Source organism: Echeneis naucrates, chromosome 6 (genome assembly GCF_900963305.1).
Source record: "Echeneis naucrates chromosome 6, fEcheNa1.1, whole genome shotgun sequence".
Lineage (NCBI taxonomy): Eukaryota > Metazoa > Chordata > Actinopteri > Carangiformes > Echeneidae > Echeneis > Echeneis naucrates.
This window is the reverse complement of record NC_042516.1, coordinates 21,966,125-22,254,482: the sequence shown is the minus strand read 5'-3', so window position 1 is coordinate 22,254,482 and position 288,358 is coordinate 21,966,125. Positions and strand designations below refer to the sequence as shown.

The following is a 288,358-nucleotide window of genomic DNA, read 5'->3' as shown; positions in this document are numbered from 1 at the left end:
AAAAGCTTTCCCTAAAAATCTGGGTCTCAGTCTGCAACAGGAAACGGCCCAAAAACAAAGACGTCTGATAGGTGGCGGGCCCTCGTACTGACGAGTCTACAAATACATGACAGACTGTGCTGTCAATCACATATTCATCAGTGTGTTGATGAAAATCTGATTCACACGAAACCTTAAAACTTTATTTAATACAAGATCTGAAGCTGATGTTGATAAAAATTTAAAGAAAGGGCCGAAGGTCTTTTTTTCTGCCAAAAAGAGTTCATCAGAATTGATCCAAATCCAACTGATATGAATACATGATTAGTTTACCACCATCATCCTCCATATCACAACTTTTTCTTTGGGTACGTTCCTGAAAATGCTATTTACTTTTCAATACACAAACAGAGGTGACAGAAATGCTCTCAATTTAAAGCAACCCAGAATTTGTTTCCTTAAAAACAATGTGTCTTCTCGGAACACTTCGCCTTCAGGACTCCCTTTCTTTTTTCTTTTTTTTCAACAATGGACCAAGCAGAAGCTTTATTTGGTTGTTGTTGTTTTGTGACGTGGGCGTAAAACAACATTTTTGCTGAGATCACTTTTTTTTGTGTGTGTGTGTGTGTGCGACAGGAAGCTACTGAAACCTTTTCCATGATGTCTCCATCATCATTGTGTCTTCCACAAAAGTCCTCGGCGTCTCAGATGCGTAAACACAACCTGTGTGATCGGTGTCAACTTTGCTTTACTCTTTACTCCCTCCTGCTAATCACGTCCTATCAGCAGCACACGTCTTAAGGAAAACAGACAAGCAATTAGGACACGGATTATTTGTCATAAACACCATTCGCCGCCATGCAAATGCATCATAATTGCCCAGCAGACCTTGAGTGACAAGTCATTAGATGATTGTTCACGACGGCTGATTACGATATGACAGGCGGTTCTCACTGGATACTTAACTGCAGTAAAGTGTTGACATCATTTTAAGAGGCCTGCACATCCGAAATCTCAACAAAACAGACGTGTCGTCGCGGCACAAACATCAGTTTGTTGTTGTTTCTTTCTATGCACAGAACATACCAACGACGGTGCGTTTGAGGTCGAGGACACTCAGAAACGTTTTACTGACTCTCGTGCAAACCATCCGGAAAATAAAGAGTTTTTAGGGTGTTCCCAAAATAAGACAAGAAGTGAAGGTGGAGGATCAAACCGTCATTAATTTAACTTAATCTAGTTCATTTCTGTGTCTGCAGGTCCTGACATGATGATGAGCCGAGAATTTATTTTCACACCATCAAATTAAAACTAACACAAGGCTTTTTTTTTTTGTGAGGGGCGGGAGCAATAATTTGACTTGGAGTAAAAGAAGCAGAGACAGCAGCTCAGTACGTCAGTGTTGACGTCGTGCGTAACGTCCCACGCTGATGAACACAACTTTACGTCCATCGCTTAAGTCAGTGGTTAAAAACAACAACAGATGAGTTAACTTCACCAAGTTATGCATATTCATACATGGAGACATTTTTAAAAATGCATGTCGGGGCAGATTCCATCATACACAAGTTGGCGTCACAACATGTAAATATTTGCCAACATGGTGGTGAACTACACACTATGAACACACAAAATACAGATAAATATGTTCACACACTGTCATGTGTTTGTGTTAGACAACAAAAACCCAACTGTCCATCCAACTGTGATTTTTTTTTTTCCATAATTATGAGAGATATTTTATGAAGAACATTTTTCAGTTTTGGAGCTCACCTCCGTTATTCTCTGCTTGAATTATAATTGATTTAACTCGTGCATTTCATCTTGAGGGATGGAAAGAACAAAACATGTTTCTGTGTTTGAATGTGAAGATATTCCTATTGTCAGTAGTTTGTTTAAAAAAAAAAAAAAAATGAAATGGAGTCAATCAACCTCCTCATAAAACAGTAATGCTCCTTAAATACGCCGGTGACCCCCGTGTCTGCATCTGTGAATAAGTGTGTTCCTGAATGTGTGCGTGTGTATGAGCACGTGCACTGCTGCCCTTCATAATCAGGGGCCTGAAAGAGCCCCCCCCCCACACACTCTGGCTCTGAATTGCTCACAGCTGTGGGCCCCTTGTCGTGCTGGCACCCTCGGCCCTGTCATCGTGCGTCCGCCTATCTGACCTGCTAATTTGGAGCATATGTAAGTGCTCTTAAAGTGGCGGGCCTTTTGACATGCCACAAACAGCAGCTGTGGCAGCTGCCCCGAAGGAAAGCTTTATTTAATTCAATTACATCTTTTGGAGATATGTAAACGAGGAGAGACGAGGACAGGAGCGTGGTCTGTCGTCCCCTCACTGTATCACCTATCCTCATCAAGGCCCCCCCCCCTCGAGCTTTCCCTCCAGCCTGCCTGATCACCGTCACCTCCTCTCCAGCTCCGAATCCCAAAGTGCCGAGGCCCAGGTGGCTCAATGGGCAAATGATTGGGTGAGTAACTGTTGCAAAGCCCCCTCCTCTCCTCCTCCCTCACCATCACCCACCTACCCACCCCTACTGCTCACTTTCTCTCCAGCGAGGGGAGTCTGAGGGGGATAATCAGGGTCAGGATCCTTTGCCACGCTGATCAGTACGTCTCAACCCCCGGGCAGCCCTGCAATTAATGCGCCGTTGAAAGGGAGCAAAAATATTCACCATCTGGCAATTAGGGCTCATCGGCTCCCTCTTTCTGTCTCTCCTCCCTTTTTCTCTCCCCTCTTCTTTCCCTCTCTGGGCTTTAAATGCAATTGTGATCTTTTTCTTGTTCCAGCTCCAGCGCCTCACACTGGCCCGAGGCCCACTCGCCTGCTCCGAGGGGCCTATATAGGAATGAAACCAACGCAGGATCGCAATCCGGGGCAATTCAGAAACCCCTCTCAGCCCCAAAATGGAGACGTAATAACGACTCTTCTTGTTATTTTTCTCCCCCCTCCCTCTGCAGAGGATTTATCCCGGCTCCAGCTGCTGCTGGCCTGAAAAGGGCCTTGAAAAGAGGCTGGTGTCATCATGATCAAATTAACTCTTTCTCTCTGGATGGGAGCAAAGGTTGTCAATGGTACTGTCATCTTTTTTTTTTTTTTAAGCACATCAATGATGTTATGATTAGTCATTTTGCTGCCGACAATGGCCGCCAAATGCACGTGAATGCCCTTTCCCCGTCAAAGAGGAGCGGAGGGCTGTTGAAAGACATTGATTTTGAGAGAAGTCAGACATCTCTCCAGTTTTTTCTCCCCCCCCCCCCCACCTCCCTCACTTCTCCTCCTCTCCTCCTCACACTCATTGTGAAATTCAAATGTGGGCATGACAAATAGAGTGATTACGTTTACCATTGATCTGGCTAGTTTTGAGTTGCAAATGTGCAACCTCGACATTTGGCTAGTGCGAATCGAGGGGACAATGGAGAAGCAAATTTGAGGAAGTAGTAGGTCGCACACACACACACACACACACACACACACACAGACAGCAGGAGATGCTGTAAAGGAAAGCCATGTATGTCACAACCAAGAGGGTTTCCCATTAATCAAGAAATGTATTTTAGGATGCGAGGGTGCTCCACACGTTCAGTCGAGAGAGGAGAGAAGAAAAATAAAAGCTTCACTTTCCGCCCTTTTCCTCGTGTAACTGCACCTGTAGGGTCAGTATTCGTCAGCTCCTGCCCCCCCGCGCTGCCTCCCCTTGATCCGCTGACCCCGATCTTTCTCGTCCTTAATTGCTACCACCATCCCTACAGCAAGCTGCCGCCATTGTGCTTTCCTGTAAAGCGATAATTACACATATTGAATTATTAACAGTCATTATCAAAGCTTGTGCTTAACTTGTTTTGTTGTAGTGTAAGGTTCCTGTGATCTCGGGCAGTCATTACTTATTAACCGACTGGATGCTTTTCCCCCAGTTGCCGCGTGTCGACGTGTGGCGTTAATGACGTGCTCATCCTGTTTGCCCCCGTTTTACCTCCAACTAAACGGCAGAAATAATATTGGGGTTACACTGAGGGGAGAAAAAAGCAGAGCAAAAATGACTATTTATCGGCCCAGATTGAGTCATTACCATAAAGGGAAATTAATTAAACTAGTATTTTCAATCGACTGTTTACATAGCCGAGGAGTGCTGTGCATCTGAGATTAAATCAAACTGCTTCTTCGGGGAGAAGCGGTTTCAGATTACAGTTTGAACTGCTGCGTTGACCTGGATTAAACCACCTCATTGTTTTATTTATGGCAGATTTTCTCTTTTTGTATCAGCGGTTCAATCAGCTGAGAGCTCAGGATCATATAGGTTGGTGGAGAGAAAATCGTTTGATGAAACACAGCACGATGTCGAAGCTATAAACAAAAAGGAATTCATATGAAATGTGTGTTTTTTCAGCCATTTATGTCCACATTTCATTCAAACATCCAACAGTCACACAAAGCAAAAGCTAAACAACAGCTCAACAAATAGCTCCAACACAAACTTGCTGGAAATACGAAGCTACAACCAGCGAGCACCCAAATACCAAAACCAGATAACCAAATTAATAATCAACTGATAAACATTTGAAATATGAAACAGCTAACGCGGCCACTAAACAAACTGTTTGTTAGCTGAAAGTCGAGGAAAGCGAGTTGAAATAACAAAAAAAGTGGATTAATAGCAGATTGATAAATATTTTAAATTGACAGATTTGATGGTTAGCTACAAATGGATAAACATTTGAATCAACACGTGAACAAACTGCAAAGAGACCAACAATCCAAAAAGTTGGCGAGAAATTGGGAATAAATGGTTGAAGTAGTTTGCTGAAAGTGAAGACTGATAAAATCACTGAAAGCAGATGATGTTCAGTTGAAATGCAGCTCAAACGTAAAGCTCAATGATGTGAATGTGTGAGCTAAACATTTCAACGATGTTCAACATATTTGAAACGGGAGAGATGTCCGACGAGACAAAAGTATAAAGTCAGTTTCAGTGTTCAGCTTTTCAAAAACACCACTAATGAGTAAAGAGTGATTATAAGAATATTTAGAACCAGGAAGACATTTCCAAATCTGTTTTTAAAACATCCCCATGACTTTTTATTGCATAATGATTTAGAAGAGAAGCATCAGTGAAGGAAAACTACCACAAACTTTCCTTCTGCTCCTTTTCTGTCCACCTTCCACCGTCAGCCTGCTGAAAAAGCTGCAGGATAAAAATACGTCTTCATAAATACTCGTTTTAATAAAACGTCCGCCTGTCAAAAAGCAGCCATTTTACAATACGTGAAATGAGCGATGACAGCGGGCACGTTGAAGTTTGACCTCAAATACCCCCAGTGACCTTCAAAAACAACCGCGTGGCTCTAAATTCGGCCCCGTCCCGATGGGATCGGAGTATGGAAATAGAAAGGCAAATATGAGGGCAGAAACCGTGACAGACAACTGTGACCTGTGTGCCATTTTGTAAACACCCCCCCCCCCCCCCCCCTCTGCAGTGTGCAGCAATACCCAGAAGCCTCTTGGAAAAAGCAGGTATTGCATATCAAAACTAAATCTCAGGTCTGTGGCCGAAGGACGAAGAGCTTTCAGAAGCACAGGTCGACACACACACACACACACACACACACTGAAGTTTGGGGGGGGCACAGAGAGGTGAGGTTGGGGCAGGGTGGGGGTCAACGCAGGGCTTTTTTGCACATGCAAATCTGGCGCTAGTGTGAGTTGCACGCCAAACTGCAGCCAGGCAGAGATCCCTCACCTGCAGGACCTCCACCCAACCATCCGCTTTGTTCTGCTTTTATTCTCTTTTCCGCTCCTTTGTCGCTCTGTGTTTGGTTTATGTGGGGGGGGGGGTGATTTCACTGGAGGAGGTGTCAGATTCACTGTGAGCTATGAAACATTACAGTAAACGTATTGTGGGCCCTGATGTGTTCACTTGGAAACGGTGGAAGTTTCGTTTATTTTATCCGTCTTCGATCTGGATTGAAAACATAAAGCTCTTCACTCGTTTCTCATTTTTAGTTTGGACTTTTTCGTTGTTGTTTTCCGTCCAATCTTTTTTTTTGGTCACATCTCCTCCTCCTCTCCTCTGGACCTTTTCTCTTCCCGCCCGTCATCTGTGTGAGCCGATCTGCCTCCCCCTCTCTCTCTCTCCCTCTCTGCTCTCCTTTCCCTGAACAAATGGGTAATAAGCGCCACTTTGTACCGCTCTCCTCTTTCAGATCCAGAGTGAAGAGTCTGATTAAATAATCACTGGAGGAGCAGTGTGCGTGCAGCTTTCCCCCTGCTCCTCACCTTGGGGACATATTGTCCCCTGTCACTGAAACCTCGGGGACAGAAGGCTCCGCCGTGGGGAGGCTCAGCGGGGGAGCAAGGAGCTGATGAAACGAAGATCGGGTAATGAAGGCATGGCCCATGGCTTCCGTGGCTCTGCCATATGTTTCACCAAATGCAAATTGCCCCCAATTCAAACAACTTTTTCATCTTGATATATGCAAATGTGTTTATAAATACTGGCTTATAAATATAGCATTACAGTTTTTAAGGAGGGTGCTTTGAATCATTTCTGCCTCTCTCGTGCTGCTGTTGTTGAACGGTGCGGCGGCGCAGCGTGACACGTTTTAACGAACAGGCTCGGACCTGGCAGCGCCTAATGGCGTCCTGGGGGACAGGAAGTAAGGTGGTCAAAGGGAGGGTGAACCAATGAGAACGCCCCTGATGGAGACCTCGTCCAATTAAAATCGGGCCGGTTATCACACGGGCCAATGGCAAATCAAAGGGGACACGTTGGCGAAGGAGCGCCGGAGGGGAGGGTGACCACGCAGATGAACTTTTGACATTTTTCAAACCTGCTTTCATTTTATTTGTTGTTCAAATATTTCAGGCTTTCACACGCGCCTCTAATCCGGCAGAATTTTTCACCTTTAACCAAAAATTAAAAAAAAAAAAAGAAATCAATAAAATGTAAAATCTAACAAGATGAGCAAATAAAAAGTTTATTGTGTTTACATGAGTTCTGTTGAGCAGATCCTGTGGGGCAACGTCACCTAAATACTAAGAGCTTAGAGTGTGTGTTTGTGTCTTTGTGTGTGTGTGTGTGTGTGTGTGTGTTATGCTCAGAGCAATGAACCCAAAACATCAACATCAAAGAGGCAAAATGTTAAATAATGATAAAGCCTTGATTGCAGTCTAATTAACTTGATTGAGCTACCCGAGAGCTAAACAGCTTCTATATTTCTGTTCTGACCTGGAAAAACTTTGTGACACATGTTCACCCAACGGTGGAAAAAAAAAAACAACACACACACACACTCATTAGCATGTTTTAAAATCTTATTTAAAATATTGATTCTTTATGATTTCATTCGCCCTCGTCTGAGTCACGTCGGATCACGAGGCGTTCGCCCGCCTCCTGAATCTCTGTTGAGGACAGCTGACGGTGTGAGCCGCTCCAGGTTGGGGGTGCGGTCAGGTGTCAGTCACTGCAGAGATGATCAGATTGTCACCGTCCCGCTGGTTCCCTTGGAGACGGCACCTGAGTCGACGCCCGTGCCAACATCTTCATCATCACCCGCGGCAACAGCAGCTGGCCGCTCTGGACCAGACCGGTGTGGCCGGCCGCCGCGGGCCAAGTGGGTCAGAGCTCGCTGAGGGTGCAGAGGCAGCCAGTCAGCCGTGAGGCCGGGCTTTATTGGTGTGGCTGAAAAGGAGAGAGCCTTTTTCTTTTTTGTCTGTTTTTGTTTTTTGTTCCAGTTTCAGTTTCAAACACCAGCATCCTAAATGGTGACGGTTATTAACTCAACGCTAACTGCCAAACCAAAATGCTCAGTTATTTTGACAGCAGGCCGGTTTGCTGTCAAACTGGGAGGTGGACGGAGGATTTACCGGTCTGAGATGTGTTAAGACTGAGAAGGTCGGCCTCATCTGTCGGGCAAATCTTCTCTCTCCTTTTTACCGTGCTCTCGATCATCTGAGGTTCAAAGTTAACGCTTGTCGTCTGGAGCTTGTGGTGACGCTGTTTTCCCGATTGTTACCGTTTTTATAGTCAGCAAACATGGACGAGTTCAAAAAGCAGTTTCCTGAACACCAAAGAAATTAGCATGAAGTTCCACATCACAACAAACCTCCCAAGGATGAAGCTGACTGGGGTTATTTTTGTGGGATATTAGTGAGGGAGGAGTTGAATATGGAGCTGGACACTAATGCTCATTCAGTTTTTTTAATAGGAAGAGACAAAACCTAAAATCAAAAAAAGACAAATGATGATCTGCACCCGATTTAAGTGATGGTTACGACAGATTATGTTAGTTTTGACTGAGAAGAGACAATAAAAGAGTTCCAAAGAAGCAAATCTGAGAGAAGATATTGTGAAGTCAATAAATATATATAAAAAAAAAAAAAAAAATCGGTCTTCAGGATATAAAAAGATTCACCTCATCCATTCTTCAAATGATCCAAGTTCATTCTTTACAAGCTGCTTGAACCTTCATGTGACTTAAATCCGTGAAGCCAACTTTGAGCTGCCATGTTTGGACGCCTCATTCAGTTTTAATATTACTCAAAAAATCAGCAGCAAATGAGGTGAACACACATCACAGGTGGTTCAGTCTGCGGGCCCTGACGTCCATCTCCCACGCCGGTCCGCCGGTCCGCCGGTCCTGATGGATGAGTTGTGCCTGTTAATGCAACCTCCAGGTTCACAGTCAGCTCATTAGCCCAAGTGCTCTGCTGCTAATTCGGAGGAGGGGTTACAAACTGGAAGCTAATTAATCACAGACAAATGACCCGCCCTGTAGCTGCAGTGAAAAAGTATCCGTGAACGCACGCTGCTGCCATGTAGGCGTCACGTTCACGCCAACTCGCCACACAAAAGGTTGTTGTATACGCTGAGATGACTCAAAGTAGGCAAAGAAGAGGCTAACCGCAGAGAACTCGTTAAAAAGGGCCTGATTGAAGCCTGTCGATCAGAATCCATCGTTTTGTAACAGATCCATCGCTTTCCTTTTACTTTTCTTTTATTTTTCAAATCAATCTTCAAAACACAGCCACAAAAATCATGTATAATTCATTTGATAGACACACTTTATTAATATATTTATTTACATGTTGCTGCTGTGACTATACATCCGTCACATGTAGGTGAAATTTAAATGAAACCTTGATTAGCCACCAGCTGAGCAAAATGCTCCGAGCTCCACACGCTTCACGATGAAATTAACTAATATCAGCATCAGTTTCTTCCTTCAATGCAAGTTTTCCTCATGAGGAAGTAGAAATATCTTTTTTTTATTATTTCTTTTAAAGACATCCATTGTTCACTCCCTTTTTCTCTTTTTTTATCTCCGGTTTGGTCTCCACCACCTCCTGATGGAGATGTCTCAGCCATCCATTCAGCATCATAACTTCAACGGGTTCATCAAGAATTATCTTAAAATTAATAATTAGATTAAAACAGGTCAAGCTGTGACTCACTGAATTAAGACAAACATGTTAAAGGTCGTAATCTGTTAACTTCCTTAAAGCTCAGAGCTTTTCAAAGTAAAGCTACTAATTTAAGTCTCGGTCTGTAACAGAGCCAGAACGTTTTATTTTTGGATCTGGAATCATGAATTATATGTGACAGTACACTGACACATAAAAATACAATCGGCCAAATTCATCTCCTGCTTCACTTATATGAGAGAAGAAGTGAAAACAAAATGTGAGTAAACTTTGGTTGAGTGTGATGCTGTGTTGGGCTCTTTGTTCATCGGAGCGACAATGGCTCCCTCTTGAGGAATCATGAAGAGGAAACAGGAGAGCAACAAAAAAAAAAAGAACAAAAACACTTCCCACACTTGTATTTGTGTGTATATTGTGTAATTAACGCTGCATAAAATTAAAATCCAACTTTAACTCATTATGTTTATTACTTGTTTGTGTTTTCGTTGTCAATTTATACAATAATTGAAACCATTAACATTTGTTGCTTTTATGAAGTCATGCTTCATTTTAGTTTGTTTGTGTATTTCTTAACGTTCATGTGTTTCAGTTCTGTTGATTTCCTGACACGACAAACAGGAACAACTGTTTATTATTATGCAAGATTACAACTTTTTAGTTGCATAACAGTGAAGCGTCAGTCAAAAAATATTACAAGTAAATATATCAGATCAACTGTGTTTTGTCAAATTCTGTTATGAGCAGCACTGCAAAGGCATTCGTGTACAGAAACTATGTGCATGTGTGTGTGTGATGCAGGAATCAAAACCCAGTTTATGGAGAACTGAGTGTGAAGTCTGTCACAGTCCGACAGCAGAGGGCAGCAAACTACAGCGAGCCAACCGGCACACCTTTGTCTTCTGATTCAGTCCTGACTGACCTCCCATTGATTCTGCATCAAGGATGTTCCCCTTATTTATTCATGACCATCACCAAGTTTTTATAAGTTAACACCAGAAGTTTATGAAGAGCTTCTTGGTATGAAACTCTTTAGAGAGCCTCAACAATTCCCACCAAGATCACGAGCACACGGTGACAATGAGGATGAAAACCAGATTCAGCCGGTTGGTGGTCCCTGCGATGTTAAACAGGTATGAAGATGGTAAAATGATATCTAATAACGTCAGTTATTCATATTAATTACAGAAAATCACATATGATGGCGTAGCAGCTAAATGCTAATCTGAACTTGTCATGTCTCCTTTTATCTTCTGTTTCTTGTGTTTGCGCTTCCTGTTTTGGTTTGAAGGTGAGGGCTTTCCAGACCTCTACACTTCCTGTCTTCCTGCACTTCCTTCCTGATCCCATCCTGATGTGTCTTGTTTTTCCCCCAACAGTAAGGTGAACGGGGTCCGCCACCTTCGTTGGACTGCTTTCAAGCAAAAGTCTGCTATTTGATGTGTGTCACGTTATTCAAAACAGTAAAGTTCACCAAAAAGAGACTCCAAAAGGCCCCTTCGACTCGAAGGGGGCTTCAGAGACATTTGCAGGTTCCATCGCCACATTACAGGCTTACTTTTTATTACATCAGATGAAATATAAAATCAGTGCAGCTTTAACATGAACATTTCAGACAAATTAGCGCAGAGTCCCAAAGGCTCATTGTTAAAGTGTCAGCTCGGCCCTAACGGGTGTTTAAAGGACAAGAGCGCCGAGACTATCGGCAACCTTCTGTGATCAGAAAGCTGAAACACCATTTAACAGAGCGACCAGCCGCTCCGTTTCGTTTACTGGAATTCCCTCCAGACACTCATGTATTAAACAATCAGGGAGATGAATGTATGCATGCGCAGTAATTGGCAGATTATAAATTCCTACACACTGTGGCACTGTTGACATTGCCATCTCTGATCCCCCAAGCGTATTCATTTCAAAGGCCTCTATTTGTAGCCTTTTGGTGAAAAACCACAGTTTAATGTGAGTCCTGCAGCCCCAGCCCACCGAAACACACACACACATTATAATTGGGTCCTTTTTACACAGCAGTAAATTATGCATGAACTTAATGGTCGGGGTTTGTGGCCCCCGCTGATATGAAAACTGCAAGGGTTTGAGAATCTCTGTGGGGAATCAGCAGAAAAAATTAACACTATATACCGCGGTTTTGTGTAGGCATTCATTAAAATCATATGTGGTTACTTTCAAATGAGCAGTGCGTCATTTTCCTTTTTCACTTTTGATTGTCAGCGTGATCTTAAACCCCCCAACGCTTTTTTCTGTTGCATGTGATTAGATTTTACACGTGCAACCATATTTAGAAAAACCAAGTCGTTCTGTTTCTGGTTGGTTTCTTTCCAATTCTTTCAGAGTGAAAGAGTCGTCCAGGCAGTTAGTGGTGGCAGAGCTGAAGTCGCACAACAACAGTGCAACACACAGGCCTTAAAATGTGGGAACAAACCGGCTCACCGACATGCAGACACATGCACAAACGCACACACACACACATAACACATATTTTAAATGTATCTTCGGAGTCACAGGCAGAGAAATAACCAGCGGCTAAACGCCGTTAAATGGCGGCTGTGGCAGGTTGTTCCACTTTACCGGCCTGCTATTGGCAGGAAACCAACAATTATACATAAAACCTCATTCATGGATCATAAAAAATAATATCTGGCTGTTAAAGCTGCATTAATGGAATCACAAACTGAGGCTGAAGAGAGAAAAAGCTTTCCCTGCTCTGATGGGGAGTTTTAATGGTCGTAATCGTATGTTGTTGTTTTTTTGGATGAGTGACTCACCCATATCAGGCTTATTCAATCCAAATATCTGAAGCCCAAACCGTTTTACAGTACGCTGTGTGCTTACACTGAAGTGTGGGTGGCCCCGGGAGTGTCCTATCTGTGGTAAACAGCCAACCTGAGCCAAGTCCTGACATGAACGCCGTGTTAGCTGACTGATCTCAGTGCGTAAAAGACTGTGTGAATAAACCGCCTGTGTGCATTGTTGTCGTTACTGATGAGAGCCACCGGATGGCGCCAAAAGGTGGACACTGTTGAATTAGCTCTCGAGCATTTTAGCGCCTTTAAGCTAAACCTGAGACACGAAGTCCCAGACGTGTGCTATTGTCGCTCAGCGTCTGATGGATGTGCGTATGTTTGCTCGCCAATTCCACCGTTTAATGGATCTGTGTTTTGTTTGCTGCTCAATCGAATGTGAGCGAATGGAATGATCAGCGAACGGCGGCGTTAGTCAGCAGTGATGTTTTCGACTGAGCGGTGTCGGCTCCATTTTGTTTAGTCTGTTTGAGCCACAGTCTGCAGTCTGCGGCCTGTAACATCCACTTTATTACTGTAAGGAACCAATTAGAGGTGGCACGTTGGCACCAACTGAAGTTTTCTGTCATTAAAGGGACAATAAATACGATTTTTACTGCCAAAAAACGAGCCTTAGATTCACGTCTTTATTCGGGATGTAAAAATGCTTGTTGAACTTGAGAAAAGCGGGTCAAATAGCAAGTTTTATTGTGAAAGTCCTGCCTGTGTCTGGACTTCCAGGAAGTGAATTCACACTTCCAGTCCCACCTGACTGCAGACGGTACCGGACGGGGCCAGCCGCGGCATGGTACCGTCCTCCCTCCTCCACATCGAACGTGGGAAGAGGGGGAAGGGATGTCGTGTCAGATTGGCTCACCACCGTTTGGGATTTACAGTTAAACCAGTTACTCATGAGGCCGCGGGGAAGTGCTCACGTTTGACCGATCACTGATAATCCGACCTTATCAGGCCAAAGAGCGTCTGAGTCACAGACAGAAACAGGGATGTTACTTCGTAGGAAAGAAAAGGCGGCCTCATTCATTAAAAAAGAAAAAAGGGCACATGATGAGAGGTGATAAAACGAGACTGAAGCGCAGAGAGGCTGAGTAAACGTCCACGCAGAGCTTTTAAGGAAATTCACTGAAAAGGGAATAAAGCCTGGAAGTGTTTGTCTGCTGTTTATCTGCAAACAGCTTCACATCTCACACACAACCAGCTACGCTGTGATTATCCGACTGCGGCCCTTCGTCTTTATGTCTAAATACAGACATGATGCGGTTCGCCTGCACTTTTCCGTCAGCCGTTTCTACGAAGGTGTGCTGAACGTGTAAATACTTCTGAGTCAGTCTGACCCAGCAGACCTGCCTGCTGCTGAGAATTCAGAAATTGTCATTATGTTCATGTGTAATGCCACACAATGACTGTTTTGTCAAGTGAGTCCATAGCCGTGTTTAAAAATAAGGCGATGATGATGGTGTGTTTCCCTTTTCGCTGCTGAACTGACAGAATGACTTGGACCAAAACAGCCGTTTGCAGTGAGTTGCTTATTTCCTTCTTCTTGTCGCTGTGTTGTGAAGTTTGCTGAGTTTCCTCCTTCCTCAGTAGGAACCCCACACAGAGACGAACTTCTTGGGCACCAACATTCAAACGCCTCATTATCACGACAATGAACAGGACATCCAGAGATAAGACAGATAAGAAGAGAAAACGCTCCAACTTTGCCTGATAAGTAATGTCCAGAGACAGGAAACAGAAAAGGCAAAATGAAGTGGCATTTCAGACATCTGGCCTCTCGATCTCACAGTTTGAGACAAGTTAAAAAGTGAGAACGAGGGTTTTTGAAAATGCAGTCATCTATGTCTTTGACTCTACAATCACAGGCACTATTCGTAGCTAAACACAACATTATATTTCTGCATATCTCACAAAGTCATTAGAAGTAATGGCGCTTTCTTCCTGTTTCAGTTGGTGTCGTATGAGGCATATTTGAGGTCTTGGGAGCAAAAAAAAAAACTAAACAAAACACAAATTTGTCGGTTTGAAAATAGTGTTATATCAAGCACTACACAAAAAATGGTAAATCAACCAATCAACAAAATCCAAAACATACATCCAGCCTGTTTATTTATTTAGCCTGTTTTTTTTAGAATAATGACGTTTCAGTCTGATTCTCGGGTTAATAAATGATTTAAGAAGAGACGTGAAACTGAGCTGCTTTGTGAAAACAGAGATAAACGTTTTCTGAGTTGAGGCCACACACGTTATGAATTCTGCAGCGACAGGCCACCAAACAAGCAGAATGTTGTTGTTGTTGTTGTTGCTCCGACATCACGGCTCATAATTTCGGGTTTGAGTTTCACTTTTTTCCGCAGCCTGAGCTCATGCCACCTGTTCTGGGACAACATCAACAAACTGCTGAGCAGGAAGTGTTTTATTCTCGACCTGCTGGCTTTTGTTGCTGTGTTTGCTCACTGACATCATGGCAGGTTATAAAGTGACTAATGGAGGTTTGTTTGCTGAGACGGTGAATGAAGCACGTAAGCAGAGAGAAATCAGGTTTTGGCTTTCATGCAACTGAGCCGTGACTGTTCTGGAGGAAGCTTTTGATCCAGACTGAAATATCTCAACATTTATGGGCTGTATTGCTATAAAATTTGGCGCAGACTTGGATGAGGACCAGAGTCCCAATCCTACCAATTCTGGTGATTTTCTGACTTTCCTTCATCGAACATTTCACTTTGCAGGTCAGACTGAAATGTCCCAACACCTAATAGACAGAAGAATTAGCTGTAGACTTTTCCCCAAGCAGCACCATCAGCTCAAAACTCTGAAATATATAGAGGGAATGATGTGGCCCCTTACTCTTAAAGACCGCCATCTATTTTTAGTGGGATACCTTTCAAAGATAGTTTCCCATTAATCTTTAGTGATATATTCAGTGGTTCCTAAATCCCCATCAAACTGTCTGATTTAACAGGAAATGAATACAGTCCAACCTGCCATACTGGGCCTGAATAATTCAGGCTTTCATTTGGGGAGACCACTTGCAATCAATCAGCAGCAGGAGGGAGGGGACATCCCTATTACGAAATGCAAATTCTTTGAAACTTCGTTTGGCTCCACTGGTACGTGGTGTTGTGTGCGTCGTGAACGAGTCTGGCATGTTTGCTAACAACTTTACGGAGCGCACCGAGTCAGGAAAACAAAGTGGCCCTGATTAAAATATCTTTCCATCCCCATTGCAGCCGGGAGTGCCATTATGTGAGTGTGTAACCCATTGTGCGTTTCCTGGTCAGCGAGCACACTATTTAAGAGGGAGAGTGGATTTCCCTCTTGCCTCATTAGGATGCAAGTGGGGCTGAGGTCTCCGATGGATATGAAGGCCTTTGTCTGCGTCTGAGCCGAAGTAGGACCCATTTGTCCCACCGTCTCAACGGGGACACATCAGTCTAATAGCTGGAGGTCGACCTAGTTCCTCGTCTCTCTGAGTGTTTGAGAATGAAAGAGAAAACGGGGGGGTGGAAGAGAAGGGGGGGGGGGAGACAGGGAGGAATTGGGGAATGTACCCCCCCACCCACCCACCCACCCCCTGCTGAGTGATGGGACAGCTGAGGGCAAATGTGTAGCAGGAAAACAAACCCACATAGTCTGCAGAAATAGAACAGCAGCCTGTGCTGCTGCAGCTCGCCGCGCTTCACAGGCAAAAGTGACTTTTTTAAAAATCACTCGAAATGACCTCTGCTTGCTGCTCGTTGTTTTGGTGCCAATGCTTATTTGCCGTTTTGATTCAGTGTCATCGTTCACTTCGACCTCGTTTTTGTTGACAGTGGACACGGCGGTTTGCTCCGAACCCTCCTCACATCTCGTCTACCATCAAACGGCAAACTGGCAAAGCTAGCAGCTCAACGCAAATCAGGAATATTTAGTTTGAAAGTACTACAGTGCTACTGCAAACTAACCAAATGCAAACGCTTTTCATGTGAAATGTAAAATCTGAGGTTGCTTTTAAAAATAATTCTGACTGAACTGAACAGTGAGGACGTGAACACCCAGAGTAAGCAGCGACATCATTTCCCAGCACTGGCGAACGGTGCAAATAAGCCGTAAACATACAGGAAGTCAAACGCTGTGTGTGTCAGCTTGTTGTTTGTCATCCCAGGGCCATCAGGAAGCAATACGTTTACAGCCTTTATTGCTCTTAACACTCTGTTTACAACCTGCTCTGTGCCGGCGGCTCCATAAAGTTATCATATCTCAGGTTATCGTGGCACAGCACAGCTTGTCCTTGGGGTGTTTTAGGAGAAAAATGTTGTCAGCTGTCAAACGTCGATGTCATAAAGAGCTGCGTGGTGAATTTAAAATAGCCTTATCAACCCGAGCACTCGCAGATATGCCAACATACTGCGTGACAAAAGAAATGAAACCAGAGGAGATGGTTTGTCAGCATTCCCAGTTCGGGGGTTTAAACCGCCGGATCACACTGGGAATACAGAGAAAGCCCTCAAAATGTCACAGTCGGCGTTAAGCTGCAACATGTTGTGTGAAATCTTTGAGGCAGTATCGTTGGGTTAAGGTAAAAAACAGAATGAAAATTATAAAAATGCAGATGTTGACAGTGGCTGATGAGGGTTTTCCTGCTCCACGTGTTTGTCCGTCGGAGAGCATGCAGGACCTGCAGCCGACACTTCCCCTGCAGGATGCACCTGCTCCGGCCCAACAGGTCTGATCCGCATCCAACACGTCATGGCTGCTCCCCGCGGGGGGGCACTGTGCCAAAAGCTGCTGAACTTGTAAAACACTATCGAGTTGTCAAGACACAGACAAGTCACAGGCTGTCCTCTTCTGTTCTGTTGCCCTGTTTACGTTCCTCTCTGTGAGCCGGTTCTTCATTTCCGTTTTCAGCCGTCTTTATTCTGTCTTTACAGTAAAGCTCCATCAGCTGGTGACCTCTCTGCTGTTATTTTCATTTACTGAACGCCAACATCCAAATTTAGCTTCGTCTCGTTGGGTCGATGTTTGGCGGTTGACCAGCAGCTGCTGTGTGATGTTCCTTTTGGAGAAGATGAGGCTGCATTTTCATGAATCTGATTGGTTTGTTGTTTTTCTCCAGCCTGAGGAAAAACCAACAGCTGCGACTTTTTTAGATGAAATTGGCAGCTTGTTAAATCATGCCTAAAAGAATAGCCCTGATTTAGCATTCCTGTTTTTTCAGATTTTAGTTTTTGAACTAAAACATGAAAGAAAACAAAAATAATCACATTACACATGCAAATCAGCAAGTTTTGTTCTAGAAAAACGTGACCATAATATATCAGCGGCCATCACGGCGTCGTTGTTTTTCCTGATAACTAAGTTCTATCTTTATCACAGAGCTCGCTCTTCTTTCTTCCCTCCTTATTTAACTTCCTCTTCTCTTTTCCTTCCATTCAAGTTTTTTCACCGTCAACAGGCCGAAACTGCAGCTGGGTCCAAAAAGAAAAACTTCCCCTGAAATCCCCGAACCGATAAAACGCTTTCAGCATCTGGACTCTTGCCAATCATCACATATAGATATTAGATTTTCCAAAATAATGCTTTTTGTGGCCGATGTGGAGGCGCCGCTGAACAAGGCCTGCTCTGTCTCAGAGGCAGGTGGAGGTGGACACTGGCTACTTTGAAGTCTCTGCTTTCAGTCCCTGCGGTGTCTCCGTCCAAAGACAAAGACACGTTGTGTTTTCCTTTTTTTTTTCATGGCCACAAAGTTAGATTGCTAATGAGGCTCCAGTCTCAAAGCTCAGATCTGTCTCTGGGACTCCTGTCTCAGGTTCCAGCTCGAGTTGCAAAATAAGAGAGAGACTTTATCAGCCTGCTCTCGTTTCTGCAACTCAAGAATGGCTCAAAGGGATTTTTAAAGAAAACGTTCGAGGAGGCTGAATTTGATCCATCTTTAATTAACTCGCCTTTGTTTTTTGCACATCATAGTCATCCAGGAAAAAATGTTATGGTTAAAAAAAAGAAAGAAAATTATAGAATGAATGGATGAATGGGTGAAAATGGATTTTAGACATTTTCATGTAAATTGTGTGATTTTTAATTTGTCTGAGAATCAAATTTGGTTTTGAATACTAAACGCTAGTTGTGTTCATTTATTATAATGGATGCTTTACTTCCATTTTTGAAAATCAGAATTCACACATCAACATGATTCATCTGAATGCGTGTGTATCTACAAATATATATGCTCATTGAAGCATGTTTGCCAGATATAGAAACAAACGACAGACAGGAAAACCTCCAGATCAACCTGTTGATCCACAAAGAGAAAATGAGCCGTATAAGATGTGACTAATCAACTATTTCATCTGCTGGCATGACTCAGACTTCCCTTCACAGGATTAAGGATGCACATCACATAAAAAATGGAATGGAACGGCAAAGGAAACTATCGTGCTACATATTTTAAAATCGTTCATTTGATTGTCTGTGTTGAGTCTTTATTCATCCAACCATCAGCTGCAGGTCTTTGTTGTTACATAACTGTGTCAACTATATGCAGCTTGTTTGATTTAATTCTGTTCCATGACAACAAGTGACAACTAAATATCAGGCGTCAGAAAGTCCTGCTGGTTAAACTTGACAAACGAGACGCTCTCCAGGGCTGAATAACTCTGAAAGAATTGAAAACAGTCACTAGCCTAGCAACATTAAAGCTAAACAACCCATAATGCAACTGGTTCTGTCACCATTCACGTAGAAAATCTTGCGTAATGAGCATTTCGCAACCTGTAATTTAAATTATGAGGTGTAACCCCGTTAATTAATGAGTACTAAACGAGCTATTTATAATCATCATCATGGCTGTAAATGGAAGTCAAACTGTGTTGAAGTCGATGGGGAAATGATGTATCTTATTGGACTTATTACCTCAGTAAATATTTTCCTTATAAGTTTATTCTTTCAGTTTCTATTCTGAACACAACTTGATGTTCATTGTTAGAATTCTTCTCCCCTTTGGAGGGAAACAGACAGACATGAGGACAGTTCAGAGCAGGTCTGATTTCTTCTGGTTTCAAAAAATCAAGATGGTTTCAGCCAGATTACAAACTGGAGTCTTCAAAAGTATTTTTTTTTTTTTTTGTTTTCCTCTTGCAGTTAGTATGCTAACCAGCCGCTCCTGTTAGGTCATCACTTAGTGTTCTGTAGTGTTCAGAACGTATTGTCGGATGATATATCTATTTTTGGAAATGTAAAGCTCCTTTGTTGCATCTGTGTATATGCAAAGAGATAAAATGTCAAATTATGAAACTCCAGTTTTGGGCTTTTATAATCCAGAGCCAGTTCCAGATTTAGAGGTGTTTCCTGATACCCAACAATATGGCTGCTGTCGTAGTTATCCGCTCACCACACCCAGCATTGTAACTTCTGCCACTATTCCTCATCACACAAGTATCTCCATCACATAGCTTTATAAATGAACTCATTAGGGCAGCGAATGCCAAATGGATGATGGTGATGGCTCCATGTGGGGCACGGGGCCGGATGAAGGACGGAGCTAATTACAGAAGATTATTCCGCTTTGAGTGGACTGTCGGTCTCTTCTGCGGAGATCTGATGAGTCCAGGAGGAGGACCCTTCAGCGCGGCCCCCGCCTCACTGAGTGGTCCCAGTCTAATGGAAAAGGGTCAGTTTGGATCAGGAATGCTTCAAAACTCCAATCATCTGACAGATTCATTAATGATATTAAAAGGCTCAACTGTGAAGAGAAGAAAAGGAGGCGCTGTGCTTTGTCTTAAAAACCTCGATCGGCCCTTCACATGCTGAACACCGCTCTCACTTTAAGCACGGAAAAAATTGTTCCAAAAAATTCAGACATGCAAGGTTGAACTGAGAGTAAAAGGAACAAAAGACGACTGTGGGAGTTGGAGTGATAAGAGGCTTAACGTTGGCTCGGTGACAGTGCACGCTAAGTACAGTGAATTTACTGCCGCATGAGGCCGAGAAGAAAAAAGGAAAGCGAGGAGGAGGAGGAGGTGCAGGGAATTGTTACTGTAATTTACTCCGATAAGAATCAGCTGCTGTCAAAAAGCATCAAACTCAAGATGAAAAATAAGACACTGCGGCTGCTTGCGGTGAGATGAAGGCAAATGTTAGTTGTGAAAATAAAAATGTGTGTTCCCTGATTTCATTTGGAAAGCATTCAGCTTGTGCAAACTTTACAACAACAGCTACATTAGCATTAGCTGCACTTGCACTGTTTGACTAAATGCTCCGGGGGGTGACTGTTTAAATAAGATTTGGGTGTTTTCTTTTAGCTTTACATGAAGACAGGCCTCTGACCATAAAACCTGCAGCTCTAAATCTGATCAGCTTCTAACTTAACTAGTGACACAGTACGAGCTTAACAAGCAGAGAACATGCTAACACAGGTTGTGTGACACAAACTCAATCTGACGTCGAGCTAAATCGTCTTTGTGAGTTTTCCCCCAGTTTGTGTTGTGTTTTACATTCGCTTTAATTAGTTTATTTTAGAGTTTTAATTGATTTATCTGAGTCAACTGAATCGGTATAAAAGCTGCAGACCTGGTTCATCAGTTGTGTTGCTGAGGGCACCATGTGTGCTGGGGGGAGCCTGACTTTAATTTATTTTGATTTATGGCTCTGGGGGTGAAGGGACACGAACCACCGCCCCTCGGGATGGTTTGCTGTGTGTGGAGGAGTTGTGAGTCTGGTTCTCATAGAAAACCTGTAACCTGATTGTTCCACTCCACAGTCGGCCTCTGACACAGCAGCAGCGGCGGTTGATAAGATTTCTGATGTGCTGAAATTGTTGCCTTTTTTTTTTTTTTTCTCTCTTTCTCTCTTTGGTTCGAATTGGAGATAGTTTCCTAATCTGACTCACACAGTCCTGACGCCCCGCAGAGGACCAGACAAAGTGCCTACAGAGAGCCAGAGACGGGTATCCCCAGGCGTCCCAGAGACAGCGACACAGATAAGGGGCATGCCTGCACACTAAACGACTGTGGAACAACCAAATCAGTCCGCCCTTATCTGCCTCGTTTGCCCGGCTGTGGGGCAGATGGCCCTCGAGTGCACGACCCTTTGAAAATATCTCCCATCAGTGTAGCCAGGCAGAAAAGTGCAGCTCTACAAAAGCCTGGCTCGCTCTGACTGCCATGGAAATCGAGGCAGATTGAGAAGTTCTGGCCAGCAGGTCGGGGCTGTTAATCACCGAGGAGCATCAGTATCACAACCAGCCCCCTCCCTCCGCGGTTCATTATTCAGCGTTGCCTTTCTGTGCAGTTAATGAACTCCTGGTAGCGACTCCTCATGTTGCGGCTGCCGGTGCTGTTGCTTATATCGGGGGGGGGGGGGGGGGGGTCATGCTGTTTGTAGGAAGAGAGGAGGTCAGCAGCGATTTGGGACTTCAGCACTTCTCCGTTAGAGGAGGAATGACACGGCTGCAGATTAGATTACAGCCCAGTGTGATCTCAATAAGTACAATTTGATTGTGAGGTAACGTGAAGCGGCTGATTGTGTGTTGTTCTTCTGGGTGTCTCTAAAAGGACACATCCAACGAAAGCTGCTTTTCACTGCTAACATCAGGCTTCTGTTGGAAAAGGAAAATACAACCAGCATTCAGGAGAAGCTGCTGCGGACGCAGATAGAAATACTCGCTCTGCCCCGGATCACCGTTCATAATGCCTTTTAGAATGATGATTGATTGGAGTATTGAAGAGCATTAGAAAGTTTACCTGCTAATAAAATTTGAGTAAAACTATTTCATGAGCTGTAAAATATATTTTAGCACAAATTACAAAACTTTATGCCAGCAGCTTTTAGTTTCATATAACTGGACATTTCTCACTCATTTTGAAATCTACACAGGTTTATTCAAACCAAGCACTTTATTAGGAACACCTGACTTCTTTCCTGCCCCTCCCGTCAGGAGCTGGTGTGTCGGAGCAGAGCGTCACCAGCTGCAGCCCGTTCCATAATCAGGCCTACCTGCTGTAAAAGCCCAGACCGGCCACCTCTGATCCGTCAGTGTGCTGTGGCCATCCTTTGTTCTCAGCTCTGGCCCCGCGTTAGTGATTTGCTCTGCCTCTGGTTTCTGTCTCCCAGTCCTGCCTTGTTCTCAACGGACCTCCATTTCAGTTTGGATCAGTCCTTACTGAATGTCCCATGACCGGGTCAGGGTTAGTGTGAGATGTTGGAAAGGTTCCTTTGAGACTGATCTTTTCTCTGCACGTTTATCAGCTCTCCTCCTGGTTCACTAAAGTCCAACAAACTCACCCTTACGTTTGTGAATCCAGGTCAAAATGACACGGGGGATAATCCTGCTGGAAGTTGACTTTAGAAGCTGGAGAACTGTGGCCAGAGAGGGAAGCACATGGTTAGAAACAATACTCAGATTAGAGGTCACTCTCCACACTGTGACCCCTCTGCTGTCCAGTCTGGTGCAGCTTTCCCTCAAATTCAATGCATTATTTATTTTAATCCTCAGCTATTCATTATTGTCTTTTAAATTCACCTTTATCATCTTATTAACTATGCTTTTCCCTGTTCAAATACACTTTTATTGTCTGATTTTAATGTAGAGCACTTTGAATAGACTGCTGTATGAATTGTGCAACACAAACAAATTTGCCTTGCCTTGTATGAATCGGTGGTATAACTCGGCCCCACCCTGACTGTGCTCCGCTCACGATCTCAATTCAAAAGCCTTTGGAGAGAAAACTGGGGTGTAACCTCGGCGTGAACTTCTCTCTCTGCTCTGAGAACTCATTTCAGAGCTGGCACAGATAAGAGGTGTTTAGGTGAATCACAGACAGCATCTGATTTGAATTTCAATTATCACACAGAGGGCAGAACGTCTAGACGAAACAAGTCCCGGGTCTCTTTTCCACAAAGAGGCTTCAGAAAAACAACAGAAGTATGAAATAATTTAGGAGACCAAGCGGTGACATATTTGAATATTTCTTCTAATGGTTATTTGTGTGTTTTTCCTGTAAATTGTGTTGTTTTACTCCATTTGGTTGAGCCTTTATTGCAGATTCACTCTAGCTGGTTGGACAAACCACTCGCCACTCGTCGACAAACCAACTTGTCATCTGTTAAATGATGAAACTCAACTCAACTCTGAATTCACTGCTCACCATGAATTTCCACCTCGGGCGGTGTGCGAACATAAAGCTTTGGAGACCCCAGCCTAAACCCGCCATAATCCCTCATGCCCAAACAAGACCAAAGACAGATTTCACAGGCTTGTGCCTCTCAATACCCCGACTGGAGAGGACACGGCTCGTTATGGACTATATTTGTGTCTGGACTCGGGTGTGTTAGGGATGATGGGGGTTGGTGGCGTTAACTGTGTGAGGTTCAAGGTCAAAATGGAAGAGAGAATGAAAAAGTCACTTGCCCGTTCCGAATGTCCGGGCACATACGGAATCCCCCCCCGTCACATTCCCATTCCAGCTGTCGACAGCCACGCTCTCTCAGACAGCGACCGGGAGGTGACAGAACAATCATCACCTCAACAATGAGCCTTTCACACAAGCTGATCCGAGGAATGTCATCCCATGAACGGTGTCAGCGCCGCGCAGCAAAGCACACAACCAACACCGAGCAACGTCTTACTTCAAGGTGCAGTTCGTCAGGCGGTTTTACTGGCTCCAGTTCGTGTTTATTCACGTCGCAGTAGTCAAATAGACAATAGGCACAGAAACAGTCAAATCAAATCAGCAATTAAATGTTGTTTTTCTAACAAACTCAGTGAACCATTGCAGCGGACACATGTATGCAGATGACAGCGTACTCTACAGCTTTACTGTTTTGCTGCTTGATGGGAAGAGTGTCCCAAACAAAAGTCTTTATTCCAAATGAGTTATTGTGTTTTTCTGCACTTTTGTGACGCTTCCATCTAATAAAGGTTTCTACAGAATTCAGCAAACTTCTATATACAACTCAGCTTGAACACCTTTTTTATGTCTTGATTATATTACATTAAAATTATCTTCACAGTTCCACGCAGATGAAATTAGTGAATGTTATTATTATTTAGGATGTTTCCCAGTGAAAGCTCTTTGTTGTGATTAAGCACAAACAGACACACACTGTGCATTCAGAGCAGCCATCAACGAGGAGCTGCACTACAGTCACAGTGTTGAATAAGTCATGCCAATCTTTACGCTGACATACTGACACTTCACCACCACACAGCAGCTTGTTTTGTGCTCATTTGTACACACAAAAACTGCCAGGAGGGATTTTGAGGAACACTGACGCCTCGAGAAATTTGAAACAAATGAAGATAAGGATGATTACTTTTGCTTAAGCTGAAAAACTTCCTGCAACCACTTCTCCCTTTTTCTTTTTTTTCAAGGCCAGAAATAAGAAGCGAACAACATTACCACACCGTCCAGACTAAACAAATCTCTTCACATGGATAATAAAACACAACATTGCGTCTGTTTTTTTCGCTTCTGTTCACAGCTCGCTCTGTCTGCCTCCTGCTTTCCTCAGGATTAATGAAACCAGCTTCTCTTTCCTGTACCAAAGAAAACAGGAGTGCACTTCTCCAGCTCCTCAAACAGCGTCTCCCCCTCCTCACCCTCCTCTCCCCTTGCAGGTGGCCCCGTTCGCTACTTTGAGCGAGGCTGCAGGGCTGCAGGGAGGAATTCACATGTAAATAGGCCACTTGCTCTCAATAGACTGGGAGAAGAAAAATGAATCCCGTCATGATAACCTTGCATAATAAGCAGGCTAGGAGTCTACATATATCGCAGCATCCCCCATCGCTCTCTCTCACTTTTTTTTTTTTTTTTTACAATTAATTTAGCACAAGCACACAACAGGAGAAACCTCAGAACTCAGCAGTGAAAATGAGAAAACCCTCTGGAGGAGGCTTTGTGGGAAAATGCAGCCGCGCAGCTCGACATTACTGTGTCACAGTCGAACGGAGCAACAGCCTTATCATGTGCTTATTAAAACATAATCTTCTAGCAAACAGTCTCATTACAACAAAAATGTGTCCACAGCCAAAAGGGGACCTTCGGATTTCACAGCTGGTGTGTGAGGAACGTATGAGCTGAGCTCAAGGTCAACAAAAGGATAACATACACATTAAAGTCCAGTTTAACGCACAAGTCAAACAACACAACTCAAGTTGGTCCTTGACAGCCTTAGACTCTTGGGATATGTTTTTTTTGAATGCAAACAAAACACAGCAACATATTTTGTACATTTGAGCTCAGCCAACTGCTTCTACTGAGGCTAGCATGCTAAGCAGCTTACCTCGGCCTCTTGTCCTTTAATGACGGTGACTCAATCTGCCCTGAAGACATAGCTGCTCAAAGGGTGTATTAGAAACCCAAAGTGTTTATCTCCACCACCTACTCATGGGAAGAAACCAAAATTCTGCCCCAGTGAAAACTTACTTACAGGCCCTTTAAACAAATATTTCTCTGATTTGCACGCATCATTTTAGTCCTGCTGTCTGAGTGACGGAAATAGGCCGTTAGGTTTTTTCACTTCAGACTTATTTTAGTTCTTAATTGTCCCCTATGTAAAATGGAAAAAGCAGGTATATAGATATATGTAAGAAGATGAAAGCTGAGTGAAGAGGAGGGTTGGCATCATCCTGGATTCCTCGGGGTGAAGTTCATTCTCTGTGCAAACAATAATAATTGGGAGGCAGCGGCTGGAGGACTTCCAAGGACTGGATGATCAGGAAACTCTCCTGGCTGAGCCACAAGTAAAAAAAACATGTTATGAAATTTGAGTCTTCAAAGAGTCAAAGGTTTAAGTCCACCACTAATTCCCAAAGGGCATTTCAAAGAAAACCATCCAGTAACCAAACCCAACATTATTATTCACGCACTGCCAGCAGCAAAGGTTGCACATTGCAGAAACCTGCGTGTTTCGCAATTCTGCAGTCAGGGTTTGTTGAATTTAGCAGCTGTAATGCAGCAAATGTGATGATAACATGAATTATCCAGAAGAGCCCCTTCATAGCTTGTGTTCCTACAGTACATTGTTTTTTTTTAGGCTGTGCTTACACTCAGAAACACTCACTATATCATTAAAAGAAAACTTTGACATGGGAATTTACAGCCGTCCTCCTCCCCCTCCAGCACTCCTCCCTGTTTGCAGCTTTATCATGTTGGAGAAAAGCTTCACTGCTTTGCACACACACACACACACACACACACCAGAACATTGTGTACAGTCTGCAGCTGTATGTTGCCCAACCTGAAAAATAACTCTCTCAGCAAGAGCGGCTGAGATGGCTCCAGCTCAGTATAAAGGAAATAATGGGTTGGGATTCTTGTATGGATGAGCTACTCCAAACAACACGGCGCGCTGCAGTTTGCTTTCGTTTCATGTTGGTGAGAGCGTTGCTGTGCCAAACGCATCATCTGAGGTTAACGGGTTAATGGAGGGCCTCCGGACCAGAGCTTTATTCCCCGTGATCCACCTTTCATTGAGTCAGGCACACACAGACGCACACAGGAGAGAAAATTATTAACGAGGAACGTGATTATGGTCGGTGTAATCCCTCCATATGTTTTAGACACACTCAACTGAGTCAGCAAAAGCAAAGAGCAAGCGGGGGAATGGGATTTATGGCCTACAGAGCCAATAACGAGCGGTAATCCCCTGAGGGGCGCTTAAACAGATGAAAGGAAGTGACCTGAGGAGCATGCTACAACAACACACACATGACTGGACGCGCACACAAACACGCACAAAGACAGGCACACTGCAATCAGGCCAGCTTGTCCAGAAAAGGAAGTAGAATCAGGAAAAGTGCGAGTGCGCCTTTTGCCCCTCTCCGTTTCCTTCCTTGGCAAACAAGTTGTGAAGAGGCACCTGGGCTTCCCAACACAAAAGCATGATTCATCGCCATCTGACAGAAACAGGGCATTCTGGGAGCTTTGGAACCACGTGAGCACAACACTCTGGGTTGAAGAGCGTTTTTTCCATTTCCCTCTGCGCTGGGGAACAGAAAAACCTTTTTAAATCTGCTGGAGCCCGAAAGTGATAGAAATGTGTGAGATCTAACACTAAGGATTTTCGTCTTCTGACGGACGGAGCCCAGCTCCCAATCATCACACTGACACAGAGCAAATATTTGCACCGGTGAGGATATTTGGTGATTCAACCCCCGGGCATCTACATCACACGCTCATTTTAGAAAGGCAGCAGCTGCATTGACCGGCTGGGCATACATTCATTAATTGTTTGAAAAGGAACAGGCACAAATGGTGCTAATACAAACACACACACACACACACACACACCCAGCGAGCTCCGTCCAAAAATACTCAGTCAGGCTCCTGCCCCAGCCTGTTGAACTGGGTCTGGGCTCCAGACCGCTCTGACGACATTCTCTAGTCCCGACGAGCGCCTGTGTCTGCGCTGTGATGCCTCAGTGCATCTCTGAACCCTCCACACTGTAGCAGCCAACAGCAGAGAGACTGTCTCACATGACGGCCCCGAACTTTGCTTTTGTGGCCTTTTTACCCGTGATGGTAAACAGCACAGTGTAATTATTTGCACATGCAAAAAAAAAAAAAAAAATGCAACCAAAGCAAACAAAAGTATGTCATGGGTAATCACCTAAATGGGCCGTCAAGTGTTGGGCGTGCTCCTGTGTCAACCAAATCGTTGTGCAAAGTTGCATAAAAAGTTTTCTTTAAAGTGATAATTAGAGGGAAGGTTGACTGAGCGTGTAGTTTGTACTTCAGAAACTCCCTCAAATCATAGTCACATGGAACAGAACAACTAGTTCTGCAACATCAGACGCTGTAAGCGAAGGTTTAGTGGCTCACTGGAAGAAGTGACACTTTAAAATAATCATCTCATTCTGCAGAGCCAAACCAGCTCCAAATGGACCTCAGGTTACAAACCTGAGCATCTTTGCTTTTTAAAAACAAGCCATTGAATAGCACAGTGGGTATGAAAATAGCTGCAATACCATTACCGACTTTGTTCTAAATGTTTTATTTAGCAAAACATAGCGCATATACCTTTCTAATGACAATGTGGCCCCCGAGGGCCGCCCTACTGTACAGCAGAATCTGATATATTTCAGTAAAATCCAACACAATAATCTCTATTTAAAAACTGTAAACTTCATAGGAAGTAATACTCTAAAGTGCTTTTAAAATTCAGAGATATAAGACAGCAAGCAATTCCATAATAATGCATTATAATACTTGTTTCACAGAGAAAGTCCAGTGTAAATAAAAAAAACAAAAAAAAAACAAGTTATGATAACAAGATACTCAACAGTGAAATAAATGGGATGTTCATGTCATCACCCTCTCTGGTGTTGAATCATCTACCAAATAACCCTTCAACTAGTCAAAGCCTTTTCTTAAGTTATTTTTGGTAACATGGTTTGGAACAGCCAGCAGCCATTCATAAATCTTACAGCACCCTTTAAACAACTTCTGTCACCCTTCCAGACCCCAAACCCTTCTGTGCATTTAAATCCACATAAACTCTGTATAACACATCCGCACATGTCTGAAACTTTCTCATCTTCATACTGTATTCCTTTGTGTCACTTCCTGATCAGTAGCATCAGTTATCCTGAAGGTCAGTTTTGGACTGATAAAACTCAGCATGTTGAATGTGGACCTGCAGAGGAAGCAGGACAGAATCCTTTTTTTTTTTTCGTTATTAGTTTTTTGTGTTTTTTTTTTTGTTTGTTTGTTTGTTTGCTTTTTTTAAAGTTTCCTTCACGTGTAAAACAGCATACGAGTCCATGTTTATCTCTTTTTCCTCTGCTGCCGCAGCACCTTTCTCCTTTTCAGGATCATGTCGTGGAGTCTTTCCAGGCCGTCCCGGAGCCCGTCTCCTATGATGGCGCAGGCGGGCTGCAGATGCCAAGGCGTCGCAGGGCCCAGTTCTTTCAGCGCCAGCAATTTCTCAATTTCGGCCAATCCCAGCGAGTGCCTCAAGTCCTGTTTGTTTGCCACCACCAGCAGGGGCACCCCCTGGTTCTCGGAGGTCTTGGCGATTTTATGGAGCTCCGTTTTGGCCTCCTCCATGCGCTCCGAATCGACAGAGTCCACCACGAAAATTATGCCATCGGTGCACCGCGTGTACGACTTCCACAGGGGGCGAAGCTTCTCCTGACCGCCGACGTCCCAGAAGTGGAACGTCACAGTCCTGTGGCCGCCCAGAGACACTTTGACCTTCTCCGCATTGAAACCTTTGGTGGGTACCGTGTTCACGAACTCATTGAACTGCAGTCGGTACAAAACGGTGGTCTTCCCTGCTGAGTCCAGCCCGAGGATGGCGATGTGGAACGACTGGAAGAACGGGATGCTTGACAGGAAGCTAGGCTGCTCCGACAATCCATTCCCCATCTTTCCTCATGAGGAAGGATTTGTGATGCGATAGGTTGAATCCGACTGCGCCGCAATCAAGAGTCGATTATATCCCCAAACGACTGCAGCAATCACCTGAAAGCAGATCGCACGTGTTACTTTTTTTTTTTTTTTTTTTTTTAGAAGAGGCAACTTTTACAACTGTAGCAACAACAGAATCACTTTTTCCAAGATTTCCAAAGAAAAGCCCACAGACCGAGCTGTGCAAGCTGCAGGACATCTGTGTAAAATTTACATTAGCACCAGATCGCCTCAGGCTGCAGAGACAGAATCCTCAAGTGTGCTCAATCGATCAAAGGTGCATTTTATTGCTTATCACTTCGACTTTGCACTTGTAGGAAGAAGATGGCGTTGTGTCACCCTTTCAAGAGTTGCATCATCGCACTTTAAAGCTAAAACTACACAAAACAAAGCGCTCCAAAAGCACCAGGAGGCAGACAGCGAAGTGTGACGAGCCGGAGAGAGACAGGAATGTGTGAATGCTGGATTTTCATTGGTCACGTGTGCAGGAGCAGCACTCAGCATGAATGCTAATGCTGCCTGTCTGTGCACGCAGGCCGCTTCACCTGTAAAAGGTCCAGAACTGCAGAACAGGTCCTTCACTCGGTGTGTGAGGACATCTCAGGAGGTCCAGAGACCTTTGAGCCCTCATATTCTGATTGTTGTAAAAACACATCAGTGTGTTTATGTGTTCATACGGGTACTTTATTGTGTTAGTAAATGAAGTCTTATTGGGTCTGAGGTGATTATTATTATTATTATTATTATTTATAATGTTATCTTTATGACATTATTATTATTGTTCCGGTTTTAGTCCCCAGTTCTTCAGATCAGATTATTAACCTTCAGAGGACCGGCAGGTGGACCGGACCAGATGGAGCCTGGTACCTACCGGTGAGAACCATCTGTGCAGAAAACAGGTCCGGGTCCAGGTCCAAGACCAGGTCCGGGTCCAGGTTTCTGTCCCGGTCTGCTTATCGCGGCTCCGCCCAGAGACGGGTCGCCCTGCCCGGTGTGTCCCGGTCTCTGTCCCGGTCTCTGTCCCGGTTTTATCCCGGTCCGTGTCCCGGTTCTGTCCCGGTCTGTCCTGGTTTCTGTCCCAGTCTGTGTCCCGGTTCTGTCCCGGTCTCTGTTCCGGTTCTGTCCCGTTTCTGTCCCGGTTTTGTCCCGATCTGTCCTGGTTTCTGTCCCGGTCTCTGTCCCGTTTCTGTCCCGGTTTTGTCCCGATCTGTCCTGGTTTCTGTCCCGGTCTCTGTCCCAGTCTGTCCCGGTTCTGTCCCCGTTTTATCCCGGTCTGTGTCCCGGTTCTATCCCGGTTTTGTCCCGGTTCTGTCCTCGTGCTGGTCCGCCTCTGTCACTGTCTCTGAGCTCGAGCCCGGGCTGCATCGACGCCCACGCGGACACGGGAGGCAGAGCCGCCTGTGATTGGCACGCTCAGTTGATTCTCTATCAGCTGATTGGCTGACACAGCTGTCAATCACTCGTCCGCCCGGGAAGCAGGATCACCTGTTGCTCCGACGTCACTACACTTTTTCTCTTTTATAATTTTTTTATTTTACGTTTTTATTTTATTTTTTATTTTATATTTTTTACACTTTACATTAAGACCTAAAAAAAAATGTATAAAGAATTTATTATTATTTTTAGAATGGTTTTCCCAATTTATAGATAAATTTATATGAAAAGAACATATAAACAAAAATAGAAATAAGAGAGCTTGACCTTCCTATAGACTTCTTCTTCTGGCGACATAAATGTCAGAATATTTTAAACGTTTAGCATTATGCTTGAAAATGGCTAAAACCTTTATTTAATTTTCAAAATAATGATTTTCTGTCAGGCCATAGTCAGGCCACTATTGCAGCTATCATCCCATCATTTACTGGCCTTCATTAAAAAGCTGTAAAAGAAGGATTTTACTGTTAAATGCCTTTAAACTATAGAGTATAAAACTGCAGCTGTTGTTTTTGTTGGTTTATTATTTGGTTTATATTTTGATGACAACATTTTAAGGTTTTTAAGGGATTTTTAAGGGGAAAATGCAGCACAGGAGTCCAGAATACGTTTCAAAAATCCTTCCAGGGATGTAATCCGGGATATTTTTCTCCATAACAACATTTATCAGCTCGGATAAAACAGATAATGTCAGTAAATTCAGATTCAACTCACCGTGGATTCAGCCGGTCAGTCCTCCATGTCCCTCTGTCTCTGTGTGTCTGTGTGTGTCTGTGTGTGTGTGTTAAGAGAGATAAAGAGGGTGTGTGTCACTGTGTGTGTGTAGAAACAGCACCGCCCAGTTCAACCGCGTGTTTTTGTTTGAAATGATTGGTCAGAAGGCAGGAAAGGCTGCACACAGACACACACAGACACACACAGACACACACAGACACACACACTGCAGCCCATCATGCATGAAGGATAACAAACAGTGACCGGCCTTTGGCCACAGGCTGCCTCCTTACGTAACCTGCTGCTGCTCTCAGCTCCTCTTGGTCACATCAGATTTTTTGGTTGTTGCACAGTCAGGGGAGATAATGACACACTGCGCGCACACACATATACACACAATCATTTCATTAAGTGCAACATCATTTAACATTTAATGATTGTTACTGATGGACAGATTAACACAAAACACAGAATTTATCACTGAACTAGTTTAATTTCTTTTTGTAAAAACGGACAGGAACACTAAAGCTGGAAAGATCAGGGACTGCCTCCACTGGTGGGAAGAATTTGTATTGAATCTATGGGAAAATTACACTGCTTCTCTTTTGTTTTATTAGCTCAGTGCCCGTCTATGGTTCCAGAGTCTGGTTTAAGTCTTCTTCTAAACACCATTTAAAGGAAAATATTTCAAAAAGCAGGGTATGGATTACCATTGATAATTTCAGTGAATTACAAAACAAAAAATCTCCAAAATTCCTGAAGTGTTTGGTGAATTTGCTTTCCTGATGGCTGCAGAGAATATGTCACACAAATTTTTATTACTGGCTTTATTAAAGGTTCAGTTTGCTTCACGCGCTAAAGCAACTTTTTAGATTAAAAAGAGGTCAAAGTTTGGGTTTAAACCACAACAGATACAGAGACAATCTATACTCTGCCATGTTTAGGTCTGTTTTGTCGCCCGATAAACCCACTAAACAATAAAACTACAGCTTGGACAACTAAAATCCTTTAGTAGCATGTCCTTTTTCCAACCTCCAATATAAGGAAGCAGAAGAAATATCCCACATTTAGTTTAGTTATGTTTTTTCTTAGTTGGCAAAATAGTTGAACTAAAGAACAATCACACAACATAAACACAATCTGCATTATTTACGCTGAAATACATCAATTAGAAGATTTTATGAGATTTTCCAGCATTGGGAAGAATAACTGGGGATTAAAATAAGCAGAACACATGGCAGCCCCGGGGTCATGTGGTTTAATGCGATGGCTGATATTCCTTTCATTTTAAATTTAGTCCATGAGTTATGCACAGACTCACACATGACTCATTAAACACACATGTGCAGCTATCACAGATATGCTGCAAACATGTGCACGCCTCAAATGTTTAGGATTCTCGGGGCACCGAATGAGCAGCTGTCACTGACCCAGAGGCCTGTGACCTCGGTGACACCGGACGCTGCGAGTTATTGTATTTCGTTAGATTGAAAAAGAAATCAAAGTTTTCCAGGATCTTGAGACTGTCTCTTCCACACAGTCCAAGAAGGCGCTGTACGCACACTGTCAGCGTTAACACAGGTCTATTAAAGCTCTCTTTACTATTGTCAACAATAAATATCCCTGTTTCCATCAGGTAATCTCTGAGACTTTAAGTAATAAGAAAATTTTACCCAGCGGACCAAAAATAATGCAGTTTTTTTTTTTTTTTTCTACACCATCATATGTGATGACATATAATTAGTGGTGGGAAAAAGCATATGAAGAATATGAATAGTTAACTCAGGTAAAAGCAGCAACACAGTCCAATAAAAGGATTCCTGGACAATTGTGTCAGTGATTATACTGTGTCCTGACATTACTTGCATTAATTCATATTGAGTCAGAGTACTTTTGGTTTCCACCTGCTATTGTTTAAAGAGGGACGGGTGTGAATCCGACAATCAGGTGGAAGCACATTCGCTGCTAAGGGAGTGAAATGAACTGCTCAAACATGTTGGTGATGACAATAGAAGTCATTATTCCGCATTGATGATTTACTATGCTTAATTTTGAGGTCAGTGCTGATTTAAATAATAATATAATAGCAATAAAGGATTTAATAGGTTAAATGCACAACAATAGGTTGTTTGTTTTGTGTGTGAAATCTTGTGAAGCAGTTTTCTCTGAAACATGGTTTCAGAGTATAAAAGTGTACAAATACTGTGTGGTAAATGGGGAAATGTGCTAATAACTACAATCAGCTACTTTTAAATGTGACAAACGGTGAAATCAGGAGATGTACTGACGGTGTAGGAGGCAGCCGAGGGAGGATGAGCATCTTATCCCTTTGGGGCTCTGCAGGTTTAAATGTGTCCATCCTTGTCTTGGTTTCCTTTGAACTGAAGTCAGAGTTGATGGTACGTACGGGAAAAGAAAAAGATTCACGTGAAGCTGCTTACATTGTATTCAACAGGCTGTTGTTTCAATAAATGGTGGCAGCTCAGATAAAAACTGTGACCTTCAGAATATCTCCAAGGTTTCACAGAAAATGAACTCAAATGACCTCAAAAAAAAAAAAAAAAAAGACATCTTAATCTACTTACTCATGTTTAAATGCTTTAGTTTTAAACTCGGCCTTCCAGGATCTCGCTCATATGAAATTAGGAAGTCTGGAGGATCCTCATTGAGCTGAGAAGGTTAAAAATACAAACTTCCATTTCCCTTCCTGTGTGTGTCGCCATCTTGTGGTGATATCAGATGTCACAGCTTTACTTAAACGAGGTCAAATGTTTTCAACCTCGCCTGACTTCCTTGGATTGAGACGTACCGGTCTGAAGTTGTGAGTCCAGCAGGATGTTTTCTCCAGAGCGTCGGGAGGCCTGTAGGACGTGAAGAACTTTGGAGGTTCTTCCTCCTGAAAACGATCATGAAGCACATTTGGCAGAAACATTCTCCTCCCGTGTGCTTCGTCGGTTTGTGGGCCTGTTGGATTTGCGTGTGTCTTCCTCTCTTTCTTTTGAGCAAGCGATGAAGATCTGTAGAGTTCCAGAGAGAAATCTGGCAGCTTGTTGCTCCACACCTCTCCTCGGCTGGCGGTCTGCGGAAGTCTGCTTCTTGTGACTTCGAGCTCTTGACTTGCGGAGAATTGAAGTTTTTCTTCAAAGCAGACCAAAAGCAGCAGACGCAACAAACCACACGGAGCCATTTCACTGTGACGGCAGATGAATCCGGTGTCTTCTTGACTTTACCGACAACAACCAGCCTTTTATTAAATCCACAGTTGGCCGTTGAAGCTTTAACTTCAGAGGTCGCCCCCTGAGAAAGAAGAAGTCAGTGGCACAAAGGTCGACGACAGACTGACACATAAAATAGTGCTGCTTGGTAACAGGCGCCGTTATTTATCTTAACAAAGAGAATAAAGTGAAACGGGCCAAGCTCAGCGGGACATTCAACAAAAACACAAAACAGCAACTTAGCAACACCGCAAACAAAGTGTCCCCTCAACAGCACCTTTTAAAGGCAAACAATAGCAGCGACAATGTTCATACACAAACACTGTAGGTATTTACCATTCAGAAAAGTTTTCTTTCTTTTGGAAAAGTTCAGTTTTAGAAGTATTCATGTCTATTTCAGGACCATTTAAAGGCACCTGAGTATTTCCTTATTACACAACTAAACACAAAACACTCTTTTTCACAACAGGCCTCTGTGGTGATTAGTTTCTTTGCATGAGCTGATGATTACTAAAAGATATAATCAGTAATAATATAATATCTACTTATTCAGATTCATGGAGATTTAGCTTTTTTTATTAAAATACTTGAAGACACCGTGTGTCACGTGGGTCATTTTTAATCTCTGAGACTCAGATCTCTTCCTATCGTGCCAATCCCAGCTCACACTGGACAGACGGACACGTAGACATATAACGTCATGATGAAATGACTCCACTGGATGGCAGCAGATACCAGAGTCCTGCTCAGATCCTGAGTCCAGCTGATCCAGGACTTAATTTAGACACCAGCTGGACTGAGTACTAAAACCTTCTGAACACTTGGACACAGCTGACTCGTCTCAATTATAAAATCCAGACTTTCAAGCTGGTGTTGTTGCAAACTTTGTCTTCTCTGACTCCTAAATCTGCTGATTTTTAGGACCGATCTTTGACTTTTATAACGGGCGTGTCTGTATATTTATCTTATATTTGTCATCATCTCGCTATCAAAATATTATGGTTCTTATTTCATAAGTTAGCCGACTAAAGAGCTGACTTCAGTGTGTCGATGTGAGTCTGGGTACTGTCAAAGCGCCTCATTGTTTTACTTTCAGAGGCTGCAGCTTTGTTGTTTCTTCACTTCCCTCCTCTCCATCAATCAACCGATCAATCAATCAATCAGCAGCAAATTACCATGTGGAAACAGTGAAGCGCTGATCAAAACAAAGCTACAAGGAGAGTAAATCAGACCTAAATCCATCAGGCGGACAGAAGCACGACTCCGATTGGCTGATAACGTTGTTGGAACAATAGATCAAATTGACAAATTGATCTTAAATTTGACAATTGTTGGACTTAGGGAGGTTTTTAGGTCATAATTGTGGAGAAACAGAAAGGTCAGAGGTCAGAGCTGCACAGTAAAAGGAAAGATCTTTGTTTGGACCAACTCAGACAGCTGCGGGGGGGCAAAGGCAACAGAAACCTGAGCTGAAACCAAACAGCCCCCCCTGTGAAGGATCTGACCTCGGTGCCCCTGTAAAACCAGGAGCCACCACCTTCAGTGCTCCCCCACCTTCAAAAAATCTTCCACCGTTGTATCAGGTGACATTTACAGCCGGCGCGCCATCAGCAGCTCGGGTGTTCTTTCAGAAGCGTCAGCCAGAGATGCTGCTGTTGACCCCGATTTTAGGAGACGGCTCCGCGTCACTGTGACACTGTGATGGAGCCCTATTACGCTGTTGTTTCAACACCAAAAGGAAAACAAAGCGCTTCACATAAATCACGCTGTAACAAAGACGCCTGTAAATTATGGGCGTGCAACTGCTGGAGGAAATAAACAAGCTGGAACATTATCCAAGGCCGAGCCGAGGAAACTGCTGCTCTCATTTCTGAAGTTATTTTAAAATATATATGCTCCCTTCCAACGCCTGACTGTGTGTCAGGACCTCCATCTGTTTTTACTGACTTTTGAGCGTCGTCGCAGAGGGAAGAAAGGGTTTTTGGTTTCTGCAATCACCGTCCATCCCGTCTCCCCTTCTTCCTTCCTTTTCTCCTCTTCTTTCCTCCTGCCTCAGATAGAGGAGGAGGTACGCTGTAAATCAAGGATCAAGGTGAATCTCTACACGAAAACATGTCAAATGAAACGTGATGAATTTGGTTGTGTTGAATTTACTGCTTCAGTCCAACCACTTCTCTTCAAACTGCCTGATTGGCTTGCGATAGATGTTGATGAAGATAACAGCAAGTTAGACTGCAAAAAAACATTTAAACATCACGTCTCCTGAACCAGAACTCTCCGGTTCTGCTTACTGAGCTTCAGTTCCAACTTCACAATGTCTGACGCCTCCACAAAGTTTCCTACAGAGATCACACTCCAAAACTCCACAATGCAAAACGCTCACTGCATCCTGAGATGCACCAGCAAAATGTAAGGTTTTTAATAAAATATCATCATAACGTCAGAGAGCCGTAGTAGAAAAGAAAAATCATCCAGAACAAATATTGAACATTGGATGTTGTGATTTGGAGCAGAACCCAGCAGCTCTGCAAAGAAGCTCATCATCTATCAAAGTCTACAGATATCTGTCTGTTTAATGCATCACAATCCGATTTCACGGGATCAGAAGAGGTGCTCGTTGTTTGGTACTTTGCTTTGGCTGGCTGTCTGGATGGCGGTATGTGATGGAGGCGGGGCTGGGCAGGAATAGCTGGTGTCGTGACCCAGCTGCTCTGAGGTCACATCCACTACAGTAAGAAAACACAGAGCTTTCCCCTCGGCGGAGTGGATCAGCTGCAAAACAAAACCCACACTGAGCAGGACTGATGAGCTGTTTTCCCTTCAGAGGTGGAAACTAAAGCACTTTTCCGTCAACCACATTTGTGAAGAAAATATATTTTCTTTTGATGACTGTGATTACAAAAAAAAAAAAAAAATTACGGTGAAAACATGCAATATTAAAATGTTAAATAGCCTCCTCTATCTTCTCTTTCTTCTTCATTTCCTTCCTCTTCCTCTAATCTCCGTCTTTATGTCGACATACAGTATCCTTTCATTTCACGGACATGAATTGAAATTATAATTACAAACTTCAAAACTCAGCATAACGAATCCTACTCATCAATAGTTTAGTTTTTATTGACATCCTGGTTAATTTTACTGACACCACAGTCAGAGAAGACAAGAGAAAGTCTCAGCCTGATGTTCTTCTCTCTGAAATGATTAAAGGAAAATAGATGATGACACACATTAGGGGGCGTGGCCACCGTGTGATTGACAGACTGTACCAGGAATCAGGACAGAGCGCAGAGCAGGTCAGATCCACTCAGTGTGCTAAAGACTTAAATCAGCACTTCCAGCCTTTTACAGGCAACGAGCTGTGACTTCACGGCAGGTGACAGGCAGAGAAACAGCAGTGAAGGCGACAAAAATAAAACAGTGGGTGGCGTGTTTATGTTTAGATCGGCAGAACATGCTTTTGGGTTTGGCTCATTTTCCTGCACTTTCTTGATCTTGTGCATAATCTCACACTGAAGTTATGCAAGGGTACAGTAATTATATACAGCATTTAGTCGATTCCACATTTCCCAAGGGACACTGCTCACATCTGCGTATCTGATTATAATGAGAGAAAATGACACAAAATGAGCTGATGGGTTAGAATTTTAAAGAAAACAATTATCCCTCTTTGTTAACCACTTTTATTCCACAAAGTCATGAATGCCACGCACTGGACATGCTGGATTGATGTAAATTCACGTTTTCCATCCAAGAAGTGGAGTTAGATTTAATTGCTGGTTGTGTGAGACGAGGAGTGGGCAGATGGGAGGAAAGTGGGTTCGTACCTGATGGCTATTCCAGGCTCTTATCAGGTTGACGGACCAGGAGATTTATGAGGGAAGGTTAATATCCCTCCTCCGCCTGGGAGTCAAACACACGAGCGTCTCAACAAGACAGTCAGGCACCTTCATGTTGCTCTGGGAGCGGAGCAGTCTACGACCTGCACAGATGTCAGCTTCCCAATGTTTGCCTTTAGACGTGCAGGAGGTTTATTCATCATCAATCACTGACTCTTTAGAAACTTCCCAGTTTACTCTCACTGTTCACTTCATTGCTAAAATTGTTCTCTAGCTGATACTTTAGCAAGACCACCAGTCTGAGTTTGGAAATGCACATCTGCAACACCTCAAACAGCCAGGAAACAGAGATCTGCTGCTGCCAGCCTCCTGAAGATGACTTTTTCTTTTACTTCCTCTAACATTGAATATTCTGGGGTTTAAGGCTTTTGGTTGGACAAAAGAACACATTTAAAAACATCATTATTAGGTCTCGAAAACAGCGCTGGGTGTTTTTCATTATTTTCTTGAGCGCTGCAGCTCTTTATTGTAAAAGAAATGTAGCTTGCATATCAGACTTACAACATCTCATTTATTCCTGTAGCTTTAACGCTTTAACAGATTTAACGCCTTTTACAATGACAAATGAGCCCTCACTTCCTGAATATCATATTCCCTCCTCTGAAGAGACTCGTTTTAGGCCCACAGAAGAACAAACTCCATATCTGAGTAGCAGCTAAAGCGTGAGAATGGAAATGAGCTGTTTGGAAGGACGTGAACGTGATATCTGACTTATCCAAAATCCCATTCTTTGGCCGAGGCCACTTCCCTGAAATATGCAGCCTGTGGGACATCTGTTTTAGTGGTTCAGAGCGGAGGGACTAATGAAATATCACTGGCTGTGGTGAACTGCCGTCATTAGACCTTCAGTCCCCTCTTTACAAAGATACAGAACAAATTTTGGTGCACAGAGTTATTTATCACACATTTTAATTTGCTCAGTCAGACTAATTTAAATGATGAAGCCCGGCCCAGTAAGTCATGTTGTGGACGTCCCTGCTGTTTGAATGGCCGTTTCTGATGCTTAACGCTGATTAATACAAATCAGGAAATGCAGTGTGTTATTTGGCACATCTCCTTAATATATTACTGTGAAAAGGTCGTGGACATTTTGGATCATGTTATCCATCATCATGCAGGACCAGCAGGGAGACGCCTGATTGGCCCAGATGCACAGTCAGACTCCTGACGAACTGATCCCCACATCGTGGACTCAGTCTGGACTCACATGGAGACAGAGGACACTGCGGGAACTTTTGCAAGACTGAAACAAACTACCTGCCAAGTATCTTGAAGAAAAGTGTGCAGGTGTCCAGTTAAATTTCATTCTCGGCATGCAGCTAGATGATTAATAAAAGTAAAGAAATGAAATGTAAAAAAAAACAAACAAACAAACGAATCCACCGGTCATCTTTTAAAAACTACTAAAATGACAATGGATGAGAAACATGAATGTAAATGATGTAAACAATGAAGTACATGTTTGGATTATGAGTATGTGAACACAGCTCACACTTTTCTGTCTTATATTGATTGTAAATCTTTATTTTTTCAGCTTAAATGTGACTTCTGTGACACCAGGTTCTGCTCCTGCAGATGTGTGCAGATGCTGGGAGCTTTGGAGCTTTGGAGGTCTGGAGGTCTGGGTCAGGGGAAGGTGCAGTTCGCCCCTCCTAACGCCCTGATGCTGCAGACTGCAGCTGCTGCGACTCCTCCAACCCGAGAACACCTCCGGAGCTCCGGGCTGCCGCTTCACCGGCGTGGCGTCGGAACACGAAGACTGCCTTCCTCTTCCTCTTCCTCTTCCTCTTCCTCATCCTCTTCCTCATCCTCCCGCCGGACCGAGCACTTCATCGGTCAGCGGCTCTCGCTCGGTGCTCGAGCAAACTCAAAGTGGGGAAGTCGCGCTGCAGCCTGAAGGACCATGAGGCTGAAAACTCCGAGGAAACTTCTGACCTGTCTGCTGTTTTTACTTCCTCACGCCATGATGGCCCACACAGGTAAGACCTGAAGAGCTGTCTGTGGACACGAGCTGATGATGATGAAGGTGAAGGTGAAAATGATGATGATGATGAAGGTGATAAAGGTGAAGGCGGTGATGATGGTGAAGGTGATGATGATGATGAAGGTGATGATGAAGGTGATGATGATGATGATGAAGGTGATAAAGGTGAAGGCGGTGATGATGGTGAAGGTGATGATGATGATGAAGGTGATGATGAAGGTGATGATGAAGGTGATAAAGGTGAAGGCGGTGATGATGATGGTGATGGTGAAGGTGATGATTATGATGATGATGATGAAGGTGATGATTATGATGATGATGATGGTGAAGGTGATGATGATGATGAAGGTGATGATGAAGGTGATGATGAAGGTGATAAAGGTGAAGGCGGTGATGATGATGGTGATGGTGAAGGTGATGATTATGATGATGATGATGAAGGTGATGATTATGATGATGATGATGGTGAAGGTGATGATGATGATGAAGGTGATGATGAAGGTGATAAAAGTTAAGGCGATGATGATGGTGAAAGTGATGATTATGATGATGATGACGGTGAAGGTGATGGTGATAATGATGAAGGTGATAATGATAATCATGATGATGGTGATAAAGGTGATAAAGGTGATGATTATGATGATGATGATGAAGTTGAAGGTGATGAAGGTGATGATGATGAAGGTGATGATGATGATAATGATGAAGGTGAAGGCAGTGATGATGATGGTGAAGGTGATAAAGGTGAAGGTGATGATGATGATGATGAAGGTGAAGGCAGTGATGATGATGGTGAAGGTGATAATGATGATTATGATGAAGGTGATGATGATGATGATGATGATGATGAAGGTGTGATCACAGGTCTGAGTCAGAGATGGACCCTCAGGTGGGTTTTGTCTCTCTGCCACAGAGAAGCTGGTCCATCATGTGGTTTGGTCCAAGGCCACATCGTTCAGGTGATGAGGACTGAAGGGACATAGTACTGCAGGAAGAATGAATGAATGAATGAATGAATGAATGAATGAGCTGCTGCTGATACAGCACACTCTGTCAGGATTTCACTCTTCATCTGACCTCATTTGCAAGTTTTGTTATAGCTGCATAGCCAGAATTAGCATTAAGACTCCTCCTTTAACCTTTAACCTTTAACCACAACCACAACTGAGATTTTTGTGAAATAACCTTGTTTACTTTAAGTTTGCAGAGATACGCAAAGATAAGCTGGTGAATCAGGTGCTTCTTTCCTTCAGGTTACAGCTCGTGTGAAAGCGTTTCTGTTAACGAATGCCAGCAGTCACTTCCTGCCGAGAAAATCCGTGAATAATTATGTAGTCCGGTTTGGCTTCAGTTCAGGTGCTCGTCGTTATTAGAGACTTATTTTTGAATAGGTGGAAGTGTCAGAAAATAATTACCTTCATCATAATAAATCTAGTCTTTGTCTGTAGATGTGTGTTGGGTTCAGGCTTTGCCTGCAAAGTATTTTCATTAACTGATCAATAAGAAATCCTGCAGTTTAAACGATGGGAATTTACAATGCAAACGACTTAAAATGACTGAATCAATCAGTAAATATAACGGTATCCTAAATGAAGATCATGTCACTGCGTGTCATGGTGTCCTTTTAATCATCTTGTAAATGTTTATCTTGATTTTGGCGCAGCTGGACACTGAACGTCCACAAAGTTTTCCATATATTCGATCATTGCTATTGACAGACTTGGTGAATGTCCAGTGCTTATTATTGTCTCTGGCTGGCTGTGCTCACAGTGCTCCCTCCTGAATGTGCACCGGGCGGCCACTCCGTCCTCCAGAACCCCTACCGCAGCACCACCTTCAGCTCCAGCTGGCTGCAGCAGTCGGCCCTGCAGGACTTCATCTGCGACCATTCCCTCACTCCGGGCTGGTACCAGTTTCAGATTTTTGACAAGCCGGCCAGCATGCCCACTCAGTGTGTGGAGGTAATCCGTGTTTTCTTGTGATTACTTTGCTTTCCAAAGCCATAGGCTGCACTTCACCAAGCTTTTGTGATCAGTTAATCACCAAATGTAAAACAATAGAATAACAAATAGTTGGATGAATAACTGACTCGTTGATGGATTGTTTCACCTTTAATCTAAAGAAATGTAATTAGCTAACTCTTAACATTGAGTTGTTTCCAATGAATAAGAGTTTCAGTCTGTGTCAAAGTTACGATGAAGTGCTGTAGAAAATTACCAAGTCTAAAGGTGAGAAACTGTTCTGGAAAGGACAGCTCTGCGCAGACGTTTTTATTCTTTGGTCAACCAGCCATTTATTCATTCATATGCCTTAAAATGATCTGGTTCATTTTTAAATTGCACAACTCAGCAAAATCAGAGAAAACATAAGAATGAATTCAGGGGATTGAGAGATTGTCTGTCGCCATCTTGGACTTTTCAAACCAGAAGAAATCACATTTGGAGGAGATGCCACGTCCCCTAAAACGTACTACTGGGACCCTAAGTTGAAAAATGAATGTCATAATTAGTAAAATGATTAGCGAAATGGGTTAGGGTTAGCTTCAGTTAATTTAATGGATAATAATACAGTTTCGTTCCTTTTTTTAATTCTCCTTGCTCCAGTTTTCTGTGACTACAACAGCCGGCACCTTTTTCGGCCCACGTGTTTTACTTCTGTGTATGAAGAATAATAAGGCCTGAGACAGAGCGACCTGAGATGAACTGTTGGCCGATAAATGGTCACGTTTTAAGTCACAGCTCAATCTTTGCCACAGCTTTAAAAGTCAGTCCTCCAAAAAAATCTCAGATCACTCAAGTCATACTTTCTTAACTATGTGGCAGCTTCGACCTTAATTGAAGGTCCTAAAATTCTCATGACCCCTGAAATTGGGGCGTTTTAATTTTATCACATCATTCACTTTGTAGGAGCAGGTGGCGAGGTCCCGGTGTGTGATACAGACGTGAGGATGTACGTTTCTTTTCATTACCAGCATCAACATGTCAGGCTGTGGAATCTCTCGAGACCTCGTCTGTGACCTCATGCAGAGAAACTCTGACGTGGCCTCTCTGTTGTCGGTGGAGTCTTCGTGTCAAATCATAAAATGCTTGTGTTTTATTGCACATGGGTGGACACACACTGTTATCAGTGTATGTGTGTGCATATTTATGAAGGAGAGTGCAAGGAGAGCTGGAATGTGTCTCATTTCCTGCAGGCGGCCTGCTGTGAGGAGCCTGCAGGATCCATCTGAAGTGTCGCTCTCCATCCCGGCTGATGGATATCCTCGGGAATGGGCAGCCGACGGAAGAGAGGATCGCTGTGAACATGTGTTATGTGATATGTAATAAGGCGATGTCTTTATGACGACGGATGAATGCACAGATTCACGATGAGCTCAGTCTCATTTAGCATTTCAAGATTTATTCTCAAATAGTTATAAGTGGTTGTGCTTTTTCAGAATCAGAATTGGACTCCATTATGAGTGAGGGGAAGTTGGTCTGAGTTTACTGTGTTGGCAGCATAAAGAGAGAGAGACATGGACAATCAGATATTTTGAACATTAGAGGCTTTGGAGCTGATTTTTCTTCATGACGTCTCAAAAGAATTAGCACAACTCCTTGAAATCAGCTGTAGAACAACCCAAACACAGCTTTTTCTTTGGTTGTAATGGCATTATGGTGTTTTTAGTTATTAAATAATGGAAATTCAGTTTCTCTCTTCGTTGATTCTAGTTTTCTGAGCTAATGTCCCGTCACAGAGAACAGAGTCCTTTTTGTGTGACAGATATAATTAGCTGAGGCTGTGCAGATTGTAATATCTAGACCACTCTGTGACGTTTTTAGAAGGAAAACAGTTAAAAGACTAGCTGAATTAACACGACCCCCTCCTTCTCCTTCTCCCTTCCCAAACATCCAGGTAAACCACTGTGGGACTCAGGCGCCTGTGTGGCTGTCTCTGGGGGAAGGTGAGTCCCTACCTGGGCCTCTGGAGGTCAGGCAGCTGACGGCCTGCGCTGCGTGGCAGGTATTCCCGGGCAGCGCCAGAGACTGCTGCTTGTTCCGCATCCCGGTCTCCGTGCGTAACTGTGGAGACTTCTATGTTTACCTGCTGCAGCCCACACAGGGATGCATGGGATACTGCGCTCAGGGTACGTCTGTGCACAGGATCCTACTCTGATCTCCGTTTGTGACACAATGAAAGGCCAGACATCCAGTTCAAGTTCCGTTTTAACTAACTGGTGTAGTCCACCTATCAATCAGAATTAATTAGAATGTGTGGTACGTGTGTGCCATTCTGCGACAGAGATAGTTCCCATCTCAAACTTTGCTGTAAGCTGTGATGCTTTGTGACAAAAGGAGACAGGAAACAACAGAAATAATATGTATGTAGTCACTCGTGACTCCATAGCTAGTCCATTTTAGAGGCGGAGGCTGTGAAACATAAGCATTGGGAAAATTTGTGAAATGCATTGAGTTAAAAAAAGATTACATTTGAGTGATGAGGGTGGGCCTCTCTTTCTTTCTAGGTTAAAACACAGAAGTGTTTGTTTGTGCTGGCAGCTGTTAAAAATGTTGAGACAGATCAAAAGTGAAAACACAACTGCTGCCTTATCTGAGGAACTGCACGCCCACTTAAACTAAACTGTTTCCCAGATAAGATCGTCGCAGGAAAGTGAATGTTGGCAGCAAAACCTGCAGTTTCCTCTCAAACGTGTGTTAATTAACGTTCATTTACGGTGGACTCTTGCCTCTGCTCTATTTCCCTTTCAGAGACATCGGATGATTTACCCGCAACGACCTGCGGCCCGGACGAGGTGAACGTCGGTGGAACATGTAGAAGTGAGGATCCTGCTGCCGTGTTTACGGCCTGTGCTTGTCTCTTCATGTTAGGTCAAACAGCAAAACAATCAGGAGGTCAGGGAGTTGCCATGCGGTCAGGAATGCAGCGGCAGCCCCCTCACTGCTCCTCTTAATGAGCTGAACATGTGCTCCGGTCTCCATGGGGACAGCCCTCGGCCTGGACGTGAGTTACGCCAAGGCAGGTTTCACGACGCTGGAAGTGAAAAAGGAGGAGGGGAGTTTAATTAAAGAGATGGAAGACCAGTGAATGTGATTATTAACATGTTTTAAATTATGGACTCCAGCTTTCTGAACTCACTGCTCCGCTCGCAGACTCTTTGGAATTTTCACATAGAAAAAATTTGTTTTTCAGCAATAATAGTCCAGTAACCCGGACCCATTCGCTTCCGTTAGACTTTCTAACTTGGTGTAAGACAGCTTCTAAGGTGACATTTCATATCGGAATATCTTGCCGCTCCTAGCGCCCTCGTTTATCATGATACGCATCATTACAAGCCATGCAAATTTAGGCGTAAGACTGTGCTTTTTAATAGACATCTGACAGATTTTGTCAAGGTCCTAAAATGAAGCATTAGATGGCCTCTACATTTACAGGAGGTGCCCACTCACTAATCAGAGATAAGAGATGCATTCAGGTTGTGGTTGAAAAAAAAAAAAAAAAACAATTGATTGGGCCCCGTTTAGTTAGTCTGTTGGGGGGTCAATCCTCTTGAGGGTGGTCTAGTCTGGTCTGGTTTCTGGAGGGGTCCGGTCTATCCTCTGAAGGGGTGAGGGCTCTGGTCTGGTCTGGTCTATCCTCTGAAGGGGTGAGGGCTCTGGTCTGGCCTGGTCTATCCTCTGAAGGGGTGAGGGCTCTGGTCTGGTCTGGTCTATCCTCTGAAGGGGTGAGGGCTCTGGTCTGGTCTGGTCTATCCTCTGAAGGGGTGAGGGCTCTGGTCTGGCCTGGTCTATCCTCTGAAGGGGTGAGCGCTAACCACGTGCCGCCCAAGTCACCAAATATATACCAACCGTATGCGCATGCGCATATCTGTATCCAAGTGCCGCCAATATTAGTAATGAGCAGTGCGGCTGCGTAAAGCTAGCTATTATACTCCAGCAGGAATTTATGGAGTAAGTTGAGACAAATGTTTATAAATGTTGAACACTGATAAGCAAATACACACACACACAGTCATGACATGTTTGTTTTTCATTTCAGGAACCTCAATGTAGGGAAAATAAAATATAGCTTAAGGTGGACAACTTTTTAGAGCTCCCCCTGATGTCCCTGGATATTATTAAAACAATCCATCAAAGTGAGAAATTAAGATAATTCCGTTCCAAAGCATGTTGAATTCAGCCAAAGACACAGGACAGTGATGCACATTCCTGCATCTACACCCTCTGGTGCACTTGTTTTTTTTATTTTATTTTATTCTTTATGCATCGCTACATGCAGAAATGCATTAACGCCATCGGATCTCCTGTCTGTGCCTCCACCCGCTCAGCCAAGCGGCCTCCCCGTCCCTCGGTCCCGGTGATCGTCCCGGAGGTGACCGGTAACTCCGTCCAGCTGAAGTGCAGCTTCCACGGCGGCTCCAGCAGCAGCTCTCTGGGGTTCGTCGTGGCCTGGTCCCGGCTCTCCTCGGACGGCAGGAAGGAGGAGCTGAAGCAGGAAACCACCGTCCAGACCTCCGCCTTCATCGAGCTGGACGGCTTCAACCTCCGTCTGGGGGACAAGGTCAGGTCTCATATCAGCCTTTAGCTCTGGTCTGAAGAAGAGCTAAACGTGGATGCACCCCAAACAAACAGTATTAAAAAATAACAGTGAAATGTTTTTTGACGGCTAGTGCTAGCTTAGCATAACTTCACACAAACCGGAAATGAGTTTAAGCTAGCTCAGCGGTGTTAGCTTTCCTCAGGAAAAAAACTAAAAAACAAAAAACAAAAGATATTAATGTCTATTAACACAGATAAATTTATCTGACCCCGTGCTGATGGGGGAAAAAAAGAAGGTTGAAGGATAATTTTTAATTTGATTTCTAGCTGTGTGAGAAACGGAAGTTGACATTGGCTAAAGGGTAGCTAAGGGGTCAAGATGACAGTCAAGGCTAACTTGATGTTAGTTAAAACTTATTTTTACAGCTGAACTTTAGTTTGATTGTGAATTAACTTGACTAAGAATTAAATTGCAATAGACACGAATTAAATCAACGCAAGTTCAGACTTGTGACTGAAAAATAAATGCGCTAATTGTTTGCTATCTGTAGCTTAACGCTCCTAGCCGTTGTTAGCACTCAGCTAACGCTAAAGGCTAATTTAGCCATATTGCTGGTTTATTTTGGTGAAATGTGGTGAAAAGTGTTGGTTATTTCTTATCTTTGGTTAAGTTTAATGAATGCTAACACTGGATGATAACTTAATACCATATTTCCTTTACTTTAAAGTTAATTCTGTTGTAATCTCTGTCCAATACAAATTGAATCCAGGTTTAATTAAACTGCTAAATTGTCAGCCCTTCTGTGTTGGTCCTGCTGTTGTGCTCACTCACAACATTTACTTATAGCCTGATATTTTCAAATTTGGCAAATAAAATTGTTTGCTTTTAGAAGATTTTTTTAACCATTGTGGACAGATAAGGAAGTGCTACACTAAGTTGCCCTATATGTGGAATAAAAACCTCCTGCTCGTATCCTGGAAGGCTAAAGGATAAAATGGGGTAAAGCCTAATTTCTGTGAGTACTGTGACTGTCACCACGAAATTCCTGCGACAGTTGACTTTCTGTACATTAGGAAATAAAAACTGTAAATCAAATATGTGACAGCATAGACTGAAGTTAACGTTCAAAGATGTCAACACGTTGTTTTGTTTTACTGTCTGCATGTGCGTGACCTAGAATTAAACTTTTTATAAAGCCAGGATGTTTCCCCTTTATTTTACCACACAGTCCTTTCTGCCCAAATGTATATACAATTTCTAAACTTGCATGATATGCATTGAGCTCAATGTGCAAAACAGGTTGTGCAAGATTTACATTGTAGACAAAGTGATAATAGCAAAGAGCAAATGGTGTGCACAATACTAAATCATATATTTGATAAAAGATCTCTCTTTCTCCCACCCTCTCTCAGATTTACTGCTCCAGCTCCAGTTTCTTCTTGGACTCGTCTGATGTCCGTAGTGCTTCAGTGGAAAGTCTGGAATTTTTTGCTGGGATCAGGGTATATCACAGCAATCTGATATTTTAACTATTTCAACTATATGTGAATGACTGTGGCTATATTTTTTGAGCAAAGAGAGATAATGTCTTTATTATTGCATGTATATTTGTGTGTCACTATATTTCTGTATAATTGATTGAACAGTGAGTAAAATATTAACACGCTAACCTCCTTGCTGATATTTAGAGGTAAAGATTGTCAAACTTGTAAAATAATTATTGTTGAAAGGACATGATTAAAATGTTTGAAAACTTTTTAAAAGCTCTGCATTGCCTTTGCCTCTGAAGTGCCACCCAATTATAGAGATGAACACAGAAATATGGGTCTGATACCTTTTACATGATGGTGATGACGTTTCTGGCTGTAAAAGGGCTGACCGGGCTTCTTTATAACTGTTTTGCATAGCTCCGATCAGAGGTCAGCAGTGTTTCTGAGGACGGGAGACTGTATGAGTTGGTGGTTGAGAGCTCAGTTCCAGTCCCCTGTCTGGAGGAGTCATCTCCCTCAACAGAAAAGTGCAAACTGTCCCTGCAGCTCAGCACAAACAGTCAAGGTGAAGACGTCCAAATTGAAGATTGGGCATCTATTATTCATGCACTTTTACTAAACTAATAAATGCGTGAGCGATCTAATAAGATAAAACATTTGTTCCGTCATCAGGTGAATATTTTCAACCTATACCCCTTGTGTTGCAGATGAGAATTTGTTGGGTGCAGATCTGTCTCTGTCATCTTGCACGATGGATCTGTCCCGGAGCCCCTGCAGGGAGGGGGTTTGTAGCCGAGCTCTGATCCACTTCAGCCCCATCACAGACTTTGTCAAAGATGGCAACAGGACAACTCAGGTCTCTGTCAAACCCATTGTCACACAGGATTTTCTGTGGAATGGTTACTCGCCTGAACCTTTTGAGGTAAAACTCATGTAGTTTATTTATCATTACATCACTGTTTCTGTTGGTTTTTTTTTTTTTTGTTGTTTATGGATGCAGCTTTACTGTATCATTTTCAGGTAACGGTTAAAGATGTTCCCTCAGCCTACTGCTACTCTTTCTCTGATCCTCACATCATCACATTTGATGGCAGGTACTTCAGTCTCAGTCACAAAACATTTATCAAAGGCTATGCTATGTTTTACTGTATTTTCATTGCATTTCATTATAATTTATAAAGTGACATAGGAAATGAAGGCTTGTGTTTTTCCAAGACAGAACCCGTGTTGTTTTGCTGTTTATTTACAGGCTTTATCACAGCGATCAAATAGGCACTTTTGTTTTATACAAGAGCACTTTTTGGCCATTTGAGGTCCACGTTCGTCAGTGGGAGTGTGGCAGTGTGGTGCATGCTGCCTCTTGTGTGTGCGGCTTCGTGGTGAGGGATGGTGGCAATGTTGTCGCTTTTGATATGTGCAACGGGGAAATGGGTGAAACCAAGCCTCATCTGTCTGTGAAGAATAGGGACCTGAGCAAGAGTGGCATTCGGATCACTGAGTCCTATCAGGGACGCAAAGTCACTGTGAGTCATACAAATCAAAAATAAATTTCATTTTTGTGACTATGATGACGAGTAAATTGCCTTAAAATGTTTCTTTATTTCTTTGCTATACGCTGGGACCAGGGGAATGAATTTATAGAGATAAATTCACAAAAGGACCCTGTGACCTGTAGAGCTGGCTGGAGTTTTGAGCTTTGGGGGGGGGGGGGACTAGCAGTTTCACTTCTCTTCCAGTCTGAATGATAAGCTAAAAAAACAAAACAAAAACACGCTGCTGCTTGTTGCTGAAGATCTTCTTTGGTCTCCAGGTGACCTTCTCTTCTGGAGCGTTTGTTCGTGCAGACGTGTCCAACTGGGGAATGAGTCTGACTCTGAGAGCACCAAGTTCAGACTGGAGTCACACAGAAGGTCTATGTGGGACCTACGACGGGCGGTCAGACAACGACTTCCACTCAGCAGGTGGTGCCACACTGGAGGATCTCCAAAGTTTCATCTCTGAATGGAGGTCTGGGTCACCAATTGATTGAAGGTATCTGCAGGAATTTTCACAGTCAAATCCGCTTACCTCTTCACTGACAAGTTTTTTTCCCCCTGCCAGACTTCCTCCAGGCACCAGCCTGTTTGACACCATGCCATCCCATCTAAGTACACTGAGCCCCCGCAAGTACTGTACCTGTACAGAGTCCCGTCTTGCATCACCCAGAACCGGTTCTCGACCGGTCACCACCTCTGACTCCACTTGCTCTCATGATGGCAACGTGCGTCCCCTCAGTGTGATTCCCACTTTGGACGTCACAGCTGAATACATTGGCTCAGTGGAGCTCCTCAGAGGAAATGAAAGACAGTCACTGCCTCCAGGTCACCTCACCCAAAAAACTCGAGGTCAACATATTGGCGCCCAGCATCAGCTTGAGGGCATCAACTTGAGAGCCTCCATGGATGAAGCTTTGACCCCAGCTCAGCACCAGCAGCGTATGGGCAGACGACAGTCCCACCGTTACGTTTCTAACGCTTCACACCAAAGCCTCAGTCAGTCTGACCTAGAGGGATTTACCTACTTCTTCCCGGAAGACCACGAGCCCGCAGTTCAACCTGACTCCTCCCGAACATGGCCCACACCCTCTGGCCTCACAGAGCAGCAGGTCCGGGCTCAGTGCCAGCAGGCTGTGGCACACTCCAGCACTGCAATAGGTTGTGCACGCCTCCTAGAAGAGTCCCTAGTTAGCCAAGCAGTGACCATGTGCGTTACTGACCTACAACTGAAGGATGACAAGTCATGGCTCAACGCAACGCTGCCACTGCTGGAGAACGAGTGTGAGAGGAGGCTGGTGGAGGAGAGGAGGAGAGAACAGGAGCACCAGGATGTTCTGGCTGTGCTCAAGTGCCCCAATCTGTGCAATGGGAACGGCCAGTGCTCAGAGTGGGGTTGTGTGTGCTTCCCAGGGTTTGGGTCCTATGACTGCAGTGTGCTGTCTGGTAACGTAATAAACAACAGATGTAACACAAACACACCACTGAACAAATTCTTGCAAAACCAAAAAGAAGTAGCTTTTAGGTTCATAGAACAGCAAGTTTAAAGACACAACTCATAGCGGGTCAGAAAACAGGGCAGACCTGTTTTTAATGTTATTAACTTGACCTACACTCACAAGACAACATTTTAAAGCATCTCTGATCTCCAAGCTTTAATACATTCAACAGTTGGATCTCTGACCTTGTGTGGAACTGTATGAGAAACATATGGTTTGTAGTTTTGACTGAATGTCTGTGTTTTAACAGTCCATGCTCTATGCTTTTTTTTTTGGGGGGGGGGGGGGGGTGATCGTGAAGACCAAATCCCAGAGATCACCGAGTTGGAGAAGGAAGGTCTGTGTGACGTCCGACAGGGAGACTGCTCAACCGTCCAGGTCTACGGTCAAGGCTTCAAAGACTCCTACGAGCTCAAGTGTGAGTTTGTTAAAGAAAAGGTACTTCTGCTTTTTCGGTCTTCCATTTGTTTCATTTTTTCATTCTCTTTTGTGGATGTTTTCTTCTATTTTCTCTGACTCTTCCTCATAAAATCAAATTGCAACGTAGATTCAGACCATTAGGTTATCCAGAATCTCCAGAATTAGTGGATGTTTTGTCTAAATTTCTGAATGAATATTTTGATCTGCTAATCATGTTCAACACATGTATACCAACACTGTACTATAGAATTTTTCAAACCACTCATCCTGAGAACTGCAACAAGCTGTCAATATTACAGCGGCACTGTCACATGCAGGAAGGGCAGAGAAAAATCAGCATTCCTCTGTTCAGACGTAAATGATGCCTAAATGGGAATTAAAGTCTATGTCAGCATGTGATTTATGTTTTATTTCCAGTTTACGTCCTAATCCTTTATCCTTCTTCTTTCTTTCTTTGTCTTCTGTTGTCACTTCTAATGTCTCTTCCTGCGTCTCTTGTTAAGTTTGTGGAAGAGGACTGGGTTCTGGATGAGCCTCAGTTCGTCCTGGCCACCTTTCTGGATGTATCTGCTCTGGAGTGCCAGCTCCCTCTGGAGGACAGCGGCACTCCTTCAGGCCTGGACCTGGAAACCATCACAACCAGACCACTGGCTCGTTGGCAGATCAAAGTCAGTCACATCTTCACTGACGTCTGTAATTAAATGATACAACTGCTGTAAAATCAATAAATCCCATTGCCTTGTCTTTTCCTCCTCCCAGTCCTGTCCCATTGCTTTTCAGTCTTTCTCAAACTTGATATGAAACTTTTTGCAAGAATGCTCCCACAGTAAATCTGCACTGGAATAAATGGAAGCAGCCAGATGTGAAAGTTAGTCTTTGGCTTCAGTAGTGGAAAGGATCCAGAGGAGGAAGTGGACTCAGCACTGTTCAGATTGGCTTATTTAACTATCATAAGCTAAATTAGTTAGGGAAGACTTTCCCCCTGCAGATAAGTCTGGTAAACCTTTTGTTAATCACGGAGGAAGACTCTGTCTTGTCTCTTCTGTATATCAAATATTAGAGCTGCAGAAAATGAGCCATTGTGAATGACTTATTAGTTTAATGTCTTTCCCCAGTGATCCAGAGTAATCGCCTCTCCTCTGACAGGTATCCAACGATGGCTACAGCTACAGTAATGCCAAGATACTGACTCTGTATGATGGAGCTTGTCAGATCTGCAGCCTCAACACCGAAGTCCTCTGCACCCTGAGGGTAAGACTTCCTTATTTAAATGTAAACATCAAAAGCAGCCGTGTTTCCAAAGATAAATTATTCTGTCCTTAAAATTTGTTTGACCTTCAAAATGAATCGGATGGATTTGAAAGTCAATATTTATTTCTAAATTCAGCTCATGTTAACTAAATGGTTATGATTGGATGATTTGGACCTATATGATTTTGCATGATAAAGTGTTTTTGGACAGATGCGTATTTCTTCAACAAGGATTCAGCCATGTTTTTCTGCAGGAGTGTGAACATTAATCATGCTGCTCTGAATTGTAATGGTACAGCCAGGGATCTGTTTGAAACACAGGAAACAATCAGGCTAATTTTCCTTAAACAAAATGTTTCAACAAAACTGACCTTGTCCTCTTGGTGCCACGTTCTGTGTGTGCTTTGTATAAAACCGTGTGACTCACTGAGTAGGCTCAACAAACAGCATGTTTCATGTAATGAAAGGCAATTTGTTTCAGGGAGATGTGAACACTGACCTCATGATAATTATTAATTATTCAATGATTTATTTACTTTGCTTCTCAGGAGAACACCTGCAACATTGACGGCCTGTGTTACAGTGAGGGAGAGTCCAATCCCAGCAGCCCTTGCCTCACATGCCGACCAGACTCCTCCAAATACACATGGTCCATAGTGGAGAGTATGTACATAAGAATGTCAGTGTCACAAATCTGGTTTGCCTCACAACTTGTTGGCATTAAACAGAGCTGAAGAAGACTAAACTGAAGCGAGCACTGTGCACGACCAATCATGACGCTGACTCAGTGGAGCTGAGGCTGGGTAGCCATCGCTCCTTCGTTGCTCGGGGCTGTTTGGATAATTTATCCGCAGCTCTGTGCAGATTGGAGCCACTGAAGTTGCTTTGGTCTCCCGGCACTGAGGCGAGAAGAGCTTACCTCATTGTTATGCTTTCTGACCAACTTTACTTCTTCAACTTAAAGTAGGTCAGACGGAGCTCTGCTCCATTCAGAGGAGGGGACAGAATATGGAGCAGGAGCTTGACAGCAGTTAAAGTCTAATGATGACGGGACAGGGTGATGACTATTGATTAGACTGATTATATCTGCTCATAAATATGTATGTATGTGCGATGTGAAATATATCACTCAATCAGTTTACCACACATGCTTCCAATCAATTATTCATTAACTTTTTAAAGGCAGACTCTGATTAAGCCTTAATGTTTCAGCTAATTCTGATATTCTCAGAACAATAACATTATTAACCGTACAAATTTTCCTCATTTGGGGTTGGAGTCAGTCAGCTGACATTGGTCGATTGATGGATTGCCAGTTTATCACAGGGCTGATATTTAGAGACCAAATAGTCACACTCACATTCAGTCATTTAGTCGTCAATCAAATCAACTGTGGGAAGAATCTGGAGTAACTTGATGAACCATTTCCAACAAGGCAGGCTCCAGGTTCTTCTCTGTGAGGCAACAGTTCCAACCACAGAACTCAAATTTAAAAATGTACATTTTTTCCAGCTTGTGCCAAATTGAAATTGACATACAGTTTAAGTTTGAGTCCTTTGTAACCTTTGTAACTCTGGTTCCATGTCTCCATCCGGTCCGTCACCCATACACAGGTTGATTTTATTCTGTCACCTCTATCAGGGAACACACCCCCGGTGCTGCAGTCGCTGCCGTTCGGTCTCCGGTCCTTCCAGGGAGAGAACTTCATCTACCAGCTACAAGCTGAGGACCCCGAAGGATCAGTGGCTCTCTTCACCCTGACATCAGGTCCGGAGGGAGCATCTCTTTCTGCTGCCGGCCTGTTGACGTGGAAGGCCACAGCTGAGCGTGCAGACACGCACACGTTTCACTTCACTGTGACAGACGACTGTAATGCTGAGACCAAAGGCTCTGTGGAGGTAACACTGAGTTAATTTTTAATTTTCATGCTTGTGTATTATGAAGTGTCAGTGAAAACAGTAACAAAATAAACACAGAACATTGAAAATGAGCCTGAATAAATAAAAAAATTTTTTATTAGATTAAATAAGGTTGTCAGTAAGGCTTCTATTTAATTGTTTAACAACAAAATCAATAAAAGATTCAGTGATTTAGTGATGGGTAAGTTGATATCAAACAAACTAAAGCAAAGCCAAACCCGAGAGCACAAAGGGGAGCTGAGAGTGACGAAAACTCCACCCACGTAAACCCAGACCAACAATCCAAGTGGACACTTCTACACTTCCTTAAAGAGGAGGAACAAAGCGAGGCCATGGAAGAGCAGCAGGTAAAATAAATCTGATATAATTTTGAGTTGAGTACTGTAAGGGAAGGGGACATTGTGAGGCGCTGCTGGCCTTTGGTCTTGGCTGCTTCCTCCCAGTAGAGGGAGCTAATAGTGCCTTATTTTCTGCTGAAGGTGCTGCCACCTTCTACCAACGGTTCACTCTGAGCATATGACCTGACCTGGTGCTGATGGACACTATTGTCCCAGAATGCCATACACACAGGAAACGGGAGCTCTCTCAGACTCCAGAACAATCAAACTAACAGACTGGATTTCCTGTTTTTCCATGTTTTCATTTATTTTTAGCAGTTTGATAGAAATGCATCATCACAGAAATCTTGTGCCATTTTCTCTTGATGAAAAGGGTTCAAATACTTAAATACTACTAACTGCATGTGAAACTGTGTGTACAACATAGACTCTACAGTAGCTGTGTAATAATACAAGGGTGAACATTTGCTGTGTTTCCATATTTCACATCTCTATTTCTCCTGCTGTCTACCTGTATAAGTTCCATGTAAACGCATGCACCTGTGAGTGGATGGCAGCGTCGTCCTATCCAGGGGATACTGTGTGATGAAGAAAGTCGTCTTGTCTTCTTGCAGGTGTCTGTGCGCTCCTGTGAATGTCTGAATGGAGCTTCCTGTGTAACCAACATCAACCTGCCCGTCGGCAGCGGGGAATATCTGTGTGTGTGTCTCGATGGATTTAAAGGACAAAGGTGTGAGGTGGACATTGATGACTGTAAACCCAACCCCTGCAGGCTGGGCCGATGTATCGATGGCCCCAACTCCTTCTCCTGCATCTGTCCACCTGGAATGACAGGTACAAGAGAATATCGTGTAGTTTTATAGTTTTTTGCACATAATTCTGACCTGCTGTTCACTGTGTTTTCAGGCCCTACGTGTAGAGAAGATATAGATGAGTGCATCTCTCAGCCTTGTCTCTCTGGGGTGAGCTGTAATAACACACTGGGCTCCTTCATATGTGGACTCTGCCCAGACGGACATAACGGTGATGGGAAACTCTGCACTCGTAAGCTGTTGTTCTTAACTTTTATTTTAAAATTTCATTTCCTAAAGGAACAGTGCTCTCTGGCAGTAAAAACACAGATAAGAAAGTTCTTACCGTGCATTTTATAGGTTGCTCTCATTATTTTGTTTCCAAGGTAACGCAGACTCTGCTTCCAAACTGGACACCAGCCCACCCAAAGGACCGCAGGTTTCTCTGAGGCCCAAACCCTCAGGCGTGTCTCCGTGCAGCCGAAGGCCGTGTCACCCTGGAGTTCTTTGTTTCCAGAGCATCTACGCCTCTGCAGGCTTCGTCTGTGGACCCTGTCCTTTTGGTCTACATGGGAACGGACAGACATGCACAGCAATAGGTGAGCACAATGGTGAAAGGACAGCAGTGACCAAGCACACATTTTTGTGTGCTGCAGAAATAGTACAACTATTTGGATATATTTTTGTTGAAAGCATGAATCAGTGAGTCAATGAATTGCATGAAACAGATCAAGACTGCCAGCCTTTATTTCTGCTTGAAAGGATAAACTCATTTAAAAGGCTTCACAGAAAGTAACAAACTAGAAACACAATACTTTTTCTCTCCAGATGTATGAAGAGAGCAGATTCTTTTGTTCATTATTTCAGCACCTTCCAACAAAGAGTCCCTTTTCTTCTTAAGTTGAATGTTTCATTCTTGAGTATTCTTAATATCCTCTAACTTCTAGTGTTTTACAGGTCTCGAACCAGCCGCCAGCGGAGCAGACGGTCACGTTCAGTCAAATTCCAGCAAGGAAATGATTCCTACCTCCTCTTTCTCATCATCATCATCCCCCAGCTCACCCAAACGAACCTCTGACAGGAGGGCGAGACCAGAGTCCACCAGCACGACCATTAGAAGAGTTTCATCCACTGATAGAAAGGCCACAGTGGCCACACAGAATCAAACCACAGCCAGGGTGTTTGCTCCCACTGTCCCCAGAGAGGAGCCCACTGGGGTGGAGCTGACCCATGACCTCATCACCGGGGTCAACCGTGGGACGCCGTCTCACCCTGTAACCTGTGCCGACGCTCCGTGCTTCCCTGGTGTCCCCTGTGAGCCCACGGCCACAGGGTCCTTTCGGTGTGGACGCTGCCCATACGGTTACACCGGAGACGGAGTCACATGTAAAGGTGATCCACAAATATGACTCATTAACATTCAATTTAAAAGGAAGACAGAAACATTATCATCCGTTGTGCAATTAACTTTTTAATTGCCATATCTGGGTGGGTCATTCAAGACAGTGTTGTCATCAAAAAAATACATGCAAAAACAATAGGATCTGGATCAGAGGTTCAGTTAATTATTGTTTTATTTCTGAGCAGTTAATTATATGGTTGGAAAAATTACAAAATTGATGGTACTATGTAACACGAAAGTAGGAAATCTTCAAATATAGCAACTTGTATGTAAATATTTGGTGAATAAACTTGAGAGGAAATTATTTAAACAAACAAGCAGAGTTTAAAACTTCTCTTTGATTAAAAAAACTGCACTGCTTTTCTGTGGATGGAGAACAAGAGGGGAAGCTAAACCAGAAAAATGCTTATTGCTGACGGTGATCTCGTCAGGACTTATGCTGCTTTTGATTGATGTGTAGAAACTGAGACGAGGCTGCTGATTGAGTCACATCATCACAACCAGCTAATTTGTTGTGCACATTGAAGCGGCCGTGATGTAAGGAAACCTCCAACTAAACCTGTGATTTGTTCCAGCTGTGTGCAGGCATCTCTGTGGGAGGAACATGGAGTGCTCTCTGCCCAACACCTGCACCTGCAAAGAGGGTTACACCGGATACAACTGTCACATAGGTGAGAGGGGGGAGCGTTGATAGACTGCAATTAGACCAAAGAAATGCTCGAGCCCACACGCAGGAAGACTTTGGAGCTCTGTCTGGACACGTTACTGTTAAACCACGTCTGAGGATTCATCTCATTAACCACTTAATGTTCATCAGAGCTGTCCTCTCTCTAACAGCCGTGTGTCGACCTGACTGCAAGAACCAGGGGAAGTGTGTGAAACCTAACGTGTGTGCGTGTCCTGTGGGCTACAGTGGGCCCACCTGTGAGGAAGGTAATCTGAGCTCATATTCACACCTGTCTAACTGCTGCAGACACACGCACACTGCTGGTGAAACACCAATGAGCGTCTTGTCTCTGTTGTTATCAACCGTGTCGGCGTGTAGCGAGCTGTGACCCGCCCTGTCAGCATGGAGGCACCTGCCTGGCCAGAAACCTGTGCACCTGCCCGTACGGCTACGTGGGACCCAGATGTGAAATAAGTGAGAAGTTTTTCAGTGAAACATTTACACGATTACAGAGTAACAAATGAGGCTCCATCCTGCCGACAGCCAGTCATCTTAACTTAGACTGAAATCAGGAACAAAAGAGCTCAGGCCACCAACACTTCCAACGATTATCAATGTGCAGAGTGTCATTTCTGCCATCTTTCACCTCTCTGCTGTGTGTTGGTTCAGCAGTAACTAAGAATGTATAAATGGCACTTGTGTCTTTGTGTTTTGTGTTATTTATTAGCTAGGAGCTCTGACTCGCTAAAGCTTTGTTGCCATGGTGAAGTTGACAGACAGGTGCTGGTCTTTCTTTCTTTTTTTTTTTTTTTAACCAATTAAAAAAACATTAAGTGTGAATGCGTTATACAGAGCTAATCAGCTGCTGGCTGTAACTTTATAATCTCGTTAGATGTTACGTTCAGACCAGATGAACAGTTTACAGCTTTCAAAGTCTCATTTTCTCCTGTAAGTAAAAGAGGTACATTTTAACATCTGCTAAAGATGAGCCTCTCTTCAAATGTTGATGCACTGTTTGTGTTTATATTTCATCAACTTAAAATAGAAAAGGTTTGTTTATGCTCCAGGGTGTTGTGTATACTTATTTTCACTTCAAAGGTCCAAATGTAATTAGATACAGTGCATTGTTTTTGCACTCATGTCTGTCTGAAGTCTCCAACCAGCAGGGCTCAGTAGAGACTCTTCATCTCCCTTGCTGTTCTTTCTTTTCTGTGGTTTGATTCAGACGTGTGTGTGTGTGTGTAACAGTTGTGTGTCTGTCTCAGTGGTGTGTAACAGGCACTGTGAAAACGGAGGCGAGTGTGTGTCGCCTGACGTCTGCAGATGCAAACCTGGTTGGTACGGACCAACCTGCAACTCAGGTATGTGTTCACGCTGCAGCGACACAGTTAAAAGTTTTGTCAGGTCACATTTCCAGGTGGATCTTGAAGCGGGTGTGTTGGATCTTAAATGTAGCGTGATGTACCTTCTGCAGCTCTGTGTAGTCCTGTCTGTCTGAACGGAGGAACATGCATGAAGCCCAACATCTGCGCCTGTCCCGGGGGCTTCTACGGCTCACAGTGTCAAATTGGTGAGACAGTGATACCAAATTTATCTTTAGCTCTTCCACCTCTGAGAGGAGCTGTGCAGAAAATGTGAATTTTTAAATTGAATCTGTTTAAGGTTGAAGAGCAAAGTCAGCTTTACTCAGGTTGTTCCATGCATACAAAGCTTCTGGAGCCGTGTATTGTTGTGCGTTTCAGCTGTGTGCAATCCTCCATGTAAGAACGGAGGCCAGTGCATGAGGAACAACGTGTGCTCCTGCCCTGAAGGCCACACTGGAAAGAGGTGTCAGAAGAGTAAGTCAGTTCACTGCAGGTTCACCTGGACTAATTCAGCCCACAGTCCAAATAAACAAAACCGTGTGTTCCAGGTGTGTGTGAGCCGATGTGCATGAACAAAGGAAAGTGTGTGGGACCCAACACATGCTCCTGTGCATCAGGATGGAGAGGGAGGAGGTGTAACATACGTGAGTGACTTCATTTATTCAACTACAACAACACTGAACGCTGTAATCACAGCCGTGGACTGTGCAGAAGAACGGACAGAGACCTCAGGCCTTCTTTTTACTTAGTGCCAACAGGGAGCGACCCCACCGGCTGTAAAAAGAGCTCCGGTGTTTGGAAATGTCCTAACTTTTCCCTTGATTTATTACCTCAGGAAACATTTTCTCTAAATCAAGCTAACAGCCAAGTCCTGAGCTTCTCTAAGTTTGTATCGTTTCTATCTGTTCTCATTCTGAAAACAAATGTATTCTTCTTCTGATCTGTCAAGGTTTAACACTTATTATACTTTATCAGCTACAAAGAGTTTACTTCACAACGGCTTTGGCTCGAAGCCAAGCCAAAGATGCAGGCGGCGGTCTCCATTAACGTCTGCCTGTGTGCTCTCACCGCAGCCGTCTGTCTGCAGAAGTGTAAAAATGGTGGCGAGTGCGTCGGACCGAACACCTGCCACTGTCCGATTGGTTGGGAAGGCCTTCAGTGTCAAACACGTGAGTCAGAAACATGGAAGGTGCATTTAAAGGAATAATGTGGTAAAGTTTAATTCAAAAACTTCAATTCCCATTGAGTGCATAAATGAACATACTTCTCAGAACTTGAACGTTTCTGTACTTAAAACCAAATTTTTTGATTAATTCATAATCATTTTGAGGTGTTGGATTTTTCATGCAGTGAAATACTGCGAATCTAAAAAAAATAAACCCTTTATACATCCGATTTTAATTCAGTTTTAACGTTCTAATTATGAGTGTAGGTGTGATCCTTTCATTTTGATTCCCTCCTCAGCGATCTGTAAACAGCGCTGCCTGAACGGAGGCAGGTGTGTCCTGCCTGACTACTGCCACTGTCGGAAAGGCTTCAAGGGTCCCACCTGCACGGTGAAGGTCAGACTTCAGAAGCAGCTCAGCGGGAGGATTTAGTTTTTCTGCTTACGTCCACTGATGCCTCTCATGGGTTAATATTACACCTGTATCCAGGCATCAGGTTCTCTAACAGATAAATATGTTGTTGAAAAACCCAGATGCTTGTCGAACAGAACTGCATCCTGGGAGAGGGGCTAAAACTTCATTTCAATGTGCAACAGCTGTTCCATCCAGATGGTGAGAGGAGTCTGTGAGGATCAGTGATGTTAGAAAGGCATCAGTCTGGGTTTTTCAAACATCACCACGTTGAATATGTTGGAAAACAATGTGGCATGTGAACGTTAGTTTTACTGAAATAATTCTGCACCTTCGCAGGCGTCACAAGCATGATGGAAGAGGAGCGAGGAATGGAGTGAGACGGTACAAAATGCACAAAGAAGAGAGCTCTATAAAATGTGTGTGTGTGTCTGCTGGTGGATACAGGCACGTGTGGCTCTCTGCACATTGGAACGCTAACAGACGGACTCGATGTATTGCACTTTGCTTTTTGGCCCCGTTCACACCTGATGTTGACATCTGTGTCAGGTGATCCGATCACTGGTGGACAGCCGTGTTTTTTTTTTTTTTTTTTTCCCTGACACATTTGAGATCCGATCACTCTCTTTCAGCTGTGTGAAGTAGGACAGAAGTCGTCATGATTATTTTTGCCAGATGTTCAGATTTCACTCTGGAGAAGATGATATGTAGGCCAGTCTGTTTCTGTAGCAGAGTTTATTAAGTAAAACCACCTGATAAAATATACACGGCTCATTAAAAGTCTCTCTCGTTGCTTTTTAAAAGAGTCACTACAGTCCAAAGATCCAAACTTGTTCTGTTCCAGAGCATGGGAGCTGTTAATTGGAAAAAAAAGGGACTGTATTGCAATGAATTCTGCAGCTGTCTTTCTCACATATTCACAAGCTAAAAACAACCCACACACGTCTATCTGAAGCAGGCAGAGATCCAGCGACTCGACCCAGCACGAACTGACGCACTACGAGCTGAACGCCTGTGATCGGATCACCAGACTCGTGTTGGTACCAGGTCTGAACCGGCCCAGAGTCCCTGTACATCACTACCTCAAGGCTAAAGGGACACATCTGTTCAATTCATCAGCTGAGCTTTCTTACAGATGTGAGCGTCACCGCACAGCATCATGTAAAACAGGAAAAGGACAATGTTGATTATTAACGGCAAGCTTTTAGTTTTGATTTAGCCAAATTATAGCCTGGTTTAACTTTTACCCAACTGAATTCTGCACTGTTTGTTATCACACAAGAGAAAAATAAAATAGTCATTGGTAAATAAAAGTGCCTCTCTATTGATTACACCAAATGCTGATAGAAAATGTTTTTTTTTTTTTTTTTAATCAGGCCTGTTCTGTTTCATCAGCAGCAAATTAAACTGGTTCAAATAATGTGACAGAATCAGGGAAACGTGCTATTTCCTGTTTCTGTGCCTTTCATGTCACATGCACTTATTTTATTTATTTGACAAAAATTACAGTTGTAAAAAAAAAAAAAAAAGAAAAAAAAGAAAACATTGCATGGTAAAACAGGTAAAAACTACAATGTTGAGATAAAGTGACTCGCCCCGCTGACCTGTGACCCTGGCTGGGTCACACTAGTGAGACTTTCTCCTCTCCTCACAGCGAGGCCCAGAGTGAGGGGGTCGACAGCGGCATTTGTTGGGGGAGATACACTTCCCTCCGTTCAGGCAGGGCTGAGTGCAAACAGCTTCAGACAACAGAAACAACAACAAGGTGTTAAACGTGATGCTGTAAATCCTCCAGCAGCTGGCCGTGTTTGAGTTTGCTCACATCTGGAAAAACACTTTTTTCAGTCGCCGCCTAGATGTAATTTACATGTCAGTGAGATGCAGACAGTTTACGGCGGCTATAATTTAATAACGCTCGACTGAACTGAACGAGTTTGAAGGGAGACAAAAGTGATGAGATTGTAAAATGCATTGGTGCGTATGGAAGTGTTGGTCTTTGGGACCAATTTGAGCTCACCAGTGTGGCAGGCGCCGCCCAGCCATCCCTCCAGACAGCTGCAGATTCCTGGAGCCACGCAGATCCCCCCGTTCCTGCAGCCTTGAGGACAAATTGCTGCAGGGGGAACAAACCGTAGAGACATTCTCAGCATGCCAGGAAGCAGATCTGCACTTTGGCCAGAAGTCTCATGTTTTTTTATTATTATTATTTTAAATGTGTCAGCTGACGAAAAATACACAAAAACAACAACAACCCCATCAGCTTCAGCTGGCTGTGTTAAGCACACCTGCTGAAAGTCCCCTTAGCATTTAGCTCAAAGCTAAAGCTGATATGAAATACTAATTCTATACAACCAGAGTCTGTTTTCCAACAAATGATGGACTTCTCTCTTCAAACTGAGCAGCCGTGCTGGTTGAGTCAATAACCATAAAAACCATGTTGAGTAATTTCACTTCACATGCTTTGAGTTCCTATTGTATCAAGACTTTTTCCATTTCCTCCCAAAAACGTCTCAATCATCTTCAAAAACACGTGAAACTTAAAATACTGTTGGTTCCCGCCCCCCTTTGACCCCGTGGTGTTAATGGGGGAGTTCGATATGGTTCTCAACAGACCCTCTTGGCATTTTGAGCCGGTCCAGCTTGACGGGCAGATGCACTTGGCCACTCCGTTGACAGCGATGCATTCCCCTCCGTTCCAACAGCCTCCGTCACACGTCACTGCCAAAAGACACAAACAGGCCGCAGGACGAACGAGCTCATCAAATGGCTTTTGGCACCATTCATTTCACGCTTGGTTGTTATAGGCTGTTAATTTACCTGAACACGGCATTCGTCTGTTTCACTGAGATTGATTGATTTGTTTTATTTTTTTTTTTTGGGGACCCCTCACATGAAGCAATATGAGCCCTCGCTAGTTTCATGTCTATCTGTGGTTATTAGATCAAATTGTTATTAAGCATTTTTTGGTCCCTGCTTTAATTGTCTTTGTGACACTTCCAATTTGTCTTGTAGGTCTAAATACTGTTGCGTGAGTTCACACTTTAGCAGGAAAAAGTAAATGTTCTTTTTGTTTTATTAATATTATTTTAGTGGGAATATCGATCGTCCTTGTATACTTTTTTTTTAAATATTTTTTATTCATACTAGGCTATTTTTTTGGGGTGTTTTTACCATCGATTTGATAGCGATGGAATAAGGTACCCCAAAACTGAACCAGGGTCACTGTGGTCAGGACTTGTCTGATATGTGGTGCCCCATACGCAACACACATTTTAATATTAACTAAAGAAAAGTACTCAGGATGTTAAGATGTTGGTGGCCTGACAGACACATACGTCCCTGATAAATTCATGTACACCACCTCAATGTTGAGCCCGTGGGAAAGTTTTTTTTTAAACCCTGACTGAACTTATGGATCTAGCTGCTGTAGTTTCTGACCGGACGTTTGGAGGAATGTGCAGACAGAGAAACAGCTGCAAACTGGAATCTACTGCATCAGAGAGGGCTGGGAAAATCCTGCGGACAATCACTGCAAAGCTTCATTTACAGTTGCCTCCAAATAAACCCTCTCACCTTTGTGACAGTATCTTCCTCCAAATCCTGGAGGACATCTGCATTTTCCAGGGCGAAGACACTGCCCTCCGTTTTTACATTTGGGATAACAGTTAGCTGCATTAAAACAAAAACAAAAAAAGACAAAACAAGATTTTGGCTTTACTGCAGATAGTTTTGGAAAATAGCATGCTCTTATAGAAATACATATAAAGGAACACATAAACTACATTTTCTGCTTCATATTGTTTTGATAATGAGCTTCATGCCTAAAAACATATGTATGTTATAACATGTTTCCAATCAAAGCAGAGCAACATTTGTCTTCATCTCTGTCATAAATTCTGCAACAAACTGGTGAAAGTCACAGAAAAACCAGCATATTGAGAAAAATTTAAAGAATTGGCTTGAAAAAACAGTTTCAGCTCCTTCAATGGAGGAATTTGAAACTTATCTATGATTTTTTTTTTTTTTTTTTTTTAGCACATTTTAGGACAAAATCTTTAAACTCCATCAACAATACAGACAGTCGTTACCTGCCGCCCAGTTTGGACAATAAAATACACAAACTTTTGCATACATGCTCAGGTCGTAACACAAATGCACTAATTCCCTAAAAGGTGAGTTGGTCTTTATTTTTATCCGAAGTGGAGGAAGGCTTTGTAACATCACCATACTGGCAGGTCTCCCCTTCGTAGCCTCTGGAGCAGAAACACGTGTCGTTGCGGATGCAGATTCCTGCGTGTTCGCACGGCGGCTCGCACTTCGCCCGGGGATCGAACACGAAACCCACCGCGACCCCCCGGGGCGCGTCGGAGCCGGCGGACCCGGCGGAGCACACGGCCGCCAAGCAGGCGGCCAGGAGAAGCGTGGAGCCCGGAGCCTGGAAGCCCATCACGGCCGGTGTGTGTCTGTGTGTGTGAGGCAGGAAAGGACCGGACCTCCCTCCGCTGAGCACCGGGGACTCCTCCGCGACGCCCCCGCTGGAGAGCCGCGGCACCGGCCGGTGAGTACAGCGGGGCGGGGCAGGAGTGGAAACCTGACACACGGACACAAACACACACTGTAATCGGACACAAACTTCACGGAGACTCACAAAAAAGTTGTTTTCTTTAAATTACCATTAAACACAAATTTAAAACACAAACGGCTACTTTAGTTAGCTCTAATGCTAAAGAGCTTCGGAACCCAGTTGGACAGATAAATTTTCCCTCAACGCTTAAAAACAAACGAATTAAGACAATAAATGTTGTAAAGTCAATCCAGGCGTATGTAGCAATGTTTGTAAAGAAGTTGTGTCTTTATTTTATTTATTCAAATTAAAACAAACAAGCACTTGAGATTTTAAAGCTATGTAGCTTCGCTAGCTAGCTAGCTAGCTCAACGGTTTCCTCTTTAGCGGTTGAAACCTTTAAAACTAACAAATAAAGACAACTAACGCTGAAAAGTCACCCAGGTCTTATCATCAGTTAATAATTTACTGACTTCAGGTGAAAGGAACACGTCTTCTCTTTATTAGCGACACCTAGCTTAAACTGGCACTGAATTTGTGTTTTTAAAAGTGTTGATTCAGCTGTGTGATGAATTGTGTTGGGTCAGACTGATGTTTCTAGTATTTTAGAAGAATTGGTCAACATCCAACAAACTGAGATTTAATTAAAACATCAATTACAGGCTTGTTTTATTCACCTGTGCTGGTTTAAGCCAGGTGTGTTGTGTTAAACTTAAAATAATGGAGTGAAGCTTAATGCTGGAAAACCATGATACTGAGGGGTGATTTTAATAATAAGGGGACGTGAAGGAGACTTGGTTTTACAGCAGCCCTCCCTAAACCAGTTCAGTTTTCCACTCTTATCCAGGGAGGTTTGTGGCAGCTTAAATCCACCCAACCGCGGCGTATTCAGGAACAACGACAGCTGAGTTCACTGCGCTTTCAAAGGTTGGTGTTTTCATTGTGTGTGCAGTTAAATCATCACACTGGCGATTGCTCAAAAAAATTAAAGGAAACAGAAACATGAACTCAAGCCGCTTAAGTACAGGCAGCTTCCTGTGAAAGCAGAGAAATTGATATATGACCGGTAAACAGACAACAAACATCCAGCTCACATTGGTCATGTTAAGGTTGTGGTGTGTTGCCATACGGAGCCCTTTTCTGTTCATTGCTGATGCAGAATCAGTCTCAAAAGAAGAAAATGTCTCAAACCCAGGACAACGAAGGTGAAAGGTTTTTGGATTATTCACAGTTTTGTCTTGGTCTGCTGGGGAACTGTTTCTGGAAAGACAATGAAATAAGCGATGCAAACTGAACAGTTCAGCTCTAATGGCCTCTATGTATGATAGCACTCCTGTGATGGGAGACCTCATCCAGCGGAGTCTGACTGTGTATTATTGTGCGACCTGTTTAAGACGGGCGTTCATGTCGAACAGCATGTGGAAAAGCCATTTCCTTTTGTCTGTGAGCGGAGGAGCAGGCCCTTCATGAACTATGGTGGTGAGGGGAACGTCTGTTGTAATGGAAATAACACAACCGACTCAGGATCGGATGTAGCCGTCTTCTACTGGCACTCTGTACTGTTAAACCTGTTGAGTGGTGTTTCCCCACCGTACACTGTAGCTTTTAATGTGCTAGTTCAGACAAAGTTCTGTATGCCCACTAGTAGCTGTCAGATCGGTCATCTTGTGACCTGAAAGCTGCTGTTAAATCATTTAAAATTTCTAGTGTCATTGTCAATTCAGGAAGTGGGCTATTGTGTATTGCTGAGACTTGGCAGAGACAAAGCTGTGAAGCTGCTTCTCACTTCCCAGACAGCCTGAACTTAGATTGTCCAGCTGTGTGACTTTCCAGTTTCTGTCCAAATAAACGGTGGACGTCAGGCTGGTTGTGAAGATGAATGGATGCAGAGTTAGAATAACGTCATCACTTGTCTGCGTTTAGTTTTTTTGCGCGGTGTGATCACTCCTTACTTGACCCACTTAGCAGTGGTCAAGGGCAGGCTGGCTGAGTGCCCAGTAGGAGAAAAGGAGGGGAACACCCTGTCACAACATGGTTTGATTTGATACCTAGAGCACACAACTGCTTATAAACAATTACAAAATATTCTCATTGAATGTTTTGGATGGAAGATAAATGAAAAGTAGTGTGAATTTATATACTAATTCTGAATGTAAATTTAACACTGTTTTTAGATACATGGAAAATGTATGCATACAAAATACCTGCAGACACAAAAAGGGAAATGGTGGTGGTTAGTAGTTTTGCATGTTTTACTGGACTACATAGGGAGACAGCCATGGGCCGTTTGTTCTTCTGCATTGAAGGCTGGCTTTTTGTTGTGCCTCTTGTGCTGTCTACAGTTAGGTTTTCAGTTCAACAGACTTCCTCCTGAAGTGAATGATCTTCAGCACCACCTGGTGTGTCTACGGAAACTTACAAGCACAAACAAAAACATGAAAACAGACTTCAAGTGAACCACAACTTTATTTTGGAGGTGTTAGGCAGAAAAAGACAGTTTGTGCCGTCAGATTTGACAAAGAGCTGGATCTTATAGTTTCAGTTTCTCATGAGTGGGAATTTCATTGATTAGTCAATAAAAACATCTGCATGAGCAATTATTAACTTTGAAATCAAGTATTGGGCATTTCTGAGTTATATTCGTCATCTGTCAGACAGAACAAAATACTTCGCGCACAAACAGTATTCAGCATAAACAGTGATGCATTTCTGGCAATCATTAGCCAATTCTAAATGATGCCATGTGATGAAAGAGACCGGTGGAATCATTATAATCCCAAAAATGAAGGAGTAGCAGTCAACTCAAAAGACAAAGTAAAGACACAGTGGATTAATATATCACTTGACACCATAACCCACACAAAAAGGACAGCTTGTTAAAAGTTACTTCCACACCAGGTGTTATTCTAGATATAATCTGAAGAAAAACCAAAAGAAAAGTACATTAATTTATATTTACATATGCCCATGTTTACCACTGTAATGCTTGCTATGAAATTGAAAATGTTATCCCTTTTTAAAAAGTAGGTTGTTTTTTTATGACAAAATGGATTTGATATTTGATCAAAAATATGCTCATGTCAAACTCTTCATGTTAGTTGTATATGCTGAGTGATAAACATAGGAAAAGACTGATACTACAAATGTTTACTTCAGACTGAAGATAAAGAACTGAGCTCCCCAAACCAAAAAAAAAAAAAAAAAACACAAAGACTCAAGATAATACAGCATATATATTGCACTACACCATATCAAGAATTTTCTGAAACAAACAAAAGACAAAGGCTGCAGTAGGAATGAATGGAAAGAAAAGAGGGAAGAGAGAAGTGGTTAGGAACTGCTCAGTGCTTTAACTAAAACAAAACAAAATCAAGAAACTCTCATAGCTTAGTAACTGTATTTTTATTAAAAGTATTTAAAAGTGGTATAGAATAGTAGGGTCTGGTAGCAGTTACCGCTTTCCTGTACTTGTACAACGTTCCTAACACTTTCTGTAAATAAGGACCAGGCTAAAGTGCATCATATCTGAACCTGCTGCTTTCAATCATTTCATTGTGGGGACTTCCTCCGTGGGAGTCAGCCCAGTAAAGTGGAGTGAGAGTCTCAGTTAAAGCAGTGTCTGATACCCGGGATCTTCTGCTTGCCTTACTGGTAGACCTGCACATGCCCATGCAAGGAGGTGGTGTTCCCTCCGCAGTCCACATACTGGTACATCTCCTGGGAGACCTGCTCCGTGTGCCCAAAGTACGATGTTGTGACCGTCACCCTGAAACGATAACCACAGAGTGAACTACTGCACGTAGAACGACCAGGTCTAACAGCCAACAGCATTTCACCTAAAGGAAACCATAACCATTTCTCTGATGCAGATTTTCTATTTTATTTTAGGTTTTTCAGATGAATTCATAATCTGTAAAAGTCAGCAGACTTTTTCACAGCTGAACTGAGTTTTGCATTGCTTGTTTCGACATGGAAAGTTTGCTTTCCTACTGACATGATAAAGTTGTCACAGTTCTCCAAATAATACTTAAATCATTCATCTGTCCACAGAAGTACAGTTTTAATTTCTAAGCTATGGGCATGGCGTTGTGATGTTTTCTTTGTTTTCTCTTAGTTTGCCTTTCTGCCGCAAATATCCACGCAGACTGAACTGATAACTGGGGAAAAAAAAAACAAAAAAAAAAACACCTGCTATCTCTCTTGTTAGTGCTCTCAACAAACACGAGTGGCGTTTCGGGCCTTGTGTTACATTAAATTACAGTTTTTCTTCTGGAATTTAGTCTCATGATGCTTGACTCCAAAGCTTTTATTTGGCTTTTGCCCACGAGGATTAAGTCAACTAATAAGGCTCATTTCTGCCTTTTGAGAAATGTTAGCCAAATTCACAGCCTGCCTTAATGTCACCGTTGTTGTGTAAATGAGAAAGACACATAAAGGCTCATGTATCTCTCCAGCAGAAGTCTGGGCCTGTTCTGGGCAGCTCTTCAACATGTGTGGGTGGAGCTATGTGAATGTGGAGGACAGAAATGATCAGAGAAAATCTGATATTCATGTGTATCATAATAACCTGAAAGACAAAAAAAATTACAATAAATATAATTTAAAACACTATAATCCAGTTGTACTTACTGCATCATGAGCACTATGTTGTGAACTTTAATGGTTGGCATAGTGCAGTAGTTACTGTAAAGAAAAAAGAGATTTCAGATTAAAAATGACCACGATCCCATTGACTGTAGGCCGTTTTAGAGAAGTTTTAAGAATATACTTACAACATATAACTCATCTCATCAGCAATGGTGGTGGGAACTGTATAGTCAATCTGCAACAACACAATTTAGATCACCCGTTTATAACTTTACATTCATTTTATAACTAAAATGAATGTAGTCTGCTGCAGTTTTGCCCTAAATTCTGTTGAAACAATGTTCAATAGTCAGAGGTGGTGACAAGGTGCTTAAACATTTGAAGTTGAAATATAATTGATGTTGTTTTTGAGCAGTCATTAGACAAATCTGTGAGTTCAGTCAGATGAGGTTGCTTAGTATGGGGACTGTGGGTGTAACAATGAGTTGTTGTAGGCTGTTCAAGTGTGTTAACTGAAAGCGATGAAAGGTCCAGTAAATGTACTACCTTTCTGTTACAGTACAGTAGTGAGTTTATTTTCTTTGTGCATGCACAGAGGAGGAGCAACCTACCTGCTCTGCATCCAGTGGTGTGATAATTGTGCTGTTGTTAAACTTCGCCTTGCCTATCACCGTCTTAGAGAACTGTACTTGCGCTGTGATGTTGGTCACAGATATGGCGTAGTAGTTATTGTTGGTGATGTTCAGGGTATTCTGGATGGAAGAGGAGAAAAAGGGCAGCAGACACAATCAGTAACCATATTAGACTGATATAAAAATCACATTTTAAGTTCATTATGGTTCCTGTCCACCTAAAAAAAAAAGTCTAATGTTTTCCTTTATATTTCTGCTTTTGGTGTAGACAATCAGTCACATTCAAGTTCTGCGGTGTTGCAGTTTTATTGGAGAGGCGTATGTAGCTGCAGCCTTACTGTAATATTGAGATAGACGATTAATTTCTCATGGTCATAGGAGACGTAGGCCGACTTCACCCCCACGTAGGACACGTCAATGGAGCGAGGGAATAGGAAGAAAACTGCCAGACCAGACAGCAGCAGGCACAGGGCCACTGATATCGTGACATAGAGTTTACTGCAGAGGACATAAAAACAGAAGTGAGACCAGCTGATGACTTCATACTCTTATTTTGCCTCTTTTTTGGCTCATTCAGTTTCATCTTCCACACAGCTCACACAGTTGATGTGTAAAAAGAGCACAGAGTACAGACTTACGTCCTGCTTGGCCTCAACCTTTGGTCGCTGTATGGAATCAGAGCCACGAGCTGATTCTCTTGACCTATTGATTTTTAAATATGGAAAAACAATCTGTCATTTGACTTTTGTACGTAGAGGAGCAGGTACCAAGTTTCCTATTGTAATGGAGTAATAAATACTAATATTTAGAAATTTGTACCTCGTGGGATTCTACCAGTGCCCTGACATGTGGGGCACGTTACACTGTCCCGCCCAGTGAACTCCACATAGGGGAACTGAGAGACGTCGCCGCTTTTTCCGTCCTCTTCTGTCTGACCGTCTCTGTACTCTCCAGAAGCTGTCAGCGCATCCTGACTCTCATGTTTGTGCTTGGCCAAGTGTGACTGGGCCTTGCCCATAGCTGCAGGTGCCTGTACAAAACAAAAAACAAGGCATGGACAACGGGGAGGAGCTGCAGTATGGGTGCAGCAGGAAGTGCTGACTAACCACATGCCACGCACTTATTTGACTGTGAAATTGGCCCTGGATGGATTCCATGAAATGGTTCCCTGGAGAAGAGACTCAATTGCTTTTAATACATCAGAAATAATGCTAATGGAACCTGGAAGTGTTGTGTAGACTGTCTAATTTTCAGTTTGATTTTCATGGCAATTTAGTCCAAAGTGATCAGAGGAGTAATTCTTTTAACATCATACTGTGACACTTCTTATTATTTTACTACTGTGGCTGGTTCTCCAGCGCTACAACCGGGCCTCGGGCAACTTTTTTCTCAGTGAGGCCTTCACTGAAGGAGTATGAGCTGGTTTTCAATAGTGAATACTGAACTCTGACTTTCACTGGCATCACTACAATACTCATAAATAAGCTTGAGTCTTTAGTAACTCTGAGAGAGACTTGAAAACAATGCTGAGATATTCAATTTCAAAGTGAGAGCAGACCACAACACTTGTCCTTTTTCTCTGTATTATATTGTGGTCCACTGGACTACATCACCTGTAGAGGCTGCATTGCTGAGTCAGATCAATAATAATTTAGCTAACGTTGAAATGAAACGATAATTATAATACAGTAATACATGTCACCATGAAAACAGCGTGTTATAGTGCATCAGGGATGTCTCTAGTCATGTGGTGTTATTGTGTTTAGATGTGGTGGTTATTCGGTTGTAAAATTGAGAATGCTTGAACAGTTTGTATTGACTGCAGCTTTCAGTCCTCCGGACCTTATTTTATCTACCTGGAGAGATTAGATCAGCTGATTTCTGATGTATGTTAATTTAACAATCAGCTGTCTTCGTTCTGCCCCTTCGGAAACAGCAGCTGAGGCTGTTAGGCCACAGCAGCGACGTTACACAATGCGAGAACAACACAACACCGCAGAGGCGAAGATAAGACACAACAGGCCGGTCCGCCATGCTGCCTCCGGCCAGGACACCCACCACACCGGCCCCCGTCTCCGGCCCCCGTCTCCGGCCCCAACGGCCGTCGACACCCCGGCTAAAATGGCGTTTCGTGCCGTCGCATCATTCAGACATTTTAAAGACAAAGCGGCCGGATAAGCGCTCATTTGTGCAGAGCAGGCCGCAGACGGTGTCCTCTCTGAAGCCGTACCTGTGGTTGGGGTTGTGCCGCCTGTTGTGGTTGTGTTTTATTCCGACTTGCCGGCCATCCGTCGTGTCGTCGAAGGTTTGTTGTGGTTCACACACCGAGGAGGAATGAAGCTGACGGCACCGCCTCCTGCCTGCCCATTGGTCGGCCTCCTGCTGGATGTTAAACTGGTCCACAGCCTACAGACCAACAACACAAACGGACACACTAACATCACTTAGAGCAAATTACTAATACGGTACAAATGCTTGCCAGGGCTTTTCCCTAGAGGTGGCCGGATTTATTGCAGTGAAATTTAAATTTGATGTGAGCTAGTTAATTTCTGTTGAATCATGATGAGCAGTAATTCTGTTGCAGCAATAGGAATTTCTTTTTCTGAGCACTTGAGATGACTTCTGTTGCCAGAATTGAGCCAGAATAGCAGCAGTGACGGTCTAAAATTGGCCTGTTTCTCAGACCATACGTGTTTGGAAACACCATCCCCCATACTGTGACACTGCCAACATGCATGATGTAGGTTGGCTGTGGTTCCTGGAAAATTTGGTCAGCTGACAGCGACATGACAGAGACGTTCCTGGTGTGAACAAGTTTTACTACAAGAACCGCCATTGTTGGTGCTAACCAGCAAGAATTCACCGCTTTATTCCATTCAGCTGCTTAGAATGGATGTTTCTCTGTGGAAACTGCATGACGGAAGGTTGAAAGGTTGATATGTAACTCAGTGTGTTTTATTTTTTTTCAAATATTAGGAACACTGAGCCTTTTACTCAAAATGATTCAAGTTGTAATGTGTTATAATTCACTCAGAAGAGTTATATAAATATAAATTTGTTTAGATACATTAAAGTGAATTGCAAAAGGAAACAAAAAATCCTCTTTTTATTGCACTGATGTTTCAGAATTTACCAAAGTGAAAGAGCACTCTCGAGTTCAGCTGCAGCATCCGCCAAAGTTTATTTGTATAGCAAAGCAATTCAAAGTGCTTGGCAGGGGACTAGAAATACATTATAAATAGAGCGTAATATTAAAAACAAGTTAGACTAAATAAATTAAACGTTTGAATGTTGCATAAAAGGAAAGCAAGAGGATCTTGTGAAACATCCACAGTATTTCTTCAGACTGTGCTCATAGAATAACTTGAGTGATTGTTTGTTTTGGTCTCACATGTCTGGAAGTACTTTCCATCAGCCAGATGAGGGCAATGTGCTACTGTGTGTGAATATATCACTCAGCAGCCTCAAGCCAGTGAAGCCTCTCTGCAATAATAACACGGTCATTAATGCCTCTGAGCAAACATCAAATTATAGTGACAATAGATTTATTTTAATCTGTTTAATCTATCCATGACTTCAGAGCAGCCACTCTGAATATTTGCATAACCCGGCAAGCTGAGGGAAAAGTACACTTAGATAATAGCTAATAAACTAATCACCCATAATGCTTGAAAACTGACCCCGGTCAAGATAATGCTTACAAATTGCAATTAGCGTTTGTTTTGTGTACCAGAGGGATCCAGTGTAATGTTTTGGACAATAGATTTTCAGTTCCTGTTGTTGTTGTTGGGTTTGTTTTGGTTTTTTTTACACTTTCCTATGATTGTTTGTCGGTGACACCTGTGAGTCATTGTACAGTGCTGCGTGGGGAAAGCATCTGCTAGTCACATTAAGAAATGCTCTAAAAATAAATAGCAAATGTTATTTGACCCAGGTTGGCTTTAGCAATGACCTACTTGGCGTGGTTCACAGGTTTGTCATACTGCCAGTGCTAAATGACAGAAACCAGCATCAACAGTGGATCTGAAAATCCCCTTAAATGCTGATTTACTACTTTAGAGAAAATATGTTTTTAATTATGTGCATACACAGTGTTTTTTAAAATGTTTTTGAACTATCTAGACTCATCATTTCCTCAAGTTTCACTATAATAATGCTGTGTATACAACAAGTAACAATGTGAACTTGGTGTTGAACCTGGAGGACCGGAATGTGTGTCCTCAAAAACTATTTAGACTGCAGATCTACTGCCGCTAATCCTAGAGCTTGGGATCACTTCCTCTTTTATTATTTACTGGCTCGGGAATTTCCAACAGCTATGTCCTCGTAGGAGGTAGTGGATTTGTAAACTCACAAGGCACTTTGGAAAGAAACCAGCCATTGTTCAGAGGTCCAGTTGCAACTGAAGGAGGCCATCTCTGCAGCTCCTTGCCTTTGATCTGAACCATTGCGGAGAAGTTTTTTTGTTTTTGTAATCCTTCTTCCCACCTAGTTAGAGATTTTTGAAGTTTCGATTTCCATTCCCTGAATTCTGAACTGAACATAATAGACCGCAGTCCCACCTTCTGGTGTTCATTCCAGTTAAGAACTCCCAAAAAAATAGCTGAAATTGAGACTCAGCACACACTGTGCTTTTCTGTCGTTTCATTTTTGTTATACTCCATTTTCCAAGTGCGGTTAACTCATGGTTGTCAGATGTCAACACTTCTCACCTTAAAACCACGAAAGTGTGTGTGTGTTGTGGTTGTTTCTTGCAGCTAGTTTGCATCACATTCTGGCCTCCAACAAACAAACCTGCAGTTTGCTGGGGACTGACATCTGTAGTTTGTGGTGTCATGGTGAGGAGATTTGATACAACCAACTGCCAAGCAATCCAACCTCAGAAGAAAATGTTCTGTCAGGATGCTTGTTATAAACCTAATGTTTGCCAACTGGCAAATTGGTTATCTTCCTGTGTTTATTCCCTCAGTAGTCTTCCCTAATCTCACAACCCTCCTGCCACTGCAACTCACAGCACCAATACTGTTGTTTAGTACACAGTGACTAATTCATTCTGCATCACTGTGAGGCATGTGAAAACACCCCAGTACCAGTCTGAGGAGACAGGTTAAAAGTGGCAGTGCTGGTCCAGTCTGCTGTGTGAGGACAGTGTCTGTGTGTCCCTGATAAGAGGGAGCGAGTGGCGAGGACACGTCAGCCTACTTCAGGTGTCAGCACTTCAAACCAGAAGCACAGCTTCAGAGCCAACGTGTAAAAGTCCTTATTGTAGAGGTGAAGTGGAGGATATTCTGAGTTTGTAATATTTTGTGTCTGGGTTCAATTTGTTTTCAACCTAAAAAAATAAATAAAATTCGGGAAGTGGTGACTCTCAGGATTTCTGCTCTGGAAAGCTTTATGCCCCTGTTTTCCTCCTATGTTGGCACAGCAACACCACACATTTCATATTTAATTGACAAGCTTCTCATTGTATATTAAAGCAATTTACAGCATTGCAATGTAAGGCCACTTGAGTTATTAGACATGATAGCATATAACACACAGCCTGTTGGGTGAAATGAGAAATTACTGAGCATCATTATGAGGTGCACACACATCAGTCCCAGTCATATAGCTGTGAACTGAGCAGTGACAGTGCAAATAAACAGCAATGACTGTGCTCTTAAATACAGCCTTAACAACCTCTTAAGTGAATTGCACTCAGTCCAAATAGTTTTATAAAACTGTTCAAATGCATTTAAGAGAGATGAAACCAGTTCAGATGATTTTCTGATCTCATAAAGTCGTACTAATAATAATCCTATATAAAAATAAATGGAAAGGAATCAGTGTGTCTGGGCTGGTGGTGCCATAAATATTATTCATCATGGATTCAAACAAACAGCCAGAGTGGAGTCACCGTAGTAATTAACATAAAGTGGAATTACCCAACACGAAATCGTGCTATTTTGAAATGGAATCTTAGTGGGGTTGCTATACACCAATAAAGGCAACATAAATACAAACTGCAGCATGGAAAATAGCATTTAAAGAAAATTAACTACGAATTCATTGTATTCTGTCTAAGCTGAAGAAGGATTTATTTGCTCAGGTGTTGTCAAATATTTTACGCAGAGAGAAGTAACCGTTGAGAAAAGGATAAAAAATATTGTCCATGCAACTGCACATGATGTTAAATGATGATGTAAAAGAATTTGAATCCCCATTTTGCAAATTAAGTGATTTTTTTTTTTTTTTTTTTTTTTTTTAATTTTGTGGAATGTGATGGCTCATTTTCATAACATTTGGCTGTGACATCAAATAAAAACACATGCTAATGAAGCCAAATTTGACTACATTTAAACAACTGTGTGCAGCTTTCAATTCATTCTGCTGTTGATGCTTCAACATGTATTTTGTGATGTGAAGTAAAACAACTACATATGTTAGATTCGGCAGAAAGAAATCAGAGGGATGCGTTTCTGCAGGGCCACTAAATGCTTCCAGGCACATAACCAATGCTCATCACTGGCAGTGCTGTGACACTTTAGAGACCGGACAGATCCCAGCAGGGAGTCTGTCAAATAATTCCAGGCAGATCTACCATGCTCGGGCAGTTTACAATATTCTTTGGTCATTGTTGTCGTGTGCAGCTGACCTGTGATTCAACTGCAGTCAGCTCTCCTGGCGGTGTTAGCATTGACCTGCCTCTGCCAAGAGGAACATCCTCCTCACAGGGGTTGGCGTCAACTGCATGGCTGCAGTTGGTGCTTTAGAAACACAATGTGACAAATAAATCATGAGTGGATATAATATGAATGTATTGTAAGTGTTGCTGTCCACTTACACTTGTTTTATATATATATGTACAGAGAGAGAGCAAGAGCAGGAAGATGGTGAACGTATTCTAGTAACTGAACTAGTATTAGTTAATATTCTAGTGAAATCAAAGGGTGCTGATGTAGTGCATTACATAAATTATGTATACTTTGTTAGCGGTACACTTTACATACTATAATCATATGATTCCTCAGTGCTAAAATCTTTGTCAGTACACTTAGAGGCTGGAAGGCATATACATTACCTCTGTCCTCTCAGAGTAGTGTTCAGTCTGGTGGTGTAATTGGGCTCCCCATACAGGCCAAGGTCAATTACCTATCCAGTCATCTAAGTACATTTCATTAATCTTGCTTTGGAGCAGGAATTATATGGCAAAGTCTTAATTTAAACTACAGTGCAAATCGTGGAGAAAATCACACCCAAGGTTTGAACCACGTCATAAGACTCTGAATATGTGGCATCCATCCAGGTCACAGTTCATTGAAATAACATCCACAGAGGCTGGGCTTCAGGGCATTAATTCAAATCAGGAATAGAGGAGATTAAAATGCAGTGTAGACAACCCAAACATTGGCAAAGTTGTGAGGCAGATGTCTTGGCAAACCATGGCATCTTCAGTCCCTTCATTTTAAATAGTTTAATTCCGGTTCGGATCATGGGGGAAGCAGGTCAAGCAAGTTAGGCCAGATGTCCTTCTCCACAGTTATGTTTTCAAGCTGCTCCGGGGCGATCCCCAGTCGTTCCCAGGAAAGGCGAAATAACACCTCTGCGGGGGGCCCAGGCCTTAACCCGGGGTCTCCTACTAATTCAATGAGCCCAGAAGACCTCCACTGGGAGGTGCTCAGGAGGCATCTGATCATCTGTCTTATTGACATGAAGGAACCATGGTTCTAACCCAACCTGAACCCTAACCTTTGCTCCATCCAGATGTCTGAACAGCTCACACAGTCTCAAAGGTCGAGCCTGGAAATGCTAAAGAGAAAGCTCATCTCGGAAGCTTGGATCCTTGGTCTCAGAGTTTTGGAACCTACACAACATTCATGACATACTATTACAGATCCACTTCACCCAAATTTGATGCTTTAATTTATGATTCAAAATAAATGTTTTAGTAATAAAAAAATCTGTTTGCTGCAGCTAAATAATAATTCAAACATCGCTGCTTCATGAAAGTCTTTTCCTTCTTGTTGCTCTTGTTTGGGTTTTAACTCAATCATGCAGATTTGTGCTGGAAAACTTGATAAATCACCACCTGTACATCTCATTTGGCCTTGATTATCACACAGATATTGGAAACTTCTCTGCAGATTTTTTTGGCACATCTTAGATTTCATCTAAATTGCAAATGAAATTGGCCCCATTATGTGTGCAGAAAGTACAAGAGAAAAAAAAGCTCTAAGATTAAGCTTGAAAACGGTTCTGATCCTAAATACTGTTGTTGACAGGTCCTGCAGCCACACAGTAAAAGCCCCTTTATTCTGTCTCAGAGGCTATTTTGGAGTTAGCATGGCAAATGGGATGTGACAGTCTGCAGTTACTCTAATCCCCTTGATCACCTTTTAATTTACCAAATTGCAGCTCGATCAGGGAGGAGGCGTGGCCAGGAGTGAGACAAAGCAGGACTCAGCATTAACATAGAGCTGGCCTACCTGGACCCAGAAAGCCTTTGGTCAGAGGATATCTCTCAGACACACAGAATTTGGATACATTTGGTTAACCTGGATACTCTCATTATTCTGCTGTGAGTCTTTTAACATCTCCTAAAAGAAAGGCTCAGTTTCCTCAGAAAAGCCACAGTTTTACTGGAGAGAACCTAATTGATTTCTTGAAGATTTGTTCACTCTTTTGGGGTTTTTGGAAGATTTCATGTTAAATTCAGGGACAGCGGATTGGCGGGATTGATGGATGAACACCCCAGAGTTAAATCAGTAAAAATGCACTATGTAATGTTCACTCAGCTGTTTAATATTAATCTAATTTCTTATTTCTTTTTATTCCGTTGCTTGTGATCTGTTGTTGCAACATGCAGATAGTTAATTGGTCTAAAGCCCATTGTTTCTGCAAGAGCAAGCTGATGAATAGATTTAAAAATGTGCAGTTAACAAACCAAGTTAAAGGAAGATTGTAGCATTTTTCATCCCATCTATGATTCTGAAAACTTTTGTGGTGCTAAAGGCCAACTCCGCTGTGAAGATGAGTTGAATTCAACCCCAGCAAAATATCATTTACCGTGACAAGCAGCATTAGATTTCTAAAGGTTTCCAAATAACCTTTGATGCTACAGAAATTATGTTTCTTTTCTCTGAGCCAGACTGAAAGTAAACGCAGAATTAAGCCCCATGGATTAGTTATTGTATTTAACTCTTTGGGTTAAATACAAGTGCTGGAGGATGGGAAAACTGAGATACTTGTGTTTTCTGTGCAAAAGCAGCACCTGTCACAATTACGAGGAAAAGGTCGGGGTTTGAAAGCAGTGAATGTTAACCTTAGGGAAACTAGAAAACTCATAGAAAGTCAGACTAACGCAAACTCATTTTGTGATCCAGGCCCTATAATGCTTTGTTATGCAGATCACCGTTACTGTGATTTGTCCTCCATTGGTCAGAGATTTTTTAAAAAGTGCATGGGTGGGTTTGGGCTGATTATTGATCGATCAGATGTATTGAGGTCACTCTGTGCTTTTGGGCAAGATAGAATTAGTTTTGCACAATGAACAAATCTGGAAATCCTCAAAATTGCAGTGATGAGATTTTTCCACAAAAACAGAGAATAAGTAACGCACACTCTCTCAATCCTTGTAACCTGTGGGTGAGTGTGGGGACGAAGGGCTGTTGGCACTCAGCTAAGAAGCATAGCAACGGCACATTGAAGAGTTAATGGGCTTTACATATAAACATAGACATGCATGCACACTGAAACGCACAGTCAGTAGCTGGGAACATGCATGCACAAGAAAAGTATATTCACTCAATAGAACGCACACCCACAAACACACATGCACGTTCTTGCTTGTCAAATCATATTAACGTCAGGTTGGGCTGCTTTTTTTTTTTTGAGCTTGTTGCTATGGCAGCAGCAAGAGAAAAATGGCCGTCTACGGGCCGTTCCTACTGGCAACAACTGGGCTGCAGCACTAAGACTTGTGTTACTACCAGAGATTGCTTCTCACCACTGTATTGAAACAGTGTGGCTCACAACTGTACAAAAAGGCTGAAGAGCCCAAATCATATGATAACAAAGTGACATCAAGGCTCTTTACGCATAGAGCAGGTCCAAGAGACCCAACATATCCGTCGAAGAGCAAGCACTTGGCGACAGTGACAAGGAAAGACTTCCTTCAAGAGGCACAAACCTCAGTCAGAACCAGGCTCAGGGAGGGCGGCCATCTGCCTCAATGGGGGGGGGGCAGCAAGAGAGACACAGTGAGAGGAGGTAGAGATGAGGGATGGAGAGAAGATGCCTTGTGTAGTTGATTTGATATTAAAGCATCTCAGGTGTGAAGCTTTCTTTCTTTCTTTTTTTTTAACACTTCTCCAGTACTTTTTAATAAGTGTTAATAAGAATTTCAGGTTTTAAGAGCCAAAAACTCAGTATTCTCCCTGGAGCTCTAAAAACAACCGCTCAGTGGGCCAATCAAAAGACAGGACCTGAGCCCTTCTGATTGAGTGACATGAGTTAACAAAGTATATATTTATAAAACAGATTTCAGGTAAAATACCTGGAGAAACTAAATCCTGTAAGCTTGGATGCTGCCTCCAGGTGGGTGGTGGTGCATTGCTGAGAACAGTGAAGTCCTGATGGCTGGTTTTAAGGCTCAGTTTCTGTGTGGACCGAAGCCCAGAACGCCAACACTTTCAGTTAGCACAACATGTTTATAGCATAGTGAACTGGAGCCGGGTCACGATTAAAATTCCTTTAACAAGTCCAGTAAACACAGATGAATTGAGAGCAGTCACTATAAACAGGCAGCTGGATGAAGGGTCCACAAAACCCGACTAGCAGCAGCCTTTAGTATGTGCAGTGTACAGGAATATAATCCTCAGTCCTCACAATAGATGTGATCCAGACTGAGATATGGAAGCTTTTCTGTCAGCAGCCAGCAAGGTGCAGCGTTCACTGTCGTCATCTGGAGGAAGAGATTTGGCCCCCCTCCTCTTATTTTCAGTGGCTTGGCAAAGTGGCCATTAAAAAACCAGTCCTATCTGACCTCGTTCTGCTTCAGCCCCTCTTTGGTGGCTTCTTATACTGACGCTGACCCATATTTGCTCTCAGTATTCACAGGCGGTTTTGATTGAATTTAAATTTGTTTGTATTTGTTTTTTTGTTTTTTTTTATCTAAATGTTAAATGAGATTAAAGAGAAAAAATGCCACCATGCGTATGCACATGTGCAGATATATACCCACATTTCAAGTAGATGGAGCTTTGATTGAAAATCACAATGCACAGTATAACCCAAATAAAAACAAAACACATTGTTGTATCATGTCATATCCTAATTGTATATTTGAATAACTTGTGCTCTTTATGTGTTTTGAGTGTGTCTCCTTTTCCTTGTGAGCCTTTTTACCTCCTTCACCTCAGCATATTTCTAATTATACAAGCACATTTTCCACACCATTGCATGAAAACAATTTATAATTGCGAAAAAGTTGGCTTGATAGACTAAAATGTTTTCTCTTAGAGCTGCTTGTTAGGAGTTGAAAAGAAAGAAATTGATGTCAAGCTTTTGTAAAGCATTTGACTACTGAATTGTGGGAAAACTAACAGCTTGCAGGCTGTAATTTCAGGAGGCAGGTAACTGTAGAAATTGATTAGATGTGCTTGGTGATTGTCAGAGACAGCAATGTGCTCGACGGCAGTTGACGTGGGTTTATTTTACACCCACATGAAGCAGTTTGTGTCAAAAGAAAATCTTGTTTACAAATTGATCGCACTGTATTAACACGCAGAACAAGTGTCTTTAAACAAAATCAGATTAATCTCAGGAGGGATTTCTAACACTGAGATGTGTCTGAATCTGCACTACACACAGTGTTTTTACTGAGATCCTCTACAGAGTGTTGAGCTCACAGCGGTGAAGCACAGAGTGTACGGCTTGACTAAATGTTCCCTGTTTACTGTAACCAGGACTCCTGTTAAAAATAGTAATGAGGAGAGTTGGAAAGAAAACATACAAATAAACTGCCATGAAAATGAAACATTACAGCACCTGGTCAGTTTTTTAGGTCCTCTTGTGTCCTCTTATGGAGACGCTTTAATGGTTTTGAGGACTCAAGCAGGTGTTTAAATGTCAGACTTCAGTCAGTTCGGCACAACTGTGCAGGATACAGTCAGGAAACATCACAGAGTTAGAAAAGAGAGAGTATTCAGCATAATAATATATATGAATATATAGAATATATATGCAAGTACTCATTGTTTGGACCTGTGGGTCATAATGTCAACAGGCGGCAGTGCTTCTGCCTTCAGGGCCCATCGACTCTGAAACCAGCCGCCAAATGAGACAAAGCAGTTCTCAAAAGCCATTTTTATATCTATTAAGTCATTCTAACTTGTTTTCTTACTCTTTTAAATTTTTACCACGCTATCCTTCTCTTTCTTGTAATCATTTATTGCTTATTATCGTCTTTATTAACCTTTTTTTTGTGTCCATTTATGTTTGTTTGGGTAGTATCTGCTTCCTGTAATTTATTTGAAGTATATTGTCACATAGAAAACTGTTCTTAAAAAATACGTTATTAGAACATGTTGATGGGGGTCGCTGTCGATGTGCTGATATCTAGCTGCCACAGTCCAAACACATGAACGGGACCTGTCCAGGGTGCACCCTGCACTCATCCAGTGTCAGTGCGGCCCGGCACGGGTAAACTGGTTAGCTGATGGATGAAGGGTTCTGCTCAAAATCATTTGTTACATTGTGTTCTTGGTAGCACAAAGACATCATGTTTGGGCTCATTGGTGACTCTAAATTGTCCGGTTGTTGGTCTGGTGACCTGTCCAGGGTGACCCCGCCCTCGGCCAGTGTGAGCTGGGATTGGCTCCAGAACCCACCGTGACCCAGAAATGGGTAATCGGTAAAAGATGACATTCGTGACGTTGACATCAGATAAGAAACCCACATGTTGTGATGGAGAGGGCGGGGACGGACGGGGTTTGGGCTGTAAAATTACAGATTCATCTCTACTGTACTTTACTGTCTCAGCAACCTTGACTTGTTATTGCTATGATAATAAGTAGTTAATTATAGTGCTCACATTTTTAATCTGGACTCATTTCTACTTGCAGAGGCAGATACTGGTGTGCAGATATGGACTTTCAGGGTCTAATCCCAAATAAATAAAATATTATTCATACACAACAGATAAAATGGTTTCAGCCAGGGTTGTCTTAGGTTTATTTATTAATATATATTACATATTTTTCAGCCCATATGAAGTAATGTGGTTAGTTCTCAGGAGAGAGCATTAAATAAAGTCCTCAAATTAAATTAAATATTGTATTAATAACCACGGCGCCGTTTTTAACGTTTTAATCAGGGAGTTCATCAATTGATTAATCTGACGTATCCCATAGTGGAGGCTGAAAGTCAAGTCTGAGTGGAACACTGCAATTAATCAGTGATAAACTAAATAGAGTAGAAGCCATTGATGCTAATGGATGCTGTTCCTTTGTGTCATCGCACTAATTGGCTTTGGCTGGTGACCAGTTGATGAGGTCGGCTGGGAGTGGTCAGCTGGATTGAGTAAACCCTTTATTTAACTGATTCCTCTCCTCTATGAAGGTTTAGATTTGTGTCTAGCTTTTATTTTCTAGCCTGTGCTGTGCGCTCACATTTTTAAGAATACACTGATTCTTTGGCCAATTAGCACGCCAGAAATTAATTTGCTTGGCAATTTTGTCGTAAGATACGAGTCCTTTGAAAATACTGCCAGTTGGAAAGTGCCATGAAGTGCGTGTTTGCGCATGTAATTTTATTTTATTTTTTTCCAAGGATTTATTTATAAAATTTTTCATTTTCTCAGTTGTCTCCAGAGCTTTTTGCACATTTTTGGAAGCATAAGTAGCTCCTTTAGTTCCATTGTGGGTTTTTGTGGGTGTTTTTTGGGTCCACAGTGTCCATCAACACCTCCCTGAAAATTCAAGTGCTTTTATGGGAGTGCTTTTAAGTATACTTCATTCTGCATTTCTTTTCTTTTTTTTTCCCCCAATCTCAATGTACTATGTAGTTAAAACGTGTATAAATAGTATGTAGTATACAGTTGGGACACAATTTGACACACAGTCTTGGAGTGGTTTCAGGAAGCTTGATGATATTTAATACATGTGGATATGGCAGCCTGCGTTAATATTTAAAGGACTTGTAAAAACGAGCCACAGACGGTATCATATCCATGTTTACCATCTGTCCAGGTCCAGACATGCGAACTGGACTAAGAAGTCTTTCCAGTATTCAATAGAGGACTTCAGCGATTTAACAAATGGTCAGTTCATCAGTCAAGGAGATAATGACGCAACCCTATCTGATGTGAATCAGGACCTTCTGGAAGATACTCCAGAACTGATTTAAAGTTGCACTGACATTTGTAAATTAAACAGCCCAGATTTGAACCATTATTCAACTGCCTGTCATGGTTGACTCCCTACATCTACCCGTGGTGCAGCAATTCAAATAACCACGGCCAAGTCAGCTCTGTGTGTAACAACAGCAGGACAGAACTGAACAGTGTTGAAGTTCTTAGAGAGAGATCAGAGCCAGGGAATGGAAGGCACTACTTTTGAAGAGCATTAGTGACTTTTCTCTTATGACCGAAACCGAGTTTTGATGAGGTCAGAAAGCCAGACTCACACTTTTGAAGATGTTTCATCATGATAAGAGGTATTGATGTGACGTGAAGTGTGTGATCCAGACGGGAAGTAAAAGGCCCCATCCAAATGTCCACCTTCAGACCTGTTGCTGCTAAATCCACATAAGATCATCTTTTGGTTTGAATCACTCTGGAGGTCAAAGTGTTGGCAGAGGACAAAGAAACAAAAAGATTTAAAAAAGAAATCAGAAAAACCTTTCTCACAAAATCACAAAACGTTTATATTCCAAGAGAACGCCTTTACATGTCTGTAACTGATTCCAAATAAGCTTTTTTCAGATCTCATCCAACATGGCCGTTTTGTTTCTGCACAAGGAGAAAAAGGAGAAAATGAGAAATGTGGGGTTGCGTCATATTTTGATGTTGTCAAGGTAACGAGATGTGCTGTCCTGTTGCTCTGTATACCAGTTTGAGCTGCTCACACTCAGTCACAGCTGACAACTATTGGACAAAGTCATAATGACTTTGGTGATCCTCTGACTTTTCTGACATTCGGGGTTGAAATATGAATTGTCTCGACAACGCTGGGATGGATTGGCATGAATTTTGACACAGACACTTGTGGTTGGTTGTTTCACCAAATACAGTCATCAGGTTAAAATTCAAAACTCTTCTTTTCTTTTGCAGTGGGGCAATAAACTCTTAATCTGTCTCTTGAATTCCTCAACACAGCTTTAAGAACGACCCAAGAGCCTTAAATTCAAAGCTCTTTGAACAGCACATTCACCTTCACTGCTCTGAAAGTGATATGGATGTTGTTTGTGAGTCACTGAATGGGATTTCGAGTGAGAGGTTGCAGACACACACACACAAAACTACTCATTATGTAGGCTCAGAGCTCTGTGTGTGTGTGTGTGTGTGTGTAAGAGAGAAATTGAAATATTGGTGGACATTAGCTACCATATTACATCTTAGATGTTGCAGTCAGAGCAAGGGAGACTCAGTGTTCCCATCATCCCACTCTCTCATGCATATTACAGCAGATTGTGGTGGTTTGTCTATGTATCTGAACTGAGTAAATATTTATCTTGCCATATGGCTTTTAGTCAAATGTTTCGAAACCGTCTGCAGTTCTTCTCCCAGGATCTGTTAGCTGCGCTGCAGATGACTTCGATAAAAGCACAAGAGTCCTCCGACCTCAGGCTTGATCTCATTAAGACATTACCCACCTTGTGCTTCCCTTAAGATTCTTCAGGATGGATTACAAGTCACACACTCAGAGATTGGATTACTGTGATGAAGCTTGCAGAGAGTTTGGCCTCCAAATGTTTGTTAATCAAATTTTAGCTCATGTTAAACCAAATATGGATGAAGTTTATTAGCTGAGATGGAGTGTATTTAACTGCAATCTTTTTTTTTTTTTTCTGGTTAAATTGGTTACCAACATAGACCAGATAGAACTGATAAACCTTTGCTTGGGCTTAAATGCCTTTTAGAGAAAAATGAGGTCCACAGTTGCATTTTAGAGTTTCACCTTTAACTCTCTGGAGCTGTTGGACATAACTGCAGATCAAAGAGATAAAGTACAGTTACAACAGAATTCAGATTCATCTTGAGTCTCTAATCCTCCATCTTTGGTCCTTCCAGCACATAAAATTATGCTTTACTTGCAAATATTAGTCAGCGAAGGTCTGCTGAATCATCTCAGGCTCATTGGATAATACTGCAGTTTGTGCTAATCTTAATGTGGGGGTGCTTTGCTCTGAAACCATCCCTTGTGAATTTGGTGCTTACTTTTACCCTAGGCAGCCAGCGTCGCAGCCGCATGTGAACAAAGATGTATGCGGGCTATTTCACAGAGTGCAGCTTTTAATCAGTTTCATAACATTGTGGTCAATGAATCCACCACACAGCTTTCCCCCCTTCGCCCTGATCACTGCAGTATCAGATTCATTTGATGGGCCGTTGGTGTGTGCAACCTAAATCTTTTTTTTTTTTTCTCTCTCTTACTGGAAGGGACTTGCAGCTATAACTCTATAAACTGCAGTTGTTGCTTTGAAACGTGATGACTGATGCTGAGACTTCTTTTTGAATGTAGCAGGTTGCATCAGCATACAGGCTTTGTTCTTACCTTGTTTATCTTTCGAAGCTGCCGAATGTGCAGAGCTGGAATCATTTAGTACCATGTTTCGTACATGAAATTTAGTACGTCTTAATTTTATGCTTTGTAAACTTATACAATTCCTTATGAGAGCTATATAAATGAAATGTCTTATTATCCAACTTTATCCGGGTCAGGATTGCGTCGACAACAGAGCTCTCGGCAACGTGCAAGATGTACAAGTGATGTTGCTATGAAGCACTCACTTCCCACAATCCCCAGAAAAAGTCAGTATCATAGCATTTCTGGAAATTAATTGCTGCTGAACTGTGGTCCGTTATTGTTTGTCTGCCTACGTGGTTTGAATCTGAGATCTGGAAGTCGACTCTATAAACCCAAGAGAAGGATTGTATCTTCCACTTAGTGGCTCACTTTGCTCACTCCAGATAGGATTGTTATCTTGTTAAATAAGCTTTGGGTGAGATGCTCTCTGTCTTATAGATTTAGTAGAAGGAAAATTTGTGATTGCAGTAGGTGAAGCTTCTCATCTTACTTTCAGCACTGGTCGGCTTTACTTGTCTGGCTGTATACGTATGGAGCGTACTGTGTTTGACACATGAGAAATTTCTTTAAAGTTCAAATTATTTGAGCTATTAAATGCAGAAGAGAAGAAAGGACATTATATAAATATAAAGATGCTGTTTTGTGTTGTTGAGACTGAAATACATTCATAAGAAGCACACACTCAGCTCAGTTCCTTATTAACCATGCACTAACAGTCTGCATTATCTGCTGTGATCACTTCGTACTGTTGCTGCTGTTCGTCTAGTCTTTCATAATCCCGCCTGTATCGCTGCTTCCATATGTAGACTGAGTTTAAGTTCCCCTGTGGGGACATTATCATCACTTTGCAGTAATGGTGCATCTTTGTGGGAAGTGACAAGATCAGTGCCTACATGCCAAATAGGCGTGTATTCACTCATATTATAATCTGTGAAAAAAAACGCCTGAAGTTTAGTCACTCTTTTTTTTTTTTCTGAATTTTTTACACAAACTCCTCTCCATCTCGACAATCTCTTTTTCATGTTTTGAACAAACTCGTGTGACTTTTTTTAATCCGTACAGCAGACACCAAACACAGTTTGTCAACACTTCCAGGCTGCCACATCTCTGACAAAGATTTTTAAACTGGCACCATCTCAAATCTACACCCCCAATCCCTATAGACAGCCAAACAGAGACACAAACAGGAACTCATTTTGTACAGACAATAAAAACCAGCGCATACCAAACAAATTTTGTAATAACAACTAAAGCAGCAGAAATGCAATAATCAAACAAATGCCAACACAGACTACAATAATAGCAAACAACTATGAATAATAATAATTACCAGAAAAAAGCTGAAAATAATAGTGGGGAATAATGGGAACTCCTGTATGTTCATAGGCAAAAAATCTGGGACCTGGATTATGAGTAAATATGTTGACACTACCACCATAATATTTGGTGTGATTAAGATGATGACTCTTCTCCAGAGGTGGACAGAGTACACAACTTCACTACTTGAGTAAAAGAACAGATACTCCTTGTCAAATAATTTAAAGTAGATTCGTCAAAATATTACTTACGTAAAAGTGCAAAAGTATTTGCTAGAAAAATTACTTAGTGCTTACTTTATATATATATGTATAATGTTTTTTTATGTATAAAAAAATATCAGGAAATACAGGAAAGGAAAGTAGCTTTATTGTCACTGATGCGATTCTGCTACAGACAAAACATATTTTATAAGTTGTGTGTCACCTCGCGTTGCTGTCTCTGGTGTTCACCTTGATTAACAGACTGTCCTGTTTGCTCCATGTCCAGTTCCTCCTCTGCCTCCTCTCATGATCGTACTTCTTGTCATTGATTCAGGATGACGGCAGAAATGGAGCTGAGAATTAGTGAGTTAGAGTCGCAGCGCCGCACTTTAGCTAGCTCAGCTTATGCTAATGTAGCTAGCTATAAAGCTAAGTCTGTTTGACCTTATCTTGGCTCGTTGACGCTGGTAACCATGGTAACTAGCAGTCCGGGCTAAGAGGAGAGGTGGAGTACATGGACCGGCTTTATTCAGCTCAACACAACTTCTCCCACCATTCACCGGAGAGAGGGACATACAACACAACACAACATGGCTACGTGCTGACTACGTCACACATTACCCAGAAGGCCACCTCCTTAAAGGGGAGTGGTCAGGCCAGTCACACGTGAACGAGGACAGAAGACCTGGAGTCTGATCCCCTAAAGTGGAGCTGTGTGGATATTAACCAGCTGTTTTAGCACAAAATCTCATGTGCCACAATATCAACATGCATTTCAATATACTCATATTTGAGTTACATAATCTTCTAATTTGTTTTCTTCCTAATTGCCAGTCCCCAACAAATTGTTTGGCCATCAATGCTTCGCTAAGCCCCGCCTCCCTTAGTTAATGTTGCTATGACAGGCTGTTTTCTGATGTCTGAAGTTTGGTAGGAAAATGCCCAGTCAGCATCAGTCTGGTGTCCAGAAAGGAAAATAAAGGGTTAAGACATTTTCTAAACAAATATTTAAAAAAAGGTGGAGGTGGTGACGGTGAAACTGGGACGAGAAATGTAGAGCATGTAGCCTGTAAAGCAGAGGTATTTAATTCAGTTGTTGGCACTTTGCGACAAAGATATTGCAAAGATACTGCACATTTAGAAGTAGTACTCCACCACTTCAGACACAACAACACACAAGGAGCGGGAAATTAATTGTTAATATTTTTATTTATTAATTTTTTTTTGTGCAGAAGGACAGACCTGTATTCAGCTGTGAGTGATGAGGAGTTGGACTGTGTTGTAAGTAAAAAAGTACAATATTTGTCCTTCAAATGAAGTGAAGTGAAAGTAAAAGTATCCCCCCAAAATATTATAAGTATAGTATATTATAAGTAAAGTACAAATACTCAAAAACTGTACTTAAATATAGTACTCAAGTAAATTTACTTCGTTACTGTCCACCCCTGCTTTTCTCACATTGAGTCAAGTCCAGTCCAGTGGAACAAATAAACCCAATTCCCCAAATCCCCATCAGCACTTAGCCTGCTGTCCCAGCTGATGGCATGTTGCCTTTAATGGCAACTGGCAAATTGGAGTTGCATAAGAGGCAATCATGCTCTTTCACTCTGTACCCATCTTGACAACAAGCATGGGTATTATTATTATGAATTCATGGCTCCAAGTGAATGGGGGGAGAGCCATGAATTCACTTTCAATGGACATGAATGAGTCAGTGGTTGAGAAAAAAAATGTGATAACCTGACCCCAGAATAGGGTTTAACCCTCAAAGACAGAATATATATATAGGCAAAGTGTCACTACAAGTTAAAACTGCTGCTAAGTGTGCGTCAGTGTGCAATTGGCTGTTTCAAAGAAGAGGACATGGGTCTATTTTCCTCAGGATTTTTTTATGTGTACTCCCTTTAAAGCCTGTCTGTATAAACAGGGGTTCAAGTCTGACAGCATTAATTAATGTTCCTATTCATGGGAATGGGAAAATTGGACCAAACTGTATCTGTGATTGTAGCATCTCAATCTATCAAAACACAATCAAACTACTATAGAGAGCAAAATAATGAATATATAATGCATGCACTTGTCTTCTACTGAAACCAGCAGACTCACAAACCCGTTAAATCTCGACTAAATAAAGCAAAGACAGGTTTTATTGCATCTGCTAAGAAATTCATTATTTGTTTAAACTTGCCAAGAAAGACAATCTCATTCAGAGGTGGGGTTCATATCACATAGAACGCTGCCAGAAGTTGTATGTGATATGAACGCTCATAGATTTCTTTATTATATTTTATTATTGTGTTTGTATTGCTCCAGCAAAGTAAATCAGCTCCAACAAACTGAGTTTAGTGTTGGGAATCTTTTTGCACAGATCCAGGGGCTCTCTCGTCTTCATGGAGGGAGGGATGGGGGGGGGGGGGGGGGGGGGGGGGGGGGGGGGTTGCTGATCTCATTGTGTCACAGAAGGTTCATTCATGCTCTGCAGTAGATATACTGGAGCACGGTCACCAATTCTATAAGGACCCAGTGTGAGGGTATGTTTTGACTTGAGCCCTCAAAGTGCTGTTCCAGCGTCATGTCTTACTCTCAGCACAACATGAGTCATCCTCCTGAGTCCCAGTTCCAGGCCTGGACTGTGGGGAATCCTGGTATTGCCGCTCTGCTTGACTTGATCGTTGATGTCACTGTCACTTCCCTCTCCTTTGTGAGTCACGTTGTCACCTGCAGGCAATCAACCCTGCGCTGTAGTACAAAATAATGATAATAATAATCACTTTAATGCAACTTTGAAGTGAGTCGGCTCACTGTTGGCCAAGAATGTACAAAGTTTATCTTTTGTAGGTAATTGTGTCTGTTTTAAGTGGCTCTAATCGTCTCTTGATACACTTTTATATAAGCATGCCAACATGAAAACTATGCTAAAAGTGTCACTTGTCCTGGTGAACCTACAGAATCTACAATCTGCTTCACGGAGCTTGACTGCATTTTTATTTTTGCACCGTCCTGAGGATGTTTTTTTCAGCGACAGCAGATTGTCAGAGAGAAAGCTCTAAAAGCTCAGTGACACCGAACAGGAGACAGACACAGTTAGAGACCAGCAGGGGAACACAGTGGCGCTGGATATTTTCCTCTATTTAAGGTAGTCCAGACCGAAAACGGAGCTAAAATACAGCGATTATGAGACATAAATTCACCAGGTGTTTAGAGGCACAAGTGTAAATGAATGATAATGTCACTCCATCACAGCTGACTGTGTTAAGAGCTCACTTAACATAACTTGTTTCCCGTGCACACAGGAGGTTCAGTAATTGGTCCGTTGTTGCAGGTGAAAGTAAATAGTAAATATAAATAATAATTGATGTCAGCAGTGCTAACTCTGAGTGAACTTCTGCACTGTCGCCATCATGCCCAAGTCCCAGCAGATTTGTAAAAGGGCCTGTGTGAAGCGGAGACTTGTTGACAACACCTTCAGATTCAGACTCTAGTGGCCTTTTGATGACCTGCAGGTTTAGACTCTACTGTGCTGCCTCCTTTTCTTTGCCTCCAGACTTTACCGCCTGTTTAAAACCTTCATTTAAAAAAAGAACAGCTTCCTTTCTACAGAATAATTATTTTCCATTCCTGCTTTCACAAACACTTTAATAATTATATAGATATTTTATATTTAAAGATTTTTTTCCTTTTTTTATCTAAGAGCTCTGCCATTTATTATCTTATAGCTGAGATTTTGGCTTATTTGTTGTGTGAAAACCAACTTATATCTGTTTTTCCCATCGATGTGATTACATTCATTGTCCCTTGAAATGGTGTGTGGTCTTCTGTGATTTTTCTGTGATGCCTTCGCTCTTCAAGCCTCCTCTACGGCTCTAATCGATAGATCAGAGTATGGCAGTCACACCCTGTTCGGGTGCTGGCAGCCACCCTCTCATTTAGTCTCTCTGATACTGTGATCGACTTTAAACACGCGCAGCGCTGTTTCAGACAGTTAATTAACTCTAACAATTAGCGATTAGCTCTGATATTGTTTGCAAAAAGTGGCAGACATGAGCGTGACAAAGTTAAGTTATGTGTGACGCTCCAGGTTCTTCACACCTCAAAACAGCCATGGTGCAATGCGGGGAATGTTTTGGCTAAGTGACCATCTCATTGCAGTTTTTTCTTTAGTCAGAATTATCATTTGATGTCTGTGGTTGTGATAACGCACATTGAAGAAGCTGCTCTGGATTTCTTCTGTATTAATCTCAGCTTTGAGTCAGTCAATAGAAATCTCATTATTTTTTTAAAACTTGATTCAAAATGAATGCATTCATCAAACCTAGACCAGCCATGTCCCTCTTTTTGCTGTTTTTTTTTTTTAAACTTTTAAACGATTTTCTTTATATCTTTGTGTATAGACACACTGGCACATATAAAAACACAGTAAAAGGAACGGATCCCCTGCTGTTAGGGAAACATCAGCAGTTGGTTCTTTGAAGCGAACAGTTGGTGCCATTAAACCACTGCAGTGAACAGAGATGTCGCCAGTCAAACCATGTTGAAAAGACGATGACGTCTGTTTCATTGTTTTGTGCATTTATTGGAGGGCCGTTACAGTCCCCCTCATCTCTCACCACACACCTGACGGTTAAAATATAGGATTTTGCCTTAAATTAAACCTCAGTGAAGGGTAAAATAAATGTGTCTTTTAAGATACAAAGTCAACATATACAGAAAAGAAACTGCTAGAAATGTGCTGATGTCTTGTTTTAGTGATTTAGTTGCACAAACAGTCCTGATGCAATAATGGATATGAACAAGCCACCACTATGGCTAGTTTTCATGGCTCTGTGATTATTTTTAGCTGAATTATATTCAAATCGATTCAGTGGAAGTTTAATTTTCGGCTGCAGTTCTTCGTTATCCTGATGCTGCTCAGAAAAGTATCATTCAATACTGATATTGTGTTGATGAAAAGTCGGACTAACCAAGCAGGATGGTTTATTCAATATGCAAAGATTAGAAGGTGCACGGTTTAGTTTGGGAGAAACATTTTTGAACGCTGCATGCAAAGACTAAACTGACAGCTCTTTACATTTCTGCAGGCCTTCTCATCGCGATAAGCTGTAGGTCACTTTGTGTAATTCTGACTGTATTATGAAGACAATAAGATTCGATGGCTGACCAGGGGCCTGCTCAGCACATCATTACGGGCGAATGATGAGCAGTAATTGCTATACTTTGGGATGCGGCGTGGTGTTTTCACAACCCTGTGGATGAATCACCTCTGACGGACAGGGAAAATTTGTAAAGTAGCAGCTGTAATGCTAATTTGCACAACATGAATACATTTTTTATCAGCCAATAACTGCAGCCTGTCTGTGCATGTGTACGACACCGAATTCATAAAAACAATGCTCTGATGTCATCTGCATGTATTAAACCAGTAACCTTCAAGAAACCAAGCATGTGAGGCAGCTTTAATCATCAGCTTTAAAAGGTGTACCTATTTTAGAAAAATATCACATAGTGATATTAATATCTCCAATATCAACTCATGACATTTTTTTTATCTGGCTCGAAGACAACAGAGACTCAAGGGCGTTACCTTTCAGCTGCATAGTAAAATTTTTCATAATGTTTGGCCATCAATCATTTTCAAACCACGACATGTCACATTTATCACACAGTGGATTTTTAATTTTAGAAACAAAAATAGTCAAAACGTGACCTTTTCATTTTGTCTTTTGTTAATTCCCAAAGCTTCAATAATTGTTCATTTAATTCCGAAAAATATCAAACAATCAGTTTCTCAACTTTTTACATTCTTATCTTTTTTTTTTTTTATATGTAAGACAATTAAATGAATGCATTTGGGCTTGAACTGATAATCTGATAAACTAAGGATTTTAATTTTAAAAATAAATTAGCTGACAGTTGAATTGCTTGTTCGAGTTGCTAATTTCAAAATCAGTTGCAAAAAACTGGACAAGTCTGAAGATGGCAGGAGTCTGCATTCATCCTGGTCTTGGTGATGCTCTGCTGTGATTACCAAATAACATGCTGCAGGGACTCCTTGAGTGCTGATTAATAATTCACTACATGGAGTGCAGAAATGTGTTTTTTGTTTTTTTCTTTTTTTTTGTTTTTTTTGTTTTTTTCTGTTGATTCGTTGCGTTTGATTAATCAGTTTTAATGGTTGCGCTGTCTTGTTGAGTGATTGTGTTTCCTCTGTCATTATCTCAATCATCATCTTCTATTTTCTCCACAGCAACTCTGTCTGCCTTTCATCAAACTGCTGGCTAAGCCGTTGACACAGCAACAGGCAAATTTAACCTCAGTCTAATTTTAATTATTAGTCAAGAAGCCGCAGCTCCCTGATAAGCACCCCACTCAGAGGAACACAGCAACAGAGGGCAGCACTTTAGAAAAATTAAACGTAACCCTAACAAGCTGTGGGTTAATCATAAATTGAACATCAGCGACTTACAGCACCTCAGATAAGGCACAATGATGCATGAATGAAACCCAGGGGAAAATATTAGGTCTAAGCTGTGGGACTTTTTTTTGTGTGTTTTACGATTGTTTATTTTTGCTGCAGCCAACGTTTGAAGGGGATGAGTCTAAATTATTCACAGTTATGGATTTATGGTGAACCGTCATTACATTCATGTCTCAAAGGACTGCGGGGTCCCTGGCTAAAATACAAACAGTCAATCTCGCTGAAATTCAGGAACAGACAACAGATGTGGACAAAAGAAACAATAGATAGCATAAGGCACAGTAGAGAGTACAGGACCATGAACACAGTGACAGCAGCTGATTTAATCAGAACAGAAGAGATATCTTAATCTACAGAAGTTTGATTTCTGCTGAATAATGGATGATATTTCATTCTCATTTCTAATTATAAGTCTGCAGCTTTTCTTTGAGTTTGAAACGGCCCAAATCCACATTGGGTTTGGTGCATCTCTTATAATAATAATAATAATAATAATAATAATAATTCTGATTTCAGCAACATGAAGTAAGGATAATTAAAAGTTTCCCCTCAGCCCTGTTTTTTTTTAATAACTAGAAGTACTATCCAAATACTTTGCAATTAAAGTACAATTGCTCAAACTATTTTAAAAGCTAAACCATCGTACCAAATAAAGCTAAAATCATAGTGACCTCTTTCCATCAGTGTCAAATTGTCTCATACGTAATTATATTTGTAAAAATCAACAGAATTTTTGTAAACACTTGTGGTTAATGACAATGGAGTCCATTGAACAAACTGCTCTCGATGTGCCGTCTCCTCACCCAGAGATCAGCTTTTGTTGATGTTAGCAATGCTAACTTGACCCAGTGTCGAACAGTGTTTCTGCTGTAAAGGAGGAGGAAGACAGTCACCGGGAAAAAACCCCCTCAGGCCTGATTTTAAACATCACATCCTTTGGATTTTCATTAGTCCTTCATACAAAAGTCCGTCCACAGGGGAGTGAAGAGCTCATTTTTATGTTGCAACGATTCACACATTGACAGTAAAACATGTGATTAAGTCGTGCAAATTGCTTCCTGCTTTGAACTTTGACCTCTGAGCAGAGAGACGTCTGGGTGTTAGGAGACCAACACATATCGGCCTCTAATTACCACTAATTTACTCACAATCAAAAATGTAATTGCAAATGAAGCATAAGGCTACAAACACAATGTGTTTTTGCTGTTTTTTTAGCAAATTATTAAGATGTTTTTCCGAAGGACAACTTTTTTTTCGAAGCAGTACTCACCTCAAGCTGGCAGCCAGATAATGTTGACATCCCAAATCTTTTAAATCTATCCTTGCCAGCTCGCTGACACCAAGTGTCGATTGTGTTTTGTTACAGATTAGGGATAGCTGTGTGTGACTCCTTTCTAAGGACAAGGCTTTTCTCCACTGCATGAAGCGGCTTCTCTTTTAACTGTTTTACAAATTATTATGATAATGGAAGATGCTCTGTTGGGGATGAGAGAAGGGACAGAGCTGATTTGTAGGGTGGACTCGTTTGTCATCCACTGATAAAAAATAAGTTTTGCTGTATTTAGGCGGCAGCCCGTGTTGACTTTTCATCACATCTGCCCTGTCTTATCTGCTTTTCTCCATCTGTCTAACTAAATCCAGACTGCGCCTCACTGTTGACTTTTAATGGCAAAGACAGTGACATCCAGACACTACGTCATTAGCTGACACTTTAACGCTGCTGTTAAGCCATCAAGTCATATAGACAAACTGAAAGATGGGGGACTTTTTAGCTTTTTTAATATAAACTGAGCACAAAGACAGTCTCCAGCATACAGTATCCAAGTTTTAACTCTTTAACGGAAAGTGACTATGCTACATCTTACCACGTGTTCACATTATCTAATAATGTGAACGTGTGTTTTTAATGAGAAACAACTGTTGTAATGAAACAACAGTCAAAATCAAGGTAAGGACATTGTATCATCAGTTATACTGCAGTTTCCTGTAAGATCTTTTTGCCTTTCATGTCATTGGTCTAATTTCTGCAAATGTATTCAGTCGTCTATTTGTACAACTTGGGGAAATGCATTATTCACAGCTGAAATTCAGCTGAAGATCTAATCGCCACCAATCATCGCTAACACATGCGTCATTAAATAGAGCCAATGGAGCCATGTTAAATACTTCATCCCTTCAGCCTGTTCCAGGGCTGCTGTCACCGCTTTCCAAAGGTGGATGTACCTGGAATACCTCCACACACACATCTGGAAAACGGCTGGATCGTACAGCTTGAATAGACACCTTTCATACAACCCAGTAGCAAAGAGAAAAAATATGCAGGTAGATCATCTCCCGTTCGATTGCTCATCTTTTTCTCTGCCCTGCATGTCCTCGACAGCGCCTGCATCACTTCACTACATGTCAGATTCTGCACTGCCAGCCTATCAATATCATCTTACGCTCACTGGTTAACTAGAATCTGAATCTGACATACATAAGGGGCCAGTGCACTCTGTATGCTCAGTGCGCTGCTTTTCACATTCTGAAATAAATTCAGAAACCCCCTCCCCCTCTCCACCATGGGATTAGGGCAAACTGTGACCGCCCCTTTCTGTAAATTTCTAAAAAGGAACAGCTCATACCGTATCGAATCATTTTCCTGCACGTTCTGACCCTCATCATCCCAGTTTACAGCCAGGCTGTGTTGAAATGACTGATTAACTGAATTAGATCATTGGCAGAAAGCAGACTTTCACTAATGAGGGCTCCAAACTCTACATTCTCTTCTTCTTAGCTATGCCTTAAAATCCTGTCAGTGAAAATAATGCGTCTGAAGCCTGAAGCCCAAAGAGAAAACACTTCTAATATGAGACGCAGCAGTTTAAACCCGTCAAAGGCCTGTTTCCTCTGCACTGGACAAATACTCGTGAGCCATTGAATATTCCTGAGACCTGCGTCACTGTTTGGTGATCACTGAAAATCTTACATCAGAAAAAAATATATATCAGCACCACTTTGATGTTCAGTGGCAAAGTAAGTCTGTTAAATCACCTGTAACAGACCGACTGGGTTAATAGGCTCAGTGCTGCGAGCAGTCCCCTGATAATGAGTTCTTGGTTTTCATATTAGAAGTTTGTGAAAGTTTGCTGCTAACTCTCAGTCAGCCTTGCAAATAGTGAGTGTGATAATCTCAAAAAAATCTCACAATATGCATCAAATAAACCCATTTATCTATTATGAGTGTGATTTCTGTGAAACAAAACACAGCAGAAATAGTTGAATAGTTGAAGTTTCACATAGCAAAGTGAAGTGAAGTGAAGTGTACTCATGGATAAATAGCCATAACTGATTAAGGTCACCCCCCCCAAGTCAGCCATTAATGAGTCCAATGGATGGAGGCACAGAGCTTGTCACGCCCCACTTGGTCCTGAATGTGAGTGACTTGTATCTGTGGCCTGAAGGTAAGTTCCTGTATTGGTTGTCTGGTGTGTGTGTTTGTGTATCCGAGGCTATTTGTAGTTCTTTCATTTGAGTGTTTCTGCTGCTGATGCTGCTGAATGGCTGCTGCTCCGGTCTGATGAGTTTGCTGCTCATTCTGATGAGCGTCTCAATGAAACAATCATTTTCAATGCTGCCATCACGATGCACAGACGAACATCTTGTGGAATTAAACTGTCGTGCGACCACAGAGCAGTCCCACGTCGATCTGTGAGTCCGGAAAGTGACAGCCGGCATTAATCTAATGACCAGTGTGGGACACAGTTATCTTTAACCGTTTATTCCAATTAGGGCAGTTGGCTTCTTTCAGTCTTCTGTAAAGGTGACACTAACCAGGCTTCTGCACACCTTTCAACTGCCTCACCCAAGTGAAGCCAAACTGAAACTAGGTATGACAGGCTGACTGTGCCAACCTCAAAAGCTGCCAGTCAGATGTCCCGGCATGACCTTAGCCGGGACAGCAGACAGAGCAGCTGAGACAACACAAGCACATCCAATTCAGGCAAATGAATTCCACCTGCGCTGCCCCTCCTCTAATCTAGCTGTCTCCTTGATTGAAGGTTGTGTGCTCGAGATTTAACAGTAAATCTCATCCATCATTTAGAGTCACTCTCAATTCGCTGTTGATATGTTGGCACTGTCCGAGGCTCCTGTATTCTTTTTTTTTTTTTTTTCCTTCTGCTTTAATGCATTGTAGACAACGTTTCCGCAAATGCTGTCTTCAGGGTGAGGCCGGTGGGAGTTTGCCAAGAAATCCAAATTGATATGGCTCAGTCCACTGTGGCGTAGGGTGACCCCAGCACTATTCTTTATTTGAAGTCAGTCTCACGTACAACATCTTGCTGCTGACGGAAAATGGTCTTCATCAAATACAGAATTGACATGTTTCAGTTATGTCTTCTAAAAGCTACTGTGGCGAGCTGTTTTAGGAAAAAAAATGAAAGTACTTATATTTGTGACCTGTCTTCAAAGGTGGATATCTTTACTACCAACAAAGGATGTTGACGCTGAGAGGCACAGACAGGTTAGGGGAGGCGGGGAAACTATAACAGAAGCCTTATCCTCTAAATCAGCTTCCTTCCTCTAAGTGGTAACCTATTTTATCCACTGACATATTTGGCACCATACAGCCAAATCTGTAGCATTTTATTCTTTCTTAAAAAAAAAAAAAAGATACGTGAACAGCATGCAAACTCAAACTGTTTACTAAGATGTGTTTTTCCTTTTTCATTCTTTTCTGTTTTGTACTCAGTCGTGATAAATATCCATATCGCAGCTAAATTCTCCTCCTCCTTTGTTTCTCTGTTTTCTCCAAATAAACCGCTGGAACATGAAATGCCTCGCAGCCTGCCCACCACAGGATTTTGAGATGGATTAATGACTGAAGGTTGCTGCTGGAATAAGGAACATGTCAGCTCCTCGCTGCGAAGGTAAAGACTCTTTATGATGCAGCCAAAATGTATTTTCAGCTCAGTTTTGTCAACACACTTGCCTCCCAGTTTCCTTATTGAACCAAGTGAACCAGAATCTCTCCGCCATTGTGTGTTGTGTCTGAGAATGTTCTGATATTGCTGTAAGTCTTCACTGTCACATCCCATCAGTGCACTTCCATACCCTGTTCTCACCATCATAAACCCCCACCTTCATCTCTTTCTCTCTGCTTTAGTGTTTTGCTCCTCCTTAGTCCCCCCCCATCGCTCCCTCCTCTCTACTTTCCCCCACTCTTCATTAAGCCCTGCTTGTCTCTCAGCCTCTCTGATCCTGCGAGCTGCGCTTATGGGAGCTCCTTAGACCAGTGTGAGCACTGCTGGTCTCCAGTTGCCTTCCCAGCGCTGCAAGTGGAAGACGAGTGTAGGGGGAGGGAGGTGGCTGGTATTCTCATGCTGTATGGGGGTAAGAAAGGGAAGAAAGCGGCGATAAAGGGGTGAACGGAGGGAGAGAAAGTAAGAGGTGAGCACATGAGAGATGCAGAGTGTAATAATAAAGGTGAAATGTGAGCGACTATGAGAAGGTAGAGTAGGAGAGAAAAATAAGGAAAGAAAAAAACAAAAACAGCCCAGAGCGCAAAATCAGGGTGGAACTGGGAGAAGAGCAAATGAGTGAGCGAATCAGAGAGAGAGAGAGAGAGAAGTAGAGAGAGAGAGGTAGAGAGCGAGAGAGAGAGAGAGAGAGAGAGAGAGTGAGAGGGAGGGAGGGAGGCAAACAACACTGCAGACACTCGCCCACTGTCACTGCTCCACAGCCAGAGGACAGAGGCAGCAACGGCAACAGTGGAAGCGGAAACGATGGAGGAGGAAGACTGTATCATCCATCTGCAGCTCAGCCCCCGACACTGACGGCCTCGCCCCCCCCTCTGGGACCATCCTGCCAAGTTCGGAGCTAAAAGGAGAGAATTTAAAGAAAAAAGAAAAAAAAAAAAGGGGGGCCAAACTACTCTGTCCTTCACAAGACCAAGTACTGGACCTCAACTCGTGCAGGGCTGATAACACACACGCCTCATTATTTCCCCCTCTCTTACACTCCCACACACTTACTCACAGCACACTTCACTTCTCGCTGCCTTTGGAGTAGTGTGGGTTTTTTTTTTTTTTTTTTTTTTTTTGGTTTGTTTGTTTGTTTGTTTTTTCCACATCTTGTTGTATTCTTTTTTTTTTTTTTTTTTTTTTCCCCCCCTTCGCTGCCTTCGCTGACCTTCCGAGCTGAGTGGATTTACTTTTCTCCTGTGGCGGACCATGGGGCTGGGGTGGAGGGGTGCAGCAGGGACCCTCCGGAAAAGGACAGAGGGGAGCTGGTACCTTTTGGTGACATTGCTGCTGTTCTGTGGTTTCTGGAAGGCTCACACGCAGACAGACGACGGGAAGTCTGTCTACTTCTGGGAAACAGGTACCTCTAAACCTCTAATTAGAGATTTATATTTGATCCCTTGTTTTACATATGGAACATTGGTGATGGTTGGTGGCGAATTAGCGCGTGCTGCTGGTTCCTGCCGTTGTTCGTGTGAACTCTCGCAGTCAGCAAGACATAATCACATGTGTGGTGTCAGTTCATTATTTGTGGAAACCCAAGATGGAACCTTGTGGTAACTTTCTAATTTCAGGGACTATTTCTAATCAGGGCGTCCAACAGTGTCACTGTTTTACTATGCAAACGTAAGCACAGACACATTCTCATGCTTAAATGACTGGCACAGGTCTACATCGCTTCCAGATGGCACTCTTTTGTTGTCTCATCATATCCTTATCTGAGCTATAGGACTCCACGTAGCTCAACTTCTGAGATACATACGCTCAAAAGCTGACCCAGAAATCTACAGCAGAGCTGTTTTCTCGTACCAAACGGGGCAACTGTGATGCATCTCTGAATGGATTACTTTCCTCTCCCACAGTCCCAGGTGATGCACCATTATTGAAATGTTTCTGCTGTGTTTTACAGCAGGCGGATGATTGATTGGCGTCGCTTCACAACAGCAGTGCTGGCTGAGAGAAGCAGGGGGAATGATTTTTGATGATATTGATGCAAAATCAGTGGTGAATAAGCAGGATGTCGGGGGGTGGGGGGGTTGATGGGTAGATGGATGGATGCTTTCTGCACATGCTGGCTCTCTGCACTGAATGTATCAGAGTTAAACTGTCAGAAAGAGCATCATATATATTCAGCGTCACAGTGGGGATCTGATGAATTGTTATCAGCCTTGATGTGCACGAGAAGCTCTCATTATGAGATTAGAAAATCCTGATTTTCCAATATTTACCCCCCCAAAGGGAAAAAAAAAAATAAAATCTTTCAATGCAAGTACAACTTGTCTTCCAAACCCGAACTCAAACACCCCCACTCTGCTTGTCCTTCCCTGCCTCACCCGGCACCAGTCCCCAGTTGACGAATCCCACGTCTCTCCTGTGGTCCTGCATCTTTAAAGAGGATGTAGCTGAGTAAGGAGATTAAAGGAGCAGGGATTTAACAATCCAGGAAAGACAGCCCAGGGAGCCGACTTGAGAAAGAGAAAGGCAGAGCGAGCACTGCAGGCAGAGAGAGGGACTAACTTAACCTACATCTACCCTACTGTAGGTCATAGTGATTACGCCTCTCTCCCACGCTACAACACCTTTCTCCCACATCATACATGCTCCACAACCGAAAAGCTCCAGGCCCTCTGCTTTGAAATATAATCCAGTGTTGGGAGTTTGTTCACTTCTTCCCAAATAAAAGGTAGCACATTGATTTGAGCCCTGTAGTCTTCTTTTTTTTTTTTTTTTTTCTGTGCCTCTTTGGTTTGACAACCGCTGCAGAACATTAAAATCACATTGGGCAATTTAGGGCTTTGAATCCCTCCGCTTTTCATCAAAATGTTTGCACAAGATTTGCATCCTTTTTCTTGCCATTCGAATGGTGTTTTAAACGAAAAAAAAAAAAGCCAAAACACAAAATGTGATGATGTTTGTGCACATTTGCAGACTATGCAGAGGAGGGAATATTCTTGTGGCAAGCAATGCTCTGATGTTTTGCATATTGATGAGTCTAGCTGAAACACCCCTGTCTCTCTGAAACTGTTGGGAATTGGGCCTGCATTGCTTTTACTGCCTGCCTGTGAAAATATGATGTATCTATTTTGGAAGGTGAGACAGTTCAGTGCTGTTTTTTTTGTTGTTGTTGTTGTTGTTGTTTTTTTTTTTCTGAAAAATACTATTCAAATGAGGCAGATAGAGACAACAGACACTGCAAGTGATATTTCTGAAGGTAGCGGTGACGATAACTGGAGAAAAAATGAGAATGATTATAGCCACCACGAGGACGATGATGGTGATGATGATGGTGATAATGGCACGCCACAGTTTTTCGGGGCCTTTGAGAGATTGCCTGGAACGTGTCTCTCTCTGAGACGCTATTTTCACGCCATTTTTCTTCCTGTCGTTTGCTCTCAACTGTGCACTCCCCGTGCACTTCTTCCTCTGCATCTCTATCTCTCTGTTTCTCTGTCTGCTGCTCACACTATGTTGTGTATTTCTGTTTTGAGATCCTCAGTTTTTTTGTTTGTTTTTTTTTTTTCCCCAATAACTGCAGCAGTAAAAATTACAGAGGAACCTTTTCTGTTGCCAATAACCAGGAGGCAACATCAGGATGACAATAGATCTAACAAATACTGCTGCATCCTGCAAGTGCATGTGCAATGGAAAGGCAGCACACGCAAACACACACAGCAGGTTTGTCTTTCCCATTCTGGTTCTGGGTGCAGGCTTCATTAGAGTCGACTGTTGGAGTGACAAGGTTGCCAGGTTTCAGCTGTCAAGACCTCAGATGTCTGCCTGAGGACAAAGCAATTACAGGTGGTGGAGGAGGTGATGTTGTCTTCAAGAAAACACACACACTGTAACATCTCCATATCTTGACATTCGCTGTTCGCCCCACTGTAGGTGTTCTTCAAACACAACATTGCAGTTTGACGAGCATGCAGGCTGATTTAGATTTTTTTTTTTTTTTTTTCTGGATTATGAGATGTAAACACAACAGAACAGAAACACAACAGAAACTTGAAGGTCATGAGAAATCAACAATATATATATATATATATATAATATTTTTTTTTTTTGTGCATTAACAGGTGCCAAATCATTTATCAGTCTGATTCGATCACAATCAACTTCCCTTAATCTTTCCTGGGAGTCAGATTATGTGGGAGTCGCCTTGGGACTCTGATCTAGCCAATCTCATTTCGCCTATTGTCTGACCTCATGGGGTCAAGTCACACAACTGAGCATGTGCCTCTCTGCTAATAGTCCTATTAAGTCACTTTTGTGCACAGCTATTCAACCAACTGCTCCAAATTACTTAATTAATTTTGCATGTGCGTGTTTGGCAGTGGATGTTTACACTGGTTAAATTAGTACCTGATCAACCACCACCCTGCCAAGAAGTTCATGAAGCTGAAAACAAACCTGTGACATTGTATCAGACGGATTCTGGATTAGCCACCTGTTACACTCTGTTTTCACAGAGCATTACCACGTCAGCTTTTGTTTGGTTGCTTCCTGGATGGTTAACCAACTGAATCCGGAATCACAAACTTGAACACGTTGCATCAATTATTAACTGACGTTATGAATAATTAAGATTTCTACATTTAAAACTCCACGAGTGTGGTAGAGAGATAGTCATCGTTGTGTACCCAGAGTTTGTGCATGTATTCCAGAGCGTCTGTGCCAGTAGGTCTTTACATTTGTCAGCTCTGCATCTCTAATGACCTGTCACTTTGTCGGAAACAATGGAGTTTTAGTCCTACACAGCTATCAGCGCTCTGAAAAATGTGGCTGTGTGTCACCCCGCTCCGCTGATGTCACCTTTGAATGCGCGGGGACCGGCCGACTAGCGCTGACAGGCCATTGTTAGCCGAATACATTCCTCCCCTTCACGGCGGCACCAGTGGTGAAGGGTGTCACCCTCGCTGCGGGTTGTTAGTGGCTCTCTCACAGTCACCTGCTATTACAGCTGTCCTGCTGAAGAGGCCATCCAGGAAATTGAGGGAGAGCGAGTGTGACAGGTTCACAAGTTCAATAAGGCAAGCCAAGGTCATTAATATGGCAAACACCTCCAGCCAAGCAGGATGCAGCAACACTCCAACAGAAGACTAGCAGAGATCAAACATAAAGCCCTGAGATAGTACAGATAGTACAGTATTGATCTCTTAGGGGTGCCTCCAACTAATTAGGCATAGAGTTGCTTCTGCAGCTTCATTTTCTGTGTTGCTGCCTGATCATCTAAATTTATGTGGAATGACTTTGACTTAACGTTCCCATTTATAGCCTCTCATTATACAAGGCGATCTCTTTGTCTGCATACTCGATTGATTCACGTCCTCGCCTGACCCGAGAACCTGCCTCGCTTATTGTCCCAGGTCTAAATTAGGCACCTCGGTCTCCGGTACCTGAAATAGCCGCGTGCTAATGCCCGTGCGACAGCATTATGTCAGACGTTTGTCTTGAACCGAGCCAGAAGCAAACACACGTCTGGCCGAGCGGCCACAGCTTTGATAGCAGCAGGAGCGTGACTGGCATCATACCAAATGAGAATATCCCTTCTAGATTCCCGCCTCATTTTAGGGAGTGCATTACAACATGACCCTTTATGACCCTAATTAGCATAGCACCAGAGGCCAGGCAGAAGTCTGGAAGGTAATTGGCCAGGCATCGTTGAAATTCCTTAGCAACAGGCAACAAATTTAGGCCATGCATATAAATTAAGACAATCTCCTTGGGATTTTCATTTTTCATTACAGAGCATGCCAGTGGGTTTTGTTTTATTCGGCATGCCTGTGTTTTTGTTTTCAAGCACAGATCTGATGGAGTGGGAAATGGAAGCTAATTGCGTTTTGTGTGTCTGGACCTACAACCATCAAAAAATGAGCACTCAGCAGTCGGTGGAGTCGGGCTAAGGAAGCATCACAAACAGCAACAGCCATGTGGCCTCAGCACCTTTCTGCTGAAAACGGGGAGAAAGCTATTTTTCAAACTCAATGGGGACGAAAAAGAAAAAGTGCAATTCCAGCGGTCTGAGGTTCAATGTCACCACGGCAGAAATGATTCAGAGTCAGGCAACGGTGTACCGTGACATTGCACTTGATTTTTAAAAGCATTTGCGGCACAATACGTCACATTTGACCCAGATTGATCTGTTTTGTGGCTTAAGAGATATTACCCGACCACTCTGGATCTCAAACGGCTGCAATTCTGGAATGGCCAATCCATCGAGCGGCGAAAGATGCCAAAGAGATGCCAGAGTTTGTTTAATCTAAATGGCAGAGCTTACACTAAGACCTGCCTATTACTGATATAAGAGGGATGGAAGGATTAGAGATTACACTTCATCCAAAAACTTTATTTAGAGTGACGTAAGAGGATTTCTACTTCCTTATTTTGCTGTATTCGAATGGCTCATAACATATTTTGGACGGGGCACTGTGTCACTCTGCTGTACCCGGCCGGTGGCAGATCAGCAGGGGACTAATGTTATCTAGGGATGTTTCTGCTCTGATTATCAGCCCTGACCTGGTATATCAAAATGACAGGTGCAGCTTTAAAAAGATTAATATATGATTTTTTTAGCAAAAGGTGTGGCCCACAGTTTAATTCATTTCAGTTTAAGCAGCTCACATTTCGTATTTAGTCACATTCACAGCAGGAAACAGCTAAAATTAAAGGCTAGCTGCCTTGCTGAAGGACACCTTTAGGCCATTTTCATCCATGGAAAACATTCTGCTCCTTTATTTTCTGTGTTACTTGTATTATTTCTATTTTTCCTTTCAAATAAAGAGAGAAGACAGTTTTCCAGCTTCGAAACGGTCGCGCCCTTCCGGTATCTCTTTTTCAACCTGAGCTCAGCCACAAGTAGAAACGCAAAGCAATCTGTCGCCCACGCCGGGGAAACCGAGCATTTTCCTGGTCAGGGAGTGGCATTCAAAACGAGCCCTCTGCTCCCCTGAGAGGCAGCGAGGCGGCTTCAGGAGGCTGAGGGGTACAGCGGCATCATTGAAGAAAGCTGTGACATTTACCTGAAAAGGGCCGCTGCTGCCTCCTCCGGTGCAATTCTAATAAAGCTGAAGAGATGGCAGAGGCCCGGGAGTGAATATCCTCCAGTCCATCCAGCAGCCCCGTCATTAATCCTTCATTTCTTCCACTGGACATCAATTGCTTTTGCTCAGTTGTGGCAAAGTCATGGGGCATATAATATGAAGTTTTGTTTTTTTTTTTTGTCTTTATCTTTTTTGAACATAAGACCTCGTATCATATTAGTTTGAAAAGTGTAGCTTTTGTGTGTTGTGCGTGAGCTGATGGAGAACTGGCTGCTCTGCAAATCGCTCACAGTTGTGTGGCAAGAAGATTAATTCATCATTAGATCATGTGATAAACTGTAAACACAGACTGTTGTAATCCACTCTGTGGTTGGGGAGTCATATATCAAACTAAGTCTATCTGAATATCATGAGAATATTACATTAAATGCTGAGCTGCTGCTGGTTTGAATCTTATATAACCACAAAGCTTTTGTTATTGAAAGTCACATTGTACTGGCTCCATTTTGACCCCATTTCTGAATGATTTTCTGCTTGATTTAGGACTGTGTGTTCTTGGCTTGTTGAGTAAAAATGGTGCAGTAATTCCTCAGAGTGCCCTAAGCAACAGTGACAGGACAGTGGCTTTAGGTAATTGTTTGTGACAGTGTTTGCCAATCCCTGATTTGATGGTGTTATGTCTGTGGGATAATGTTTACCCCTTTGTTTTCTGACTTGCTTGTGTGGAGCTTTGGTTTTCGTTTAGTTTCACAGTGAAATGAAAAAGTGATGAAAGAACGGTAACTAAGAAGAGAGCGGGTCAGACTAGCAGCTCCGCGGTGGTGTAATTAGGTACAGTGGCGGTTTGAATCGAACACTAACAGCATGCTAACATAATAACCACATAATCACAGCGGCATTCAGCAACAGCATCGATTGTGTATCGCGTTCACATAAATATAAGGCCTTGAATCTGAATTAGTGGAAACTGGAAACTGGGGTAAGACCTCTTCCCTGTTTCTGACACCAGCAAAAGATAAACATTAATATTAATATACTGTGGTCTACTTAAAGACCCAGAACATACAGTAGGATGGTACTGACCCGCTGGACTAGCATGCTGATGTCTAATAGGTAAAATACTTTGGACATTATCCATCAATTAGCACCCAATGTTTGCAAATCAGGACTGAACCAATCCCATCACATGCCGATAGGATTCCTGTTTATTCATGAACCGAAATGCTGGAAAATTCTATATTCCAGAAGAAAACTGTAGGTATGACGTTATTTTAAAATATTTTTTCTTGGGGGGGGTTATAACTATTTCACTCAAAGAGAGAAATGTCAGCCTTACTGTGAAGACACGGCAAAAGTCAGATGACCTCAAAATTCATGAGGATTCAGCCTCTGGGAGCCACGAATGTTTGCACAAGATTTCACGCCAAACTATCCAGTAGTTGTTGAGACTGATAAGCCTGGGTCACATTTCCCTCCAGTGTGATTATAAACTGACACAAAACAACATATTCATTCGTGCTTGTCAATGTAAAGTAAGAGGTAAGATGATAAATTGTGTTTGGAACTCATTAATCCTTCTATACAAGCAGCCCACTGATCTCCAGATAGCAAAGGTTCACAGTAATAGGCAGTGCTTAACAATCATACAGGCACAGATAAAGAGGGAGAGAGGATTTTAAAGAAATAACAAAAGTCATGTTGGTGGTAATTATATTGATTATGCCTTTGATTGATAATATGACCCAGTTTTGAATTTACTTATAGAGCAGAGCATCGAAGCTGCTGCTGAAATCCATCTGCTTTTATCTGCAAGTTGCTCTCGTGCCAAGAAAGACTTCGGCCTTCTCGAGGTGCACATGCCAACAAAAAACTGGGTGAAGGTGGTTAATTCACCGACTTAAAAATGCATAGAAAGAAGAAAAGAAAATAGTTTGACAAGAGAGCACACTTCATTTAAGCCCCAACATCAGCATAATAGGCCTGAAATAATAATGAGGGAGTTAGAGAGACGGAGAGGGGAAACATCGAGGATTTGTCGGCATTGAAAATCCATACAAAGGAGTTTCGGGTGAGAGAGCACACCATGGCATGCTTTAACATCAGTATGAACGTAATAAGACAGAAATGTATACTGTTGGAGGGAGGGAGAGTGACAGAGCGGCTGGCTAATCACCAGTGACAAGCCCCTGGATTAGAGGGAGGGCAGCAGATGGCCTCAGGCAGGGCAGGGCTGACCGTATATGAATATCCCCGCAGGTTGATAAGACTCACAGCACACCGAACAGCCTGTGTAGAGCATTTGTCAGTGTTTTGGTGGGCACGGCCCACCCAGACATTTATTTACTGACAGAGCAGACCAGAAGTGATGATTAACGTTTTCCATGATGGGTGAGCCACGTTAGCTCAGTCATCAGATATCCAGTTGAAATCACTCTTGCAGTTTTATTCTCGAAGTCGTACATCAAATGTCATTTTCAGAGATTTTGCGTAACTTTATGTACGACCACACAAAGGACAGAAACACTGACCGGAGTGTGAGTGGTACATCTGTTTATGGTTATCGTAGTTCAGAGAGACAACATGACTGCATTTGGCAGTACAGTTATATCAGGGTTTATTCATTCATGAATGAATGTACACCGTATTCAAAAGTTGAAAAAGCCTCTCAAGACTCTCATGTCTTTATTCAGTTGAATGGCCGTCATTGGACAACGTTTATGGGAAATTCTATTTATTATTCTCTTCTCTTTAGCCCAGTGAATGTTTTCCTAATGTGTTTTATGATCTCCAGGCTCCAGTTTCAAATCTTCTACAATACAGCAAGAAGCCCATTTTTTAAATTCGTAGGAAAGTAAACCATAAAGCAGGGGATGTGTTGGGGGTGTGGCTACTGTGTGATTGACATATTGAGCAGCTAATCTCCACCCCCTCCTCCAAATATGGTTTCTTTTGTTTAAAAAAAAAAAAAAAAAAAGAAGGCGACAGACAATTTCGAACCTGGGAGATGACACGTCACTGAAGCAGCAGTAAGTTTTCAGTTGATAAAGTGAACTTATTATCGAGCAGCTTCTTATTTACACATCAAGTTCTTACGGAGCAACATTATCGTTTTTGTTAGAGGCATGTTTGTGACAACCTGGAGAATGAAAACAACATTTACACTCTTTAACTCTGCTTTTTAGAACCAGAATGCTTTATTATTAATCCTCGGGGGTAATTTGCTCTGTGAATATGTTTTGTTTTTTTGTTTTTTTTTTTTGGAGATTTGCTGCTGAAAATGGCAATATAACAGAAGTAACTGTGAAATGCAAGATAAAAAGCAAACAGACGTTCAGTTGTGTGCCCAGCAGCTCACCAATGAGCTGATATACGACTGTAAACCTGTGTAGAGCCGACGAGCTGCAGATCATTGTGCTGTAAGGCTCATCACTGAAAAAACTCCTTTTATGTTGTTTTCACACCCCCATCTGATGTGTTGTTATTTCAAAAACATAGATTTACAGCCATTGTAGCGATTGTCCAGCATATACACACACACACAAACATATACCACTCCGAACTCAACCACAAAGCACTGTGGATTTTTCAGATAAAACTCTCCAGCATTTTCAGCGAAGACAGTAAATATTGTCCTTAATAATGAGGTCAGTGCCACAATGTCACAAATCACATGGCAGGCCTGAAGAGTATCCCTTTTAATACGGCAGTAGTCTAATAAACAGTTTCCCAGTAAGTTAACATTAGGTTTTGTGTGCTATGCTGCTGAACCAGTAAGGTTAATCTGCTGCTTTTAAATGGTTGCATAACTAAAACTACAGTCTTGAACGCCGTCCAGCTCTTTGTCCATCCATTGATTCCAACGTCTATTTGTCTGATCGTCCATTAGCGTTTTTCCTCTCACATCCCATAGCGCTGTGGGTGTTTGGCGTGGGCCTACATTCGTTCTCTTGGTCTCTGGCACACACTTACCCCAATCCACACACACACACACACACACACACACACACACACACACACACACTTACACACTGGATCCAAGTGAGACTACACTTGGAATCCATAGAGAGACAGTTGGCATTTCCTTTAACACAATGTCGATAACCAAGCAGCTCTTTATGTGCTTTAGCAGTTACAGTCAGGGAAGAGAAGTCCTCGGTGCTCACACCTCCAGTTATTTGTAGCTCAGTGCTGGTGTGTGACAGATTGTGTGTGAGGCTGTTTCTCATCCATTCTTAACCCGCGTCATCTCAGTCGGGGTCACTGGGTTGGTTTATTTTTTGAGTGAGAGTCGATTTGGATAATTTCTGACTCAAGCCGTTTCGAACATTGACGACTGTCTGAAATCAGAATCATCAGTAAAAACACTTTTTGACAACAAAGAAGTGAAATTCCTATGAAAAACTCAGCATCTATTCTTATTTCAGTTTTTTTTTGTCTTCATTCTGTTTGTGCAGCAGAAATCATTTTGTGTTATAATACTAATGAACATGAAGTAGCTGGTGGACTGGTGCTCTGATTCACGTATTTAGTTTAAAAAGCTCCAAAAATTACTCTACATTCAATTCATTACATGCCTGTGTAATTAAATAAGACTGTTGTCGTAATTTTATTGCAAACAAACTGGCAAATTACAGTTTACCTTTGCTAGTGTGTATTTAATTAATAATTTGCTGAAAGCTTTTTAATTTGAGGCACCTAAGTGACACTGAGAGCTGGATTGCATGATGCTTTCAAACACTTTGGCTAAATTGTGCAAGGAGAGACTGATCTAAATTCTATCTAATAAGGAGGCAAGCGATTTCTTCTGTTGGATTTTGTGTTTTATGGAAGCATTACAAGTCTCCATTTGGGGAAATACATCAATTGTAATTATGCAGATGACACTCTGATTCACTCAGGCAGTAGAGAATTAACCTTTGTGTAATCTAGTCTGTCTATAATGTGCTCAAAGAATTCAGAAGATTCATGTCCAGGAATGATTCATGGTTTGTCAGTGCTTTTATTTCCAAACACTCATTATTTTAACCATAATTTCTGAGCTGTCTTTAAAAAAATCTACCAGACAACTGAAAGACCCTGATTTATCACAACTGTCAACCTTGGGCTGAAATGCTGAACTCCCTCTTATCCATAATTTTCAAAGGGCTTTACAGGTCCCAAACCTTTGGCCTCGTCTAAAACAGACCAGTGGGATTCATATTTTTCACCTAAATTTAACAGAACAGTAGCACCAACATTTGGAGAAAACCATTGTACGAATGATGTCTTAGAAATGAACGTAAAAAGAACTCAAAGAACTCTGCTAAGCAAATATAGAAGCAGCAAAATCTGTGAGAGGTTGTCGTCGCCCTGGAATCATAAGGCTCCATCTGCCTTCTGAGCAGTTTTCAGATATTGAACTTAAACAAATTTTTTTTTTTTTTTTGGTTAAATAGTCCAAAAGTAAGGATAACATTAATAGGATATCATAATTCCAAAGAAAATTTAGTAGAGGCTGAGGCCAAGGACTGGAAGGAACCAGGCTCAGATCTGGTTCAAGCTCAGAGAATTTTTTTGTGCTTTTCCTCGTGTAGATCAGGAAATAAAAACATCCATCCAACGGGTCGGGTCACGGGGAAGTAAAAATATTTTCATTGTAAAGAAATCAGACCTATTCGTGTTATTCACATATAAAAGTCTGCAGCTTCCTGATTGTAGTCTGAAAGAAAAGGTTTGACCTTGGAGGAGGTAAGTGCTGCAATAGTTAGCTTTTATAAGTCAATTCTGAATAACCTCATTGGGTTTATTTAACTTTATCTGCAGCGTGATGTGAAAGTCCATACGGGCCTGAATTGTCTGTTAATTCATCAGTAGGCGGCGAGAGAATCAGATATGATAAACAAAGGGAGCCCAAATCTTAACAAGTGAACGGTATCAGACAGATGAAATTGAGCCGGGTCCTGAAACGAGCAGGGGAGGGAGGATCTTTCCTCTCCCTTTTTTTTTTTTTTGTTGTTGTTGTTTTTGTTTGTCTCTTGGGATTTCTTTCTACATAAATCACACAGTGAGAGTGAAATCAGGTTGAGTTTTTTATTTTTTTTATTTATTTTTTTATTTTTTTTGCAGGACCATAAATCAACCAGTAGTTTCCACAGTATTCATCATAGTCAGGTTGGTGGGTGGTTGGTGGGTGATGTGTGTGCAGTGCTGAATTATTTTGCATTAATACAGCAAACACTTACTCGACTGGATGCTTCGGGTCCGACAGCATATTCTACAACTACATATAGCCAACTTTTGAGTATTCAAATATCGAGTATATTTATAGAGAGACGTGCAGCATCACATTGTATCGCCTCTCTGTTTGGACACAATGTGTCACTGTAAGCCATCACAAAGCCCCCTCACCAATATCAGCACGGTGATTGATTGATTAGTGGCAATCAAGAAGTCCATGTTGTATGCATGAGTCGCTGAGGCACGAGCATAATGAAAACAATGCGCTTTTGATAGCGCCTGTTGTATTTGTCAGAGGTTCTGTGGCTCAAAGTGTCGTGAACAAATTTAAGTGCACTCATAAAATATGCAAATGAGCTTTTGTCATTGTAAGATTAGACGGGCTGCACTTGATTATGGGACAACAGTTAGAACCAACACCGACGGCACACCAGAGACGCGCTGTAAGAGCAGATTAGACCTGATGCGGCGTCAGTGTGTCCTTTTGTGTTGTCGCAGCGCACTCCCCTAAGAGGACTCATTAATGAACAAGCAGCCGAGACAGCGGCGGGTACTGTAATTCATCACGGCACGCGTGACCTCCCTGCTGCACTGGCTGTTCTCCCTGTGCCCTTCTCCTTCCTCCACAGACACACAGCGAAAAGCTGGATACTTTCAGCCTGTGACGATGTTTTGTTGTTTGTTTTATCTTTAAACTGTGAGCCGCGTTGTCTCCTCACTTTTATGAGCTGCTCTAATATTTCTCCGTCTCATGGCCGCACAGTAATGAGCCTCATTCTGGGGCCGATCTTTTCATACATCACGCCACACACCAGTCACTGCAATAACGACGTCATTGTGCGAGACGAGAGATTTGTGTGAGCACGAGTGGCACATGCTTCTGTTGACCTCTGCCTTTCCTGCAGCGACATTCTACACATCTCTCAGCAGCATCCTTCAGTCTTTGCACGCAACTGTCACATACGTTCATTTTGACCTTTGCTTTGTGGAGCGATGACTGTTATTTACCCTCGTTGCTATATTGCCAACAAATTATTATTTTTGTTATTATTTTACTTACCAGTCAAGAAGAAACATTCTGAATTCAGCATCTTGCCAAAAACTGTCCTGTCAATATCAAGACTTCCACTGAAGGTATCAATGCTAACCAACCAGGCCCAGCACTTCCTGTCAGCTCACTGCTGCCTACAATCTTCCCAAAGGACCGAAAGCTCCTGCCGCCCGTGATCGGAGGCAGAAAGCCCCTTTAACCGAGCAGCTTTCAGATAGCTTTCAATTATGAACCAGCAGCTGAGGTTGGTTTAGGAAAACATGTTTTTTGGCATTTTGATCTCGATGAGGAATGGGAGACCAACGCAAATAATTTTGGGAGAGTTGCACCCTTGTGTAGCAGGACAAAACTAATCGGGGGAGGCAGCAGGGAATCTTTGACATCAAAGACAAAAATGTCCGAAAGATGTCGAGAGGGCCTCGGGGGATTTGAACCACAACTAATTGCAAGACAACGCTTCAGAAAATGTCATCCATCACCTCCATGTTTACATTCAACCCAGTTCATTTTTCTGAAAGGGCTCTTGAAGCTGTGAAAAAACTGCCAGTTTTTGCAGCCATTCACGCTTTTTTTTTTTTTTTTTTTTGGCATGCCCATGAATTCAGGGCGAGAAGTTGTGTTGAAGTTCTGGGAAGGAACGCCAAACTTCCTTTCTTGTAAATTAAGAAACTCATCCTGTGATGATCTCACACTTTTGGGTGGCATCAGTCGATGGAGGTTTTATTTTATTTTATTTTTCGCGTTTGAACTTTGTAATTTACCTTTCTGGGTTGCTTCGCTCCTCTTTCTTCCGCTTCAGTTAGTAATTTCCTGTTTCCCCAGATCGGCTTTTCATAAACCCCCCAGAGAGCACGGCTCTTTCTGGGTTTGTGTAGACAGAGGAAACCTTAACAGAGCAGGAGATTTTACAGGCGACAGAAGGCATGAGCCGCTCCGTTGACAGGGCACCCAAGGTGTCATACATTTTTTAGTGGTTTTAGTGGCTGCTGTCAGTTTATAAAGCACTATAATGACGGCAGATATTGAAATAGAAATTAACAGGCCCGAGTTTCCTTTGACTCAACTCCCCCAGGTGTCATTTATTGTTGACGTTTGGTGCCATTCGTAAATGTGTTCAGACAAATAAAGTCACATTATGTTATCGGATGGATTCCTGCGTGTTTGAGCGGCAGAGAAGAGGAAGATAAAGCCGGTGATGATTGAGCAATAAAGACCGGAAAGGGTAAACCTTCCCGATGGGTCTGCTGGAGCATATATTTTATGTCCCGGGCACATCAGCCGTATTCTCCGTCACTTAGCCGGGTGGAATTCAGCGAGCGGTGGCTGGCTCAGTATTTATTAGCCCATACATCAGGCCTTCATCAGGCTTCTGTCTCGCCGCTCTGCAGTGAGCGGAATAATACAGCCCACATCCTCTTTGTGCACGGACCCCGTTCTTCTCCGCTACAGTGTGTCATTGGAAGTTGTCGTCAACTGTCAGCGTCTGCAGAGCGAGCAGGCCAGTACCAACCCTCCTTCAGCCGGGCATACCTGCAGCCCTGAATGTGTGTTTGTGTGTGTGTTCCCCCTGAAAGCGTTGCCGGCAGGATTATATAGCTGTCACAGCTGTCAGTCAAGGCTGGAAGCTGCCCCCTCCACCTCCAAACGTCCACGCCGCCCCAGCCTCCCCCTACGCCCCGCCATCCGAGCTGCTGACAGCTACGTAGCCATGGCAACAGGGATATCATGATGACTGTGTATATGGCGGAGCCTCCGGGCCGCTACCTGCACCCGCACGTGCCTTCCTCATCGGACACCTCTTTAATGGGAAGGTGTTAAACTGACACACAGACCAATAGGTGGCCGTTTAGAGGCCTGTTTTTTTTTTGTTTTTTTTTACCAAATCAATTTGTCCAAGCTGCGTCAGAAAATCATTGTCACGGTAACCGTTGTATATCCGTAGCTGTAATACTTTATCAATGAGCTGTTTAGGCAGCTCAGCAGTCTGGAGTCAGGAGGTTATTGTGAACCACAAACACCGCCGACTCACAGAATACATTTCCCACCACTACTCAAATCATGCACGTCTCGCTGACCTGCCGACTGTCTTCGGGTTTTCAGGTGTTGACAGATGAGACAACAGATGAAACTAGAAATTTGTGGCCCGTACACCTCGGCTCTCTACGGCTGAGTTACACTGACCCACAACATAACAACAACAACGTGCTGATATCAACTAATGCTGTCAGAAATAGCAAATTAAAGGCAGAATATAAATATGCAGCTTTTTGTACCACTGCTCCCACCTGCCTTGGAAATTAAATAAATATCTGCAAAGTATTTCTATTAGTTGGCAGCAATAAAATATAGAATAACATCAGCCTCCTTTAAGTAATTAAGCCTGTGTGTTCTTGAATAAAAGTGAGGAGCACTAGTTGTTTTGTTTTTGTTGTTGTTGTTGAAGAATAATTTCCTGGTTGATGTATGAGCCTATAAAGTGTTTTACTGTTACCTTAATTTAATGGAAAAGAGATTTTAGGAGGTTTTTTTTTTCATGCTGTCAAGCTTTATCGTGACTGTCGAGTAAAATTGGAGTTCCCCTTCGCCTTTTCATTTCGCTGTATAATGTGTGGAATTCTCTGTCTTCCTCTGACTCCACCAAAAGTCTGACACTTCTGAGCTCATCTCAGGTTAAAATTGAAAACCTGATCTGCCAGGCAGAAAACTCATCACATGAATCGTAACACTGACTTCCTCAGAGTCCTTCGGTAAACCTCTCGTCTTGCACTGTGCCATATTTGCTTTCCTTTGTGTGCCTGAAAGTGTGTCCACCATGCCATTAAGTGTGTGCACGTGTGAAAGTGTGTACCCGAGTGCGGCACAGCAAATAGGTGAAGTTAGTCTTGTTGCTCAGACCCTGAACAAACGATCTCCCTCCAGGTTACGATCGGTAATATTAGCAACCCGTGTCGATCCAGATGCTGTTTCTGTGCAGTCAACAATAACACTGGAGCTGAAATACTGTTGTGCGTGTGCGCAGTTGTGCCGTGCACGTGTGTTGTGAAATGTAGGTCAGCCTTGCTGTCGTAGCCTGCTGGTGAACCCTCCAGTCAGACTGTGTGCACTCAGACGTGGACGTGTGGTTTTATCTGGACACGCCCTTCTTCTTTTTTTTCCATCAGAGGTGCTGCCATTAAGAGGAAAACAAAAACAAAACAGATCCGCAGCTCAGCAACAACACATGGAAATCACAGCAGGAAGCGGTGTAAGTAGCACCGGCGGCGGTGGGTCAGTTCCCCACGCCTCCTGAACACTGTTTAAGAGAAGCTCATTTCTGATGAAATCAGTCCACTGTTAATTTGCGGAGGATTAATATAATTAAAGTCTGCTCGTCCGTGCTTGTGGCCTTTTTTGTTGACTGCCAAGTCCCCAGAGAGTAAAACTGCAGCCTGAAGACCCTGCAGCTGTTTACGAGGCTTCAGCCCACAGATGAGTGGATGAAGACAGAGAGAGGGAGAGAGTTGGTGTTAATCAGGCAAACCGTGGGAGAAAGAACGGAGATTACTTCTCCATGTCCATGACGTGTATGTGTGTGGATCATTTTCAGGCTGAAGACCGGTTAATTGGGGACGGACTAAAAAGGCTTGTCTCCACCTGGGGAAGCAGCAGATTATTGGGTTGAGGGCTGAAGTGATAGTTTGGAGAATTGAATGTGAAGCGGTTTGAGCTACTTTTACACAGTTAGTGTGTTTTTTATGGAGATTTGAAACAGAGAAGCAGACAGAAGTTGATGGACGTGCTGATGTGGACTCAGCCATCTGCAAAAAGGTGTTTTAGCCGCTTTGGCTCATTTCCAACAGCCCGTTCCTTATTCTGCTATCTTCCACAGTAGAGGACACACTGTACTGTGCAGTGAGTGCCATAGTTGTGCTTGTGCTCAGTAATACAGTTGACCAAAAAAATGTTTGTTTGACGGCAAGATGCAAGTTGGAAAGCCATCTTTTTAAAATGTTTCACACTTCAATCTGATCCAAATGTCCTGCAGCTGAAACCGCAAATACTAAAAAGTCCCTCAATTTAATGGCCTGATGTTCCACAATAAAGCTTCAGGTTAGTTTCTGGGTCTCCAGGAAATGAATGCAAATCGATGTACATTCCCTAAAGGTGACAAAAATTAACCTGTAATGTTTTATGACATCCATTAATCCATCTGACCGCAAAGTCACGACTACTTTTGAAAGATTTGGTCCAAACTTCCATCCGTCTGAGTTAGCCAAACGAAGTGAGGTTTCTTCAGAGTCAGTGTTTTTGGAGCACAAATTTTAGCACAAAGATGTATTTTGTTAAAGTCTGTGCAGCTCAGCATGAAGACAGCCTGTAGAAACATGAGCCATATGAGCCTCAGCTGAATTTCAGAATAGATTTTCACCCAGGCGCGAACAGAGAGGATCACTTCTCCCATCCAGGAACGAGATTCTGTCAGAGAGGACGACTTCATGGTCACCGTAAATTATCACAGTAATATCCAGCAGTACGAGACAGGAAACTGAGGCCAGGGATGCTAAAGACAAACTCATGCACCACTCCGACCTCCACGTCTTTATGTTTCACTGCACTCTATGAATATGTCATCCTGCTTCTTTCCTTGTCAGCGGAGGTTGTTCCCATGATGCCCGTCTCTTCGTGATCGATGAGAGTTTTGTGTCGCAGCATCTTGATGGGATTTTACAGCGCACAAAAAGAGAGGAAGAGATTTTTAGGCATATATTTACTGATGAGGGGGCTGTAGTCAGTAACAGGAAGCTTCCGATGCCAACTCTCACAGTGCAGTTTACCAACAACCTCGTGATTGACAGCGACAGAGAGGAGTTTCAGCTAATGTTGGCGTTACAGTGCTCATTATCTTCAGTCCAGATGGAGTTTTTACTGCCCAGTTCTACTTTAGTGAAGTTTGATATTCACAGACTGTGCTGACCAACAGAAATCTTTGACACGTGAGTGTATCTTTTCTATCTGAATGTCAACGGAGGTTAATGTTTGCTGGTTGAATAAATCTGAATAAACGTCAGTATGAATCATGTCAGCGTTTAGACGTCATGGCAAACTCTCAGAGATGGTATCTATTGCTGATTTTTTTTTTTTTTTTTTTTGTCAGAAAACGTCTGGTGTTTTAAAGTAGCACAGACAGACTTACGTGTCTTCCGTGGAAAAGTTCACTCTCCATCAGGTTTACATAAAAGCTTTGGCGAGACTTTTCAAGGTTCAAGCTACGCCCTTTTGTGAGCCAAAGAGGATGTTTGTGAAAGTTGGGGAAGAGCTGAGCATTATCTGCCGTTTTCATTTTAGAACAGCTCTAAGGTCGCCTTCTCTGCTGCTGGGGAGTTAAATATAACATTAGGAGCGAGCAGCAACAAAGGTGGTCTCACAACAGCTGCCAGCAAAGATAATTCGGTGAGCCACGCTCATAATTTGTTATCTGTGTTGCTTTCAGACTCGATAATAACCAATCGGTGTTTAGACTGTGTCCCTGTTGGTAAATCTGGACACCAGCATGCAGCAGCGACGGCACGTTTTAAAATCCTCCACTCTGCGTAGAATTTGAACACACCTATTAGAGATTTTAATGCTTTTCACACATTGCCCCTAAGCACAGCAGTTTGCCCCCCATGACTGCAGGAAACCACAGCTAATGACCTTTCAAAATAATTACAAAAAAATTGAAAGTGCATGATGGCGAGGACAGACAATGAGTGCTTCCTCTTCCATCCGTCCCTCTCAGCAGAACGAGCGTCTCTTTTAAATAAAAAAGCAATAAGCTATCATCAAACGCTCTAACTCGGCAGCATGAAAATTGACAGTATTAACCTTTAGTGGCACTTGACTCTATCGTGCTCTCTCCTCGGAGTAGACTCCCGATGCCTCTCACGTATGGATTGACCTCACCGGGGAACTTCTATTTATAAAGGGAAAGTGGTTGGAATATGAGGGGGGAAGAAAGAAGGAGAGGCAAAGCCTGAGAGAATAGAGATGATGGAAGGGGTGCGAAAGAGGAAGAGAGCAGCAGAGACAACAGAGACCCACTGTGAAAATGAATGCAGCCTCTCAGGATGGAGCAGCACACTCAAGGGAGGGAAATAATAAGACTTCCCTCGGTGTGCTCCGCTGCCAAACGCTATGATTGATCAAGTCAGAGCTTCTCTCTTTATTAACGCTGATCATATATTGCCAGCAGCAGGGTTTTCCTACACATCTTTAATGATGAGAGGGAAGAGCACTCCTCAATTTCATCTGAAATTTATTTCCATCTGCCAGGTTCAGTTTATCCGCCACATCGCCGCCATGCCCTCATCCGTCTGTCAAAGTGTGCTTGTCAAAAGAACTGGCTGACTTTTAAGCTGCCACCATCAAACATCCTTCAAAGACACCATGTTGGCCTTTGAGGCAATACTGTTTCATTCCAGTCAAGTTTGATCATTTCTCTGTAAATTTAGTTTGGAATCTCAAATTTGGGATTTTGTCTCTACGGTATTTGCACAGCTCAGGTAAATGGAGTCACATCAGCAGAACAGTGTGAGCAATAATGGTCCACAAAGCTGTTTTACAGGATATTAGTTGTTTTTTTTCTAACAAATCAAAAGCCATTAATAATTTCTTGAAATTTGCCCAGTCTGAATGTGGAGTCATACAGGACTGTGTTTGATTCCCCAAAAAGCATGTTGTGTAAGATGATGGTCCAGCTATGGAGTCACTTTGATCCTCCACCTACTGCGGCGCCTTTCAATGTGACTCCGTGCAGCGAAGAACAATCTGCCCAGGGTCTCTGCTCCCAAAGACTGCTCTGCTGCTGCTCTGCGCTCGAAGCAAAACTAGCCGTTTGTCAAACCAGGACACTCTTTGCCAAATCTTTTTTTTCCCCTCCTCAGATACGGATGATTTCATGTGAGTAGACTCTCTTTAGAAAAGCTCCTGCACCCAAAGCAAAAAAAAAATCAAATCAAATCAAATGCGCTTCTTGATTCTGCAAACATGGCCACCATCTGGGACTCGGGTCTCCGACTGTATTGCATTTACAGCCGTGGCTGTGGGCGGGGGGGGGTCACTTCATGAGGTCGGGTTTCCGGTGAGCCTCCTGGTGTACACGGAGATCTGACAGACAAACACGTCGTTTTGTTGTTAATGTCACGGCTGTGCTGCCGCTCTGATATGTCCTCAGTACCTAATGTCTGGGAACAACAGTCAATTTCATTATAGATAAATATTTCCTTCGTTCTTTTCGTCTCTAAAATGTTGAATATGAAAATAGTAAAATGACTTCCCAGAAACCAACGTGGTATCTTCAAATGACTTCAAACTGCTGCGACTTGTCTGTACATCTTAGTATTCATGAGTGGATCTACAATTTTGATTATGAATTGGTCATTTTCGGTCTAAATTCAGAGATTTTTTTTCTGTTTTAAATGGAACAAGTTTTTTTGTTTTTTTTTTTTATCAGACAAAACAGAACATTTGAAAATAACTGTTATTTGATAGACCAGAACAATTAAGTGATTAAGCAATAAAATAATCGATGGCTTCACTGATAATGACAATTCATGCTTGTTGCAGCTCAGCACCCACAACATGAAAATACATGACAAAGAAAAAAGGCTCAGTTCAGGCAAAACAATTAACCTTAGATCCAAACAGACACGATTGTAACAGTTTCCCATATTTCACAGATTGCTTAATCCATCTGCTTGAATTGTTGAATTGAATTAATTGTTGCCTCAAAAAAAACCCAAAAGTATTATGTTCATGTCAGGACTGATGTGAAGTCTCTGAGCCACCGGCCGGTCCGGACTTATTCCACACTGAAATAAGACGCTGAGCCGTCGGGGTAAAAAATATGCATCCATTCACTCTTCAGTAGCATCTGCTTGGCGTCCAACATGTGAGCGGGACACATCTGGTCTTCAGCATCATTAACCTACATTTATTCCCGGCTTGCTCAGTGTTGTCACTTCAAATGCCCTCCGTGGGCTACATGTGCAGGCACACAGATGCAAACAAACAAATCCCAAACACCCACTCGTTCCTGCTCTCGGCTCTCTGAAGCTGCGTTCATTCACATTCGCCCACTCCGCTGCTCCCTCCTTTGCTCTCGAACAGATGGAGCCACGAGTTAGCACGTAGGCCCCTAAATGTCAATATCGACTCCTCGTCGTTCGCCGTCAGACCCGGAGCCGGACTCGTGGTCGTGCTCCCACACCCCCTCCGGCCTCCTGCCCCCCGGCGATTAGCACTAATCCACGTTTGATGGATTCAGCACACTGTCCCGACGCCTGCCCCCGATTAAACCTCCACCGTGTTATAATCCAGATGTTGCGACTGGAAGGTGTCTACGTTGGACGGGTGGGAGCGAAGTGCCGACTTTTCCGGTTCGAGTCGAGCGAATCGATTGGCTCCCCGGGCGGCTTGTTCAATCACAGTTACAGAGAAGCTATTATCTTGTACGTGTTTAATCCGATTGTGTTGTCTCCACTTACACGGACTCTGAAGAAAAGTGTTTGATCTCTCTGCTGTCGCCAACTGAGAACTGACGACAGACTGGGAGTGGGCACGGACAGAGCGGTGTGTTTAATGGCGGCGATGTTGTGTCAGGCTTGATTGTTTTCTCTAAATTTGGACCCACATGGGGAGGAAAGAAAATATCACAGGCGTCCAATCAGCTGCTCTGCAGTGTGTTTGTGTGTCTGTGTTGTGCAGCACAGCAGGGGATGCAGAATGTAGAGACAGATCTCGCGGCCTTTAGATGGAGGGTGGCACTGAGCATGTGCAGCATCTGTGCGTGTTCTCCGTCACCTCGGACCTCCTGCTCCACCTGATCCCTCCGACGGTGCTCTCCTGCTTGCAGCTTGCTAGCTGCTCTCACGCTGCAGCGAGCAGGAAGGATCGTGTTGCTCTTCCTTGAGAGCTTTGTTCTTTCTCTTCCTGCTAATTTATGGAGGAAACTGAGGCAGCGTGTGGCTCATTTATACATCGCCATATTCCCTGTGATATCGCTGCTTGTTATCTGACCGACTGAGAGGCTGTAAGTGAGGAAGATCAGATGGGAGCGACATGATGAAATGCAGGTATAGCAGGTCCCAGAGCAGGCCTGTAAGATATACAGGAGATGCTTTTAAAGAAATCTGACCCATCCAGTTCAATCTCACATCTTTGGAGCCAGTTGGCTCCGTCTTTTATCTTTACTATCCAGACAAGATGTCCCCTATTTTCAATTTTACTATACAACCTCTCTGCTCTCATTATTTTTAGTCAGTTTATTTCATGCTCTCCTTTCTTGTTGAGGATGATTCACCAAGCAGTAGCCTGCCAAATGTATCCCATCTTTAGCTGTGAGTGAGTGTTTTTTTTTTTTTTCTTTCTCCCCCCCGTTTTTACATGTGTTTCTCCGGTTGATCCGGTCTTCTCTGTGATATGTTTGATTTTTTTTTTATCCTCGGGCCAGTTTCCTGAGGAATTACATCTGTGTTGGACGATTTCACCGCTCGAGATGTTCGTCCAACAGTCACATTCGGAGCCAAGACGGACAAGTAGCGCTCCTTTTAGAGCAGAGCAGAATACATTATTGTCCACCAGAGTGGAAAATTGTCTTTGGCTCATCATCAACAACAACAACATGAAAAAAGAAAAACACAGTTTGAGAGTGAGCTACATATAAAACAGCTGAAAGATAAAAACTATTGTGAAAATGTACCACTGAGAGAAAAAGGAGGAAAATTAAATCTAAAATATACGGCGGGATTCAAGCGAATAATTCAGAGGATGCTTAAAGCAGGTCACCTTCCCATTTGTTTTACTGTCAGTGTCACCTGTTCGAGTTCAGTCTGTGACTGAAGAGAGAGGCCTTTTATGTTTTCAGATATTTCAACCTTTCCCTGTGCTAACAGGTTGACCGTCAGAGCAGAGATGGTAAAAGGTTTCAGCTGGCTAACACGGTTTCTGTGTCATTGAACGCAGCACGGCCTGTGGCGTCTTTGTAGATTCTGTCTGAGAATCAGTGACAGTAAAGTCGGTTGTAACAGATTTAATAATGACGCTAAGTTTGTATCAGCCGGAGAACGCTCCTGGAAATGGTGCTGAACAAACAGCTGACGTAATGCTAATGTTAGCCTCATTCCTTTCCTCACATTTTAAAATGGGTTATATATTTTTCAGAGCAACAGATTTTTTTTTTTTTTCCCTTATTGTGGAGAGTTTTTAAAGATTTTCTTGTAACCAACGTTGGTTTGTGTTCTTCTGTAGATTTGTTCTGAAGGCTTGAAGGTGAATCCTTAACAAGTGATCCAAAAGTGTGTAATAATATAAGACTGTCATCAATTGTTCACCTAAAAAAAGACAAATCGCAGTTGCAGGGTTATGTATTTTTAGTAGCACATAGATTTATTTCCACAGATATCATACCTGTCTGATTTTCTGATTTTCTGTGAGGACAGTGGTCAAAATTTTACAATATTACCATGAAAAATGCAGAAATAAAAATAGTCTGCTTCTTTCTGCGTTGATCTTCTTACCTGAGAACGAAATGTCTCCCAATATTCAGCTCGCCGAACTGTTGACAGTCTGAGCAGGAAGGAGAGTTTAAAAACTGGAAACCTGAAAAAGTTCCTGCAGATCATTGTCTGGTAGGTGAGTCCTGAAATCCAGAAGTGGAAGAGCTGTACGAGAGGAACTCCTGAACGTACCTTACTGATTGTTAGTTTGTTGTACGAAGCAGTAAAATGATAAATTGCACAGCTGTAAGAGCTCATGTCCACAGCGGAGCGATTTGTCAGCTTGTCAGAGAGATTAATAAAAACATTAACAGGTCTGAAGTTGCTTGAATGCAAACTTTGGAGGTTTATAACCGCAGCCACCAACGACACCAAAGTAAAAGTCTCCCTCACTAATTTAAGCACTTCATATCTGGTCGACATTTCCACGTCGGCAGCGGCTGTGTTTTGTTTTTGTTTTTTTTCTGCTTCCCGTCAGCATCATTCATGGAAGATGATCTTCCCAGCCAGTCCGTTCTCTGCTGGCTTACAGTAAACATATGTGTCCAGGCACATGGCTGTAAGTGCCATATGGAAATAATGGCAGCTTCCCCACCACTCATGCAGTTGAATAGCCCTGAAGGCGCTCTAAAATCTGCCGCTGTGTAACATTGGCACTTCATGTTTGTTGGACAGAGATTTATGGTTCTGCTGAAGTGTACAAACAGCCGCTTGCTGTTGTAGATTTGCCCTCTGGTCAGTCTGTTACCTCAGAGCAAATTATGTCTTCAGGGAGCTCTTTAAAAGAAAGATCTTCTCTTTAAAGGAACATGGAAATGAAACTTGCACTGCAACTTTTTTTTTTAAGGCTGCCTGCACTGATAATCATCTACAATAATGTTTTTCTTTTAAAGGGATTTCCAGAAATTGATTGATTTGCTACTATAACTCTTTGACTCTTTGAATCATGATATTTAATGACGTGCTCACAACTCAGCTGGTCCAAAGCCGACAGAAAAACACAAAACAAAAACACAAGGGTCCGGAAAAACTGAATGTGGAGACCATTACGCCAAAGAGGAAGCAAGAAATGGCCAGAGCAGCGCCTGCCCAGCAAGCGCCATCAATATCCTAGCAACCATCTCCCAGGGGCTCCATAATCTCCCCTATCTAGCCAATTAACAGGAGGGGGGGTGAGGGGGGAGTCAGAGCACAGCTTCATCACTTCCAGCCGACATCCCAGACATTTCTGCGTCGCCCAGGTGGCGTCCTTCTCCCCGCGTTCATCTCAGCCTCTTGATTTGATTAGGTGCAGCACCAGTTGTCAGTCCCGTGTTGGGTGGAACGAATGTCCGCTGAGCTTTGGCCACCTGCTTACAGCTAAGCTGTTTCAGTCCTCATGGCTGCACACAGATGCAGGAAGAAAGAAGAAAAAAAAAAAGAGCAGAAATAGCCTCACTTGCGAGGTTAACCGCTAATGTATCGTCCGAGGACTCCGGTTTCCTTAAATCAGATAAATTTGAATCGAGTGCTTGAGAAGTTTCCTGCTCAACGCTGATGATTCGCATTTGGATTGTTCAATCCACCTTCATCTGGTGGCGTCGCTCAGCTACGCGCCAGATCAGATTCACCGCCGTCTCAGAGACAGGGCCTTCATCTGCTGCCGCGTTCTGACAGTGATCTGCCGCTTCCTGTGAAAGCCAGACAATAACATCAATGCACCGAAGCCTCGCCTCTTTTATCTGGCAGAGATGCCATGGCGGGAGTTTTAGGGTTAGGGTTGCTCCCATTCCGCAGGAAGATCACATGAATTATTCAAACGTTTAGCGCTTACGCTTGCAGAGTTGACACTGAGTTTGTGTTAGTCATCTTCTTAACGGTGGGATCCCCCACGCAGGACGCACTACTGTATTCTCCGAGATGAAGCTAAACTGAGCGTCAGGACAAAGGCCTCTGTATTAAACATGATATATATTTATATGTACACGGAGAGTCGAGCAGGCTGCTTAGTGAACGTGGACCTGAGTGAAAAACAGCTGCGCCACAAATCTGCAATCAATCACGGCAGACTGACTGACTCTGACGAGCGTGCCCGGACCTCTCCGGTATTATACGCTCACACCTCCACATGCGTAGGCTTTGGCACAAATTAGCACAAGCAAGAGGCTGGTGTCCTGTGGGAGAGGCAGCTGTCAGTCTTCAGATCTATTCTTGGCTGTGGGAGTCTTCACACAACTGGGGGATTGAGGGACCCTGACAGGTTTCATCATAATCAATCACTTGTCCCACGGCAGTTTCAGAATTTGATATGAGAGCGGACAAGGAGAAAATAAAAGGAGCCTATTATTTGGGGGTATCAAAGGCAGGAGTCGTCTTCGCCTCTTCAAAGAACGAAAAGGAATAACTGCCCAGAACGTGACAAAATATAAATAGTTACACAGTCATCTGTCCTCAGCAGGCACCAGAAGTATCAATCCGGCCATAAGATGCAAAAACGCGCCCCTTCTGCCCTTTCTCTTTATGTGCCCCCCACCCTGCCAACATATAGTGCAATTATAGCTCGCCGTCCTAACAAGACCTCCCCGCAGACGGCCCGTCAGTGACGCTGTCAATTTGGTATCCGCGATGGCTGGAAATGTCTCATTACTCTGCGGAGCTCACGCAGCAGAAACCGCTCTCAACGAAGCACAGTTAACTCCGTGTGAACTGTCCTGCCCAAAAAAAGTCATTATGGAGGAATAACCCAAGGGATCAGCAGCTACCTCTACCTGACCTTCGTCACCGCCTCGAATAAATTACACCCTGAGCTTCTGGCCTCCGCTCGGTTTGTAAGTTTTCCATAATGCAGTTGATAAAACGCAGCATCTGTTTCCCACATATGACCTATTTTACTTCCTGAGGAAGTCGTTTGGCAGGCAGATTAAATGAAAGTAAGCGAAAAACAAAGACAATCAAATCCAGCGAAGATGAAACAATGGCGCTGTTGCTGATTGCAATTTGGAGGCTTAATTATAAAATTCTAAGGTTTCAACCTGATTTCACCTTCTTATTCTGTGTTTTCATCATCATGCACTTCAGTGTGACATGAAATGAAGGCAAGCGTGAAAAGAGCTAACAGAAGGCGGTGAGTCGATGTGGTGGTACGATCACAGTCTGTCTGCATTTGGCCTGCTGTGTGTGTGTGTGTGTGTGTGTGTGTGTGTGTGTGTGTGTGCTTTGAATCAAGCTTGGCTCTGATAGCCAAGTTCTCTGTCCAACACCTCCCACCTAACTACTGCTGCCGAATCGGAGTCCAAGAAGGATCCCCTGTAGGCCGTGAAAAGTGGGCCTGCTCCTCGATAAGTTTGGCTGAGAAGTTAATTTCTCAAAGCAGGCCGTTTGAAAAGCTGCTCTAAAACAGTGAACCCAACTGTCAGATTTATAAACGGGGAGTCATTTCCCATCAATGTTGCATCACCAGCACTGGAATTAATGAAAAAACAACAACAACAACTAACAAACAATGTATTGTTGCTGTCAGAGTAGAAATCTGTCTAAATTCAGTGTGAATTCAAGAATAAAGTCTGAAACTTGTTATCGTCACCTTCCCACTCCTACACCCCCAAACAAAGAAACCAGAAACAATAGAATACACACAAAAAAAATCTGGTGTAAGATGATTCACGCAGTGCCATTTAGCACTTTGTTCAGACTGTGATGCTTTAAACACATAGTGACAATCAGAGTGAATGAAAACCTGAGAAATCTTCCTCTTCCTTTGTCCACTGGAATTTCATGGGGGATAAATTAGAGGATTCGGCGCTGTCTGACTCAGCAAGACGTTTAGTGAAACAGTGGGCCGACCCAGTTCATCACTTTAGCTGAAATTATTCAAGCAACTTTTCATTCACCTGATTCCAGATGTTACTGTTCATTTTCAATGTTAGCATCTTCACTCAGAATGACAAACATGGCTAACGGCGAGCCGTGTTAGCGTCATTGCTGTGTAAAGAGCCTCCGGGTCCAGGCGACGACACTTCAGGGCTGCAGGTTTATGTCGAGCAAACACAACAACAAAGAACAAATAAACTGATTACGCTGCGAAACAAAGGTTGAAATAAAACCATAACAGCAAACCACAGATTTTATATTGTTTACAGCGTAGTGTAAATCTCTGCGTGCACTGTAGGTCGGCACAATGCAGACTGATCATACACTAAACAAGTGTCGCTTCCGTGTGACAGTCAACTATGAATCAAAATCTTCCGTCTGTGCTGAACGCTCTAAATCCAGCTTCCCTCTGCTTATTCTCGTCCTCCTCTATGAAGCTGAAATGTTTAGCATTTTGAAGCTGTTACCTGCTGGTCAGGAGTTTTCCAGCAGAGATGGATCGTAGCCTTTCCACGCAGCGCGACATTAACACACGGTGGATTAGTGGAAATGACTTTTCTTATCACAAAATCAGTGTTGGTCCATCCAAAGGGCGTTCCACATGGCCAGGTACTTGGCTTGGCTTCGGTATTTGCGAACAGTAGTTTTCTAATCCTGATCCAGGTCTTGGTTCTGTTAATGCACTTAATCACAGGCTTTCTTTTCTTTTTTTCATTATTCCGTGTAAAAATGAAATGACTTTGAGGAAGGCTTCTTCGGTATATCTCCCGTTTCCTCAAACTGACGTCTCTCCGGGTGATTGTTACAGGATTATGGGATGATTGTAATTGTTTTGTTGTGTAATTCCAAGCTTTATTGAAGCAGAAAAATGAAAATGTTCCAGCTCTACCATACGGCTTGATATGAACTGCCTGTTTGGGAATAGTTGAATCTCACTGTAGCTGACCGTAACAGTGAAATAATGAAATTGCTGATAGACTTTCTTAAAAGCAGCTTGTGTAAGCTTTTCTCTAACTGCATCAGTCTTGACTGAACAGTAATAATTACCATTGGTGTCATGTTCCACCGCATATCCCATGTGCGCTCATTCTTATCGCCATATTTCATTATTTTTCATCTTCATATGCGACGTTGCTGGCCTGACAGAATTCGTTTTTATTTGTTATTAACAGTCCAAATCCCAACACTGTCTGTAATGTGCTTCTATTTGCACAGTTGTTTAAGTACACGAACACTAATTTCACAGCAGCATGTCGCTGAAACAGTCTGTCAGTGTTTCAGACGAGCTGATTCCTCAGAGTGTTATCATGATCATTCTTGTCGTTGTGATTTACTGCACGTCCCTGGAGCTAATTTTAAACCCCTTGTGTTAGAAGGGGAGGCTGCACACTGCCCCCACTCGAGCGCCACTTGCCTATTGGATTGTGATGTAAAGGGTGATGCATTGTGGGAGGTGATAATCTAATCCCCAATGCTGGCACTCCTGAGGGCGGGAGATCTCGCCATGTGATTGGAGAATTTATCCTAATAAAGTGACAGCTGCATCATCAATCCTACTCCCCCCCGCTGCTGCCCCTCCGCCCAAAGCAACAGTGGCACCTGCACAGACCGACACATGCAGATACGCCGCAGCAGGCGTGCAGAAATACACCTGTAACCCCCCCATTTCTAACAACCGGTGATATTAAAGCCTGCAGCCGCTCTTCCCCTTTGTGGAAACTCATTCATAGATCGTCACTTCTCCTGAATCCCCCCCATCAAGAAAATCCACACATGAGCTTAATCCTCAATATACAAAAGATTATCCAACTACTTCACGCTCATGGCTGGATATTACTGTCAAACAGGGGGATTTGTGAAAGCATATGAGGAAAATGCAGCAGCACATTATGGGGAGCTCTGAATGGGCCTGTTGGACGCTGCTGTATAACCAACAGCAGCTTTACCATTTTATTTTTACCTACAACTTAGAAGAAATGCTGGATGAAAAGCAGCTCTCCTGTGTTGGGTGCTAAGCAGCGATCTCCGGCCCGGTTACAGTGTGTCTCATACTGCTGCTTTCCTCAAAACGAACGGCGTCTTATTGCCAAGGCTGGTAACTAAACAGCTGTTCGCACTAAAAGTGTGGACATTCTGCAAAACTCACTCGTACAACAGATTGACCCAATAACATTAAACCTGTGACAGACTGTCTGAGCTCTTTTTTTATATCAGGTCTATGTGAAATCACCTTTGCAGGCGTAGTTGGTAGTCTGTGGAATTAAACTACATTTAAAACGTCCACACCGTCCTGTCAGAAAGTGTTCCGTTACTCTGCCAGCAGTTTTCATAGCAACTTTGAGAACAGTTGTATTTAACACACTTGCTCTGTTCCTCTGTGCCATATCTAAAACTGTAATATTTTATATCTCATATTCTGTTCAACTGCAGCATCAATAGCAACATCCTGCTGACTCTGTGACAAATAGGCTGCATTTCCTGTCGCTTTTTCACAATAAAAGCTTCCCACTGTTTTACCCGTGGAACATTTCTGATGTAAAGCAGCATGAAATGTTTGACTCCTGCGCCAACCCTGACCCCGAGAAATGAGCAAATGGCTTTGTCACGTTTGTTCCCTCGACCGTATTCAAAGACGTGCTGGGAGGTGGAGCAGGACTGACAGAGTTTTGGGATTTGCATCCTGAATCTGACCACAAAAAGCTATTCAGTTGAGCTACGAAAATGAGAAAATCTTTCCTTTTCCTGATTAAAACCAGGACCGACCTTAGCTGTAGTTTCTGTCATCATATCCACGCAGCAACATTTGGCCATCATGTTGGTGAAAGGTGATCGGTGGCAGTATGCTTCCTGGAGAACCTTCTGGACAGCAACATTATGCAGCTTTGACATAGCCGTAAACATCTGAGGTACAAACAGGAGTGTGGGCGTAAACTTTAGCTGCAAACCGCAGCGATCCAGTTAGCATCGCACACTCACTGAGAGCCAACAACTCTTTTTGTCATCACAACCTCACGTTGGTGACTGAAGCATTTCAGTTTGAAGGAGGGGGCCGTCTCATCACTAAACTCCACAGACAACAAACGTGGACTCAAGGCTTTGGGTTCTTCTCAGCCTGAGCAGGAAAAACTGACCCTTTATCTTTTAAATCTGAGCCGTCAGAGATGAATATTCAGACCTCCATCATCGCTGGACTTCTACATTCAACAGATTGTCAAAGCTTTTAGACCCCGTGATGAGATTCACATATTGAGTGTAATTTTTGGAGTATGCGCTCCTTCACGATGATGAAGTGGAAGCAGGAGGCCCCTCCCACAAACATCGAGTTAGCCGGTGAACTTCTTCCACCATAAAGACGGATACAGAATCATTTTATAAGCCACGGAAACAGTTTGTGTTTTAGTGGAAACACTAAAGCTCTGTGCTCTCCCTCAACTCCTGTCAAATCTTAATATTGATTGTCAGGCTGCATGAAATCCAAAAAAACAGTTCTGTTGGGATGTGTTTTTATCTCTGTAGCTCCACGGCATTTACAGTGCACAGTGATTTTTATCTTTCTGAAAAAACAGCAGCTCCTGCAGCTTTATTTAATTAGATAAATGTTCATTTGCAGCTTCTGCGATTTGGATTTTGCACCCGGAGACAAATCTGGTCCACATCTTAATGATGCCGCTTCACATGAAATCTGTGCAGTTAGTTGATTTCTTCACGGGTCAAGATGACAAATAAACGTGTTCTGTCATTTTTTTTGGAGTATCAGCTGTTAACTTTGTCTCCCCTGAACGTCCTCCATGCTGTTTTATAGAAATGAAAAAGAAAACATTCTGTCAGCCTCTAACCTTTAATGACACCGTCACTTCTCTGGCCTTCCTCAGTAGTTGCTCTATAAACAGGCCCTTTCTCATTATTTAGAAGAACTTATTTACTTTGTAATAGTTTCTCTTTTGCATTTTTTCTTGTCTCTGGATGTCCTGCAGTGGCTGCGTAGAGATGATTGAAGTTCCTTTTCATCGTGGGGCGTTTGAATGTTGGTGCCCAAGGGGAGAGACATGTTAATGTGGCCCTGCTGGCATTTCATAGAGTGTATTAAAATCCTGGTGTGATGTTGGGGAAATAATAATAACGTGTCATGAACAACTTGCAGTGTGGTGGAAACTCAGCCTCAAACCAAAAACAACCACGTCAAGAAAATGAACCTATATTTGAACAAAAGCTCCTTTAAGTCAGCCATTTCAGGGACATAATGTTGGGTGTGTTGATCCGGTTCAGCTGCGGACATCCTGTCCACTCCCTGACATCAGCGGCGGACAGGATATCATAACGTGCACCAAAATGGATGTCAGATTAGGAGTTTTCTTTGGGGAAGCTGCCAGGCTGTCACTTAGTTTGAGCTTGGCGCCGCAACATGTCATCACGCCGTTTGTTGTCGCATCTGCCGTCCAACGGCTGCAACCAGTCGCATACATGAGATTCAGATGAAATCACACACGCAGACTGGGAGAAAATCATTCACTGGGAAAACAAGCATCCCCGCTGCGTGCACTTCTTACTCTTCCTCTAGTTTTATCGCTCACAGTCAAATGCCTCGAACTGTCTGTGTCACTGCTGCTCTTGTAAAACCTTCCACTTCGGCGTCTCGCAGACTGGAGGCTTTCATCCACGGGGCAGATTTGCCGAGCCTCTGACACTCCCTGTGTGGCACCAAAACTTCCCTCACCCCATTTTCCCTATCCACGGACCCTCTGCCAAACTATCACACACCTTTAGGGGGGACATCCGCCAGGCTGTCAGCACAGATTAGAGCCAAAAAGTTGACAAAGCCAGAGATGTGAAAGTGGCAGAGGATCAGGGTTTGCTCTGGCCAGCTCTCGGCCATAAATGTGTTTATATGCTTTGGTATCACCTCACTGCAGAACAAGAGAATTCATTTCTTGGTAAATAAAGATAAAAGACTGCACTGCCAGCACTCTCAAATTTATTTTTACCCTGACAGTGACGGGTACAGGCCACTGTTTATTCTTTTTTGTCTTCTGTGTCACTATTTAAAATACAATGGGTACTTTTCCGTGCCGCAGCCGCAGACGTCTGAGGGCCGTGTTTCTCACCTGATTTTCTTCTTCGCTTTTACTTTCAACACAGATGAAGGTTTTCTGAAGAAAAACATTTTGTCACTAATTTGCGTAACTTAACTCAGCTCTCTGTGTTTAATACACAAAACTATTAAGTTTGATCGAAGCAATTTGGTTTTAAACCAGAACACAGATTTTTTCCAAAGAGAACAACACAACTCTTGCCATCACACCCCCATTTTTTGTGTTTTTTGAGCCTTAAGGAGGAAGAAAAAGAATCCCTCATTAATGAGACTGGCTGCTCGAACTCCTGACAACCACCAACAGTACTGATGTTGAGGGCGGTTAGATCATTTTTTTAAACAATCTGGGCATGTTGTGTTACAGCAGCACAGCATGATGAACCCTGTTTCTCTCCGTTCTGTTTACGGAAGAACGGCGAGTAGTTGTGTTTTTTTTTTTTTTTTTTCCCCGACCACATTACGCTCCATGTTGGCGGCTGAGCTTCCTTCTGAAGGTTCAAGCATGAACTCAACGTCAGCGTTCAGGACGTCCATCCACCAGCTCAATCTGTCAAAATCAGATTTAAGCCATAAAGAAAATGGGAACAAACTGAGCCGGCGGCGCCTCGGGGGTTTCCGGATGACACATCTCAGTTTTTACCTGGCAGCCATAAACACAGCAGGCGACTCTCAAACCAAGTAAACAGCATTAATTAATGAGCAGACTGTTTACACCAAATCATTCAGTGACTCATTAACAAAGAAGACTCATCTTTATCTGTCTGATCCATCTCAGCAGCTGATTGACAAAAAACCTTCATGTACCTCATTACATATTAACGCCGTCTTTCCTGGAACACGTATGTGCAGCGTTGTGTTCTTTCTGCACTTGTTTGTCTTGACAGTCGTGTGTTTCATTTATTAGGCTGCATGGTGCTAAATTATGTACTGAATATCGATCTACTGCAGAATTCTGCAGCATCTGGCATTTCTCCTCGGCAGAACCTCTGCACAAAGCGCCCGCTTTTGACTGAAGGGCATCAGTGTGTGTTCAAAGCTGGTAGTTTAAATTGTGAACCTGGAACAGATCATTTAAAGTCAGGCGTTTTGCTGGAGTGCTGTTCTAAGCTGCAGGTGTGTGAATCCGGCTCAAATCTGACCTTTCAAAATTTGGAAAACACGACGCAGCAGGTTAATATGGCAGGAGGTTAAATGAATAAATGAATGAATGAATGAATGTGGTGACTTGAGCGCAGTGGACGCGGTTCGATTCCCAGTGGGGGACCCTGAACATGTCTAAGTTAACTGGTTCATTGGTGACGAGGGTTAGGGTTAGGGTTGCATCTCTCTGTCCTCCATTACTGTAGTTTCCTCCTTATTTCGGTGCTTACCGCGCATGTGTATGTTCATGAACCGGCTCTGTGGTGACGTCAGGACGTCCTGCAGACAGCCTGCAGATTTGTTTTAATTAAAAAAATGTTTTAATCGAGTTTGTGACATTTTAAATCAATTCTGAATTGTGGTAAATGAGAATCACGATTCCTATTTGAATCGATGTCTTGGCACACCCCTAACATGATGAATACACCGAGGCAGTTTAGTGAGACATATGAGAAGATTGATGCACATGAACAGACTACTGCTATCTATTTTTTCAGGGATTGAAAGAAATATTTACCATTTTAAGGCGGTAACATGAACATATACTGTTCGCAGGGAGGAACAAAGATAAGAATGGAGACCATCCTACTTTTGACTTTCTTGCTGGAACGCCTGCCTCGCAGTTAGGTGCTGGCCGTGATGAGTAAAGAGTCATCAAAGAGGCTCCTTGGAGGCGTGTGAGCACAATCGTGGCATTACAGCTAATGAAATTTAGATCAAGTGCGAGTGGAGAGCCTTAGTCAATGTGGCTTAGTGCCGCACGGCCCAGGGCTCCGATCACACTGAATACAGGCCAGGGTTAACAATCATCCATGAATGCTAAGCTGCTCAAAGTATTCCTTCAGATGTTAAGTATTAGCCTGTGGTTCTTTTCCTCTCTGCTTTAACTTGTGCTGTCTTCTGATGCACACTGAGGCCCGTCGAGGCTAAAAGACTAAACGTACTTCTGGTGCTCAGTGGAGACTTTGACCGTGCTCCAAAAGGAAAAGGATGTTGTTTTGTGAATGGCAGCATTATCTGTCTGACAACAATATTTATGGCTGGCTTCGCTCTTTAAACACAATAACAACGCACAGTTGGCTTTAGCCCTCGTACCAAACAGATTTGTTTTGTAGCTCCTGGCAACCAAATGCTGAGCTGAGTTTGATGTGACTCAACATGGCAAGTTCATTGTGGTAATACTAAGTCCTCCCGAAGGCTAAGCAAGCCTGCAATTATGGCATTGTAGGTCATATGGTTAATTCTGTCTAAACTGTGAAACTACACAGGGTTGGAAATTCAGAAACTCAATTTGAAGTTGGGCTTTTTTTTATTTCTTCTTCTTTTTTCTTTTTTTTTTTTTACACAATTCAAACTGCAGCATCACAGTAGTTTCAAACGCTGCAGTCAGGCTTTGAAGACATGAAGGGTTATATAATTAGGCTGGCATCTTTCAGTATAAGTAGACCTGATGGACTGATTTTCAGGTCTGGCTGCATGAGATTTAAAACTCCACTGACAGTCTTTGAGTCATTTAACAAGCTTCATGAGACGATCCGTTCTGTTCATCTTTTAAATACTATAAGAACAGGAAAGGATTGTTTGTTTGCAGCCGGAGCCACAAAATAAATATAGTCACCCGTAACATCAGAATTCTATGGAATCGTGTTTCCAAGCTCTGATTTCATCTGGCAGGTTGACCTAACTCATTCTCATTTAGTGGAACTGTGTGGGAGAGCCGGTCCGTCAGGACTCAATGCCTTTCTAAATATTTCTGTTTAAATGCATTCAAGCCAGGAATTAGAATTGATTTTTATTTGTATTTGCTGTAAAAGGTCTAATAATAAAGAAGATGATGCCATAACATCAAACCCCTCCTTGCTGTGAAACACTGTCAAGAAGTCACATAATTGTCACATGATCGGTCACATGACATGAAGGCCCCTGCTCACAAACACCCAGCTTTGAGTCTGAAACATGAACACAAGGAGCTCCTCAAACAGGTCAGTGGCATTTTTAAATGATGGTGCCATTTCGATGAAAACAGCATTCTGGATTATCTGCCGCGTGACAATCAGGAGGAGTCAGAGCAGCTCAGATTAACCTTCTCCCTCACAGGTGATTTCTTCTGCTTTCAAAGACCAAAACTGGCGACGGCCATTTTGAGAGCCAGAGACCTTAAAATGATATTTCCCAAAGCGATGGGTCTGTCACCTGAGCTGGAGCTGATGTGGCACAAAGAAATGACCCTCAAGAGACTTACAGCTGTAATTTAATACTGCTAAGAGAGAATAAATAATGCAAGCTAGGAGTTCATTTCCAGTTAAAAGAAGATTTTGCACTTTGCACAAATCAAATGGTGGAAAAAAAAATCTATTTATATTCCCAGTTGTGATGGAAAGGGAAAGAAATAACTGAGAATGGAGGATACTCTGGCAACGCAGCGTACATTAACTCAAACCCTGCAGACTGCTGCTTCTTATTACTGCACAGCGATACTCCTCACACACTGACTCTGTACTGTGGGAGTCTGACAGTTCAGCAGCATGAAGATATTGGCGGAAGGACGTTATGCGTTTCTCACAGCAGTGCATGTGACCCCGCTGGGCTTCAGGAAAACTTCATTTTACTGATCGTGTCAAGCACTTTGTGTCTCGTTCGACCAGCGGAGGTGTTGGCCCGGCAGCCGACACCTGTCTGTGTGTGTGACAGCAAGCTGATGTGGGTTTGACAAATAATAAATAAACACAACCAGAGAGAGAGAGAGAGAGAGAGAGAGAGAGAGAGACAGTGACCCATTCATTAGTGAAGCTGACCCTGCAGGGACAAAGACGCTGTTCATTAAATAGACACTCGAGGCTGAGTCGGAGATCCTCAGACTCTCAGCCTGACAGTCAGGATATTACACTCCACATATATTGTACAAAGAAAAGTTCCCCGGGGGGCCCGAGGACCAGCGGGGGGTCCCGCTGAGGGCTCCAGGTAAAACAAATTCTATGACTGTAATGAAGTTTTCTTCTTCGTGACTTAATTAGCACTTTAAGGTTTCAGAGTGTTTGTGAAAGTGACTGAGTGACTTGACTTTCACTTTTTTAATTCAAAGGAAGAATTATATTTCCATGGTAATAAATAAACATGAATTTTTATAAATCACCCTGAAGACCAAGAATGCAGTCTGTGTTATCTGTTGTGGCTCCATTGGACTTTAATTAGAAGCCAGTGTTTCTGATTTCATTCACGCAGCTGTGAGCTGAATTCTTTATTAACATTTGATTCATTTAAGTGTTAGTAACTTGTTTTTTCTAAATTCTCCACATTGAATAATTCTGTCTGGTTCACATGACGATGCCAGCTGCTTCCTGTTTACAGTCAACACGTTTACCATCTTCCTCTGTTCTCTCCTCAGTCGCTCATCTCGTATTGTGCTCTGATGAAAGAGGTCGCTCCTTCAGAGATGCATGGGCTTTTAATTTGGTTTGGTTGAGCAGAAACTCGAGTTTGTTTCAGTTATCACACACATATTGTGTAACCACGAGGAGCTTCTTGTAGGTTTTAGAGTGACGTTTGTCAGTTCAGCATCAACCTTCAGATAGCCGGCTGAGCAGTTAGCTCCTTCCTGTCGTTTTCCAGTAGTGACTCACTGTAGCCTGCAGTCTGCCCTGAAGACTAAACCCCATTCAGAACATTAGAACCTCCAGAGACTCGTCACCTGCTGTCAGCAAAAGCAGAAACGTGAAGTTTCTCATTCAAATATTTCAGCTTTTTCACCAAGTTTATTGGTGTTGATTTAGATCAACCATCACCAGAGTGGTGTTGTCACATCTTGGTTTTTTTTTTTTGTTTTTTTTTAAAGCACTGCTGTTGTCCCATATAGATTATCCGCCAATATTTCATTTAAAAACATGCTACACTTGAGTCTCACACGAACGTGTTTACTGTTTAACTTGAGAGTCTTCAGAAGTTTACCATCCGCTCTAACAGTGAACACGCAGAAGGAGGATATTTTATTTCTGAGAGACAAAGTCAAATTTACATTTAGATTGCACAGGTCTGAACCCTAAACATGCACTGCTATCTGAGCTCCTGTGAATTCGCTCTTTTGCAGGCAAATGTTGACTTTCTCAAAGATGTAAATGTTACAACTATACTCGTTTGTCTTCGGGACAAAACTGAATTATCATCAAAATCCAGTCAACTGTTTGTAACAGTCGTACTTTCGACTTCCTTGTCAGAGACAGATAATTATGTATCTTTTAAAAAGATCTGACACTTTCCGCTGAATGTATGATAAATGTAGAGTTGGTGCGGTCAGCCTGGATGTAATATTGAAAACTGGGGGCTAACAGGACTCGGCCCTGATTGGCATTAGCAGAAAGAAGGCCAAAATTTGGTTGTGTGTGTAACTTTTTTGTGGGTCAAAACTTGTAGACGGCTCCAAAGATCTGACAGCACGAAGTATGTGATAAAGAGGGCAGCTCCACAGGGTCGACTCCAGTCAAGTGCTGCGACCTTTATTCATCGAGGGCCGGTTTTGTTCCACATTGCTGAGCCAGAGGAGCGTTGGACATAAGAGCTGCGCCAGAGAATTGTCTTGCAGATGATAGCTTCTGTCTGGGATGGGCTGGATTTGGCTGAGAGGAGGTTTTTTGTTTTGTTTTTTCCACTAGACGGCCTGTCTGATTCTACTTCCTTTTTAGGTTATGGATGTGCATTTTCTTCTGCTGCACTTCTTTTCTTTTCCTGAAGAGTCAGGAGATAAAAAATTCTGCGGTTTTTATCAGTTGGCATTGTGGCTTCCGAGAAGCATTTTTCAATTATTGGAATAAAAATAAATATCACTTTGGCTTTCTGGTCTCTGAGGGGAATTGGTCTGGGGAAAAGCGACTGTGCTTTACCCTCTGAATGCCACAGTTTCTGAAAAAAGCAGTAAGAATATAGTAGCACGATGTGATCTGGAATTATAGATGCCCAGAAATCCTAGAAATCGCAAAATGATAGGACATTGATCTGGTGTGTTGATACAGCGGTGAGTCATTTAGACTTCGCTTTGAGGTTCCTGCGAGCACGCATGGTGTTGACTGAAGATAGATCTGGTCGGCCTTATCAGCGGCTGAGATCAGCAGCGGGGCTCCAACTCGCCGCTTCACAGCCAGCCTGTGCCAGAGATGTGCTCCTGATTCTCCACCTGCCTTCATCTTTATTTTAATTTTTATCCTCTGCATGGACGAAGGTCAACAGGAGCTGCCATCACCTTTACCTGCCTAATCAAACTCAGAGCACACTCTCGCACAATCGATTGGCTAAAGATGTTAATCTGAGGTGAAACGAGGCACTCCATCTTTAGTTTAATTTCTTCTTTGGATCAACAGCCTTTGGATAAGAGCATGAGGCAGCAGCCGCTCGGTGTAATTAATGTTTGTGAGCTCTACTTCATCCATATAGTCTTTAAGTCTGCCGTTATAGAAGGTGAACCACCACCAGCAGCGTAATAAAGCCGTTAAGTGAGCTCGGCAGATTATCTGAGACGACAGATCTGGTTCCTGTGTAGAAGACAGCGTGTCTGCACAGGGTTGATATGGCTGATCAATTTATCAATTAATAACCGCAGACCGATAACGTAGAGCCTTTTAGCTGTTAAATGATAACGCTGGTGTTTTTATATATTTCTTTCTAACTCACTTGTTGGATTCCTTTTTACTTCAGGCCGAACTCACCCAGTTAGTGGTCCTCAGTCTAAAGCCTGCTGCTTTCTATTGACTGTGTCAATTTTTAAAAATGCGCCACCAAATATTACACGTTTTAATAAAGTGCTCGCCGCTGTGTTTTTCTAGCAGGTGGAAGTCAAACAGGAATCAATGGGGCCTTTGTTGGGGACTTTTTTTTTTATTGACGGATAAATATTTGCAGCGCCGGTTGGTATTTGCAGCAGCATTTAACGGCAGATGTGGGACTGAATCTAAATAAACTTCTGTGATCATTGTAAGAAAAGGACAAGTTCACTTCATTGTTGTGGTCTTTTCGCTGGACTTCTTCACAATAAGAAATAAATATTGAATGGTCTCAGCCTCATTCTTTCTAAGCTTCATTGGTGAGCCGAGCATTGTCTGTTTTTATATTTTTCTTTTTCTGCTCAAATACACAGTGGTGTTTAATAATGTCTGGTTTTCTGCGTACCTCTTCCTGTTTGTGGGTTTGTTTGTTGAGTCTGCAGTGAAGGGGACTCGGGTGCAGAGAAAATAAGTTGTACTGGTATTTGTGGCAGTTCCTGCAGGCAGCCAATAGAGTTAAATACCACAGATTACCCATGACCCCTGGAAACGGGCTTTCAGACCCGTTTCCGCCTGCGATCGTCACCGGTGCATTTGCATAACCCCTCATCCCTCCCCACCGCCGCCGCCACGCTGGAGACAATTTTTTTTTCCACTAAGTGCTAAAGAATTGCAGAGTCTGACACGAGTGTTGGGCGCAAAACAAAGTGACAGATTATTTTTATTGGCTGTGACATATTTTCTGCTCTCACAAATCATCTGCTGTGGGCTGCCAACAGCTTTCCAACACCTTTTACATCAAGGACCATATTAGAGGATTCTGTGAAGGGACTCTGTCATCCTTGAAGACGCATTATACATTTCTCCTTTGTTAACAACAGAACAGTAAACTGTCTCTCCGATGTTAGGAGTCTAAAGTGTTTGACGTATTGCTGCTTGCACACTATGGATTTCTGTTTAAAAAGCATGTAAGAGTTTTCAAATGGCGTCATTGATCTGTACTGATCATTACTGGAGTAACTGCAGGATGTTTGTCAATGCCACACCTCCAGTTAATTCAAAACCTGTGCAATCATATCGTGTTTTTTTTTGTTTTTTTTTCCGATCTCCCAACCTTTCCATTTTCGGAGCATTGTTAGTGTTGAGACGTTCTTCTGTTTTTGTTGTGTGATCAATCTGCTCACTCTTGAGAGTTCTAACAGTACACCAGACTGTTATTCTTGGAGTTACATCTGAAGCTGCAAGGTTTATTGTTTCGTGCCTTACCTCATTTTAATTTCAGCCTGTTTTTGGTTCCCCAGGTCCGTGGGGAAGGTGCATGGGCAGCGACTGTGGCCCGGGCGGCAGCCAAAGCCGGGCAGTCTGGTGCGCCCATGTGGATGGCTGGACGACGCTTCCCACCAACTGTGATCAGCGCCTGCGTCCGTCCAACCAGGGAAACTGTTTCCGTGTGTGCGACTGGCACAAGGACCTTTACGACTGGAAACTGGGTGCCTGGAACGAGTGCGTGCCAGTGTCTGCAAGGACCTTTGGGGCCCTGCGGCCGTTCACATGCAGCGGAGGCGAAGAGGGCATTCAGACCCGAGAGGTGGGCTGCATACTCAAGTCAGACGGCTCCCCAGCAGATGATGCCATCTGTGAGTACTTTGAGCCCAAACCTCGCCTGGAACAGGCGTGTTTGATCCCTTGCCCCCAGGATTGTGTGGTTTCTGAGTACTCACCATGGACATCCTGTTCCAAAACGTGCGGAACAGGCCTCAGGAACAGAGTCCGCAGCGTCTTGGTTCCTCCGCTTTTTGGAGGCGCCGTCTGCCCCAACCTGACTGAGTTCCAGTCCTGTAAACCGGGGCCATGCACGGGTCCGGAGGGCATGTACAGTCTCAGGGTCGGGCCGTGGAGCGCCTGCGCCCTCCCGCCGACACGGACAGCACGCCAGGCAAAACGCAGGAAAGGTAAAGGCCAAGGGCTGAGGGAGCGGGCAGGGGTGAAGGATCCAGAGACCAGGGAGCTAATCCAGAAGAAACGAACCAGAAACCGCCTTAACCGGCAGGAGAGTCCGTTCTGGGACATTCAGGTGGGCTACCAGACTCGGGATGTGACCTGCATACACAGGAATGGGAGCGCTGTGGGACGCAAGTGAGTTAATAAGACTTTAAAGTTAAAGTGTTTGGTGTTTCTGCAGCACTTTCTAACTCTTTAATCCTTCAAGGCCGCTGATGAAAAAATCCACCAGCATCACTGATTTCATTTTAACAGAGCTGACGTATCCACGGTGTTATCATTATCTACATGTCTGTCCACATTTTCTCGTTTTCACCAGCTCACTTTACTATCTGCCTTTCTGTCCACCTCATAATCCTCATCATGTGTCTGCTAAGCTGGGTGTTTAGGTGTGCTGGTCCTTATGTCACTCGCTTTCTAACCGCTAAATTTGATGCCAATTTCGTTTTCCACCAAGATTTTCTCCAGGCTGTCAGGAGGTGACATGTAGCGGGGATGTTTTTTCAGCTGTGTCTTTGTCACTGCTGTGCTGTCGGAGCAATGAGGCACAACTACCACAGTGTATTTGATGTCAACTTCCGAGGATGGAAGTGGAAAAGCAACTCATTTTATGACACAAAATCAATCTTATCCAAGACTTATTGTGGCACTTTTTAAAATATGGCAATTCTTTTCTTTTGTTGTTGTTGTTGTTGTTGCTGTTGCTGTTGTTGTTGTCTCTTCTCAAGGTGTTGAATGGACGTTATAATATATTTCACAAACAAATCAAGGGTCACTCAAAATGTCATCTTGATAAGCCATAAAATGGCCGCAGTGACGGCTGCTCAGGATATGAAAGGCTTGGTTCACCTGAACGAATATTTTCACATAAATATCACCCACTGCAGTTTCAGCTTCCATCAAGCTGAGATGAAGCGATAACTGTTTCGGATGGGCCGAGGTTTGGGGGCGTGGCTGAGACGTTTCTGAATACAGGAGGTGACAGAGCACTTTGATACTTAAACCCTTACCCTACTGTAATATTATTGAACGTGACCTGATTTATAGTCAAATAAAACACAGACGTCTACCTCTAGACTATATGGGACCTTAAAGATGTCTCATTAAATGCAAAATTGAAACCAATCAATCGAGATAAGACCCGACTGTCTGATTGTCCAGGATACCAGCTGAGTGCCTCCATTTACAGTGTTGGTAAACCCAAGTGGGATCTAACCGCTCATCCCGTCTTTAATAATGCTCTGAGTGACACAATCACTTGTGCTGACACGCAGATCAAGTGACTCTCAATCCAGCTCATTTCTGAGCAGAGGTTTCTGCCTGAAATGCGCATCAAACATTTACTCTGCAGAAATGAGTCTGCCACCATCCTGCAGAGGGGAAGGCGTCATTAACGCAAAGCCTTGGATTTTGAACTGGGGATTTAAGAAAGACACGACCGTCCCACTGTAAGTGTCGGGCTGTCGCTGACGTCAGACTCGTCTCCTGCAGAATCAGTCAAGAAAAGCACATTTTCACCTGCTTGTTAAAGCTGTTATCATTCATTGGACTTAATTATCACATCTGCAAAACATCCAAAAAGACAACGCAGTCAGGAACCATCTTCTGACTGGAAACATAGAAGTAACACTTTTTAACCTGAAGGGTTGGATCAGTGCTAAAAATAAAAAGACAGTCTGTTTCCAAACAGAAGTGGCCAAGGCCACGGCACCCAAGTACAGCGAGACCACAGACCGGGGTCCGGTGGTTCTATTCCCGCTCCTGTTCATCAAACGAGCAGCAGCTTTCTGATTTTTGTCCTGAAATGACAGTGAGTCTGAGATATGGTCTTACAGAAGACGTTGGCATGTTGGTACGTCCTCAGTGTGTGTGCTAGTTCACCGACACAGTTGTTAGCTCGAAGCAGTCTTCATTCAGCTCTGAGCTGGACGGCCGAGCGTTGGCCCACCGTGTCACCCCCGTCAGTTTGAGAACTGCCATTTTGAAACCTGCAGTTTGTGATTTCGCTGTCGCCATGTTAGGGTTGTTTTTGTTTTGTTTTTTTAAGAAGAAGCAGCAGCCAGTGATCGGTCAGGGAGTCTGTTGGGAGCATTATTTATAATGTGAACATCAGCTTGTATTGAAGTTTTTAAATTAGAGACCGAATCAATAAACTCATTTGGAAAAATTGTAATAAATCAAGTGAAGAAGGAGGAACATTGACCCACAGAGTCTAAACATCAGGTCTCTCTGTATACTAAAATAAAAGACAGCAGGGTCAGTGCTGTCTTTTGGCCGAGCACAGGTTGCTCCTAAAGAAGAAAGATCTTAAGTTATAATTTAACAACATAATAGTGGAGGAATCTTGAAATTGCCACCGGGGGCATTTAAAGACGACATGATTTTGTGGAACATTTATTACATTTTCTGTCTCGAACTGGCAAATTGAATTTTTCATCCATGACGTGGAACTTTTCATCGCTCAAATATAAAAACATCCTTTTTTACAGTAGGAGCTAATCTGTGAATTAAAGTTGTCGTGACAACATGTACTGATGTTGCACGTGATAGCCGTCTGATTGCTACATCACATGCGTGTCAGATCAGAAGTTCCTCCAAACAAACGTGTCTGTGAAGCTCTCGTCTCCTTCTCTGTTCCTCGACTGACTTAACTGAAAATGTCAGCGCTGATCCACAGCAACATGGATTTGGCGCTTTCATTAGGTCTCTGATCTCCAAGAAAGAATGAGCGATGGTGTCAGCAGAGCAAGCCTCCGTTCACATCACGTATCTGTCACATGCCACTGTACTCTGAGATTTGATCAATTATGTACTAAATCTATTCATTAATGCTTTGTTGGTGCTGAGCTCTTAGCAGTGACTGGGATCAAATATTTCAAAGGAGCCGTGAAAACAACTCACATGCCCTTAGGAACATAAATATTAATCCTTGACTTGTTTATTTCTTGCTCTGAAATATTCATAGTTGTTTTTGCCACTTTGGTGAAAGTGGAACAAACTTCCCAGTAAAGCAGTAACCCAGTCATGTCCAAGCCCGACGCTCTCTGAACATCCTGCTCGCTTCATTTCCAATTTTGTTTGATGAACATCTGTCTCTGCGCTTTTAGCTTCTCCGCAGGCCTCCACTGGTCCCCAGCAGCCCCCTGCCTGGTGTGTGTCTGTCCTGTTCACCATCAAGCTTCGTGACCTTTTTGAAACATTCCTGCCACTTTCAGGGTGTATCACATTACATCATTGCAGTTAATGCTGAATTTTGTGCCTCATCTTCTTTTGCTCAACTTCTCCTCTCAGTAGTTTTTTTTTTTCTCCAGGGGTTTTAAAGGCTTCCTTAATCCCCTGACCCACATAGAATTATGTTTTTAGACCATTTCTGCAGCACCGCGTTATTGTGAATGCAGCTAAAGTAATGAGCATGCATGTGTTGAAATATGAGGACTCTGCCTACTGTATTTTTGTCTGAAAGCCCGCCGAGTCCATTGTTGCCATTCGGTGTGTAGAACCTAAAGGCTTAAAAAATGAACTTTTTTTTTTTCTCTCAGACATCATCTCACTTATTTAAATAGAGAGTGATCGTGTCCTCATTCTGTCTCAATGACTGAGATTAAGAAATAATGACTTCTTTTTGCAACTTTGAAATCTCCAGAAAAACGCTCGGGCATGCACACAACAAATGGCGAAGACTCAAAGGATCCGCTTGCAAAAATTGGGTCATTGGCTGCATTAGGGGGCTTTTTAAAACACAAGAAGTTCCATCTGAGACAGGAAATCGAGCCATCAACCCCGGCGCCTCACAGTCAATGTTTAAATACCTTATTGTGCTTCTCAGATGCAGAAGAAGGGGAAAAAAGCCACCCAGCACATGAGGCATGTTTGGCAGAAAAACAAAACCACAATTTTTCACAGCGTCGCTTCAGCACCACTTCAAAGGCTGCAGAGGTGTTTTAATCGACAAAGACGCTGGAGTTAGAAAGAGGAAAAAGAGAAAAAGCACTCACAACTCGTGTGCAGCTCACACATTTCCTCATTTATCCCAAAAGTCTGAGTTGCTGGAGGTGAAGTGTGGTGGCAGTGTCTAAATGAGAGTTTTCTAAATGAAGCAGGGCTGTAATTAGCACTAATAGCTCGTCAGCTGCATCGCCTCGAGGGGAAAGACATCCAGACTTAGCAGAAAGCAGTCGGCTTTAGTTAGAACAAATTTCTAATGATTCAAAAGGAGGGTGACGTATTCATTACATCTAAATGCTATTTACACGATCAAAAGATGTGTGTGAACAATTGATCAGGGGTTGTTTTGCTCGTCTTGACACTTACGAGTGGAGGATTTCACAACGCTCCTGTTCTACCCCCGAATGTAAAAGTGATTATGCAGAACGTGAGTTAATGAAAGTAGCTAATGACAAAAAATGTGGCACCAGTCAAGGGCAGAGTGCGGAGATTAGCCCGCCAGCCGTGGGGTCACAAATCTGCTGCTTCAACGTGTTCAGACACCAGAAACATCTCACAACAGTGACGAGAATACAAATAGATTCTCTGTCATCCCTGAACAACGTAAATAAGATCAAGTATAGAGTAAACATAAGTAGTAAAAATACAAATATTGCACTAAAGTAGCAGTAACCACAGGATTTAATTTTATTCTGGTTTTTGTTCATATGGTGTGAGGCCAGCTGAGGCCAGAGGATATCAAGCAGATAAAAGGATCTGCCTCTGGAGAGCTGGGCGGCTCAATTACATATCCAATTCCCAAGATCAGAATTATTATTTGGTGAAACCATTGGTCAGTTGGACAAAAGACATTCACTGATTCTTCGCTTTAAAATGTAAACACACAAAGATTAATTCCACAGTCATAACTGTACATCAAATACGTATCACCAGCTGCTAATCTTTGCTCACTAACTCAATTAATCAATCCATCACAATATATCTTACAGGATAAAAGCAATAAAAACAACCAGCACCCCCCAATAATAAACCCCAGAGCCATAAACTGGATGTAATGGTCTCAGTTAGACGTTTGGGGGGGGGGGGGGGGGTCTTCCTGAATTCCTGCATGAAACTGGTTCATTGTGAGAAATTCAGCCAGTTTGGTTGTGATGTTATTCCACCTCTTATTCTTCTAAATCCATCCTCATAACCTCTCCCCCCCCCCCCCCCCCCCAGCCTCTGCTCACCCAGAGACCTGCCTCATACCGTCCAGTCCTGCGTCCTCCCCAAGGACTGCCAGGTGACCGACTGGGGTGAATGGAGTCCCTGCTCCAAATCCTGCATGGACCCCGAGTCCCCCGGAGGAAACCGCACTCGGAGCAGACAGGTCCTGCAGTTTCCTGTGGGCGAGGAGGCCGACTGCCCGCCGCTGGAGGAGTTGGAGCCTTGCGAGCCTCAGGGCACTGGCGTTCTGCCCTGCGCCACGTGAGTTCACACTGATGGGGGAGGGAGGTGGACTGAGCAGTGGCTTTTTTGTGTTTTAAGTAAAAAGTGAAAATGGAGCTGCGGCTTCGTAGCTCATTGACTAAGAGACAATCGCATGTTTGTTGAGATTATTATTTCTCTGTGGTGATAAGATTGTCAGCAGCTTCCTCTGGTGGAAAACACACTGCAGGGACTAATTCTGTATTCCAGCAGAGCTCAGCTCAGATACAGTAAAATGAATCTGCATGAGACTGAAGCTGCGCACCTTTCCTGTTGACTTCCCTTTATTCATATCACCAAGTTCATTTGCTCTCCTGGGTGGCCCATGGAGGAGACCATATGTATGTACGTACGTGTGTTAGTGTGTTTTAGTGTGTCTGTCGGAGAGCATATGGAGATAGATTAGTAAAAGTGCTTGGGCTGGTGCCAGACACAAAGTAGAGACAAATGCAGGGAGACTGTGAGGATATCTGAAACCCAAAAACTCTCTCACACAAGATTCAGAGCTAAAGTCCTCCAGTTTCATCCTGTATCGTCTTCACGCACCTTCTGCCAAATGACCTGCTCCCACTCTCATCCTGGAGTGTTTGATTTTATGTCAGGCTGCTGATTTATTTTCACCATTTTTATAGAATCAAAAACAAAAGTTCCCTTTCACACTGACACAGTGATGAGTAACAGGATGGATGAAGTATGAGGATAGATTGTGATGATCACTTCCATTCTGTTGGGTAAATGGTTAAAAAGGTGGCGAAGAAGAAAACTGAACTGCAGTGTTTTCAGAAACGCAAAAGAGGACTAACATGGTCGTAACTATCCAACAAATCTATATGTGCCAATATTATTTCTGCAAGACTGTAACTGTGCTGTTCCACTCCACCCACACCTAATCATCCACCCAATCCCCGGCTGCAGCTTCACCTGGAGGGCCACGGAGTGGAGCGAGTGCCGGGTCGACCTGTTGCTAAGCCAACAGGACCGTCGACGTAGCAACCTGACGGGGCTCTGTGGAGGAGGCCTGCAGACCAGGGAGGTCTACTGCGTCCAAGCCAACGCTGAGCTCCTCAAATACCTCACCAGCCTCAGAGAAAAAGACAAAGGTGAGAAAAGAGGGGAGGGAAAATGCAGCATAATTATCGTGTCGAACGGAAAAACCCAGAAAATGATGCTTCCTTTACATCGTTCAGAGTGAATTTGCATTCGCTCTCGCCCACTCACTTCTTTGCATTGCTTTAATATGCAACAGCACCTCTTATAGAGTTCACACAATTGGAGGCCTCGTTGTTCTGCAGCACATGCATCATGTTAAAGCTGCTGAAAACGTGCGATCTAATCTTTAGTGTTTCACTTAGTTGCTACACACCACAAAGGAAAACAGTCACTGGTAATCTTTTAATTTGGTCAAGAATATGCTCTATTACTCATGTTGTTATTTATGCTTCTGTCCATATTGTTATGTGCACCAGCTGCTTCTGGCTATGATTTCCAGAGTTTTGAATGCGTGTTGAGGTCAGTCCAAACGAGGAAGATCATTATGCTTCAAAATGCTGCGCTGCATGATGGTGCACCAGTGGATATGACTAACTCCATTCCTATTCCTGTCTGCTTTTTTGTTTAGTTGTTTTTTTTATATCTCTCAGGCCCCTTTCTTTCTGTGCCAACTGCTCTTCCCGACATCTCCTCTGTGGTTTTTGCATCATTATTATTCGTAGTAGTAACTTTACTTCCGTTCCCAATAAAAAAGCTAATAATAGCCACCCCAATAATTAAACCATAGCGATGTCGGTTATTGCCCATACAGACGTTTAATGTACAGCTCAGTGAAGACCTTTATGGTTACATATTGTACACTGAGTCAGTTAATTAAAGCTACACAAAGTGGGGAAGTGACAAACATGCAATTTCTTGGCAGCTTGAGTAAGACTCTAAATGCATCATAATGTTCCACCTGAAGCGTTACAATTTTTGCTTAATGACAGAGCTAATGATGTCGACCCCCCCCCCACTAAAAAAAAACGACCTTAACTCCATCATGCCCGCTGGTTTCAAGAAAGAGCGCTTCGCCGCACTAAAGTGAAGACCACAGTTTCAATTTTCAAGCTTAACTCCAATAAATTTGATGAAATGCTGTTACGTGATGGCTGACGTGCTCCCCCACCCATCACAGCGTGTCGACCCCTCTGCAGCCCCCCCTCGGTACATTTGTTGAAGATAATAACCAACCAAATGTTGGTTCAAATCATTTATAAATATACAGTGACATATGATACGTCTGCATGAACAGCCATCGTAGCTTCAGCCCTCAGATATCCGACTGCAGCTGCACTCAGCTAAAAGTTCTCTTTCTGAACATTTGAAATGAACTCAGGAGTCATTTAGAACGAGGATTTGTCTGCTCCAGTGTCCTACTGCGACTTCTCAGCGGTCAAAGGGGAAAGGCCTCCATTTCTGACACTTGTCAAGCCAGCTTAGAGTCAAAGCTGCCCTCTTAAAGAGGGTGTTAAAGATATGAGTTGAGACTAAGCTTATGGAGGACAACTTTGCTCATCATGTGAGAGAATGACAAAGTCTGAGAGGGGGTGAGACGCCAGTCGATACGTTTGTCAAATGTGGAGAGATGCTCCTCTTAGTTTTACCCCAGCAACTTCTACTAATGGTTAAAATTACTTAACTTGTGTAGTACAATTTTTCATCTAACTCTACCAAGTGCTTTAGAGTCAAACCAGAAATAAAAAAACTCAATAAAATGAGGACGTTCTAATTCAGTTAGATAATTTTTTTTACAGCCATCTAGCTGTTGATTTAGGAGGAGCTGTCACATTCATGTAAGATGAAGAGACACAATTTTAATGTTTGTCAAGTTGAGAAATGAAAATGTAAACAGTTAAGGAGTTAATAGTCAACCTTACAACAAGTCTGCATTGAGCTGTATTTGTTGGTCATTTTTGTTTCTATACATTACGTTATGGTTCTTAATCCGTTTCACAGGCTCAGTTATTCCTCCAACCAGGGAACAGTCATTAGGGAGCAACAGCAGACCTTTTTATTTGAACTTCTCAGTTAAAAAACAACACATTTATACAAGTCGTAGATTAAATATCTGGAAACAGACTGTACTGACTGCTAATTAAAGTCTTTATGGAAATATTTTAATTGTATCTATCTATTAGTGATCTGCATCCTTTGGGCTTTCTAAGGGATTTAGTTTTAAGGAGCCAGTATAAACATTAGTTTTATATTTACACCCAGAAACTATAAGATATAACAGTGTTGTTGCTGTAATATACAGATATGATGAACATGTGACACTTGATAGAATAATAATGATTTAAAGTTGGAGAATAATCTGATTATGCTAACATGATTAGCATTGGCAGCCATCATTTCAGCCAACCTTCCAAATTGAATCAATTGTCACTCTGAAAAACAATTTTTTTCAGAATATATACATTTCATGCATAATCAGTATAGCGAAGTGAGTTTTATAGTTAGTAGCTAAAATATATCTTTAATGCAAATTTATTCAATGGATCACAAGTTTAAGGGATTTTATCCAAAGCATTAGGAATGAATTTAGTTTCTACGAAACTATGATACATGAATATGTTTTAGACTATTGTACTTTATTCTTTGGAATCTTTCTTAAAGGGTTGTAATATTTACCCCAAAGTAATATGAAAACATTTCTAATGAGCTGGCAGTGCCTCGGCTAATCTAAAGCAATATTTCTCTGAGTTTCAATTTATTGGCGGCCCCCTCGGTTCTCTGAGTGTCTGGTCTAATTAAAGAATATTCTTCTGACTGTTAGCAGGCATTGAATCCACAGACGGACAAAGCGTTCTGTAAAACATAGAGACGAATGTGTAATGCAGCCGCTGTACAGTATGTCCATCTCCTCTGTGCTGTAAGGAATGTCCGGCAGATGAGAGCACGTTTCCGTGCACCTGCAGATACCTGCAGTGATCATACACTTTGAGCCGCCTGGAACTTGTGAGGATCCAGTTAAAGATTCATAGGAACACGCATGTTGAGACTGCCGCTGCCAGGATTGCCGTGCAGAAACGTGTGACGTGTGTGTGGATGAGAGTTTGCACACGAACACTCGTGCACACAAAGTTCTTATCTCCCTGCTGCAGGATTTCTTTTGCCTCCATTGGGGGGTAATCTTCCAGGATACCACTGAGACAGGGAGGCAGACAGTGTGACTCAGGTGAAGTCTGCTGCAGCCGGCAGACTTCAGCGCTCTCCTTCTCCCGGTTCTCATGCATAAATATCAGCATGCAGAAGGGAGGAGGATACCCTCGGGCCAAGATCTGGAATCTAAATCTTAACCTTCATCTTCACAGGGGAGTGGCTCCAATCTGACCCCAGATCTGTATCTATAGCTGCGTAGCTGCTGGAGGGTATAGATTCCTGCAGCACCACGTTTTCAGTTTGGTCACCTTTCTGAATGCAAGATTGGCTTAAACATGAAGTCACATCAAGGTGCATTCACTTCAATTCTCGACTGTAGCGAGTACAGGCTGTTTAGAAGAACAGAGTCGTTGGGATTGAGTCACCTGAAAATGTGGGGGACTGCAGTTTCAGGAAAAGGCAAAAAGAAAACTGCTTATTAACTTTCTTCATGCAGGAGATGAGTAACAAAGAGCTGGCGTCTGGACATGGCCGACTTAGCCTAGCGTAGCAAGCGGACACGGAAAGCCTTTCCTCATCTGAGAAGGCCTGCAAAGATCTTCTAAGATGTCTTAGTTGCACAAAACAACAAGTTTTGTTCTTGACATTATTTCATTTTCTTCTCTGTGGCCAATTCCATTTCTAATACAAAATAGATCTAAAGAAATACCACACAGGGAGACGATTAAGTGAAGAAAAAGTCATCAAAAGTAATCTGAATCCAAATGAAATGACATTACGCTGCTTATTGCTCTTCCTCCTACTGCAGAGGAGAAAACCTGAGATTCATCCATATCTGCTACAGTGAAATTACCAAGCGGAGGTTAGTTTAATGCCTTTATAAGCACAAATTGTTGTTTCATCTTCATTTTCCTTTTTATTAGTCAGTTTTCTCTGAGAATGGCTGCGTATGCTAAACTAGGCTAACCACGGCCTGACTGCAGCTCTGTACTTCACACACAGAACAACGTTTATCTTTTCCTCTCGCTCTTGGAAAAAGAGCAAAATAAACCCCCCAACACTTGGAAAGTCTTAAAAGACAATGAAAAATCAGGACAATCAGGAGTTCATTAGCTGCCAAGAAACAACGCATTTAAATCTTCCCAGAGAACGGGGAGAAATTTTAAAAAGATGCTCGTCAGATTTGTTTTGATTTGAACGCCGACATTTCCAACCTGATTAGATGAGATGATGACATAAAGTGTGTGTGATTTTTGTTTACAGACTATCAGAGCCAAAAAAAAAAAAAAAAAAAAAAAGCGTCGGTCTGACCTAAAGGGACGAAGGCGGAGGATCAGTCATCTGATCGTAAACAGCCGAGGTTACGGCTTCTCCCGCTGTGGCTGCTGTTGTGTTAGTCTTTGTTTCTTGTCTCTAGTGAAGGCCCCCCCCAGCCCCCCCTTCTCTCTCTCCATGTTTGTTTGATACTGCCTCGGCCTCCCTCTGTCTGTGCGTAGCTAATAGCGCTGTCTCCCCCCTGTAATTTCAGCCGGTCAGGCCCAAAGACAGCAGAAGCTTAGTGTCCCCCCTCTCCTCTCCATCACCTTCCAGATTACAGGTAGGTGCTTTTAGTCATGCAGATAGCGAAGCCCCCCCCCTCCATTTTTTATCGGCATCCTTTCTCCTCTTCTCGGTCCTTCTGTCTTACGTCCTCATTCCTGTTTTGCTCTTGTTTTCCTTTCTTTTTCTCTTCATCTATTTGGTTTCCTTTCTTCCTTTCCTCTCCATATTTATTTTTGTTCTAATTTCCTCTTCTAACTTCTGTCCTTGTCTCCTTTCCTCTCTTCTTTCGTAGCTTCATTCCATCACTTCCCCTACAAAACAAAAGCGTCCACACCGATTTGCCCAACACGTTTCTGAAGGTTCTTACCACCACTGTGATGCTGCAGACTTGTGGCACAGAAGTAGAAACACAAATTTGTGTTTTCACCAAAGCTACACGCTCCGCTCTGCAGCACTTTATTCACAGTGTTCAGTGTTGTTGCCAAATCCAAGAAAAGGATGAGTATTACAACAAAGATCTGTTGTTCAGAAGAGTGGAAACTTTGAAGGGACTGGAGAAAAACTTTGTTCCCTTCACAAACATAATGTAGAAAGTGAGCCATGAGACATTTTCCACCACGGCAGACAGTAAGCCACATTCACACGAGGGATTTTTCCTTTTTTTTCTCTGCTGTCATTTCAGTACGCTGGAAAAATTTACTCACCGGGGAACAAACTATATAAAGAATTTTTTATTATTGTTATTATTTGTGTGCCTCTTCGTCACACAGAGACCTAAACTGTCATGGTCCCCAATTCTTCCCCTAATTATTCACAACTGGATTGATATTAAAATATTGAAGTCAGTGTAGTTCCCCAATAAGATGTGGATTAATAGTGGCTCAGCAAACTCTGTGTTTGACTCACAGTGTATTTATAAGGGGAATTAGCCATTTTGCATTTCAAAAGCTCCACTTACCTTCCCCAGTACATTTCTGAGGGAATTATTATTCAACCCTCATGACTATGTGAGGCTTTAAGCTGTTAGATGTCTTGTAGGAACAGTTTGGATACAGGAAGTAAAGTGCCTAAGGTTGAACATGTGAAGAAATTTTGTGTGTCTCTGTGTGTGTGCACGAATCACTAAGTATCCAATATAAAAAATGTGTTTGAAATTTATTTCTCACTCGCGTGTGTGTTTGTGTGTGTGTGTGTGTGTGGAGACCGCTCTGTCCTCACACTTTGTAGAGAAAAATGTTACACATGCCTCGAAGGGGCGTTTTTAACTTTCATGCCGCCGCTGACATCTTTTCTAAGACCAAGGGTCAGTTTTCACAAAGAGGAGCCTCCTTTTATGGAGATACCACAACAGATGGCACCAATTTACTAACCGTTCTCTTGTAGCATCAAATTAAAAAGAAACGGAGTGGTACACTAACAGGAGCTGATTGGAATAACTGAGCGTCATGAGCTGCTTACACAGGACGCGTCTTTTACAATCATTTTTTAAAATATGGCTCCAAACATCTGTTCTATCTTTGATTTTGATTTTCTGAGTTGAACTTTTCTGCTTTATTTTTCAGGGAAATTGAGTTATCGTAATCATTGGGATCTCATAACAAACTACCAAAGTGAATGTGTAGACTATAATCCTCCATTTTAGAGGCTAATTGGAAGCTTTGATATTTCTGCCTAACTAACATTAACAGCTGTTCACTTTGTAAACTTAACATTATTAAGGCGAGCTCAAACTTCCAAACCCTAATTGAGCATTTTTTTTTTTGCTACAGTGAGATATATTATATTTTAGCACCATGTCCAAGGCTGGCATTAAATGCTCTGTACTCATGTGTCTGTGAAGCGTTGTCTCCTGTCAACGTCTTCTCTTCTACTGATGCTAATGCTAACTGGTTAGCGTTGGTTTCCTACAGCCCGCTGCAGCCTCAGATCATCTCTGAAGACGGAGCATTGCTCGGTGTGTACATTACAAACTCTGGTCTCGTAAAACACGCTCGTGTAAAGTCACACTCACGATCATCATCAGGTTTTTCTACGTTTATGTTTTTATGCTGATTTGTACTAATTATGCTCCAGCTCTGACAGCGTTCCACGGAAAGACAGCATGTTTGTGCCGTAGCTGTAAAAGAGGCATAAAAGAATCTGCCTACTGCTTCCAAAGCTGAGTCTTTAACAGGTTATCATCATCGTACACTTTTTTTGTAAGCATTGAATAATAAATATCCAGATTTTAAGGTGCTGGTTGGTGTGTGTTATAAATTCAGACTATCACCTCGAAGGCCCATGCCACCACTCTTTTGCTGGAGGTTCTCTTCTCCTTGACTGTCCTCATATTTTCTTTGAATCTCATCTTTCTAGCATCAGATGAATAATAATGAAGGGAAAAAAAAGCCCACTGTACACACAGCTGGATCATACAGTAGAGTAGCATGCAAGATGTGCATGCATAAATGCATCAACTCTGTCATCCTCAGAAACTCTGCACATCAAATGGATTCATCGTGTCACAGTTCAGCACACAAATGTGACCTGCACAGTTTTCACAGAACTGTGTCTCTGCATTTTATTCCAACAATGTTCCCCAGTGGGAGTTCAGACAGACATCACACTTACCAGCTACATTATGGAAAGGGAAAATCAATGCCAAATGACACATCATGGAATAAGCTTGAGCCAGGACATCGTTGCTGCTCTCTCACACCTTCAGTGCTGCGTTGTTGGAGCTGTCTGGTCTCCAGCGAGAGTCGGAGGGCAGGACTCCACCGTGTTTTATGTCGCTAGAGCCGGCGCTGCACAAGATAATCACTGCTAATTTATCATCCTGACGTGCTACCAGGGAGGCGATAAACAAAACAAAGGGATAATGGTCTACTTCACAGACGAGCTTTGTTTTTGCTTTTTGCCCAACTGTAGCTCCCATCCTCTCTCTATAGGGATTTCAATGCCAAGAATAAAAGTAAAAAGCATTTTGCGTCCCTGGTTCCTGTTCATTGTAAGGATGGAAATAAGGACGAAATGAGACGGATCAAAGTAAACCGTGTTCATTTTATCTGCTGCTCATTTGGTTCTTCTCCTTCTTTCTCTGCGCAGCCTCCCGCCCGGTGGAGAACCAGCTCTGCGAGGGGACAGTCCCCAACAGGTCCCAGCTGTGCCACATCCCCTGCCCCATCGACTGTGAGGTGTCGCCGTGGGGCGCCTGGGGGCCGTGCACCTTTGAAAACTGCGATGATCAAGCTGGGAAGAAAGGTGCGAGCACGTACATGCAAATGGTTCATGTTTGAAATGTGGCACACAACACATTTCAAACAGTCATCCATTATTTATGCCACTTACCCGAGCGTGGTTGTTGAGCAGCTGGAGCTAATCCTGGCCGACACTGGATGAGGGCACGCCGTGGTCAGGTTACCCATCATCCACAGGGTTATTTCAATTATGATTTATCAGCGATTGTGTGACATCTCTTTAAAGGACCTACATTATATAAATATATATTATTAATGTGAAAGTACAACAGCTCTCAGTCCACAGAGAATTTTTCACAGTATTCAGAAACTGAACCTTAAAACCAGCCGTCAGGACTTCTGTGACTTTGTGATGTCACAACAAATCAGTTGCTCCCCTCAGCCACAAGCCAAGTCGAGTCCATCCAGACCCCGCGGCCCGTTCCTGGAGGATTTAGTTTCTCCAGGAATTTATGTGACATCTGCTGCCAACGAAGTAGTCAGCCAATCAGAGGAGAGACCCAGAGCCTCTCTTCTGATTGGCTTACCGAGCTGCTGTTGCTAGAGCTCCTCAGAAAAGCTGTGAAACCACAGCAAGATGGTTTTGGGTCATTAAAGCCACAGATATATCTTCTTATGGGTATCCACACTTCAGAGAAAACACAATATAAGGGACCTTTAAGATGGCAACTGCCGTTGCCTCGGGCCGGCTGTCATGTCTGACATGTTTCTCCAACCTGCGCTTTCCCCCTTTGGTCATATTCATTTTCTTAACAAAAAAATGAAAAATAAATAAGTAATAATAATTAAATATCCTTCCATCTCCTTTATCCTTCTAATGTTTTACTGACAGTTTTACTTTGTGATGAAAAAACAATCAGCACTTACTCAGTTCCTTTTTATTTACCATTATACCAAAGCATGCAATTTGATGTGGAAACAATGAAGTGATTATGCATATTTCAGTAACTTCCATTGTGGTAAACAAAACAACTTTGATTGTTCAGTGCAGGAAACGGGGATCAGGCTTCAGCCAGCAATATGTAGAATGTAACATTATTAGTTAGTCCGAAAGGATTTCTTATACCTGCGATCTTCATCATATTTTTTTTACTCTGCCTATAACCATAACACACATTTTCATGACGAGTTCAGGACTGAACATATCCAGTCATTGCAGGCCATCTTGTTAAAAATACATAAGGAACATATGTGTGAGTGATGGTTGGCGTCATAGAATAACATTTTCCTTGTAAAATATACATATCTGTTCTAACCGCAGCAGTCAGGTCAAGTCACAGTTATGGCAAAGTCAAATTTCATGCAGAATTAGACATAAATATAATGTAACGTGAGTGAAAGAGCAATTAAATGATCAGTGAAGCATAAAAAATAATTTGACTTCTGATTTCCACATGACTCAGTTCATCGGTTGTACGTGCGTCGTTTATCTGTGATGTTATTGGAAGTAAAATCTCACTGCAACAATATGGGCGTGGGTGAGACTTCCCAGTAGCCGGGAGCTCAGCCCATTTTTCCTCATATTTCTGTTCGTATTAATGAGTTTTCTGAACAAGTCAGCCATCAACCCATAGCAGGCTAATCACACCCATCTATCATCAGCGGTGCAAGAAATACATAGAACATTTACTTCAGAAAAAGTACCAATAAAACGGGTTGAAATTATTAATTACAAGTAAAAGTCCTGGGCACAAAATCCTGCAAACATATCTTCAACAATTCAAGAATGCAAAGTACAAATTCTATGTGTCTGATTTATTATTATATGACAGTATTAAACTTTAAATATGAATACATTAAAATGGAAACAGCCCTTCACAGTTTCAGCTGGAAGAGATGGAGCTTGTTCCAATTATTTTAGAAACATTTAGTCCGGCCATGGCCGACCTGAGAGTCACCATGAAGCCAAAGGACTGTGACATGGTAGAAAATAGAGAATTATTTATTTTATAGAAATGTGCATGATTCTTTTATTAAAGGTACCCTCAGATTTTAAGACACATTGGATAAGGGGACAGATGTTATATAAATCCATAATGTGTTCCGTCACTGGCTGTCACAGAAATGAGATAATGTGTTGTGTAAATATATTGTTAGTAGATTTGTCATAATTTTTTGAATGAGTGTGTTCATCTTCTTTTGCATGCTGCAGGATTTAAACTGAGGAAGCGACAAATCAGCAACGAGCCGACGGGAGGGCCCGGAAACTGCCCCCACCTGGTGGAAGCGGTGCCTTGCGACGAGCCCAGCTGTTACGACTGGCGGCTGGTCAGCCTGGATCAATGCGTTCCCGAGGACGAGAAGCCGTGCGGGCCTGGCAGCCAGCTCGCCCAGGTCCGCTGCGTCAACAGCAACGGTGAGCAGGCGATGGGACTCGCTGCAGAAGAGGCCTCGTGCCCAAACCGAGCGCTTCCATCGCGACCTAAAGAAGTCGTGTTCGTAGTCTGACCTTATCGAGCAGACTCCCCCTTTCTGTATTTACCCATCAATAGAGCGTGCTGCCGTGCTTTTGCTCTGCGTTTGGGAGGACGTGGAGGTTTGACCTTGTGTGAAAAATCCTGTTTTCAAAATGACCTCCACTGACCCCTCCAGCTCCGTACGTGAGCAGATTTCTGTGGCTGGACTCTCGGTTTGTTCTCTTCCTGGTAAGCCTGCTCGGTCCAGCATTGCCACCTCTCTCACGCCATCGCCCTCATTCCACTCTTCCTCTCTGTGCACGCACAATTAAACCTTACTCACACTAAATCAAATCAATCCTCTCCGGGTCTCCGGGTATCGGAGCACTTTGCCGCTCTTTGTTATTGTAAATCTTTAATATGAAGGCCGGGGGGTGGCTGAGATGCTCTTCAGTGTTTCCCTTTGCTTCCAGGGTTATGTACAGACGTTGGGTAAAATAAACTATGACAGATTATTCTCATTTATTTTTTTTTACATACCAGCATGTAAAGTTAGACAGAGGAATCTCATTGGCTTCCAAAAGTCCTCACTAAATCTTCACGTTCTGATCCAGAGCGATGACTGAGTTCGTGTTTTGCTCACTGCAGAGCGTGATTTGTCCTTCTAACATCGGCCACCATTCACAGCCGATGTGTCAGCTGCAGGGGATTCGGTGAGGTCGGTCCGGGGGATACTACCCCCCCCTCCCACCCCCCGTGCTGCAGGAGTAACAGAAACTCTGTGCTGTTCTTTCTCCCCCTGACTTTCCCTGATTGATCCCTCCCATGTTCACTCCCTCATCTGATGAAAATTGATTTGTTCTGTTTGGATTTTCAGCTCCGTTTCTTTACGCCTCAGATTTTTCACTGCAATGTCGGCGGTATATTTTCTGTGAGTATGTCCCAGTCATAAAAGCAAAGGCCACACAGCCCGGCCCCAGACAGCAGCCGAAGGTCGATACAAATGTTATTGAAACTGGCTATTGATATTCCCCATGCTGACTGCCAGCCCGTTTAGGCAGCGAGCGGTTTCTTCTGCGCATGGAGCTCGGTGGGTGTTCTGTTCATTCATGTTTTCTGTGCGGGGGTCTAAAAACTGCAGTGGTTCCTTGTCACTTCTTATTTCCATGCCTTCTCACTTCAGTCATGGTTGGTTCACCGCGTATCCGTCAAAGTGACATCTTAATGCAAAGTCAGGCCTGGCCTGACTTTTGAAGCTCAGGAGAATCTCCACCGCTTCAATTCGGCACCGCCATTGAGAGATTTCCATTTTTCTTGGGTGTGTGCATCACTTTGAGCATAAAAATATCCTCTGCTTGGTTCACAGCAGCACATGAGGCAACATGGATGGAATATGTGGGTTAATATCATTCACATGTGGTTGGTTCAGAGAGGTTATTAATAAAACATGAACAGTAGAGTGAAAGAAGTGTGGCTCCCATGTGGGTTTGCTCTTTGAATGTTCAGTGCCACTTTAATATGGAGTCAAAAGTACATCGGGATGAATATTCTACAGTTAATCCACAAAAAAGGCTCATAATAATCAGCTGTCAACATTCATATAAGAAACACAACGGAAATGTTTTTTATTATTTCTCTGCCGAAACACATCTCTGGTAAATCCAGGAACATTGGATCAATCCAGAAACATTCAACATTTCTCTGCTGTTGCCTATTTGCTCTGTTTATTGTATTTATGTGGGATGCTTAACAGATTCAGCCTGTGATGAAATATTTGGTCTATTTATCATTCCTCTGCTGCTTCAGGTAATCAAAGGTTTACTTTATGAGAGCGGAGAGCAGCTGTACAGCCTGGTGAATCTAAAGGACAACAAAAAGAACTCCTCCCTTCTCTGCTATCCATCAAATTATATTTGTATCCACCAGAAATCTCTAACTAAAATGGCAGTAATTTCCAACAATCCTTGGTCAAAGATTGCTCTTCAAAAAGGTTGCTTTGCCTAAAATAAGCAAAAGTGCAGATACAGTGATTTTTAAAAAGACTAGATCAGTATCAGGAGGAGATTAATCATCAAGAGCTGACGGAAGAAGCCAATATTGAAGCGACTGTCGTTCCTCAAATGACCATTTAGGGCTGGATCAAAAAGCAAGATAGCTCCCAGAGACCCCCGTGTTGTCCGACTACGCAGAAATAAAGTCTGGTTCAAATACAACCGTTAATTTCCTCCTTCGTGACAACTGAATGATTATATTAAAGTCTGTGGTTCAAATGTAGAAAATACTTGTCTTTCTACAGTATTCAGCTTTTTGCTGTTTGAATGTTTACAAGTCACATCTGTTCATATTTTCCTGTGAAATTTTGTGGAGTGTAATGGGAAAATGGGGAAATATGAATAAACGAGTAAACAACAGGTGCAGCCCGGAGATGACTCGGTAAAGGAGTAAATCTGTTTTTTTCTCAGAATCCCTGCAACTTGTTGTTTACGAGGCAGCAGGTATTATACACGTATCGTATGTTTCGAATCTGCGCTTTCGTGTCTGCAGATTTCCATCTAGTTTGTAAACCAGACACATGCGAGCGAAGAATGCCAAGTCGGTGCTTGTTGCCAGTTTGGAGAATATCCCTCCTAAGTTGTGTCGGGAAGAACAGACGTCTTAAGAAAACAAGCACGTCTCTGCAATTTGAAATGGGCTGTGTGCTTGACATTGTGCTATCAATTAAGACACACAGCTGTTCATTTTCTCAGCTGCTCCTGTCGTCTCTGTGCTGAAGTGCAGTTTGAGGGGGATAATTTGATTCTTCCAGTGAATCTTTAAGCCTTTCAATGCGTTCTCATGGCCCAAGTTTGAGTGAACTTTTATCACACAGGAAAAAAAGGATCTTCTACTGTCTCACAAATGGCTCCCTCCTCCTCCTGTCCGTATTTTCACAAAAGATATTAAGGACACAGTTTTAGACCCCATGCTTTAATTTGGTTAAATAGACCAATATAAAAATAAAGAAAGCATCACGTGTCACTTTTAAACTTTATGCAGCAGCTCAGTAATAAACGAACGTCATAATATATTATAATAATAATAATCAGCATTTATGAAACATTCAGGTGTGAGCGCTCATAAAAAGGTGATATATATCATAACGTATAACTTATTAAGAGTATCTGTACAGCACCTCTAATAGAAGAACAAATTCAGTGTAATGACCAAAAGCCATTAGTCTTTCCCCATTTTCTGAGTAAAACTCAGTTTAATAATACTTGATAGCCGTTCCCACGGTGTCCTAATGTCCACTGTTACTTTCTTATTACCAAGTTATGTAACAAATGACATCAAATCTGAATTCTATCTACTGACCATGACTGGTTGTACACAAGAAGTCAGATTGTGTTGAAGTCTATGGGAAAATGGCCACACTTCTCACTAAAGGATGTCCTCTGCTGCGTCAGAACGCACATCTGCCCGACAATCAGGATCAAGTGCAGAGAATTTACAGACCAAAGAGTGTTTTTGTTTTTTCTTCCTCTCTGCAGGAGAGGGGGTGGACAGAAACCTCTGCTCGTCCTCCCCGGCTCCGGAGCCCGTACCTTGCGAGGTGCCTTGCTCAAGAGACTGCGTGCTGAGCGACTGGACCCCCTGGTCCACTTGCTCCCAGACCTGCTCCAGCAAGACCATCGAGGGGAAGCAGATGAGGACCAGATCCATCCTGGCTTACAACGCCGGGGAAGGTGAGCCCCGACCTATCAGTCCTCTGCTCCATCACGTATGGAAATACATGCAGATGAGGGCTGGATATTGGCTTAGTCATGGCCTTTCAAGTCTGCCTCTGCTGTCACTCACTGGATGTCTGGATTTCACACTTGTCTGCATGTGCATTTGTCCTTATCTCAAACAGTCTGCTTATCTGTCCTGGTGATTATTTCTGTTGGTCTGTCTCCTCGCCTGACACACTTTTTTTTTCTTTTTTAATCTCCGAAGATCATTTCTTTGCATATGCTTGTTCCTTCTGGTTTGAATTTATGTGCGTGTGTGTCTTTCTTTTTGTTGCCATGTCACCCAATATATTCCTGTGTCTTATCTGGGTTTTGTGTTTTCCCCTCAGTCACTGCCATGGTGGTAGCCTGGATCACAGTGATGGAGGGTAACATCTGTAGTTAGCTGGTAGCCGTCTGTTTCCAACCTCTTCTCATGTGTCTACTAGTCATAAAAAAAAAAAAGGTGTTGTTCGATCTGAAAACTATTCAACATTGTGGTAACAGCTTTAGGTTACTCGACCAGTCGAGTCGAGGAGTTCTGGCCGTGTGTGAAATAGCCTGATTGTCTGAGCAGTTTCCTGATATTCAGCAGTAGTATTAGATCTTGTACTGAATATCTCTGCTGCCACATTAACATATCCAACATCTCTGTTTATCAAAGGTCTTTCACGGGTGCCGAAGTTTCCAGAACTTCTTGGTAAATCTTTGACTGTAGCAGTTGTACTTGAAGTAGCTGTAGAAAGGAAAGTAGAAAGAAATAGAAAAGTAGAACTGTATTCAAGTATGTTCTTGCGCCTATTCAGTCACATTTTTATGAGCACACGTACTCAGCAACAATACCTGAAGAGAAGCTTTGTCTCTCCATAACAGGTTCCCCCTGCAAAATAGATTATCTGATTAGATTTTGAGCTTCATGGCAGATTTAGCAGCTGCTGTTTTGCATATTAACGAGGAAATGAAATTGTTGAAACTTCAGGAACTCGAAGCTTTAAGGTACAGGCTTCATGTTAATATGCAACTAACAATATTTCAACTCCAAATCATGCACAAATGTATACGTTAATAAGCCTAATTAATGACCTGTTTAGCATAACTGCTTATACTGAATCGCATGCTGATGATGATGAGATTTTATGAAGCCCAAGTGCTTCGTACTATTTGACATTCATCATTTAAGTCATATTCAAAATGCATCCTAAGTGGCTCCATCTCCAGTAAAATGTCATCCATCCTGCAAATGTGGATATGTTTATGGGACTCTCACACACATGGACTTTTAAAAGTAATCAAATGCAAAACCACCTGCTTCCATTTTAAACTCAAAAAAAGGTTATAAAACTCCGAGCTACCAGAAAACACAGATGGTCATTTCTGAGTAATGAAATGTAGCTGGAATTTCAAATGTAATAACGTTGAATCAAAAGATTTTCTTCTATAGGACCCGGTGACTGTTTCAGCGCTGACTGCCACTGGTTGGCTGAAAATAAGTTCCAAATGTTGTTTATTATCCCATCAAGCTGTTGCTGTTCCGCCACTCTTCCCATTTTCCCCTTTGTATAAGACACAGTCATCCCCAGTAAGCACCAGGTAGACTGATTCAGGCCCATCTGTGTGCACGCCACCACTCCTTACGGCGCTGGCTTCCTGTCAACTACGGCAGGAAATACAGGCGGAGAGTGCTGCAACGCCTCTCAATCTCTGCTGAAAGCCTTAAGTGTCGGCAATTACTCTTAATAGTAGAAGGCTCTTTCAGTCCATCGACCCAACGACTGACTGACTGACTAACTGTCTGTCTGCTTCAGAGGCGAAATCGGACGGAAATGAGGATTGTAAAGGAAACAATAGATGTTTGTGCTGGCAGATCAAATGAAATCTGACCTGAACATTAAAAGTCTCCAGAAAACCCAAATCTCTCATTAGAGCTTGAATTGCAGCATATGAAAGCACTTATATATCTATATTATAGTTTTACTTTAGTGTTTAATGAAGAAGATAAAACAGCTTCTCAAAGAGTTTCCTGTTTTAGTCAACAATTTACAACTTTGAATAAACGTGAATTTCTCTGTCAAATAGAACAGAACAGAATGAACAACATGAACACGAATGAAAACAAATGTTTCCTTTTTGGTATATTTTCGAGGCGGAAAACAACTGACGTGTGCAACGACAGGTAAAAACTGCTTTAGATAAACATTTCAGAGAGACAAAAGGGGGAAAAGAGTTCATCGGTATTTATACTGCTGTTTTTCTTGGGTTTAAATTGATTTCTTAGCAGCACCTCGAGATTATCGAGCATGTGTCAACTTCACACCTCCAAACATTTCCAGGATTATCCTCATCAGAGCTTTCGGGGAACAATGGCTTCCAATACACTCAAAACAAGCACCTTTTAATCCCAGAGACACGGGGCAACATACAAAGGGGATTATGCAAAGAGCGAAAAAGTGAACATCATAAATATACACATGGACGTTAAAGCTAATGATCGAATAAAACAGAAGATCGGGCACAATGACTGCATCAGAGATCAAGAGGCAGCTGCATATAAATGAATCAACCCCGGCCCTCGGTGTCAAATCATCCCCCGGGATACAAACTTGCATCTCTTGAAACTTCAAACTGGCTCTTTTATTGTTTCGTCTCAAAGATATTTTTTCAACATTCCCCGTGTCATTGTTCATAAGAATGATATTTTTTCCGGTTTAATTTGATGTGAAAGTTGAAAATCTGTGCGTTTATATTTTCATCAAGCTGCCGCTGAATTTAAACACTCAGAGACTTAGAAACAATTTATGGTTAGTTTCCACTTATGTTAATACAGTCCCGGTGCGCGCTGTCAAACGCACCTATTAGCATTTTGTTCTGCGCTGTCGACTTGCATATACGAGTGAAAAGCTGTTGAAGGTGTCACTTAAACAATCGAACTCCAGGAAACTCTCACTATAAAGGTGCTCTCATGTGTGGGAGTGCAGGTTATATTCAGTAAGTTTCACTGATCCGGAGAGTTTCAGGGAGAGAAATAGGTTAACAGCTATTGTCAGACAGGTGGTGCTGGATTTAACAGAGCTCCTTACTGGAGGGAAAAATGTGCTTAAGCCCCAAGTCTGAGCAGCAGGTAGCTCCAGACAGCATAACTCCAGACTGGACTCGAGAAAGAAGACAGCTCGAAGCAAACTAACTTTTTATCTCCTCACAAGGTTAAATAAACCCGACGTCGGTGTAAATCAGGTTTTGTTCACTAAACCTTCCTGTTTGCACCGGTTTTGGTCTCCACCACTCTTCTGGCCAGTCGTGATGAAGTACTGATGAATGTTTTGGTTTTGGTTTCTGCATGAGAAAAACTCATCCTGTGGTCGTCTGGTTCTCAGGTGGCGCCCTCTGCCCGAACAGCAGCGCCCTCCAGGAGGTCCGCAACTGCAACGAGCACGCCTGCACGGTGTACCACTGGCAGACGGGGCCGTGGGGCCCCTGCACCGAAGACCCCTCCACCTCCTCGCTCAACACCTCCACCAGCGTCCGCACCGGCGCCAACGGTCCGGGCCCCTGCTCCATGGGAATGCAGACCCGCAAAGTGATCTGCGTGCGGGTCAACGTGGGACAGGTGCCGCCTAAGAAGTGAGCTGATTTCGATCTCACTTTCGAACAGCCGTGTCGCTGCCATAGATTTGTGTGCAGTTAGCGTTTTCCCCGCAGCAGTGAATTGTTCAAATTGCTCACCTTTTTAGATGGAAAATCCGCTCTCTTTGAGCACTACTTCCCGATCATGTGTCATCGAGATCCAAAGGCAGGCACGCTTTAATTTCAGAGAGATTTCCAAAACTGCCGATTTTAGCAATTTAGACACTTTCATCAGAAATGGGAGAAAGTAATCTGTCGAATGTTGAGGTGAGATTCAATGAAGAGGAGACAGAATGAGCTTTAGCAGATTTTTCATTAGTGAATCATTTTTTTAAGGATGAACACAGAAAAATTTGAATTTAAGAAGGCCTTCTCACGATGCCAGGTCAAACAGACATCTGAAAACATTTCAAAGCAGTTCACAGAAGTATTTTTGCTTGTTTGTCTATCTGGAACAACATCAGCAGTAAGCTGCTCATGGTGAGACTGAATGGTACGTGGAGAGGTGTGTTTCTGACATTGAGAGCGAGACTAAAGGAAGAGTCAAGAAGTGAGAGACAGATGAGAGGCAAACTTACAGCAGGAGACTAAAGCTAGTCGGAGGAAAAGGAACAAGCTGAGCAGACTCTACGTGAAGTTACCTCCCAGTTCATATCTCCCCCATGCAGGCGACCACAGATAAGTAATCTCTCCGTCCCTGTAAGCCTAATTAACCCTGCCATTTTGGGCTCTGGTAATTTCTCATTGATGATAATGACAGTAATTAAATGGGATTGATACTTTAACGCAGTTGAGAGACAAGATGTTTGCGGAGAGCTCTGAAGACCTCACTGCATGAGGCGGATTGGAAACCCACTGTCAGGCTTGCTTTGACATCCGCTGCAAAGTTCAGCTCTCATCTGGTGTCACTTATGCTTGACTGATTAACTCCACAACACGAGATAAAGGAGCAGGTCTGCTCGTGTCATGTTCTGTACAAACGACAGCCAGAGTAGACAGATTCCTGAAAAATAAGGCCGTGTATGTTCTCCTTTGGTGATGTGTGCCTGTTTAGTCACTGGCATCAGCCCCCCCCCTTCCAGGCCCAGTTATCAGTGAGGAGAGCATGGGAACATAAATTATTTAAAGAGTTCGGAGTGCGTTGTGTACAAGGGGAGCGTGATTCACAGAGAACACTGCGGGATGAAATGAAGATTAATGTCCAGTTCAGTGGTGGCTGCTTCATCGGCTGACCCAGCCACAGCAGCTGCACTTACTGGGTTGCAGAATAAAGGTCGAAGTCCAGCGTGGCTCTTATTATACTTTTTAAACAGAGCAGAGGCAAACACGAGCTCAGTGGGCCGGAGAAAAGCTCAGGCGGCTCGAGTAATGAGGGGGGGGGGGGGGGGGAGAAGAGGTTTCAGTCGATTTGCCTCTATTATCTTTTGTTTTTTCTGATATATAACTACATGTAACGTGGAGAGATGTTCGTTTTCTGAAGAATCACAGATGCCGCGTGATGGTTCAGATCTCTCTAAGTCGTGCAGCACAGAGATGAAACCGAAACATGGCTGCTCTCTGAAGACTCACAGCGTGTCTAGTTTATTTAAAGTCAACTTTATTTCTAGAGCGCATTTAAATCCAAAGAGCAATTAACGTGCGTACATACTATAGATTTATAGAATTAAATATTATCAGGAAACAACTATTACAAGAAAATATCAGGAGGAAAGACCAAATATAGATATTTAACGAAGTGAAATGTTCAAAAGCTTAAAAAGGCCAGTGAATAAAAGCACAGATTTAAAAATACAGCTAGTGGGAGGACATTTGATCTCAAATGGCAACTGGGTCCATTGTTTTGGAGCCACAACTGCAAAAGCTCTTTTAACTTTTAGTTTTAGATGTGACTCTGAGGTACATTAGGCAGCCAGTGAATATTTTACTCCCAAAGTTTATGTATTGGAAACAGGAAAGACGGTCAAATTTAAAGGCGTGAGAAACTCTCCCAGGTCAGAGCATCTCCAAAACCGCTCAAGCTCAAGCTGGTGAAGAAGTTCATGCTGGTTTTGACTGAAAGGTATCAGAACACACGGGTCATGAATGTGTTTATGGCCACTCCGGTGATGTGCATTTACCTCTGTGTATCTCATGTTGCTGTTATTTGGCCGGGTTTTGTGCTGCTGCTGCTGTTGTTGTTGTTGTTGTTGTTATTTTTATTTTTGCTTGCAATGGATGAATCAGTGTGACGCTGCTGTGGTAACGCAAATCAAAACAGTCTGTTAGACCAAACGGCACAAATAGTCAGGCTATCAGAGCGCGTGTAAACAAATCCCCACTTTCCAAACCACTTATTTAAAGTGAAAACTGCAGACTGTCGTCCCAGCTGTTCATCAGAAACATCAGATTTGTTTTGATTGCACCGTTGCAATTGGTCTCTGTCCAGATATTCATGATTCCCAGAGGATGAATCCTTCTGACGGTTTTTTATCTTGTGCAGAAGGCAGGTGAAGGTGAAATATCTCCATGCTGACCACATCGAATAGGAAAGCAAATACTGTTGGGTCATCGAAATCAGACAGTTCATCCTGTGACCCTTCCTTTATCGCCACCAGCAGTTTGACGTTTGGAGCGAAATGTCTCAATAGCTTTTGGATGGATTGCCCTAAAAATGAATACAGACACTTGTGTCGTGTTGCATTTATTCAATTAAAAATCTCAATTTGTTCTTTATAACCAGATAACAGCAGACGGGCTGGCAGGTCGTCTGCTGCTGACTTTTTCAGTTTTCACTTCAATCCCACAAACCCAGCTTGTGTCGCCGTCGGGCATCCGGTGGAAAAACTGTGTCAGATCAAAAATCTGGATGGTGGGGGCGACCTGATAGCAGAGCGGTCAGGGCGCATATAAGCACAAACCCCCTCTCCGTTTGAGTCCCAGCCAACTGGATCCTTTCCTTCGTGTCATTCCCATCACCTGTCTGTTTACACTCGTCGTATCAAATAACAACAGACAAAAAAAAACATTGTGAGTATGTTAAATGCTAACGTTAGCATTCACAGTGCAGGGGGCCATCTGCAGCCGTCGCCAACCAGTGTGAGCCTCAGAGCACCTTCGCTTTATTTTGGGGAATAAAACACGGTGTGCTAGAGAAGAGCTGTGCCAAGTATTTTCATTTTGATGAATATTTTTAGGAGAAGAAGAAGTGTGCTACCTTTTGAAGAGGCAAGGACACACTGGAAGACATTCAGAAGTCAGTGTATCAACACAACCTCTTGACATTACCAGGTTTAATCCTTCCTGAGGGTTTTTTTTTTCTCCCACACAGACACACAAATATATAAATAAATATGAAAAGTTAGCAGTGTCCTCAGGTTGTCCTGTCTGGACTTAGAGAGAAGAAAATGTGTTGCATCGAGCAATTTGGGCATGTTGCTTCAGCAGTTCAGCCAGAATAGAGAACTGTCCCTTGGATTTTTAACTTTCACAACAGTTTGCTGAATGAAAGTCTTTACGGTGATTTAAGGATGAGACGCCTGCATTTACACAACTGGAACACTGGAATGCACTGGAAGCATATTTAAATTGTTCTGTAGAATGGTCCAACTGGTTCGCCAGTCAGCCAGCTTAAATTGTACAGGCCGGGGGACAAAAGGCTTTCTCAGTCTGTGTGTGGAGCCGGACGGGGATGGCTGAATAAACTCCTGCCAGGTGAATCTGCGGCGCGCAGAGTGGTGGCTGTGGTCCAAGCTGGCGAGCAGTTTATCTGGTGGCTCTGTCAGGAGGGCCAGCCATGTGGCGTCCTTTCTCTCATCGCTGCATAGATTAGAAAGGCTGGTGAAGCGTTCGGAGTCGTCTCTCGCTAAAGAGCCCATTGATGCTAATAGAGCTCTCCCGTCCAGGTCACCTTGTCCTCGACGACCTTATCTTCAACCACACCAGGTAGGCGTGGACGTTAACAGACAAAGGAAGGTTGTGCGTTTCACTGTTTTGGGCACAGAAAAAAAAAGCTCATCTGTCTTGAGCGCCTCAGTTTCTGTCCGCCTTGAGGCAAAAACAGAGACTGGCAGATTCTGAGTCTGTCAAACATAAATGTCTCAAAGACTCAGAAGCCTTCTCACCTCCATTCATGGACCAGTGGTACTGTCCGGGCTGCTGAAGACGCTGCTCTTATTCTGCCACTACTCAACCTCGGCTTCACCTCACTGTCTGCTATTATATCCTTTTGGAGGCACTCTGACAGCTGCAACCCCTTCAAAGATATTTGTTCTCTGAGTCTTGAGGTGGAGGTGGATTTTCATCAGGCCGCAGTCATTGGCAGGGGCCCAGTAACTGGCTGTGAGCCAGCACAACAGGAAAAAAGGTCTCTGGGTGTAGAACATAGCTCTTTTATTGTAGCGGTGAACACATAAAAGTGTTGTGGTTGTTGCCCAGAGCTCTCTCTCACACACACACACACACACACACAAAAAATCCCCTCACCCCTTCAATGACTTTGACACTTCAATTCACAAGGACAAACGTGGCCACCAAGATGGGTCCTATTAGGTTGATTGCCAATTAGCTGCGTTTGTTAGAACTCTTTTATAGCAGACAATCAGCACTTTGATAAGCATGTTTTCAAAGCAACATGAGACCGTTAAAGGAGCTGGAGGAGCACCAAAACCAGAACACGTTTCATATGTTGACAGGAACATTTTTAGAAAATATAAGGGCCACATGCACTGAACACAGACTGCAGTGAATCAAAAGTCAACAGTAATGAAGGACTGGGTGGATTGAAAATATATTTTATTGGTATCCAGTTTAACAAGACTGTCTTTGTAATAAAGCCGGTATCAGGAGAACAGTCACGCTGCCCTTTCGTCTCTCTCCAGGAGATTTAACAACCGTTCATGCTTGGCCTCAGGTGACTCCCAGCTACCATTGTTACAAAAGAACCAAGTGCTATCTGCTTCTTTCATTACGACTCTGCAGAAGTTACATTGGTCTCCCCTTCTGTCAGAACTGATTAAGTCCACTCGCCCCAAATCCAAAATTTCCTGGATGGCCATGACCTGGTTGAGAATCTGAACAGTCTTAAATGAAGCCGCTGAAGCCAGTGAGGACGTCAAAAACACTGCTGAGGTGAAACAAGTTTTATTTCATTTGTGGGAGTTGTTAGTTCGATAGCACAGTTTGTAGCAGTTATGTAGTTTTGTAAAACGTCTCTGAAGTGTGTTTGATTTGGTCTCACCCTGTAAATTTGACAGACCGCAATGGCAAATGTCCCAGACTCAGCTGTGTTAAAAACCATCTGGATGGAGCTGATGCTCACTTCGTTTACACCTCACATTCAGCACTTTGATGAGTAACCTTTTATTTAAAAAAAAGCATCAAAAGATGCCAAATCGTGTTCATAACTCACATGTACGTGAAGGGAAATGGTCCAAAAACTGACAAGCTGCATTGTTAAAGATGAAGAGTTGACAGTAACCAGCAGGGATGTTTAAGTAGACTAACACACACATTTGTTGTCACATTTTACTTCCAAAATATCTTTCATATATCTCTGAAAACCACAACACACAACAAAGCAGTTCCAACTTTATAGGTTTTCTGTCTTCGTCTTCACATCTGAGCCTTTTCGATGAGCAAATGAATGTGTGAATAAAAGGAAAATTTGGCCCTTGTTTTGTATTGAATGTTGGTGTTGTCCCGGGAAGAGTCCGGTATTTATGGGCTAACGGGGCGCAGCTCTGCCTCTACTGTTTGAACAAGATGAGAAATCTTTTGAAAATAACTTTTTTTTGGGGGGTGGAATCTAGAGCAGAAACAAGTTGAATTTAAACACAGGATCAGGATCAGACAGTGGCATCAGCTTCAATTCATCGTTACAGCATCTGAGCATCGGTAAATTCATCACCTCAAAGTGGACAGCCCGTGTTAGCACCAACAAAGTGGATTATTTTTGGATTGCTTCCGTTTTTCTGATGTCTTTGTAGGTAAATTGGAAGAGACTGAGGACACATCATCCAAACAATGTTCGTACAAAAGACAAAGAACCAAATCAGGTTTTAATGAACGGACGGTTACTCAGAATTCACTTTCATGCCTATTTGGAGGAAACGCAGCTCAGACCCAACAAGGATTTGTGGATTTGAAAGATTTATCTGAAGAAATTAGGAAACATGAGTGTAAAACAAGTCACATTGGAGATTGAGTGAAGCGTTCACTGTTGGGTAGTTAATAGTTCATATTTTCTTGATGTGGAGTGTTGGTACGTCTGATGTGATGCCTTTCCTGGTCAAGCGTCAACTATTAATGAGTGTAATCCAAAAAAAACAGCTGAGGCAATTATCCCACTTGTTGATTGGCATATAAAAATGACTCGGCCTCTGTTATGATTTCACTTGTGAGGCTTCCTTCTCCCCTTTGGTAATGAGCTGAATGGGTTTTTTTTTTTTTTTTGGGGGGGGGGGGGGGCGCCTGTTGGATGGACAGAACAAGCAGCCTGAGAGGCATTTTTTAAGGAGCCAAGTTCCAAGAGAATAATCAGCAGATTCGCCGAGAAAGTTTAATAAGTCACATAAAGCTGTGTCCTCCTTCAAAGGATATTCCCCCGTTCGGCGTGCTGACGATGGCAGCCGAGAGCGCCGTCTTCAAAGATTCCCATGGGTGTCAAGCCGGGCTGAGCTCCGGTAGGCCGCAGCACATCATTTATCATCGTCATCACACCATCCACTGATCCTCACCGCCCGCTATGAAGGCATCGGAATTCATTACGTCCCTCCAACTCATTTATTCTGGCTTTTCTTTCAGTTTGGCAGCCGTCTGTAGACGTGTGAAGGTTGTGGTCTTTCTTTCATGAACGTGTTTGATAGCTCGTATTGACCCAGTGGACTCGACACACCTTAACGAATTTAAAGAATGACGGCTGAAGCCTCTCCGGTCTCCTGACCATCTGTTGCTCCCGGAGGCAGTATCTCCCATCCCCGCTTCACACTAGTTTTTTTGTTTGTTTGTTTTTTTTTTCCCCTGTCCTGCATGTCTTCATCTGGCACAATCTAACCGGCAGGTATTCTTGATCAGAGCACCCATGGGACCCCGACAGAACAAACAAACATGGCCGCCTCCACCCTTCCTATGCAGATGTGCCCCGTCTCGTTCACAGATGGATCTGAGCTGTCTTCCTCTGGCAGCCTCAGGCAGTGAACCTCACAGAGTGCATGTCACACTCACACACACGCGCACGCATTAACACGGACTGTCGAAGCGCAATAGAAACAAAGAGAAATACGTCAGCGCCTCGGGGTCAGGCTGCTATCATCATATCGAGGAACTTGCTGTGGTGTGAGGGAAAAACAACAACGCCTGCTTATTGATTCTGACAGTCTGCGTGCTGAACGGCACCAAGTGTGTGTTTGTATAATCACATTGATGCTACGGAATCTGTGAGAAAGGAAACTGAATGATTCATGCTGATGCTGTTCGGCAGGAGCTGTATTAAGCCCAGTCAATCATCTCCCCTCCGTGTTCTCTAATGGAGGCCATGTTTGCTCCTTGTCTTTGGCGATGATAGACACGACAGCTGAGGGGCCTGAGACGGAGGCCAAAGACACCACCGAACGGGTCCTTGAAGAACTGCAGCTGCTTTATGCTAAATTAGACAAATGATGTTCTTGTTTTGTAGTCTGTAATTTTAATAATGAAATTAATTAGGCCTTATCTTTTCCCACCAGACCGTTCGTTTCTGTTCTCGTGCGCACGCTCTCTTAAAACTACTGACAGTTCTTTGCTTTGAATTTCTTCTCTTCATTCTGCTCAACCATCTGCCTGATTGTTGTTTTTCTGGGAAAAAACAAAACAGCATTCCGTTGAGCAGATTACCGAGATCCACTAATAGCAGCGAGGAAGACACCAGTATTAGCCGGGCTGCTCGTCTTAATGTCGCGCTTTGGGAAGAGCTGCAAGCGTCTTTACAATACATGACATTTAAAGATCATTATGAGATTGTGACACTGACTGGAACCAGTGACTCAGTCATACACACACCATTTGTGTGTGTGTGTTTGGGGGGGGGGACACATTCAACAGTGATAAACACACAAATGGTGGTAGGATAAAGAACGCCGTGCTTCCGTGCAAATAAATGTTCTTTTCTTCAAACCAACAATAAAAACAATGTGACGGGGGGTGAGGGGGGGGGACTGACAGCTTTAAATAATACAAACAAAAAATACAGCAGCAGAAACAGCAACTTGAAAAAGAAAATACACAAAAAAGCAGAATGCATAAATGACAATGCAGCATTAGAGCGAGCTTTCACACCCCCGTGGACGCTCTTTCAGCCAAGCATTGTGCTGGAAGTGTTCGGGCTGGTGTTGTGCTCCTGCCAGCAAACATTGCCTCTTTCTCTCCCTGAAAACTGGGATTTAATTGGATTTTAATCATTGAAATCTGGATAATACCCATCATTAGTGGGACTACAATGTAATTAGACTAAAAGAGGAGCGTCTCTGAAACCTGCTATGAGTCGACTCGTCCTCTGTGCAGAGCAGTTAAAACTCACCGGTTGGTTACAAAGGGGAGGATACGATTGGCTGCTGCTCTCAGTGAGACGGTGACAGGAAATGAGGAGAAAATCACCCAATTCTGTTCCCACTATTAGAATCAGAATGGAGCCTGAGAGGGAGGCAGCCCGTGTTGGCTGAAAATCGCTGAAGCTCGGGACTTTTCTGGGCTGAAGCAGGTTCGGTTGTGTCATTTTATTTCCACCTTGCAGCGAAAAGAGCCATCCCTCTCACACACACAAATCGAACGCAGCACAGACAACGCACCAGTGATAATTAAACACTGGATGAGTGTTGAAACTTATTTACATGAGTGATGGCTGCTGGGACTGAAGTTCCTCTGCTCAGAAGCGTTACGCTCTATCAGGAGTAGACGGAGGAACACAATTGTTTTTTTTTTTCCTGCTCTTTAAAGGCATGTGTCCAAAGCATGACGCCAGAGACAAACACAAAGTCAATCTAACCAAAACCACAATAGAAGAAAGCCATCACGGTCTCCGACCTCCCTTCTTGTACAGAGTTTCACAATTTGCCTCCAACTTGAGTTTTGTGTTGTAATTGTAATTGTCCTCCAGGGACTCTGTAAGGACAAGCTGCTGTTTCACGGATGGATGAACAATAAAGTTTTTGAGTTGTGAGAGAAAACTGTAGCACCAGAAAATCCAGAGAGAGAGAGATGGGGGTTGGGATGCTTTTTGGAAAAACGAAAATGTTAAAGTTCATGAAAAGATTGTTGTCATGTCAGGTAAATATAAAATCAGCGTTGGCTGTTGCTCACTTGTTGTCCCGTGCCTCACCTCTGAGAGATGTTATTCTGTTCCACCTCATCAGCAGAAACCTAAACGGAGGCTGTTTGGGGCGTTTGAAACAACAATCGATGCTGCTGCTTGGGAGAACATTAGCTTTTGTCAGTGGGGGTGTGAAGCCGCTGAAATGGTGGAACAGATCTCCGGCTCCTTCAGGTTTAGGTTTGGTATTCAAAGGTTGTTCTGTCTGCTTCAAAGGCAGCAGAGCAGCTGGAGTTTGAAACCTCAGTGTTTTAATTAAAACGGGAAAGTAGTTTTGCTGCTCATGTCCTTTCAAGACTTCTCATGAGGTTGTAGCTCTTCCTCATCATTTACCATTGTTTACCACAGAAAGCATAACAAGGTCAGAAGTTTAATCCCCTCTGGAGCTGCAGCGTTTATTACCATTTGATTCCCGAAGACACAGATGGAGATTTGAGTGTCTGACTCAAATTTTCAGTCCAGAACCAGCAAATAAGAAATCAGACTTTGGTAAAAAGTCCGGCTGTATTTAAAATCCAAAAAGCTGAAATGACAATTCGAAAAAGAAACAGAAGAAATTAGCTTGATTCGTTTTTCTGCCAGTAAAACTCGCTCAGTATTCTGATAATTCCCTTTTTTTGGTGACAGTTTAAGGTTGCAATAACTGGTTTCTTTTTGAAAACTGGAAAGAAGAAGAATTCCTGACAATTTTTCGTTTTTAAAATTGAAGAGCTGCCTCATCCTCCCGTCTGTTTGATAAAGTTCGTCTTTGTCTATACGCTTTCATCACACATTTCTTTTTGTTTATTTCCGTCTTCACGCCAGGTCTCTCCTTGGAAAAAAGAGTCTGCTGATCCCAACAGACTCCAGAATTAAAAGCTGTTTCTGTACAAATTGATTCGCGTTTCTCAGGTCGCTTTTTTCAACAACCTCGCATCTTGTTGAAGGATCCTTGAGCAAGACATCTGTTCATTCACTTCTCTACGGATGTGAGCATCAGCTGGATGCAGAAAACATAAATAAATCCTCCTCCTGCTGCATTTTTTATTTTTTTATTTTTTTCCTTCCTGGGGTCCATTCACTTGTATGAAGACACCAGAGGATTTGTTCCGCTTGAGAGGGATTTAGCTCCGTATATTAGTATTAAAAATAAATCTCTCCTTGTGTCACTGTTACATTATTGCATCTTGCCTGTGAGGCTCCCCATCACTTCTCCGATAACACCATGCTAACGAGTGTGGAACGCCCAGAGGAGAGCATTCATTCCAGGCAATATTAAACTTGACCCAGATGATCATCCTGTCAGCCGTAGATGAGGAAACAGAGCGGCAACATCCAGCTGCGAGACCGGGGACGCAGCGCCGCAGAGATCAGATTACAACACTTGTCTTCCATCAGGTCTATCTCGACCTATTTATCTTCCGGTCCAGCAGCACACGCGGGGGACCTGAGGTGCTTAAATGAATAAAGATTAACCATAACGCTCGTTCAGAAAAACCTCAGCTTGATCCTGTTTTCTCTGCCATCAAAAGGATTATCTGACGCTATCTGACGCCACGGAGTTAAAACAAAAGCGGTTGTGTCCTGATGCCGGTCTGCTCGTCTCTCAGCAGAGTAATTAATGTAAAGCATCCTCATACAGAACTGCTAAACATCGCCTGTAGTGCCTGCAGTGCTCTGCAGGGAAATATGGACACCTATTGTTTGTATCTGCTGTCAGCCAGATGGCATTCATCAGTCATAAACCGCGCCTGATTACGAAGGTTTTTCACAGTTTTTATTGCCCCAGATTGTGGCTGGAATAATTACATTCTGTATTCAAGCAATAACCAGGCGGCTGGTGTGCCAAACCTCAACAGAGGTTTTTATTGAAGCTCGAATGCATCCGTTATATTTCAAGCAGTCAACATTTTAAATGTCAGCGGAGCCGCCACTACGCGAAGAGCCACAGAGTCTATATTTTGCTCGAATCTGGTGAGGTGTACAAATAATCTGAAGAATCCGTTGACCTTCAGTTGCCAGGCATCCTAACAGAAGGAAATACTGTAAAACCAACACACTTTCAGCAGCCAACTCAACAGTAAAACACTGAAAAATGCAAGCGACCCAATTTCTTAAAAGATGCTCAGCTCAGGTTCGCTTTGGTCTGAGAGAGGGTTCCTGTTTTATGTGGCACTGGCCACACTTGGCCCATAAAAATATACTATTTATTCAACAGTCTTTCTCCATGAAAAGGTGCTTTTTTTCTTGCATCTCAGCCAAAGGCATTGATGTTATCAGTTAATAAAACGTCCTTGACAGGCGAAACGTGTGGTGGCTCACAGAAACGCATTGTGCTTATTCTTCTGACTGCATTTTCATCTTGCAGTCGCATGCTAAGCATTTCTTTTTTTCTTCTCTTGTTAAATTGCTCCTGTGACTGCTCAATAGAAACATGCCCAGAAGACACATTTAGGATTTCATTTAGGTATGCGAAGCGGATTTACCGGCTTTCTCTGCCTCCGCTCGAAAATGAGCAGAAATGAAATTCAACAGTTCTGAGGCCAAAGAGCAGCCGAGGTGCATCCAGGGCTGTTGTTAAGCATCTAGTGACTTGGATCTGTTGTGTGTCCAGATAATTAGATTTTTTTTTCTCTGTTGTGAATGTACAGCTCTGTGGTGTGACTCTGCTGCTGCTGCTGCTTTTTGTTGCCCAGGTGTCCGGACGGCCCTCGGCCCAACACCGTGCGACCGTGTCAGCTGCCCTGCAAGAAGGACTGCATCGTGACCCCGTTCAGCGACTGGACGCCGTGTCCCGTCACCTGCGACGCAGGTACAGTCCACATGGAGTGACACAGCCTCATTCAGATCAGAAAAGAATTTTCCTTTTAGACGTTTCATTCAAGTTGTTTATATGAGTCAAATCTAAAACATCCAAACAAATCAAAGCAGAACTGAAAACCTAACCCACACATGAAAAGCTTTTTTAAAACGTCAGATACAGATCTCCTCTGGTCGGTTGAATGCCCCAACAGCAAACAACTTGAAATGGGCAGTAGTCGCCTACCAGATGACATCAGGTGGGGTAACAGCTCAGAAACACAGAGAAGGGGCCCCCAAATCTGGCCCGAAGTGTAAAAAGACAGCTGCCACTGTGGAAGTGTGAGAGAGAGGGTGAAACAAATTACTGCTGCAGATGAGACGGAGGCAGCTACAGAGAGGAGAAGCAGTCCAGGCTGTTTCTTCTGTTGTTTTTAGAAACATACTTTTACTCTCCACTGGGGTTTAATACACAAATCTAGGGTTAGGGTTAGGGTTAGGGTTAACCCTCTTCAACAATCATCTCGAACAGCTTTATGTAACTGTTTGGAAGGCGGTATTGTTATACTGTTGCCCCACAACAAGAAGGTCGCGGGTTCGGTCCCCGGCCCGGGGCCTTTCTGTGTGGAGTCTCCATGTTCTCCCCCTGCCTGTGTGGGTTAGGGTTAGGGTTAGCGGTCTAGTGTTGGCGGCCTGTCCACGGTGACCCCGCCCTCACCCAGAGTGAGCTGGGATTGGCTCCAGTAGAAGATGGATGAATGGATGAATGGATGAATTGTTAGCTCGGGACTCTAATGATTTCAGTGTTTCGATATCGTATTTTCACATCAGCACTGAACTACAGTCAGAATCCAAATCTGCTGTGTTGCCAAGTTAGTTTTTCAACTTTCAGCTTCTTTCAACAAGGAATTTATTTTGTTTTTTTTTGTTGCTTCGATGTAGCAAGAAGGAAACAAAATGTAGACAAAGAAAAAATGAGGAAGGGCTGAAGGTCACTTTACTATAAATAGAAAAAAAAAATCTGGAAAATATCTTCAGCATATTACAACACAAACTGTGTGATGATAATAAACATTTGCTGCTGTGACTCAATTCCAGAATAGACACAGAAGGTTCAGGCTTTAGTGTAATTTAATAGTGTATAAGAACAACAGAGCCAGGCTAATTATCCCCCCCCCCACACACACACACACATGCCCTCACATCTTGTTACACATAATTAGTTTGACAGGTTGGTGTGTAAGACAATCTTTGGGCTGACCTCCTTTCGTGCGCCGGTGAGCCGACTCACCCGCGGTTACAAGTGTCAGCAAGTGCGTGGCGTTGTCATCGTTGTTGGCAAAAAAGGAAAACACAGCTGAGAGGAGGTCACCTTTGTCAGGCGTCCGTCGGCCGAGCTGTGGTGAATCCATTATATTGATTTACGACTGCAAATCATTATTGTCCATATTTTTATGACCCCTTGATGTGACACGCCAGCATAAATCTCCCGACGCAGAGCGTGCCGCACCATCGGCGGTGTGTTTTAATGTGATGCCGTTGATATCTTCACCTTGTGCGGAGAATTACACACCACCCACACACAAAGGTTTAAAGCCGGGTTCATGAGCACCCAGAGGCTCCTTTCATCTTAATGAACTACTCCGGGGCTTCTTCACGCATGTAAATACCATAAATTTAATCTGAGTCAATTCCGAGCTCAATGGGACTTTTCTACATCATCACTGCCGGCTTGATATCCCAAGTAATCACACGAGCGTGTTGTCTACGATAGCTGTCAATTAGATTCGGCAACAGCGCTCTCCAAGCCCATTCTTCAAGGACTATTAACAGAGCAGCCCGGCTTATCATTTTGACATTTTTCTCATCACTCTCTCTGGTGCAGACGTTTCTCATTCTAATTCAAGAATCGTCTGTCTGTGCAGCTGGAAACGCCGTGAAGAGAAAGCAATCAAGGAAGCGCCTTATCATCCAGCTGCCGTCCAACGGAGGACAGGACTGTCCGGAGCTGCTGGAGGAGGAGAGGGACTGTGAGGTGCCCAGCGTCTGTCCAGGCTTCAGGTAAAACCATCAGGGGTTCCTCTCATCGTGGTCATTTGGTTGAAGGAGGACATAAAGTTGAAAGTGAAGCAGGTTTCGAACGTTGACTGTAAAATAATCAGCACTAAAAGTGATTTTGTATCAACATGTTTATAGCTCAGGTTGAAGCTGGGATCGTGTCCAGGTCGTAAACTGAATAACTGTGGAACTTTTCTGCAACTGAATAAAATAAAAAAAGAGAAAGAGAAAAGAGAGGAAAAAAAAAACGGGGGGCTGCTTCGTTCTGTAATGATTTATTCCAGGTGGAAATCCCACAAATGGAGAAAGTGCCAGCTGGTCCCGTGGTTTCTCAGACAGGACAGTCCCGGTGCTCAGGAGACCTGCGGTCAAGGACTTCAGACAAGAGGTAAAGAAAGCAATCTCTCCCTCTCCCGTTTTCGCTCTTTGTCTTCTGCGAATCAATTCCTCATCCAGGCAGCAGGTGGATGTGCCGAGGTTCAGAGGAAAGGCCAATTTACTCAGAGCGCACATCAATTTCTCCCCTTTCGAGACCCAACATGGACTCAGGCTGACGCCTGTAAAAACATTTTTCTTTCTTTCTTTCTTTTTTTTTTTTTTGGTTGGTTGTTTTTATTTAGTCATTTCATTTTTTTGTAATCCTCATTGGTGCGAAATGGAAATGTGTTCACAATCTCAGCGCAGTGCCTCTTGAGACTCGTTTGACAGTTGGGGTTGTCTCACTGCTGCCTTTCTTTTCTTTTTTTTCTTACCTCGGGCTCTTGTCATGCAATTTTAATCGAATGTGTCTTGTTGAAATTTAGGGGAAGCTGCACCTCGCCTATAGCGTACAGCGGCTCAACCTCTTGTTCATATGGGCTCCACGCATAAGTGACAAGTGCTTTTAAGGACTTCTGGCTCTCCCACTTTAAAAGCATATTTCCTCTTGCCTTTATAGAGGATGGATGTGCCATGTCGTCCTGGGAGGCTTTCAGAAAAATCCAATTTCAGGAGGTCACGCAGAATGATCAGTTTCATTACGTTCCCGCTCCTATAGGAGGCCATTTTCAGAGCTTATATTTCAGTTTCTTCTTTGCTAACTTATGTTAATGCACAGAATAATCAGTCTTATTGTGAAAACGCTTCAAGGTACAGCTCAATGCGGGAATGCTGTACCTTTATTTTGTTTAAGCTGTACAGGTGCACGCTCCACAGAAAGGTGGTTGTTTGGTCTTTAAGATGCCGGCTGAGCAGGAAACAGAGCCGGATTGAGAGACAGACACCGACACTGTTGTGTTGTATGTCTGGAACAGCATGAGAGCTTAACTGTTATATCAGCAGATTTATTTGGGTTAGAGTAAACAGACCAAAAATTCCTCTCGGCATAACGAGAGGACTTTTTTCTTTTCTTTGTTTCTTTCTTTCTTTTTCATTTTTTGGGCCTTGGGGAGAGAGACGTATGATGACGTGCAGCGAAAGGCCACCGGTGGGACTCAGAGAGATGCTGCTGCTGTTGGGAAGGGCCGGGAACATGGCAGGATTTCTTTCTAAAGGGGGCTCCGACTCTTTGCTGTGCTGTTCCAGATCTCTTCTCTGATTTAACACCATGTGACACCCGATGTCTGCACCCTCCTGCACTTGTTTTCACACCTCTGACACTCGTAAACGGCAGATATCACTTCGCCGAGACACACTTGTCTTTTCTGCTCTGCGTTCTCTGCTGCTTACCAGGACGGAGATTTTCCGCAAAGAGAGAAATAAAAAATAAATCCATCCTCTCACCTTGCACACCATCTGACGCACACTTTCCAGACCACGAGCGATGTGCTCGGGCACTGATTTTTCCGTGAAGGTACAGCCCCAACGCACGACGTCTGCATCACAAGAAAATGAAATACTGCAGCAACATAAGTAATACCCTTAATTGATAGAACAAAGACGGGGATGATGCAAGGCAGGGGGAACTGACTCGTGGGCTTCAAAACAAATGCATTTGTCTCTGTTCTGCTCATAATTGTTATTTAGCCCCTCGTGAGAGCCAAGAGTACGGTTCTGATCTATTTTTCATTAACTCCTTCGTTCCCGTCCCTAAATCTTTATTTGATGTTGCATAGCTCACCAGGAGGGAGGCACATAAAGGGGCACTACAACAATTTTACATATCAAAGTAATTGTATTTGTCACGGGGAGCCTGGGAAAACAGATGCACTGTGGCTCGTGGGGAACTTCATCTAAAATCAAGTGCTATCACTGGATTCATGTCGGTGCAATAATGAATTAACAGAGCACCAGAAATGCGAAAGAAAATTCAATGTTGTGAATTAGGAGAGGAAGAGTTAGAAGCGTATGACTTTTTATTTGCTTAGCCAGAGTCCGATGAGGCAACTGATATCACTTCTTTATCTGTCTATTTAATACTGAATTCAGTAGACAGTTAGCTTAGCTTAGCATAAAAAACAGCTAACCCCGCTCTGCTCAAAGGTGCCAAATCTACCAAGTAGCTCAATAATTAAAATGTCATATCTTACCCTTCCTGCTTTCATGGAGCAATGTGTGCTAGACTATTAAATAAGTCAGCATTGGCCCTTCTGACCTTTGCAAACCAGCTCCTGAAGATGATATCTTATTATCAGAGAGATATAAGAGTGGTCTCTATTTGAAAGCTAATTTTACAGAAAATGTCAAACTATTTCAGTCAGCAAAAGGTCCCAAACTGCTGAAAGGAAGAGTCTGTATGTGCAGAATGGCTCATATTGTTTTATTATTGCACACAAAACAGATGAATTAAAGTACATGATGCTTTGACGGCATGTTCAGACTTTGAGTTGATACATTTCCACCATTGTAGTGCGCCGACTTAATCAGTCTTTGTCTTGGTTGATAATCAATCACTCAGCTGTAGCAGTCAGCGTCAAACTATGTCACGGCCTGAACGTGCTAATGGAGCCTTTTTGACACGACTTCCTCTAATTCTTCCAGCTGTGTCCTGTCGCCAGCTGGACGGGACGCAGGCCGACATCAGCGAGTGTCTGAAATTCGCCAAGGCCATGCCTGCCATCACTCAGAGCTGTCAGCTCCCCTGCCAGGATGACTGCCAGCTGACCAACTGGTCCAAGTTCTCGTCCTGCACAGCTGACTGCGTTGGGGTCCGCACCAGAAAGAGGGCATTGATAGGTGAGCACAGAGAGTGGCACAACGCGCACAATGGGCTGCTGTTGTCAACTCTTTTCAGACAAGCTTATTTGCACTGTAGTTTAAGTGTTCATGAGGCAGAAGGCAGTTTGGGGTGGCTAACGTTGGCGGGCAGCACTCCAAGAGCAGTAAAGTGAAACACAAGGTCGTAAATCTGTTCGCATAGTTAGTCCCAGTTAAATGCTCCAGTGGGATTAAGGCCACTAATATGGAATTATTCTTCAGCCTTTGTTAACCATCAGTATGTCCCTGGAGAGCAAACAGGAGTGACGATAGTGGTGCAAGGCATTGATGCACCTCCAGAAGATGCTGCTTGGGGTTCAGAAGTCAACCTCAGACAGAGAGAAAGTGCCAGCAAATGGCCTTCATGTGAGCGCTGAGCATCTTTTGACCCACTCAACGAAACACAAAGCCGCAAGGTCAAGTGAGGCACATAAAGACTCTTTGAAGAGGTGCGAAGGCTTAAATCAGAAAGGAGAGAGCACAGATTTAGAGGTTTTATCCATAATCCTGCAGCTACATTTGGCAAGAGTTATCATCATATCTTAGACGTTGGTCAGTAACCTCAGATCCTTTTACGAGTGGAAAAAAAATAAATCGGTATCCTCAAACCATCGTATTAATCCGAGCTCAATTCTAAAGACAATCGAAATTCAGGGGAGCAAAACACGCGGTCCTCAGCCGCCTCTTGATCCATATGACCTTTACTGAGAGAGCGTTTAGCATACAGCAGTGACGTAGTCAGATGAATCTGTCAGCTCTGGGCAAGAATGAATTTAATGCAAAAAAACAAAAACAACAAAAAAGAACTGCTTGATTGAGACGCTGCAGGTAACGATGCCACGTTTACTTATTTGTTTGGAAACGACTCCTGATGATAGATTGCCACAGTAAAAACAAAAAGTTTCTCTCTATCAATCAACAATATTGGCATGTCTGGATAAGGAATGTGAGACCTGTGTCAGTCCTCAGCCGTTTGAGCTCATCTCTGTTCCTCTCCACTGCTTAGGGAGGAGCAAGAAGAAAGACAAGTGCAAGAACACACAAATGTACCCTCTGAGCGAGACCCAGTACTGCCCCTGTGACAAGTACAACGCCCAGCCGGTGGGGAACTGGTCCGACTGCATCCTGCCCGAAGGAGGCCGAGTGGAGAGCGTCCTGGGGATGAAGGTGCAGGGGGACATCAAGGAGTGCGGACAGGGCTACCGCTACCAGGCCATGGTGTGTTACGACCAGGACAACAGGCTGGTGGAGACGTCGCGCTGCAACAGTCACGGTGGGGCCCGTTTGTCACTGCCGGGGTTATTTTTATTTGTTCAAGTTTTGACATCTCCCCCTCTGAGCCGCCACCGCACTATCATGGAGGTAAATACATTTTTGTTTGCGTGGCTCAGAGCTGTAGAAGATTAAACACAAAAATAAACACACACACACACACACACTCTGTATTTAGAAGACTCCCTCAGTGCTGAAAATGGTGTATGGTATCATTTGTTTAACACCCTCTCATGGTTTAGGGATTTAACCACAGCTGCAGAAATGACTGTCCTATTTGATGACATCTTACTAAGGATTTAAATGCAGTTCTCCATCGGCTCGGGTGGCACAAGCTCATGGGGGGAAGCGGTTGAATTTCCTCAGACAAACACAGATTTGTTGCTGCTCCTTAAGAGTTTGGCACAAACGCCTACAAAGGAACTGAGATACTGAGTCATTCAAGTCAAAATGGTGGTTAGCTTAGCTTAACAAAACCAGCGGCTGATAGTGGACGCTGCAACCTGGGGTTTATAGTTAACAGTCATTGTAAAATTTGAGGGGCCATCAGGAGGGGCCTTCGTTCCCATCCGGGGCCCCAAGCATTTACCTGGTGGATTAGGCTTTACGGCCCCCCATCACAATCAGGTGGATTTTCAAATGTGTGCATAAACAAAGTAAGTAATCAGGTTTTTATGCTGAATTTGCTTTCTGATGAAGAAACCGTCCCAGAAAACTGGTGACAGTGTGTTACATGAATTATTCAGCTGGAGACTGTGTGTCTGGAAGGAGACAGTGCTGTTGATTTGGCTTGGACAAATTGGACTAAATCTGTTTGGCCGCGTAAAGGCCAAGCCAGTGAGGAAAAAGTTTGGGCGAGCAGACATTTTTACCTTCCATGGCAAAGAAGAAATGGACGTCTTGGATCCAGAACATTTTGTAGCGAATCAGATCTTCTTCGGCTCTCCAGCCTTAACGTCTCAGTTTCAGGTGAGAAATGTACTGTAGCGGCAGATGCAAGGAGAACTTTTTGTTCTGTTAAATATTCATGACAAGTGAAAGAGTTAGTTTGTGCTCATGTCGCCGGCCCCTCCCACCGAGGCCGGCGACTCATTCAGGGCAGCCAGTCTCACATAAGGAAACCTTTTTCCAGCACATTCCTGTCGGAATCATTTGTCTCCTCGTCATAAGGTCTTATCTTAGATCCAAAATACTTCAAGCAAAGAATCTGGGCTCAGAAACTCGTTGTGAAATTGCTGTGAAATAGAATGCGGGAGATGTTCAAATGAATACATCAGTGTTGTGCATTTATAAACATGGTTTTAGTCGCCTTGTGTGAGTCACAGATTCAGATATGCGTTAGCTAATCTGAGTGTGGGTGTGACAAGAGCACATCGTAAAGACGGGCACCGTGCACGCTTGTGTGTGTGACATGTCAGCTCTTGTGTATTTTTACACCTATGTGAGTCTTTGTGAGTGCATGTGTGTGCATTCATCTTCAAGCATCATTGAGCTTAGAAAAAACAAAACCAAGACAGAAATGTTCCTTGAGGTGCACAGGAAGACAAAAACACATTCATGAGGGTTTGGCTTGAGTACATGTAAAACCTCAAAGATATTAAAGCTCTTTTTTTATCCCCCCCCGACACACACACACACACACACACACACACACACACACACACTCAGTCACTCTCTCCTTCATTTTCAGTCCCATTCTCTCATCATCCCATCAAGGATGAGACGTGGTCCTTCCATGACTCTGCTGCTAAGACAAAGCTCTCGGCATCGATGTCAATCAGGCGAACTGTGCCCCCGTTATCTCTGAGCTCCACATCAACGGGGGGGGGGGGGTTCTCATTAAAAGCTCTGTGGTGCTGCTTATTTCTCAGACTGCTTCCTTCCTGTATGAGAGAGAGAGAGAGAGAGAGAGCGTGAATTTGAGGGGAAGATAACAGTGAATGTTCCAGAGTGCCACTTGAGTTAACAAAGATGAAACAAAATGCAATTTTTGGATTGTAAAGTTCAGAGAAATATTCATTTTATAGGGATTTTGGAGTGTTTTAAACCTTCTAAATGGTGAAAGTTTAAATCGCCTGGTGAAAATTGCTCATTCTGTTAGTTCTCAGCAGTGCAGTCAACCTTAAGAAAATGTAGTCATGTTGTCATGTTGAACGTAACTGAGGCTGAGACAGAGACAGCTGCAGACTCAAGCTCAATCAGCAGACCTCCACTTCAAGGCAGGGACTGAAAATGTCCAAGCTGGCACAGTTTTCATCAGTCGGTTTTCAAAAATGATGCCTCTGCACAGATGTATTCATGGAAAGGGTAAAATGTCCTTAACAAAATTACAGAACTAGCGATGAAACACATCAGTTCCAGTTAGAGCTGAACAATTGGTTTCTATATTATGGAGACTGCAGTCTGGTCGAGCTCATTATCCAGATTTCATGAGCACTTTTTTGACAAAAGTAAAAAGTGTCACAAGAGACCGTTTTATGGTTTTAGAGAGGAGTTCTGGCCGAAATCCTGTTCCCTAGATGTCGGCAAATGTACGAATATAACGCAAAAATAACCATTCCGACTAACTTATGACTTACAGAATTGCCATATCTGTCAGAATAACCACTACATGATTATTTCTGCTGTTTCCTCCCCCCCAGTTCAAGCTTTATTGTCCCACAGGTGGAAATGTGCACAATGGAGCGATTATGAATAATGCAGCTACTTGACTCCAGATAAAATAACTATTCAGCACAAAAACATAACTATAATACTTCAAAAAGTATTTTTAAAAAAGACTGTTATCCGAAAGCTATAATTATTAAAAACAACAAAACATTGCTACACCGCAGAACATGATTGGAACCACCCAGTGATATGTATGAGTGAGTGTTTAACAAAACATTATGACACAACAAGCACAGTTCAGTCAGGGACGTCCGCCCCGTCATATATATTTGACAATACTCAGCTATAGTATTTCAATAGTATTTTATAGTAAATCAATGCCTGTAAGCTACCCATGATGCTTTGACCTTTACTGTGACTTAATCCTGGAGGACGGCTCGGTCGGCCTGGTCGCAGCAGGATGTGGCGGAGGGGTGTGGGGGCTGTCACTGTGTCACCAGACTTCAGGTCAAGATGTTGCTGAGCAGACTCTGTGCAGTAACAAGAGAAATGCCTGTGAGGTACAATTGGGTTTTTCCCATTTTGAGTGTTGCCACATGTTAGCAGTGTGCCGTCAGTGTCTGAGGTCAAAGGTCAGTGCCTGATGAGGTTAGTCGTGTACAGAAAAGGGCCCATCTGTCCTTTGGTGACTCCTCTTCCTCCTCCTCCTCTTCTTCTTCAGTGCTCCGGCCTGAACAGAGTTACTTTCAGAGCTCCCAGGGATCAGGCCGCCTCATTGCCATGGAGATGATTGTGCTGGTGGCGTAACAGGTCAAAAATCAGGCAGTCGTGTTGGATTCCTGGAGCCAAAGGGTTCACGTTAAGCTTCTCGGGCACAACCACCCATCGAGCGGATGAAATTTTCAGTCCACATTCTGGCTGGGTGTACAATCAGCATCTCCTCGGTGTGCACCAGGGGCCCTGGAGGCTAGCAGGTCCTTGGGAGTGCATAAAAGAGACTGAGTCATATTATTCACTGCTGTGGGTGTAAACCGAAGTCCGGCAGTCTACTGAGAGAACTTCTCCTGCATTTTGTGTTTGTAAGTTTGTCTAATTATTTTACTGAAGAAATTTGTGGGACGGAAGCTTATAAGTGTCGTACAGTTTATGAAGCCAAAATAAAAACATGGGTTAAAAAGAAACTTGCACATTAGTCATAACCTGCAATGTCTCACATTAGGGCCCATCCAGGTCCTTAACCACAGGAGCCGAAACTGTTTTTATACAATCCCACTTATCAGAGCAACTGCTGCAGAAAAAAAATGAATAAATTGAAAAATATGACTATGTGAGTTTAAAAAGTTTCTGGGAACGATGCCCAGGATTCCAGGAAGTTATGGAGCTTCAGGGAATTTAGCAAATGGATCCCTGCAAGTGATCAATCTTTTACACTTTTTGTATTTTGCCGCATTAAGTGGTTGTCTTCTGTTTCTGCATCAGTTTATCCCCTTCGGGTTTAAATGTTATGCCAACATTGCCAGTGCGCGCCTGCGTGTGCCAAGAGAGAAGATTGAGGGACGCACAATAGCAGCGTAGCTACCATGTTCACGACAGCGGTGGCGTTGACATGCAGTCTCATGAAACGAGGTAGATTTTGTCCGATTTCTTGAGTGCAAAATTACCTCATAAGCATAAAGTTGATTGATCTCGGCTGTTCGTGTTAAGCTTGTTTACTAGCAGAGCTTCCTCAGCATGTATCCCATTTGTCACTGAGAGGTTCAATAATTGGCCGGGCAGTGCTGCTGTTGTTGTTGTTGGGGCAGCCTCCTGACAGCGACAGCAGGAGTCTGTGCCAGGCTGCAGCTTGACTCCTAATGGCACCTGAGGTGGCCTCATACCAGGACCTGTCCCAGAAAGCTCTCCGAGACGCCAAACAAGTTCATATCAGTTGGAATAAAAGTGGATTGCAACCTGATGTGCCTCTGTGAACTATGTGGCCCCAGAGTAGGAGGTCAGAGGTGATGAAGCCAATTTCAGAGCTTACGCTGAACTCAGCGAGGTCTTGATGTCGAGATGTTGTTCCGGACCTAAGGCCAGAGGAGTGTAAGGAGGTCAGTCAGGAGTGTGTGTGCGTGTGGCTGTCACTGCATATTTAGTTGGCGCCAAAGAGCTGCCAGGACTCTGGTCTTGACTGGATTAAGCAGACGTTTTATTTTATAATCATATTAGCTTGCAGTTCATCTTACCGCTGAGCTCCGGGCCTGCAGAGTGGGCGACCGGATCACCCTTCAACTGTCCTCTTCGGCTGAGCCAAGTTGAAGCTCCATGTTTAAACTCCAGCCATCCATCTTCCCCAAGTGGCTTTGAGCGGGATGTTGCCACCTTCAGGAGCAGCCATCAGGAGATGAAAGCGGGCAGCAGAAAGGAAACATTTAAGGACACATCGGAGCACGTGTGCGGTTTTGGTCTCCAGATTGACAGAGTCAGTCTCAAGTCCTCTGTGACAAACAACCACGGTCCAAATTAGTGCTCGCACGGCATCACAACAGTCTGTTGTAATAATGTGTGTAGCTGCAGAGGAATGGCAAACATCCAGCTGCCAGTTCAAATTTGCTTTGTTTGTTTTTGTTTGTATATTTCTATATATATATATATATATATAAACCTTTCTGGCTTGAGTAAAACAAACCCTGGATTTTTCTCTCGGGCTTCACACTCTCTTCTGACAGAGCTAAAGTCATCAGATCAATCCATCTACCAACGAGAAGGCTGAAACTGATCACAACCCCCTTTGATTTCAGTCAGATCAAGGCGGGGGGGTGGGGGGGGGTGGTGTGTCAGCAGAAACATTCATTAAATTAGATTAAACCACAGAAAAGATATTCCATCTCTGTTTCGTTGGATACTACCACCATCAATCATTCTCATAACAGCCATAATACCTGCTGGCTGGCCTTGAAGAACACATCCTATAACTCCCCCTCACATATTGCAGCCAGGATCAGCAGCAGTGACACCCCAGTTCTGTTCCCACGGGTCATTGTTTATCCTATTAACTGGAAATAAAAAATAGTGTGCGACTCTTGCGTCTGGTTTGACTCCGCTTTAGTCAGGGTTGTAGCGTCGCGGACTTAGCGCCCGATCTGGATTGATTGCTTTGCAACATAAATGGTTTAAAGCTGTTGTCATCAAGGATAAACTCGTCTTTCCGCGAGCTCACTGTTCCTGTGTGCTTGCTTTATTAGTCGTTTGTGTCTGGATTTATAACTTCAACTGGACTTAGATGGTTTTTCCATCTTCTCCACAGCTTCTCTTGCAACACAGCCACACCAACAGAGCTGCAAGGGTTATTTTTCTCTCTTATTGCAGCGCTATTTCAGGTCTGAACATGGCCTGACTCAGCTTTGGGACTGAGCCGTCACTTGTTCCAATCAGGTACGGGACAAACTCAGAAGTCCTGCACAAAGAATATGAATGACTGCCATTCTCCCCTCTAGTTATCCTCCATTTGCTCCAGCAGAGCTCTCAGCGGCCAGCGCTGGATGTGTGTTGTTGTACCTGGCAGCTCATTATGTCAGTGTGAAGCATGATGGTGCCACACAGGAACATATGCACTCAGCGAGCCTTTTCCAGGTTAAATAAAGTGAGAAAAATACTCCGTAAGGACCGAGTGGGCAATATGGGAAACCTCTAAAAACGTTTGGAAGTTTGTTTACAGCAGACTCGTCAGTCAGTCCCGAGTCGCATGTCTCCCCCAGCGTAACGCAAAGCAGTGTAACAGAGCCTAGGCAAGGCAGCTCCTCAGGTCACCTCATTGATTTTTTTAATCAAAGGATTAACTGGTTTACAGGCCGGGGCTGTTACATAAGCCTGAAAAAACAAATGGGGCTCTGAACTCTCCCTTGCTTTCTCTTTGGATAAGTGGGGGGAAAAAAAGTGTGGAAAAACGGTGTAATGTACGAAGCCAAAAGTTCAGGAGAATAATCTCTTTCAGCACATTTGACCGCTGTGTTCTGGCAGAAAATAAAAAAATCGCAGCCCAGCGATGGGAAAACAAAGACTGCAAAGTAACAGTTAACTCCCCCACACTGTGGACATTCAAATGATGGAGCTTGTTGCACGACTTAACCACTGCCTTGCTGTATTTTTGGACTTTTGTAACAGACCATGAAAACGAGCCTTTGATTGAACATGAGCGGCTTTCATTCCACCGGGCTGAAAATCAATACGAGCATTCAGATTAGCTTGTGAAGTATCAGTTTATGGGCCTCTGCGCTCTCAGTGCTGGGTGTTTCCCCCTGTGTAGCTTTTAAACGGTTCTTGAACTTTAATGGTCTCATGTTAGATTGAAAAGACAAACGGAGCTGTGGGACTTGGGACAAATGTGGTTTCATTGAGGGTAAAGAAAAACAAGATCCTTCTCAGGGAATCGAGAACCTCGGGCCCCGGCTGTGTTTTTTTTCTGCTAAAAGAGTCGTTCTCAACCTGTGAGGCTGCTTGTGGGGAGAAGAGAGAAGAGAGGTTTGATTTCAAAAGTAATTTCCCATGAATCAATTTTCTGGTGAATGCCTCTTCCATCTGAATTAATGACTCTCTTCTCTAAATATTCATAGAAATAGTTTTAAAAGTCTCATTTTCTTCTGACGGCTGTTTGCACCTCACCCTTCAGTTTACAGGTCGCAGAATCGCCTCCGTAAAGATTTGTTTTGGATTTCAGTTTAACCCTTCCCCTCCTTTCAGGTTACATCGAGGAGGCATGCATCATCCCGTGTCCCTCGGACTGCAAGCTGAGCGAATGGTCCAACTGGTCGCGCTGCAGCAAGTCCTGCGGCAGCGGGGTCAAAGTTCGTTCCAAGTGGCTCCGAGAGAAGCCGTACAACGGCGGCCGGCCGTGTCCCAAACTGGACCACATCAACCAGGTCAAGCTGGAGCCCGAGCAGGAGCCTGGAGCTGGTCTCCTTGAATATTTATGAACCGTGGAACAATATCTTTATACTTATTACAAGAGTAATGCATATTATACATATCCAGCTCGGGCGGAGGAAACAGAGAGAGAATGAAATTAATTATTAATGAATAATTAGCCTGACGCTGCAGAGCTTTGCTTTACCTTCCCCTCATTATTGCTGCACCCATTTTTTTTTTTTTTTTTTGTTTTCGCTGAGCAGCATCACTATGATAAGCGAATGGTGCTATAAATGGATCCAGCGCATTAATGCCCCAACATGAGGCAGTTCACTCCTTCAGGTTTTCACGATTTGCCGAAGAGTACTATCAGATTCAGATTAGGGTGGTGCTGATGTTAACCTGCCCGAGTGTGTGTGTGTTCACGCAGGTATTTATGCCAGAGGCCTTTCTGATTATGTCCTCTTGAATGTTGCATTAATCATTGGTTGTGCACTATGTGAACAGTTGGCATGTGCTCATTAATCCATCTGTCTCTTTTTAATCCACCCCGATGCCCACTGGATATGACTCACTGCCACAGGCCCAGGTAAGAGCTGCTTTTCTGCTGTTTGTAATGTAGTCACAGATGTTAAGAGTCACACATGTCAGCGGGTCACTGACAGATACATGTACACAGTCACAATAAGCTCACTGTAAGTAAATAAGGCGCCGCTGCAGATGGGAGTTTTATTTCTGCAGACATTTCTCAGGGGCAGAAATAATCCCATCGGCTGAGTTAAACCTCAGAGAGCTGAATCGCTTCACTTTAGGCAAAACTTTGCTGACGGGGCTGCACAGCTCAGGGAAAAAAAAAAAAAAAACCTAGAAAAATATGATTTGTGGAGGCCACCTTTTCTTTTCCTGTTCATGATAGAGATCGTCATTAAGACCCCCCATCAGGGTTTATCCTGCTGTGAGAACATGCCCCATCAGATCCATTTAAAAGTGGTTGGAACATGAAAAAGGCTCTTCTCTCCTCAGGTGTACGAGGTGGTGCCTTGTCAGAGCGACTGCAATCAGTACGTTTGGGTGGCTGAACCGTGGAGCGTGTGGAAGGTCAGCAACGTGGACCTGAAAGAAAACTGTGGCGAGGGCGTTCAGACCCGAAAAGTCAGGTATCCGGCAATATTTATGTTCTGTAACTATTAGTCAGCAGAAAAGGAAACAAATATCTATCAATTTATCAAATTCCAGCAATATTCATTTTTTAAAACGTCTTCCTCTACAATGTCATCTTAAAGAAACATCCCACATCCAGCCTTTAAAGCAGGATAATGACTAAAGCGTGTAAAGTTCTGTGTTTCTTCTGCTCTGATCCTTCGTACTGAGCGAACCACGGCAGGAATTTTGTTATCTTGTGTGCAGCTTCAGTGTGACTTTCCGCCGATCCCACAGGTGCATGCTGAACACCATAGACGGGCCGTCGGAGGCCGTAGAGGACTACCTGTGTGACCCAGAGGAGATGCCCCTGGGGGCCAGAGAGAGCCGGCTGCCCTGCCCCGAGGACTGCGTTCTTAACGACTGGGGGCCCTGGGGCCGCTGCAGCCTGGTGAGAACTGAACCCGGATCAGAAAGCGGCAGCTCGGCTGTCTGACACAGAGGAGATACGGGAACGTCAGACTTCTGTGAAGCCCGCTGAGATTTATCTTGATATCTTCTTCCTGTCAGAAACGTTTTCTCTGTGGCTCAAGGAATTCAAAGTGTAGCCGCACTGTATTATCGTGAGCAGTGACTGAGTCTTTGTCAACGGGTTATTTCTCGTCCACCAAGGAGGAATAAAAAAGATATATGAACTAGAAAGCAGGAGGAAAATGGCTTATACATCACCAATATTACAGTGTACTCGCTGTGTATTCAGCAGGGAAGGAAGATGATTTATGATAAAGACTCTTGAGCAGGTTTCCAAATTTACATTTACACACAAAAAACACGCAAATCTGCCTGTTTTTAATTAAACTTTGCAAACTGCTACATATTATGAAAACGTTTCAGAGAAATATTGATTTATAAGCTCTGTAATGATCCTTTTCCAACTCTGCATTTATAATGCAATAATATGCTTGCAAATTGTGATTTGTAAAGAAACACAACCCGGCTACTTAATCTTCATTCTCACTTAAAAAAAAAACAAAAAAAACAAGACGGTGTCAGAATGTCCTGTTCAGCTCCTCCATCCTTGACACCTCCGATTCGCGGTTAAAAGCCTTTTTAACAGCTCTGGTTTTACCTGCTGTTCTCGCAACATCATCCCGACCATTGTTAATCACATCCCATTCTCTCCCAAAGTGCTTGACACAAAGACTTCCAACAATTCAAATCTCGACATGTAGTCTGCAGCGGCACCAGCGGAGCCTCGTGCATGTTTTATTTATCCTGCCAGCGATGGAGTTATTCAAAGGCTGTCATTTCCTCCCTTCCAACTCTCTTTTGAGCAAGTAGTGAGGGTGTAAAATCTGCTGGGTTAACATTTACGACACAGTTTCCATTTCAGCCATCCTGTCGTTTCCCAATGGTGGGAAAATCACATTCCATTGACTGGGAATCCCGAGGCCTGTGCATGAGCAGTGACTCAATGAGCTGGGAAACAATCCAGACTCTGCAAATTCAGTTATCAGCTTTAATGTTCTCTAAATGTGGGAATCAGCGCGGCAGGGGCTTCCAGGGATCTGTCTGGACTCAAGTATGGCTCTGCAATAAGAGCAGCCTAATCCCAAAAGCTCCAGATTCTGACGGTCAGTCTTCCTTTCAGCCCTGCACCAGGACCAACACACGGCTGCGGACGGCGTACACCCTCCGGTCGCCCAGCGTGGGGAGGCAGTGTCCGGACACGACGGACAGGGAGCCCTGCAGCCTGAACCTCAACTGTTTCAACTACTTCTACAACATCACAGGTAAAGGAACCCCCCCATCTCTGTGCCTTCATCACTGTGAATTGAACTAAACTGCAACTACGTCCCAGAAAGAGTTTGCTGCTGGGCATGTTTGGATTGTGAATGGAGCAGATGTTGGAGCAGCTGCTGTGAGTGTTTCAGGTGAAGAAGTTTCAGCTTTAATCAAATATCGGATGCACAAAAAGGAAAAAATAACAGCAGCTCTTTTGGGGGGCTTTGAAAACGCTCTGATCATGATTGCAAACACAGCTCCGTTGAGAGCAAAATATCTTGTCTGTTTAATGTCAAGACAAGGAATCAATAACTGACTTATCTGTTGCTGTTTTCAACAGCCTCATCAGTTTTGTTTCCTCAAGGCAGATAATTGCAAACCTTGTGAGGTTTTATCAGACGTCTTGTTTTGGAATGATGGGATGATGTTAATGAAGTCCTTTTGAGCAGCTCACAATGGCTCTTTGCAAAACTCGTCTCTGATCACATTTTTTGTTTGTAATTTATTTTGTTGTTGTTTTTGCTGAGCTGAGTTTTTTTTCTGCAGATACCTGCAACTACAACCATTAAAGGTTCCATTTTGTATAAAGGTTGATTATAAATCAGGTCTAGACTCTAAAGACAGAAACTGAATCTTAAAACCATCCTTTAACCAGGACTTTATCTTTGTGATGTCACCAGCAATAGTTGTATTTAATCACGCAGAAAAAGTTTAGATCCTCTCTTCTGATTGGTGCACTGAAGAAGCCCCAGGGAGGAGATGTCACGCTACCCTGAGACGGTTTTTACTTCTCAAAACCACAATATCTTCTTTTCCGAACACTTCAAATAAAAGATCTGAGAAGTTTCTTATGTGGGACCTTTAAAACCTGAACGATGTCAGGTGGAAGTGAAACATTTGACTGCTGGCCGCTGCGGGTTAAGTGCCTTCGTCTGTGGTGATTGCAGAGAAGAGAACATTTTTGATTCACTTTAATCAGAAGGATTTCCGCGGAGCTACTCAGAGATTTGCTCTCGCAGGCTTTTCAGAGCTCCGCTCTCTAATCTGCAGGATATCACGTGTCACAGAGGTTTCTGCTGGAAACTGTAACAAACTATTTCAGTGAAAATAAACAGAAAAACAGATTGGCAGCTTTCCTAAATTTTCACTTGCTGAAATTTTTATCGCGTCGGATTCGTTGCCGCCGCCTCATATTCACACGCCCTCTCCTGTCTTCCTTTTGTGTTGTTACACCCGGAGATGTGACATATAATCCTCACTGCTGGGTTCACAGCAGCAAACAGGCTTCCCAAGGTGTGTGTACATAATATAGGAGCAGAGATTATTATTGGGTAAAGAACTCTTTTCTTTTTCTCATAGTTGATGCCGAGACCATCCAAGCTGCTCCTTCCTGCAGCGTTTCTCGCCGCCTTTCTCTCAGTCTCTTACTGTCGCTCTTTCTTGTTGCAATCTCCCTATTTTCAGTCCCCAGAGTCCCACAAAGCTCCCCGGCAGAAGGAGACACAATTCCCAGAGTCGAGCTTGCAAACGAGTTTGCTGTAGCTAAAAACAGCCACTCATCTCTGTCAGCGGAGGGCACACTTTATGAGTGATACCTCAGCCTCCATGTTACACACAGGGGTTTTTATTTGTGTTGTTGTTGTTGTTGTTGTTGTGGGTTTTTTTTTTTTTTTTTTTTTTTTCAGCATGCATATTGTGGTTTCAAAGGTATTTGCACTCAAGTCTGGAATAAAATGTAGTCTATTTACTTCAGAGAAATTATATATTTTTTTCAGGATGGAGAGGAGGAGGAGGGGGGTTGATGTTCAGCCTCTCACAGCTCTGAAATATCCGGCTGAGGTTTAGAGAATAAAACTTGTAGTGATGCTGCTTTCTAAATCCCAGTTACTTTTCAGAAGCAGAAACTTAAATCTGTCTGCCTGCCCACGCAGCTTACTAATGATGCCAGCATGAAAGGACACTGATGGCAGCCGCAGTTATTGGATTTAAGTGAGCAGTTTTGGAAAACCTCCGATGACCTCTGTGCTGAAAAAGTAATCATCTGTCGTTGACGGTGATTCCCACTTCCGGACGCTGTTCAAGATTCTGACCCTGACAGACAGCAATGGAAACACACAGGCTGATTATCGAAAGGCGGTGGCAGAAGGAGGAGGAGTGTGTGTGTGTGTGTGTGTGTGTGTGTGTGTGTGTCTGTGGGGGGGTATCAAGCAAGGTAATGAGCTGAAGTCACCATCACAGTACAGAAAGTACACGGCATGCTGACTCATCCTGGAGCCTCCGGTGGTCGGTTTGCATGCAGGACACGTCTGCTTGTCCTGAACCATCTCTCCAGATACGGTGTCGTGAAGGAGTGAAGATTTTGTTTATGTCAGCAGAGCAGTTGGTAATTAATACGATAAAGTTGCAGAGCGTCAATGCAAAATCTGCTAATTTTCCAAAATCCAGACACATATTGTAAAATTAGCATTGTGGAAGTAACAAAGGGCAACGTGGCGCCGCAGAGCGTAACGAGCTGACACTCCACAGCTTCAAGAACAGCCTCTCCTCACGTTTTGTTCCCACTTTGACTGAAAATACACCTGACTGCAGAAGCAGAACGCCAGCGAAATGCTTTCTGCCTGTAACTTGTATGACTTCCTCTCCTTCCCCTCGCTGCTCCCCACCGAAACCTTAGCTCCCGCTCAACCCGCCTCCCGACTGAAGGCTGGCACCCAGGGCGGCAATATGAACGGCAGCGGCCTGCCGAAAGCTAATAAACACTTGCTGTGTGTGGTGAAGTTATGAGATGTTCAAGCTGGTGCGAAACACTCATCATCTGAGGGTTCTGTAGTTCTATAAAACATAGCTGCAGATTCAACAGCTGCTTGACAGCTAGAAAACCGAGATGAGCTCAACCATTCCTGTCATTCATCTTGATTTTTATAGTTTGGATTCATACAAGTACTTTTCTTAAGTATGAATAATAGAATGTTTTTGCACACACACTTTATTTTGTATGCTAACATTAGCCAGGCAGCTTGAGTTGGAGTTATTTGGCTGCTTTAATGCAGATTTTTGTGAACAGTGGATCAAATAATGATGTGGTTGATTGTAGTGAGAACCCCCCTCAGGTTTTTAGCGCATTTAGCTTGTTTCAGCTCATTATTTCAGTTTTCCAGCCTGAAAGTTTCCAGTTCTTGGTCCCTCTCACCATCTGCATCATTGTCAGATTGTCACAGCTGCTGAGTCATGATTTGGCTCAGTCATACGCTCAGGTGTTAATCAGGCTTTTCTCAATACCCTCAGTGTTAACGTCTTAGCTGGCTGTCAGGTGACATCCTCACACCACATCAATGCATCATCTCCTCAGCCTGAGACATTCAGTTTCCACTAATTTCCCTAAGTGGCACAAAAAAAAAAAAAGTTTGTTAATTTGTGTTTTAGTCAGAATTCTTAGAACTGAGTGAGTCCTCGGTGTCGGTGTACTCAGCTGAAATTAAAAGCCAAAACATTCAAGTTGTTCTGGTTGAATAAATAAAGACACGCAGAAAAAGAAACACCGTCCCATATTAGTTGTCAGTTTTCATACCTGAAAGATTTGCATCCTGACTTGCAAGTTATTTAAGACTTGACTTTAGACATGTCTCAAATGACTCGAGATCTGATTTGGAATCGCCCCGAAAGACTTCAAAACAGCTCTGATGTTTGCTTTGATGAAAAATGAGCTTTTCCTCGAGTCGTGCCGATGAACCTCAGAAGAGATGACAGCGCGCTGGCTTCTTCACTGACATTTACTTTGACTGATTATTCGCAGAAACCGGATTATTACTGATGGAAAATAGATGCTAATTGTTCCCTTGCATAATTATTGAACCTCTCCTAGTGCGATCTTGTTCATTATTCTCTGGGTGAGGGCTGCCATAGCTCAGAAAGCCGAACACAAGTCCAACTGAGAAACCACAAACCGCCGTGTGACTTCTGTGTACGGTCCCTTCGCTGCCTTTAACACGCAGGAGTCAAATGCATCAACTTAATGATGCTCAGTATCCAACACTACAAGACTGCAGTTGCGTCATTATGTAGTAATCCTTTATAAATAATATTACCCACACTGCGTCGCAGGGGATTGCCCGTGTTGTTGGTATTTCAGCTTGGCACTAATGGATCTCTGTAGTGTTGTATCAAGCACCCTGAGTTTACTTTATTTTGGCAGTTGCATGAACATTACTGCCAAAAATGTAAATGTGAATATATTTTGTTTCTCCTCAGACTGGAGCACATGTCAGCTCAGTCCCAACGCTGTGTGTGGGAGCGGCATCAAGACCCGGATGCTGGACTGCGTTCGCAGCGACGGCAAATCAGTTGATATAAAATTCTGCGAGGAGGTGAGGCCTGCGGAAAATTCCTCAAGTGTCTTGTCTGGTGTTATCCTTATTTTTTCGTTTTTGTGCCTTCTTTGTTTGACACACTCGTTTTTCTTAATGACTTAATCACCTCCATCATTGGTACAGATTACTGTACCCGCCTCGTGATATTAGGCCCTCAGCAACATGAAATATTCAGAAGTATTCCCATGCAGAGATTGTTGTCAAAGCTTCAGGCGGAGGGTTTTATTCATTTATAATGTGTCTGGGCTCCTGTAATTGTAGCCGGCGGGCTGTGGCACAGCCGTCCCCACAGCTATTTAACCCTTGGCCCATTTCATCATCTGGCTCATTCACAAAAACACAGTGTCGGGATGGATTTCACATCAGCTCCCAAAGTCCAGCTCCGCCAGCCAGATGCCTTTCTCCTGCCAGAACAAAGGCTTCTGGGAATTGTGGTTCAGTGAGGGTCAGGCTGCTGTCAGGCTGCTGTCTGGCAGTCGGCAGTCGTGGATTGACGGCTGCCACGACAGAACCATTTAAGTTGGGGATGACTCGATCATGTGTCACAAAGCATCCATTTGTCTTCCTAAATGTGCTGCAGCTGAAGTTGGAGAAGAAGTGGCAGATGAACATCTCCTGCGTGGTCGAGTGTCCCGTCAACTGCCAGCTGTCGGACTGGTCTACCTGGTCGGAGTGCTCTCAGACCTGCGGACTGGAGGGTAAGACATTTAACACTTCGTCACCTTGGAAGGAAGGAACTCACCAGTTCTTCCATGAAGCTGCGTCTTTCAGTGATGACGAAGCTGAAATCTAGTTGGGCACTAATGAGATGAAATTGCAGTACAAGTAAAGTAAAAAACAAGCACTCAGAATAAAAGCTCCAGGAGAAATAATAAAACATCTTTACTTTAAAGCTAAATGGGTTTCTTTTAGGATATGACATAAAAGATTATGTCGCATTAACCAGACTGAGCTTTATCACTTCCTGTTCTTGAGGGCAAATAGCCAAACACTTCCAGCTTTAAATCTTGGTGCTGATCCATCTGAAGCCTCACTGATCTGCTGTTGGTTTAGTCAGTACAAACTCACGCTGTGCAGCCAAACATTGCTCAAACCTGATTTTCTGAATCAGAAACTCCAGGAGAGGTCATAAAGTTACTGGAGGTAGCAGAGTTTTGGGGAAGTGTTCGAACAACCTGATACAGAGCGTGCATCATCTTGTACTTAAACTAAAGGATGATAATAGCTGAACACAGCCAGCGAAGAGAAATAGGTCCAACTGTGTGCATCATCAAGCAGGTGATAATTACACTGTTTACATAAGAAGGCAGACTTGAGTTTTATTATCGTTATGATGATGTTGTCAGCTAATTTCTATTTGAGTTAAAGCCGCTACAGCTCAGAGGACCGACGGGCAATGAGTGCAACCCACTCCTTAAAGCTTCTCTTAAACAAAACACCGCAGTGTTCCGAAAGAAAAGAAAAACAAACCGACTTCATATTGACAGTGTCTGTGCTGAGTTCATGAGCTTGTGAAGCTTGGAGGTGTCAGGAGACCACAGTTGTACATACATGGATGGGTTATTGATCAGGCCTGAAAGCCAGAGGCCAGAAGATCCCAAAGCCAGATTATCAGTATGAAGCCTCAGTAACACAGCTTTTTTTTTTTATCCTGATCCTTATCAGAGTCATTTAATTTTGTGTGTATTGTTGTGTTGTGTGTTGCATCTCAAGGCTCCGGTAATACTCATTTAAAATACTAAAGCTATTTAAATGAGAACAACAGAGCAGCTTTGCTTAAAAAAATAAAATAAAATCACAGCGTGCATCTCAGGCTGCCGTCGACTGTTTAGTGACACGATACCTGAATCTGCTGTGGCAGAGTGACCCAGCTGAGGCGTTTGAACCGACGTCACAACCGGAGACTTCACATTCAGCTTTTTGTCCAGGGGGTGGGGGCCCATGTTCGTGTCTGTAACCAGGGGAGGGGGGCAGTTTTTACCAAAGCCAGAGTGAACAGAGCTCTCCCTGTACTCCAGCAGTTCACTCAGTTTCAGATTGCATCCAAACGTTGCCGCTCTTTAAGGTATGAGGGAGAGCTTTGAGCTTTGAACAAGGATATTAGATTGTCTGGTTTGTGTGTTTGGGAGGGCCGGTTTGTTTTCTCTGTGTTGTAGGTTGGCAGAGGTGAACTCTGAGGTGAGCAGATTGCTGGTCTGGCGGGGGGAAAATGAAAGTGGGGATATGCAACAAATAAAAGGTTGTTAGATCTGAGAGGTGGCTATGAAAAAAGCTGGTAAGGTCAGATTTTAAGGTGTGTGTCTGTGCGTGTTTACGTGTTTGTTTTTTTTTTTCGTTAACTCATAGCATCGATTCTGCACTTAGAACAAACAATCTCTGAGGTGTGAGCTGCTGTGATCTATTAGATTTATTTAAAGTGCGTTTGCTGATTGATGGCGAGGGGGGAAAAAAAATCAAAGACCACTCAAAGATGGTGGAGAGAAAGTGCCATACTTCAGCCAATTTGGAAAACACTGCTCTGTTAAGTGGAGTGCACACTAGGATTAATTTAAAGCATTCAAAACAAACATGCATCTAAAACGAGTTGAGGGTGACTTCTATGAGCTCAAACTGCGACGGTCACTGCATGTGTCCCATCAATGAAGAGAAAACACAGAGTTCCAAATCTCTAAAAGCACAGAAAGGAAAAAAAAAAGTCCCTGGACTTTTATTTCATATCATACCAGTGAAACATGATGTGGTTGCTGTTTTTACAGCATGAGCGTTCATTCAGATGTCAGCAAACACAATTCAACGTGGCAGATTCTAATGAAATCACCTTTAAATTAAGAGAAAATTATCATTCATAATGTACCAATGATGTCACTTCCTGTGTGTTGGGTCCAGGCAAGATGTGGCGGCGGCGGTCGGTGGTTCAGGCGTCTCAGGGCGACGGCCGGCCCTGCCCGTCTCAGATGGAGCAGTGGAAGCCCTGCCCCGTCAGGCCCTGCTACCGCTGGCAGTACAGCGCCTGGTCCGAGTGCCGGGTGGAGGTAAGTCAATAAATCACAATATTACGCCTCAATCCCGGGACGTCAAATATTAATCCTCATACTGACCTCTTTCAGATACATGAAATGAAATTTTGACAGCTCAGGTGAGGTCAGTGCACTTGAGAGTTTGAGCCGAAATGTTGATTTTGAAGAGGAAAAAAAAAAAAGAAGAAGAAGAAAATCTCAGCATCTGGCACAAAAAAAAATAAATAAATAAAATAATAATGGAGTCTTTAGTATTGACGAACAACCTCATAAAATCCTTGCTCATACACTTATTTTGAAAGATGGATGAAAAAAATCAATCTAATGCACCTTTAATGCTGATATATTACTGCAATCCAACGCCGTTGCCAAGGCATTTGGCAGCATCTATACTCCATTTTGCATTTTCGTGCCACCAGGTCAGATTGTTAAAGAAGTGTGCCGGCTTGCTTCGTGACATAAAGCAAAACTGTGAAAAGCGTGGTTGTGGTTTTATGGGAAGAAAGAGAGCCCTTAATGATTCATTTATATCATCTGTTCCTCTCAGTTAACTCTATCAAGCCTCTAATAAGTCCACCAATGATCGAGAGACACGGAGACGGATAGCTCACAGATCAGCCATTAACCAAGAATCACATAAACCACTGTCAGCTCCGGGTGTCCTTTCTTCTGAAGTGTTACACAAGTAATGAAGCAGCTAACGATGTCTTGTTATTGATTTAGTAACACACAGTCCTTTAAATCCTTTGAATTAATCAATTTATTTTGGCAACATCCAGGTTACTGTAATCTATCTATCTGATCTATCTGCTGCTGCATCTCTGTCCACCGAACTGTGACTCTGATCTGATTTCATGCACACGTTGAGGTCAGTAACGTTTCTGATGCTGGGCGCTCGGAGATGTAGCTCGAGATGTAGCTGGAAGAACTCCCGCATGGGTATTGATTCAGTATGAGAAATCAGTGAGGGATCGTCATGTTTGCCTTCAGTACCAGACTGCAGCGTTAATGGATGATATGAAAGGCAGTGAACTTTAATTACACAAATTTCTGTTTCAGACCCTCGTCGGTATCTATCAGCACTCCGTTTACTGTCATTCAGACATGATGTGACTTTTGGGTTCATTATTAAAATGACTGATGAACCAAACGTCCAGCCAAAGCTGTAATTCACCTCTGCTCTTCTTCTGTGGTGTTCCCGTCCCGTCAGAGCGTGGTGTGCGGACACGGCATGCGCTACAGGAACCTGTCCTGCTTCGTGTCCGACGGCTCCAGCTACGGCGACAGCAGCCTGGTGGACGAGGAGCTGTGCAGCAGCCTGGAGCTCGCCGTCGACGGGGACAAGCAGATCAGCCTGAAGGAGGCCTGTGTCCTTCCCTGTCCAGGTAAGAATAATAATATTCCTAATAATGTTCAGCTAGTGGACTTTTTTGTTTGTTTGTTTTGCTTGCAGAGGCAGCGTTATTATAGGAAGAGCGTGCATCACTGTCATAGGTCCGGCATGTGTGTCTGCAGTAGGGATGAAGATTAAATATAAAGGCAGTGGCACAATATAAACACGACGTCAAGACTCAAAGATACCAAGTATGATATTCAAGGCTCATATAATTCAGCTGTGATTAGAGTTTGCTTATTTTTACCTCATAAATATTCATTTAGAATAATCAATCATTTTACAATTTCACTGAATAAGCTGCACACAAACAGCGGCTGACAGCGTGTTGTTTACCTGAGCTGCTGGGTCAGTGTGTTTCCGCTGAACTATACAAAGATGGGAGGAAAAAAAAAAACATCCAATGTAAATATATTTTGCATTTCAGAGGAGCTCAGGAGGTTCAGCCGGGAGGACACAGACGTCGCGCTGCAATGCACAGCGCACGCTTGATTTTACTGTATGTCCCACAGCAGGCACTGCAAAAAATACTTTTATCACAAGATAGATTCTATTATCTCCAACAAATACCACCCAGTATCTGTTTGTGACCTCTAAAGTGAGAGGTTGGAGCTCACCTGGAGGCAGAATAAATGGACTACATTATGGCAGCTGGTTTGTATAGCTGTGCTGTTTTTTTAAGCGAATTAAATTTACTGGTAGCTTCTATATTTCATTGCCTGTAGCAGCTCGTAGAGCACTTTCCTCTCCTCTGCCGGGGTAGGAATGAGTCTAAATCACGACAGACGCTGCGCTGTAGTGTACTTGCAGATTTGCATCTCGTACTCTTGCCTTTGCACACTTTCCCGCAGTTTGCTTGTGATTTATTCCCAGTTTTTACATAAATCAGCCGAGGTGCTGCAGCCATTTTCTTTTTACCTCACACTGCAGCAGCCCAAAGACTCCCTCACGGGCCTGCGTTTGTCGAAAGCCCCCCCGATCAAGCCGGAGTGGCCGCTATCAGGAGTAGCTTTCTGTTTTATGTGGAACGTGCAGATTATTTGGACCACCTGCTCTTTCTGCGAAATAGAAATTGTGAAAATAGTGGCGGATCCAGATGAAAGCCACGACCCCTGCAATTCAATTTATTCCATTTGTACAGCAAGGAAAACACCAAAGCAACATGATTAAAACGCACACATGTACAGACACACAGTGATAGAGGAAAAATCAATAATATGTTCAGGAGCGATAACAAAAACCCTCAGGGCTTTCAGAAGAAAGACAAGATGGTAAACTGAGGTGCAACCTCACTGAATCACAATGTGCTCCGCTGTTAAGTTCAAATGTGATGCATTTATGCACCTCCAATCTGAATAGAGAGGCTGATTTACAAGAGAACAGACTGAGTATGTGTTTTGTCCGTGTTGATTAGAGACATGACTCATGTGAAAATGTGTGCCGACCGTATTTAGCAGACTCTCTGTAAGGCCGTAGAACGACACATTTGACACACAAAGGCAGTTCCAAGTGATTTGCATACTGCATAAAAGCATGAAATGAGAAATACGGCTAAATAAATGAAAAACACAACATTGAAGCAGACAAGTTCAAGGAAGGTTCAACAGATAATTAAACAAACTGTAGTTCATGAGTTTTTTTGCTTTGTCTTAAAGAGGGAGCCAGAAAAAATGTATTTATGGTGTAACATGAAGTCACTCAGGGCGCCAGCTGACTGAGGTGAATTCAGCCCAGCTGAGCAGAATTCATGACCTGGATCCCCACAAAGTGTGTAGTTAGCTGATGAAATGCTGACTGACAGTAAAAATATCACAGTTAATGTCGCCGCTGTAGTTGGTAAGTTATGGAGCTAGAGGAGCACGCTGTTAATTACATCCCTCACAGTTTTCCTCTTCAAAAAAAATAAAAATAAAAATTCAACCCCCCAGACTCTTTAGATGCTAAATGTCTCTTTTACTGTTCGAAACCTAAAGCCTGACAAACCCGGCCTGACCACTTAGTGCTGCTCAAAGATATAAATAACACATAATCACTGCACACTGGAGGGCTTTGGGGGAACAGTGAATGGACCGTAGCTCCAGGTTGTGTGTTTGTTTTTTTTTTTTGTTTTTTTTTTTTGGGGGGGGGGGTTATTATTATTGTTCAAGCCCTTTGAGTTTCATGCTGACTACACTCGTTGTGCAGAATTGTTAAAGCAGCCTCAGATAAAGCGTGGAACCGATGCTCGTGCCATTTGGTGGATACCTCCGCCCAGAGCTTGTTAGTCTGCCATGTGTGCACACATTTTCAGCTTGAGTAGCCCCAGTGGGTAACAAACCCTCAAACCTGGCAGTGTTACTTCACACTCGACCTGCACAGGATGACTTTTCTTTTTTTTTTGCTGTTGTTGCTGAGTGATGAGGTCTCTCCACAGCCTTTATGCTGAGCCGGACATCTGTTGTGATTTACATGATATGTGACCATGGAAAAGCAGCGCGGTTTTATTTGATTACTATGAGCTCCCCTTCATGGTTTATTGCAGAGTAAACGAACAGTCTGGCAGTTAACTTTTCTCCACATCAGACTTTTCCCTCCGTCCTTGGCGGTCGCCTTCAGACTCAGGAGACTGCTGAGCCCTCTGCGTCTTTGTGAGCATCGTCCAGGCGTGTTAAGTCTCACGTCGACACGTCGTTAGCTGCTGAGTCTCTGACTGAAACAACGCAGAAGTTAAATTCTGTTGCAATCAGCCCAACTGTGTGTCATTTGTAAACATCTCTCTATCACGTATCTCTTTTTCAGTACTTGATACTGATATTTAGCTTTTTTTTTCTCTGCTGGTATAACAAACTTCCCCTTCATGGAACTTATAAACTAATATCTCATTGTAACTTATATTTCTGTAAACAGTGTCATTGCACTGTCCTTTCTTTTCCCTCTAAGCCTTTAATCAGAAATATCTGCAAGAGTAGAGTTTCATTTAGTCGAAGAAGTTATAAGTAAGCGGGCAGAAGCTTCCTGTTTTATTTCTTCACGCTGCCCACCGTACTCTGACATAATTTGAATAAAAATAATGCAGGACAGGGGTCCGCTGCTCAAATTACCTGCAGCCCACTCACAGGGTTGTTCTCTCCACAGGAGAAGATTGATCACTTCACAGAAAAACAAAGATTTCAGCTTTAAACAGTTCAACACTAAACAACTGGATCTTCGGTTGCCTCCTCATTGTTTTTATTCAGCTCTTTATTGTCACTGGATAGCATATAAAGAAATTAAATGTCCTCAGTCTGCGCTAATGAATATGGAACAAACAACAAATATAACAGAAATGGAGAGCAGATGAGATGAGAAAGGAAACGGTGCTTCCACCAGTGTTTATTTATACCAGCATAAATACACAAAAATACCCAGAAACTGATCAGATTTTACCGCCGATAGATTAAATTCTCTCAAATTAAAACTGGGGGAAGGTAAACATAGAAAAAATGTACATATTTAAGGTTGAATGAGAAAACTTATATTGGCCCTTTTGTGAGGACATGGGCACAACAACAACAACAACAACAATAATAATAATGACAACATTTTATAGAGTCCTGAACTTTCTGCGATGAACTTTTCTTTAGTTATTATGGTTCACAGTGATTTTATCTGTAAAATAAGGAAATATCAATATCTCTTCTATCCCCTCTTACCAAAGCTGTATTGACCAACAAATATAATTTACTGAGGTTTTGCTGATTGTGAATATGTGGAGACTTGGTGACATTTGGAGGAAAAAAAAAACAAAAACCTGCAGCTTTTTGAGGAAAAACATAAAAGCCTGAGGAAGCCCTCGCCCTTAATGTGGGTCTAAAAAGGTTAACAGTGATGGATCTTTTTCAGTGTTAACATTTTATTGGAAATAAGTAGAAGTGGGTGTTTACCAATAACAGCAGTAATGACTGCAGCTTCTGAAGTCAACACAAACGGCCTGTGGACCGCTCTGTGACTGACGGACGATTTCCAAAAACAGCACAATATCATCAGAACGTCGAGCACAAAAAAAAAGATGACAGATGGGATTACAACTTCAGAGGTTGGGTCTGAAGAGCTGTTGTCAGGTTTTGTGATGGAGGCTTGTCAGCTGCTCTGCCCAGCGGAGCAGACAGGTGAGCCCGGCCCGACGGCTGCCGGATTCTGTGTCCATCAGCCCCCCCCCCTTCACGTTGGGGGTCATGCACCCTCGTTATTGTGCAGCACACAGAGACGTGAACGTGAGCGTTTCACCTGGATAAATGTAGCAACCATTTCAATAAGAAACGCTGGCAGAACGAACCCCCAATTTACTGTCTGATTCGGCTTGATAACGAGCATCTTTGCACACCCTGCCACTTAAATGTAAATGTGTTATTTCCACTGTTAGCGGCCCCTGAAGGGGGATTTATTATTGTTCCTTCCTTCTGACAAAATACAAATGTGGAGTTCATCTCCAAAGCTCTCTGTATCTATTTGAGTTAATCGCTGGTCGTTCAGCGTTCACTATCTCTAACATATAAAGGGAAGATTGTTGTAATTTTTCTACAAACCACAACTGGTTTGGAATAACTACCATCTGATATCATTTATATCTCACAACTGTGTGGCGTTTGTCTGCAGCGGCAGATTTCTTATTTTGGAAGGAAAAAAAAAAAAAAAAACAACAAAAAACTCATCAGAGGTCTGCCGGTCCCTGAGATGGAAAACACTGAGAAACGCTGCCGAAGATAACAAGTCAGTCCAACCCCCTTTTGCCAAACTACAGGAGCACTGAAGTATCAAACAGCAATCAAAAGCCCAGACTGTGTTCCGAGCAGGGAGGTAGTGTGCTGTGATTTGGGAGGAAATTCGGGGCTGTTAGTGCAGGGCCAGGGACAGCTTGGGAATTCTGGCAGGTTGCATCCTCACGAACACACACACACACTTTCATGCACTGCCATCCTGGACCTGCGCCCCTTTTCCCCTGCTGTCTGATGAGCTGCAGTTGTCAGTTGTGATCAAAACCAACACCTTTTTCTCCTCCTGAAACTCACACGATACGGTATGTAAATAATAGACACGCATTGCGTATACATCTCCGCTGTCATCCATAAGTAAACGGGTGGAACAATGCATGAACGCTGTCAGAGCTGAAGAGCTGACGCTCAAATAAAGCTGCAGATTTTATTAATGTTTCACACAATAAACACTAATATTCAAACGAAGGCAAAAACCTGGTGGCCTCTTAGTCCTGAACCTCGGAGGCAGCAGAGTGTCTGAGGCTGCACACTGACTCAGGAAATTAAAAGATTTGTGATGTGGCCGCAGTCCAGACTTTTTTTTTTTTTTTACAGGTCATTGGTCAGATTTTTCAAAACCTGCGAGCGAGTGAAGTAAACTAATTCGTCTGCTCTGACTTCATTTGTTAGCTTCTTGATTTGAAATAGTAATTGACTGTTTACCCTGAAACACACCTGAAACTCTGTGGTTTGTTTCAGTTCAGTTAAAGTGACATATTTTTGCTTTTAGTCAACATCAAGCTCAATTATTTTTGTGTTTAGTTCAATTGTTAAACATTCTATTTGTATGTTCACAATTTTAAAATTGATTTTCGGAGAGAAATTATGATTCATTTTACAGTTTGTGTTGAATTGGGTACTGTTTTGTTTGCTGTGCTGTGAAATAGAACTGCAATCATCTGTTAATTTGTGACTAAGACGAATAGCTCTAAAAGGTGCCCAAAACTTTATTTATGTTTTTGATGTTTTTTATGTTTTTTGTTTTTTATTTACTTTAGTTCTGTCTTTTAATATCAGATCTTCTCCTTCATCTATCTGTCTCTTCTCTGCTGCAGGCGAGTGCTACCTGATGGAGTGGTCCGACTGGAGCTCGTGCGTGAGCATGTGCGTCAAAGGAGCAGGCGTGGACTTCGGCTCGGTTCAGGTCCGCTCTCGAGCCGTGTTGGCCCAGGAGCCTGAAAACCTGCAGCTCTGTCCGGACCAGGCGTGGGAGTCTCAGCCCTGCACGGGTGAGTGACAGCTTCGACCTTCTCACATCTGGAAAGTTTGACAAATGACGCTAACTCCCTTTGAAAAGAGAACTTATACTGCGCTGAAATTACCCAGCAGCTCCAAACCTCGATTCATTTCAATTTACTCTGCACAAGTCGGGGTCGGACTTCATAGAGTGGGTGGGAGGGACACACAGGGACAGACTGATTGTCAATGCATCACAGGCCCAACACCAAAAGACAGCTACACCCAGGGTCATGCCTGCAGGCTGTTTAGCCCTCTATCCATCTGAACCTGTACGTTTGGACTGTCAGACAAGACTGGAACACCAGAGGAAACCTGCAGAGAGAGTAAACGTGTTGAGATTGTTGAGAAGGGAGTGGCGACGGGACTCGGATGAAGATTTCTCTTCCTGTGAGGTGAAAGTACAAACCGCTGAGCCACCTTGGTGCCGAGTCTAAAACATAACTGAGAGAAACTACTACAACCGCTTTCCTCTGCACTCCGGGTCAACTGGAGCTCTCCAAGATGGGATTTTTCAAGCCGGGTCTCTAAATGGAGTGAAACCACACACTCATTGTGTTCTCAGCGGCTCCCCAGGCGCATTAATCAGCCATTAGGTTGCAGCGTGGGGTGTGAATCAGCACCGCCGTCGCCACTGCCCCCGACCACCAAAGCTCAACGTCTACAGTAGCCACGCCTCCCCCGCCCTCCCTCTCCTGACCTGGATTCACAGCATCACTCGAGGCACACGGGGGAAGAGAGACCCGGCCAGGACCAGCAAAGGCGGAGGAAGATGACGGAGAAAGGGAGGCTGGGGACGAAGCTGTGTCCCAGTTGCACACTTTGCTGTATACTAATTCTCACCGTGCTTTGTGTCCACACAACAATAAAAAAGGAGCAGAGACTGAAACCATGAGATTTTCAGTCTGCACCATTTTGCTTTAATGCAACCCTAAAAAACAGCAACAAAGAAATGGAAGCCAAGTAGAGATAGTCGATGGTCTACCCAAAGCTCCACCAACATAAAAGTTAATCCCTGATGAAACAGTCTTCTTGCTCTTTCTGGGGTTTTCAAATTTAAAGCTGGCAGCGGGTAAAACTTGCACTGGCCAAAGCAGACTTAAAAGAACATGAGTGAATATTAGAGAAACCTTCATTCATCAGGTGGCCAGAAACACAATTTTAAAACTGGTAATGCTGCCAAAGCCTAGCACAAAAAAAAGTCAATAAATGCAGCTTTAAAGTCAGTGTGATGGACGCCTCCTGGCAGCTCTACTGCTTTATCTACAAAATCAGTTCCTTTGAAACTGACCATCAGCCAAATGAAGCAACATTTTTCACGGATACTACCATCAGTCTGTTCTGCATTTCAACAATTATAAAAATAAACCTCATAATATGGAGTTTAACAATAATGCAATGTGAATCTAGCATCATGTTTTCACTTCAGAGGTTCCAACATACAGATTCCAGCTGAAGAGTTTGAAACCTGATAGATATCATCGGAGATTCAGGCACTCACACACCTCAGCCCAGTCAAGGTGAGAGTCCAAGGAGACATGTAACATGAGGCCGGGCGTCTGCCGGTTTAATGAGACTTCACACTCCTCAGTCAAGCAGCTCAGTGAGTCCGTAGTCAGCCACAGCGGTGCTCCGAGCTAAACGCAAACGTCAGCATGACGTTCAGCAGGAATTATCTTCGCCACGTTCACCATCTCGGTTACAACAATTACCAATTAGCGCTCAAACAACGTGGCGCTGGGGCTGCTGAGAACCGGATTGGTTTTTCAGGTTTTGGATCATAAATTAAAGCGTGACCTGATGATGTTGAGATTCCAATCTGGACTCACGCAGCAGACGGAGGGACCGGCCCCCATCCAACCCCCCCCCCCCCCAAACCCTCCATCTTCTGGATGAGCCGTCCAATCCAAACTCCAGACTCCGCTGATGTCTAGATGATGATCAACCCCCATTTCTGTGCTGGTTTATGTAACAGGCAAGCTGCAGACCATTTTGGTGAAACAGGGTTTATATAAAACGGCTGTAATGACATAATGACACAAGATAAAGTCAGATAAAGACTTTTCCTTCTTTTATCTCTCACAGAAACTCTCGTGTTTCCAACGTCTCTTTTTGAGGGGGGTTAACTCTATGGCATTATTTCTGCTTCCAGAGCAGCTTTTCTTTTGATAAATATATCTTTAGTAGTAAAACCCCTCTCTGCTCGTAAAGGATGCTGGAGAATCCCAGCTGAAGTGAGTGATTCAATAACTTAACATCTGAAAAACAACCTCAGCCGCACCACAGCCAGAAAAAAAAAAAGCCAGATGAGTAAAGGGAGGAACGTAAAGGAAGAAGCCTTCTGAGCCATCGACTGGAGCGGCGTCAGCGTGCCCAGGCCTGTGGAGAACAGATCTTTGCTTTGTTGAAGGTTAAATTCTTCATTTACACTAAAGCAAATGGGCAGGACTGATGATTGGTTACACACGACTCCGCAGGGAAATATGGTCATTTACTGCACTGATGGAGATATTGATAAAGTCATAATAGCATTGATAGGAAGTCATTAAGCAAAAGCTCTTACTGAAGATTAAAACATTGAACTGGGCCCTTCTGTGTGAAGACACGCTGATAGTGATAAGACAGCAGCCTGTTATACAGCCATAACTTAGCAGCTGCTTTATTAATCCGACTTTGGAGTGATTAATGGTCTTTAGCCGAGACTCCCACTGTACGGTCTTTACGGTTGTTGAGTGTTTTTTTATTTTTGCTTCCAGGGGGCGAATGTTACGAGTACAAATGGTTCAGCAGCAGTCGTTCAAACTCCACCCGCCCTTTAATGTGGTGCCAGCGTTCAGATGGACTCAACGTCACCGGTGAGGAACTCTTGAAATTTCTAAAAGCGGAGCTGGTATTGAGTTGGCTTATGGTTGGAGTCTTCTTGAGTCCATTAAAAACTTTTTTTCTGCGGATCCAAGGTCACGTAAAGTCATTTAATCGATATGTGAAAGGAATCTTATGTAAATTTCTACATAATGCTGGTGAATAACTTGATGGTTTTACATTATTTTTCTCTGCTGGTTGTCCTCTTGAATAATTGATTCATTAATATGATTAACTGACCAATAACTGTGCTGTATTTAGATATTGAGAAAACCAGCAAATCATCTGATGACTGAGGCTGGACTTCGTCTTTTTCTTTAAAAATTATCTTCCAAAGCATCAGCTCTGACACAGCGATAATAGCCAGTGTTGCTTTGTTTATCTGTGAGGAGAGGAGCTGCAGCTTACAGCTCAGCAGTAAATCTGAAGTGCAGCTGGCAGTTTTACATAGGTGGTAAAATTTACACCAAATATTTCCGATATATTGAACTGTCCTGGACTCGTTTCTATAAGAAGCTGAGGTGGTGGGCGACGGCAGCTCATATAACTGGTAGGGCTGCATAAAAGTATAACCACTCACCTAAAATAGGATGAAATAATAATTCTGGTTCCATCAGCTGCATCAATGTAAAGACACGGATGGATGAGTATAATAAATCTACTTTGTATTGAAAGCAGAGACCCCTCCAGGTCACACAGACATCTTCCTTTTTAAAAAGGTGTACCCTGTTTGCTTTGATTGTGTTTTCACCCGCAGGAGGTTGTCCTCCCATGAACCCACCAATGGACAACAGCTCCTGTGAGCCCCCCTGCCTCATGCCCAAGTCTTTCTGCAGCGAGGTAATTTTCTTTCTGTTCCCATATCACCAATTTGACCCACAACAAGTGTTGAGGATAAAAAATAAAAAAATTTGGATTCGGTAGCATAAAATCTATAATAAAAATCCAATAAACAGTGTAAAATAAAAACAACAAAAGGACATAAAGCTGGAAGCACAGGTCCTCTGTGCTCACCGTGATACGCTGCTGCCACAATTGAATTTCAGTGAAATGATGGCAGCACAGAGATGTGAAGCCTATTCCTCCGTCACCTCCCTTAGCCGTGCTGCATCAAAATGAGAATGAGTTTTCGTCCGGCAGCTCAAGCAGCTGGTAACGATCAGAGTTTATCCATTTTAACTGATTGTATAGTTAAAAACAACAACAACGACAACAACGGTTGGATTTAGCTGTAAAAGCTGGTTGTCAGCTGCTGTGCGGTTGTGCAGACGGACTCTGCAGCCTCAGAATAAACTGATCAGATTAGAAGTGACCTGCGAGGTCACAGGTGAGATAAATCTGCCAGTTTATTAGGTACAGACAGTTCCAACTAATGCAGCCCTGTAATGAATCCTCCCGCCTCGAGATTTCACCGATGGGAGTTTTTTTTTTTTTTTTCTCCACTGTATTTATGCCAATGAAACACAGAAGCACCTCTCTGTATAATGCAGCTCAACGTTAACTAGATCCTCCATAATGATCCATAAACTCTGTAGACTGTCCATAAAAATGGATGCAGACACCGGGGCTGTAAAGTGAAGCCTGAAACCTGCAGTTTATCTAACGACCATCAGGGATCGACTACACTGGCAGTAAAATGAAGACAGATTGTATTGAAGATTGAAGTCTATGAGGAAATGACCGTACTTCTCACTTGGTTTATTGGCTCGGTAAATATTTTCCTAATGAGTTGATGCTCTCAGTCTTTAGTTACTTCTTCGGTACAACTCGATGTTGATTTCTTACATGATGAAATTATCTGCCCTACAACTACACCAGCTCCTCAAAATACAGTATAAACTAACATGGCGACGGTGCTGCAGAGTCTAATGAGCAGCTTCATTACTACTGTGGACCGAGGCACACCATCCCCAGATCAGACTTCACCGGGGAGATTTCAGGTGACTTTGTGTTTATGTTGCATAAAAGAGCGTTCATGCTCAGATGAGTAGTGGTGGGTAAGAAGCACACCGAATCCCCTACCTGGTAATGCTGTCTGCTTTGTCCGGCTGAGTCAGAGACGTATTAGTAGAAATATGAGAATGAGGCCGAGAGGTCACAAACAAGCTCTCAGGTGTTTCTGGGTTTTGTGGAAGTGGATGCTTTTATCTAGATTAAATGAGTGCGACAGACTGTGTGTCCTCAGCAGCACAGTCTCTGCTGAGGACACACCACATCTGACCAAAAACAGTAAACCAGCAGAACCCCCCCAGATTATTCTCCACTCTTCTTTGTACTGTTTACTGCAGCCAAATGTGATAATGTGCTGCCCCCTGCAGGCCGGTATCTGCATGTGCGACGAGGGCTTCACCGAGGTGCTGTCCTCCACCGGGCAGCTGGACCAGTGCGCCCCCATCCCGGTCCTGGAGATCCCCACGGCTGGGGATAAGAAGGGCGACGTGAAGACCAGTCGAGCCGTTAACCCCACCATGCCCAGCACCATCCAGCCGGGACGCAGCGGGCGGACCTGGTACCTGCAGCCCTACGGACCAGGTCAGACCACATCAGGCCACACCAAGCACAACTGCAGCTTCAAAATCCACACAAGTCTTCAACCCGAAATGTATAATTCATGAGGGAAAAATGAGAGCGACGTTTGTAAACGATGGCTGCTGTCAAGTGAAAAATCTTTAATCTCCTAACTGTCATGTTTTTGGGGAGCTAACTCGTCCTTAATGTTCTCAGCAGCAGCTCCTATTTTTCATTTGTCAAGTTTTACTTACAAAAGCCACCACGTGAAGAATCTTCTGAGTCAGAAATGTTGAGGAAGAAAACCGACCAAGCTGGTTTACATTTGATATTTTGAATAGTGATGATGATGGAGGGCCCGTAATCAACGGCAACCACAAAAATGAAATGAATCTCAAGGTAAAGAGTGCAAAACTTCTTGTTGATGGGAAAGTTTTAAGTCAGGAGTTTGTAGTCTTTTTAATATTTCCGCGTTGCACTCGTGGATAAGAGAAACAGCCTCAATTTTACTTGAGTGCCCACTTTGTCTTTTGAAGTTTATCTAAAGTGGAAAAGGTTTTAGGAGGCCCAGAATTTTTCTCAACCTGCAGAGCAGCATGTAATCCCTGAAGTGAAGTTAAGACATAAAGCTGAGAGGTTTTCATGTGTCAACAGAAGAACGCGCTTTACTCTCACTTCGCATCAGGCAGATTTAGTGCTGACGGGGTTTAATTAACATTAGGTTTAACACGTTTGTGCTCACGACTGTGTGCACGAAATGCAGCTGGGCGACGATGCACCAGGCCCGTTTTCACAAACGCAGGACTCCTCGGATGAAAGTACGGAGGTTGCCGCCTCCCCCTCCGAGCTGCTGGTGTATTAACATTTGAGAAGTGCGTCTGCACAGACCGCCGTGACTGATGGTGCATGACAGTAAAATAAACATTTAGGATGCAAGAGTGCAGAACAGATTGAGTTAACGTCTGTCTGGAGCAAACGCTTCCACATATCGTTTATCTTCCAAATGTTTGCTCCTTCTTTTCTTATTTTATTTTATTTTTTTCTACAGCACAGTTTCTGCTGTTACGAAGTAACTTAAAGTTTTTCTTCTTGCGTTTTGTGAAACAAAGAAAGTGAAGCGTGTATGAATCAGGTACCAATGAAACAGCTCCTGTTGAACAGTGTGGGGGACGATTTGCCGTTTTAACTTAAATACTGAACTATCTTTATATTGTTTTTCTGTTAGCTGGCAGAAAGTTAATTAGCACAGGTGTCTGCTGTGCTGCTGACTGCAACATAAACCTTGATACGTCCAAAGGGGCGCCCAAACTTTTGTACTTGTCTTAATTAGTTCAAGTACTTTTTTTTTTACGAGTCAAACTTTTGCAACAAACGCTGAACATTGTCTTACACCGACGAAGCCCTCCTCTGTTTTATTCCACAGAGTATTTTGTTGGTGCTTGATGAAACTGGACTGTAAATCTTTGGCTGTGTGATCATAAAGTGTTCTTAGACGGCAGGATTTGCAGGAATGTGTTGGTGTCATGTGACGGGTTTTGGCCGTGTTGCCGTGTAAACAGACGTACTGACGAGCCTCCTCCTCCACAGATGGGAAGCTGAAGATGTGGGTGTACGGTGTAGCAGCCGGAGCCTTTGTGCTCCTCATATTCATAGTGTCTATGATATACCTAGCTTGGTGAGTGGACCAGTTTAATCTTCCCCCTATTTCTCGTCGTCCTCATTCATGAAACCGACCCATCCTTATTTTCCCTCCACCCACCTCGAGTCCAGCGCCTCCTCCCTCACGTCACATTTTGTGTTTCATCTGTATATATATGTGTTTTTTGTTTTTTTTTTGCTTCCCTCATGCCACCCCCTCCCCCCACCCCCCCCGTGTGAGAGCAGCAGCTGCTGTGTCGAGGTGCATCGCTCTCTTAAGGCCCAAGAGGCTGACGCCAACGGGACGGCAGTCTGGATGGGGCAAAATGCACATGAGATGAGTTACACCTGTCCCGACTGCCAAGAGCTGGCTCAAAGCAGCAGCAGCAGCTAATGAGGATGTGAAGGGTTCACGTCCCCCCTCACACCCTCCACTATAAGTGCCTGTTGTCCTTGACCTGTGACCTCTGTGAGAAGTGTCACACGTCCTGCCTGACTTCCTGACAGAAGGTGCCGGTGCAGGTGAGGACGAACCGCCAGGAGGATTTTTCACTTTTTCCTCAGTCCATGTAGATTTTTGATTTTTTTTTTTTTCCTTCTAGAGCGTGACGGCCACGTAGATTCTGTTTACCTGGAGAAGGCCTTTGATCAGTAGTTGGGGTCTTGTCGAACTCTCTCACCTCGCGCTTATACTTCCTGTTTGGAGGGATCCATTTCACAGCAGTCACAGGAAACACAGACGTCCTTCACTTGAAGGACATTTAGTAAAATGTTTATTGGATTTTTTTTTTTTTTCTCCCCGAAGGAGAAGGTCGATATGATTCAACTGGCTGAACGCTAAACACGAGGCCGTGCTAAAGAGACACCCTCTGTCTTAAATTTCAAAAATACAACAATCAACACAGCTAAAGTTAACTAATGACACAGGTTTTTCTACTTTACATGAAACTAACTGAACTGGGTTCCCATTTGACTCTTGGCAAGAAGGAAGTTCACAAAATAAAATTCTGTTGCAAAAGTTAAAAGTAAAAAAGCCTGCATTAGGTTTTGGACACATTAATATAATTTACATGTTTAATTTATAACCAGAAATGATTTTCAATTTTAGTTTGAAAAGTCAGATTATTATTACAGCCAATTAAATGTTAATTAAAAGCAGCAGTATTTCCCTCCAGCAGAAATATGAATGAATGTCAAATGAAAAGATTTAAAATACAACAAATTCTAGTTTCTAATTAGTGTCTGTCTTTAAGTGTTGTGTTTCTAAAAACATTTTATTCATCTGCATTTTTAATCAACAAGGCTTCTCAAAGGAGATGCATCGGACTCCAGAGGAACAAAGTCAAATTAACAAATAAACACAACTTCCTTTCTGTCTCATTTACACACAAACAAGATGGTTCCCTTCACTGGCAGGTGTAAACGGGGGGGGTTAGCATGTTAGCTTAGCACAGTCGACACACCGTCATTTAGACCGCTCTGTGTCTCCCTAGGAGGATGTGTTGATTAGTTGTGTTTTCATTGTGTTGTTACACACTCAAGAGTGCATCAGTGTGTTTGTGTAGTAGTGTAGTTAGAGCTGAAGGTGTAAGTCCAGACCAACAACAGACACATCTGACAATCTGCAGGGATCAGACTTAAACCCTGGACTGTACTTCCTGTTGGTGAGCTCACACTGTCCTCTTGTGGCCAAAAGAGGAAGTAGGCCAGCATGTTTCCTTCCTCCATCTCACGTCCTTTCATAGTAAAAGCTCATCTTCTGTGTGTTACGTTCTTGTGTATTGATGTTTGTTCTCTTTGTTGAGCAGTCATTTTCTGATTAAGAGTATTGAATACGTAGCTTCTAAAAGCTTAGTGACTTAATGATCAGACTTCTTGGAGGGTTTTGGGTTGTTGGTTAGATTAAATGAGCCTTTTTTTTTCTGAATTTTTCAACAAAACAACAGGAGCAGTGCTGCTCCACTCAATATCTGCAAACATGCCAAAGCCACAGATGAAAGACGAAGGACGACGTTGGTGGCTGCAGATTATTAATTTGTGATTTATTTTTGGTTTTTGCCGTTCATGTTGAGAATTTGTCAGCTCCTCTGCGCTGAAACTATCCAGAGGAAACTCCCACAACAGCTCTCCCAATCGTCTCTTCAAGCCAGAATATTCTCACTGTTCTCCAGAGACAATCGCATCACATGTCGCTGTTGTCTTTGGCAGAAAGTTAGTGGGAAAGCGTTTCATGTTTAGAGGAGTTAATTGGACAAGCAGCTGGAGACGTAAGCAACAGGAGAGCGACGATATGAGATGAGAAGGCCCTGCTAAATATTAGCTTTACTGTCTTTCACATCCGTCTCCAGACGACATAAAACGCCGTGCCACTTTGAGACATGAGTGAGAGATCTTGCATCTGAGGCAGCGCTGACAGCTCACAGAAACACAAAGGTAGAAAAATCAGGCGTCGTCTTCTAACGCTGCTTTCCCGCCCCTGGAGGCAAAGCAGCAAACGTCTGGCACGTGTGCATGTAAATGAAGCGACTAATACCTTTTTAATGCTTTTAGATGACTCGTGACGTACGAGTTCTTTTCCGTGACAACAAACCGTGTTTGTGTGAAACCTGTCAGCCCGTACTCTGGTTAATATTCTAACATATTGAGCCTTCTCTGCAGTGATCCTGGTCTCCACTCTAGACAGTTTTTTTCCGAGTGCAGATTAGATTCTGTCTGTGCAGATTTATATTTAATAAAGAAGGGGCCTTTTTTTCTGTAAAGGAAATTGTCCAATTTTCGGACTCATTGAAAGTAGTTTGCAGGTGTCGAGGTCAGTTTGTTGCTCTGATAATCTGTCCAGACAGGCAGCTGACTCTGTGGATTTTTTAACTGATGAATTTGATCATAATTTCTGTTTTTGTCCACAAAGCCATGAAAAGACCAAAACCCTCAAGAGCCCCGTCCTTCTAACAAACACTTCCTGTTGATGATTATACATCTTAATCCACCTGCAAAGCTACTAAAGCTTCTAAAAACACTTCGGCGAGCAACGTAAAGCGGCATTAGTTAGACTTCCATCCAAAATTATCTGAGAACAAAAAAAGATCCAAATGAATGATAATGTGAGTTTTAAGAATTGGTTTGAGCCATTAAAGGCCTCAATCAGTGAAAACAATGCAGAAAACAGCCTGATGGAAATAGAAATCCTGAAGCTGTCTCCTCATCTTCCCTCCCAGATCTGCTGTTTTCATCTGACGCCGCCTTTAATGTCCGCAGCAAAAGCTGCTGAAAAGTGACGGTTACACGCTTCACTTTCTTTTTGCAGTTTTTGTTTTACTGACACAAATAACTTTTAACGCGCAAATAAAGAAAATGCATAAAAACAGGTGGATGGGAACCAGCTCATTTAGAGCCAGGAGCTCACTAAACGTGTGTTCATCCACAGCAGAAAATAGTCCTCAGCAAATTTACTATTTAGCCCTGTTTCACTAAACGCTGTGATTGTTTTCAGAGAATTCGCCTTTTTAGGAAGCTGCACGTATGCGACCGATGTACGTATGAGTACGAGGAACGGCCTGAAGCTCAAGACTTTTGGTCTTTTCATGAGATTTGTTGGTGATAAGATAAAATACAGATCCTTTCAAAGTATCAATGAGAAGTGACTTTAAAGTTTTCCATCCAACGAAACGGATGAATCGGAGCAGACTGTTGAATAGAAAGTGAAGTTGTTGTGTCCTGTGACGTCAACCTCATCTCATCATTGCCACGTTCATCTGGCACGATGACGGGTGTGGTATTTTGTGGATGGGGGGTGGGGGTGGGAGGTGGAGGTGGGGTGGAGAAGAGCTCCACTTCCTCTCTGATTCTGTTTCCCTCTTTTCACACAGCAAAAAGCCAAAGAGACCTCAGAGACAGAGGCAGCAAAACAACCGACTAAAACCTCTGACGCTCGCCTACGACGGGGACACGGACATGTAGTCCCCCCCCAGGACACCTCACCCGTCATAGAAACCCACTTCATCAAACCATTGCAGAGAAGGACATGGATGTTTGCATCGTGAATGGACACGTCACAGAAAATCCTCTTAGCAGAGACACCAGTGAGGTTTAACCATTTCAGCTAGAGATCCATCCTGCCCCCCCCCGCCCCCCGCCCAACCCCTTTTGGTTTTGTTCGATTCAATATTTTCTTTTGCAACAGCCTTCCTGACCTCCAACCTGTTCAATGAAATGCCTTTTTTCTGCCCCCCCCCACCACTTCACGTCCACACATCCGTGATCAGAAGAAGACTTGTTTCAGACGTAAGGGGGAGTCAGGAGACAGACCCGGCTCCCTGCTGCTGTCTCTGAACATGGCGGCACAAGCTCCAACCCACCCCAACATGCTTTTCTGCTTGTCCCTAAAAATGCTGAGTAGCTGGAGGCTTAGGATGCTCTGACGGCTCGTACGTTGCCAAAAGTCACCGCAGGGAAGAGGAGGAGGAGGAGGAGGGAGAGGAAAATCTCCATAAAAAGGTTTGGACTCCTTTTTTCTCAATCCTCAACCGAGTTTTGACTCAAATCTCTTTTCCAGTCTTGAACAAAAGGGAGGCATTTCTTCTCTTTCTTTCTCTTTCTTTTGTGATTTCTTTTTTTTTTTTTTTACTTATTTATTTCTTTTGCTTGGTTCAGAGGCGCACAGGCCTGAGTTTGTGGGATAAACTGATTTGTACGATGCCGATGGAGGAGTAACCTGCAATCAGTTGGTGGAAACTCCTGCCTGCCTGCCCGCCTCCACCCTCGCTTTGTTTCAGGCACTACATTGCACTATATTAGTGCAGCATGATATGCACATGTGACTTCTACCTTCTATTGCCATAAAACACTGCCTCTTCCACAAGACAAAACCATTAAGAAGAGGAACAGCCGAGGTCACCACGGAAACGAGAAACAACGGCGACGGGAAAAGACGTTCAGACGTGTCACATTCTACAAAACAAGTGTGAATTTCGAGTAAATATATGTATAGATTTTATTTCTCACAACTGATCTTTTGGTTGTAGTAAAGTACCTTTTGTGGTTTGTAGATTTCGTCTGGTGTTATCACTGTATTTCTGCCCAGATGCAATTATCAAGCGATCTAAAGTCCAGTTTCAGCAGCAGGCCTCGTCCTTTAATGAATCTCCTGCTATCGAGCTTTTTAACCATGAAATAAATAAAAAATAAAAAAAATCTGATTCAATACAAATCCTTTACCTTTGTTTTTATCTACAGAAGTCCATTGGGGAAAAGCTGAAATTTAGCGGTGAAAGAAAAAGAAGGATCAACCGATTTAATCCATTCACGTCATGCAAATGTCATTTCTGCCTTACTGACAATAACGAAGTACTAACAGTCCTGGAACACAGTTTGTAACACTTGAACGGGACGCACATTTGTACTCTGTAGCACAGTATATACTACAGTACATATTCACACAAAGAGACTAAATTTGTTTTCCTTTTGAGGAAAGTCTGAGTTAAAAAACGTATTTCATATAATAAACCGTGTCATAGCTCCTGTTTTACAGCCACTTCATGAGCTAAAAAGAAAATACAAAAAATAATACAAACAAAACATATACAACATGTCAATAAAAAGAGAACACGCTTCTGCTGAGCTCAACGTGAAAACAAAACTGGTGTGGAGAATGTTTACTTCTTTTTTGTTGAGGGATTTGTACATAACAGCAATTTTTTTATTTTTTGGGGGGAAAAAAATCTAAGTATGTGTACATTTATTTTCTATTGCATAAAAAATGTTTAGTTTGACTATTGCAAAGTGGGTGTATGATATTGCCGATTGTTGTTATCATGATGCAAGTTGTATGTTGTGATCAATTCAAAACAAAAAAAAAGAAAGAAATGTTGCAGTAAACAACGAAGGCTCGGCCGTTTCGTAGAGGTTGTTTATATGTTTGGGACAATACTGACAATAAACGAGGACACGGTTGTAAACACACAACGGGAACGTTCTCTGTCTACTTTTGTGTGTTCGCTGCAGATCAGATTATTTCAGGATGAAGCTGCTGTTTGGTTGTTATTTACAAAAAAGAGCAACAACTAAAATACTTCATCAGCAGTTCAAAGCACATTTAAAGATTTCATGACGCTGATGAAGATCCGTTATTCCTGAATTCAAAGAGAAATATCAGAGTTTCTTGTTTTACTTCAGTTCCTTTTAAGTGTAAAAAAAAAAAAAATCTTCCACCAAAAAAAAAAAAGGAATTTTTATCCCTCATTGGTTTGTTACTGGAATATTTATTCTTCTGTTTGTTTGACTCAGTTCACATTTTGCACATCTAGCTCACCTGCTGTCTTCTGGATAGACGTGTTCAGGTTAAGCTAATTTAGCAGCTAATTTAGAGCCAGTTTATTTTTTAGGTGTGAGGACCAATCGTTTTCTAAAACAGCTGACCGCTGAATGACTTTGTCTGAAGACACATTTAATTAGTTTGGGACTATTTTCAGCTGCGGATTGATACACATTAGCTCGTTAGCACGCCGTATGTAACATCAGCAGGATATGAAGCTGTGGATGATTCTTTGGAGTATTAAAATAATAAAAAGCCAAAAAACATCAGAACAAAACCCCTCGAATCTCTAAAAGCAGCTCGGTCGGCTCGAACAGGAACATTCAGGAGATTTAGCCACTGAAGTTAGAGCTCGATTACTTTCAAAGTACGGACGTTGGATTGGTTTTGTGAGTTTGCGAGTTCTTCATGTTCGTAACCTTCACTGATCTCTTAACGCCACGACCACAACAGGTTCTGTTTAAAGGACACAATCGAAGGTTTATGCGGGAACAGAAACGAGGCCTCAGCAAACTGAGTTCATCAAATCAACTGGGGATCTTCCAAGTTCTTCGGTTTTTAAGAACAAAATTCCCTCTTTGTGTTCGGATCCGTCCGCCACAGATCAGCAGAGAAACGCTGTGAAGACTAAGAAGCCTGCGACTTTGGAAGATTCCCGCTCGATTTGAATAACTCGGCTCAGATTCGGCCTCAGAACAAGAACAGCTCAGCAGGAACCAGCGAAAAGCTTTGCTCTGTCGTCGTTTGGAGGTAAAATGTGAATTTGTCCTTTTCTCATCAAAAGTTCCCTCCACATTTCGTCCATGTGCTTCCCAGAAGTGACATCATTCGATGAATCGCTGCTCAGGACTGAAGCTTTTAAGATGTTTAACTGACGTCTGAAGGTCGAGAGCATTTGGCCGGCAGCGAGAGTCCGATCAAAGATGCTATCAAGTTGTTTTATTGAATCTGCTGCTTCTGAAGTTTGACCCGCGCCGTCTGGATCTATCAGCCTCTGCTGCTCCAATCTTAATGATGCTTTTTTTTTTTTTTGGTGGGGGGGGTGAAACACTGCAGTCGTCTTTTATGGGATGTTTGGGAGTAACAAATTGTGTTTGAAGCCGTCATTCATCATGACTTATCATGATTGCATGACCAAAAAAAAAAAAAAAAAGTTTTGCGCCAATTCAACCGAGGTGTGAAGACTTTTTAAAAACACACTAAAAAAAGAAAAAGAAAAAACAAAGACTAAGTTTAAAGTTTATATATTAGTTTAACTTTGTATGTTATTTTCACTCTATTTCACATAAAAACTTAAGTAACCTTTAAACTTTTGTGATTTTATGGCTGCATGTTATTAGTAATGATTCATTCATGAAGATGACGACAATAAGCCTTTAATAATGGATCTGTATTATTGTACGCACTGTCATGCGATTATTATTTTTTTTATGGTATTATTACATGCCTGACTTAAAAACTAGTAAAAAAAAAAAAAAAAAAAGAAATCTCTGAAGTTTGAAGTTAAAGTCAGGAGCTGTCATTAAAGCTGCAACACGACAGCGACCGGCTCTAATGTTATCTTAAAATGTTCCCTGACAGCTGAACAGAAAAAGACGGCACTGCGGCCGACAGCCACTAGATGTCAGCCCCCGACGACGGTCGAGGAAAAGTTGCCTGTAAAAAGTCTCTAATGTGGATCTGCCGCCCCTCATCTCTCCCTCTCTCTCTCTCTCTCTCTCTCTCTCTCTCTCTCCCTCTCTGAACCTCAGACTATATAAAACATTCCTCCACACTGATGACACTCAGATCTACAAACACCTCCACCCTCGGCACGGCGCCTCCAACAACGTCCCCACTTGGTCCCTTGAAGCGTTTCAGACATCTGACCCTCCTGAATGAGCCCGAGGAGATTCATCTCTGCCGTCTCGCCTCAGGACCGCCTTCCTCACTCTTTGTTTCTTCTCAAGTTCGGCAGCTGATAGCCGCTCAGTCAGCAGGAGGTTTCTTTTTGTTTGTGTGTTTGTGTGTGTGTGTGTGTGTGTGTGTGTGTGTGTGTGCAGCTGAGGAGATCAAGGACAGTTTGACATGAGGGGAGACGATCCACAGAGAGGCATGAAGACCACATGTCTGTGGGCTGCCGCCGCGCTGCTGTCACTCATCTCTCTGGTGAGTTAAATGTCATTTTGATTTGACCTTTTTTTGTTTTTCGGTTTTGTTCTCGCGCCTTCTAGTATCTCTCCTCTCCCTGTGATTAATGCTGGCACTCATGTAGTAGCAGGGACATCAAGGAGCGTCCACAAAGAGATGCTGTAGACGAGAGTTTCAGACCTCATGGCGTAAAAAAAAACAAACAAAAAACACGACTTGTCTTTTCAAGATGATGTTAGTTGCTCCGTTGATGTGAAAATCCAGAATAACGTTCAGGATTGTGTCATTTCATCCGTTTTCTTCCATTTTACCTGCCACAGCTAAGAGGTTGTTTGTTTTTTTTCTGTCCCTTCTTCCTTAAAATGTGATACCTGTGATGATAAATTCAACAGATTTAGAGCTGCTCCACAAAACGACTCATTATCATCTTCAGGAATGAACGAAATGTCGGCGAGAAAGATTTACAAATTCAAAATCCACAAAGACGCGCACACACTTGCACTCGCACCCGCTGGATGTTTTGTCCCTCAGCTCTATCAATTCAATCCTCCCTTTTGCATTTTCTCCTCCTCCCTCCCGTCTACAGATGCAGTTCAATAAGAATGTATCTGACAGTACGGCGGCGAGCAGCCTGAGCCCATTATGACAAACACACCAGAATGCTCCTAACTCAATGCCTTGACAGTTTGTGACAACCCAATTCCTTTAATCCTCGGAGAGACAGTAACCCCTCACCCGCTGATAAATCTGTCAACAAAGCAATCAAAGCAGAACAGGAGCCACTCCTCTCTCCAGCAAAAAAAAAAAAAATTCCATGAACTTAATCCGTACAAACTTGACTGGCCTTAAAAAGCTCCCGTGGTGTTATCTGTGTTTAATTTGCATAGTGATGGAAAGAAGTCAATTACTATTAATTATTCTCTACAACTTAATACCCATTATCGAATTGAATTCACCGTCTCGAAAACCATAAACTCAATTTCACAGCTGACTAAGCACACTAATCATTTCAACCCCCCCCACACACACACACACACACCCCCACCACCACATCACCCACCCACCCCTTCTTTTTCCTTTACTTTACGAAGCCCTTCCCGCTCCGGAGGAACACGAGGATTCTTCGATTTCAGAAGCAATAACATTAACCAACCTGGACCCCCCCCTCCCCCCTCCCCATTTGTTTTGCGATACAGACACAAACGTTGATCATTAAATATGTGAGTTACGTGTTCGGAGGCATCACGCTGCCAACGCGAGCTGATCTCACGGCATCACTTGATGGGAATGTTTTCTTTCTTCTCTCTCTTTTTTTTTTTCCCAGACCGGGCTGCCAAATTGCTTCGCTATGCTTTAATGGGATGATCATAATTGTTTCGTATTCGGTGCATCCTAAGCTTTCGCCTGCAGCTCCTTCAACAGATTGACAGACCCATGGGAACCTCACAAACTTATTTTGGCCGCCTTTGAACCAAGTCGTGTGTGAAATAATATGATTATGCATTTTTCCTCTGGGTAAGTTGGAAAACTGGTGGCTAGGGTTTTTTTTTTTTTTTTTTTTTTCCCTATCCTCTCCTCTCCTCTCCTCTCCCCTCCTCCTCTTCCTCCTCCTCCTCCTCCTCCTTCTTCAAACTGCCCCGCTCTAATATCCTGCAGTCTGTCCGTGCTCAGTATTTATCCTCCTCAGAAGTCATGGTAATAATTGTGCCCTGGCCTCTCCGAGTGCTGCTGCAGTGATAGGACTCGGCTCCATCCACAAGCTGCCTGTGATGTCTTGACACACTTTTTGATTTGTCATCATCTCTGACCCCCCTCAGGTAACACTTTGATATCACTGGGAGAATATAGACTTAAATTCTTAGTGGGTGTCAAATGCCCTTAGTTGATCCATCAGCTCGACCGCGGGGGGACCTCACGAGGCGAGACAAGTTAAATTCACTGTAAATGACTGTGATGACAATCATATCCCAGAGTGCTCAGCTGGAAGACGCTCTAAAGGACGACATCAACAAGGACGTCCCGTCTAAAGGAGCATTTCCTTCAAAACACAGAACCGTGGCACCAAATTTAAAGACGGCATTTCATAAAACCGACAGATTTGAGTTTTTTCTTCTTGGAATCTTCTCACGATTTGTGATTTTTCGGCGTGTGAAAACCACAAATTAGATTAAAATGAGCTTTAACTTATAGCCCAAAGGTCACAGGTTTGATCCCATAACAGCCACATGTCCTTGATCCAAACTCTAATAGCTCCTCACACTTTAAGCCTCTCCGGATAAGAGCATCAGTTTAATACCTAAAATATGAAAACTAAATAAATCCACTGAACTCTCAGCTTTTTTTTTTTTTTTTTGCAGTGCAGCTTTTATGCACGCACATACAAACACACACAGCAATATTTAAAAACAACAACTCTATTAATTTCTGAATGTTGCAGCTGAACAGTGTGAACATCAGCTTGCAATCAAAATTGCAAAGTGGAAGCCCAAATCTGCTATCCGCCCGGTCTCCACCCCCCCCTTTTCTATTCGAACTCTGTTAAACTAGAAGTGTCGCATTCACAAATCCTCCCCACACACAAATCACAGCCGCCGCAGCATTCAAGAAAATGAGAAGTGACACGCACTTTCATTCTCTCTCGTAAGGTTTTGTGTACAGCCCACCGCCGAGTCATCTGGCTCCCGCGGTGGTTCTATTAAAGGTGGAATTTGTTGGCTGTTTGGAGGTCCAGCCCATAGAATATCCTCCGAGCTCCCGAGGGAAGCCGGGGTTGTTTATCTTCCTGTTTCAAAGAGCGGACGCCTGCGCCTTATCACAGCCTCACCGAGAGCAGATAGCATTTAGGTTTGTCCAACAGCCTGCCTATATGCTGCATCTGGCAATCTGTGAGTCGTTTCCTAAAGGACTTCTGCATACTGATGCTGTTTGTGTTATCTTGCTTTGGGATTCTGCAACATTAACAAACAGTTAAATGAGGTTGCTTTTGGGGGGAGGAGGAGGAGGAGGGAGCGACTGCAGGCCAAAAAGTTGGAAAAACTGTGAGCCGTGAAATGGAACGAAGCTACATTTGAACGTCTGTCACGTCTTTCGTTATATTTAATGTGTATCGTGAAAGACATGACTGATACTGCTGCACAGAGCTGCGACCGACAACTTTGCGTGATACTGGTTGTTGTTTTGGAGGTCTGCGTTATCAACTGGACACACAGAGTTTGATGTCTGTCTTTAAAATCTGGATATCTCAGCCTCTGCCAGACACCAAACATCAAACACTGCATATAACATATTTTACTTTTCTGCACTTCGTTTGGTTTCAAAGTGTTTCTTCCTGATTTTTATGTTTTATTGTTGTTCTGTTTCAGGAAGTATTTCACCTCCTATAAGTTTTATTTCTAAACGCTCAGCGATGAAAGTTAAATTTTCTTTCATTACTTTCTCACGTGTGCTTTTTGCATATGAAGCATTTAAAAGTCACCATGAGGAGTGTGTGGGTGTGACGTGATTGATGGTGAACACGAGCAAACAACCAAACAACTGTCATTACGCTCGGATTCAAACGTGGCTAAATCCTGACTGATGCTTATTTATGTTCATTAAATATTCGACGTCACATTTTATCCGATTCCTGTCCATCTCCAAACTGTGACAACGGCTCCAAGGAAACAGCAAACGCACAAAAATCCCTCATAATTTAACCCAAATTGTCCAAACTGTGGCGGAGAATCAGTAAAAAAAGCTGATTAGGAAAATTTTAAGGACTATGTCAACAGAACTTCTGCACATTTTAACTGCATAACTTTCACTTTTACTCTCAACAACTCTGAAACGCCAAAACAAGCGCCTGTTCGTTTGTCTGCGAGTCTCAGCAGCAGCATCTCAGGACGAGGGCAAAACGATAGAAGATGACCGAAGCAATCAGAGTTTTTGTCATGTAAAGAATTAAATGGAGATAAAAAGCTTCCTCGAGCAGCCAAAACAATAAATTCAAATTCTTAAAAACTAGCACGGAAGTCTTTCGTGCAGGAGTTTCTATGAAAACTAATCGTTTCCGTTTTGAATAATTTATCTTTCTTCCAGCAGTGAACATGATGTAGCCTTTTTTCCCCCCTCTTTATTTCTTTGTTGCAGACATTAATATTAATTCAGGTCGACAGATTTTACTTTTTCTGTTGAAACCACTTTGGACACGTAATTAGAACAGAAGAGGGGAGTAGAGCGATTATTTCTTTATCTTCTTTCTTTCTTCCTTGTAGATTCTATGATTTTTTTTTTTCTCTGTGGCGCAGTCTAATAAAAATAAATCAGATAATGTGTTTTATTTTGCTTTTTATGATGCAGCAGACTGTAAATGTTTTATTTTTTTCAGCAGCGTTTGTCTCTTTTTCTTGTAAATATTCCGACTGTGTTGCCTTAGGGAGTGAAAATTTTAACCAACAACTATCGAGCTTTTTCATTAGTCATTAATTAGCAGATTATTTGGTCTGTGGAACGATATTACTTTACAATTTCTTGAAGTTAAAACTTCAGCTCTAAATTTAAAAAAAATGCTTAAATGAATATCACATCGATTTCAGATTATCATTTCAGATCTGAATCTAAATGACAGATACCTCAGCTGTCTCTGGTTTTAAAGTTATTGATGATATTTTATAAACTATTCACAATGAGAAGATCCTGAAACTGCAGATAAGATTCCTTAAAGTAGAAATTCAACCAGATTCAAACGTTCTGAGGTGTCACATGACCATTAATGGGAACATGTAGTTTTTGATGTGAAATTCACTCTTTAATTGAACTGCTCCAAACTCAGACATCCCCCCTTCAGTTTTAGCACCACTTCATTTCAGCCCAAAAAATATGAACCCTGAACAAAAAGTGACGTCTTCTCAAATTCAAGCAGTAGATTTTAATTAGATATAGCCATTCATTCATTCATTCATTCATTCATTCATTCATTCATTCATTCATCTTCTACTACGTTTCTGGGTCGTGGGGGGTTCTGGAGCCAATCCCAGCTCACATTGGACGAGGGCGGGGTCACCAGTCCATCACAGAGACAGACAGCCCAGCAACCACTCACAGTCTCGCTCAGACCTACGGACAGTTTAGAGTCACCAGTTAACCCAAACAGGATGTGTTTGGTCGGTGGGAGGGAACCACCTGGCCCGGGGAGAACATGGAGACTCCACACAGAAAGGCCCCGGGCCGGGAACCGAACGCTTTCTTGTTGTGGGACAACAATGTGACCCACTAAGCCGCCGTGCCGCAACTGGATAAAACCAATTAAGTGTAAAACAACAGCATGAAAGAAATCCTCCTGCTGCTATGAACAATATTGTTTGATATTTAATAAAATCCACTATTGACAAACCAATATCTGTTAAACCCAAAGTTATCAAAGAGTGACTGTTGACCTTTAAGCTTCCATCTCTGTTCCAGCCGCCCGCCCCCGTCCTTTATCCTGCAGCTCTGCCTCGTGTCTCTGCAGTATCTCACTCAGACATTCATGCATCTACTGTAATGCTCCCTTTGTGCCGCACTTGCATGTTTTTGAAGCCAGCAAGAGGTAAATCTTGGCCCTCCAAGTGTTGGTGCAGTCATTCGGGGTGTTCTGGATATAAACGTTGCTTTAGTCAGGACTGCCTCTGATCTGCCTAATCTCCCCGGGCTGGATTACAGGTTGGGCTCTAATCCGTGAAGTGGGGTCTCTGTGAATGTGCCTCCGAGCGCTCTAATCCAAAGACCGTCAGGTGCCTCAGATGAAAACTAATTGCGTGTCACAGTTTGGGGACCATACACAACGTTGTGACAACAGAGTGAGTTTCCACAACAAGGAATTAGGTGTGACGACGACCGGGCACACGCTTCGGATGTGCTGTGTAATTTTGATCATCTTGGGAGAAAATAGAGAAGCAATCCCCTCCAAAAAAAAAAAAAAGATTCCAGCGACACCTCCTCTTACAAAGTTATTCATCGCGCAGTACTCGCGGAAAATTATGGTGGTTTTCAAAACACATTGTTCGTGGCAATCTAATTTCCCGGCTGACAAAATGTTAAAACTCGAACCACCTGACTCCCAAACCTGCCCGGATCCGAACCGACGAGGAGACGTTCCTCCCTCGAAACGCTGTATCCACACAGACTCTGCCACTTATTAGCCTGACAGTCCCTTAAACCAGCTCAAAGCAGTTTCATAATATCCCTCGATCTGGTTTCAGGACTCCACTGAGACTCAAAACTAGTTACGGAGACGCATCAGTAATTACTGCACGACGAAAATGATATTTCATTTGATCACCAGAGGCCGCAGTCATTAAACGCCTCAGGATGGAAAAACCCGTGACAAATAAATGGAGCTTAACATTTGCATTAGAGGTCAAAGGTTATTTAAAGACGCTTCAGCCTTTTAGAATCAACTGGGGGAGGATCGAGTGTTAGAAATCCATTTCACCAAATCATACACAGGACTTTTACTAAACACTTCTCACCTTGGGACATAAAAAGTGTCTCAAGATCTGACATTTTTAGAATTTGTCACCATTTTAGTTTAACATTAATAAGCAGTAAACAAACATTTAAGAGACTGTCGTAAAGCTGAAACTTTAGTATACTCCTTTAAAGATATATTTTATATTATTGCCACTGTGTTTATTTTATTGTTCATTTTCTGTTTAAACACCTGGATGGCAGTTTTCTGAGTTATCCTTGTTGACAAATACACTACACACTAACCAGTCGGCTTGTTTTATTGCCGCTGTAATGTTAATTTGTTCCACTAAATGAACTGAAATAACTGAAACATGATCAAACATGAAATATTCTTTGGACCAAAAATAAAGGCCAGACTATAAAGTGATAACCGCCTTTATAGCCCACCGAGCGACAGTCTATAAGGTACTAATTCACTGGACTTTTACATCCTAAGGAGCTTTATGTTTGACTATAATGGTGACAATAAATCCTGAACAGGAGCTCTCCTCATCTTCACACTCACTTTATCCTTTTACGATACATCAGCAGAGAGGCAACACGACAGACTTTAGTTTCCAGCGATGGAAGACAAAAGGAGGCGTTCATTAATACAGTTTAACGGCCCCGCTGCACAAGGAAGCCGCTCAAACTCATATTTCTCTTCATCTCGTCACCAAAAACATTTTCCTGTGCAGCTTCCTTCTCCCCTTCTAACACCAGCCCATCTGGTTGGGAGGATCCTGCCGTTCCAAAACTTTTTTTTTTTTAACCACCCCCTCTAGGTTTTAAAGGTTTCAGTCTTCCGTCTATTTAAAGGAGGCTCAGGATGTCTTCCTCTATTCAGAGGGGGGAGGAGGGCGAGATCAAACAGCTACTAAGCCAAAGTCTCCACGATGCCACTAACGGTTCGTTCACATCAGGTCATTCATCATCGAGGTCTCTTCAAAACAGCTGGAGGCCATCCTTTTAAACTCCTCCACTCTGAAGCCAAGTGCATAAAATGAGCGCAGGCTTCAGAGGAAGATCACAATCCCGACAACAGTTTAGTTTGCAAGAGCTTCTCGCGGACTACAATGTCATTCAGTGAACTCTGCGAACGAGAGGAGACCTTATTTTCAGAGTATTGATTGTGCCGTGCAGGTATGAGATATAAACGCCGCGACCAGATGGATGTACTGTCACGTAGCCCGGCCTGGGTTTGGACATCACTGTCACAGGCCTCAGTGGGGTGCACGGGCAGTCTTCGCTCTCTCATCTGTGTGATTGTTAGAGGAGAGACACAGAATGAATCATCAATCATCCATTCAGGGCACATTCAGCAGGTAATAGTCTGCTGTTGCATCACGTCTGCACCCAAAAAGCGCTTCATTCATCGTGTCGTATGGCGGGAATACCCTTAATCTTGATTAAGGCGCCCTGCACAAGACGTTTCACGCACTGTGAGACTTAGATACAGCATTAACAGCGTTTGTTACAGCTGCTGACGGATGAATCATCCATCTGTTGGTTTGTCCCCCACCTTTCTTTCTTTACATTGTCAAGCAGATTGGGTTGGAAGGATTTCAATAGATTTTTTTTTTTTTAGGAAACAATAAGAAAGCTGTCCACATCACATTAATACAAAAAACAAAACAAAACAAACAAACAAACAAACAAACAAACAAACAACATCAAAACAGGTTCAATTAAATGAAAATTGAATATTTTTTGTATTTTTGACTGCATTGCTGCAAAACACCCAGAGAGCAGTCGAAGGAAGGGAACGGCCACCATGTTGGAATAGAGCCGAGTTAGCATAAACAAAAAGCACCTCACGGGTTCAGCGTCTAACTTCTCTTTCAAATTTCCAACCAAGTCTCGTCTCTCTCCCGTCTTCTCTTCGGGTTTTTGAGTTTTACAACCTCTTGTCTCGGAAACGCAACAACACACAACGCGCCTGTGGAGATACAATCGCCATAATTCTGGCAAGAAACCGAGTTCAGCGGCAGAGAAATCGTCCGCCACATCCACCATCGACGTCCACTCACTCGCTTTTTGTTGGAAATGTGATGAAATTTCTTTGGCTGCGTCCTTTAGATTAGCAAAGATTTAGAAACTTTTGAATATTAATTCTGACCTGTAAATTTAACCCCATATGCACTAAAGATGGTCAAAAAACACAACTGAATGTTGTGTGACTGCACAGTTTTGGTCATAAATGGATGATTTAAAGAAACAATTCAACATGATTCCTCCAAACTGAACACCTAAATGAGATTTTTTAGGTTTGAGGTAAAACTGGCTCAGTGGAGGAGCTGGAACATTGCAGTGTACTTTGTTGAGTTCAGGAGATCTTTATTATCGCGGTCACAAGTGATTACAAGCTGAGGAGCAATCATAATAATTTAAAAAGAAAGGTCTGTGATCCTTCAACCATCTCCTTATTCGCTCATGACAGAGCAGAGTATAACTCCTGGACTTTGTCATTTCAAGTGGTCCGTGTTCATTTGCTGAAATATGTCATTCTTTTGGAGGACAGTCCAATTTAAATGAACAGACAGCAACGATGAATCTCAGAAGATTCTGCAGTTTTCCGGTTCAAAAACGTCACTAATTTTAACTGTTTTTTTTTGTTGGTGTCGTCGTTTCAGGCTGCCAGTGCTGATTCGCCGAGTTTAGGAAACTCGGACTTGAGGGAAAGTTCAAAATCCAAAGTGAAGACGTACTGGACCGAGAGCAGCAAGGCCTTCTCCATCAGCCGCCTGCTGTCCCAGACGCTCGACGGCAAAGAGAACTTCACCTCTCTGGACCTGAACTACGACGACACGGACTCCTTCTCCAAACAGGAGCAGTGGAACTGGCTTTACAACGCCTCGAACCCCAACGACCCTCGATCCCGGACGAAAAGGAGGCCCATCGTCAAGACCGGCAAGTTCAAGAAAATGTTCGGTTGGGGCGACTTCCATTCCAACATCAAGACGGTGAAGCTCAACCTCCTCATCACCGGTAAAATCGTCGATCACGGTAACGGGACATTCAGCGTCTACTTCCGCCACAACTCCACCGGCCAGGGCAACGTGTCCGTGGGACTCGTTCCGCCGACTAAAGCTGTGGAGTTCCAGGTCCAGCAGCAGCACCATCAGTACCACCATCACCAGCAGCAGCAGCAGCAGCAGCAGCAGCAGCAGCAGACGGCTCTGGAGACCAAAGACACCAAGCTGTTCAACTGCAGGGTGGAGTACGAGAAGGTGGAGAAGGGCACCAGGAACTCACTGTGTGCCCACGACCCGTCGCAGAGCTGCCCGCAGGAGCAGACCCAGAGCCACGTGTCCTGGCTGTGCTCCAAGCCCTTCAAAGTCATCTGCATCTTCATCACCTTCTACAGCACCGACTACAAGCTGGTGCAGAAGGTGTGTCCGGACTACAACTACCACAGCGACACCCCCTACCTCCCCACCGGGTGATTGTGTGGCCAGGCAGAGGACGGACCAAAAAAAAAATAATAAAAATAAAAACAAAAAAAGACGCAGAGAGACAGAGACAGGCTGTCGGGTCCTGAGTGATGTCTGATTATTGGAATTTGAATGAAGAAATGGAGTCAAGACTCGTCAAACTTGAAACGTTGACAAGCATTCTTACAGCTAAGAGACACTGATACCGCTCCGATGAACAGAGCTGCCCTGAGGTCATTATGAGAGCCTTTAGGGACGCATTTATAGGCTTGCAATACTCATATCATATGCATAGCTACTTACATCGAAAGGAAATTCTCAAGCCAACTGTAAAAATATGCTGATTGTATTTATGTAAATATTGTGGATTCCACACAAGGAACAGAAAAGAGTTTTACTAATGTTTTCTCTCGCTAATTTCCTTGTTTACGTTGATAGTGTATTTCCGTCTCAATCATGCTTTCTGTCTTTTCCAATCAGTCTCTGGTAATCACTGCAAACACATAAATGTCAATGCAAAAGAATCTGTCAGTATGCATTAGAGGGCATAATGGAAAAAGCAAACATATTTTGGGGGGTGTTGTTCTCTGCAGTCTCCGATATCGTCGGGATCTCGCTCATGTCCGTGCATGAACTGAATGTGGTAAACAACTGGACAACGTCCATCTATATTTTCATGTTATTGCAGCTGTCAGGAATAATCTGCATCTAGTCAGGTTTGTTACGGGAGAAAAAGAAAGAGAAAAAAAAAAAAAAAAGAAGAGTATTTCTATTTTAATTCTGTGTCATGTGTTAGTTTTAAGGCCACCGTTGATGTGCAGTAAACGGAAACAACGGAGGGCTCCCGTCAGATCAAACAGAAGCAAGCAAGTGTTGCAATAAATAAATAAAAGTTGCAGAAGACGCTCACAATGACAGATACAGAGGACCATTTTTCCTGCACTGCTTCAAAAAAAAAAAAAAAAAAAAAAAAACAATAATAATAATCAAACATTATTGTGCTCTAAATCTGCTGCTTTGTCACTCCTGCATTTCCATTTTAGTCATTTAAACAGTGCTCTTACGAGTCCGCTATCATAGATTTCATGACAAGCTGTCAGCTGTAAGGCGCTTCAGGCCCACCGTGCCCCTCCATTATCCAAAAATAACTGTACGCGCCAGAATTATCATTTTACTGGGAAAGTGTCGGATAACGAAGGAAAAAAAAAAGGTCAAAAGTTGCTGTTGAAATGTCTAAAGAAGAGCTACAAGAGGAGGCGAAAGAGGGAATCATAGAGATGCTGATTAACAAAGTCTGAGAAGGAAGAAACACTTTGCTGAAATGCGGTTTTTCTTGCTCCAGAGGAGACGGGACATACATTGAACAGCGGGTGCTAATCACACGTTTCACCTATCAGACGTTAGCACCTCTGGTTATCAACAAAAAAAGGCAAATCCGGGATGAGACTAACATTGGCTGTTAATGATATTGGATGTTCCAATTGACTATTAAACCTTCATTATATAAATTGGGAGCCAGTGGCTCCACGTGAAGCATTTAGAGGAAATGAACACAGTGTAAGTGGGAGCTCTGCAGAGTCAACACCACAGAAACAATGAATTAAAGCGCTGATAGAAAACCTGTGAAAAAAAAAAAAAGGAGAAATGTGCACCTTAGGGTGCAATCACTGCTGTCTATTTAAATTCACTGCTCTTTCATAGTGTATGCTATGGTATACACGACTCGGTAACTGCTAATGGCACCCTGGACGACATCCAATATGTCTACACGGGGTGTATTTTCTGACGAGGCAGGCCAGAGAATGGAGGTCCGCCTGTGGGATGAGTGAGCATAAAGAGGAATTTATGATGTGGAGGAACAAGGAGGGCAGAAATCACTGGAAGCACCTGACTCGTAAATTGAGAGCATGTTTCTGTCACAGAGAAGAAGGAATGACTAATGCCTGAGATTGCTGTTTGGGCCAGTTCTTTCATCTCAATAAAGTGACTTTGATATCCCTCCACCCTTACCCAAATGTGCCAGGGACAGTTTGTTCAGCTTCAAAGAATTAAAGCAGCACTTTGCCGAGACAATGCAGCCTCATTATGCACATAATCTTACAAGTGTAAACAGTCTGGCAGCAGAGTGTTTGGTGTGAGAGCTGCTGAGAGATGGATCTGTTCTGGGACTGATGTCTTCGGAGGAAAGGAAATGTATTGTCTTGTTTACTGTTTAAGATCCACATTAAAGACGGAAAAACTAAATGTTAACGTGAGGAAGAGGCCACAGTTCCCTGAGCGCCTTTAGCGTCTTTTAGCTCGCCGTTCTCATCAGATTCCAGACACGACGACGACGACGACTGGTGAAGCGTTTCACGGCTAAAGAGATTTTTATTCAAGCTGGTGCTGGTGGAGACCAAAGAAAGAGTTTTAAAATGCTTTACATTTGAGATCAATACTTCAATCAACACGCTGTTTCTCTGCCCTCCAGCTGCCAAACAAATGCGTTCAATTCCAGTGAAAGTTTGACAAAAGAAAAATCTACTTTGAGTGTGTGCGTGTGTGTGTATTTCAAATCTAATAAATAAAACTGTGAATTTAACGTTGGCTGTTTTACAATCTTTAGTATGTGATGTATTCATGACTTCAGTTACAAAGTTTTGTCAAGTTTCAGGCTCCATTTTGAAAGAATTGCCAATTTTGGGAGATTTAGCTGTTATCTCTGGAGCTAAAGTCTTGTGAGTATTTAGATTACTGATCGTATCCTCAGCGGAACTTGATAAAATTATTAAATGGCAGGAGGGGATGTAGAGTTTAATAATTAAATACAATTCTTTTTCGAAATTAAATTCAAACCAATCTCAAATATATAATAACCTCAACTCAGCAAACCTCATTCTTGGAGAATTGTTTGCACAACGGGGACAGATCGGGTTCATTTAACTCCTTTTTAAAGCTCCCCATTTCTTAAATTATGTTAATTTCAAAGCACCATTTTACCCGGCAACAAGAGCGAGCGGTCGTTTTCCTTTGAGGACCGCCCATTTAATGAACTCTCTGTGTATGAATGAGACCGACGGCATTACTGGACCCCGTGAGTTATCTTTGGGCCCAGATCTTCTCCCTCGGTTCAGTCGTCCTGGGCCGGAGCCATCCAAGCCTGCCGTCTATCCTCTAGCTCACCCACAATCCCTGATTAATGTGGTCTGGGCGGGAGCTGTCAGAAATGGCAGAGAGAATCATGGGATTTCTCCTTCAGAGTCCCAATGACACCCAGCAGCTGCAGGAGTAAACAGATGACTAACCACTGGCCTTTTGGCAGCCTGTGGAGATTCACACGGAGGGAGGGCTGCAAACGTTGCTTTGACATTTAGGTGGATTAGAAAGTTCTTGGGTTCTGCTCTCGTGGTGTCAGAGGTGGTCGGCATAGCAATTATTTGCATCTCGGTTTTCCTCCGCTTGACCCCCGAAACCGCAGGGAAAATCTGAGAGCTTTAGCTTTTAACGCTGGCGGAGGTTGGTTGGAAATGAAATGCTTAAGTGTGACACATCCTCGCATGCATCGTTTCTAAAAAAAAAAAAAAAAAAACAACAACAACAAAAAAAAAAACTAAACATTTTGCTTGCACCACTACAGACGAAATAATAGGACTCTCACTTAAAAAAAATAAATAAAAAATACAGACAACAACCACCAATTGTCATTTCAGATCATGTGCTGCTGCAGAATTCATTTCAAATCTGGGCTGGAAGTGTCCTGAGGCACAGTTTCGTGTGAGGTATTGACATATTAAAGGCTCTATCAGACAATAGCTGCTGGTTTTGTTTTTTTTTCCCACAAATAAATTACTCTCCTCAAAACACTATTACTTCTTCGGAAATGAGAATTCACTCATTGTGAATGTCTCATAACAGGTAAAAACTGGAGAGAATTAATTAACCTTTGTCATTTTAATTGCTTTAGTGACAGCTGTCCTTTGGTGCCGGAGCTATCCTAATGCACATACTGTGGGCTTGTCAATTACTTTCCCAGTGAATAGATTAAAACGCCACTGAGGATAGAGTCATTTCATTAGTTAGACTTAATGCCCCATAGACATAACCAGGTACGAACACTTCACCCCTAAATATGCAGGAAAATGAACAATACTATTAAGCCCATATGAATCGAATGAATTGTGGCAACATGAAATTAAGTTTACGCTCTATTTAATTCTGTCCTGCTGCTTATATTACATTTTGTATACAGATTTCTCTTTTGCAGGGATGTGGAAATTAAGAATATTTTGAGGCTCTTAATGAAAGGTCTCTGAAAAACTGAAATGCGAGGCACCTGTGTGTCGCGGCTAATTGCTCTAATGGATGTTAGCTTCATAACATTGTCAATTCCCACTACACTGGATAATGGCTGACAGCAGCGACTGTGCAATTCTCCCATTTCGCCGTTCGCACGTCTATGATCTAACGCTACTCAGCTCATCAAGAATCTGAGAAAAAATTATGCCGTTTTCAAATATCTGTCATGTGGCTGTCTCAGCCTGCCGCTTTCGCCAAGTCGTCACTCTTTCAGCACGTTATACTGAGACCATAGAGCCATTTTCACATTTTATCAGGTTGCTTTCGCTGTGAGGATTTTCACAGGATCAGGACGACAACAATGGAGGCAACAGATGCTGTGGTGAAATTCTCAATACTGCTGATCTTACACAAAAAAAAAACAACATTACATGAAACAGCAAAGAGTGAAACAGTTTTTGCAGAAAGAACAACTAACACCGAAGATCAGAGCATAACAGTGCTGATTTTTAATGATAAATTATAATCCGTTTTATTTTTAAATAGAACAAAATACAAAAGCGTTTCAAGATGCTCAAAGACACTTCACACGAATTTGAAATGAACAAGGAGACAATGCAATAAAATAAATGAAACAACGTTATTCATTAGTCCCACGTTAAAAGCAGCTTACAAAAGCTGTCGCTGCTTTTTCCACAAACACACGAGTGACAATGTTACGATACAGCTTGAACCTGATTTATCTGAATTATAATAGTTTGTGTTTAGAATTTAAAAAGTAACTAAAACTGGATAAAAGCTACAGATGAGCCAGTTCTGAGCCCGCCTGTGCTTTACTGACCCAACTTTGATTTTATTGATTTTACTGAATCTATTTGTCGATACATAAATGAAACTTAAAGCCAAGGAATCGATTAGTTGGCCGAAAGAACAAGCTGCGAGGCGACCGATCAATGAATCCTTTCAGCTGTTTATGAGGCTGCAACTAACAACTACTTTCATTATAAAGTCAATGTTTTTTATATCGGCTTTCAAATTTTTTTGTCTACAAATGTTCGGATAATCGTGAAAGATGACCCTGGAGTCCACAGAGACCTCTTGAGAGCGACACTTTATCTGAGATATTTAATTTGCAATGATGGAAAACAAACAAAAGCTAATAATTCTCACTTTTGAGACAGATTAAACATCGGACAGCTATCTCCTCCATGATGGACAGATTTGTAATAATAATAATAATAATAATAAAGCATCTTTTTTCCAAACACAAATGTCCAACATTGTCTGATCAACATCTGAAACATCAGTGCAGATGACATTTGAACATGTCAACAGGAGCTATGGAGGACGATGGGGACGGACATTTGGCCTTTTATAGAATAAAGAACAGCATAAATAATAAACAAACCAAATTTTGAAAAAGATAATTAATTCCAGTTTTGGATCTGTCAGCAGTTGTAACTTTATTTTCGGGCTGTCCTTTAGAAAGCAACAGGCCGGTTGTTATTTGACGGGATTTACACTTTGTGTTTCATTCAAATGATCATTTGAAAAGTCACTTTGTGATCGTATCAGTTCTGCACAACATTCAGGCTGAAAACGAAGGAGACGAGACACTTTTCTGCGGGACCGTAAGGATGAAATTTAAAAATGGACCATTCATTTGGAGAGACAGCAGACGCTGGTTCTTTACTAAGTACAGCTGGTCATGGTTACGCACAGCTGCACATGGCTTTGAAGAAATCCTCCCAGTGCTAAGTATGTCAGCATCCCTCGGTCGACTGCAGTCTCTCAGCTCTAAGTTGTGTTTGTCTAATTTCTGCTCATCAGGTTTCCTCTCAGCTCTGGTGAGAGTCCTGATGGCGATAGATGGGGTGAATTTATTTCAAAATGACACGAGATATAAGAGGATTACATGGCTCATGAATGTGACCCGTTTCTATCCTGCGATTTATCTTTTTTGTTGCTATCAGAAATCCTCATCTCCATCCATAACGGGCTGTCACACGACACAAGCACTCCTGTTCTTGCGCCTGAATGGCTCAGATTTAATTTCAGTTAAGGGAATAGAAAGGTGTGCGTCTGTTCAGCTGAATATATCTGCGTGTTGGCGGCGTGTTAAAAGCACGCCCGACGATTAGGCCTGTTCACGAGCAGCAGCAGCACCTCAGAGCACGAGAGCAACCGGTTGATGGTCTGTTTTTATGACACACAACACTGTCAGCGTTTATCTGCTGAAACAACAGCGGGGGGAAGGCGTTGTTTACTGTCTATCAGGTTGTCAAGTATCTGTCACTATGTTTGGAGCCAGGTGATCCTATTTATACAAGACAAGGGGCGCAATAAAGAACAATCAGATACTTTTCTCCATCATTTACATCCTGGCAAGGATACAGGAAATCGCCAAGTTATCAGGTTTTACCAGAGCACCTTGGATATGCATCAAAACATCAAGGTGTTGCAGTCAGTGATGATTGTTTGTGCCTGTTCAGGCAGCTGTCTGCATGATGAGTGGCCCCTTTTCCCATGGCCTCGTCTAAATATATAGAACAGTTTTCCTTCGCCGTGCTGCCTTCAGAAGAAGCCGGCAGGTAAAACAATCAGGGCCATCTCACCGAGGAGCCGTGGCTTCGTTTTGCCATTGATTTATATCTTAAACAACCTCTCCTGGTGCTTCCACTGCTAAAGGTGAGACGCACAGCCAGTGTTTGTGACAGAGATGGACTAGGCGCTGTGGCGGGAGAGAGAGGGATGATGCCGTTTTAAAAAATGCATCACCATTAAATCAAAGAGTAACCTTGAACGAGTCGAGTCTGCTGCCAGCTCGACGATACGCTCTGCCCTCAGCGCTCGGTGCCACGGAGCATGCCAAACAGCAGGGAGAGAGAGCTGCAACGCTCTGATACAGGTTAGGCCGGTAGTGCCGGGTAACGGTCCAGCTCCTCGCTGACCAAGGGCATTCAGGCCGGCATTTAGTCCAGGTTAGGGCTCGACATGCTGTAGACAGACGTATGGAATCAGAGGAACGGGGGATGTCCTTTTTAATCAAACTGCTTTTGAGAGGTTGACCAAAAAAAAAAAGAAAAGTCTGTTCAAAGAAATCCCTGTTAGTCAAAACACAAATGTGTGCACAGATGGCAGACTACCGGTTCAACACGTGATCCAGCTACCTGAGGTCTGACTAAAACCTGCTCTGACTTGCTCTCAGATTTTAGCAAATAAAAAGAAAAAAATAAAATAAAAATATAGAGAGAGAGGGATTACAGTCAAGAAATGCTTTCATAATGAGAAAATACCAAACGTGAATATGGGATTATTTTCATCATTCTTGTTTGCTGCGAGACAAATTCCCAAAGCAATTACACAAGTTTTAGCATAGCAGCCTAACAAAGCATTAGCGTGTAGCCTAGAGGAAGAAAAATTGAACCCCACTGGACCTTCAAATGCACACACAAAAAAACTTTACATATTAGTTGTTCATGCAGATGACTAAATCAAGGAAGTACACTTATTTATGCTTTTTAATAAGGCACTAAAGCCTCAGAGGAAATTCTTTATTGAGACGATGAATGGGAAAAGCTGTGCAACTGCTGAGTCCCACAGAAAGGACCATATTTTCAGTAAATAATGTCGTCTGGTCTGTTATGGTATACATAAAACAGTTAGCAGTGCATGTGGACTGACTGAGGTCGAGTGCACACATTAAGAAATGTTAAAAAAAAAAATACACCATGCAGGAAACATCCTTTTAGATTAGATTTCTGGGCAGAAGCTATCCGCAGTATAAAACTTATTTTTAAATCTGACTTCCTCCCACATTCATTGAGACATGTCATCCATCTATCTCGGCCTGCGGCTGCAGTAGTTCCTCGGCCGTGAGTGGCTGCTGCAGCGGGGCTGTATTTCAGCATGTTGAAGTGCATGGAGAATTCCCATGAAGGGTAAGGGATTATGGATTTTGGCCTCTAAGCTGCCTGGATGCCCAGTGAGGATGTCTCTGAGCGTAGTAATCTTCAAACACCACGCAGAGTGATGAGTGGGCACTGAGGAGTTCTACTCAGGATCTAAATGTGTTCCAGCAAGTTACTGGTGGTGGTGGAGGGCGGGGGGGGGGCGAGAGGGGAGGGAGGCGGGGAGAAAACACCATTTGGTGCGGAAATGGAAAGGATCGACTCAGTGACTCCTCCAGGCAAAAGACACTTTTGATCTTGTGACCTGTTTTGAGCTATAGTCTGTGTCGAAAACTCAGGCCGAGCAAGGGATCATATTGAAGTGGTGCAAATGTAAATGTCATGGTTCCCCATCACCACACATAAGTGCAGATGGAAAAAGTCAATTGAGCAATTTCTGGGGTCAGGTCGGTCACTCTCGGGGGGCTGCAAAAGCTTCACAGTGAGGCCACGCTCGAGTCCTGTCGGAGACACTGTCCCAGAAAGTGGGAGTTGGCGTGTTGGGCTTTCCGGCATGCAGGCGGGCAAACAGTTGCTGATGCATGCAAGATGAACACAATGGGAAGGTATACAATACACAAACACAAAGAAAACCTCATGAATGAAGCGGAGCACACCGGAGTTGGTGTGTGTGTGTGTGTGTGTGTGGGGGGGGGGGGGGGGGGGGGGTAAACGTCAGAGCAAATCAATACTGATTAATTTTGGAGAGGCATTTCTCCGTCCTGATTGAATTAAAACGCTAACAGCATCACTTAAATGAAGGCCCCGGTTGTCTTCCTCTCTAATTTAAGTGAACCCGACCTGCAGATAAGGGGGGGTGAGTGCAGCAGGAGAATCAGATGGGGTGAAGGACGCCCGTCTTTCCAGAGATTGTATCCTCTCCTGACGAGACGCAGCGCGTATCAACCACCTTGGGATGATGTCAGGGGTCAGGGTTTGGGCGGGTACAGGCTGAGACTCATGCGAGGCCTTCCTCCAGGAAAATCAGAAGACGTTACGACGCTAAAGATGCAAAAGGAAGCCAACAAACACAACACGTTTGTTTTTGGGTTGAATCGAGGTCGGAATTGAACCGTATTGTGCGAAAAACTGACTTCAGGGCATTCGAGGATCAAAGGGTTCAACGTTCCCCCGGTTATAATCAAATTAGGCTCCACATAAAACACACTTTCTGCACATAAATCCAGAATCTACTGTTTAACGAAGCGTTCTGTGCTCGTTCAGTGAGACTGCTCCCACACGCCTTCCGACTGAGCAGCACAAATACTGTCCAAGACCACAAACAGGTAGATCAATTTTGAGCATGACAAGAAATTCCCTTTAGCTGACAACAAAATGTACATGCTATCAAATCAGCTGCAGTACAGTGTGATGAAATAAACTGAAGCTCGGGGCCCCAAACAGGAGAGGAGACCATTAAGGCCATCTGCCTTTCCTTTGTGTTACACTGCCATCCTTTGGACAAATCCAGAACTAAACATGAGGAAACCTTTCATGAGCAGTCTATAAAAGGGCTGAAGGAGGCGAGGACACGTTTAACACAATTAAATCCAACACAGAGCAATGAAAATTAGTTAAGGTCCTATTTTTGAAGGAGCGTCTTCTGTTTTTGCTCTTCGTTCCTCAAATGTTTGATTTACAGCCGGTGGAAAAGAGCTAAGCAGCACCATCTTATCTAATTTTGGTTTATTTTACTTAATTCAAGTTTTCAGTTTATACATATTTTGCTCATTTCCTGTTGTTTTTTATATTACTCCCAACTCTGACCTTATTATTCAAAGTTTAGTTATAGACATCGCCGACAAATTAAGCAGAAAACTATTGTGCCTCATTACATCTCTTTGCCAGGTACAGTTATTTGTTACTAGGCAGATTAGAACTTTTCAAATAAAACACAACATAAATTTAATATATAATATTAAAATGTGTTCTAGATTAGACATATTGGTACAGAAAGTAGAGGAAATTAGTTCCACCACAAACATTAAAGCCTGATTAATCATTTAAATAAAAGTGCATTGTTGGAATGTGAAATAATATGGCTTAAAATAATAAATCTCTTCTTTTAAGTTAACATGATATTACTATTTTTACTAAAGTACATGATTAAATAATTTCTTTCACCGTTAGACAAAATAACGAGAACAACTACTGGAAAAGGATCTGAACAACAACAAATAAAGCTAATTATATAATGCAAATTAGCAACACAGGCACAGAACTGTGACACAACATGAGACAGATGATAGAGCCAAGAAAACATCATGAGGTCCGTGAACAGCTATAATGTGTGTAATACTCAGGAAACATCATCAGCTAAAGAGTTAATGAAAGTCTCACTCTTTTGGTTTTCTGATGCTGCTGGAAAAAAATACTACGATCCACAAGTAGAGACAAAAAAAAATCCTTTTGATTAGTATAATCAAGTCTGTAACCATCAGAGAGAACGTCTGAACACGGTGAAGTGGAACTTCCTGAAATTATATTACAGTCAAGGCAACAAACTGCAAGACTGAAATCCCAAAAGATTTAAATTTGTGTCCGCTGCTTTTGAATAACTGAATAATTTTTTTTTTATTATTTTTTTTTTTTTTATTTAAAGAAACTAAAGCCTCCTTCCCGAGCAGCTCAACATTTAATTTACATGAATATTACTGCACATCTACCTGTAAAGAACAACTGAATATATTTTTTCATTACATTTCAAAACTCTCCTTAGAGCTGCTCTTCATTTCAGGCTGGGGGTGAAAAACAAACAAACAAACTGGTGCTAAAGCTAATTTTGGCCCCCTCAAAGGTCAATCAGGTCGACATCATATGGAGCCATTTTGGAATAAAGATCTCAAAAACATATTTTCACCAGTTGGAGCTCTCACCGCAACTTCCTGTTTAGTTTTCTGAGCTGTAGCATGAAAAACTAATAATAAGCTAAACAATAAAACTGTTTGACAGAATGACAAACAAACAGCGCACTCACCCACGAGGCGCTCGGCTCGCGCACACCTGTAACCGGAAGCTGCCGTGTTTACCTGAGACAAACACTTGACCACGTGTGGCGCGCGCGACACGAGCAGCCAATGAGAGGCGGAGGGCGGACGATGACGTTCAGTGCGCGAGGATGATGATGATGATGATGGTGATGGGCTGAGCCGCACGAGCAGCTGTGTGTACACACAAACACACTCACTCACTCACACACACGCGGACACACGCACCGGCAGCAGCTGCCCGCCGTTAACGGGGCGGCGGAAATAAAGATCCTTCTCTTCATGTTACCGACACCGGCAGGTATGTGTGCTTTTATTTTGACACCCGCCCTCTGGACGGGGTGGTTTCGGAGAAAATGCCCCGGAGGAGAACCGGAGCGGATCACATCCAGACGTCCTCCTTAATCCGGATTCTTTCCTTCGGGATGCTTCTGCTGCTGTTATTGTCCGCATCCTGCAAAGCGCGTTCACGTCGTGAGGCGCGAGCTCGATGTAAAATGTAGATATTCGTTATTAATTCCATCTTTTCTGTCGGTGGACAGAAGATGATGCACTTCCGGGAAACAAGCGGTGGCTTTCCTCATCACGCCTTTCGATCCGCTGCAGATAAATAAAAAAACGGATGAAAAGGTGAAGTCTTTGTGAAATAAACTCAGAATATTCACAACGTTGAGTCAGTTAAAGCTACAAGCAAAAGTTCTCCGGCTGAGAAATAAGCGGTGCCTTCAGATTCTTCCTTATAAACGCACTCCTGATTCATTTTCAGCCAGAGTTGTGTGGGATGGTAACACAACACAACAGTAACACAACTTTTACACGTCTGGTTCAGGAGGATTTGTTCACTGGAGACGTGAAGCTGTGCGCTAATTGTGGGCTGGATGACGTTTTGGGCCAAATATATGAGGGAAGATGTACAAAATGTCTTTTTTTTTAATTATAGATACATAATTTACACAGTTTTGTCTGAAGTAATTGTGATTAAATTATATTTACTGAACATTTCAACAGTGAAAAGTAATTCTAAACAAAAATAAGGACACCGAAACGAAAGATTTTTTTTTTTTACGCTCTTTAAATCTCTGCAGCTGATGTTTGGTTGAGTCATCCAAAGACTGATTCTACAATGTGAGTGTGAAAGTGTGAAAAGGATTTCTTCTATAAGCCCGACCTTTCTCTGCTTTCTTCGCAGCTAATGGTGAAAAATGGAGGGAGGAAACTTGTGAGTATGCCTTCGCGGTGAAGAAGTCCATCCCAGAATGCATAGAGTTCATAACAGGTTAAACATGGTGTCTCCGCAGCGGCGACCCCCGGGACTATCTGGACCGCTTCATCCAAGGCCAAGACTCGTCCGTGGTGAACAAGTTCCAGCAGAAGTACTGGAAGACCAAACAGACGCTCATCAAGGTCACCGGGAAGAAAGAGGACGAGCATGTGGTGGCGTCAGACGCCGACCTGGACGCCAAGCTGGAGGTGAGGCGCTCAGCGGCTGCCGTGTTTTTGAGTCACATCAGGGAAGCATGAAGGAAAAAACGCAGGAGACACTTCCCCTCAGGTGGAGTCTGCAACGACCAAAATGGCTTTTTGATTCACACAACGGCAAGCTTTGCTCGAGGCTTAAAAACATACATTAGGCTGCCTCTGCGCCCTCCATCATCTGCGCCTGAATTTAATGGCTGAAATCGATACTTGATAAAAGCTCAAACATCTAACCTTAATTTAGACCCGGCCCTCCATTGGCGCCGCCATAAATCACTCAAAACTGAATCTACATATCCGATGGAGACGGTTTTTAAAGCCATAATGTGGCATTATTTTGGCCTTTTAGCCCATCGAGGTTTCAGCTTATCCACGCCGTAGATATTACATCTGGAAATCAATAAAACATTACAGACCTGAATTCTACCACAGCTTTAGCAGCCTGCTCAGCTGGCTCGACTGAAGACGGTGAGTTTCTCTGCTGCTCTGCAGGTCTTCCACTCCATCCAGAGAACGTGCATGGAGCTGCTGAAGGTCATCGAGCAGTACCAGAGGAGGATCTGCTGTACGTACGGCCTGATCGCTCCTTTACTGGTTCGGTAACGTTAAACCAGCTAATGGTCCTGGTCGTCTTGGGAGAGCTGTCCAGGACAAAACATCAAAACATGAGCGTGCGATGTCATTTAAAAAATAACAAATACCAGAAATGCTTCATTCACTTTGCAATTCGATTAGTTGAGCTTCATTTTATTAGATTGAAGCATCTTTTGTAAGGGACAGAATCTTAAAGTCTCCGCTGTGCAGTTCTTTCCCAGGAGGAAAATGAACTGGGTCGTTTCCTGCGGTCTCAGGGCTCGCAGGATAAAACCAGGGCCGGGAAGATCATGCAGGCCACGGGGAAGGCCCTTTGCTTCTCCTCCCAGCAGAGGTAGGTAAACACAGGAACAATCCTCCCTGAGCGGATGACGGATGAACAGGCCCCCTGCAGATAACTCAGACCTTCAGCCGACTCCCACACAGGAAACAGGGACGACTGTCCTGCTTGTTCCAGTGTAATCCCAGAGTTTTATCCCAGAGGTTTGATGAATCAAATGTTCTGCGTCTGAATCTCTTTCATGCTAATTTGAATAATTCATATGAAATCCAACCTATTGCAATTCCCTTAAAATGGCTTAAGTTTTCCTTTCTGGATTGAATCGATGGGCCCTGATTGATCGCACTATCTGTGGCTGGAAGAGCCGAGAGAAACCTTTTATTCCGTAGATCATTTTCCCTCCAACCTTCAAACTACTCAGCCGTATTATGCATCATAAACACCAAAAGTCTGAATACTTTACTGCAGGGTGGTGTTGATTATTTACGTCAAAGGTGCAGCATGGATATTAACGGTGGATTTAACGTCCCACAGACTGGCCCTGAGGAGCCCTCTGTGCCGTTTGTACCAGGAGGTGGAAACCTTCCGGTACCGAGCCATCTCGGACACGTGGCTGACGGTGAATCGGATGGAGCAGTCGAGGACGGAGTACCGCGGCGCTCTGCTGTGGATGAAGGACGTGTCCCAGGAGCTGGATCCAGATACGCATAAACAGATGGAGAAATTCCGCAAGGTGTGATGTGATCGGATACGTCAGAGCAGGAAGTCAAAGGGCATAAATGTCGGTTGTATTTCATGAGCCTTTGGCCGGATTCTGGGCTGCGATACAAAAAGAAAAAAACGAATCACCTGAAGTACAGAAAAACAACCAGAGATCTAATTGTTCCAGCTCAAATTTGGTGAAAGGCCATTTAAGCAGCATTAAGCAGAACAAAGAAAACAGAAATGCCACTAGATGGTGCAACACTCTCACTTAAAATGGAGGCCCTTTGGTGCAGACTCTCTGCTCCGGTGTTTGTGGTTTCATCCTTTAAACCTGTGTGATAGATAGTTCCATCTGTTGTGTCTCAGGTTCAGGCTCAGGTACGCACAACCAAAACGAGATTCGACAAACTGAAGAATGACGTCTGCCAGAAAGTGGACCTGCTGGGGGCGAGCCGCTGCAACCTCCTCTCTCACGTTTTAACCACATACCAGGTAGGCCCGCCGCGAGCCCTCGTTTGCATCATCCGTGTTAACGAGCTGACGGTGTTTCCTCGTCTCCTCCTTCGAGTCCAGACAACACTTTTGCACTTCTGGGAGAAGACGTCGCACACCATGGCAGCCATTCACGAGAGCTTCAAGGGCTGTCAGCATTATGAGTTTTCCACACTGAAGGTCAGGGGACGTCTTGACCTGACGGCTGCCAATGTAGATTTAAATCTGGAGGGAAGGCAGAGTAACTCCAAGTAACAGCCTGGTTATTCCTGCAGACCTTACAGGACCCGACGGACAAGCTGGCCAAGAAGAAGGGGAAGAAGAAAAGTAAGGCGGGGAAAGACGATGGGAAGAAAACCAAGGCTGCTGATGGCCAGTGAGTTATCTCATCTTCATCTTTACTCATGCAGGTAGACCAAACACAAGCGTGCCAACAGTGAAGGCTGGAACACTGAACTGGTCTGTCTACACAACTGTTGTGTTGTTGTGACTTGACTTTTAAGTTTCTCGCCTTTCTAGACTCATCTCACTCGTAAGTGAAGACGCCGGCGATAAAACCAGAGAAGGTAAAGGAGAATATTCTGCAGTATGTCATATTCACTGGATGCAATTAATTATTTGTCTTGACTAACTGATGCATCTAAAATGTGCAGAAATGGATGACGACTTGAAGGTGCTTTTTTTTTCTGAGAGCAGTCAATTTACTTTCATTTAAAATTAAATTAACTTCTAATATGGAAACACACAACGGAAGTTGAGGATTTTTGCCAAGAAAAGATTAGAAACAATTAAATGAATAGGAAAAAAAGCTGCCAATTCATTTTCTGCAAATTGATTAGTAATGCAGAATAATCTCAAAATCATTTAATAAGAATGGGAGAGAGCAGTTTCTGATAAAATATTAAGAAAAGACAATTTGAATGACCAAATGAGGAAATCAGGATTTCTATTCATGCAGTTTTCTTGCTTAAGTCCTCGCTGATGGTTCCAGGAAGTGAAGATCCTCTCTCATCTTATCTGGCATTAGATGGAGAGGAAAAGGACAGCATGGCCTTACTCCAGGAGATCCTGGGTGGTATGTCTGTGGACGAGGGAGACTTCTCCCGAGAGTGGACGGCGGTGTTCGGAGACGCCGAGGAGGGAACGGGACCCACGGAGGCCCAGCAGAAAGAAAACTCCTTCTTTTTACCATCTCAGCTGCTCGACCAGAGCTTCAATGATCTCCAGTCTTCCCTTTCAGGTCAGGATATGTTAATCCGTGTGTGTGTGTGTTTCAGTGCATTTGCGTCGTCGTCAAGAAGATGAAAATGAAGCCGAGGATAATTCAAGTGGTCCAAAAAGCTCCATAAATGGCAAGGGTGTCATTTTCTATCAAGATGAGCTCAACTCCAGGTTTCTACCGCGAGGAGAAACTACTCCCTTTTCCTAAATAAGAACTAAAATGAAATAAATATGTCAGATAACTAAATAATAAGTTTCTTATGTTTTCCATGAAGTATGCAAAAAAAAAAAAAAAAAAAAAAAAGCACAGCTGAAATCGAGTTTTTAGCTAACTATTTCCACACAGGAAGGAAAGTGGCTTTAAAATGATTTATCAGACCACCGTCTGTCTATTAGATTTGCTCATTCATTGTAATTGCCAGCTACTTTCCATTTCGTCCAGGCCTGGGCACTGACTGCAAGCACCTCGTCTGGATTTGTCGATTTGCTTTGTCTATTTTCAGCTTGGAGGGTTTTGAGAAGCCCCGTTATTTTAAAGCGCCACAGAAATGTAAACCTGAAGTGTGTGTCTACTTCCTGGATGGGGAAAAAATGGGAAATTAGTTAATTAGCTCCCAGTTATTGCGAGAAAGTACGATCTGTTTGTGGCGAAGTGAAGTGTTAGAAATAAGTCTCCAACTTTACAACAAAGCCTGTGTGAGCCGGTCCAGGAGAACCATATGGTCTGCGGGTTCAGAACCAGGAGGGATGGCAACGCTGTTTGAAAGGAAGGCCGAGAGTCCAGCTGGCCTGTGGAGCTGCTAAACCTCTTTAACAAAAAAAAACAACAGAACATCACCCCACATTCAACCTGCTTGACTTTTTCCACATTGAATTGGGAAATTACAGCCAAGTGAAGCCAAGTGGAAACACCTGCAATGTGTAATATAGTGAACTGTCAACAGAGTTCAGTCAGAAGTGAGTCAGCACACGAATCATAGCAGAAGTGTAAAACAGAATGAACTCAAAGCTCATTTTGAGGCGGCTTCAGTCTGCAAGTGCGTGTCGGAGAAGTCGCACACGTAACTGACAGAATGCAAAATGCTTATTTGACGCCTCGAAGTCACAAAATGTGAACTCGCTGTTTGAAAGTCAAATTGTTTTTGATGCTAAAAATAGAAAAACACAAACTTTTAGGAGCAGGTCATGAAACTGGTCATGAAAGATAGTTCCAAAAGGCTGATCTTGTGACATTCTGAGATCACACAGGAAGAACAACATGGGCGTAGCACTTTTTCTGTCATGGCACGCTGGTCGAAGAAGTCACACTCCTGCAAGAAGCGTCACATGACAGCAGAAAGCCTGTGACCTCCATTCAACCTCGCGGCTGGGGCCCAAAATAGGCAGAACCTGAAAACAACCTGGCCCACTGAGTCGAATGACTTCTGATCCTGATTATACAGCCTGAAATGCAGAATCAAAAGCAAAATGGCAAGAGATCAAGAATGTGAAACAAAACTTCAAGGAGGAAAATCAAGCACCAATCACCTTCACATGAATGTGACTTACAGCTGCAGTCACGTCCTGCTTTTTTTTTTTTTCCTCTCTTCCTGAAAGTTCCTGAAAAACAGTTTCATCATTCACTATTTCAGCTTCCACAACTTGTTGAAAATGTCTGAGAGTTCAAAGAAAGGTAGAAGATACCAGAGATGAAAATATCCAAACTCTTTTGTTCGTATTTGGACTTCAGACTGGTGATATTTGATGTTTTATTAGAGTCACGTTTTGGGTTTTGCTGTTAGTGCCAATCTATCCGGCTACACGAGCCGTGTTGTTTATTCTTCAGCTCATGTTTTTGCACGTTAAGTTTCTCCCGCTGATTAATCCAAATCTGCGTCTCTGTTCCAGATTGGGCTGGCGTCGCTCTGCCGCCGGTTGCCAAGGCAACGGAGCCCTCATCTGGAGCCAATCAGGGCCCCTCGAAGCCGACAGCAAAAGGTAGGACCGGGGCCAGGGGAGCCAAACATACAAGTAGATTTGAAAGGGAACAGCTAGTCAGAGCTAAAACCAGCGATATGGGTACCGGTTCAGAAAGCTGTGGCCCGTTTCCATCGTAATCTCCTCCGTGATCTCTGTTTGTGTCTTTGTGTCGTTCAGCAGTTTGTTCCGGTGGCATTCACTGTTGTGTAACTCATTTTACAGAGATGGCAGGGACATCCAAAGACCTCTCAGCGTGGTTCAACCTGTTCGCCGATTTGGACCCCCTCTCCAATCCCGACGCCGTTGGCAAAACTGACACAGAGCACGAACTTCACACGGCGTAGATCTTCCTCAGAGTCACAGCAGCATATTTTTACCACTATGATCAGAGCTGAAACGACTCCGATTGGCCAATTAAATCTATCTGCAACAAATAACAGCAACATTTTCTAAAAGAAATACTAAATATTTATTGGATCCAACTTTTTTTTAATTTAAGTACGCTCCACATTTTCTTTATCATTTATGGAAGTTAATTGAAAAAGTAATCAGCAGATCAGTTGATAATGAAAATAATTAGAAATTGTCACCATAACTGAACACATTTCCTATCATCACTAAATGTAATAACTATGATAGCACCTTTAGTATTATAAAATTAATTGCTCAAAGTCAGTAATGAGTAATATTGAGACTAATATCTTGTTCTACCAGAAGAAACGTATTTAATTCAAGATATAAATCAGATTTTTCCTCATCAACAACACGATCTGCTGCTGTAGATTTCCTGCCAGTAACGATTAGCTGCTGTGTCCTTTCAATTGTGAAAGAAAATAGATGTTGGCTGTTTCACTGGGTTAAGCTTTCGATGTTTAGCATGGATACCTCAGTACGAGTCGGGAACAATCAGCCTTTGACATTAGCTGCCTTGGAACTCTGCAGTCTCTGGTAGCATCCATGCTTTATTGCTGATCATCACTGATGACTGCTAAGAGGGAAAAAAAAAAAAAACAAAAACTTGTATAGCTCGTGTTTACAAAAAATAGCACCATGTGAAATTGCATAAAGTTAACAGCCTCATATCTAAATTAAGTAATAGAGAAATATTAAAGTCTATTTTTCTGTCATCAGCTGATGGACAGAGAAGGGGTTTCTGCAATTTTTCCTTTTTGAGATTAAAGCTCGTCGATGTGTTCTGCTTCGTGCTTTAACTGCGATCCCCTTTTCAATATAATCCACAGGTGTGACCACTGAATCTGCCGTTGAGCAAAAATACACATCACTCATTTATAATTGCATGCTGCATGCCTCGTTTTTATGTTATCCAGTAAATGTGTGAGTGAATGAAAAATACGTTTATATAAATGTGAGATTTTTCACCAACATACATTCAATCATTTGGGCCCGTTTGTCATTCAGTTATTTAGATTTCAACACCTGCAGTTTTCACTGTAGAAGGTTGGATAATCATGAAAATACAATCTTTCTGATTTTGAAGGCACAGCTGCATAAATTGATGTATATGAGAGTTAATGTCTTAATCTGGTCACACGTCAACAATATCAAACCTCAGAGTTATTATTGGATTCCTTCAACAGTGTATTTGAGTTTATTTAGTTGTAAATGAAGCCGCGTGTCTTTTGTTAAATACATTGATTGCCTTACCCTGACTCCCTTTTGTATGTAATTTACTGTTCCTAAATACTGATATTATTGGTTGATAGTCTACAGCATGAAAATGATCACACACCCAATCGGACACTTGTTTGTTTGTTTTCTTTATTGAAAAACACACAAGATCTACATAAAAATGCATAATACACAGGAAAACTAAGTCATCATTGCCAAACATGGCAACCATTTCTTAACTGCACTGCACAATGAGCTTGTGAATAAAATTAAAATTAGTATGATTGAAACTCTTGGAGGTGCAAGCAGAACAGAGAATTTCAACTTAAACTGTGAGGAATGCTTTGCATATGTTGTTCATATTTGTAATTGTGTGCAAGTGGCTAGAAAGACCAACGTTTCAAAAAAATGGAACAATCACTTCTTTCATCCTCCCATTCAAAGTTAACCTGCTTTAATTCAATCCTTTTTTTTTTTTGTTGTTGTTGCAGTACAAAAGTAACATCTGGGCACATCTGCGAGGATCTGTAGCTTGAGCCAAACTTTATTACACACACACACAAAAAAAAGTTAGTGTAGCTTTACTTGAAAACAAAATTGCACTCAAATTTGATTGTTTTAACAGATTGGTCCAAAATAAAAAGAAAAAAAAAAGAAAAGCTGATTATCCCCTCACTTCAGTGTAAGTGCATCGGCTTGGTTTACGGTCAGCGCCTGTGTTTGAAACACTAAGAACCAGTTTATGTGTTTCTGAACTGTTTGTAAACAAAAAAACATTCTTCTGGCACAAACATTGTGCCTCCTTGTGTCCCTAATTCACGACAGGCCTTTCATTGTTTTGAAATTTGCTTTGGTATATTTTTAACAGTGGGGGCAAAAACAAACAACATAATTGTCAACTACTAAATTTGGGGAGGGTGTAGCTTATTTAGCTAGTTCCATTTACATGAGAAGTCACAGTTGAGCAGCGCAACAGTGATCTCTGGAATGTGTCGTAGCACCTGAAACTCTAACCTGAACAGGTTAATACGAAAGCCATCTGTCACCGACTGTGACATCGATCATCTGATTCAGTCTGTAATAACCTCCCTCTCCAGGGAAAAAAATAAAACATCTCTGTGAAAGACTCTATTGTCTTTCTGTAGAAGAAAGTCGAACACTGGGAAAAGGCAACATAGTCCAAGCAAGTACATTCCACATAACCTGAGTTATTATTCTGGGTAGTGTGGGGCAATAAAACAAGGCAATTGGGGGGAGTTGTGTGCTTTGTTATTGGTTATATGTTCTCTAAATAAAACAGCTGATAAAGGCATTTTCTGTTGAGTTTACCAAGTTTTAATTGTGTTCAGACTAGAAATGCCAAGTCCTGGATTGTAAGCGTGTTGAGTGGAGCCTCCACTTCGGTGACTGCTGGTTTCACACAAGACACTGTGCTACAAAACTCTGAAATAATAAAATTAAAAAACAAACAAAAAAAAAAAAAAAAAAAAAAACAACTACAGCCATGGCCTGGTCTTAACAAGTGCAAAGATTGTAATTAACGTAGGAAATGGTATTCCAACAGTAAGACATCCCAGTATGTCAAAAAAGCTTAAATATATGTACTCTAAATTTTAGCTCGCTGAACGATGAACAGCTAACTGGCTGATTAGGCAACATGAGAAGAACGTGTTTCTCCTAATTGTGTCTTGTCAAAGTTTTGGATTCGTCCTTTTTAAATTTCGACTCCACAGAACTGCTGGCGCTACGTAGCACAATAATTTGAGCAGTCATCACTACTTTTTTGCAAAAGAAAGCAAAGCTATTTTTGTTATGAGTGATGTCATGATACAAAGGAGAAGGCTAGGTTAGTGACAGGTGAAGGGAGGCTGTGCCCAAGGTCGAATGACCAAACCAAGTTTTTGTTTTGTTTTTTTGGTACAACAGAACAGAGCAGGACAAACACTGGAACCGAGCGGAGCGGCTTGTGCAGCAGGATGCTGGTACCTTTATCTTCATGAGCGTGTGTCATCTCTCTGGACCTTGGGCACTCTCTGCTGGCTAATGTTAGGATTAACGGAGTGCAAGGATCTTTTTTTTTGTTTGTTTTGTTTTTTTTTTTTTCTTCCTTTTAAACTTTACCACCTGACGATTTGAAATGTTTGAGTGTGGATGGTTCGGTCATGAATACCTGAGGACTAGCTGGTGAGGAGAACTTGTGCTGAGCCATCTTTCCCCACATCTGTGTCGGGGCTCTGGCTGACTGTGCTTTTGTCTGTATTTACACCTGTGCTTTTGTCGGTGCTCCAATCGGTGGAGGCCGGAAAGGTAGGTAGTGGTGCGGCGGGTAGAGCTGCAGTCACCTGAGGCCCGGGGCTCTCGTTGCCATGAATACTGGACGAAGGAGAAACGGGGGAGAACAGGGAGGAGCAGAGGAGTTTGACGGGGCAGAATGCAGAGCCCCTTGGAATGAAGTTCACCTTGTTTTTGTCCGGGCAGGAGAAAAGAGGGAAGCCTTTTGATTTTCCAGATCTGAAGGCAACAGAAGTTCAGATCAGCATTTTCCACAGTTGTATTCTGTTTATATGACATGATGCTCATCGCTTATCCCACACAGCCATTGTTTTTTCCCTCACGCCTGCCACCCACCATGCAAATCAGCTTGATCTCTTTGTTGCACCAACTCATCTAACAGGACGAGTACAGAACAGCATTTAGATGGTGAAATGAAAGAATACTTACACCAACTCCTCAAACACTTTGACCTTCTCACAGCCCTCTGGAGGTTCCCGTTTAAACATGTAGCTGTTGTTAGGCTTGGGAGAAGTGGCAAACTTGGGGAGAGGAGAACTGCAAACGCCGTCTGTAAATACAGTTAAGAGAACATTTACTCTCATATTTTATTAGTGATATTAAATGTTTTATTTAAAGTAAAATTTAAGGCCAGCTTTCAGGACCTAAACAAGTCTGAAGGTTTGATCCCTAAACAAGCTCTTAAAGTGTATAGTGTTGCAAGTGTCTGTTATTTTTCTCAGATGCATGCAGGTAGCAAATGACTGAAAGAATAATATAAGAAGTTGCCGGTTTGCAGTGAAACCAATAAAACCATTGTGCCTTTATGCAGAATGTGGAGCTGCATCCATCAAACAGTGAAGGCTCACCTTTGTCGATGTCCTCTGCAGAACAGGGGCTTCCGTCAGGGGAGTGGAGGTGGTCGGAGCTGCAGGGGCGGGGCGAGGGGCTGGAGTCGCCACTGGAAGGGGCCTGCGTGTCTGTGTCACGTGTGTCCCCGCTGTTGCTGTAGCGATGTGGAGGAAAGGGGGGGCGCCGACCATCCACCACATCCATGGCCTGTGAGGAGGAGGAGGTAATGAGAGGTCACACGTTTACATACATGGATCCAAAAATCCAAGAATGGTGTGTTTGTCTCTCTGTTTAAAGGGCAAGTGGTGAAGCAAACACCACACCAGATGGTAATACATGACAATAGATGAGCCATGTGATGTGCAGAGCATTCTGCTTTGGCACAACTGATTCAAATGGGAGAGGGGCTTGGTGCAGAGCAGGCTGTAAATCTGTACTGCTGTAATGTTTGTACGTGTCTTTAAAGTCTGTGTGTGTTTGTGACTTTCTATGAGGGGAGAGCTGCACAGCCCTGTCGGAGTTTACTGCCCCACATCAGGCAAGATTTACGAGCCCACTCGCCTCAAGAAATTGAATTCAGTGTGAGTGAGAAGATACGAGTCCTGTGACTGTATGATGCACCATGTTGTAAGCGATTTTAGAAGAGGATCGTTTGTGTGCTTGTCATAAATTTCAAGCATAGCTGAAAAATACTTTTGAGCACAGGTACATTTATGTATAATAACAGAATGGTTCCGTCCTACATCAACAAATGAGTCCAGCAGTATTAATGATTCTTGTCAGGCATTAAGTGAAACACACATTTGCATCACACAGACACTGGGTACACTTCGGAGCTGTTAAAGTGGCAGAGGTTGGGATAAAGTGAACCAGAGAGAACATTGATAAATGTGCTGCCTTTCTGGAGAGCTGATGGACAGTGATGTATCGTTATGTCTTCACCCTGCCAAGACTGAACGGCCTCAAACTGCCGGTGTGTGTTTATTGCCCTTCAGTTTGAGTCTTATTACTGAGACAGTTCAGAAGGACAGGAATTTCCAATTGTGCGTTTTGGTTTACAATATTTATCACAGACTCAAGCCTCTTCTGTTTTCACCTCATGAGAGCTGACTGAAGAATTGGGCAAAATTCTCCATTTTGATGATGGAAGAACTTTTATGCAATATGGAAGTGGCTGATTACAGTCCAAGGCCACTCACTCAAGAATAGAAATAAAAAAAAAAAAAAAAAATCAGATTATAAGTGGCTGCATTGATTTTATTAAAGCAATTTTTTACTTTTTAAAGCTACTACTGGCGATGTTTGACAATTCTTCAATTCTTTTCACAGATTGCAGCCATCAGGTGTTCGTTATGTGTCTCACTCAATTGGAATTAGGAACCTGCAATTTTCAGCTGCTGTCTACAGGATATGGCATCAACATGACAAGGAAAAAAGATGAGGGCATTACTGTGAAAAGGCAGACAGAGTAAGGTTATAGTTGTTTAGTTCTGCAGTTCACCAAGTAATTTTTAAACACTACTTGGCCCGTTGCTGGTGTGTGTACATAGCCCTACCTGTATCCCCTGCTCCCAGTCCTCTCTGATGAACACATTTTCTAGCTCGTGGTTGATTCCCTCCACACTGCTCGGCACTCTGCTTATAAGGGATTTTGGCACCGGGATTGTTGACAAGGCTGACGAAGTTCCTTTGTACTGGAAGTAAAGATAGACAAAAATCAAATACAAATGGTGGCGAATTAATATATCAAAATAATTTGCACTCAAACGTATACCCCCTCCCCTCCAAGGAAACATTAAGACAGTTTAGTTGTGCAATCACATACACAATACTGGACTTGTACTGGAGTTTGTAACACCAACATACACTTGCAATACTGAATTGTTGCTGATCCAGTTCCATGAGACACTTACTGGGTGGAGGTGTTTGGTTTAAATACATCGTGGGATTAAATGTCATAGGGAACAAAACAAAGCCATGTCTGGGATCTACCACAGATGGGACATAGCATTCCACTGTTTACATTAATTTTCCCACAGAGGTTGATGTACCATTGCTGGGCATCTGTTAATGAATGAACTCCAAACAAGGACAGCACTGGGCATGCCCAGACATGCCCCCCCACCCTCCTCTTCAGACACAGCTGGTCAGAAGACCTTCTTAGTTGAATGCTGTGCAACATATATCATCATAAACTTTTGAGTCGTTGGACAAATATACAACTTCACACTACACCTGTACCTGTACACTATTCCTCAAACAGTGTTGTTGAAAGATTTATAACAATGAAGCAGAAGCTAATATAGCAAATGATTAAGTTATGATCTAAAACTGTTAATCAAGTGGTGTAGACGGCCAGCTTGCTTAACCCTTGTATGTTCATATTCTCTTATCTTCAGCAGTTGTGATACGGTTTGGTGGCTGCTAAGCTACCTTATCATATCACTGTTGTCAGGGCATCACCAAAGTCAGGGTTAGTTAATGTTTTCACCAGAAAAGGAGCATGCTGGTGATTCTGTTTAGCAGGGCAAGTACACTGACATGAATAACTCACCTGAGGTTGGCAGACACTGCTGTGCTGAGCCTGTTGTGGCAGCTGCAGTGAGCTCTGCTCCCTGTCTTTATTCTGCCGGCTGACCTGTTTGCTGCGCTGCAGCTGCAGTCTCAGTTTAGCAATCTGCTGGAAGAAAAGTGACACAATTTCAGCAAATGACTGCTCACAATCCCATGTCACGGAGGCAGTATTTCTGTCAACATGTGCATATGAATCTCCCCCTTTCTGACAAATGAAACCAGCAGGCGATAAGCATACTTGATTCCCTGTCAGATTGCAGCTGACAATTATTTTTATGCTCAATTCGTCTGTCAATCATAATAAGTTGCAGTTCAAGTGCGTAGTGCTTAATAATATCTTTAACAATTAACTGACTCTGGAAAAAGTATGTGATTGATCAATGTAAAATAAGGTTGTATGGAAATAATTTTATGGCTCTGAACTAAATAACAGTGTTATGTTGAATATTTTCTTTCATTGATGCACTGCTCTACTTTTAAGTTTTCTGTGACAAAACAAGAAAAAGCCACCCTGTCAATCATAATTCCCAATAAATACTGTTGGGCTTTTACACGTTATATGTGCTACTGTGTATAGTATAATGCCTATGATTAGTCATGTATGTCCAATAATGAAACAACTAAGGTCACTGGGTGTTTCTGGACGTGGCCCAGTCTGAGCCTAAAAACAGGATACCCTTTGTAAGGCTAACAGACGCAGTTGTACTGTGCAGACAAAGGTGTGGTCTTCAATGCTGATCTTGTAATCCTGGCAACACAGTCAACAAAGAGACTCGCTCTTTTTTCATAAATGTCCTCCCACACATGTAATGGCAGAGGTTAGGGAGCTAGAGTACAGTTCACTACATTCATTGAGTGACCGCAACAGTTGATAATGACAAGTCCAGGCAATCCTAACATAATCTCAGAGGATGAGAACGAGGTTTTCCTGTCAGGGGTATGATATTGATTGTGCAGGCCATGAGCCTGTTTTTGTTTGTAGAAAACTGGACTCCGGAGTAGCAACATTTTTATTTATGAAATATGACTCGATAAAAATCTGATTTTAATGGGATCACACTGACATGACTCCATAGCTGGGAAATGCATTACATGTGTCTCTTGTGGCTGTATTTATCATTACTTTCTTTTTCGCTTTTACAGCTGTTGACAATGCTGAAGTGTAATCTGACAAATGGTATTTTAAATCCACCACACATCCAATTCAGTTTACAAGAAAAACTTCAACACTGCCATATCTCAACTTACCATCTTAACAGAAATTTGAATAAGCTCTGTCATGTGATATAGCACACTTGTTTCCTACTGTACCAGTGCTATTAAGTTATTACAATGCTAGAGATTTAACAATAAAATATACAAATGTAAATCTGCAAGCTGGACTTTAAGTGCAGCTAAAATAGCTTTCTGAGAGTATAAAGGTTTTAAATTTAAATTTTTTTCTTTGCATGTGTCAACACCTTCAAACTATTATTATGTCTACCATGTCACAGGAGAAAAGCAACAGCCATTGTGAAGTTCTGAAGCAACATGAGTTACCCAGAGTCACTTCACTCAGAGCAAGTTGAGGAGGCAACAATATGGCTGTTTCACCCTTGAAGGGAGCTCAAGTACTGTCTCTCAAAAACAACAGGCCATAATGAGATGCGAGGGTGCAGTTGAATGGGAAACAGAGGGGAGAAGGAGGTTAAATTTAGACTGCGGTCTGGAAAGCTGGAGACCTAATAGCTCCATGTGGTCGGTTGGTTGGCCACCAAGTCCGGCAAATAGAGAGGAGTGGAAACCAAGCTTAAGGAGCATAATATTTAGGCTGACCTCAGACCCTGACAAATAAAACACATTTGAGTAAATGCAACAGACCTCAAAAATGACAAAAACATGCCCTTTGATATGGCTGTGTGAATGTTGTAAGCAAGTTAAAGAATTGCTTTAGAGCCATGATGCTGTATTAGTCCACTGTCTGTGGTGGCTGATGTCAGAAGCAGCTTTGACTTGGGTGACTACGGGTAACGCTGGTGAAACTACCTCTTTAAGGTGGTCTGCGCTGCCCCAGGAGGCTGACCGCTGGTGAGGACTTCCCTGTTCTGCTCCTTCGTCGATCCAGAGACCTGGAGTCTGAAACACAGGACCAAAAACGCTGACTTAACTGCACACAGCTCAAGTTAATGATATATGCTCCACATGTTCTGTGGCCAAATCTTATGTTACACATTCATTCAAAGACAAGTTTCCATAGTGTTTGTTTTTGTTTTCTTTATAAACCATTTTACATCAACTGAAATATTAAATATATATCCATCTTGAGTTAAATGTCTAATGAAATCCTTACTTTATCCCCAATGTGAAATTAATAAATACACATATATAAAATCAAATACATATATTTTATGAACATTCAAAACTACACTTTTGCTATCCTATAGTAAAAGAAATTAAAAGCTTACTCAAACTTCTCTTACAAACTTGTGATACCACCCCCCCCCCCCAAAAAAAAAAAAACAAACAAAAAAAAAAAACCTGAATAGCTGATACAATCCTTTACTGTGTAGTCACTGAAAATGTGGAAATCAACAAAATACCTAAAATGTATATTGTTTGGATAAGCAGTTGAGAATGATGTGGGTGAAAGCAGTAATGAGAGCCGTGTGTTCAGAAGTAAAGCTGAAATGTGGAATCAATGAAGATGAGGAAAACAGTCATGAGATACCATCCCCGAGGAAAGAACTACATTCAACAGGAAAAACAAAACTTCCAGCATGTTTGATTGTTTCCATTAGTGAGTCAGGTTAAGATAAATACATCTCTGGCAGGCATTAAAAAACTATTTTTGTCTGCGGGTTGAACCAACTGATGCTTTCCAAAATCCACCAGCCATAATCATCATTTAACAAGTGAAACATAGCTTGAGAAAATAATTACAGGGGTACTAAATAATATATGTTTACCTGCCAAGAAGACATATTTGCCAGCCACAGGTGACATTTACAAGGACTTAATGAGCAGCTGGAGTTAGATCCCACCTTGGGAGTTTACCTTTCACCTTCAGTTGTGAAAGACTACAAATTTATGACTAACTGCAGGCCACGTACAGTACTTACATGTACAGATCAATTCAAGACTTATACCGTTCAACTGAGAAATTTTGCAAGTGGTCAGTACGTTAGTCAGAAAACATCTGATATAGGAGACTTTCACTAGCAGAGGCAGCATAGAGGCAGTTCTGTCCTTTAGACCTGCCCTGCATAAACAAGGAAACGGTTAAGTTATGTAAATATATGCAAAAACAGAAACAGACTGAGGATGTTTCATAGGGTAGTCTGAAACCACACACTTCCCCCTGATTATGCATATCAACAGTGCCTCTGGTCCTCAAACAAATCCTTAAACAGCTGACATTTTTGGGTTAGCACAGTAGTACCAAACATCTTAAAATGTCAATGTCTTCACACTGTCTTATGTCTGACCCCACGCCAACAGAAAAACCTCAATGTCTCTCCAACTAACGCACAAGCCGTGCCCTATGATATGGAATATCACGCTGTGAATAATGAGGAACACCCGTGAAGCCATTTGCACTGGCCTTGCTGGCGCTGGTTTCCCCCAGAAAAGGACAGCGAATTAAATGGGTGCTTGTGCTCTCATAAAAGGGACTACTGTGCTTGGCCACGCTGGACGGCAGATGTGTAGCTAGCCTTTAGCATTAACATTTTGTGCATGGCCTATGAAATGGCCTCTGCTGTTTGATGCCTCTGCCAAACATTAAGACTTGATGCTGCAGCCTAATCTTGTTCATACAGAATACAGATTCCTGTAAAAGGGCAGATGGGCTTTATGGAGCTATGAAGTTTGCTGTTGAAGAAAAACTAAGCTCTCACAGATGTTTAATATTATTAACAAGGCATGCTAGCCTTGCTACTTGTGTCTCAATGTGAAATGATTCTATTTGGCACTGAGTAATATGTACAGGTTTTAATAGAGCTGCACTTGCTTTATCCATCCAAAGAGCAAATGGAGGGGTTCACCGTTCGGACAAAGTGAAAGTGTTATATTTCACCTTACAATTCAGCAAGCAGTTCCAAGTGATATTTTCCATCAACTCCAGGAAGTGTTAAACTTTTATGAGCATTCAAGAAAATGTATCCCTTTTTTTCTTGTTTTGGTTTTGTTTTGAATAACAATCGTCTCTGTTAAAAGTGATGACAGATATTTACAGAATACAGAGAACTAATTTTCACTCAAGGAGGAGAGTTTAGCCTCAGACTGGTACTTTAGTTGTTTGCATTTTAGCCTGCATTTTTAAACAAATATCAGCTTGTGGGTTTTAAAGTTCATTCCAAAACAGTTACTTGTTCAGATACAGAGGGGTCATTAGTCCATGCAAATTACTTTTAAAATATCAACAGGCCACTGCTGTCAAGACAGGAGTCATGTTTCTATTCCCTTTTTATTGAGGATATGTCAGTTCAAACAGAAACTTAATATTCCACCAGTTAAAACAGGGCAGTTAGAAATACTGCAGGCTATCTGTCTTTATAATCCATGTTCCCTAAAAAGCAAATTGTCTAACAAGAACACCCACCTTTATTTACTTCAGAGGCCCCTTTATCATTGCTAGTTCTTGAACCTCTGGTCTGTGTTGTGTGCTTTGTAGACTTGTATGCCAGGTGTCATGTGTGATAATGTACTGCTGTACAGATAAAACTGTGTTACCATAGCCTGCAGCTTGCTTCCCATTATGATTCCCACCCAAAGGGTTACAAGCAGGCAACATCCTCAAGAATCCAGCTCTGTTCCAAAGCAGGAAATAATGACTGAGCTTCAATAGAACTGCTGTGGAATTTGTGCTGTGTGCTTGTGTTTGTTTAGACTGCACGTTGAGACATGTGAGCAGAGTGCCACTGCTATAGTATAGTGGGGTTTAGAGATGAGAACATAGATTTTTATTTAGCGAGTTTCTGATATGCACAATAACAAATACACTGAGCATCTCTGAAAGGCCTTGTTTCTTTGCTTGTTACTGTTTCAAACTCCAATAATCCATATTCAAATAAATCAATAATAGAATATACACCTAAATTTAAATTAAGATCATGTGAGTAAAATATAGGGCATTAGGATGAATTGTGTCACACTGCATAGAGTAAGTTGGATGTCTGGCAATGTCATAACATCATTAATTTGTAGCCAACATGTGATATCACTGGTCAGCACCACAAAACATTTTCAGGGATAATATCATTTTATATTCTGAACCAATAATGAAATTGTTTAAGCAGATTCACAGTGAAAACCAGCCGACTATTTTACGTTGTTGGTCTCTCTGCTATGTTTTTCAGATTACAAATACAGACCACTGATTAGGTATTTCCTCTCACAGGCACAGAATGTATACATGTCAGTGGTCAGCTGGCTGTCGACAGCAGCTTTTGTCTTCTGTTCGGGAGCAACTTTTAACAGAAGACATGAGGCAGTGCACACTGTTTGATCAGACTGCCTTTGTCGGTGGTAGTTCTTTGAGGTCGGCTTGGCGTGTTAGGGCCCTAATCTTCATACAGACGTTCTGTGTTCTGTAACCACAGGGCCTAGGGCACACAGACCTATCCCGGAACAGTGATTAGCATATGTATGGGCCCTCTGCTCCTCAACTCCCACACAAAAGGCAGGCAGGCCGTGCAGCCACGAGGGCCAGGTGGTAAGCAGTGGGATTTCTCCTCGCCTCAGCCATAGCCAGAGGGACAGGTGCAAACAACTTCACCTCCATGCAGGGCTACATTACAGCTCAAAAGGAGAGGCTGTCTTGAACTTTTGCAATGCACAACAAAAGAAGCTAGAGATCTTTTGTCTGCAGCTTTCTGCTGTTGTTGTCTTATAAAAAGAGCTGGACCCAGGCATAGCTTGTTAACAGGAAATGGTCTCCGACTATCCTTGGGGGAGTTTGTGCATTTAATCGCTCAAGGATCGTCAAGTGTGTCACACTCTCCCACATCATTACAACATAGCCAAATGTTTTTGATCGAAAATTTCCACAGCTATGAGAGACAAATTTCTTCACACAATGTTCATTTCATTCAGCCTTCAATCAGATCTTTGCTGATAATGGCTGGGAAACAGAGTCAAGGCCATGTCATCATTAAGCACAAGCAAATATCACAATGTGCCAAAGAAACGGTGGGGAGGTATCCAAGACCAACTGCATACTTGTGCCCAGACCTGTGTTTTAACATTTTCAAGACATAATAATTATCAAATTGATTTTCCATATTTCTGGGGCTGAACAGGAACCCTGTAATTAGAGGTGTTTACTCTGCATACAGCCACTTCAAGAAACTTTGCTAGGCCCTCTTACCACTTCCTCAGCCTACACACAAAGAAATGAAGCCCATGTAAATGAGGCTTGGCGGTGTTCATTCAGACACATGAAAGCCTTCTGTTAGCAAAGAGAGACCAGCCCTTCTCATGATCATACATATTCAATATTCTTTCATAACAGAGACCCAATCCAAACCTACAACCCCCAAGAAATTGAGCTCTGCACTGAACCGTCAGTCACATGGCAAGATTAGTGAGTGATCACGTGTGGGGCTACTATGGTCAAGCACAACATGAAATCCATACATGGACCTTATGAAGTATTATAATGTATTAAAATTTGGTGCCTGAAAGGCTATTAGACCTGTGTTGGCACTAATAGAAAATGTTTGGCCAGAGTCAGTCAGTGGGTCTCCTTGACCAGCCACTGTGACAGAAACCAGAATTAACTTTGGTCCTAGCTGGCATTAGTTTGTATGAGTGAGCTAGTTATTGGGAATTTATCAGAGAGTTTGGCCAATACAGCTTTAAAATGATATCATAATATCTTCCGGTATGTTTGATGTCAAATTTTGAACTAATCTCGACTCAAAAAAAAAAAAAAAAACTGCCGCTAACTCTCTATGACTTCAGACATGAATATGACTGACTTTAATCAGTTACTGCCACCTGCTGAGTTGATGTAGACAAATCCAGACAGAAAAGGAAAGGAAAAGGAATAAGAAACAGGGGTAATGTAGTATGCACCTCCTGCTATCAGGGCACCACGTCTGAAGGTTGATCTTATCAAGCCACCCGCACATGACCAAAGTTTTTTCATTTTTGGTACCAATCTCCTTCTCCTTTCACGTTCTATAAATACACTAACATGTCAGATGTTGATCCTGATATTGCAATGTGGAAGGAGCCATTTCAGATGCCAAAGGTTGCAGAAAATCTCATAATTTTCCCCATGTGACTGGCAGATGAAGTTTAAAGCTTGGATCAGCATTAAACCCTCTCGGCAAATTCATCAAAAGCTGCTGCATCAGAAAACATCTGGCTCATTGATAAAAAGTCAAAGGTATAAGAATATGCACATAAAAATGCTCGAGGAGACATCAACTCCAAAGGTGTATTTCTGCACCGAACATCTCATTAACAGAGCTGGTAAAAGCTAAAGACTACAGCGTTGACAAAACAATCTGTAGCTGTACTTTTGAGTACAGCAATTTTTGTTCCCTGAATTCAAATTGACTATTGCCACATAACAAGAGTAGCCAATCCTCATGGGTAATGTACAAATGTATTTAATACAAATGATGAAGGGAAACATTCCCCAGAAGCAGCTGTTCTACCCACTTCATTCTATTATTAAAAGACATGACAGCCTGACATTATGGTCAAGACAGGATTGCCTGAATGGTACATACCTGTGTGGCTTTGTCTTTCATACACGAAGGGTAGGGGCCATGGGAGTCACGTGGCCACTGGCCGGTGAGGTATGGCCCTGTGATGGCATCCAGGGAAGAAGTCCGCCGGATGGCACTGGAACTCCGCACCTGCAACTTGGATCTTTCTGCTGCAAAATTGGGAAAAATAAAGAAACACCATGAGGTAAAGATGCATGTATACTCATGCTTCATCAGTAAGATTCCCAGAAACCCGTAGGATCTTTCACATTTGCTATGCCAATTTTGCAATTGTGTCAATAAGGATAGGTTCATCATACACTATAAAAAATGTCACTGTGTAAAAAATCCCTCACTGCAAATGAGTAGCTAAACACTGGGAGCCATATTATGAGTGGCTCAGTGAAAATAATGGTTTACATATTTGGCAAAATGTAATAGCCTTTTACCTGGACTAAAGATCAAATACATTAAAACAAGAATAAATCAAAGTAAGCTTCCTTGGAGTGTTATATCAATAATGTAGTAGGAGCACAAAAGCTAGCAACTTCACATTACATAGATCCATATCTATTTTTGGCAATTAGTTGGTATTCAGGTCGCTGGCAGACAAAATCTCCCCCAATACATTAAAAGCTTCACTTCAACCTCAAATCTGTTAATTGCAGCATTTTAAATTGTTTTATTACATCCAAATCTTTCCCAACAATCTCCTCTAGTTGCATGTGCGAATTTTCTAATCTCACAAGTATTAGTGCAGAGCAGAAAAGGCTTGAGAGCTGAGGCCTGAAGCAAATGTAAATGGCTCAGCAGGAGTATCTGATGTTATGAGCCGTCTGCTGCAAGCCAGAGCAGTTAAGCACACACCACCCACATAAGGGCTCATAAACAACCACACCACAATGCACATCAATACTGCCTGCATCCACTCAACATTCCTGCAGTGAAAAACTGTTTTTTAAAAAAAGAGGAAAAACAAAACATGCAAACACAAAGGCATTAGCATGAGAGCAGCACTGAGAACTGGATTAAATATATTAGCCTCTTTTGCAATTTGTGTGATCATCGAGAGTCAGTGAAAGTTTCTCCATTTCTCTATCAAACACAGGCTAAAGGAATAGAATGATCAACAGGAAATATGCCCATTTGCTCTATTCCTTGTCAGGGTAGGCTAAAGCTGAGGCCTTTCCAACATGACCACACAAACACACACAGACTAAACTATCTACATGAGGCACCCCTCTCCAAGCAGAACTACACAGCCATTCATTGTTGTTCTTTGTTCATAGAATACACAGGCCTACCCACCCAAAGGTATTGCCTAAGTAAGCTTACTGGGCTACAGTAAAATTCCCTGAAGCATTGTAGACAAAGGAAGCAGGCTAAATTTCCATCAATATTGATATAGGCCAAGCCAGTGCTCTCAGAACCAGGATTGTGGTTATTTTCCATCGTCTCCCCATTTGCCAGACTAGAATAATCTCCTGATGAGAAAAAAGAAACAGTGTGAGAGAAGCCAAGACATCAAAGCAGTCCATCTGTCGATTTCAGGGAGAAGTGAGTGGTGTCTATGATATTAGAGAAATATTTTCAGGCTGAATTTTAATAGGAACTTTCCTTCACTGGCCATTGGGCAAGCTGTGAAAAAACGCCACACTTCCGGGGTTGAATAGGTTGTTTATTAATTTTAAGGCAGAAGTAAATGTGAAAGAATAAATAAATAAATCAATAAACCATGACATAACAAGAGTTTCCTGTAGATTTTTATAAGGTTGCCTGACACTGGCTGAGAGGAAAATTCAGGAAAATGTAGCTCGATCTTGGGAGCACAGAGAAAAGTCACTGCACTTCTGGTATTTCAGAACTGCTCATTTAAATGGCATTTAATGCAACCTGGTTCACTTCAACTGGAATAGTGTAATTGCTCACGTTACTTACACAAAACTATGTGTAACTAAACAATATCTGCTTCTACTGATGCCATCTGTTGATATTTAATAATGATTAGCTAGTAATACATATTATTCGCAAATTGGATTAGTACTGTGATGAGTGCTGAATCAGTTACTTGATCGGCATCCATCTTAAAAATGTATTGTGATTTTACAAACCAAAAAAATATATAATATATTTTATATATTATATATAATAATAATAATAATAATAATAATAATAATAATAATAATAATAATAATAATAATAATAATTTATAGTTCCAGTGTTTTAAATGTAAAAATTTAGAACTTGTCTTAGTGACATGATAGTAAACTGGAAACATTTGGGTTATGGATCACTTAAGGACAAACAAAAAAAACCTTTTTGAGACTTTAAGAGACTCCTGCTGCAGTCTGAGTTTCTGACATTTCGTGGACAAACAAAAATCATGAAATCCAAAATAAATAGTCAAGAGATTAACTTGTAATGAAAACAATTGTTTGTTTCAGTCCTAAATGATTATTAGATTATGATCTGCAACATTACTCATTATGTCATAAACTACTGATACACCATGTAGAGTTATTGTGTTACTACTTATGATACTATGAAGTGCTATACTACAAACATAGCTAATAAACTTTGTCAAACATTGTCATAAAGTCGCACCTGGTTGAAGGGAAGAGATCTCATCCACAAAACTATCCTGCAGTTCAAAGTTCAACAATAATCTAAATCAGTTGTTGAAGTTAAAAACTGTGTTATTTGCAAGTAAATATTTTGAGCAGGCATAATCTTTCACAAAATATGAATGACAATATTAATTTTGGCCATAATGTATCAACATTATGAGTTTCAACATCTGTCCCTCAGTTGGTCAGGAAATTGCTCGTTAGCTTTACTAGCATCTCTCAGTGAGTCGTGTGAGTAACTTACATAACACATCAGCTTAGACTTGGTTTAATGTACTTGAATGGATGAGAAAACGATGTTACCATTGCCAAGAGAGACGTCTTTGGTAAATGAACAATGATAAATGAAAAATCTTAACATTGCATCAAAGTTACACTTGAACTCACAGACTACTCAGTGTGTAGCTGTACCCGGCATGCTGATAAAATTGCAGAAAACCCAGTACTGTTCCACCAGAGTCAGTTCATTCAGACAACGTGCTCATTTTCCTATTTGGTCCTACTCTGCACTTTGAATGGGTGACAATGAAGCAGGCCTGTTTCAGCACAGCTGGCACTTTGACACTGAGTGGGACTTTCATTGTTGGGACAATATGGTAAAAGACTGATGTCATGCTGGTGAACCCAAAAGGTCACGGTGTAGAATATAATTCTCTTTACTCTGCCCTTGATATTCGAGCCAAAATCGGAGCTGATTAAACACCAGCAAAGTCCATTACCAAAAATACATTGTCTGGCACCAACAGTCATGATACTGTAGGGCACTTTGGCCTGAATTTTCCACCAAATGGCAAGCATTATGTCTGTGAGTGGGTTCAAAGTACTATGGTGAATGGTAAATTACAAGTGCAGAGCCCACAGCTTCCATCACATCAAGCTAGACTGCTGTGATGAAAGATTAAGATGACTAAATTATGCTCACTTTGCAATACTTGTTTGTTTCCTGAGAGATGCACGATAATTGGCGTTTCTGCCTGCTAGTCGCTACCAACCCCACATTGATATGATCATAGTCGTCTGCTGAGACCTCTCACATTTGTTTGGACTGTGGGGTCACAGCCATGAAGGAGGGTCAAGTCTCCATCATCGCTGGTGACATGGGACACTGGCCTGGAGTAGAGGTCATCTCTTTTGGAGGACAGAGGTATGCATGGCATGTAGCAGGGTGGGAAATCAACACCGACTGCAAGCCAAACACGGGTGGAACTTGTCATGCCTGGCAAGTCTGCCTACTTAGTTATTGTACAACAGACTACATTTCCTGTATAACACTGTACACTGGCCAAGGTTGGAAGTCACCTCATTCAAAGAAAAAACTGAGGAATGTGAAAAATCTCACAAACAGAATTCCACACACAACTCCACAATAACCAGAATGCTGCACCACGACAGGAGTGGTAAGCAGTAATATATATATATATATATATAGCATAACTGAATTTATGCTGATTCAGAAACCAGCCACTGAGGTTGAACAGAACTGAAATTACACTCTTTTTGTCTCCAGATACTGGAAAGCAAAGCTGTATTCACACACTTTCATATCACAACAAGCTTTAAGCACTTGCCAGATGCTGTGTGGTTATGGCTGTTTTGTACAGAAAACACAGGGTTCCCAAAAATGCTGGATTTTACTGGATTCTGACCTCTGAAAGGCTACAGCTACTAGTCAAAAAAAAAAAGAAGAAAAAAAAAAAAATCAGCCACGATGTCAATATTTGGCAGCAGAAGCTGTCACATTAATATGATTTAGTGAAGCACTGGAATATGCTGATTTAGTGCTGCCTGCCTCATGTCCTCCCTCAGTTGGTCTTAGGAGCAGCTGAGCATGACATGAAACGACACAGCACTTGCCTCCATGTGGAAGGCAACATGGTGGAACTCAGCATATGGTCTGAATCTGCACTGTGTGCTGTACGTACGGTGCCAGGTCAGACTAGGCAACACCTGACCGTTCACTCAGCACTGCTCCTACTGGGACCAACGTGGCCCCTTTTTACAACTGAAAGCTTGCCTTTCTGCCAATTCTCTCCCCCTCTCCCCGCCTCTCCTGTCAAAAGTCCATAGGAAGTAAAACAGCCAATAGTGCACTGTATTCTCTTTATGAGTGCCCAATTGTGTAAGTGGATGATAGGCTACGTAGTTAATGCATCAACCTACTTTCAATCAAATGCCAACTTTGTCATAGGTCACCCCCTCCCTCTTTCACTCATGTGGCTTTTTGACGCAATTTTGGACAATCATAAAATCAGTTATAACTGTATGACACGAACTGGGGGACATCATGACAGATGATCAGTGGACAACAGCACGTGGCGACATGGCATTTCTTCACCTAATTGAGGCAAAACTGTTTGAAAGATATTATTATTATTATTATTTTTTATCTTTACCTCTGGAAACTGGAGAGTCGGGGGGGCAGGAGGAGTCTCTGCTTTCGGGGGACAATCTTTGCTTTGCATTTGCACTTCCTGAACTGAGCGTCGGGCTGGTGGGGGGGCTGGAGCCTCGGCTGTTCGTGGCTCCTCCGTAGAGACTCGGGTTAGGGTTAGCCCGGGTCGGGCTGCTCTGCCCCGCACGGAGGAGCTGGTAGGGCACGGTGGCGCGGATGGGGTGCAGACGGCAGCCGCTGCCGCCGCTGAACGAGCCGGGGGAGCCGGCGTTGCTGCGTCTCACCCTCGGCTGCTGGAGCGAGTTGCTGGGGGCTGACATCCTCCGAAACTGGGTGTTATTCCTAACAGCAGTGAGAAAGACGCACTGCCAGAAAGTTGCTGCTTCTGTTGAAGAAGAAGGAGAAGAAGAAACGGAGGATGGTAAAACAAACATTAGCTTGTTAGCTTAAAAAAAAAACAACAAAAAAAAAAAAACGTTAGCTTCCTTTTTTTATTTCAACTCATGCGCTCGAGGCGAAAAAAAGGGGCTATTTTTTTAAAAAAACTTACCTCTAAGACGCTAACACATGCCGCTGTAAGGTGTACTCTTCGCATTAATGACTTTAAAAGTCGTTTTTGGACACTTATTTGACGGTTTTATTCCTGTTTTCCTACTCCGGCTCCGTCCTCCCCATCACGTCCACTCGCTCTAAATGACAGTTAGTCCGGCCAGGCTACTGGCTGACGTCTGTGGGCGGGGCAACCTGCCGCCTTCCCAGCTTCCCATTGGTCAAAGCCCGTCATACAGTATCGTTGCTGATTGGTGCACATTCGCCCATTGGCTCGTACTTTCAACCAATCAGCTCATTGATGTGTTATTGACATGGGAAAGTTGTGTTGTTTTTTTTTTGTTGTTGTTGTTTGTTTGTATTGTTGATGTAAAGCTCAACATATTTCTTATTATTTGCAATTGATCAGGATGTTTATTACATATAACACATTATAGTCCTGAAGATTAGATTTCATCATGTAAAATATAAAATGTCGGATTGACATCCAAGGCCCAGTTTTCCTTCAGAGCTTTTGGGTCTTTGATAAACACTACTACAGGACCGATCAGCTGTCAACACCGCCATATTTCATGTTACTGAGAGAGAGAGAGAGGATTTTCTGCTTTTTTGTATTGTATATCATAAAGTGCTTGTTTTTAAATGAACTGATAATGGAATTGAAGGTTATTTGTAGGCTTTGCTTAAATATAATTTTCTGATTACTTAGCTCCATGCAATAGTTAGATGTGCCTGCTTGTTTTTTCATCTGTAGGTCTGTCTATTTTCCTGCACATTTGTTATTGATATTGTGCATAAATTCACCGAAACGCTAAGCCACATTCTTAACAGGCCAGTAATGTTGATTCATGTTCAGATAGTTGGTCAACTCATGTTTTCCGTGGTAAAGGGATCATTTCATTCTCAAGTTTTAGGCCAACATTGAGCAGTACTCTTTCAAATACACAGAAATTTAAAAACTGAAGTAGGAAAACTGTGTGATATGATTTGAGAGCTTCGGAAAAGGTACAACTGGACCTTATGGTAAGATTGATTTGAAGTCCAGGACAAAATAAAGTGGTGTTTTCCAACTTGACTAGACATAAGTCCTTGTTTTCGCAAGTGTTTATCTTCCAGCCTGCATTGACGATGATCTGGGATTCTGTGGGAGTTCCCATGAGAGAGAATGGTGTGACTCAATTCATTTATGCAAGATCCAAGTATGCACATGACAGAGAACCCACGCCATCTGTGTCTATGAAACATGATAATGTAAAAATAAACCATGCAAACGTATGGAAAATACCCCATTCAGCAGTGCTCCAATTTGTCAGTCAGAATTTATTTAAAAGGAAAACACAAGAAACACTGAAAGGATGAAATTCCAGCCACTCTGTTTTTCGGGACGCTACACGGCTCGCCAATTTGTCAGCTCCACTCTAAAATAGTTCACAAAAGGGCATGCAGGCCTATAAAACCTCCCACACCAGGCAGAGATTCTGGTGAAAGCAGCATACAGTAGCTCCTGTGCCCTCCCCTCAGACTCCTCCTCCTCCTCCCTACTCCATGACTAAGTGATTTAGCCAGCTCTGGTGCAGGCCGCCTCTTGCTTACAATGCCTCCCTGGGTTAGTGACAGAGTGGGGAGGGTGGCAGAGAAAGAGAGAAAACCCATTGACAATGCGGCTTACACATGGCAGTCCCCCCACAGACGGCGCCCATCCTTGGATTGATGTGCGGTATGCATAGTTTTTGGATGCAATTTGGACACCAGAGAGAAAGAAAGAGAGGGCAAGTCTGTGTATGTTGGGGGGTGTATAGGGGGGTGGCTGGTGAGGGTACAGGGCTCAGGCTGTCTGTTCTCTCGCCCTGTCTTTGAGTCAATAGTGTTCCGGCAGCTGAGGTTCTTTATGAGGGGAACAATCTGGAGGGTCTTGTCAGAGTGCCGAGCAGCTGCTGTTTTCTGGGGAGCTTCTTTCATGGGCCACAGGCCTGGAGTGGGCTGGTGAATACAGATGCACCCTCCCACCTTCCTCCTCCTCCTCCTCCTCCGACACCCCGACCTTCTCCAATTCCTTACCCCCCCCCCCCACTGAAACCACCCCTCACACTGGAAGCCCTCCTGCACAATGCCAGATGAACAGTGGCACAGAGAGAGGAGAGTAAGAAAGTTTTGTTATTGTGCACTACCCGGGGTACCATCCTTCATCCCGAACAATGCTTCCATGAGGTATGAGAAGATCCTTTCATAAGACAAATACAGACTTTAAATAGCGTATTAAACCACAAAATATAGCTCAGACATATTGGCACCTGTGTTCACATCTTGACAATCTGATGTGTCAGTGGACATTAGATTTTTTTTTTATTTTAATTTTTTTTTTCTCAAATCACAACAAAAATCATGATTGTGATTCAGGATAGACTGCAAAAAGCTGATTAAAGTGGAACCTCTTTGTATTTCTCCTGAGTGAGATTTTCATCAGCAGAGCAGTGAGTTTGCATTTGCTCCCTTTCTGACATCAATTCAGTTAGTCGGATCAGTAACACACACTGCCTCCCTTCTTCATTTAGGGCTTTGTTACAAGGTTACATTCACTAGACTATAATATAACGATATTTCCATTCTTCTCAAGCTGTCACTTCTAAGGATACTTCTGTCACCTTGTCCCTTGCCCACCGGTCGGTGTAGCGGATTCAGCAGTGAGCCAGCGCCGGTTGGCCCTGGGCTGGTGTTTGGCTTCAGAGTCGGACAGGTTCCTCTTGTTTAGCTGCTGTCTGAAGGCACCAGGTTCCCCGTGGTGTCCAGCTGCATGCATTTGCAAGTACAAGCCGACACCGGGCACTCTGTGTGGTCTCTGTAAGAGACACGTGGAAGGACAGTTTCAAAAGAAGAAGACAAGAAGCAGTGTGTAAATTACCCATTTGAGAAAGGTTTGTAGATTTAGGCCACACGAATACAGCAGGTCAAAGTACCTTCTGTTTATCAGACAGTTAAAGCTGAATATCAAAAAACAAATTTCAGAGCCTGTTTCTGAAAACTGCCATCAGAATGAATATCTGAACCCACCTGAACCAGCTGAGCATGTGGCCAGCGTGGCCACCATGTCGACAGTTGTGACACCAGGTGAACCAGTTGTTGAACTGAGCGAGTTTATTCTCCCTTGACAAGTCCACTTTCTCATCAGACTTCCCTGTTCCTGCCAAAAAAAAAAAAAAAAAACATTTATCCATAAGTCAACAGTAATAATCTGTAATATCTGTAAATGCTAGAATAAGTGACATCAAGGCAATGAGGAAACTGGATTGGCTGTTGAACTCACAGGTGCAGCTGCCCCTAGATGCTGATCAAAGTCCACATATTCTCACCTGCACAGGCTCAGTTAAGCATTATAGCCACTCAAGCTGGTCCAAGATGTGTTTCTGTGATTAGTGACATCAGCTGAGCATCTGTCACATACGGGGTAACTCACCTGGGCAGTTGGAAACAGGTGTTCCCATGTTCATGAGGCAGAGAGCGCAGCGTGGCAGCGGTTTCCTGCAACCAGGGCAGCTGGTCACTTTTGACTTGGTGGGTGATCCGCTGACGCCGTACTGGCTGAAGCCGCGGCCCTGGTGCGGCATCGCCGAGCAGCTGTAGGAGATGGACTTCCCGCAGAAGTTGCAGCTCACAAACACCTGCCGTGCAAGAACAAACACAAAGGTCAATTGATAAGGAGCGGTGAAGCACTCACCAGCTGTCTAGATATCCTTTTTGCATAGTGAGATAAGTATTAGGTAATATAGCAAAACCCCATCATGCCAAACTGTGATTATTGGAATGTTAACGTGATGCCAAGTTTTTTTGTATTTTTTGCAGCCCTTTGAAACACTGAAAACATTCTTAATATTAGGCGTTATGAAAAGTAGAAGAAGAATTAGAAGTAGAAGAATTGTCAAAGGAGAAAGACATCCATCACACAGGTTTTATGATAAGAATTGGAGAGAAAAGCTGTGGGTGTTGGGTGCTTAGCTGACACTCTTCAGATTGCTTGGGACCAATGTGTGCTGTTATGAACAGTGCAAGCATCCTATTTTGTCACGAGGGGTTGTAATGTAAAGACAGTAAAACAGAAAGACTGAGACTGACAGTGTCACATCACATCAGAGCCAGAGGAGACAAAACTGTGTACTTGTCTTACTGAGGCAACAAACAAAAGAGCATTTCTGAAAATTCCAGTAACTTTTAATGACAGAGGTTATTAAAAAAAAAAAGCTTTTATGGCCACAACTTATGCAACATATTTCTATTAATAATTAATGTTGATCTGTGCGTTTGCTTCGTTTAATTTAATTTGATTCTTAGGTTGTTGAATCATTTGTCCAAAACCATGAGAATTGGACATTTTCTGTTGGCAAACGTCTTAAACCAATTAATTGAAACTATTGATTAAAAAGTCTTCGGCGGGACATTTGTTACCTGGGCCAGTGGTTTGGAGCTTGGGTCCAGTTTGCCTCTATGGATGTCAAACTCAGCCCGTTTGTGCCAGAACCTCCAGGCGTCCAGCAGGTTACGGTAGTTTTCTATCCAGCATTGGACTCGCGGGTCCTTCAACACTTCACCTGGTGAACCCTATTAGAAGAGATCTCTTTTTTTAATGGTTTCATATTTTCACAATCAGCAAGGCTGCAGTTAAACTGCGACCTGTTTCCACAGAGTTCACACTTACTCCCTCTTTGTGCACCGATCCCTGTGGTGGAATGTGTACATGTTTGTAAAGACATCTTTAAGGTGTATGCATTCACAGCTCCTTTCAGCCACAGGTTACAGCAGGAAGCAAACATAAAGCCGAGACAGTTATTGTACACAGCGAAGCGTAACAGACCTGTTTTGCAACTTTAATCTTTTTTTTTTTTTTTTTTTTTTTTTTAATTATTATTTCTTTTTGGAAACAAATGCAGAGAGAGCAAACAACTCCAACAGGGTTTGCTTTGTATAATCATTGGCGGTGGCATTTCAGTTTCAAATAACAGTCGTGACCACAAGACGAATAGGCATGTTTTAGCATGTGCATCCTTTTCTCCAGCTGTGGCAGAGACAGTTTCTTTTCATATTTCGTTGCTAGTTTGTTTTGAGTTGAATGAGTTACTCATTAACTTTGTGTATGGGGTCACTCCTTGTGGCTTACTGCGGCTGTTGTCTGCAATTTTAATAATAAGACAGTTAGCACAGTTCTTCATTTCCCTAATAAATTAAATGGTCTAGAAGTTGGTTATTGGATAAAACAATGGAGCAGTTTTCACCCAATATTCAAAATGGGGCCCATGAAGACTTACAGGTGTGGTGAAGACACACATTCAATTCAATATTTTATTTTAAATCACCAATGCACGCTCTTTTTTATATTTATCTTCTGTGTGTTTCATAGACTTAAATGCACCAAAATATGCTGAATCACCAAAAAACAAGCATAGAATGAGCACAGTAGCCTCAGTTCATCTATCACTCTTCATGTAGGCGGACTGATTATTTTGTGACGACACAAAGATTTTTTTCTTTGGGGAAAACTGAATACCTACTTTTTTCCTAATCATAATTTGCATGAATGTGTCATTAGTTTGCGTGACTTGGGAACAATTTTGTACCTTCAGCATGCAGAAGCTTGCAGTCTGGACGTCTCCAGTGTGGTCCACATAGCACTCCATGAGATCGACACCATCTTTGCTCAGACCCGTCAGCAGGATGCCCTCAAGGTTGCCTGCCTCCTTCATCTCGTTGGTTAGTTTGTCTATGTATCGAGGCAACTGCCAGCAAATACCCCAGAGATCCAGGTTATAATGATATATGATATAAAATATATGATATGACACTATTAAAAGCTTGACCTTGTGATGCATTACCTGTGTATCATTGAGAAACATGCAGGCAAAGGCAACTCGATCTCGTACGGCGACACTGCTCTCATACTGAAATAGAGAAATGGAGAATTTAAAAATTGGGAGGCGGAGAGCTACAATTTACAATGACCTTATTAAGATTCTGTACATAAAGTATGAGGCCCAACATTGGCACATTCTCTTCTTTGTGACACAGATCTACAGGAATCCAAATATTTTTTTTAAACTTGATCAATTCTGGAAAAATAAGATGGCAAATTATCTTGATGGAGTCATCGCTTTTGGCCGGGATATGGTCTAAGGAGATAAATAAATGAGAGAGCAGCTGGTGGCCAAAATCTGATGCAACTGAGGGAGGAAAGAGCAGAAACACACACACTGTTCTGGGCACCGGTTCATTTTTCAGTTAAGTGTTTTATGACTTACACTGCTGACACCGGAAATGTAAAACACATCTCTTCCTGGGCACCTGAGGATTTTCTGAATAAACAACACTGGAATATAAGATAAGTTTTCATCATCTATGTAAACGTTTTTATGAAGAGAAAACAAAACGGTAACTGTGAAAACAGAGGAGAGTGCCTATGGGTTTTGGTGCGCTTTTTTTTTTTTTTTTTTTCCTGCTAGCTTTCAAAAGTCTGTGATATTTGGAGATCCAATACCAGCACGCCATCGAAGGCTCCAGGCTCACTGGTGAGAAAGGCAAACATGACGCACAGGTAGGGGTTCTTCAGCTGCAGCCTCAGAGAGCTGCACATCTCCCTCCACAGGGAGGACTTCTCATCGGTGTAGCCTGACAGAGCCATGGCAACCACATTCAGGTTCAAATCACCTGCGAATAACAAGAAGACAGAGAGGCAGATTTATTTACCTTCTGCAGAGTCTTTACTGTAAGTGCAACACCAGGAAGACAGAGCTTCTGGGACAAGTGTTCAAAGAAATCTAGCTGTCAATATAAGGAAGATACATCAGTTATCAGCTTATTAGGAGCACATAACTAAAACTGCAATCAGATAAAAACTGTCCAGTAATAAATTTGCCATCATGTTTCAACTGTATTATCATTCTGGACGATCTCCTGAAGTCTGTGTTATGTTGAAAGGTGCTCCTACTAGTTTGTATATATCGCATACGAAACAATGAGGGTAGGTTAAACAACATACACACCTCATTGTATAACCCCATACAGTTAAGCTGTGCCAAAATGTGCTGCCTCTGTAATAATATTACAGCAGGGCTTGTATTATTTTCACCACGTGTGTGTCATCAAGGCAAAATGTGGTCCTGGAGACATCTACTGGAGCAGAAACTACCCCTGAGATGGATTTTTAGGACTCTGGCAGGCGTTGTTATGTCTGTCTATGGACAGATTTTGTGACTGTCATAGTTTCACCTCTGTGCAATATTATTACTATGAGCATTTCTTGTGTAATTTTGTAGTAATTAATGCTTATGTTTTTCCATTTCAAAATGGTCTCCAGTAAGACATTTATTTAATAGGTATTCTCACACATTAGGAACACCTTCAACTCTGTTTGGCTACCCCAAAGTTTTCATCAGACAGCTGCATTTAAAACAAAACTCAAGGACAATATTTACAACTGTCAAACCTTATATCCCTCCTCTCCTCTCAGAGGTAAAGACAGCACAGTGGAAACGTAGTGTCTCTTTATTTAACTTTACAAAACTTGTTCATGGAGGACTTCAAGGCCAAAGTGATGCAAAATGCATTCAGTTGTCATTTCAAAATCAAAAATTTAAACTGAAGCACACTTGTTTTCTTTCTTGTTGAGCAATGGATGAGAAAACTAACATCACATCCTATCTGTGTGGTAGAAAACGAATCAAGCCCATTTTAAGGATTTAACCTGGAAATACAGTTAAACAGTAAAACAGTAAACAGTAAACAGTAAATTTCTGCTTAAACAACAGGCCGTTACAGCCCATCGACATGACAGATAATGGGAACATGTCAAACTAAAGTGAGGCCCCATCAAAATAATTTAAATGTTTGCTGAAGTTTTCAGATGAAAATCAATGCGTAACATCAGAGGAGCTGTTTGAGACAAAAAAAAAAAAAAGATAAAACACTAACTGTTGACATTCCTTATCTAAAGAATCATCCCATCAGTCATGTTCAGGAAACCCTCACTAGAACACACAGCTGAAAAACATTTCACCAGAGACACATTCAAACAAGAGCCTCTTCTCTGCATTTTCATTTAACTACAGTGTGAAAAACACTTGTTAACCCAGGATCAATGGTCGGAGAAAAGCTAGACACTTGTGCTGTTGCTGAAATTTCCAAACTCCCCTCAACTTTTAATGTCATTTCATTTGACATTTTTTTTATATAATATGAATATTTAAGTATTACCAACCCTTTTATTTTGTGATAAACAATAACATGTTTTTCCACATTTCTGAGCAGTTTGTGATCTGAAATAATGAGCACTTTGTGTATTTCTAGTCTAGACCTGGGCAGAAACCATGAGCCAACAACAGGTGTAATAAATATTGCCTACTTAATTTCCTGTTGTGACATTATGAGACAATAATGTAGAGGCAGCTCATTGTGAAGTGTAAAACAATGGGATGAAAAAAGGATTATTAAAAGTTTCAGACAAATTTCTGATCCATTTCCAAAATTAAATTATTATTAAACTCATTTTTCAAACAGAAATGCCAAAATGTGCGGAATAGTTTGAATTTATTTTTGGTTTTGTATCATAACCGAGCAACATTTTTTTGAGGTTTTGGTGTCCTTCCTGTCTATGCTTGGCTTCAAAGACACACCTGCTTCCTATCTATTCGCTCTGCCTTCACCTTCCCACCTCTAATAGTGCTGCAGTGCTCACCCTTCTCAGTGGTGGCTCCTTTGTTGAGGATCTGGATGGCCCGGCGGATGTCCAGGTTGAACAGAGCGACAGCAGCCGCCCGCTCCCACTCGCGTTCCTGCTCCAGTGACCGCAGAAAGGTCTCTATATCCATTTCGGGACCCCGGCTGATCCAGCCACACAGCCGGAGAGCGAGACAGCGCTCCTCGCTGTGGTACCATGGCACATCCGTCTGGCGGTCTGAGCCGCTCCAACACCTGCGGCTCTCTGTCGTGCCTGTGTTGATGAGAAAGACACGAACAGAGGAAGAATTTTTTCATTTACTACCAACACCTTACAACGTCTGTAAATAGTATTTAGTGTATCATTTTCTCACCTGAACTGGTCTTGACTATATTCTTGATACCAGAATAGACAATGGACTGTTTGTTTCCCTGCAGTTTCAGCTCCATATCCTCTGCACACTGCTTCATATGTATATACTGCTATAGGAATTATAACTGGCATTCCAACATGATCAAATGTAGTAGTTCAGCAGATAAGAGTCACAACTATCTTATTTAAGAATATCAAAAGGTCCCAGTAATTTTTTTTTCAAACTGTACCAAGAGAGCAGAGAAGAACTACTTTCTCTGCTGAACTGTTCCAGTTTTAACGTTCAAATAATGATTAGTGCTGGCTGTAGAAGACCTCTATATTTCCTGTCCAGGATATCTGCAGTTTTTCCAATCTACTTTCAAGTGTTACTTTTTTTTTTTTACATACTAGATAATAGAAATGATCGTTAGGGGATGTTTTCACCATCATAATGCTAGTGGATCAACATTTATCTCTCGAATTACTGCATGTGTTAACAAACCCACTATTTACAAAAATAAAATCTGCATATAGGTTCAAAGGTGTGTCCTCTACATCTGACCAGGTGGCTGTAAAACATAAGAATAACTAGTATAAGTATTGAACACAGTATTGTGAAGTTTCACTGCCTTATCAATACTAATTATATTAATAATAAAATGAATATGTCTGGTGGAGTCATAATGTTCATAATGAACATTATGACTCCACCAGACAGTCTTTTTCCACCACTTCACTGCCATAAAGGATATAGAACAGATCATGCCACAAAGACTTGAGCTGTGGATCGTTCCCTCCGGCCAGCAGGTGGTTCTTCCACACCTGGATGGTATCGTGGCCGTACCTGGACTGAGCCCTCTGCCTCATCTTAGTGGCAATGTCCTTCTCGATCAAGCTTTCCACTCCGTCAGCCCCGTCCTCGACGCAGTCGTACAGATGTCTGCCGCAGGCCCACATAAGGGAGTTGGTGGAGCTCCAAGCCAGTGAGATGCGTTCAAATACGGTGAAGTCCGTCATGACCCTGTTGGCCGCTGACACCACCACCATGCGGTTCTGAGAGGACGGGTGCCAAGCGAAGCTGCCGATCTGGCTTTCACAGGGCTGCACACTCCTTTCAATGATGGTGGGCTCCGTCTCATCGCCAATAGGTGTAGGCGTGTGTTGCATGTCATAAAGGCGGATGATGTTGCTGTCACGTGTCAGAGTTGCCAGAAGACCAGTACGAGTTGGACACCAAGCTACCTGAAAGTGATGTTGCTTAATTATTTACCAACTTTCTGCCTACAAAATCAAATGCATCATATTTTAGCAAAAGGTTGAATCTAACAAAATAAAAGCATTCAAAGCCCAATTCTCATGCCAAATGAACATTAGCTCATAAAAATGAAAATATGTTACCTTAGTGAGTGGTTTTGGCTGCTCAGTGAGTGTGAGCACAGGCTTCTCAAACTTCCTCAGATCCCAAATGGCAACCTGGCCCTCAAAGAAGGAAGCAACACGGTCTGGGAAGTGTGGATCGACTGTCACCCCCTGGATGGCCTTGGTGTTGACAAATGTTTTCTGGCTCGTGTTTCTCAGGTCAAATATTGCCAGGTTACGATGCATGCCAGCTAACAGCAGCTTTGGATCACGGAGCAGCCAGCAGAGAGAGAGGCAAGCGTCATTCTGGCCAAGCTCATACAGAGGTTTGGTCACTACTGTGCTCGAGTCCAAATCCACAGATGAGAGACGGATCTTCTCCGCTGCAACGCTGGCTTCTGGTGAAAACTTACTGCTAATGTCCCATATGAGAACAGAGAAGTCTGCTCTGTGCTTGTCCAAGCCAGCAGCCAGCAAATTGCTGTCCACAGGGTTCCAAGCTAAAGTGTTACATTGACGGGCATGCTTGGGCACAAACTCCTTCCCCACAAGCTCTTTACATGTGGAGTTGTGACTCTGTCCCAAGCTGGTGAGCACCACCCTGCCATTAGCTTGGCCCACAGCAAGTAAACACTCAGGCTCATGTTTTGGGTACCAGGCCACACATTTCATGTACGGGGTGTCAGAGTTAATGGCTAGTAAAGTAGCAGCAGTTTCTTCAGAGAGTGGGAGTGTGCCCGCCTTGGTTTCCGCACTGCCCACAGGTCCGATACGGTACAGTCCCAGCTCAGAGTCACAGATGACATAGCGGTCAGGGTGGTGGGGAGACCACAGGATGTCTGGCTTTGAGCCACTCATGATTCAGAAGCCACTATAAGGACCTCAGAGGAATCTGCCCTCACCAACCTGGAAGATTGACACAGAAACTTACCACATGGATAAATAACAGCACTGGCGAAGACGTCATAGAATTATTATTTGTGCAGAAGTTGGAATTCAAAAATACTGATTTTTAGACTGGAAAGTGGAAAGAATGGGCTGAAGAAAAACAACTTTGGATTTTTAGTCATTACATTACAAAGTCTGGACTTGTTCTGATTCTATTTTATGTATTGAGTGCTTGGCTGAAGTATAATTATATAAAACAGACACGAACCCTAACAAAGGACACCCCTTAAACATTAACTCTGCTTATGACTGTAACTCTACACTCACCTGACTGCACAGGAGGACACACAACACCTTCAAACACTACAAACACGCTAAAGACACCAGATAAAGTGTTTATGTGAAGCTTTTAACAAACACCAGCGTGTTTGTCGGGTATACTAGATCAACTACAGATCAAAATGTGTAGCTTGATATGAGATTAAGAACGTCAGAGAAGCTAAAAAAAGCAAAGTCAGAAGTTTGTTGACATGCTAGCTCGATCGTGCTAATGCTAGAGAGTGAAGGGCGGGTTCGACTTTAGCCGTTTAGCTCGCGCGGTTCGAGCTCAAAAAGCCGAAAGTGTTAAACACATGAGTAAGATTAACATCAAACGCGTTTTGTTAATTGACTTACATGCAAACGGAGACTTAAACGAGCCACAGAGCTTCGAGGTAGCAAACACATGTCGGACAGACGCAACTTCCAGTCCGTCGGCTTGTTGTGTGTTACACCAAAACACGTCCGGGCGCTCCGAGGCCTCCGCTGCTCGGAGTTCCCCGTTCCGCTTCGGGAGACAGTTTCAACACCAGAGGGCGCCGAGACCAAAATTAAAATAAAAAAGACTCACAAAGAGGGGAAGAAGACACTAAAATCGACCCCCCCCCCCCCCCAAAAAAAAATAGAGATTTTTCTCCATACTGGAATGAAAGTTGGTAAATATTTTTAATGTTTTTCCCCCCAGAAAGTAACCAACTGGACTTTTGGCACATCAGAATTAGGCTATAAAAGGTAAAAATACTAATAATAGTTAACTAGGTCAATATCAGCTCTGAACATGGTAATCGTATTATAACTTGTCTGGTTTTCGCATCAGTGGGTGACAGAGAAGTAAAATAATCCCATTGGGCCTTTTTTTTTTACGCACAACATCCAAACAATGGTGTCCATGCTCAACAGGCCAAAAAACCAAAACAAAACAGGGAGACAAACTGAAAACTATCATAATCCTCCCACCCGCCCCCCAACAAGTGTCCAAAAGAGGAACAGTGGCTCTGTTCATGAGAATAAGTAATGGACTGCCTGTGTAGACAAGGGTACTTTATTTTAAACATTTAACAATGCTGATATCGAGTTAGAGATCTCCTCCCCCCGTGGTGATTTATCTAGTTAAATTTTTC

General features: G+C 42.8%; 9 protein-coding genes and 1 long non-coding RNA gene across 13 annotated transcripts; 4 read left to right on the top strand and 6 right to left on the bottom strand.

The window, feature by feature from the left end:
* Positions 1-28,828: 28,828 nt before the first annotated feature.
* On the bottom strand, positions 28,829-31,823 carry arl4aa (ADP-ribosylation factor-like 4aa). Of its 2 annotated transcripts, none has more exons than XM_029504838.1 (2): positions 31,749-31,823; positions 28,829-29,654 (listed from the first exon to the last, which is right to left on the bottom strand). In XM_029504838.1, the coding sequence occupies exon 2, from the start codon at positions 29,556-29,558 to the stop codon at positions 28,956-28,958; it is 603 nt and encodes a 200-aa protein (XP_029360698.1). In that variant the 5' UTR covers positions 29,559-29,654; positions 31,749-31,823; the 3' UTR covers positions 28,829-28,955. The 2 variants fall into 2 exon arrangements, with proteins under 2 accessions (XP_029360698.1, XP_029360699.1); XM_029504839.1 differs by lacking the exon at positions 31,749-31,823 and adding an exon at positions 30,472-31,724.
* Positions 31,824-40,774: 8,951 nt separating this feature from the next.
* On the top strand, positions 40,775-62,922 carry vwde (von Willebrand factor D and EGF domains). Its single transcript, XM_029504573.1, has 31 exons — positions 40,775-40,838; positions 42,614-42,804; positions 44,738-44,969; positions 45,592-45,660; positions 47,169-47,401; positions 48,793-48,882; positions 49,288-49,435; positions 49,578-49,792; positions 49,891-49,964; positions 50,120-50,393; positions 50,681-50,877; positions 50,971-51,848; positions 52,203-52,339; positions 52,825-52,989; positions 53,468-53,572; positions 54,121-54,235; positions 55,214-55,470; positions 56,444-56,663; positions 56,736-56,873; positions 57,007-57,219; positions 57,578-58,012; positions 58,598-58,693; positions 58,860-58,955; positions 59,068-59,163; positions 59,955-60,050; positions 60,164-60,259; positions 60,432-60,527; positions 60,602-60,697; positions 61,127-61,222; positions 61,518-61,615; positions 61,970-62,922. Exons 1-31 carry the CDS (start codon positions 40,823-40,825, stop codon positions 61,982-61,984), a joined length of 5,283 nt encoding a protein of 1,760 aa, XP_029360433.1. The 5' UTR covers positions 40,775-40,822; the 3' UTR covers positions 61,985-62,922.
* A 244-nt stretch (positions 62,923-63,166) lies between these two features.
* Positions 63,167-66,132, bottom strand: seraf (Schwann cell-specific EGF-like repeat autocrine factor). Its single transcript, XM_029505158.1, has 5 exons — positions 65,855-66,132; positions 65,204-65,299; positions 64,244-64,348; positions 63,648-63,743; positions 63,167-63,369 (listed from the first exon to the last, which is right to left on the bottom strand). Exons 1-5 carry the CDS (start codon positions 66,075-66,077, stop codon positions 63,257-63,259), a joined length of 633 nt encoding a protein of 210 aa, XP_029361018.1. The 5' UTR covers positions 66,078-66,132; the 3' UTR covers positions 63,167-63,256.
* A 2,515-nt stretch (positions 66,133-68,647) lies between these two features.
* Positions 68,648-73,797, bottom strand: tmem106ba (transmembrane protein 106Ba). Its single transcript, XM_029504584.1, has 8 exons — positions 73,644-73,797; positions 72,233-72,443; positions 72,052-72,115; positions 71,752-71,911; positions 71,393-71,533; positions 70,967-71,016; positions 70,824-70,877; positions 68,648-69,960 (listed from the first exon to the last, which is right to left on the bottom strand). The coding sequence occupies exons 2-8, from the start codon at positions 72,429-72,431 to the stop codon at positions 69,840-69,842; spliced, it is 789 nt and encodes a 262-aa protein (XP_029360444.1). The 5' UTR covers positions 72,432-72,443; positions 73,644-73,797; the 3' UTR covers positions 68,648-69,839.
* Positions 73,798-102,407: 28,610 nt separating this feature from the next.
* thsd7ab (thrombospondin, type I, domain containing 7Ab) lies at positions 102,408-219,142 on the top strand. Its single transcript, XM_029503836.1, has 32 exons — positions 102,408-102,558; positions 143,143-143,977; positions 149,006-149,254; positions 150,170-150,354; positions 154,917-154,985; positions 158,018-158,173; positions 160,322-160,525; positions 164,096-164,290; positions 164,665-164,703; positions 164,979-165,014; positions 167,686-167,932; positions 179,930-180,045; positions 181,958-182,093; positions 182,375-182,478; positions 185,049-185,243; positions 186,271-186,407; positions 186,450-186,537; positions 193,866-194,044; positions 194,614-194,619; positions 195,054-195,187; positions 195,468-195,621; positions 196,822-196,963; positions 201,204-201,319; positions 201,903-202,020; positions 204,209-204,354; positions 205,550-205,724; positions 211,560-211,733; positions 214,497-214,595; positions 215,360-215,442; positions 216,921-217,134; positions 218,698-218,785; positions 218,995-219,142. Exons 1-32 carry the CDS (start codon positions 102,408-102,410, stop codon positions 219,140-219,142), a joined length of 5,118 nt encoding a protein of 1,705 aa, XP_029359696.1.
* A 7,745-nt stretch (positions 219,143-226,887) lies between these two features.
* On the top strand, positions 226,888-237,915 carry LOC115045092 (neurexophilin-1). Its single transcript, XM_029504585.1, has 2 exons — positions 226,888-227,206; positions 236,290-237,915. Exons 1-2 carry the CDS (start codon positions 227,126-227,128, stop codon positions 237,100-237,102), a joined length of 894 nt encoding a protein of 297 aa, XP_029360445.1. The 5' UTR covers positions 226,888-227,125; the 3' UTR covers positions 237,103-237,915.
* An 8,179-nt stretch (positions 237,916-246,094) lies between these two features.
* Positions 246,095-252,151, bottom strand: LOC115044578 (uncharacterized). The gene is made up of 4 exons (XR_003840838.1): positions 251,626-252,151; positions 250,195-251,471; positions 249,471-249,861; positions 246,095-248,902 (listed from the first exon to the last, which is right to left on the bottom strand). It is a non-coding gene; the product is annotated as an uncharacterized LOC115044578 (long non-coding RNA).
* On the top strand, positions 248,444-256,062 carry ica1 (islet cell autoantigen 1). 2 transcript variants are annotated; one of them, XM_029503692.1, is made up of 12 exons: positions 248,444-248,603; positions 249,492-249,521; positions 249,601-249,772; positions 250,271-250,343; positions 250,583-250,706; positions 251,187-251,385; positions 251,724-251,849; positions 251,931-252,029; positions 252,125-252,225; positions 252,369-252,415; positions 252,877-253,089; positions 255,252-256,062. In XM_029503692.1, exons 2-12 carry the CDS (start codon positions 249,505-249,507, stop codon positions 255,371-255,373), a joined length of 1,293 nt encoding a protein of 430 aa, XP_029359552.1. In that variant the 5' UTR covers positions 248,444-248,603; positions 249,492-249,504; the 3' UTR covers positions 255,374-256,062. The 2 variants fall into 2 exon arrangements, with proteins under 2 accessions (XP_029359552.1, XP_029359551.1); XM_029503691.1 differs by adding an exon at positions 254,958-255,047 and having other exon boundaries at positions 248,445-248,603; positions 251,724-252,029.
* Positions 256,063-258,727: 2,665 nt separating this feature from the next.
* On the bottom strand, positions 258,728-275,757 carry glcci1b (glucocorticoid induced 1b). 2 transcript variants are annotated; one of them, XM_029503689.1, is made up of 9 exons: positions 275,625-275,757; positions 275,076-275,459; positions 270,077-270,225; positions 264,381-264,470; positions 262,336-262,461; positions 261,338-261,475; positions 259,799-259,988; positions 259,380-259,500; positions 258,728-259,169 (listed from the first exon to the last, which is right to left on the bottom strand). In XM_029503689.1, exons 2-9 carry the CDS (start codon positions 275,392-275,394, stop codon positions 258,836-258,838), a joined length of 1,467 nt encoding a protein of 488 aa, XP_029359549.1. In that variant the 5' UTR covers positions 275,395-275,459; positions 275,625-275,757; the 3' UTR covers positions 258,728-258,835. The 2 variants fall into 2 exon arrangements, with proteins under 2 accessions (XP_029359549.1, XP_029359550.1); XM_029503690.1 differs by having other exon boundaries at positions 262,336-262,458.
* Positions 275,758-277,925: 2,168 nt separating this feature from the next.
* mios (missing oocyte, meiosis regulator, homolog (Drosophila)) lies at positions 277,926-287,682 on the bottom strand. The gene is made up of 12 exons (XM_029504420.1): positions 287,595-287,682; positions 286,071-286,937; positions 285,425-285,914; positions 284,692-284,790; positions 284,337-284,591; positions 282,141-282,310; positions 281,482-281,547; positions 281,227-281,385; positions 280,061-280,213; positions 279,075-279,279; positions 278,672-278,801; positions 277,926-278,459 (listed from the first exon to the last, which is right to left on the bottom strand). The coding sequence occupies exons 2-12, from the start codon at positions 286,887-286,889 to the stop codon at positions 278,369-278,371; spliced, it is 2,637 nt and encodes an 878-aa protein (XP_029360280.1). The 5' UTR covers positions 286,890-286,937; positions 287,595-287,682; the 3' UTR covers positions 277,926-278,368.
* Positions 287,683-288,358: the final 676 nt, after the last annotated feature.

Coding starts and splice junctions, on each gene's coding strand:
- arl4aa (XM_029504838.1), bottom strand. CDS start 29,558: ATGGGGAATGGATTGTCGGAGCAGCCTAGCTTCCTGTCAAGCATCCCG.
- vwde (XM_029504573.1), top strand. Junction 49,436..49,577: donor GCTCAGCACAAACAGTCAAG/GTGAAGACGTCC, acceptor CTTGTGTTGCAG/ATGAGAATTTGTTGGGTGCA. Junction 49,965..50,119: donor ATCATCACATTTGATGGCAG/GTACTTCAGTCT, acceptor GTTTATTTACAG/GCTTTATCACAGCGATCAAA.
- seraf (XM_029505158.1), bottom strand. CDS start 66,077: ATGGGCTTCCAGGCTCCGGGCTCCACGCTTCTCCTGGCCGCCTGCTTG. Junction 64,349..65,203: donor AGGAAGATACTGTCACAAAG/GTGAGAGGGTTT, acceptor GTCTTTTGGCAG/TGACGTGTGACGGAGGCTGT. Junction 63,744..64,243: donor CGGCTCAAAATGCCAAGAGG/GTCTGTTGAGAA, acceptor TTCCCCCTGCAG/CAATTTGTCCTCAAGGCTGC.
- tmem106ba (XM_029504584.1), bottom strand. CDS start 72,431: ATGGGCAAGGCCCAGTCACACTTGGCCAAGCACAAACATGAGAGTCAG. Junction 72,116..72,232: donor CACTGGTAGAATCCCACGAG/GTACAAATTTCT, acceptor AAAAATCAATAG/GTCAAGAGAATCAGCTCGTG. Junction 71,912..72,051: donor AGGTTGAGGCCAAGCAGGAC/GTAAGTCTGTAC, acceptor TGTCCTCTGCAG/TAAACTCTATGTCACGATAT.
- thsd7ab (XM_029503836.1), top strand. CDS start 102,408: ATGGGGCTGGGGTGGAGGGGTGCAGCAGGGACCCTCCGGAAAAGGACA. Junction 180,046..181,957: donor TCCCGTCACCTGCGACGCAG/GTACAGTCCACA, acceptor CTGTCTGTGCAG/CTGGAAACGCCGTGAAGAGA. Junction 195,622..196,821: donor CCTGGGGCCGCTGCAGCCTG/GTGAGAACTGAA, acceptor TCTTCCTTTCAG/CCCTGCACCAGGACCAACAC.
- LOC115045092 (XM_029504585.1), top strand. CDS start 227,126: ATGAGGGGAGACGATCCACAGAGAGGCATGAAGACCACATGTCTGTGG. Junction 227,207..236,289: donor TGCTGTCACTCATCTCTCTG/GTGAGTTAAATG, acceptor TCGTCGTTTCAG/GCTGCCAGTGCTGATTCGCC.
- ica1 (XM_029503691.1), top strand. Junction 250,707..251,186: donor TGCTTCTCCTCCCAGCAGAG/GTAGGTAAACAC, acceptor AACGTCCCACAG/ACTGGCCCTGAGGAGCCCTC. Junction 252,226..252,368: donor ACCAAGGCTGCTGATGGCCA/GTGAGTTATCTC, acceptor TCGCCTTTCTAG/ACTCATCTCACTCGTAAGTG.
- glcci1b (XM_029503689.1), bottom strand. CDS start 275,394: ATGTCAGCCCCCAGCAACTCGCTCCAGCAGCCGAGGGTGAGACGCAGC. Junction 262,462..264,380: donor GCGCAGACCACCTTAAAGAG/GTAGTTTCACCA, acceptor CTTTTCTTCCAG/CAGATTGCTAAACTGAGACT. Junction 259,170..259,379: donor AAAGTGTTTGAGGAGTTGGT/GTAAGTATTCTT, acceptor TGTTGCCTTCAG/ATCTGGAAAATCAAAAGGCT.
- mios (XM_029504420.1), bottom strand. CDS start 286,889: ATGAGTGGCTCAAAGCCAGACATCCTGTGGTCTCCCCACCACCCTGAC. Junction 281,548..282,140: donor GAGCCTTCGATGGCGTGCTG/GTATTGGATCTC, acceptor TCTCTATTTCAG/TATGAGAGCAGTGTCGCCGT. Junction 280,214..281,226: donor CAAGCTTCTGCATGCTGAAG/GTACAAAATTGT, acceptor CTCTTCTAATAG/GGTTCACCAGGTGAAGTGTT.